Source organism: Xenopus laevis, chromosome 4L (genome assembly GCF_017654675.1).
Source record: "Xenopus laevis strain J_2021 chromosome 4L, Xenopus_laevis_v10.1, whole genome shotgun sequence".
Classification (NCBI taxonomy): domain Eukaryota; kingdom Metazoa; phylum Chordata; class Amphibia; order Anura; family Pipidae; genus Xenopus; species Xenopus laevis.
In genome coordinates this window covers 39,318,372-39,606,729 of record NC_054377.1, presented here as the reverse complement: position 1 = coordinate 39,606,729, position 288,358 = coordinate 39,318,372, and the positions used below count along the sequence as shown (strand labels likewise).

At 39.8% G+C, this 288,358-nt stretch overlaps 3 protein-coding genes across 9 annotated transcripts; 2 read left to right on the top strand and 1 right to left on the bottom strand.

Moving 5' to 3' along the window:
• Positions 1-9,671: 9,671 nt before the first annotated feature.
• On the top strand, positions 9,672-48,919 carry nup93.L (nucleoporin 93kDa L homeolog). The gene is given in 24 exon segments (NM_001087122.1): positions 9,672-9,732; positions 11,127-11,318; positions 13,381-13,382; positions 13,385-13,394; positions 13,396-13,498; positions 15,242-15,304; positions 15,481-15,609; positions 15,814-15,888; positions 16,062-16,154; positions 29,038-29,177; positions 30,629-30,761; positions 30,997-31,154; positions 32,372-32,537; positions 32,881-32,974; positions 33,062-33,253; positions 33,833-33,959; positions 34,839-34,911; positions 34,996-35,040; positions 35,576-35,692; positions 36,547-36,665; positions 36,779-36,896; positions 47,266-47,349; positions 47,514-47,642; positions 48,253-48,919. Coding segments are annotated over 23 exon segments (2,460 nt in total). The 5' UTR covers positions 9,672-9,732; positions 11,127-11,139; the 3' UTR covers positions 48,364-48,919.
• A 36,600-nt stretch (positions 48,920-85,519) lies between these two features.
• On the top strand, positions 85,520-109,706 carry brd7.L (bromodomain containing 7 L homeolog). Its single transcript, NM_001089123.1, is given in 16 exon segments — positions 85,520-85,648; positions 89,171-89,373; positions 89,927-90,050; positions 90,869-90,923; positions 92,010-92,154; positions 93,508-93,618; positions 96,038-96,219; positions 99,582-99,711; positions 100,813-100,888; positions 102,116-102,217; positions 103,233-103,368; positions 104,041-104,152; positions 104,270-104,384; positions 105,259-105,402; positions 107,760-107,903; positions 109,576-109,706. Coding segments are annotated over 16 exon segments (1,917 nt in total). The 5' UTR covers positions 85,520-85,575; the 3' UTR covers positions 109,641-109,706.
• A 6,554-nt stretch (positions 109,707-116,260) lies between these two features.
• Positions 116,261-271,682, bottom strand: adcy7.L (adenylate cyclase 7 L homeolog). Of its 7 annotated transcripts, none has more exons than XM_041590124.1 (27): positions 270,933-271,677; positions 247,939-248,025; positions 217,591-218,083; positions 201,432-201,629; positions 193,988-194,149; positions 183,038-183,187; positions 176,056-176,201; positions 174,922-175,033; positions 163,690-163,817; positions 162,139-162,297; positions 161,121-161,253; positions 160,070-160,258; positions 154,073-154,116; positions 153,624-153,704; positions 153,381-153,453; positions 151,536-151,633; positions 150,073-150,157; positions 147,526-147,663; positions 147,366-147,437; positions 145,014-145,177; positions 142,673-142,760; positions 131,198-131,356; positions 125,155-125,301; positions 124,972-125,076; positions 119,817-119,931; positions 119,019-119,143; positions 116,261-117,911 (listed from the first exon to the last, which is right to left on the bottom strand). In XM_041590124.1, the coding sequence occupies exons 3-27, from the start codon at positions 217,768-217,770 to the stop codon at positions 117,765-117,767; spliced, it is 3,198 nt and encodes a 1,065-aa protein (XP_041446058.1). In that variant the 5' UTR covers positions 217,771-218,083; positions 247,939-248,025; positions 270,933-271,677; the 3' UTR covers positions 116,261-117,764. The 7 variants fall into 7 exon arrangements, with proteins under 7 accessions (XP_041446058.1, XP_041446059.1, XP_018113278.1 ...); XM_041590125.1 differs by lacking the exon at positions 247,939-248,025 and adding an exon at positions 219,700-219,766; XM_018257789.2 differs by lacking the exon at positions 247,939-248,025 and having other exon boundaries at positions 270,933-271,678.
• Positions 271,683-288,358: the final 16,676 nt, after the last annotated feature.

Here is a 288,358-nt window from a genome sequence, read left to right as displayed (position 1 = left end):
CCTGAAACTCCTGTGTAAACTTCGGCTAGCAGAAGCCTCGATTCCTAACCCTCCAGCCACGTCTCCACATCCCTCTCTGCGCCATGTCTCACCAATTTGGTCTAAAGTTCAGAGATCGGCACCAAGCCCTAACAAACCACCACAGACACCGCGACCGGCAGAACCACCTTGACATCATTCCAGATGTGCTGTGCCCTTGCAACTCGGTATGCCAGATGGTCACCCGTCCATACCTAGTATAATCTCAGGATGCTTGATATGCTACTAACAATCGAAGAGAGAAGGAAGGAATGATTTTTCTTCCTTTTTTTTATTACATATTTTTCTTTTTTGGATTCCCAAGGGTTAACCTCCTTGCTTCTGGATATACCTCTATTGAACAATACACTGCATCAACCAGACATTGGAAAGCTAACGTTCAAGTCCGTTTTGGGCTCAAAGTGGACGGCCACGTGCTCCCCATCTTGGCGCACTGCTACAACTCTACCTCCATGGACGCGTTTCAGGTCTCTTATAAGTTCTCTAATGGTTGGGTTCAGTAGCTTTTATTATGTCATGCTATATGTGCGTATTGCTGTTTTATACTGGCTTACTCTATCCACCCCTGGTTGACCACAAAACGGGTTAGACTTTGTTTTATTATGTTTTCACGTATATTGAACACAAGCTAGGATACAGTAGTAGATGGGGTATGCATTTGATAAATGACGGGAAAATAATTGCAAGGGGTTCTCCCCCCCCGTTTTCCTTTTTTTTTTTTCTGGGTCTCTCTCTCTCTGTTGTAATACTGGGCATGCTCGCATTTTCCCATTTCCATTACAAATAATCAGGGGTTCTCCAGTCAGTCAGCCTACAGGAGCTAGGCTGCGTGGGATAGTCTGGCACCCCCTACCTAGTAGTATAAGTCTCCCCTCTTCCAGGATACGTCCTGGGTTGACTTACTACGTGTTCTGCACACAATAGTGCAGTTTAGAATTCCTAAGTGTTTTCGTTGTATGTTCTTAATTTAGAAGTTAGTTATGATTACTCAAGCTGAATGTCTGTTTCTAATGTTTTTGTGTACTATTTTGGTTAGGAGACACCAATATGCAGTTTGGAGAGAATTCACCACATTGTACTGAGGTCCACCAGATCTGAGCCGGTTCGGAGCCAGTATCCCCCCCCAGCTACAGTAAGCTATGTGGTTACGCTAACTATAAATACTAATTATGAGTCTAAAACTTATCTCGCATAATGCCCAAGGGCTGAATTTGCCCGTTAAGCGTAGAAAAGCCTTCTCATACTCAGCACAGGCAGATATTTTGTACCTCCAGGGAACACACTTCTCCGCCACTTCGTATCCCAGATACCTTCATAAAAAATATCCAGTGGTATATATGGCCAATGGTGTTTCCAAGACTAAAGGGGTAGCTATATGTTTTAAAGCTGGCCTTCCTATTCAAATCATAGATAAGCACAGGGAGGTTTCTGGCTCTTAAACTTTGGTTCAACGATAACAAGCTTACATTGATCACTTACTATGCGCCCAACTCAGCTCAATCTAAGTTTTTTGAGAAGTTGGTCGCCTTTGCCTCTAACTGGGCGGAAGGTCATTTAATAATGGGCGGTGACACTAATGCTGTGTTAGATAAATTTTGGGATAGATCAGTGCACCCTTCCTTCGGTTAGCGAGGGCAATAAAATTGGCAAGTTTTGCAGTAGTATGAGTTGGTTAGATATCTGGAGAGAACTCCACGTAGGAGTCAAACAATTTTCTCACTTTTCGGCCCCCCATAAGCTATATACAAGGATTGACCATATTTGGGTCTCTCAGTCACTGGCCACCAAACCTCAGTCTTCCAGAATCCTAACAGTACCATGGTCTGATCATTCCCCGGTTTCCTATAAGGTAACGTTCCAAGTGATTCCAAAAACATATGATAGATGGCGATTGAACGACACCTTACTTAAAAAAACCCGAGGATGTTACACAACTAGAGGGGATCCTCAAAGAGTACTTTATAAATAATGTGGGCTCAGTGACTTCCCAGGCCATGGTATGGGAAGCACACAAATCAGTGGTTAGGGGTCACTTGATTCAACTGGGAGCAAGACGTAAAAAACTCCGTAATGCCGAAATTGAAAAATTGTCTGAACAATTAACTGACTTAATTACGACCCAAACTGCTAACCCCGAGAGGGATCTCTCCAGCCAAATACATAGGGCCCGGATAGAGTTGGACTTGGTCCTCACTACTAAAGCTCAACTTGCAAACCAATGGACTCAACAACATTTTTATCTCTACTCCAATAAACCTAGCAGGCTCTTTGCACGACGGTTGAGAAACAGACTAGATTACACCCCAATATCAAATATTAGAACCTCTTCAGGGCAAACCACAAACGCAATACCTAAAATCCTTCAAGAGTTTCATAGGTTCTATAAAGAGTTATACGACTCCCCGAAGTCCATATCTCCATCCCAACTTGATACCTTTTTTAAGGAACTCCGGCTTCCTAAACTTAATGAAGATCATAAATGCGCATTAGACTCCGAAATCTCGGAAAGCGAAGTTCAACTAGCCATTAAAAATCTTAAACTTTCTAAAGCCCAAGGTCCGGATGGCCTCACAGCTATATACTACAAAAAATTCTCCCATATCCTCACGCCACATATCACTAATATGTTCAATCACCTATTGTTGGGTGACGCTTTACCACAGCAGTACCTCACAGCCAATATCTCTCCTATCCCAAAACCCCATTCAGATCTTACGGACTGTAAAAACTTCTGCCCAATTTCGGTATTAAATATAGATGTGAAAATTCTATCGGGAATATTGGCTGCGAGGTTAAACGAAATCCTCCCTAATTTGATCCATAGGGAACAGGTGGGCTTTGTGAGAGGACGGCAGGCACCGGATGCGATCCGCAGACTCACAATTCTAACGAACCAAGCTCAAGCACTTAAAATTCCGTCAATGCTATTGAAACTGGACATCCAGAAAGCATTTGACTCAGTGGCCTGGCCATACATGTAACCGCTCCCTCCAGGAGTGGGGGTTCGGGAATAAATTTACAGCATGGATTGCAGCATTGTATCATAACCCGCTAGGGTGGATTACTATCGGTCCTCACGCATCCCCCACATTCCCTATTGCCAGAGGAACTAGACAAGGTTGCCCCCTCTCTCAGCTTCTCTTCGACCTAATGATCGAGCCATTGGCGATAACTATTAGATCTAATACCAATATTCATGGGGTAACTCTAGGGTCCACCGAACACATCTTAAGCTTATTCGCAGATGATGTTACGGCTTTAATCACCCGCCCACTTACATCTCTCCCGAATCTTTACGGCATATTGCAAACTTTCGGGTCACTCTCAGGTCTGGTGATAAACCCATCCAAAACAGAAGCCCTAAATATCAACCTCCCCCCGGAGGTAGTTAAACTTTTATCAATTAACTTCAATTTTCATTGGTGTGATAAGCATATATCAATCCTGGGAATTCGTTACACCCCATTGTACCACCAATTATACCAAGCTAATTACCCATTCATTTACAAAAAATTACGTAAGTTGCTAGAAGATTGGGGGAAATATTACATTTCCTGGATGGGCAAAATTACAGCCATAAAAATGACCTTGCTTCCGAAAATTCTCTACCTATTTAGAGTGCTCCCCATAAACATCAAATTAGATGATCTTAAAAAATTCAAACGGTCCATAATGGCTTTTATCTGGAGTGGTAAACCCCCTAGGGTAAATAAGAGTACTCTATACAGACGATAGGTGGATGGGGGTCTTGGTCTGCCCAATCTGTATAAATACTTTTTGGCTTCCCAACTGGCACAGATACCACCTTTACATGTGCAATACCAACCTCCATTGTGGGTTGAACTTGAGAACACCCTTGCACATTCATTTTCCGCTGAGGCATTAGTGTGGACCCCACAGAAAGATAGACCCGTGATTGTTAGCCCCAGCTTGTCGCACACACTCTCTCTATGGGACATGAGCGCTAAAAAATATGCTCTTCTCTTCCCTCACTCCCCGGTGGCTCCAATCATTCGCAATCCAATGTTCATACCGGGCATCTCAGCCCAGTCCTTTTCGTGGTGGACTTCTAAAAAAATTAAGAGACTTGCTCAGGTTCTTACTGTCAGGGGACCATGTACAGTGTCTTACCTAAAAGACTCACTCGACCTTCCGGAGTCAGAAGTGTTTAGGGCTACCCAGCTCCTTCACTGGGTTACGGAGAGGTGGAGGCTGTTTCCTCAGGATACGGCTTCTCAAACATATTTTGAAAGATGGTGCTACAATGAATCTATCCCTCCCAAATCACTTTCGTTATTGTACCGAAATATGCTGTCGCCAAAGGTGGCCTCTAATCTCCAATATGTAAAACTCTGGGAAAAGGAGCTGGGTAGCACCTTGACTGACGAGGACTGGTTCAGGGCATGGTCAAACTTGAAACACAGCTCAGCCAACACAATTTTGACAGAGGCTGGTTATAAGGTACTCACGAGATGGTATCTGACACCAGTGCGACTTGCTAAGATTTATCATTTGCCGAGTGACCAAATGCTTCCAGGGCTGTGCTATGCCAGGCTCAATGGGCCATATATGGTGGTTGTGCCCACGAGCAGTTCGATTCTGGGGGAGAGTTTATCAATTAATTTTCTCGGTCCTCGACATTAACCTACTGAAAAACCCATACGAGGCCTTGATGGGTTTGCCACCAAAGGGAGTTCCGAAACTAAAATGCAAGTTGCTGAATCATATCTTTTTAGCGGCTAGGCAAACTATAGCCAAATGCTGGAAGTCCCGTCTATAAACTACAATATGTTCAAAAATAAGATTGATTGGATTTATGTAAATGAGCGTTTAACAGGCTAACACTCGATAAGACGACAATAATGCAAAAAATATGGGAACCTTGGGTTAGATACAGATTTAGAGATGCACCATCAGTGTAGACCTAACAAAAAGAGCTCCTTCAATCATTTTACTCCATCCGGCTTAGATAACTAGTACAAATGTTGGGACTGTCTCCTCTAGTTTGGTTAAAATTTATGTTTATTTGTAAGACAAATTACGTTATTGAACGACACAGTGATGTTTTTATGTCGATTACAAGTACAATACAGGGTCATTTCAGTAGGCTTGTTATGTCATTTGCTATAATGCAAGACTTTGATAATGTCTAGAAACAACTACTCAAATGTTATATAGCTTGTAACCACAAATTGTTTACAGGTAATTAAACAATGGATGTTATTGTGACACTATTTCCAGCGTATGATGTAGCGAACAGTTTGCTCTCTGGATAATGGGATCACTGTTGTTGGGCTTGTATAATACTATGTATAATATGTAATGTATATGTAGACACATCACTGATGATATGTTTATAAATAAAAATATTTTAAAAAAAAAAAAGCATGAAAATAAAAAGAATGTAAAATGTGTATATGGATGTGTATGTAAATGAGTGTATAAGTGTTACATAAAGACAACCTACCGTTCTGAAGTCCAGGAGGGTCCTGGGCAGCCAAGGGGGGTCCTACAGCAGAGTCCACGCAGCAGGAAGTCCTGATCGCGCTGGAGCAGGCAGGCAGAATACGCAGCACAGAGCAGACACGTGTCTGCATAATGGACAGGGGCGATCCTGGCCCCTCCGCTGCCTGAGGCAGCAGCAACTGCTGCTGCCCCTCCCTCCCCTGGAAATTTGCTCTTAAAGTACCAGGAGCAGCATTTTTGCTGCCCCTGGTACCTAGTGGGGCGCTGCCACCTGAGGCGACAGCCTCAACTCGCCTCATTGGCGAAGCACCCCTTATAATGGAAGGCGGGTCCTGCGACGATCGCTTCGCAGGACCCACGTGACCTCCCCCTCCGGTGTCCCTGCTCGTTGCCTAGGGGGTTGGGAGCCACCGGAAGCCTCTGCTGAAGCGGCAATCGCCGCAGATGCAGAGAGGGGCCCTTTACAGCCAAGAACGTAGGTACTACATGCTTGGCAGTTAGGGCTTTCCTCTGCAAGAACGTAGTACCTACGTTCTTGGCAGGTAAAAGGTTAAAGTGAGATAGTACAAAATGTCTAAAAACTGCTTGGCAGTAGATATTCACATAGTCGAATTTGGGTTCTTAAAGGGCCACAGTATAATAAATCTCGAAAGTCACAATTTTTTAAAAAAAAACTCAAATCAAACTTGAATAAGTCCCTTGTCGAATTTGACAGTTAAAATTCGAATTTTCAATTCAACCCTTGATAAATCTGCCTCTTGCTATAAAATACAGTAGATCCTAGTGCATCAGTTTCAGTGCTACAGTGGTTAAATTTCAGGCACCTCCTTCCAATCCAAGTGGCCTTACTTTATATAGTATGGGGATTAACATTGCTATCTCATCTCATGAGACAGCGATGGGCCACCAAGAAGAGGGCCAAATTGGGATCATTAGCTGGTATACAAATATCACAGCTGGCCACTTGGGAGGTATGCAATTCCAGCATTTGTTTGAGGGGTATGTCCTTGTTTAACAATTTTACTAAAAAAATTTTTTTTGTAGAAACCTTGTTCCCATTGCTACCTCACCCCCTCCCCCAAAACCAGAGTATAAGGATCTGTATCATGTTAATGCACAACCAAAGGCAGCTAAAACTCATGGGCAACTCTCCATTTTTAGGAGTCTTTCTACCAAATTGGGAGAAGAGGCACTAATAGCAGAAAGTACTTGTCTGGAAGCCTCCGATTCCACCATAAAAAAAGGTTAAAAATTCAAGATTATTGTTGGTACCCATTATATTCTCCTAAATTAGCCAATCGTTGTTCCATAACTGTGAAAAATATTCTTTGTCTCCACTACGTTTGCCACCTTTTCTGGAAAAAAATACCGGCCTTCCTATATATTTATCTTTTTTTCCCTATTAATAACATTGGGATCAAATCCAGGTTGGGGCCAACCGTAAATAACTGGGTGCAATTGGTTGAGAAATCTATACCACTATACAAACTCATATACATGAGAAGAGGCTGTCCGAATAAGTTTAATAAGATCTGGGATGTATGGATTGGAGATGATCCTGTTGAACGCTCTCTTAACCGCTTATAGTCACCACATATGTCAGAGTTGGTTATTAGTAGGCATGATCCGGATTGATGGGTGCCCGCTCCACCCCCCAACCCCCCCCCCCTGGTGCTCGGGAGCTGGGAGGTGGCGGGATACTGAATGTTTATATTCATTGCTAATAAAATGTGATGGGGTGAATACGGGAAATGACAGGGAAGACACTGGGTTGGGATTGACTACTTGGTATTATCCTCTACTTCCTCCATTTTGATTGTAACCTCATTAGGTTTTTGCTCATTACGATACAATATGGAAACTCAGAATGTTAAGTACGACACCATTTTGTTATCTTTTTCTTTATCTTTATTTGCAGTTTATTGAATATGCACCAATCTCATGACTATGACATTTTCTACTGTTTGTACGACATACTACATGTCCATTTGAGATGCTCAATAAAGGAATTGTTGAATAACATTGGGATCAACCATCATTTTTACCGGCTAGGCCGGTAAAATACCAGCCAGGTCGGTTCGCCCTCGGGTTCTCAGCCCTTGCTTAGGATTTACACTAACTCTATGGGATCAGAATGCCAAACTTTACAAATTAACTTCTCCACACTATACAGTTGCCCCCATCATAGGTAATCCATCTTTTCTCCCAGGGATGCAAGCCTACTCCTTTGCATGGTGGATATCTAACAAACTGACCAGAATCGGTGATCTGTTTACAATTAGAGGCCCTCTAACGCTTTCATACTTGAAGGAAAATTATGGCCTTCCTGATACTGAACTTTTTAGAGCGGTTCAGCTGCTACACTGGGCAAGGAAATTTTGTAATTTGAAAAATTCCAGATGCAGCTAACCAGACTTATTTTGAACGATGATGTACTAACTATACAATAAACCCGAAAGCTATATCGCTATTATACCGAAACATGGTATCCCCAACTAACAAACTGGACCTTACATACATCAAGGCATTGCATAAGGAGTTGGAAATTACCTTGTCAGAGGAGGACTGGTTGAAAGCCTGGGATAACCTAAGACATAGCTCTCTCAATACAAATGCTTTGAGGCTGGTTATAAAGTTCTATTGAGATAGTACCTGACTCCCATCAGGCTGGCTAAGATCCATCATAGTCCTATGTTTTACACTTGAATTTAACTAAGGCCCCTCAAGAAGCCCTACTGGGTGTGCCTCCTGTTCCGAAACTGAAGCTAAAACTGTTAAATCACATATTCCTGGCGGCTAGGCAATCGATTGCCAAAGCTTGGAAATCACCTACCATCAACTTTACATTGTTTAAAAATAAGGTAGATTGGATCTTGGCTGCGGAACAGATTTAATGGTACCCTCCCTCCTAATCTTTTGGCAGCATAATGTCCCTAATTCCCTTTATTCACATCAAGAAGAGTCTTCCCTCCAAGCCAGATTAAGGGCCCACTACTAGATATCCATGACTGTTTGGCCACATCTTGTCCCCTGTTTTCCTTTATTTCTTATTTATTGTTTACTGTGATTCTTTTTGCTTAGCTCAAGTTTATTTTAGGGTTGCTTTTCCTCTCATGAGGCTATTCACATTAAGCCACGAGTGCCTCATACTCAGATTAACCTACATAGGTAAAATGGTGGTTGACCCCAGGCACTCCTCACAACTAGGGCTGCCACCTGGCCGGTATTTTACCGGCATCGCCGGTAAAAATAAAGGTTGATCCCAATGTTATTAATAGGAAAAAATAATAAATATATAGGAAGGCCGGTATTTTTTTCCGGAAAAGGTGGCAACCCTCCTCACAACTAACAGTACTCTACATTTATGGTTAGGGGATAATTCAGATTATTATGTTAGCAACACTGATTTAAGGGCGATCTTCATGTATGGATCTGGTAATTGAAACAATAGGAATATTCCCAGTTATCACAAACATTCTACTAATGTGTTGCTGTATGAAACTTGAATTTCTATTGTTTCTCTTTTGTAATGTATAAACAGACTCCATGCACTGTTGTACCATACAATTGTTTATTTGTATGAAAAGTCTCATAAATAAAAAATACCAGCCAGGTCTCCACATAAAACATTGAATGCCCTTTGGGGTTATTTCTCCTGCAGAAAACACAGAACCTGCATACATCAGATAGAACAAAGGAAAAGAAACGCAAAAGGAAAAGCTTACTTTTAATCAGTTTCACCAATTGTCTTTAAAATTAGCCCTTGCTCTGTACCAAAACTATAAAAAAAAAAACTTGCCTTCGTTTACAAAAATCCCTAGTACCCTCAAAGTATTAAACAAAGTCTTGGGAGAAAAGGTTCTGATGGCAGCAGGTACTGTTGGAAATCAAGAATTATTTTTTTTAATTCCCTAACAAAAGAAAAATGTAAATAACTTCTCAGGAAATGTTAGGAGAGGAGGCGGCAGTGGGCACGGCAGACAAACAAAATGAAACATAAATCTTTTTTTCTCTCGTGGAGGTACTAGCAGCGCACTGCGTTTTCCAATCGTATGGCTGATACGTTTCTGCTCATCACTCCCACATGGCGCTACGTATATGCGCGTCATCACGTTCAAGCGTAGCCGTGACGCCCCAGTCTCGCGTGAGAGACTTGTGGCGCCGGGAATTTCTGTAAAACTGGAGGCAAGGAGTTCGTAAATTGCAATTAACATCTTTGTGGGACATGTAAGTAGCGATCCGGGATTGCGGGCTGTGCTAGGAAAATCTGGAGAGTCCATCGAAAAACAGTAGCAGTGATGTTTAGTGCCCTAAAAACAGTGATTGATCTCCTGTCTACTGTTAGTCACATGTGTCATCCACTATAAATACACGGAAAATGATCAGACAAAAATGTACATGTATTTTAAAAAAATAAGATTGTTAGGCTGATTTATGAAATATGATTGGAATCATGAAGGTTTCCTAGTAGTGCAATGTTTTTTTATTAACTTTCTTGCTCTGGAAGCCAGATGCTATTCTGTGCTGTGTGCAACCTTCTGAATCTTGACTAACCAATGCATATAGGGCAAAGGTATTTTGGCACTTATTTTTCCTTTTTGGAATGATAAGAAGGGCCTGGCAAAGTTTTATTAAGTCAAAATATCGTTAGTGGTGGATTAAAATTGATATTTAAGATATTTATAAAATTGATTTATAATACATCTAGGGGCCTATTTATCGTGCTGTGTAAAAAGTGGCATTAACCATGATGTTGCCCAGAGCAACCAATCAGAAATTCGATTTTCAACAAAAGCAAAGATCTGATTGGTTGCTATGAACAGCATCACTGGTAATCTTTCACTCCACTTTTTACACAGCAAAATAAATAGACCTCCTACTGTTTAATTACTTTTTTTTTATTACTATTGAATTTAAGGGGTTAGCAGTAGCAAGAATTAGTAATAGGGTTGAAGCATGAGACATTGTACATATTAATGCCCTTACAGAGATAAGTGCTTGATAATAATGTTCTTGCTTGATTCAATGGAGTATACACCCCTAATCAGTCTAAATTTTTTTTTTTTAATACAGAAATTGGGGTTCCCTCTTCAGAACCTTGATGTATTTCCAAGCGGATAATAAATTTGAGCAGCTGTTCGTTCATTGAAATAATCCATATTCAATTTTTTTTTCTAGTTAGCAGGTGTTAAAAGTAGGGATGTAATGCATCCAGGATTCGGTTCAGGATTCATCCAGGATGCGGCCTTTTTCAGCAGGATTTGGCCGTATCCTTCTGACTGGCCAAACAGAATCCTAATTTGCATATGAAAATTTAGGGCTGTACGGGAAATCGCATGACTTTTTAATCACAAAACAAGGAAGTAAAAAATGTTTTCCCCTTCCCACCCCTAATTTGTGTATGCAAATTAGAATTTGGTTCATATTGTGCCGAATCTTTCGCGAAGGAATCGGGGGTTCGGCCGAATCCAAAATGGTGAATTTGGTGCATCCCTAGGTGAATTTGGTGCATCCCTAGTTTAAAAGCATATATTTTAAAGTTACCTTGTTTTTGTATAAGAAGGTTACATTACAGTTGGAAACTCATTTTAATACATATGGTATATGGTCTTTTTTTGCAGATATCCTGTGACAATGGATGGGGAAGGGTTTGGAGAGCTCCTGCAGCAGGCTGAACAGCTTGCTGCAGAAACAGAAGGAGTTACTGAACTACCCCATGTAGAGAGGAACCTACAGGAGATCCAGCAGGCTGGTGAGAGATTGCGCTCTAAAACCATGACTCGCACTTCTCAGGAGTCAGCCAATGTGAAAGCGTAAGTACCATTGAGGACTGTCACATGGTATTTTGATAACTGATTTTGCTGGAGAAGTTTGGATGTCGTCCTGCAAGACTTTTATTTTCAGATTGTGATTTAGGCTAACTTTGGAATATTTGCCACCATGTAAATGGAAAGAGATCTGCTATCAGAGCCTTGAGAAATGCCTGAATAAATGGAATGTTTTTACCCAGGAGCAGCATTTCAGAGGAATACTGGATTGTAGAGGGATAACTTAAGATGAAGCTCAGATGATTCTAAAAATCTAGTTTAAGTTTTTTTTTGAGTATTTACATTTTTTATTAAAATAACTTTAATAGGAAGGAAGATAGAAAGTAGAAAAGAGAAGATGGCTTGTGTGAGCACCGAACCATGTATCCCAGATGGCATTAAACTTAGCTGGACAATCTCTAGTCATATAAATCACTTTTTGTTTAGGTACAATGTTTTGTTGACTAATTTCTCATTGCTCTAAGGAATGGAGCATCAGTGGACTTCCATTGAAACAAAAACATAGAATACATAGAATAACAGTTGTAAGTAACATAAGCTTTGATAAGATGACAGCTGAAGTAGGGATGCACCGAATCTGGGATTCAGCCAGGATTCGGCCTTTTTCAGCAGGAATCGGATTCGGCTGAATCCTTCTGCCTGGCCGAACCGAATCCTAATTTGCATATGCAGATTGGGGTGGAGAGGGAAATCGCGTGACTTTGTCATAAAACAAGGAAGCAATAAAGGTTTTCCTCTTTCCACCCCTACTTTGCATATACAAATTAGGATTCAGTTCGGTATTCGGGCGAATCTTTTGCGAAGGATTCGGGGTTCAGCTGAATCCAAAATAGTGGATTCGGTGCATCCCTAAGCAGAAGTTCCTCCAGCACACAAGAGAGATACTTTGGGAGAGTGAATATTTGGAAAGGACAATGCTTTGATGACATAATTCAATTCAACAGCCCATTATTGTTGAATAGCTGGACATAACAAGAAGAGGTGGAGGCAGGAGCTCACAGTCAGATTCCATTTAGAACACGAGTCTGGAGTTTGGGGGTATAACTTTGCAAGCCTGTGGGGTGTTATATAGGCATGACTAAGAAATGTACTTTAAATAAATCCATCCCTGACTGTCAATGATATTTCTGAAACTTGCTTTAGTGCATCATTAGTTTGTTAGTTTTTTAATGAGAACAGTGTAGTGGCTCTGAGGTTGTGGTGGATAGAAATCTTTGTACTGTTGAGGTAAAGGATGCCTCTCTTGCCTATATTGGTAGTCACGGTCAACCATGGGGAGGAAGATCCTGCAATTGTAGTGCAGACTTTAATCAGTTGATCAACTTGTACTTCCCAGGAATCCCTTGTGTGGGTTTGTGTATAATTCTAAATCATTTGTATACTGTACATGCTTAAAGAAACTGTAACACCAAAAACTGAAAGTGTATAAAATTAGTTAAGGTGGACCTGTCACCCAGACACAAAAATCTGTGTAATAAAATTCCTTTTCAAATTAAACATGAAATCCAATTTCTATTTTTTAATATACCGTTACTCTGCACTGGTAAAACTGGCGTGTTTGCTTCAGAAACACAAATATAGTTTATATAAGCAAGTTGCAGTGTAGCCATGGGGCAGCCATTCAAGCTGGTAAATGAAAGAAAAGGCCCAGGTTACACAGCACATAACAAATAAACACCATTGTATTGGACAGGGGCTTGTCTGTTATCTGCTGAGTAACCTGTGTATTTTATCCTTTTTTTCCAGCTTTCATGGAACAAATGACAGTGGTAGTCTTTCTGTTAACACACAGCTTTTACCAGTGCATGCTAAAAGTATATTTTATGTTAATTACTTTAGAACGCTTGAATTTCTAGTGTTACTGTTCCTTTAAACATAAGGGAATCTTAGGAAGTACAAGTAAACTGGTAGCGGAGGCTGATGGATTTATTTTTTTTAAATGAATCGCCATAGTGAATTTAATTCAATGTGTGTATTGTCATGCCCTTGGTAAGTATAAAAATCATTTATAGATCACGTTTTTTAAAGACCTATTTTTTTTAAATAGGTCTGTACTGCTGGGATCAAGAGGTCTTGACATCTCTCATATTTCCCAGAGGCTTGAGAGTCTTAGTGCAGCCACAACATTCGAGCCTTTGGAACCTGTTAAAGACACAGATATTCAGGTAGGATGAGGCTTATGTACATTATGGTGGGGTGCTCCTTTATTTTTTTGTTGCATATGAAAAATGTTTTGCAATTTTTAAATTGTAGAGAAAATGGTGCGGTATGTCTACTTAGTTTCACAGAGACATATTAAATAAGGAGACATTTTGCACACTTAGTGGGATATTTATTAAAGTCCAAATGCAAGAAACTCGAATCAAGGTTTTTATTTTTTTATTTTTACTATAAAATCCCAAAAAACTAGAATTTTTTCAAGATCTATTAATTCACGAGGATGGAAAAAGTCAGAATCAGAAAATAGTCATCTCAGAACCTACCGACTTTGTAAATAAGTCAGTGGGAGAGGTCCCTATGCTATTTGGACGTGTCTGTGGTCTGTGCTGGAATTAACCCGATAATCCGACTATTAAGAACTTTTTGGGGGGAAAACGCAGAAAAAAATAATGATTCGCATTTTTGCTCGATTTTTTTTTCCTGTTTGTCCCCAATCCAATAAAATTGTGATTTTTTTTTTTTTTTTTTTTATAATAAATAAGGTCCAATGGTGGACTCTAGTTTGGTCTGACTTTTTTGATGAGAATAATCAGATAAATTCAGACTTTCATAAACAAGGCCCCCAATCTGCCACTTGTAGATGAGCAATAAATTTTATTTACCCATACAGTTTTGCTATGATATTTGCTTTTTTAAAGTGGTGTGAATTGTCACAAATCTGTGCTAGGATGTCTAAATGCATTTTGTTTTGCTTGGGAAAAAATATGGCTTCCTGGGCAGAATAAACACTTCATTCTCATGGTGTGGTAGTCAAAGAATACCTCAGTCACTATATGTCCCCTGACAACTACTGGCAAAGTCATAACTATAATACATCTCTCTGTTATGTGTATTTGCACTGTAATGAACACCAAGTCAACCTGCTGTAATTGATTATGTATGTTGCTTAGTGTGTGAAAATCAATGAAAAAACCAAGCTGAAATATTCTGTCTATATTTTCCATAAGTCTTTTATCAAAAGAATATACATCGGTATATACTACCCCTTTAGACTGCAGAGAGTTTGGATGTTACAGCAAAACAATGATCCAATACATACCCCAAAATGAACTGCATAAAGATATAAAATATAATGAAGTGTCATTATAGTGCATAGACTTAATTGGTTTGGATAAAATATGCAGGGCAAGCGAGACAACCTAAAAATGTTGTGGTTCAGTGGACATTGATTCCTAAAGTAAGAAAAGACGGACAATCTTAAGGAATCATTGCTAAAAAAATATATTTTGAAAGATTTAATTTCTGTCTTGGGGTGTAACTAAGTACCGACAACCACAGTGCACATACTTTTGCATTTGCTGTGTTTTTTTCCCCATCATATTAACCAAAATATAGTGATTGTACTTTCATATTTGTAGAAATAAATGTCACCTTTAAGCTTGTTCCCTGTAGATCTTCTTTTGTCTTAAAAAATCTGTGAAATATAAACTTTAACCAGTGTTTAATATGATTGGCAGATTATAGGGAATCTAATTATTGGACTCTACTATTGTAGACCAAGTAAACAGTGGTAAATAGAAGAAGCAACTCTGGTACTGTACATGGTAAACCACAAGGAAAAAATAATTCAGTAAGCTCCTCTATGTTTTAAGAAAATAGTCTACTTCCAATCTGTGCAAAAATACAAGACAGGTTGCCGCTTGCAAAAATGCATATTTTAGTCCTTTAACATTTTGTTCTGATTTTAGGGTTTTCTTAAGAATGAGAAGGACAATGCTCTTCTGTCTGCCATTGAAGAATCCAGAAAGAGAGTAAGTATTTGAGTCCATATTTTTTCTGTTGTATTTTCAGGTCATTCTTTGTGTTTTCAAGGTACATTTGGATAATGCTTCACTTGCATATCTTCTGACACTTTTATGCCAAATATAATTTGCAGAAGGTCTAATTGCCTCTCTATTTTTTTCATTGTAAAATTTTTGATTATCAGACATTTGTGATGGCTGAAGAATACCACCGGGAGTCCATGCTTGTAGAGTGGGAACAAGTGAAACAGAGAGTCTTACACACCCTTCTTGCTTCAGGGGAAGATGCACTAGACTTCACACAGGAAAGTGAGGTATATAGTATAATTGTTTTTATTCATCTTTGTAGGTTATACACAATTGTTCTTTGCTAGATTTATAGCGCCGTTTTTGACAGTGCACTATATTTTAATGCAGTAATATTGATTTAGCATCAAATGTCATGCGTTCATTATCTCTTACCTTTAATAAACTGGTTCTGGGATCTTGGCTAACATTGTGACTATCTTCTTTAACAGACAAGTTATATTAGCGAGTCTGGAGCACCAGGTCGCAGTTCACTAGATAATGTGGAAATGGCATATGCACGACAGGTAAGTTAATCTGTGAAACTTGTTATGCAGTGCTGGCTAGCCCCAGACGTGTTTCAATTACCACTAGATGAAATGCATATTCAACGTGCAGAGTTTACGCCAGTTTAAAACCATGCTGGAAATGTTGTCTATATGGAGTATGAACTACTAAACTAAACTGGCTTTCACTACAGATGTATATGTACAATGAGAAGGTTGTGAGTGGACATCTGCAGCCAAGTCTGGTTGATCTGTGCACGGAGGCTGCTGAAAGACTAGATGACAAGGTACTGTAAAAGTTTGTTGTGCATATATTGGGCAGCCTAAGTAAATCATGTATGTCTTTATTTAAGCTTATTAGAATATAACATCCATGTTAACAATTAAATTAATATATTTTATTCAAAAACCTACATTTTTTACGTTTTATTATAACTAATTTTCTTAATCATTTAAGAGTGCTTCAATCTATGGCAACGGGTCCTTTCTAAAGAGTAGAATCAAAAATGGCTTTACAGAAACATTTGTAGTAGTTTGCAGATATAGATTACCGGTATTTTATCAGGTGGAATATTAACTTAAAGACAAAATAAAAAGCTGGTCCAGGCATCTGCTAGACTTTTGGCTTTATTAAGAACTTTAATGGTGGTGGTGCAACACTATTTTAAATGCAATCAAATGACTTTAGTAACCGTTCTATATTTCTTAAAACTTGCAATGTGGCTTCATAAATGGACTTACTCAGTTCTTTTCTTCAGTGTATACAGAAAAGTAAGTATAATCACTTCCTGAGGGAGAATGAATGACACTCCCAGCCTTCATTTCAGCCTAAACGTTGTGGCTCTAGTATAATTGCTTTTTTTAGTAGGTTTTTAAAAACTTTTTTATACAGTAGTGCTATACATTTTTAAGGAAGGGGAATACTACTAAAATATGAGTGGCACAATATGTCTCCTTTAAAGGTTTACTCAAAGTTAATGTGAACAAGGCATAAGGGCATCATGGAATACATGCTTAGAGGGCTTAGTTCAGTTTTAGCCAGGCCACTTTTCTCATTGATTTTTATCTTTTCGTTCATCAGTTAGGGGCATATTTATTAAGCTGTGTAAAATGAAGTTCAACGAAAAAACAAAAAAAAAAGCTGTGTAAAATAAATAACGAATTTATCAAGGTGTGTTTTTATTTCACGCCATGCAACCCCCATTATTTTACATTACTTCTGTCAGGTTTCACTAAGAAAAAACTCTTAAATGTAAGTTTTTTGGGTTTTTTTTTTTTTTTTTTACACGGCAAAGCATTATTTTAACATGTATTTATATAGCGCCAACATATTGCGTAGCACTGTAAAGTAAATGTGATTATACAACTACATCACATGAATTACATATATAGAATATATGGAGTAACAAACATCACAATCAATACAGGTACAAAGAGGTGAGGAAGGCCCTATGCATAGGCATACAGTCTAAAGGGAAGGGAGTAATACACAAGGTGTGGGAGTGGGCAAAATCGAAGTAAGTGGGTGAGAAATGTGGTACTGTATGTGGTGTTGCGTTTGGTAGTTAAGCAGAGTGAGGGTAGGCTTCTCGAAAGAAGTGCGTTTTCAGAGATTTTTTGAAAGCAGAAAGGTTGGGAGAAAGTCGGACAGACTGTGGGAGAGCGTTCCAGAGGAGGGGTGCAGCCCTTCCAAAGTCTTGAATGCGAGCATGTGAGGAGGTAATGAGAGAAGAGTTGAGTAGCAGGTCAGTAGAGGAGCGTAGTAAGCGAGTGGGTGAGTATATAGAGATGAGTTCAGAGATGTAGGGTGGAGCAGAGTTGTGAAGTGCTTTGAAAGTCAGTGTCATTAATTTGAATTTGATTCTGAAAGGTAACGGAAGCCAGTGCAGGGATTGACAGAATGGTGAGGCAGAGGAGGAGCGGTTGCTGAGGTATATGAGCCTCGCAGCAGTGTTCATTATGGACTGGAGAGGTGACAGTCTCTGGAGGGGGAGGCCAATTAAAAGAGTTGCAGTAGTCTAGTCTAGAAGCATATGTGGTGTATTTTCCAGACGTTTTTTTAAATCACATAATAAATATGCCCCTTAGTGTACCTATGTGTTAGAGGAAAGTAAAAGTAATTCCATATTTAAAAAGGGATTATGATGTCAACCTATCAATTAAAGGCCTATAGATTTGACATTGTGGTGGGCAGGTTATTTCAAAGTTTGTCACATTCAAGGTTATGCTCTGGAGAATGGCATTATCAGTACTAACAGATTTTTTTTGTGCAGTGGAGGGATTTTGCATACTGAGTGCACATATAGAAAAAGGCTGATATAGTGCAAATAGAAAAGGCTGCTAGTTTGGGCAAAGTAATGATAATGGGGGGTTTTAAATACCCAGATATTGACTGGAGCAACAGTACTGCCAGATCAGTTAATGGGAACAAGTTTATAAACTTGTTGCATGACAATTCTATGGCACATGTTGTTGAGGAGACAACCAGAAAAAATGCTATTCTGGATCTAGTGATCTCAAATGACCAGAACTTATAGCAAATGTGCAAGTCATTGGACCTCTGGGTAATAGTGACCATAATGTTATATCATTTAATGTCTGGTGCAAAAAACAAATATACACTGGGGCAACAAAAACCATGAATTTCAGAAAAGCTAATTTTAGTGCCCTGAGGGCTGCCCTTCAGAGAATTGTTATTAAATCATTACTGTTCTCAATTTATTCCCTTAAAGGGGTGGTTCATCTTTAGAACAACTAGTTGTTTTCAGATAGATCACCAGAAATAACGACTTTTTCCAGTGACCTGCTATTTTCTATGTGTCACTGTTTTTCTAATATTGAAGTGTAAAGTGTCATTTTTCACCTTCTGAAGCAGCTCTGGGGGTTGCCGACCCTGTAAACTATTCTAAATGATACATTTAGTTGCTACATTTCTTATCTAGCTGAGCAGAATCCCTGGGTTTCATTACAGGCAGATTTAAACATTCAACTTCAAACTTAGATCTAAAACAACTAAATTAAAAAAAGTGTTTGGAAGATGAGCAACCCCTTTAAGGAGTAAATGTAGAAGTTCTAAGAATCACCCTATGTGGCTTAATATAGAAGTAAAGAAGTTAATAGGAAAGAAGAGAAAGGCATTTAAAAACTGTTGGGACAGAAGCTGCATTTAATGAATATAAAACTATAATAAATGTTGTAAATCAGCAATCCGGAAGGCAAAGAAAGGAAATGAAGAAAGCATTGCGGCAGAGGCTAAGACTAACCCCCTTGAAGTTTTTTAAATATATTAATAGTAAAATGATGCAGGTTAAGAGTATTGCTCCATTAAAAAATAGTACCAGTATGGTTGTAACAGATACAGAAAAGGCAAATGTGCTAAATCAGTTCTTTTCTTCAGTGTATACAATAGAGGAGTCTGAATTCCCAGGCTTACTTCATAGGTGCACTGATGGCTCAGCTCAATCTAGTCAGTGGCTGACTCGGGATATGATCCATAAAGCTTTAATAAAAATTAATGTAAACAAGGCTCCAGGGCCTGATGGTATACACCCCCTGGGTAAGAGAGCTTAGTTCAGTTTTAGACCAGATCCTATTTCTGATTTTCTCAGATTCGCTTTCATCTGGTATGGTACCTATGGATTGGAGAAAAGCTGATGTCATTCCAATATTTAAAAAGGGATTACAATCTCAGCCTGGTCATTATAGGCCAGTAAGTTTGACATGGGTGGTGGGCAAGGCTTGTTAAGGGATCACATTCAAAATGTTGTCCTAGTGAATGGCATTATGAGCAGCATGGCTTTATGAAGGATAGGTCACGTCAGACAAATTTGATTGCTTTTAATGATGAGGTAAGTAAGATGCTGGACAGTGTGAGGGCAGTAGATGTGATCTATTTGGATTTTGCCTAAGCATTTGATACCGTGCCCCACAAACGACTGCTTTCTAAACTAAGGTCTGTTGGGCTTAATGAAGCCGTTTGCACATGGATAGGAAACTGGCTACAGGATCAGGTGCAGAGGATGGTTGTTAATGGTACGTTCTCTGCTTGGAGTAAGGTTCTTAGTGGGCTCCCTCAGGGCTCGGTATTGGGTCCGCTTTTATTTAACTTTAACTATGGGGAGGGTATTGTAAGTAATGCATCAGTGTTTGCAGAGGACACAAAACTATCCAGCCCAATAAATTCCATCCAGGATGTATCATCCTTGCAACAGGATCTTGACAAACTGGCAATCTGGGCAGCTAAGTGGCAAATGAGATTCAATGTTGATAAATGTAAAGTCATGCACCTGGGATGTAAAAATATCCAAGCCACTTATACCCTTAATGGAACTGCACTAGGCAAATCCATTATGAAAAAGGACCTTGGAGTACTTATAGATGATAAACTTGGCTGTAGCATCAAGGGCAAATAAGGTCTTGAGCTGTATTAAAAGGGTATAGATTCACGGGAGGAGGGGGTCATTCTTCCACTTTATAGAGCACTAGTAAGGCCCCATCTAGGATATGCCGTACAGTTTTGTTCCCCATCACTCAAACAGGACATTATTGTATTAGAGATGGTGCAGAGAAGGGCAACTAAGCTGGTAAAAGGTATGGGAAATCTTAGCTATGAGGAAAGACTGGCCAAATTGGGGATGTTCACACTGGAGAAGAGGCACTTAAGGGGTGATATGATAACTATGTATAAATATATAAGGGGATCATATAATAATCTCTCTAATGCTTTATTTACCAGTATGCCTTTCCAATTCTATCCCTGAAGTAGTTGTACTGGCTGATACATTAGATAGCTTTAAAAAGGGGTTGGATGGCTTTCTAGCAAGTGAAGGAATACAGGGTTATGGAAGATAGCTCATAGTACAAGTTGATCCAGGGACTAGTTACTATATTACACACCCACACCGCACACAATTTGACATGTGATAGTGTATTTGGGTGTTTTTTGTTTTAGTGAAACTAGTTGAAGTGGGATTTGATTTCAAATCTCACTGTGTGATCATCTGTTTTATCCCTCGGACTGTTTTTTTTTTTTTTTTTTTTTTGGTGATTTCTGCATTATTCTTGAGTACTTGTTTGTGCCCATAAAAAGTTTAACAGTCATACTTTTTGTACTTTTCGAAAAGATATAGATTTTCTGGAGTTACATTTTTGCAGTTTTTACCAGATGTAAATAGTGGTGTATTTTTGTATTGGCTGAAATATTAACCATGTCATTTAACCCTTTGCCTGCCAAGCACGTACACCGTACGTTCTGGCAGGCAAGGGCTTTAACTGCCAAGCACGTACATTGTACGTGCTTGCAGTTTTACATGCTGTACTCTGCATCAGCGGCTTTAGCCGCCTCTGCAGAGGTTTAGCAGCATTGACAGCCCCCTGGGCAACGAGGCTGGGGGGCTGTCATGTCGGTCCTGCGACTGGATTGTCGCAGGGCCGACCTAAAAGAGGCAGACACAGCAAATCGCGTGTCTGCCTTGCTGCTCTGCTTCCTCCTGCTCACCTCGTGTTCCAGCGACGCCCACACACTTCCTGCTTGCTGTAACTCTGCAGATCTCTCTTCTCCAGCTCTTAGATCAGCCAAAAACGGTAAGTGCCCTTTATTTTACACACTTGCATACACCTACCTACCTTATACACACATACACACATATTTTAGTAGTAAAAAAAAAAAAAAAAAAACGTTTTTTTTAATTTTTCATTTTCCACTTATATGCACTTATATGCATTTATATACACTTATATGGACTTATATACACACTTATACACACTTATACACTGTCACACAATTCTTGGAAGTGTACACACATGTATACACATTTTATTTTTTTTACTTTTTCATTTCACCAATTTGTGTTTTTTTTACCCATAAAAACTGTTTATTTCAGCAGCGTGACTATTGGATAATCGATTTCGGCCCTAATTATGCTGTCGGTGCAGTTATTTTGTTATTTCATTGATTTGCACAATTTTTGTGGTTTTATTGCAATTTTATCCCTGGATTATTGTTCCTTATGTATCTTTAGTATAGTTTTGCTGTTTGGTGCTTTGGTATATTATTTTACTTAGATTGATCCGTCAGAATATATGCTTTCCAAAAATATATGGTTTTCTGGGGTCTTTTTACAGTTTGGGGGTCTTACGGCACATAACGCACAGTTGGGGTTCTCTTTTCAGCAGCTTAGTTGGCCAGTGTGAAAATTCATATGCACATTTTTCATTTGCGGCCGTACACACCATATACTTTGGTAAATCTATACATATTGGGCATCAAACTATTCAGTAGACCTCTGATGTCCATATTTGGGGTGATTTTTCTTTGTACGTAAAACATTGTGTGAGATAAATGTGGCATACTTCAACATTTTTAGGCGATTTTCAGAAATGTAAAAATCTCTATGTTTATAAAAGTTTTGCAGTTTGGTACTTTGCTGTAGAAAGACGTCTTTATCTTGGTTGTTTTCGTCAGAATGTGTACTTTCCAAAAACATATGGTTTTGGGGGGTCTTTGCTGTTAGGAGGGTCTTGAGGCACATAATATGAAGTCAATGGTCTATGTTTACAGAAGGCGAATCGGCAGCAGAGAAAACTCATATTCACTATTTACATTTGGGGTCCGCACATGCCAGCTGCCTTGGTATATCAATGCATATTGGGCATAAAACTGTTCAGTAGACCCTTGGCATCAGTATTTATGGTGTTTTACAATTGTATGTAAGAAGTTGGGTGAGATAAATGCGGCCAATTGCAATATTTTTAGGCGATTTTCAGAAATGTAAAAACCGTTGCTTTTATCGCCAAATTTAGGAAAGGCTTGCGACTTGGTACTTTGGAGTACAAAGACATGCATACCCAATTTGGATTCGCGGGAATGTGTAATTTCCAAAAATATATGGTTTTCTGGGGCGAACATACTTTTTTCTACCTTTGCCCCCCCCCCAAAACTATGTAAATGTGTTGATTTTGCAGTACCTGAAATGACAGACCATATGGGGGTCTTCCTTTTGGGGCCCTATATGCCACGTGCTTGGGTACACCTATACATATTGGGCATCAAACTGTTCAGAGGACCCTAGGCTTTCATATTTGGGGTGATATCTCTTGATACCTAAAAGTATGTGGCTTATACGATGCTGCAGGGTAGAAATTTTGAGGTGATTTTTGGAAATGTCGCCAAAATCATCAAATTTAGGAATGGTTTGCGGCTTGGTACTTTGGAGTACAAAGACATCCATACCCAATTTAGATTCGTCGGAATGTGTACTTTCCGAAAATATATGGTTTTCTGGGTTGAAATTACTTTTTTCTGCCTTTGCCCCCCCCAAAACGATGTAAATGTGTTGATTTTGCAGTATCTGAATTGACAGACCATATGGGGGTCTTCCTTTTGGGGCCCCTATATGCCACGTGCTTGGGTACACCTATACATATTGGGCATCAAACTGTTCAGAGGACCCTAGGCTTTCATATTTGGGGTGATTTATCTTGATACCTAAAAGTATGTGGGAAATATGATGCTGCAGGTTGGAAATTTTGAGGTGATTTTTGGAAATGTCACCAAAATCCCCAAATTTAGGAATGATTTGCGGCATTGTACTTTGGAGTACAAAGACATGCATACCCAATTTAGATTCGTGGGAATGTGTACTTTCCGAAAATATATGGTTTTCTTGGGTGAACTTACTTTTTTCTACTTTTGCCCCCCCCCAAAACAAGGTAAATGTGTTGATTTTGCAGTACCTGAAATGACAGACCATATGGGGGGGGGTCTTCATTTTAGGGCCCCTATATGTCACGTGTTTGGGTACACCTATACATGTTTGGCATCAAACTGTTCAGAGGACCCTAGGCTTTCATATTTGGGGTGATTTGTCTTGATACCTAAAAGTATGTGGGTAATACGATGCTGCAGGGTGGAAATTTTGAGGTGATTTTTGGAAATGTCACCAAAATCACCACATTTAGGAATGGTTTGTGGCTTGGTACTTTGGAGTACAAAGACATGCATACCCAAATTGGATTCAGGGGAATGTGTACTTTACGAAAATATATGGTTTTCTGGGGTGAACTTACTTTTTTCTACCTTTGTCCCCCCCCCCCAAACAATGTAAATGTGTTGATTTTGCAGTATCTGAAATGACAGACCAAATGGGGGTCTTCCTTTTGGGGCCCCTGTCTGCCACGTGCTTGGGTACACCTATACATATTGGGCATCAAACTGTTCAGAGGACCCTAGGCTTTCATATTTGGGGTGATATCTCTTGATACCTAAAAGTATGTGGGTAATACGATGCTGCAGGGTAGAAATTTTGAGGTGATTTTTGGAAGTATCACCAAAATCTCCAAATTTAGGAATGATTTGTGGCTTGGTACTTTGGAGTACAAACACATGCATACCCAATTTAGATTCATGGGAATGTGTACTTTCCGAAAATATATGGTTATCTGGGGTGAACCCACTTTTTCCTACTTTTGACCCCCCCAAAACGATGTAAATGTGTTGATTTTGCAGTACCTGAAATGACAGACCATATGGGGGCCTTCCTTTTGGGGCCCCTGTATGCCACGTGCTTGGGTACACCTATACATATTGGGCATCAAACTGTTCAGAGGACCCTAGGCTTTCATATTTGGGGTGATATCTCTTGATACCTAAAAGTATGTGGGTAATACGATGCTGCAGGGTAGAAATTTTGAGGTGATTTTTGGAAATATCACCAAAATCACCAAATTTAGGAATGGTTTGCAGCTTTGTACTTTGGCGTAGAAAGACATGCATACCCAATTTAGATTCGTGGGAATGTGTACTTTCCAAAAATATATGGTTTTCTGGGGTGAACTTGCTTTTTTCTACTTTTGACCCCCCCAAAACGATGTAAATGTGTTGATTTTGCAGTACCTGAAATGACAGACCATATGGGGGCCTTCCTTTTGGGGCCCCTGTATGCCACGTGCTTGGGTACACCTATACATATTGGGCATCAAACTGTTCAGAGGACCCTAGGCTTTCATATTTGGGGTGATATCTCTTGATACCTAAAAGTATGTGGGTAATACGATGCTGCAGGGTAGAAATTTTGAGGTGATTTTTGGAAGTATCACCAAAATCACCAAATTTAGGAATGATTTGTGGCTTGGTACTTTGGAGTACAAACACATGCATACCCAATTTAGATTCATGGGAATGTGTACTTTCCGAAAATATATGGTTATCTGGGGTGAACCCACTTTTTCCTACTTTTGACCCCCCCAAAACGATGTAAATGTGTTGATTTTGCAGTACCTGAAATGACAGACCATATGGGGGCCTTCCTTTTGGGGCCCCTGTATGCCACGTGCTTGGGTACACCTATACATATTGGGCATCAAACTGTTCAGAGGACCCTAGGCTTTCATATTTGGGGTGATATCTCTTGATACCTAAAAGTATGTGGGTAATACGATGCTGCAGGGTAGAAATTTTGAGGTGATTTTTGGAAATATCACCAAAATCACCAAATTTAGGAATGGTTTGCAGCTTTGTACTTTGGCGTAAAAAGACATGCATACCCAATTTAGATTCATGGGAATGTGTACTTTCCAAAAATATATGGTTTGCTGGGGTGAACTTGCTTTTTTCTACTTTTGACCCCCCCAAAACGATGTAAATGTGTTGCTTTTGCTGTACCTGAAATGACAGACCATATGGGGGTCTTCCTTTTGGGGCCCCTGTATGCCACATGCTTGGGTACACCTATACATATTGGGCATCAAACTGTTCAGAGGACCCTAGGCTTTCATATTTGGGGTGATTTTGCTTGATACCTAAAAGTATGTGGGTAATACGATGCTGCAGGGTAGAAATTTTGAGGTGATTTTTGGAAGTATCACCAAAATCACCAAATTTAGGAATGATTTGCGGCTTGGTACTTTGGAGTACAAACACATGCATACCCAATTTAGATTCATGGGAATGTGTACTTTCCGAAAATATATGGTTTTCTGGGGTGAACCCACTTTTTTCTACTTTTGACCCCCCCAAAACGATGTAAATGTGTTGATTTTGCAGTACCTGAAATGACAGACCATATGGGGGTCTTCCTTTTGGGGCCCCTGTCTGCCACGTGCTTGGGTACACCTATACATATTGGGCATCAAACTGTTCAGAGGACCCTAGGCTTTCATATTTGGGGTGATTTCTCTTGATACCTAAAAGTATGTGGGTAATACGATGCTGCAGGGTAGAAATTTTGAGGTGATTTTTGGAAATGTCGCCAAAATCACCAAATTTAGGAATCGTTTGCGGCTTGGTACTTTGTAGTACAAAGACATGCATACCCAATTTAGATTCGTGGGAATGTGTACTTTCCGAAAATATATGGTTTTCTGGGATGAACTTATTTTTTTACTTTTACCCCACCCCAAAACGATGCAAATGTGCTGATTTTGCAGTATCTGGAATTACAGAACTGATAGCTCAAATGAGGTGTCTACAGTTTAGGGCCCCTATATGTCACGTGCTTGGGTACACCTATACATATTGGGCATCAAACTGTTCAGTGGATCCCAGGCTTTCATATTTGGGGTGTTTTACATTGATACCTAATGATGTGTGGGAGATACGATTCTGTAGATTGGAAGCTTTGAGGTCATTTTTCAAAAAATTCACCAATTTCTATAAAACATTATAACTTTAGGAAACAATTGCAACTTGGGAGTTTGGAGTACAACGATATGTTTACCCATTTTTGATTCACCAGAATCTGTTCTTTCTAATAATGGGTAGTTTTCTAGGGTAAACCTACTGTTAGTGGAATGTTTGGCCTTGAAATCAGAAGTATGCCGTTTGGGGAGCGGTGCTTTGGACATTTGCTAGTGTACTGCTTTTAGATTTTGATCTATACAAGTGAGAAATCTCCATAAAACTATATATATTTGGTATTGCCGCGTTCAGGAGACACAGACCTTTCCAAATCAGCTGTTTTCTCATACATAAAGTAAATAATGTTTCTGATATATGTGATTGTTCTTTGTGAAACATGATTTTTTTCATTTTATTGGACACTTAGAAGCCTATATTTTTTTACAGAAGTAGAATTACACCAAAATTCTTGCATATTTTGAAAGTTCAGGTTGTCCTGAAAAAAACAATATATTGTTTTCCTGGGTAAACTAAAAGACCGCCCCAGGAAGGGGCCTAAAAGTGAAAGAGTGCAAAATATCTAAAAACTGCTTGGCAGTAGATGTTCGCATCTAGGACAAAACGGCTGGCAGGGAAAGGGTTAAAAGCCACACCTTCACTTCCCAACCCGGAAGTGCTGCAGATTGTGGGTTCTGTGATCTTTGGCACATAATAATCTATAATGCCTATGATTTTTTGTAGTTTTGCATTTAACCCTTTAAGTGCCACAGATCATGGCACTTGCCTAAAAAATAAGAATAACAATAAAACTGTCTTGGCTAAATGCCACATAGCATTCTCAGATGCTGTCTCAGACAGAATAGAAGCCCTGTTCATTTATAAAACCATAATAATTCATAATAACTATACAAGTAATGAATTCTAATTGAAGTCTAACTTGTCCCAGACTTATTGGTAAGTTGACATGCAAATTGGTCCTTTCAAGGACAGCCATTATTTAGAACTTTATTTACCGTATATACTCAAGTATAAGCCGAGTTTTTCAGCATCCAAAATGTGCTGAAAAAGTCTACCTCGGCTTATACTCGGGTCAGCGGGCAGTAGCTGAGATTGCAGTCACTTTTAATCATTCCTATACCAACAGTTCACTTGGGGAGAGACTGCAATATCCCACAATGCCCTCTGTTGGTTATATGAAAGAATAATAGTGCGCCCTCTGTTGGTTATATGAAAGAATAACAGTGCGCCCTCTGTTGGTTATATGAAAGAATAACAGTGACTGCAATATCACACAGCACCCTCTGTTGGTTATATGAAAGAATAACAGTGCGCCCTCTGTTGGTTATATGAAAGAATAACAGTGACTGCAATATCACACAGTGCCCTCTGTTGGTTATATGAAAGAATAACAGTGACTGCAATATCACACAGCGCCATCTGTTGGTTATATGAAAGATTAACAGTGATGGCAATATCACACAGCACCCTCTGCACATGGTAGTGGGACAGTGGGACAATGCACACAGTAATCCGTTTGGCAATTCTCTGTCACCATCAACTTTGCAAAGAAGTCCGGTTGATCGCTGGGGGGGTCGCTTTGGCAGAATGTGCGCTGCTGGGAGACAAGGCTGTAGTTGTGTCTAGGCTTATACTAGTTTTCCCAGTTTTCGTAGGTAAAATAAGGTACCTCGGCTTATACTTGGGTGGGCTTATACTCGAGTATATACGGTACCTACTCGTATCCTATTTTACCTAAAGGGGAACTCCGGGTTCACATTAAAATCTCTCAATTTGTATTTAGACAGATATTTTTCCAATAGCAGCGCATTATTTTTTTCTTACCCTTTATAGGCAATTTTAACTCTAAAATCATTCCTAACGGTCAGTCAGCCTTTTTAGTCTTTACTGTTCCAGCAGCTTCGCTGAAAATTATTTGCAACTTAAATCTTTACGTATCAAGCTCATCAATAAGCATAGCCATAACCTTGACAACTCCCCTCCCCCCCCCCTCAAGGAATGCGTTCCAGGGATCACCATTAGATCTAGACCATTAGATTAGCATGTCCGCTTTGAAAATTGATAAAAACTTAATGGGAAAGGATACTACATACATAAATCACACTTCCAACAAATCCTGCAACAAGCCAAACAGTCCGGTGGAATGCAGAATGTTACTAAGGCAGTGTCGGACTGGGAATCCAGGGGCCCACCAGAAAACCTTAGACCATGGGCCCATTTTCCAGACTATTATTCTTCCCCTCCTCACTCAACCTCTTTATTCTCCTAGTCTTTTTTTATCTACTTACTCTATTCTTCCATTATTAAGCATTTTTTCCGATAAAGAAAAAGGGAATGACCATGAAATAGGCCAAATGGTTAGAAGCAAGAGGCCCACTGACACCTGGGCCAACCAGGAGTTTTCCTGGTGGGAATTTTGGTATGCTTAATATTATTTTACATGTTAAGGCCAGTGTATTAAAGAATTTTTTGTGACCCAGAGTTCCCCTTTAATGTATAAGCTGCTGTTTATATCTGATAAAATTTTCACTTTGCAGAATGTGTCTGATTTATGGGTTATGGTGAAGCAGATGACAGATGTTCCGTTGATTCCAGCTTCTGACACTCTGAAAAGCCGTTGTAGTGGTCAGATGCAGATGGCTTTTGTACGTCAGGCATTAAATTATCTAGAGCAAAGGTAAGATATAACAGTCCGAACAGTTAGGGGCTGGTTTATGAAAGATGTATCCAGAAGAATTCCTTGCCGTTTGATCTGGTTTGAGATTTAAGATTTATCAAAACTTTCCTGTGTTTCCAAGTTTTAATTAAATTAAAACATAATGTATCAAAGCTCATACCTGTGCCAGTTCAGAATTTGCACAAATGGGCTTTCAAACATACATTTTCTATAGTAGTACTAGTTCTCAGCTCAGCCGGCCGTTTAAATGATTACTTCCCAATCTCAAGCAGGGACAAAAAAATTCTGTTATTTTTTGCATGTTTTATAAATTGTTCCAGAGCAGAAAATAAATTGTTAAATCCAAATGCTTGGTACAGTGATAAATCAGCCTCTTAAAGGAGAACTAAACCCCCCCCCATTAATCAAAAATCCCCACCCCCTTCCGTCCATTGGCTCCCCTCAATGCTTTTAACTCAGTGGAAAAAGTATCCTGTCATGTACCTTGGCATAATTATGCAGAGTAGCGCATACTCTTTTTTTCCTTCTGCAATCTTCGGAGCTTTCCGCGCATGTGCAGTATTCACGAATAGGGATGGGCGAATTTGACCAGTTTCGTTTCGCCATAAATTTGCCGCCAGCGAAATGTCGCTGACGCCCATTAAAGTCTATGGGCGTCCAAAAAATTGTCGCGCGCCGAAATTTTTTTTGACGCGCGTCTTTTTATTTTCACGCACACCATACAAGTCTATGGGCGTAGTTTTTTTCGGCGAAACAAGGCTAAAATATTCGCCCAACCCTATTCAAGAATGCCAAAATTGTCCCAACTGCGCATGTGCAAAAAAGCTCAGTGCCAGCGCTCTCTTACCACGAGGAACCAGAAGATACAGAAGATGGCGTCGGAGAACTCCACTGCACTACTCTGCATGAATATGCCAAGGTACATGACAGGGACACTTTTTCCACTGAGTTACTAAGGAGGGAGAAAGCAGTGAGAGGGGCCAATGGACAGGAGGGGGTTGGAATTTTTGATTAACGGGGGGTTTAGTTCTCCTTTAATGGAGAACAAAATACATTTACATAACTTAGTTCCCCTGATCAGTCTTCCCTCCTGAAACACATCTCACAGGAGCCCCAATACTGCCCCATTCCCCATTGCCTATTACTAAAATACAAAGTAGCCCATTTTAATAATTGGCAGAGAGAGGGCAGCCATCGCCAACAAGGAGCCTTCATAATTAAGGTCAAGCCTAGAGCAGCTTTAACTGCTCCAGGCCACCTGGAGAGATGGGAAAAAATGCTTATTTATAACACCATAATTCCTAAAAGGTGAACCACACCATTAAACCAAATCAGGAGATTGTGTTATATTTGGGTAATCATGCACTTTTTAAGTAAAATGTTTTGATTGCATCATAACTTATAAAATATTTCTATATCGGTGTTTCAAACTTTGTCTTGCATTCTTTTAGCTATAAAAATTACACTTTGATAAGTGTATTTGCCAACCTGCAGCAGGCTCAGCTTGGAGGTGTTCCTGGAACCTACAATCTTGTGAGAAGTTTCCTGAATATCCGATTGCCAACACCGATCCCAGGTCTTCAGGTTTGTGTGGAATAATTCCAAGTATGTTGGCGTGTGGAGAGTGGCTGAGATTTTCTTAGCCCTGAAATTTCTCAGACTGTGTACTGGTGTTTAGCGGTTCCCATTGCAGTAAGTGGGGATGGTTTTGAGCTCTTCTCCCCATTTGAAAAAAGAAAACTGGATGTGTCATCAGCCAAAATGTGAGTTTACACCCATTTGCAGTCTTTAAAGCTTCATTAATTTTTCCTACTTGCAGGATGGAGAAATTGAAGGCTACCCAGTGTGGGCACTGATTTACTACTGTATGCGCTGTGGGGATCTTATGGCAGCTCAACAAGTGGTGAACAGGGCCCAGCATCAGCTAGGAGATTTCAAGAACTGTTTTCAAGAATATATACACAATAAAGACAGAAGGTAAAAAAAACCACTAAACAAGCATCTGAATGAATAAGCTTTTTAAGCCATAACTTATACATTTGTATTGGCTTCATATTGGCTTTAATTAGTCAAAGACTTAATGTGACTATATAAAGGCCCGTAAAACCTGCCGACAAGCATCCCGACCTATATCTATGGTACATGTTTAAAAAGAATGGATTAAACTAATTCTGGATGTTGATGTACTCTTGCTGCGTACTTCAAATTACTAACTCTTTTCCTTACATTGCTTAACATAAGGTCTGACAGGCTGATTCTTCATATTGTAGTTTTAATTAATCAGTCATAAATACTGGTATGGGATTTTCTGGAAGCCTGTTAACCAGAAAGTTTAAAATCAGTAGAAGGCCATCTCCCATTTCCTGTTTCTCTGTAACAATAAACAGTATTTGATCCCAACTAATCCAAACGAATATATACTGGTGGAAAAACCCTAATGGGTTTAAAATTTTAAATGTTGTTTTAGCAGACTTATGGTATGGTTATCCATGTTACGGAAAGATCCCTTAACTTGAAAACACCAGGTCCCAAGCATCCTGAATAACCTTATACCTGTTTGTGTTTGTATGTATATATACACATACATTATGACACATTAAAATGACACTCTTACATTTTTAAGATCCCCTGTAAACCTGTCTCTACATTAGACCTGAAGTCTCAAATATGAATTAATATACAGATATGGTTAAATGTAGCCTATTACATTAGAAAGCTGATTATATTCACAGAGAATAATGGCAAATATGTTTTTTGTATGGCCATAGCTGTTTTAGGATAATGGTATAAATTGTCTTGTTTGTTTTAACTGTAGCATGGCCTTTTCTCAGTTTCCCATAATAGTCATAGGTAATTTTGGTTATATCTGGTACTAAACAAGAAAGTTAAATCCGTTTCACTTTAGCTCTTCCTGGTCCTGCAGAGCACAGGAGAAGCTTATAAAATGAATCACTACTCCACTGGGAAGCCCTCTTATAATGAGCTGCTCTAGGTTGCTTCCAAATCAGTATCTTCTTAGCCCTTGTATGGGGCCCCATGACGTATCTGCCCAACCAATATTTGGCCAAAAATAGGCCACAGAACAATACTGCAATTTATCATTGTTGTCATCACCCATCTCTTTCTAATGTCATGGGAAAGATCTGCTCATTTGGTGACCAGTGTGTCTCTATGCTTTTTTTTTTTTCCTGCAGATTATCTCCAACAACAGAAAACAAGCTTCGCTTGCATTACAGAAGAGCTGTAAGGGCAAGCACCGACCCTTACAAAAGAGCTGTATACTGCATAATTGGGAGATGTGATGTAAGTGATAATCACAGTGAAGTGGCTGATAAGACTGAGGATTACCTGTGGCTAAAGGTGAGTCATTCTCTGATTAGCCTTGTCTCTAAAGATATTCGGTATGTAAGTGTAAATGTTATTCTTCAAAGGGTAAGGGCACACTCTAAGGTTCGGGGAGATTTAGTCGCCCGGCGATTGCCTCTTCTTCGGGTGACTAATCTCCCTGAAAAGCCTTCCCGGTGATTTAGATTCAATGGTACCCAGAGTGCTTCATTTTCCGAACTCGCCCCAAGTTTCCGCGTGAGGAAAGAAGAAGAGGCGATTTATCACTGGGCGACGAAATCTTCCCGAATCTTAGCGTGCACCGTTACTTTTAAAGGTCAATTGTTCCAATGTTCACCATTCTGTATTTTCCGTCCAGTTGAGTCAGGTTTGTTTTGAAGATGAAGCCAACAGTTCCCCTCAAGACAGACTCACATTGCCACAATTTCAAAAGCAACTATTTGAGGACTATGGTAAGATGTATACATAGATAAAATTCAGAAATTACGACCAGCAAATTCATGATCTAAAAGAATATTACTCACCCTTTGTACTTCTAGGTGAATCCCACTTTGCAGTTAATCAGCAGCCATACCTGTACTTTCAAGTCCTCTTCCTGACAGCGCAGTTTGAGGCAGCCATTGCTTTTTTGTTTCGGTTGGAACGCACACGTTGCCATGCTGTACATGTGGCACTTGCTCTCTTTGAGCTGAAATTGCTTCTGAAATCAACAGGGCAAAGTGCACAGCTATGTAAGTAAACCTGCAGGCATTCACTCAGATTAGTGGGTTTTTGTGGTTCATGTTTCGAATTGTTTGATTTTCTTTGTGTTTGCCAGAAACTGCATGGCCTGGAAATCTGGCAATACATCAGAAAGACTTGCTCATTATTCTCATACATGTGCCCCCAACATAGCCACCCTCTTTAGTTCATCTTCTGTATATGTATTGTATATGTGTATTTTATAGCAGTCATCACATTGTCTTGGTATTTAAAGTCGACCCGTCACCCAGACATAAAAATCTGCATAATAAAAGTCCTTTTTAAATTAAAAATGAAAGCCAATTTCTTTTTTTTATTAAAGCATTTATAGCTGTTGTAAACTCATTTAAAAATATCAGCTGTCAATCAAATATTGCCTACCCCGCCTCTATGCCTAGGCATAGAGGCGGGGCAAACTATTACTTTCACTTTCCATTCAGCACTTCCTAGATGTCACTGCTCTCTCCACATAAGTTAATTTTGCTTGACTAACATTATAAAATCGCATTTGGAATAATTTTGTTTGGGTGATGGGTCCCCTTTAAAGCTAAGTTTTGGTTTCTATGCAGTGAGTCAGGAACCAGGCGAACCTCAAGGTGTCAGGCGCCTAAATTTCATCCGTCTCTTGATGCTTTACACTAGGAAGTTTGAGCCCACTGACCCAAGGGAAGCATTGCAATACTTTTATTTTCTCAGGTAAGCACAATGCAAGTACCTATTATCTATTCAATAAATTACAGAACCCCAAACCCAACATTACGATATTTTAGACTACCAGCAAGTTCCTTCTGTAAATACATTACATTTCAAAGCTTCATACTTCATACATGTTGGTTTGAAGGAAAACTAAACTTGAGTTCATAAACTGATTTGTAGCTAAAGGCTCTCACAGAAATTTAAATATGGTGAAATTCTTTGAGACAGTCTTTTAGAAGTAAATCTAGAGCAACTGGACTTGCTGATTAATCATTGAAGACATTTCTCTACGCATCGGAGCAGCTTCTTCAGTTCAACTGACTAGTACGGGAAATCCTCAGCATATAAACTCTTCCAATAATCCAATCACAATGGTGCAGTGTAACGATCCAAAGAGGTGACAAGTGAAACTCACAGCAATTGTGAATGCCGTGTAGTTACTGTGATAGTATTGCCTCTGTGTCATGCAATGCAAAGATGTTATATGCTGAGTATTTCTCGTACCAGTCAGTTGAATGGAAGAAGTTGTTTGGATGAGTAGTGAAACGTCTTCAATGATTAATCAGCGAGTTCAGTTGCTGTATATTTACTTCTAGATATTTCATGACCTGGATGAATGTAAACTTTCATAAGCTTGCTGTATCTGCTTGAATGTGGTTAATTCCAATTCTGTAACAAGATATATGGCTTTAAATATCTAAAAAAAAAAAAGTCAAGATATATCTTTTATTTAGAGATGTATAGCAGAAATATTTTATTATATTTTAAAAAGTGCAACATTAATTTGTTGTGGAGAAATTATTCATCTATGCATGTTGCATCAACAAATTCACTGGGTTTAAATGTACCTTTAGCAAAAATCTTTGCTGTCATTTGCAGAAATGAGAAGGACAATCAAGGAGAAAGCATGTTCCTGCGATGTGTCAGTGAGCTGGTAATTGAAAGTCGAGAGGTACAAATGTAATCCTGGTCTTTGTACTGTTGTAACATTTGTTTGTTGCAAAATTTGTAAAATTCTATTATGTTTTTGTTATAGTTTGACATGTTACTGGGGAAACTGGAAAAAGACGGAAGCCGAAAGGTAGGGTTCACTTGTATACAATTTGTTAGAGAGAATTCATTAAGAGACGTCTCTATATTTGTTATAGCTTTGGAAATGCCGATTTTGCAGATGTACACTGGCAGCGTGACTTGCTTGCTTGTCTTAAAGTATATGACTGTGTGATTTGAAAGCATAGAAAATATTAACATTGCATGTGGGTTAAATGGATAGTACTTTTTTGGAATGAGATCTAGTTCAACGGCTAAAACCTGAACTAGGGGTGGCATAAATGTCAGTATTTTTTTTTTTATCTTATGATTGATGATCATCTTGAAAACATTGGTTTGCTCATTGTGGTATGCTTTTGTATACTTTAACTGATAACTGCAAATAATATTTTCCAGTTGCTAAGAAAATGAGAACCACTGAATGTTGTTCATAGCAAATGTTTGCTTTTTGAAAAATACATGAAATGAAAAATGTATAAATAACAAATGAAAAAAAAAGACTGCGTTATCAAATTTTCTCTGCTACGATTAAGATTTTCATGAATTTTTATTTGCATTATTGACAGCCAGGGGCAATTGATAAATTCACAAGAGATACAAAGACAATCATTAATAAGGTGGCATCTGTGGCAGAAAACAAGGGACTTTTCGAGGAAGCTGCAAAGTTGTATGACCTTGCAAAGGTAAATTTACAGATTTTTATTAAATAGCATTTTATAAGGGTATTCCATTTTGGTACTGCATAAATTTGATAAAGGAATAGAACAAATACTGCACATTTGTCTTTTCTCTACTTCTTGTTCTAGTGTTTTGTGTCTCTTTCATTGTTTTTTATAATATACATCCCTACATTTCCTACCTAGTACTAGGTAATCACATTATTTTAAGGATTTGGATTCGGGTTCTGCCTGGAACTTAGATTCAGCAGACTCCTGACAAGAATGGCTAGGATTTTGCCAATTCAGACGTCACATACAGTTCAAAAGCTAATAATAAATATTGAAATAATTAATAATATTGATTAAAAATACAAAACAACTAAAAAATAGAAAGTAACTCAAAAAAAAGCCATGGTCCCTTTTTATTTTTAAATACAATCTTCTGTAATGCTGTTATTTATCAAAACTATGAAGCAAATTTTTCGAAATCAAATTAAAGGGGACGTGTGAAAAACAAGATTGTGCCAGTGTATTATTATACTATCTTAAATATCAACGGGATTTTGTTTAAAAATAAGTGTTTCAGGTTGAAAATTAGTTATATTGAAAATGTATGCAAACACCTCTACTAGTCCTGCCCATCTCTCTCTCTCCTTGATATTTTTGCCAATAAAAGGCACCAAGAATACTCAAGAAATATAAATAATTATCAAAATTTTTATTATTTTGATCAAATTAGTTTTTCCATCGTCTTTATAGGTTTAGACTGTCTATGTATTATAATAAATGACAAGAGTATGTTTAATCTAAATTTATATTAAATTACCTTAATTTACACTAGTGAAGAAGAAACATGCATTCTGTTTTTTACATCCTAGAACCCCGACAAGGTTTTGGAGCTGACCAACAAATTATTAAGTCCTGTGGTATCCCAGATTAGTGCCCCGCAGTCTAACCGAGAGCGGCTCAAGAACATGGCTCTAGCTATTGCTGAGAGGTTTGCTAGTTATGCTTCAGTTCAAAATATTCTGTCATTTTACACAGCTTGTGTTGTTTTTTTGTTACCAGTAACAATGTATAAAGTATAATTAGACTCTATTATGTTAACAGATACAAAAGTCAAGGAGTAAGTGCAGAGAAATCCATTAACTCTACATTTTACCTTCTGCTGGATTTAATAACCTTTTTTGATGAGTATCATGCAGGTCACATTGATCTTTCTTTTGATGTAAGTATAAAATATCTTATATTACATCATAAATATTTGCATTTGTTTTGTCCAATAATAATAATAATATTAAATAATTAGTAAATATTGTCAATAGGGAAAAATGATTGCATGTATAATAAAACATAAAAGTATTTTGTAAACTCTAATATAACTGCATAAGCATGTTTGTTTTTGTGTGATAAAGTAAACATTGGTAGAGAGGAATTCTCAGTTCTGTGTCATGAAAAGTAAATAACTTTGATAGATAACAAAAATGTACTCAAACTAGAACTTTATCCTACACACAAAAAAGCTGATATAAAGTAATACCAAGTTTATACCAGATTATAGCTTGGCTGTTCAGCTTGTCAGGCAGATCATTGGCCTGTTTGAAAACACAAATACTTGGACAAATTGACTTAAGTGCCAGATAAGCTGGTTATTGTATACATATGCAATATGATTATAAACTAAATATGCCAATGTTACTGAAAGAAATATGCACATATGGGGGGGGGCGACGTGGCTGACCCAGCCACGTCCTAGGGTGCTCCCAGGGACCTTGCTAAATCTTTTCCCATCCTCCTATTACAACCTGCCCAGCATCTCTCATCTTCGTCCAGGCAGCACAAGAGATGTTCTGCTGCCTTGCCCCACGCCCGGATCCGGTTGTGGCCTAGTAGACCTAAGATGCTGGGGACTTGTGTAACTGTGATCCCCGTAGGAGGCCAGACCGAATCACGGTCCCATTCAGCACTGTGAAATACACTTGCCTAAACTAGGAAGCGGTTTGCAGGGGGACACTGAAGGGGTGGCTGGACTCTGGGACCCCCATAGAGCTCTACAAGGCAGGCCCTACCTCACTGGTTCTGAACCCTCTTCAGTCCAAAGCCTGCTGCGTATGGGAGACAAGCACCCCAGCCCACTACAGAAGCTCGTAATCCATCCTGGTATCTAGTAGATGTCTGCTGGCTCCTCTCCTGCTGCATATTGACCAGTTGTTTTGGGGAAGTGGAGCACTGTGTGGCACCAGCAACTTATAGGTACACCATGCAGGCTCTGTACACTGCATATCAACCTGCAGCTCTTGCTATCCATACAACCCATATCCCCCTGTTGGCTACAGGATTCTAGATTGATAAGCCAAGGTTTAGGGTGAAAGGAAGCCCCCACACCAAACTGAGCAACTGCAACAACCCTGGGACAAAAGTGCTTGGAAATAAGTTAATATTGCAATGAGTTGAGACGTGACCGGGATGGTGAGCTGAATGGTCACACTTCAGTAACCAGTCCAATCCTATATTTGTTAAACAAATATATAACCAGTATGTGCTAAGTTTAGGTGCATTAAATGAGCTTACCGCTGTACACGGTGGGCCTGGGTGCACACACCCCAGACCTTCAGCAAGGGGAGCAGATACCAGGAAACTTAAAAAGAGGCTTTCACAAGCCTGGACCCACAAATAGTAAAGCCGGATTCAGATTGTAATAGGATTAAAAAAATCTTACATTTTATTTTCCGTCATTAAGCACCATGGCCTGACGCTTTTCGTGTCTACCAAGGACACTTAGTCTTCATTAGGCTAAGTGTCCTTGGTAGACACGAAACGCGTCAGGCCGTGGTTCTTAATGATGGAAAATAAATCTGACTCTGGCTTTACTATTTTGTGGGTCCAGGCTCGTGCCAGCCTCTTCAAGTTTCCTGGTATCCAATCCTATATTTGGCAGACCTGAATACTCTACCTTAAATCTACCTCAGTGTTTACCATACATGTACCAGGCAATGGGTGGCAAAATGCAGAAAACGAAGTCCAGCACAGCCTCCAGACTGGAGCAGTTTGCGCAACAGTCCTCTCAAAATGTCTCTGATCCGAAAGGGGCCCGCATCAAACTGAGTAACCAGCCCCCCCACCATCAACACCCCAGGCAAAGGCAGCTGCCCAACTACTGCTGAATGCTATTACTGACTGCCGGACATCGTTATCCACCAAGCTTGAAGTACAGACTCGCTCTATTGCGGGCAGCTTTACAGAACATCCGGGAGCAGGAAACAGAGAACAGAATATCCACTTTGGAGGAGACCTGCAATCCTCTCCCCTCCGCGCTGACCCACCTTGAAACAAAACGGAGGTGACAGATCCAGTGGCCTTTGCTGAGCGATGGCTGAGTCCTTCCCGGCAGCCTCCCTATCATCGTTCTATGCGGTCGAAAGAGCCCACCGAGTGCCAGGCAAGAGCCCCCCTCCAGGTAGTCCTTCCCAGTCTTTTCTAATCCAGTACCTCAATTTTAGAGACCACAATGCAATCCTTCGAGCAGTGCACCAAAGCCCGGATGTCATGGTGGACGGGAAGAAAAGTCTACATGTTCCCAGACTCCAGTGGGGAACTTTCACAGCAGTCAAACAATGCCCCCATGCGGCCAACTTCATACAGTTAGGTTCATAAATCTTTGGAAAGATATAACTTTTCTAATTTTGGTTCTGTACATCAGGGGTCCCCAAACATTTTTTTTGTTTTTGCAAGGACCAGGGGTGGGGTCGGGGATGGGGGCGTTTTGACAGCAAATTTGGACATACCTGCTGCGTCCAATTTTGTCGTGCCTTTTTTTTGTGCACTCGGCTTGGTGGCCCAGTGCGGGAGTGCCGCAGACCGGCGGTTGGGGACCCGGTCTTACAAGACCTGCCAAAACATTATGGGCCTCAGCCTTCTGTGACTGACGCATCAGAGAGTTAAGGAGACTAATGATAGGGCCCTAAAAGATTCTTGGGAACTCAACTCTGGAACCGTCTCTAAGGGTATGGTGTGGGAGGCCAGAAAAGCCACTCTCGGGGGCGCTCTCATCAAGGGGCCAGGCAAAAAAGGAATTAGTGAGCGAAAAAATAGAAAAAGAGTATAGTCTACACAGGCCCAAATACCTTGCACGCCTTTAGGACGGCACAAACTGCATTAGAAGAGATCAGGATTAAATTAACACGGAAAAAGTTACTCTATACTACTCCGAGAACATTTGATCAAGGGTGAAAACATGGGAAAATTCTTACATAACTTTCCAAAGATCAGACCCCTTCCAATACAATTACTAAGATCAATTCTATGAATGGGGACATAGTCACTAAGGCTGCTCATATTTGTGACATTTTCTCTGCCGTCTCAAGGGGGACACAGGGAACGATGGGGTTAAGCTCCATCCTCCGGAGGCAGGACACTTGAATTATTTAAATTGAGTGGGCGTGCCAGAGCAGGCTTAACCCCTCCCACTGAACACAGTATTCAGTTTTTCAAGTGTCCTGCTACCGGGAGGTCGGACATCCAGCGCAAGGAATTCTTCGGTCAGTTTTTGTCCGACACCCGGGGTGATACCGTAAACAGGGCTCCCTGCTTTACATTGGTTAACCCCCTACGAGGACTAATCCCACCGGGGTCACTTCCCTAGCCCTCAGGCTATAACCGACCACCCAGATAATTTCCTGCTCTGTTATTCATTGCAGACGGTCTGGCCGGTGTGAGGGGTAAGTGGCTCATTTACTTATGGGTTCTGGCCTTGGGGGGCACCCTATTGCTGCCACTTGCCCTTACCCCCCCCCGCCATTCCTGTGGCTCTGTCACTGCCCTCCTGTCTACCATTCTGCAGCTGTGTGACCTGGGAGGGGTTCTAGGGCAGTTGCTGCCAATTGCGCCATTGTCAGGGGGGGAGAGCAGCTTTTCTCCGTCGCTCGCATCGGTGCGCTCCGTGTGGAACGCATCCTGCGTTCCAGCGGCCATGTTTAGGCGCGGGCGCCTTTACTGGGCATTCGCGCATGCGCAAAAACGCATGCGTTCCGGCGGCCATTTTAGACTGGCGCCGTTCGCTTCTCAGTCCCTCTGCAGGCGAGATAAGCACACGTCAGAGAGACGACTCAACCCCTCTCACTGACACTGCAATGGCAGAAGGTAGGACAGGGGGGCCATTCACAAGGGCGGGGGGAAGGGTTCCCTCCACAAGACAGGTGAGATACCTGGCCTGCACCAAGTGCCAAATTAAGTTACCTGGGAGCCATAAGGAGCCTCTTTGCTTATCTTGCACTATGGGGCAGGGGGCAGCTGCTGCTTCTGGGGGTCACTCAGAACCAGAGGCTGAAAATTTATCGCCAGACTTGACTCCAGACCCGGCACCTGGACCCTCTGCTGAACCACCACCTCCTCTTTGGGCGGTCCATCTCTCCCAATCCCTTGCATCATTGCAGGGTCTACAAGCTATTGCTGATACCTTAGGGAAGGCTCTGGCACATCTTCACCCTAAGAAGGGTGGTAAGAGAAAACGCTGCGAGGAAGCTAAAGCAGTTAATCCTCAATCCCATTCCGATGATTCAGCCGAAGAGCAATTGTCTTCAGAGGGTGAGCTACCCTCTTCAGAAGAGTATTCTAAATATGAGGAAGATGACAGGGAAGAAGGCAGGGATAAGGATACCCCACACGACATAGATAGTATTATCAAGGGAGTCTTTGAGGTACTAAACCTGTCCCAAAAGCCTAAGAAGCAGGGTGAAACGTCTTCGCTTTTCAAAAGACAACACAAGTCGTCAACCTGTTTCCCTGACCATGAACAGCTAACTAGTATTATCCAAGACGAATGGAATACTCCTGAGCGTAAATTCCAGTCTACCAAGAAATTCACCAAGTCTTATCCTTTTCCTAAGGAATTGGTCGACAAGTGGTCAAATCCCCCGGCTGTGGATGTACCAGTTTCTAGACTTTCCAAATCCACCACACTGCCTGTCACTGACGCAGCAGCATTTAAGGATCCTTCAGATTTTTTCCTCAGCTGGATCTACACTACGGCCTTGTTTGGCGTCAGCCTGGGTGTCCAGAGCCATACTGGCATGGTCGGAGTCCCTTATCAGAGACATTCAGGAAGGTGTTCCTCGGGATGAGCTTTAACCTTCCGCCCAGACCATTGCAGAGGCATCAAGCTATTTTTGCGACGCCACCTTAGATGCCGCGCAACTTACCGCGCGCACCTCGGCACTATCCATAGCAGCTCGCAGAACGCTCTGGCTCAAAAGCTGGTCAGCTGATATAAGTTGTAAAAAAGCTTTAACTTCACTCCCATTCAAAGGGCAATGACTGTTTGGGGAAGAACTCGAGAAAATTATCTCCCAAGCTACTGGAGGTAAAAGTACCTTTCTCCCCCAAGCCAGAGGGCTCACGTCCACAGCTCATAGGCGAGGAAAAATTTTTCGTGGCCAAACCGGACGTTTCTCTCGGCGGCATAGCCCTCCTTCCGTTCCAAAGGTAACGAGAAAGGTCGTCCATCATGGAATAACAACAACAAGGCCTACAACAAGCCCTCAGTTGACAAGCCTGTGTCCTCCTGACGGGGCACTCCCTCCGGAATCGTTAGAAAAAATCGGAGGCAAGCTTCTACGATTCCGGGAGGTATGGATCTCTCATTCATCAGATACTTGGGTGAAAGAAATCGTTTCGGAGGGATACCATCTCGATTTAACATCTGTTCCACCCAGAACCTTTTTTATGTCCAGGGTTCCGTCAAATCCTGCCAAATCAAGATCCTTCTTGCAATGCATAGAGAAGATGGAAAAAACAGGAGTAATTGTACCCGTTCCTCCGCCAGAGAGATTCTCCGGCTTTTACTCAAACCTCTTCAAAGTTCCGAAGAAAGATGGCACCGTCAGACCTGTGCTAGATCTCAAGGGTCTCAACAAATTTATTCGACATGTACGGTTCAAAATGGAGACGCTTCGGTCAGTAATACGGGGAATGGAACAACGTCAACTAATGATGTCTCTGGATATCAAGGACGCCTATCTGCATGTCCCAATATGGCCTCCTCACCACCGCTATCTTCGCTTTGCATTCAAGAACAGACACTACCAATTTGTAGCTCTTCCATTTGGCCTGTCGTCAGCTCCCAGGTTGTTCACCAAGCTTATGTTGGTCACGGCAGCGACCCTGAGACTCCAGGGAATATCGGTGACACCTTACCTGGACGATCTTCTTCTGAAAGCCACATCGATGCAAAAGGCCAAGATGGATCTCGACAAGACAGTCCTGCTGCTCCAGGATTTCGGGTGGACCATCAATTGGAAAAAATCCAACCCCTATCCAAGTCGCCAAATGACCTTCTTGGGGCTAGACTTAAACACAGAGACACAGATTGTCAGCCTACCACAAGACAAACAGACCAAAGTGAAGAGTCAAGTTCAATTCCTTTTATCCAATCGAACCACGACAGTTCGCAAGGCGATGCAGGTTCTAGGAACGATGGTTTCCGTCATTGAGGCAGTTCCATTTGCACAAATTCATCTGCGTCCCCTGCAAGCCAACATTCTTTCCACCTGGAAGGGGGGAGCATTATCACGACCACTCCGGTTGACACAGACCACTCGAGAGGCGCTCCGCTGGTGGCTGGTACCCAAGAATCTTGCCACAGGCCAGTCCTGGGCAACCCCGGATTGGAAGGTGATAGCCACAGATGCCAGCCTTCAGGGCTGGGGGGCGATGTGGGACAATCAGTCAGCACAGGGACTCTGGTCCCCAGAAGAATCCAGCCTCCCAATCAACATTCTCGAATTGAGGGCAGTAAAATTAGCACTTCATCAGTGGACAGGACAACTTCAAGGTCAACCAGTTCGCATACAGAGTGACAATGTCACCACAGTGGCATACATAAATCGCCAAGGCGGAACACGGAGCCAGTTGGCACTGACGGAAGCCAGGCAAGTTCTGCATTGGGCGGAAAGCAATGCAGTAAAGTTGTCGGCAATACACATTCCAGGCGTGGCCAACACGAAGGCGGATTTTCTCAGCCGGAACCAGCTGAATTCCGGGGAATGGGAATTGCATCCGGAGGCCTTCGACCTACTCGTCAGAAGCTGGGGACGTCCAAGTATAGATCTAATGGCGTCCAGACTCAATCGCAAAGTGCCAAGGTTCTTCGCTCGCTACCGAGACCCGCTAGCCGCGGGGGTGGATGCTATGACTCAGCTCTGGGACTTCAATCTAGCATATGTCTTCCCTCCTCTTCCTATGCTGCCACGAGTTCTAAAGAAGATAAAGATTTCCCAGGCAGTAGTAATAGTAGTGGCCCCCTTTTGGCCAAGGAGGACCTGGTTTTCCGACCTCCAAGAATTGTCAATAGCACCCCCCATTCGGCTGGAATTCCGGCCAGACCTCCTTCAACAAGGCCCAATAGTGCATCACAATCCAGGTCTTTTCGCATTGACGGGATGGCTGTTGATGCATCCATCTGGCGAAATAGGGGCGTAGCTGAAGAGGTCATTCCTACCATGCTCAAGGCACGTAAAGCTTCATCTTCCAAGTCATACTATAGGGTATGGAACGCATACTCTACATGGTGCAGAGCTGCTGAACTCCCCTTCACTGACCTCAACATTCCTAGAGTCCTGTCATTCCTCCAACATGGATTCCAGATGGGTCTGAAGACTAGCTCTCTCAAGGTCCAAGTATCTGCCCTGTCGGTATTGTTTCAGCATAGGTTGGCTAACGAGGATGCCATACGTACATTCCTTCAAGGCGTAGCTCACATTGCTCCTTCATTCCAACCACCTGTAGCAGGGTGGGATCTCAATTTAGTCTTGGAGGCTCTGCTTGATCCCCCCTTCGAACCAATGAGCTCGATTTCTGATACGTGGGTCACCTGGAAAGTTCTGTTCCTTATGGCAATTACCTCCACTCGAAGAGTGTCTGAGCTCAGCGCCCTTTCTTGCGAGCCACCTTTTCTGACTTTTCATAAGGATAAAGCCGTGCTTCGAACTGTCCCAACCTTTCTGCCCAAGGTTGTCTCATCTTTCCACGTCAATGAAGAGATAGTAGTACCTTCTCTATGTCCAGCACCTAAGAATAGCAAGGAACGTCGGTTACACAGCCTTGATGTAGTCAGAGCCCTACGTTGGTACATTGAACGGTCCAAGCCATTTAGGAAGTCCCAGTCACTGTTCATTCTTCCTTCTGGCCCACGCAAAGGTCAGGCAGCATCTAAGACGACCATCTCTCGTTGGATTAAAGAGACGATCAAACATGCCTATCGAGTAAAGGGGAAAAGCCCACCAGACGGCATCCGGGCCCACTCTACCAGAGCGGTGGGGGCCTCCTGGGCATGGCGAAACTCTGCCTCTCTGGCGCAGATTTGCAAGGCGGCTACCTGGTCTTCCACCCATACCTTTGCCAAATTTTACAATGTTGACACCTTTTCTTCGGCCGAGGCCTCTCTCGGACGGAAGGTGTTACAATCAGTGATTAAGTAATCCACCATTATTGGTCTCGGCTCGACCCCACCCTGTTGTGTTGGGACTGCTTTGTTAAGTCCCCATCGTTCCCTGTGTCCCCCTTGAGACGGCAGAGAAAACAGGATTTTTTTACTTACCGTTAAATCTGTTTCTCTGTAGTCGATAAGGGGGACACAGGGCTTCCCGCCCGTCAGCGAGCCGTCGACCATGACTTTAGTCAAAACTGAATTCTCCCCTGGTTATCTATTCTGCCAGTTTTTGTTATGTATATGGTTCCCGTTAGCGGCTTTGGAACAAACTGACTACTGTGTTCAGTGGGAGGGGTTAAGCCTGCTCTGGCACGCCCACTCAATTTAAATAATTCAAGTATCCTGCCTCCGGAGTTTGGAGCTTAACCCCATCGTTCCCTGTGTCCCCCTTATCGACTACAGAGAAACAGATTTAACGGTAAGTAAAAAAATCCTGTTTTTGCGCAATACTACCAACAGTTCTATACCACAAAACCCCATTAAAACTCTCAGACTACCTTGAATCTGTCCCCATCTACAATTTGCCCCCCTTCTCATGGCCCAACTAAATAACCCCATTACACTAGAGGAGTGTCAAGAGGCTATAGCATCACTCCAACCTAACAAAACGCCAGGACTGGACATATTGGCTGCCGATAGTTACAAGGCATTCACTGAACTCCTCTCTCCCTGGCTTCATAAAACCCTGTTTGATACAACAGAGAGCAATCTGCTACCTCAATCATAACCCTCTTAGTGATCATGGAAGGCTAGGACCTGCTTGAGTGCAACTCCTATATCTTATTCCTCAACATGGATGTCAAAAACTCTTTTCTAACAGACTGAAACTATTAATTGAGGAATTAATTGGGCCCCACCAGACAGAATTTATGCCAAATAGGTCTACCAATATAAACATGCGTATGTAATTTACCAGTATCTAGCAAACCATATCAACAAGGACTCTCGCATTGCAGTCTTGCTCGACGTGGCCAAAGCCTTCGTTGAATGGCCCTATCTCCTGAAACTCCTTGAGAAGTTTGGCCTTGGCAAGCAATGCATCAAATGGGTGGGGATGTTATATAAAGAACCAACAGCAAGAGTCAATGCAAATGGCCATCTATTCTCAGAATTTTTTTCTTTATCCAGAGGTACCTGACAAGGCTGCCTATTATCACCCTCCTATTCACCCTGGCCATAGAGCCCCTAGCCATCTTAATCAGACACTCCCCAGCCGTCTTAAATTGGAGGCTATAGAGAAATCTATATTAACCTTAACGCAGACAATGTTCAGCTGTATCTGGACTTACTTGGTCCCTCACTACAAACCGTTCTATATATAGTCAAACACTTTGGGCACTTCTCCGGCTTGAGGAGCAATTGGGACAAATCTATCATTCCCCATAAACTCAAATATTGACCCAAATATGTTTCCCTCTACCCCTTTGCAATGGTTTAATACATTTAGATACATGGGCATTAATATCTGGAAGGAGCTAAGTGCTTTTATTCCTGACAACCTAGACCCCAACCTTAAAGCCATGAAGGAGAAATTGTTGGTATGGGCTAAACTCCCCTTATCAATCTGGGCAAATTTCTGTATATCTTCCACCACTCACCAAGTTTGATTCCACAGATATTCTTACCTCTCTAGATAAAGCATAGACAGCCTATTTGTGGGCCAACAAACCAGATTCGCTAGAACCAAGCTTAGAGCATTGATTAAGTGGCCAAGGCCTCCCACGCTGGCAATTTTACTTTCTAGCCACACAGGGTTACTACGTCCAATGGTGGTTCTGCCCCGATCCAATAACACAAACTTTCCCTTACAGGCAACCTTAGCCAGTCCAGTGGAGTCACTTAAATATATACCATTCTGTAAACTATCGCATATACTAACTGAGCACCCAATCATTGTGACACCTTACAAAACCTGGCAGATCATTCTGAATTTGTATAAACTGAAGCCTCCAATCCTATCCCCAGGCTTGCCACTCACCTACCCAACTTTCAACAAATTGCACCATACAGTGTGGCCTCACTGGGGCATATGTATGTTGAGTGATCAAGGAATATTTAGGCATATTTCACACAGTTGTCTTGAGTATTAAACCTGATTTTTATTTTTCTGCAGGTTATTGAAAGACTGAAGTTGGTGCCTTTGAGTCAGGATAGTGTAGAAGAGAGAGTGGCAGCCTTCCGGAACTTCAGTGATGAGGTAAACACTTGATTGGGCATAACTCTATATTGAACCTTGTTAGAGTAGTTCTGAAATACAGTATTCATTGACGTTGAAGTACCAAAATGCAACTGTGTATAGCAGTTTTGCACTTATTTTTGACTGAATTAATACACTCTTGTTTACTAATCTCCCTCTCACAGATTAGACATAACCTGTCTGAAATTCTTCTTGCAACCATGAATATCTTATTCACTCAATACAAGAGGCTGAAGGGTAGTGGGCCAACTACTCTAGGGCGTCCACAGAGAGTGCAGGAAGATAAGGATTCGGTGAGTAAATCATCTTTTTTCCCCTTTGTGTGTAAGCAGTAGTCAGGTCAAAAATGTCAAGTCCAGACCTGACACTACTGCATTAGAACTAACTAACAGTGTGAAGTATTTTAATATGGACTGAACCCACCAATGAGGAGTCCGTGGTGTGTTATTAGTACTACCCTTTCTTTATACAGCAGTTCTGCAGCTCACAGTTCCTTTCTGTTTACTGTATGAGTTCCCATCATGTTCATGCACGCTATGGGCATTTTTGTCAGGGGCCACTTAACATTCCTGTATATTGATTGATGAGACCAGAGTACAGTTAGTAAGCCCACACATGGGGCACCAAGAGAACATACAATCTCTTTGCAAAAAGTGCCCTGACTGGAATTGAAACAGACTCAAGTGCAGCAAGGCACAATTTTAACCACTGCCCCACAGTAAAATGTTTAATAATCAAAAGTTACTGTTGCACTGATTCATAGATAGTGTTAGTAAGTAAATTCAAGGCCTTCCATTAATCATTAGCTGCACAGTTAAGATAATTTGCAGCCCAAATCCTCTGGTTTCAGGTTAATGGCTAGGAGAATCTCTTGCATGCAACTCATTCTGCTTTCTTGTTCAGGTTCTACGCAGTCAAGCTCGTGCTCTTATCACCTTTGCAGGGATGATTCCATACAGGATGTCTGGAGACACAAATGCCCGACTTGTACAGATGGAAGTTCTCATGAACTGATCTAGATATTCCAGCTTCGTCTATTCCACCTTTTCCACTATGCATAGTGTATGTTATACTATCCTTAATAAATATTTTTCATTTTCTGTTGTTATTGGTGTAAAAATATGAATATTTTCATTTTATATTCTATTTGGTTTAATTTCATGCCTACAGCAGTTTTTTAGTCAGCACTCACCCAATTTCCACCTCTTATTATGTAATTGTGCATGTGTTCGGTGGTCTATAAGCCAGCCCAGTCAATTCAAATCCAGTATATGACACAGCTCCATGCAACGGTAATTTAAAAATACTTTGTTTAGCTTATGGCTTTAGATCTGTAACATTACAACGTTTCGGGCCTATATCCTGCCCTTTTTCAAGTTACTGATAAATTTGTTTTGTAACAATTTATACTTCCTCTAATAGTTCCATCTTGTGGCTATGTTGTATCATTTCTCCCAACAATTCCACAAAGAGAAAAATAATTTTTGTATAACTTATCTGAATAACATTAAGGTTCATATTTCTGTCTCATCAGTCATTCATTCTTAATAAATCTGTTTTGTAATGGTAATCCGCACAGATCAATCCAAATCTGTAAAATAATAAAATATAGTTAAATGTATACATTAAAAACAACCTAAATAGAATTCTCACCTGTAACATGGGGAACTATGGGGTGAAGATCATATTCCCGATTAAGGCCATGGGGCTCCAGTGTTTCTAACAATCGGATCCATTTTGCTTCTTTTTTTAATAACTCTTTATTTCTATTGCCCACGACATAGTGTGGGAACATGATCAATTATCTGGAATTTTAATTGGTGCATCCCATGGCCCTTTTCGGGAAAAAAGGTGATGAGACAGCCTGATCTAGTTTTTTTAATTTTATGGCTGATTTATGTTCCCTAATGCGTTCTTTTACCATCCTGGTCGTCTGTCCCACATATAGAAGCCTACAAGGGCATTTAATTGTATAGATTACATACATAGAGGTGCAAGTATAGTACCCTTTATTTTTATGGGGTTGCCTTTTCTTGGGTGGTAGATGGTGTCCCCTTTCAGACAATTTGAACTACAATTACATGACAGACATGGAAACAATCCGTTTTTCCTTGGCCGTAATAATTGTTGTTTTTTGTCATGACCCCCCGCGTCTGATCTAACTAATTGGGCCCCTATAGTTTTATTCTTTTTGTACGACATCACCAGAAATTGTTTAAAGACCTCAATTTCCGGAAGCCCGTCCTTTAGTAGTCCCCAATGCCCTCTTATAATTTTTGCCACCTCTCGGCTGGCTGTAGTATATCTAGAAACAAAAGGTATACGTTTCGCCTTTTCTTTTGATGGGACACCCCTGTCCCTATCCTGTGATTCTACTATGGCCCGCTGTTTCTTTAAGAGAGGCCTTGGGTACCCTCTTTGTATGAATTTTTCCTCCATGCTGTCTAATTGCTCAGTCAATCTTTGATTATCTGAAACAATTCTTTTTACTCTCAAAAATTGAGATTTGGGTAAAGACTTCCGTGTCTGCACCGGATGAAAAGAGTCATAATGAAGTATGGTGTTTTTATCTGTAGCTTTTACAAAGAGGTCAGTCATCAGGTGACTAGAAATGGTACATTGTGTAAATCAACATGCATAGTAAATTTTATATGGGGTAACACCGTATTTATATGTTCATGGAACAATTGTAGGGTCTCCTGTGGTCCCGTCCATATTGCAAACACATCGTCGATGAAACGTAGCCATAACAGGCAATTTTTTTGAAAGCTCTCATTTGTATATACAAAACGAAAAGGCACTAGGACTGCCATAGATATGGGATCCGTAAGCAAGAAAATATTAAAAGATATAAATTTTATTCAAAATGTTGCATTAAAAACATAGTGCACACAAAAATAGGTTGCAGGCAGGGTGAGAGCATGGCTTGACGCGTTTCGTGACTCAAAACTGGTCACTTCCTCAAGAAGCCAATGCGCCTTCTGCCAAATACCCATATATGTAGCTACCCCCCCTATTGTTCAATTAGGGAACTGATGTTAAGTAACATAAGTAACATCAGTTCCCTAATTGAACAATAGGGGGGGTAGCTACATATATGGGTATTTGGCAGAAGGCGCATTGGCTTCTTGAGGAAGTGACCAGTTTTGAGTCACGAAACGCGTCAAGCCATGCTCTCACCCTGCCTGCAACCTATTTTTGTGTGCACTATGTTTTTAATGCAACATTTTGAATAAAATTTATATATTTTAATATTTTCTTGCTTACGGATCCCATATCTATGGCAGTCCTAGTGCCTTTTCGTTTTGTCTTCTGGAATACCACGTGACTGGAGTGGAATGGCTGCCTAATAGATGCAATAGGATCACCGCTCTACTTTCCCGAGATTGTCCCTTTCGGCGCTTTCCATTTGTATATACATATGTGTTCTCAAAATTATTCATGAAAATGTTTGCATATGATGGGGCCACATTAGACCCCATTGTTGTCCCCTTGATCTGCATGTAAAAGTTGTCCGAAATAAGATATAGTTATTACAGAGTACCAGCTCTCTCTCTCATGCGGAATGGAGGTGTAAAGGCTCTCCACGTCAAGCACCACCAATACCGCATTTTGATGCCTACAGCAGACAACGCAAATTAGTTCACTGGTAGTGAAATAGGTTTACCGTATAAGCATTGAATGTCTGCCTCCTTCCTTCTTCTCCCAGCAGCCAACATACAGTTATAACAATTTTTTTTCTAATTTTTGTTCTGTACATTACCACAATGAATTTTAAATAAAAACAACTCAGATGCGTTAAACTGCAGACTTTCAGCTTTAATGCAGTGGGTTGAACAAAAAGATTGTATAAAAATGCGAGGAACTAAAGCCTTTTTTTAACACAATCACCATTTCAGGGGCTCAAAAGTAATTGGACAAATTAAAAAATTGAAAATAAAATGTTCGTTTCTAATACTTGGTTGAAAACCCTTTGCTGGCAATGACGGCCTGAAGTCTTGAACTCATGGATATCACCAGATTCTAGGTTTCCTCCTTGTTAATGCTCTGCCAGGCCTTTACTGCAGCGGCTTTCAGTTGCTGTTTGTGGGCCTTTATGTCTGAAGTTTAGTCTACATCAAGTGAAATGCATGCTCAATTGGATTCAGAACAGGTGACTGACTTGGCCATTCAAGAATATTCCGCTTCTTTGCTTTAATAAACTCGTAGGTTGCTTTGGCTGTATGTTTTGGGTCATTGTCTGTATTATGAAAAGCCTCCCAATCAGTTTGACTGCAATTAGCTGGATTGGAGCAGACTGTATGGGGGAAATTTACTAAAGGGTGAAGTGTCTAACGCTGGTGAAGATTCGCCAAGGAGATTCTGGCGCAACTGACCGTTTCCTCTATCGCTAGACTTGCCTTCGCCACCTCAGACCAGGCGAAGTGCAATAGAGTAGATAGGAGTTCCTCAAAAAAAAAGTTGAACATTTTTCTAAGTCCCAAAAAATGCTGGCATCTTTTCCTTTTTACAGGGTGATAGACTGAAAAAGATTGAAAAAACTTTTTGGGGTACCCTCCTTCCCCCTACATTTGATAAGATATGGCGCCTAAACTGTGGGCACATGTGTAGGGCAATATAACACCTCTATATAATTTTATTAAGGTTCCCTGGCCTTGTGTAGTGTATTTACTGCAGCATATACAGCCATTGTACTTTAACTGCACGCCGTATGCAAATTAGCCAATGCTAGCGTAACTTGGACCTGCTGAGCGTATTTTTGCTAGTGCAACTTCGCCAGCATTCGGTACCCTATGCGCAACTTCGGATCTTCGTGAATTAGCGTTGTCCAGGCGAATTTACGCCTGGTGAAGTGTTTCGATGTCATATGACTTGTGCCTGCACTTCAGGAGAGAAATGCTTTCTGGCAGGCTGCTGTTTTTCCTTCTCAATGTAACTGAATGTGTCTCAGTGAGACATGGGTTTTTACTATTGAGTGTTGTTCTTAGATCTACCAGGCAGCTGTTATCTTGTGTTAGGGAGCTGTTATCTGGTTACCTTCCCATTGTTCTTTTGTTTGGCTGCTGGGGGGGGGGAGAAAGGGAGGGGGGTGATATCACTCCAACTTGCAGTACAGCAGTAAAGAGTGATTGAAGTTTATCAGAGCACAAGTCACATGACTTGGGGCAGCTGGGAAATTGACAAAATGTCTAGCCCCATGTCCGATTTCAAAATTGAATATAAAAAAATCTGTTTGCTCTTTTGAGAAATGGATTTCAGTGCAGAATTCTACTGGAGCAGCACTATTAACTGATTCATTTTGAAAGAAATTTTTTTTTCCCATGACGGTATCCCTTTAACCTAAGGATGGCTTGTTTCACCTGCATGGAGAGCTGATTTGACCGCATGTTGACTGTTCACAGCAAAATCTTCCACATACAAGCACCCCCCTCAAATCAACTCCAGGGCTTTTATCTGCTTCATTGATAATGACATAACAAAGGAATTGTTCACACCTGCCTATGAAATAGCCTTTGAGTCAATTATCCAATTGCTTTAGAGCCCCTGAAATGAAGTGATTGTGTTAAAAAAGGCTTTAGTTGCTCACATTTTTATGCAATCTTTTTGTTCAACCCGCTGAATTAAAGCTGAAAGTCTGCAGTTCAACTGCATCTGAGTTGTTTCATTTAAAATTCATTATGGAATGTACAGAACCAAAATTAGAAAAAAATTGTCTCTGTCCAAATATTTATGGACCTAACTGTAAGTTGAGTTAATGATCGGGAAAGAACATGAGTTTCAAGCCTGTTGTCTATTGGAGTGGTCTCTCATCCCACTTGTCTTCCAACAGAGAATGCACATGTGGCTGATGCTGATGGATCTTATGACTACTAACTTATGTAAAATTACTAGTTTGTAATGCACAAGTAGAGTCTGCCTGAAAGCCACATAAAGAAAATTTAAGTTAGGTCTGACATTTATTGTATATTATAGTATATGTGTATATTCCATTGATATGCCTAAGAATTGCAGTAAGACTTGGCAGTAGAAACTGTGTATTCATCTGGCAGATCAAAAAAGGTTGTCACATATCTAGTTGAAATTCTAATAACATTGTCTAAAAGATGGGACCTTTAGGTAATAAAGGGGAGACAACATTATACTGCAAGTGAAACATGCCTCAAATCTGTGGCCACTAAACATTTAGTGCAAAAGTTAATAGTTGTGTCTCTTTCAGAAATTATAAGTAGGCCGCTTGTTTTTCAGCATTACTTTTTATATATATATATATATATATATATAACAAACAAGGGAAAGTTGTGCTCACCACTATTTTTTAAAAACATTAGGCGGGGGTGCAATGAGGGTGTGACCACAAAATACATATAGTCAACTACAAGAGTCCTCTGCACTCAACCCATTATCAATATATTTATATGTAGTTGACTATATATATATATATATATATATATATATATATATATATATATATATATACACATACATACATACATATACACACACACACACATACATACACACAGTTCAGGCTGTGGTGCACTCCAATCCAGCAGAGTTTTACTGCCTGGGTGCTGTCATATATATAGTGCAGATAGTCGTGTTCCAAGGAATGACGCACTCCAGGACTTTATAATGAGATCAAGCAAAGTGAAGTTCTCACCACTAATTTTTAAAACCATTAGGTGGGGGGTGCAATGAGGCTGTGACCACAAAATACATATAGACAAATACAAGAGTCCTCTGCACTCAACCCATTATCAATATATTTAAGACAGAGGCATTTTGTGCATACTGCTACTGAAAAATGCCTTAACCTTTAAACAAAACAGGGATTGTTTGTCCATATATTGCAATATATTTAAGCTGGCCAACTACGTCAAAGTCATCCCATATCTGGCCAGTCCTATGCTCAATTTTCATCTGATTCATTAAGAATTCTATTGCTTCATTATACATTTTACAAAGGGACTAAGTTTTACCTGCAACTTACTAGCTGCTTTCAAAGTAAAACTCCCAAACGTGGCTGCCCTTTTATTAGACACCAGTGGGATCACCTGACTATAGCTGGGAAGGGTGGGAAATCCGCACTCTCATGACATATAGATGAATAAAATTGGTCTTTATTTACAGAACTTCAGTCTGATGTTTCGGCCCTATTCAAAGCCTTTCTCAAAGTACTGAAACCTAGCAAGTATGCCTTGAATCTGCATTTCTGGTGGGAAACAGCAGTGTCATAATGACAAATAATTATGCTAAACACCATTAAAGTTAAAAAACATTCCTGCTATGTGATAAAATGCTATTTTCTCAAATATGTTCCCCAATATATATATATATATGGGAACATATTTGAGAAAATAGCATTTTATATATATATATATATATATATATATATATATATATATATATATTAAAAGTACATTTCATTTGACAGAATCTGTCCCTCATAAAACCATTATTTCTTATTCCCCCCTAAAACATACTCATATAAGTTACCTTTAAATAACTTCTCCACAATAGGCCATTATTATGTGGCTCACATAAATCCAGTCCAGTATTGAGATACTCCTTTCTAAAATGACATCCTCAGATGGAATACAAAATCACATAGTTGTAATCTGTCAGCCATTGGTCATAGGAAGTGGTTTTAATTGGTGATCAGAGGCAAACATTACATTACTACATGCAATGCCAAATGTCAACAAAAGTGGGTTAAATGTCACTGCCATTGGAGTCTGGAGCAGTAGAAAAGATTCCTGTAGAGCAGTGCTGTCCAAGTTCTGTGGTACCGAGGGCCAAAATTTTACTGGCCTATGTGGAGGAGGGCCGATAATGAAAGACAGTGTTGGTCACTCCCCCTTTTAAACCACACCCACTGTAAACCACACCCATATTACCACAAGAACTTTTAAGATCGTATCCACATTAACAGTGGTAGCACACCAAAAAACCAAATGGTTGGTGCTCACTGCAGGGAAATCCCTCATCACTCATATGTTAAAAATTGAAGTCATGTTAAAAACATACCCTTAAATCCATATGCCTCATCCTCCCCTGTGGATAATACAACACCCCCCCCCCAACACATGATTAAACACCTTAGGGGCCCTTAACAACAATTTCCAAATGCTAACAAACCCTTAACAGGCTTACATCCCACAGGTAGGGTAGGGCAAGCAGCACTGGGCAAGCAGAAAATGTCACACACAGGGAGGCAGGGCCAAGGTATTTTTGCACCCTAGGCAAAGGCTTCAATCAGTGCCCCCCCCACCCAGTCCTGCATTACCATTTCCCACCTTACCAGTCATATTGCCCCCTGTACCTGTGCCAGCACCTTTCATATTGCCTCCATTTGTACCTATACCAATGGCAGTCAATCCCTCTCAGATTGCCCCCAGGCCCCAATCTGTACCTGTGTCAGCATAAGACAAAATATCCATCATATTTTTACCCCCAATCTGTACCTATGCCAGCAGCAACCAAAAGAATCCATCATATTGCCCCAATTTGTATCTGTTCCAGCAGTAGCCAAAAATCCATCATATTGCCCTCAAACATCTGTGTACCTGTGCCAGCAGCCACCATATTGCCCCATGTACCTGAGCCAACAGCAGCCAATACCTTATATTGCCCCAATCTGTACCTGTGCCAGCATCAGCCAAAACATACACACTATTGCCTCCATATATGTACTTGTGCCAGCAGCAGCCAAATATCCATCATATCATCTGTTTACCTGTGCAAGTAGCAGCCAAGATATTGCCCACAAATATGTACCTGTGCCAGCAGCTGCCAAAAGGGAGCTGGGAGTGATTGTCTGGAACATGGGGTTTATAAAGTTGAAAAACTATTAAAGGCCAAGCAAATCAGGGTTTAAAAAAGAAAGAAGGGAAATTACCCTTAAAAGTGTGCCCCGCCAATGATTGCGCCCTAGGTGGACGCCTACTCTGCCTGCCCCTAGTTCCAGCCCTGCAGGGAGGGAAGGCAGAACAGAGCAGGAGACAAGGAAAGCTCTCAATCTAATATGTACTACATACAGTGACACAGTGCTGGTGCCCCATTAGCATTTTGTATAAAGTGTGAACAGGTGAACAATGTGGCAGTTTCAGTCTGGATCTCAGGTGTGAACAGTACAGGGCTGTGGGGGGTGTGAACAATAGAGGTGTCACAAGTGTGATACAGGGGATTAGAGTTTGAATTTGAGGTTTAAACAATGCAGGGTGCAGTTTATCTCTACAGTGATACCTTTTAAATCTTACATATGGTAAACAGACACAGCATCTGGGGGGCCAAAAAAGGGGGGGGGGTCGCGGGCCGCCAGTTGGACAGCCCTGCTCTAGACTAATAAATATAACTGTGCTACCTGGTAGACTAAAATGTCTGGGTTTGGCACATGCCAGAAGGAAACCACCTGTCAGTAAAGTTTGGCTTAGGAGCAATTATTGGGGCTGTTTCTCTGGTCCATTGAAAGCAAACCTTAAGGCTACAGCATACAGCAACATTTTTTAAAAAAATTGACCCATCTTCGTGGCAACATTTTAGAAAAACTATTTCCAAAATCTAGTGCAAAGTCTTTCCAGAGTAGATGCTGATACACCAGTAAAGGGAGGGGCTAACTTAAAAGCATTTGTTTTATTGGATAGGCAGGTACCTTTATACTATTTAAAATTGCTTGTGCTTTTAAGAGTCAGAAAACCCTCAGCAAAAACCTCAGAAAAGGTGCTTGAAAGAGGACACAATTATACATATGTGTGTGTATATAGAGATATATGTAAATATATACAGTATATATATCAAGTCCTTTTATCGTGAGAATACCAGGGATGCACTGGTTGAATTTAAATCTTTCTACCTATGTTTACTGTCTCCAATATTTCACATGGTCTTGTAACATTACTTTCAACACACAAAATGGCGCTTAACAGTTCTTAAAGGACCAGTAACAAAAAAAAGTGTTTAAATATAATGTATTGTATGCAGGCAAAAAATGCTATGGTTGCTTCATACCTAAAGTTTTTAAACTACCGTGTAGCCAAGGGGTCAGCTATAAGTTAACTAGGACAGAAATGCACATTACAGAGCAGAACATCTGGGAATACCTTTGCACTTTGCACTCTACCAGTAAAACATTTGAAGTGTGTGCAATTGCCTTCTGTATTTTCATGCAATTTGAATGTTTACAAAAGGGAATTCCGATTGTCTTCAGTGCAAATATATTTTGGCACATTTTGTAACCCACGCTGGAGCTGTATAATGCAGACGGCAAAATATTCCATATTCCATTACCATATCTCATTTAGGGCATTTATCCCCATAATGTAATCCCTGAATAACATGTAGTAAAATGCTCACTTTAATCATACAGCTCCAGTTTTCTTCACAAGACTCAATAAACTTTAAAGGCAGGTACTCAGTCCCCTGCAGGTTCCTTGTATAGTTAAAGGGATACTGTCGTGGGAAAAAAAAATTTTTTCAAAATTAATCAGTTAATAGTGCTGCTCCAGCAGAATTCTGCACTGAAATCCATTTCTCAAAAGAGCAAACAGATTTTTTTATATTCAATTTTGAAATCTGTCATGGGGCTAGACATATTGTCAATTTCCCAGCTGCCCCAAGTCATGTGACTTGTACTCTGATAAACTTCAATCACTCTTTACTGTTGTACTGCATGTTGGAGTGATATCACCCCCCCTCCCTCCCCCCCCCAGCAGCCAAACAAAAGAACAATGGGAAGGTAACCAGATAACAGCTCCCTAACACAAGATAACAGCTGCCTGGTGGATCTAAGAACAACACTCAATAGTAAAAACCCATGTCTCACTGAGACACATTCAGTCACATTTAGAAGGAAAAACAGCAGCCTGCCAGAAAGCATTTCTCTCCTAAAGCGCATTCACAAGTCACATGACCAGGGGCAGCTGGGAAATTGACAAAATGTCTAACCCCATGTCAGATTTCAAAATTGAATATAAAAAAATCTGTTTGCTGTTTTGAGAAATGGATTTCAGTGCAGAATTCTGCTGGAGTAGCACTATTAACTGTTGCGTTTTGAAAATGAGAGGATCCCTTTAAGTCCATGGTCTCTCAATTGCTACCATAGCAATGGAGTAGAACCATAAGGGGCATGTTCAATCCTCGCACGTGAGATTGTTGTAAATCCTACTGGTGTTCTCATGGGACATAATTGAAGCTAAAACAATATACTGTAGTTATTGGTACCTAGTGGCACAGAAATGCAAGAAATGTCCCTTGCAAATAGGGGCATGGGCTATCATGGGAGTATAAAAATATTAAGCCCAATAATAGGGGCAACAGACCAATTAACAAACTCTTGTGATGGTCCTCAAATGTATATTTTCCAGGGGATGGCAATATGAATTGATGTGCATAGAGGCAAGTTTAATTAAAAACAACATAGTGGGATTCATGTTGGGTAATTCAACAATTTTCAGGAAACCTCAACATTGAGAAATACAATGTGATAGGACCTAAAGCAGAACCTGGAAGATTTATTGTATTACTGCTGTTGATCGAAAAGCAAAGTTAAAACAAAATGTACATTTATAAGGGCTAATCAAATACTATAGAGTTTAGCGCATATATCCCATACTGTTTTACCTCGGATCATCACAGAAACAAATGAAAATACTAATAAGTTAGGAGATATTTATAGGACACCTTTAAGCAGAAACATGTTCAGGCAATAACTAAAAATGGTAGAAGTTCATTCAGGCCACAAAAAGCAAAAGGGGCAGATTTACTAAAGGGCGAAGTGACTAACGCTAGTAAAAATTCGCCAGCGTGAGGTCATTTCGTTACTTCGCCGATTTACTAACTGTCGCTGGCGTAACTTTGCTAGCGAAAGAGAGACTCTAGCGGTACTTCGCTCCCTTATGCCTGGCGAAGATGAGCTCTGGCGAATGGAAGTAAATACGCAAATTCAATAAGATGCGGATTTAACTGAACGTTAACTTTTGCGCCAGACTTGCCTTCGCCACCTCAGACCAGGCAAAGTGCAATAGAGTAGATAGGCGTTCCTCAAAAAATAGTTGAAAAAAATTTCTAAGTCCCAAAAAACAATGGTGACTTTTTATTTTTCAGGGTGATAGGCTGCAAAAGATCTTAATTTTTTGCTGGGGTACACGGCTTCCCCCCTACATTTCCTAACATATGGCACATAAACTATACACTGGGCTCATGTGTAGGGCAATATAACAACTCTATTTTATTTTATTAAGGTTTCCCAGGCTTGTGTAGTGTAATGTATTGGATGCAACATATATGTCCATTGAACTTTAACTTCCCGCCGTATGCAAATAAGGCAACGCTAGCGCAACTTCGTTTCACTTGCCGCAGTAACGCTATGGCTACTTCGCCATCGTTCGGCGCCCTGGACGCAATTTTGGATTTTAGTGTATTAGCGTTGTCCTGGCAAATCTACGCCTGGCAAAGTGTTGCAATGTGAGCAAAGCCGTCACTGGCGAATTTTCAGAGGTTAGTGAATTTGCCCCAAAGTGTCTAGTATAATGGTTACCAAATTGGGGAATTTAAAGCAGTGCCTGGGGGGCTCAAACTGAATGCCAGTTATAATGAGCATTCTGCAAAATTGTAATTTACACCTTTAGATACACCTGAAAGCCCAGTTTGAAGGTCAGTTAGGATGAGCTTTGTGTTATACCTGTATTGAATTTCATATACTTAGGGGGGCACTGACCAAAGATTGGAAATTCAAGTGGAGTTTGAACTGCAAGTGTTTGTCAACCACTAGTCTAGTGTAAAGATCCACTTCAACTTGCATCTTACCAACTGTAGATTTCTAGTGCCACCCTTAGGATAGGATATGTGGTCTAGGGCATATGCTTAAACTATAATAACATGTCTGGCTGTTAAGAAATGCTTGACCATGAGTATAGATAGCAAGAGCTCTGCGTGGATTTCTGTGTTTTAGAATTCCCATATCACCAGACACGCTATAACCGGAATATTCATTTGCACTAACAAGTCCCTACTCGCTGATCTTTTTTGGAGAACAGGCCGTCGAGAACAGACGAGCTGTTCACATAGAGCACAAATGCCATTGAGGCCTGTAGGGCGCGCGCACGATAAAGCCTGCTGCGTGTACCTTGGCAATTTGGAGCAATGGAACTCCCAAAGAGGAGAGATTTTTTTTTGCGATTAGAAATATCTGGAGAAGGGTTCTGGCCCGGCGGGGGCCCACTGGCCGGGCCAGTCCGACACTGATTATACTTATTTTCCTAATCCGCATAAAATGTACATAGATCATACCTTCCTGTCACAAATTTTATTGCCAAATTTAAATTAAAAATTATACCGATTACATGGTCAGACCATGCGATGGTGATGATTGAACTTAACTCTTTGATATGCCAACCCACTTAATATAGATGGAGGTAGAATGATGCCATATTAGCCATACCCCAAATATGTACACGAGTTGAGGGGGCGGTAAAACAATACTTTGATCTTAATCAAGGAACGGTTTCCTCAGCAATATCGTTATGGGAAGCTTTTTATGGGAATTTATTAGTATAATGGCAGCCCAAAAAAGTAAAAAAAAAGAAAAAGTAGAGGAACTCCCAAACAAACTTATACTACTAGAATAACAAAATAAAGCTAGATATTCCCCCAAAATTCAAACAGCCATAATAGATACTAAAAGAGAATCTGGCCTACACACTTGACATGGAAAATATTCAACAGTGGCAAACAAAACAACTTTACTGTAAAGATAACAAACCAGATACTCCCCTAGCTAGAACATTACATTCAGTAATGAATCCGACTACTCCTTTATATAAGATCCGCACTAAAACTGGAATTACAACTGCCAATCCAAAAAAAATGTTGTTGGAATTTAGAGATTTTTATGCTAAAATATACCAGAAGCCTACTAATTTTAATAAAACCCAGGCAGACAATATATTTGCTAAGCTTCAATTGCCTGCATTAATTAATGAATAAAGGCAAATTATGGATAATGATATAGCCATAGAAGAAACGGTATTAGCAATTAAGACACTTTCGAACTCTAAAACACCTGGTCCAGACGGATTCTCTATAGCATGTTATAAAAAATGTGCACCTCACCTTTCCCCTTATCTTAAACTAATGTTCAACTCTTTGAGACAAGGCGCTAAGATGCACCCAGATTTCATACTGGCACAAGTGGCGCTGATACCCCCCAACAAAGATCCATTAGACTGTGGAAATTATAGACCCATTTCTATATTTAATAATGACATCAAGATATTGGGAAAAATCCTTTCCACCCGATTAAATTCATTTTTAGCAACTTTAACACACCCGGACCAAGTAGGGTTTGTTCCAAACAGAGAAGGGGGAGAGAATATCAGACGTTTGACACAGTTAATTCACTCCCTTAATGTTTCACGTACCCCAGCCTTGTTACTATCTTTAGATATTCATAAGGCATTTGATACAGTTACTTGGGATTATTTATATTATGTTCTTAAGAAATGGAATTTTGGGGACAGGTTCAATTCATGTTATTAGTGCCCTATATAATACCCCCCCAGGGTTTTTTAAAATTGGGTTCTTTTGCATCAGATAATATTACATTGTATAGACGGAGGAGGCAGGGTTGCCCCCTTTCCCCACTATTGTTTATTTTGGCGATTGAACCTTTGGCGGCTATGATCAGACAAGACTCAAATATAACGGGATTAAAAATAGGGGATAAAGCTCATAAACAGATGTTATTTGCGGATGATATGTTAATGATCATAATATTATATAAGGAAAAACTACATTCTGCAACTCCTCTAATTCTAGGTTATGTTAAACAATGGGAAAGAGAATTGAATAAATCGTTAGACAAAACAATATGCCAGCAAATTTGGAAAAATACAACTAAAAGCTCAATCAATATTTTGGCACAAGAAACATATAAAGTAGTCTCAGGTTTGTACATGGTTCCACTACAAAAATCGTAACGGTTATTTAATTTATATAGGCATAAAGGGAAATATAGGGTATCGGTTTTTCCCTAGCATTAATCGGGAGCTTTGTAGCCTTGTTACTACACTTTGTAAGGAACCCTAAAAGAAATGTAAATTATTGCCTTAGGAGAAAACAAGGAATATCGATAAAGGAATAGTTAGAGACAGACACTTTGGTTTAATAGTTAAATTTTTATTGTAAAATCTTGTATCTTTGAGTGTTTTGTATAAATATAATATGGAACATTGTACGAATATCTTATTTACATATAGAGCATATTTGGAAATATTGAAAGCACTCTCCTCTGCACAGGTGAGCATCTACTTAAATGAAAAGATAAAGAAAAAGTATAAGCAGTTAAAGGACATGTAAACCCCCCCCCCCATAAAAATGAACGGCCTCTTTGAAATGTTTAGATGACTGACACTCTGGTTGTTAAAAGGTTAACAGTAAGGCTGCAGCATCCCCTTAATCACTTAAAAATCTTTATACTCCTCTAACCTACTCGGCCCCTTCCCTCAGGAATTTGACTTTTGATTTATGAGCATGCTCAGTTCTTCTCAGATCAGATTACTAAACACACCCTCCAGTCTAACAGCCAATGAAGAGATAGCTGTTCTGGTTCCCATAGAACTCTGCTCTAGCTGTCTGATCCTCTATTTTACTCCTAACCACCTCTTCTGAGCTCAGCGCTCAGTCCCAGCAGAACTTTTTATGAAAGTATGTTGAGTCTGTGTAACCTGCATACATGTCTCAATGTTACTAATGATGTATCAGAGGGAAAATGGCCACCAGGTGAAAACCGCTATTTGTTTTAGGAAAATGTGATGGTGCTGGCAGATGGAGGCGGTACAAATAATGTGGCTCCGGTGGGCAAGATATGTGCATTGAGTGAATGGGATTACACGTATGTGTGATATTATACATATGAGTGAGTGGTATAATACTTGTATGAGTCAATGCCATTACATGTATGAGTAGGATTATAAATGCATGAGTAGGATTATAAATGTATGAGTGGGTTAGTATAATCCCACTCTACATGTAATCCCACTCACTCACATGTATAATCCAACACATACATGTAATCCCATTCACTCATACATGTAATCCCAGTCATACTCATAATCCCACTCACCCATATGCATAATCAGTGAGTGGGATTATGAGTATAAGTGGGATTATGCATATGGGTGAGTGGGATTATGAGTATGAGTGGGATAACATGTATGAGTGCCCTCCAGGAGTGGCTGTATATGCAAATATAAATGATGATGTAGCCAATAGAAAATGGCCGCCTGGTTGAAGCAGATCTTGAAAAATACAAAGACAATGATGCATTTTGTGTGGGGAATATGTGCCCAACCTAAAGACATGGTAAGGGTTTATAGGGGTTATATGTCCTTTAATAACAATTACTGTATATATGATCAATAAAAAAAGTTTTGAAAGAAAAGTGATCTGTAACTTGATCCACTTCTTCGGGTAATACCAACAACTGAGTTCCCCCTTACAAATAGTCCACAGTATAACACCTTCTTTTGTACACCATCCATTTTAGAGTTTATGTGAGTTTTTTTTTTTTTACTCTAATAAACTCCAATGTACTTACAGCTTGATTGGTAGCTTATTTATGAAAAACCTCGAACATTTAAATTTGAACAAATGTTACCAACCCGAAAAACTCGAATCAAATTTGAACGCAATTCGAATGCAATTCTAATTGAGTTTTTCTCTAAACTCGAACGTCAGGAAGACTATTAACATCTTCAAATGGGTCAATGGACCACTGCCATTGACTTCTACATGAATTCGACAGATTTTAGGTGGCGACCTATCGAATTCTAATTATTTTCAGGGTAGGGGGATTAGGCAGCATTATCAACTGAAGGAGAAAACCATTAAGCCACATATACTAGCTGGGCAGCTAAATAATAAAGAAATAACTGTGGTAACGCCATTCCTCTTAGGGGCAGTTAAGGTTTTGAGACTTAACTCTGTAGGGGGTGTGTGTAGAGGGGGCATAGGGCTGTTTAATACCATATAGACAGACTTTTGCTAATTAACTTGTAGCCATGAGACCTCCCAAATTGGTCAACTAACCCAAGGAGTGCCGTAAGGGACTGACCTGCATTGGCTAGATACACCAGGGTCAGGTCCGGACTGAGAATTAAAATAGGCCCTGGCATTTCAGGTACACAGAGGCCTTATCAGCCCACATAGAGGCCCAACCAGCCCACTAAATACTGACTTTCTATGGGACCTTATAGCAGCCCCTCTGGCATTTGCCAGAACCCACAGATTGCCAGTCCGTGCCTGACCAGGGTGGAGTCCGCATACAGCGATATCCGATATTCCACCCTCCCAAAGTGCAAGGCCCTTGAGCTGCGTGCTTATTAAAGGAACAGATCTGTGTAAAAATAAAAACTGGGTAAATAGATAGGCTGTGCCAAATAAAAAAAATGTTTCTGATATAGTTAGTTAGCCAAAAATGTAATCTATAAAAGCTGGAGTGACCGGATGTCTAAAGAAACAGAACAGAACCCAACTTCCTGCTTTCAGCTCTCTAACTCTGAGTTAGTCAGCGACTTTAAGGGGGGGCACTTGAGGCACTGTTCAATGAGTTTGCAATTGATCCTTAGCATGCAGGTCAGATTCAAAAGCAAAAGATATGACCCATGTGGCCCCCCTCAAGTCACCGATTGGTTACTGCCTGGTAATCAGTGGAATCCAAGAGAGCTGCAAAGCTACAAAGGAAGTAGTGTTCTGGCTATTGTGTTAAACATCCAGTCACTCCAGCCTTTATAGATTACATGTTTGGTTAACTAACTATATTGAAAAAAATTTTATTTTGCACAGCCTACCTATTTGCCCAATTATTATTTTTATACTGAACAATTGCTAGTAGGTAGATAGGTAGGGGAGATTGGGCATCCCTGTCTCGTGCTCCTGCCCAGGGCAAAAGATTCCCACACCAATTTGTTTATGCGAAGTCTGGCTACAGCTCAGGCATACAGCAGCCGAACCCAGTTTAACCTGGTCTCACTAGACTCCTAAATAGCTAAGTCTACTTAGGAGGACTGATTTTACATTTATGTATCTGACTAGGAATTCTATACTTTGGTAACATATAGATTTTCAGTGTTTCTCTCTTTTTGTTTTGTAAACTTTTTATAGCTGTATATTTTACGTCCTTTTTCTAATATATTTTTGTACATATGCACTCTTCTGATTTTTGTAATATTAAAAAGCCTGAAAGTTTGTGATTGAGTGCCTTAATTCTCTACATGTTAAAACGTTTTGGCTGTCTATTTTTATTTACTATCTTAATTACTGTAATCATTTGACTGCTTGCAAATAGAAAAAATGTTTTTAATTTACAGTCACCCTTTTACTACTGGAGTGCTTGGTGAATTAGTGGAACTAACCGTTTCACTGCTGTTGATGTGTCACAGTTTGTGGTGTCCCTCACTGCCACCAAGTGGCAATGAGCTTTTATGGGTGTTGGTCTGTTGTGGTGTTGTTACACTAATCTACCTTGTGTGTTAGTAGGGTTGCCACCTTTTTTGGAAAAAAATACTGGCCTTCCTATATATTTATATTTTTTCCCTATTAATAACATTGGAGTCAAGCACCATTTTTACTGGTCAGGCCGGTAAAAATTTTACTGGGCAGATGGCAACCCTATGGGGCAGATTTACATAGGGTCAAATATCGAGGGTTAATTAACCCTCGATATTCGACTGTCGAAGTTAAATCCTTAGACTTCAAATATCGAAGTTGAAGGATTTACCGCATTTACCGATCGAGGAGAGGTCTTGGGTAACAGCCTCCGATTAAATCCTTTGAATCGAACAATTCAAATGATTTTAATCCATCGATCAAAGATTTTTCCCCATAGGCTAAAATTGAGGTTCGGTAGGTTTTAGGTGGCGAAGTAGGAGGTTGAAGTTTTTTTAAAAAAAAATATAGTCGAAAAAAAAAATCGAATAGTCGAACGATTTTTAGTTCGAATCGTTCAATTCGAAGTCATAGTCGAAGATCGAAGTAGCCAATTCGATGGTCGAAGTAGCCAAAAAAATACTTCAAAATTCTACGTTTTTTGCATTCGAATCCTTCACTCAAGCTAAGTAAATGTGCCCCTATGTGTAAGATCAGCAAAATACTGGGTGTACTTCTGACAGTCTCTTCCAATTGAATGTGCGCCTGAAGTTGTGGCTACATAAAAAAGGATTGTAATTTCTGTCTACACACAAAGGGCTATTTGACTTCCAGGTGGATTGATATCAGCTGCTCAGGTAAAGGGTGGGTTAACATCACTCCAACTTGCAGTGCAGCAATAAAAAGAGATTGAAGCTGAGGGGACAATGATTGCCTCATGTTAAATTTTCATATTGAATATAAAAATTGTATTTGTTCTTTTGAAAAACAGATTTTAGTACAGGATTTTGATTGAAGAGCATAAAAAGATGAAAAATAAACCTTTTCCCCATGAAATATCCCTTAAAAGAGGGAAAGGAAAATAAAAAATTGTAAAATTAAGAGCCGCTGGCCTTTCCCCTCCTCCCCTCTTTCCTCACATTCTTTTCCTTATTTCATTATCTGACTTTCATTATAAGACCTGTGTGGACTCTTTTGTAGGAAAGTCTTCAGGGAGCCAGGCACTTTCTCAGTTCTTCTGAAGCTCCTGAAGATTAAAAAGCAGCTTTGAAGCTTCAACATCTTCGTGTAACCCCCATTGGTAAAGGGACCTTAGAAAGAGCTGAGCCATCTGGCAAACTGACATGAAGACAAAATAAAGTGATTGAAATACTTGCTTCAAAGCCGTGATGGCTGGCTGGCAGATTTGTTGATTTGGGTTTTGTCTTTCATGTTTTCTCCTCAGAAGTTTCAAGAACACCTATCCAATCTTAGGGGGACTGATTGGAGTTATATCACCGTTCCTCTTTTAGATTTCAGAGTATGAATTCAGCTATAATGAAATCAAATGGCTATTTTACCATGAAGGTTGTTGCTTATTGATCTGTGTAACCCTTTCATTATGAGTATAGTTTGACATGTACTTCTTTCAAGATGATAGATTTTTTTTTTACTTTTAACAAAGTGGAAAAGACCAGGTTACAATTTTGTTCTATGAATAACATTTGCAGACATTCCTGCAAAACCTTCTGTAAACCCAACAGAATGAACAGATGTGCTACTTTTAGGTAGACAGAAGCCAGCAATTTACCTTGTTGCTTCTTGGTCATTAGAGTGCACTCCATTAGGAGCAAGACATACTCTCCTCTTTCTTACATTTGTTTTAAACCACTGGAAGTATGACAGATTGTGTTACAATAACCCACTTTCTTTTATCAGTCTTTATATAGTTATTTCCTCTTGTAATATTTATTTTTCTTACTTTGCCTTTTGTATTTAAAATATTTGCTTTTAAAGTAGCCCCTGAGTGCATAGGCTTTAAAAGGAGTGGGGCCAGTTGGTTTGCATCAGTGGCTCTAACATGGTGCTAAGGGGTGCAATGCTTAGGGCTTACGCCTTTGTCAAAGACAGGTGTTAAAGGGATTATGTAATGGGAAAATGTTTTTTTTCAAAACTCATCAGTTAATAGTGCTGTTCCAGTAGACTTCTATGCTGAAATCTGTTTTTCAAAAGACCGATTTTTTTTATATTTCATTTTGAAATCTAACATGGAGCTAAACATGTCAGTTTCCCAGGTGCTCTCAGTCATGTGACTTATATTCTGATAAACTTTAGTCACTCTATGCTGCTGCACTGCACGTTGGACTGGTATCACCCCCTTCATTTCCCCCTAGCAGCTGATCAACAGAACAATGGGAAGGTAATAAGATATTATATTATATTGTAGAATGGAAAACAAGGAACGTAATCAAAATAACCAGGACAGGCAGCAGACAGGATGAGAACCACAGACAGGCAGGATCACAAACAACAGGAATACACATAAGAATCACACACTTTATGAAAATACTTTGGGCAATGATTTCCCCAAAGACGGCTCTTAGGCATTTTCCAGATAAAGCCGGAAATAGCCGAACCCGGAAGAGACGTGCATTCAGGGGCCCGGCGCTGGACATTATGGATTCAGCGGGAGTCTCCGTCGCACCCCCACTAGACCACCAGAGATGGAATTGACCTTTGAGATGGTCATCATGGACATCAGAGGCTGGTACCCAAGACCTCTCCTCAGGACCATAACCTTTGCCTTGTACAAGATATTGTACCTTACCTCTGGAAAAGCGGGAATCAACCAACCTCTGAACCTCATACTCAGGCTGATCTTCCACAGAAACTGGAGGAGGAGGAGAAGACTGGCAGACATTTCTGGCAGGCTTTAATAGGGAGACATGGAAAGAGTTAGAAATTTTGAATTCAGGTGGTTAACCTAACCATGCTGGGATTGATAAGCTCAGAAACAAAATATGGACCAATGAATTTAGGCCTTAATTTGGCAAAAGAAACTTTCAATGGAATGTTCCTGGAAGACAGACCCTATCGCCCACATGATATTTAGGTGACTCTTTACAGTGTCTGTCAGCTGTTCTCTTCTGGGCAGCTACCGCTGAAAAAGGAGAGCTTTGAACCTTTTGCCAAATTTTAATGAGGTGATCAACAAAAGAGTCAACAGCAGGCAGCTCAGAGCCTTGGCCTGAAAATGAGAAGGCTCTAGGATTGTAACCAAACATAAAAAATGTAGATTGGCATTATTAAAAGCAAATTCAGCCCATGGAAGAAAATCCGCCCAGAGTGATTGATTACTAGAAACAAAACACCTGAGGTATTGTCTAAAGACTGGTTTGTCCTTTCTGTCTTTCCATTGGTTTGAGGATGTTAAGCAGAGAGATAAATCAGTAACAATGAGGGAACAGAAGGCCCGCCAAAATTTAGACACAAACTGAATCCCCCCTCAGACACCATGTTCAGTGGGACTCCATGAAACTTAAACACATTAGATACAATAAGTTCAGCAAGTGTTTTGGAAGATGGGAGGGTGGGAAGGGGAATGAAATAGGACATTCTACTAAAACCGTCCTCTACCACCCAGATAACAGTGTTCCCTCTAGAGGAAGGTAATTCCACAATTAATTCCATGGATATGTGAGTCCATGGCTTTTCGGGAGTTGGAAGTGATTTCAGCAATCCCTGAGGTAGTTATCTGGAAGGTTTGGAACGTTGACAAATCGAGCATGAATCAATATAATTGCCGACATCCTGCCTCTAAGGAGACAAAGCTTCTAGACAGGGCGTCTGCTTTAGTGTTCTTTTTCCCAGGCCTGTATGTTATAACTAAATTAAAGCTGGTAAAGAACAAAGCCCATCTAGCCTGCCTGGAATTTAGATGCTTTGCGGACAAAATATATAACAGATTTTTATGGTCCGTAAAGAAGGCATCCAAAGAGAGACGGGCTGGATTGTTAGGGGATAAACTGAATGCCCAGATTGGGGATCACCTTGCGATAAGGTGATAACAAAATTTACCCTGACTCCTCAGTAGGCCAGAAAGCTGAAGTGGAGCTTACAAGCCTTCTGAAAAGAAAAAACCTGCTTCGTTCTCCGCTGAACCTTTTGGGAAACGGGAGTTTGGGCTCCACCATAGCAGCCGGAAGTCTGCCTGACTGAGCTGACATAGACAAGGGAGCATAGACAGGTTGCTGCTGGACATTGTCCAATCTTGAAGAGAATCTTTGCAGACATTGGACAATCTGGTCCTGTTTAGATACTTGTTCCCCAAGCGCTGAACTAGATTCTCCAGAATCGCTTCCATTGTCGTAGAGGAAGCGGTTGTGCCCTCAGTGTCCATGTTTGGGCCCAATGTACTGTAACCTAGGGTATCCCAAACCCAGAGCAAACCCCAAGGTTCTGGTTGCAGCCCACTCTTCTGCCTATAGCAGCCTTTGACTTCGGGTGGAGCCCTCTGCTGTTCAGATGCCGCCAAGGGAGAACCAAGGAGAGAGTTCTGAGCGAGCAAGGGAACCAAGAGTGGTATTGTAGAATGTGAAACAAGGAAGGTAGTCAAAAGCCAGGCTGAGTCGGTAACAAACAGTCAATATGGTACAGATGCAGGAGACGTAGGAATGGTCGGGGTCACTGGACAGGTGTCATTCAACTAACATGAACACCCTGGAGCAAATCTGGCTGGAAAAACAAGCCAACTGCAGACCAGTGGCTAAAGTTGTTATACTCAGCTCCAGAAGTGTAATAGCACCAGGCAGTGGCATCACTTGAAAATGCAGGGGACTGGTGCACACCATATAATGCCCTCTCCCTGCACCAGGCAACAGGTTCAGACAGTGCTGACAGGACACCGGGTTAAACCTGGTGGGCCCCAGTCGTTGTTGGCTCCACCGACCCAGATCCACTCCCACTATCTGCCTGATTGCCTCTCTGGCACTCTCCCTTATTGTGACAGCAAGGGAACAGGTACGCTCAGGGGAAACTAGGGGGGTGGGTTGGGGTGCCATGAGTAGGACTCCAGGACTGAGGCAGGGCAAGGGTATGCGGGGGCCCCTGATGTTGCAGCCTCAGTCTGCCACTGCCAGCCAACCCCACTGTGTATCTTTGTATTTTATTTTTAAATGAATTGCATTGGACATGCATTTTCCATATTTTTGGCACATATTATTTCACATGCCCCATGTGCTATTAGCCTTTAGTGCTATTGTATAGTGCATGGATTCTGAGCATTTGGTCACCTGAGGGGTATTTACCCGCTGAAAACCTCAGTCACTTGAAAGGTGAAAGGAGGCTAATTTTGGTGTTCTGTCCTCTGCCCATGGCACCACTTATCACTGTATGGGTAAAAAAAACACACACTCTAAATTGCCCAGTGTGTTAATTAGCCTTTACAATAATCCTTGAGGTCATGGCTGTTACGTGCATCGCACAGATATTCCCACACATTTGCTTCTATAAATGTGAGTGTAAGCTGACACATTGCTGTCATCAGCTAAATCAGTTTTCAAGAGAACACCAGCAACTTGAGTGAATGATCACTTCCATTTAGCACACCTCAACAGTTTTTAGCTAACTTTTAAATCTTTCTCCTCTGTCTCTTTCGTTTTGTTCCCCTATTCCCTCCTATAACAGTGTGACTTTGGGCCAATCAGAACCTGAGTTTTCCTTAAATGGATGTTTTACCTTTAAGTAGGGATACTGTCATGGGAAAAAGTTTTTTTTCAAAATGAATCAGTTAATAGTGCTGCTCCAGCAGAATTCTGCACTGAATCCATTTTTCAAAAGAGCAAACAGATTTTTTTATATTCAATTTTGAAATCTGACATGGGGCTAGACATATTGTCAATTTCCCAACTGCCCCAAGTCATCATACTAAAAGTTAAATTAATGGTGAACAACCCCTTTAAGCATCCATGGTGCAAAACATGAAATTAATTCTCCTTCCCCCAATAGAATATTAAATGCAGATAACCCATTCTGTTTCTATGCCCTCCCAGAATTAATTTTTTGCAGAAATAACCTTTTATACAGGAAGAGAAAAAAGGAAATGTCAGACATACAAATCGTAGAAAGCAGTTTCCCACTTCCTGGAGTGCATTTGGCTCAGGGTACAAGCAGTATTCAATTAAGGACAAAAACTCCTTATGTACAGCGAGAATATCCTCAATGTAGGAGAATAGGATCTAATGGAAGAGAGTAAATTACAATTCATGTTATTATACATGGAAATGTCTTTAACCCTCAATTAGCACTTCCCTAGATTATTTCAAGCAATAAAAGTATAAAAGAAGTAGCCACAGAGCCCCTACTGGGAGTTGAACTTGCAGAATTTCCCACTTCCTCCCCAATGGCCCCTGAGAATAGAGACAGACCAGAAAACTTTGCATGAGCATTGGCACATTATTCACTTCTGAGTAGGAATCTAGGAAACACAAAGAAATTAAAGGTACCACAGCACTAAGGAAAGGGGCCCCCTATTCATACAGAGGGAGTAACTCTCATTATGCACTCCTCCAGCTTTTACATTATTCCAGCCCTCTGCCTCAATAGTCACACAGCAGATGGCTAAGAATGCTGGGAAATAGCTAAAATAATTGTAACACTGAACTCTTTACACAAAACCAAGGGCCACTACACCTCAACCTTTCTTGCAGAATTGTGCCCAGTACATAGTAATGTTGGATCTGTTTGTACAGGCAATAAGAACATTTAGGCAGTTGTCCCTGCTTTGAAAGTGAAAGTTCTATTTATGGTACTTTTTACGTATAATGTTACATCCCCTTGACACTGAACTCTTTACACAAAACCAAGGGCCACTACACCTCAACCTTTCTTGCAGAATTGTGCCCAGTACATAGTAATGTTGGATCTGTTTGTACAGGCAATAAGAACATTTAGGCAGTTGTCCCTGCTTTGAAAGTGAAAGTTTCTTGCAGAATTGTGCCCAGTACATAGTAATGTTGGATCTGTTTGTACAGGCAATAAGAACATTTAGGCAGTTGTCCCTGCTTTGAAAGTGAAAGTTCTATTTATGGTACTCTATTTATGGTGCCAATGCTGTGGTACCAAGCCCCCCACACTAGAGTCCTGCAGCGGGTCTGGTACCCGCGGGTACCCACGGGTTACCCGCCAAGACCTTCGGTACTCTGCGGGTTGCAGGTAGAAGTTCCAGGTGCGGGTATAGACACGGGTCGGCGGTTCTGCAGGTTTGAGGGTCTGGCCGTGGGTCTTATCAATAGCGATTTTTACTCCTTTTTTCTGATCACGTCTACTTCCAATACAATCCACTTCCGGTTTACAATGACAGCACTTCCTGTTTTACTCGTTTTTTTCTGACCACGGCTACTTCTGATGATGTCACTTCCGGTTTACAATGACATCACTTCCTGATTGGTAGCAGGTCCAAGTGGGTAAGAATGCGGGTTGCGTATTTCGGTTGGGGTTGGGTAGGGGTTCCAAAAAATGGACCCGCACAGGACTCTACCCCACACAACTTCACTGCACATGCCTCTGAGTCTATACCAAGTTATTTGTTGGAGTTCAATATAATTTAGTTATTGGTGCATTAATTATCATCTATCTATATATCTGCCTGTTCTCAGTGCAAGCAGCAAGTAAGCAAGTTTAGGTCAGGACACATATGGAGGTTGGACAATCAAGTAATAATTTTGGGTGCCAACAGCAGCATAGCAGACGATGAACATAAACTCATACTGCATGTGTACACACCCATGAGAGTGCTGTATTCATAAAGACATGCAGGGGGTGGCATGTTGGCATCCCTACCTGTGTTCTAAATTAAAGTATACTTGAGGTAGTCAAAATTGGCCCAGTAGGACGAGGAGCAAATTAGAGAGTTGATATGGTCCTCATCTAACGGGCCTCTGTGTATGGCAACCTTAAGTTCTCTAGCACTTGCACTGGGGGTTATGCTAAATTACCCTTATATGTTATTTCTAGTATAAAGGAAAACTTGAAGCCCTGCAGATCAAACTACAACTCCCAGAATACCCCTGACAGCCTTAGGGCCCAGGCTGACAATGTCTGCTCTAAACCAGTGATGTTTTATTCTGCAAATAACCTTTTTTTTTTAAAAGCTTCTTTGTTACAACATGTCCTTGAGCATTTACAAAGAGCTAGATGTATGCCTGAGCTCGACATAAGGTGCCGTATATATGCTATTACTATCGGATAAAAGGCTTAATGCTAAGGGAGGCAGAAATGTATTCTCTGCTAACTTGAAGAATATTTGTGCAGTGCATTACATCTGCTACATCTGAACTTGTACATGGATAAATTGTTCTGTAGCATTATACACTGAATAAACTACACTTTACTGTCAAATATAATGAACAATAGTTTTCTGATACTAGTGACATGACTATGTAATTACTATCACATGACATCACTAAACACTGTTAACACAGGGAATCATGTACCACCTGCTTAAAAATACAAAGCTATTTATTTATATGTCACTGCAGAATTCCATGACCATAAAATGGCACAAGGCAGAAGGTCCGGTTTTACACAGCACAACTTTCAGTAGGCCTCATGCCATTATATGAACAGAACTTCTTATATTTTAGTTGTACATAATTCCCTATATATTTTACAGGTATTTCTTGGCTCTTATGTATTATGATATATATATATATATATATATATATATATATATATATATATATATATATATATATATATATGACCTTAAAAGAGTATGTGCTACCATAAACAAATATATTTAAATGTCTGTCTGTAGTTTGATAAAATTAAAAGGAAATCTGGAAGTAGAACACAACATATTTACTGATTTTAAAATAAAGCCGATTTACAATTCAGATTGATGGTGCATTTTTCTCCTGAAAAACTACACTCATTGCAAGAGCATAGATTACTATGTACGCAGAACAGAGTCCTGCGCGGGTCCATTTTTTGGAATAAAAACAATAAAGCTTACAAAATGCAGCCCAATGAAAAAATGTCAGTCTCGTAGATTATTTCTTGCCGACCCCTTCACAGTCTCTCAACTGTACATGAATCCAAAATCGAATATATATAAACCCCCAAAAGAGGGAATATGTATAGGGAGCGATCAGCGCCTGTGGCAACAGAAATAAAAAACAAAAAACAAAAATAGCGCAATACGTTTGCAATGTAGAATATCACCCCGTGCTTGCACTGGATGTTAAGTGGATGTGTTTTCCCCTTTTCCTTCAGGTGGCTATTAGAGAATGAAAGTGGCAATTCAAGTGAACAGAGGGGCGGAAGAGTGCTTTTCCTGTGAAAATTGAATATGTTCCAAGGATGCAGGTGCCTCCACCTTCTATATAAAATGCCTACTTACAAACCACTGGCGTGGTATAATGCGTTTAATATGAAGCTCTCTCAGGTTTCTCCTCCAGTGTTCGACTCCTTCCAGGTTCCCAAAGTAGGAATACAAACCGATGATAGTGTAACACCGTTTATTTAAAACATAATTAAAAGCAATTAAAATTTACACTCACATTTCCCTTGCGGGTTTTTGCGCATTGAGTCCAACAAACAGTTTTTCTGGGGTCCCCAGAGGCAGTCCTGCCAGCTTGCTCCAAAAATCTTTTCTGCTCGCTCCAGGTGCCTTGGTCGCGTTTCGCTGGATGCTACCAGCTTCCTCAGAGGCGTCTCTACCATCTTTGTTTGTATCCTTCCTTTTAAAGCCCATTACCTGGAGCGAGCAGAAAAGATTTTTGGAGCAAGCTGGCAGGACTGCCTCTGGGGACCCCAGAAAAACTGTTTGTTGGACTCAATGCGCAAAAACCCGCAAGGGAAATGTGAGTGTAAATTTTAATTGCTTTTAATTATGTTTTAAATAAACGGTGTTACACTATCATCGGTTTGTATTCCTACTTTGGGAACCTGGAAGGAGTCGAACACTGGAGGAGAAACCTGAGAGAGCTTCATATTAAACGCATTATACCACGCCAGTGGTTTGTAAGTAGGCATTTTATATAGAAGGTGGAGGCACCTGCATCCTTGGAACATATTCCATTTTCACAGGAAAAGCACTCTTCCGCCCCTCTGTTCACTTGAATTGCCACTTTCATTCTCTAATAGCCACCTGAAGGAAAAGGGGAAAACACATCCACTTAACATCCAGTGCAAGCACGGGGTGATATTCTACATTGCAAACGTATTGCGCTATTTTTGTTTTTTGTTTTTTATTTCTGTTGCCACAGGCGCTGATCGCTCCCTATACATATTCCCTCTTTTGGGGGTTTATATATATTCCATTTTTTGGAACCTGTAGCTGACCTGTACCCACAACTAGCAATCCGCAACCCGGACCAGCAACCCGCATTCTTACTATTGAGAAGACCCGTGGCCCGACCCGCAGAACCGCCGACCCGCGTCTATACCTGCACCCGTAACTTCTACCCGCAACCCACAGGGTACCACAGGTTTTTGCAGGTAACCCGCGGGTACCCGACCCGCTTCAGGACTCTAACACAGAATATAATTAGATGCCTGTATACTGATTGCCTCATCTTATAAAGTCTTCCAAAGAAAATCAGCCTTTTAGTGATCAAAAACAGATCATTCTGTTCTAATGAAGCCTTTGAAGAAGGCTGCAGCCAAGGCAAAATATATGGTGAGTTCTCGCTCCATACAAATGCAAATATTAACATAAGAAGCATCCTGCTCATAAAATAAGCCAATCCATAATAATCTGCAATACATACAAGTTATATTTTTACTTTAAAGGATGTTAGTGTTCTGTAAAACAAGCCACTGCCACTGAATGGCACTTAGAAGCTATAAAAGCTTGTTCTCTAATCCTAAATCACTGTCCAATATCTGTAATAGACGTATTGTATCAGAATAAAGTATATGATAGTCTATATCATATACAGGTACAGAATCTATTATGTGGAATTCTTGGGACCTAGAGTTTTCCAGATAAGGGATCTGCAGAGCTATCTGGATAACGGTTTTAAAGATAAGTGATCCTATACTTATAATTAAAAAGGTGTGGCTAATTATGTTTTGAACCCCAAACCCTTAAAGGGATACTGTCATGGGAAAAAAAATTTTTTTCAAATGAATCAGCACTGAATCCATTTCTCAAAAGAGCAAACAGATTTTTTTATATTCAATTTTGAAATCTGACATGGGGCTAGACATTTTGTCAATTTCCCAGCTGCCCCCAGTCATGTGACCTGTGCCTGCACTTCAGGAGAGAAATGCTTTCTGGCAGGCTGCTGTTTTTTCTTCTCAATGTAACTGAATGTGTCTCAGTGAGACATGGGTTTTTACTATTGAGTGCTGTTCTCAGATCTACCAGGCAGCTGTTATCTTGTGTTAGGGAGCTGTTATCTCGTTACCTTCCCATTGTTCTTTTATTTGGCTGCTGGGGGGGAAAATGGAGGGGGGTGATAATCACTCCAACTTGCAGTACAGCAGTAAAGAGTGATTGAAGTTTATCAGAGCACAAGACATTAGTAGTGGGTTTGGCTACTGTAGACCACTGAGGTTGCAAAGGAGTGGGTGATCGAGTGGAAGGCTTTTGTAACTCATCACAGTTTTGCAGACCCAATTTAGCTAATAGCAATGATCCCTCAGATGGTTTAGTGATGGAGCAAGTTTGTCCTTTGTAGTGGGCTGATAAGCGGAATGGGAAACCCCAGCGATACCTTAATCCTGCTTGTCTCAATATAGCAGTAACTTGACGAAGTTCCCTTCTTTTTTGTAGAGTAATTGGAGCAAGATCCTGAAAAATAGAAATCGTAGAGCCTTCTATAGTAATTGTACCATGATCCCTGGCAGAACGAAGCAAGTCTTCTTTAGTCTCGAAATAATGCTAACGGGCCAGAATATCTCTTCGAGGTTCCTCTGCAAGACATATGGGGCGTAATGCCCGATGTGCTCGGTCCATAAGCAGGAGGTCTGTATTATATTCTGGTAATAGCTTGGAAAATAAGAGAGTGAAAACTTCCTGAATATCTGTGCAGGATTCTGGGACATTGCGTATTCGCACATTATTCCGACGGGAACGGTTTTCCAAGTCTTCAATGTGAGACTCCATAGATTCTATGGTATGATGTAAAGCAGACATTTCAGATTTTAAGGAGCTTTGTTCCATTATTAGGGCATCATGATCAGTGCCAATAGAAGTGATTTCCTTCGTCAAGTCCATGACTGTTTTTTGTAATTCAGTCTGAAGAAAGGACTGCATCTTAAGGAAAAGAGTATCAAGCCCCTCTGTTAAATCTGTTTTTGTTAAGCAAAGGGTATGGATCTGTGTAGTTTGTTGCAAGGTTTCTCCAGATTGGGGAGTCTCCATAGCCGGAGCAATAGTATCCCCCTGCTGCTTTGCTTCTTTTTTTACGAATGAGGTGAGGTCTTTTTGAGTGTGTTTGCCACGTCCTCCAGTCATTGTAGTATAGATTCTGTCTCTTTATTTAACAATTTGAAAGGTTGTTGTACCTGTCTGTAGAATGCTGTAGGGCTGAGCCCCTGGGATTACATGCGTCAAAGACTAGATCCCATCACTTAGTACAGTGTTACAGGCTCCCCATAAACTCTGAAGCTGTAGAGAGAGGAGCAATTTGTTTGCTATGTGTTAGCTCAGAGCCTTCGTGGTCTCATAAATGCAACTGCGGCTCAACATGTATAGCAATAAAAATAGCTGTAACGCAGGATAAGGTGAAGCAATATGGACTGTGTAAATATTAGGAAATTATCTGCTTTAGTCCAGGTCTTGTCAACTATCATGCGCTGCAATGGTAACACCCCTCCCTCGTGGCTTGTTATGGCCTACGTGTTGCTCTGGGAGGAAAAGGGCAAAAACGCACCAGACCAAACTTGGTGCCGCCGTTGACTGACCTCAACAGTGGAAGGGATTCCCGTGGGCTCCGGGTGCCCCTTGCTGCTCTGGGGAGCTGCACACGGGGGACACCAGTCAGCGCCGGTCCAGCAGCAGGCCGCAAGCACCACTGCAGTGCACCACAACGCTCCGGTGAGAAATGCTGACACCGCTACACACCGGAACCGGCGACCAGGGCTCCACACAGAAACTCCGGCTTTGGTGCCAAGTTCTGGCTCAATGGGTAAGCCCAAATACAAATTATTGGCCGTGGAACTGCGGAGCGCCGAGAAGTGGGTGTTGAAGGTTCGGCAGTTGGCTCCGCCCCCGGGAATTGTTATTTTAACCTCTGCAGCCTCTCTTTTTCTATTTACCTTTTAGGTTTTCAGGCCTTTGTTAACACACCTCAGCATTCCTTTCTGTGGCTGTTTCTTGGTCCAGTGTCGTCTGTACATGTGTACGCTGTAAACGTTGGGGAATGTGAATTACAGCCTTGTGTGTCTGCACTCTCAAGAACTCTTTGCTATTTTCATATAGTTATTTATACACTGCCATTGTCTCCTTCAGTGGCATCTGACTGTCAGTTCACACAAAGACAAAAGTTGGGTGCAGGCGCAGAGCAACAGCGAAGAAATGGATTCGCATCATCTGGCCCTAACCTTACAGGAACAGCATCCTGTCAGTGCACACACAAGGTGGATTTTGGTGAGAAAATGCAATTTTTGTCTATGTGTGAACTGACAGACAGATGCCTCTGGCAGATGTCAGGCCCTAGCATTAAAGCATACTAAATATGAAGCTGAAGGAAGTAGATAGACATTTTCTCAGCCGACACAGTTTGTGTGACACTAGCTTTATACAGGAAAATCTCTCAAGGGCATTTTTGTGATGTTTTGCATGTACATGCTTGTTGATAGAGTAAATCAAGTAATGAAGCTAAATTCTGATCATTGCTGCCTCTTGTTTTGGTTTTATTAAGATATGGGTGTGCTCTCATACAGATCCCATAGTAATCTGATACTGATACATGTTACATGATCTTTGTCTGCTAATGCAGACGTGTTAATAAAGTTATGTCTTCTTGACGCAAGAGAAGCATGGTGTCTATGCGCAGTTTCTCCTCTGTCTAAAAGAAAGCTGCAAGCTCACGTGAGATTGAGCTACTGGTTATCCCATCTCTTTAGCAAAATGGCAACAGGTTTCAAATATACAGATCCGTTTTCAGAAGAGCAATCAGCCCTGAGAGCTGCCTCCAACATTCTCTCACAGCTTGTAGATAAGGTACCTGAGGGGATTCTGGGAAATGTATTATAGAAACAGCTGGAGAACTACAGGTTGGAAGACACTGATCTAATGAGCAGTGTTGCCTATGTGAGATACTAATATTATTAGTTCATTATTATTATTATCCTTTATAAGCCATGTTACCTACTTTATTTACATACGGGAAAGGGACCTCCACGAGTGATTCACGTTTCACAAATTTTTTGCCCATCACTAACCTCATCCTCTTAAATCTTTGACAAATAGCCGTTAATCTTTATTGTAACTGTACTTTATTGTAACTGTACTTTATTATAACTTGCAGTGCAGCAGTAAAGAGTGACTGAAGTTTATCCGAGCACAAGTCACATGAATGGGAGCAGCTGGGAAACTGACAATATGTCTAGCCCCATATCAGATTTAAAAATTATATATAAACAAATCTGTTTGTTCTTTCGAGAAATGGATTTCAGTGCAGAATTCTGCTGGAGCAGCACTATTAAATGACACAGGGAAACTCATGTTTTCCCATGACAGTATCCCTTTAAAGACCTCATACAGGAGATGTCAGCAGAGCCAGCCTCATGGATGGTTTATGGCATGTCAACAGCATTTTTAATTCAGGGCGATGCCCTTCAGCCTAACTTTGGCACCCCGTGTATTCTCAAAAATTCTGGGGGCCTTAGTAGCCACTATCAAAGCAACAGGTTGCAACATTTTTTCTTACTTCGATGACATCCTCCTTTACGCCGGGTCAGAACAACTAGCCCACAAAAGGACCCAGGACTGCATACAAACTCTCCGCCCATGGCTGGGTGATCAATTACAACAAGACTATCATTCAGCCTTCGCAGAAACTGAGGTTCCTAGGCATGAAACTAAACTCGAGATCACAGACAGTTTCCTCTACCTCAAGACAAATTCTCAAAACTCTCCTTATCCATTTCCAAACTCATATCGGCACGAATTTCATCGGCCGATGACATACTGAGAACTCTAGGCCTCATGGCCTCCATGATAGATGCAGTCCCCTACTCAAAATTTCACATACGTCCGTTATAAAATCACTCAAGCAGTGGAACAAAGATCATCAAGATCTATCACAAAAGATCCAACTAAACGTTCAGGTCATCCACAGTCTATTGTGGTGGTAGCCTACAGTAGCAACCACACAAGGCAACAGCGGGAAAATGGTGGCTCCCTCCAGATCCAATTGTAATCACAACGGACCCCAGTTTATTCGGTTGGGAGGCAGCTTGGCAGCACCGCTCATGCCAAGGCACTTGGTCAGCATCCAAACAAAGCCTACACATCAACATTCTGGAAATTTGGGTGATATTCAACGCATTAAAAACATGGCAGCAATTACTAGTAAATTCTCATGGAGAGATACAGTCTGACAACAGCACAGCAGTGGCCTATATCAACAGGCAAGGCGGAACAAGGAGCAAGAGGGCCATGGGGGAGATCTCGAAAATACTCTCTTGGGCAGAATCCAATCGAGTTCACCTATCCCCAGTGTACATTCCCGGAATTCAGAACCATCAGGTGGACTACCTCAGTCGGAATATGTTACATCCTGGAGAGTGAAGGCTCAACACAGCAGTGTTCCAGATGTTGATCAACAGGTAGGGACAATCATGCATAGAGGTCATGCCTTCCAGAGCCAATACACAGTCTCCAGGATCCCCTAGACGCCTTAACTACTCCCTGGACATGCAGGCTAGCTTATGCTTTTCCAACGATTCCGATGCTACCAAAAATACTGCTGAAAATCCGAAAAGAACAGGTCCCCATTATGCTAATGGCACCTGCCTGGCCCAGACACACAAGGTTTGCTTACATTGTGAACATGGCAGCAGAAGGCCCAATCAATCTGCCTATCCAACCAGACCTACTAACACAGGGACCCATTTAGTTCCCCGACGTTCACAAGCTACACCTAACTGCTTGGCTATTGAAACATAATCATCTCAATCGTCATTAATACTCTACTATTAGCCCGCAGGCCTACCACCATCATAGTCTACCACAGATCCTGGCTGATATTTTTTCAGTGGTGCAAAGAACACAATCTTCAGTGGGAAAACGGTTTATCACCCGATATCCACCAATTCCTACAGGATGGAGCAGACAAGCAGCTCAGCATATCCTCACTCAAGGTACAATTGTCGGCTTTTAGTGCCCTTTTCCATGAACAATGGGCAATTCTTCCAAATTCATCTATACTGCCAAGCTATGGCGAGACTCTGCCCTCCTCCCACACCACCCTGGGATCTTAAACTTCCTTCAAGATTAGTCCTTTGAACCGATAAAACAAATTGGACCTTAATCTGTTTACTATGAAGACAGTTTTATTTGTCATTGCCTCAGCAAAGCGAGTCTCAGACATTGCATTGCTATTGTGTTTATCACCTTGGCTAGTGTTCCATGATAAAAGGGCAGTACTCAGGACGGTACCGTCCTTTCTACCAAAGTTAGGTTCCCCCGTTTCATATAAATCAAGAAATAGTCATACCGACATTCCAGCAAGAGTCAACACCACTGGGAAATGTATATATCACGACACTAGACCCTGTCAGATCACTAAAGCAATATATGAACAAGTCAAAGTGTTAGGAAGTCAGAATCTCTTCTCATTCTACATAATGGTCACAAAAAAGGAGAGAATACATCCAAACGTTTAATTGGCAGGTGAATTGTGACTACAATTCGTATGGCTTACAATAAATCATGGACATGCCCTCCAGCACATCCAAAGGCACATTCCACTAGAAAGATTAGTACAACATGGGCATTCTACCACAATGTATCTCCTGAGAACATTTGCAAAGCAGCCACTTGGACATCTTTGCATACTTTTGCCAGATTTTATAGATTGAACCCTTAACACAGGGACAAGTCAGAATTTAGCAGGAAGGTGCTGCAAGCAGCGGGAGCACCCTAGTTAGTTATCTTTTTGTTCAGCAAAATGTACATAGTTTCAGTTCCCACCCTGGATTTAGACAGCTTTGGGACTTCCCCAGACGTCCTGCACTGACAGGTTGGCAGACCGCATAAGATTTTCTTATCGATAAATCCCTTTTGGTCAACACCGCCGGGAAATGTAGATATCACGACACTAGACTCTGTCAGATCACTAAAGCAATATATGAACAAGTCAAAGTGTTAGGAAGTTGGAACCGCTTTTCATCCTACATAATGGTCACAAAAATAAGAGAATACATCCAAACGTTTAATTGGCAGGTGAATTGTGGCTACAATTCGTATGGCTTACAATAAATCATGGGTATGCCCTCCAGCACATCCAAAGGCACATTCCACTAGAAAGATTAGTACAACATGGGCATTCTACCACAATGTATCTCCTGAGAACATTTGCAAAGCAGCCACTTGGACATTTTTGCATACTTTTGCAAGATTTTATAGATTGAACCCTTAACACAGGGACAAGTCAGAATTTAGCAGGAAGGTGCTGCAAGCAGCGGGAGCACCCTAGTTAGTTATCTTTTTGTTCAGCAAAATGTACATAGTTTCAGTTCCCACCCTGGATTTAGACAGCTTTGGGACTTCCCCAGGCGTCCTGCACTGACAGGTTGGCAGACCGCATAAGGGAGATTTTCTTATCGATAAATCCCTTTTGCGTCTTGTCAGTGCAGCATCCCTCCCTTTTTTGAGGATGCCGCGTGTTGCCACTCCGACTTGGCAGGCCATAGTTAGCAACGTTAGTAAGGTGTCTCCACTCGCAGGCTTTTTAAAGGACCAGTAACATCAATTTTTTTTTTTTACAAAATTCGTTACTATACATCGAAAAAAAAACACCAACACAAATTAAACTTTAAAATAGCAAAGCCTTTATTAACAAATAAATTACCGAAACTCCACTTCCGGTCCTCTTCAGAAAAGGCGACACGGCGACCATCCATCCTGCGGCGCTTGATTTCTTCTCCTGGCTATTGCAGTGACAGCATGTGAAGGAGTCCGATCCTCTGCAGCTCGTCCCAGTGTGTCAATCTGTTGCCCGCAGAAAAGCCAGTTGCAGACAAGGGCCGCTTCCCGGTGTAGCAGCGCAGGTGCACTTTTAGATGCGACTGAAGTGTCCCAGTCCTGCTGCACTATAGTCTGTATCCCAAGGCTGCTGGGACAGCCACAAAGCTCTGAGAATGGCTGGCTATAGGGAGCAGCCGCTGAGCGGATGGGGGGCGCCGGGAATGGTGTGTCCCAGCATGAGGAGCGAGACAGAGAGGCAGCAGACTTTTAGGGCTTGGCCCCACTCTTGCCCCCACCACTCCCCTGCGGAACTGGCCCGTTCAGGGTTCTATTACCTGGGGTCCGGGGACAAAGTTTAGTGTTTCTTCTGTGGGGGGATCCGGAGGAGCCGGGGGACAGTCTGGATACCGCAAGTTCTTTCCCTCCTGCCCTTTCCTCCAACAGCAATGGGGCACCAGACCACAGACTCCGTCAGTTCTAGGGAAGAACCGGACCGCACCAGAGAGCCAGTGTACCCCGAGATGTCTGTGCAACAGGTCCGTCTGGGCTCCTTCCACACCTGGCCCTTGTATGCCCACGGGAGCCCTGAGGAACTGGCACGGACTATAGTGCAGCAGGACTGGGACACTTCAGTCGCATCTAAAAGTGCACCTGCGCTGCTACACCGGGAAGCGGCCCTTGTCTGCAACTGGCTTTTCTGCGGGCAACAGATTCACACACTGGGACGAGCTGCAGAGGATCCTGCAAACCCACACCGGGGAGAAGCGATTTGCCTGCCCGAGTCCGCATGATGTGTAGCAAGGGAGAGGAGGGCAGCGCGTCCATTGAGTCACTGAAAGTTGCCAAATAAAGGACCATTCAAAAGCACCAGTTCGGCAGGCAAAGCTGTAAATCGGACTACTTCACATGCTGTCACTACAATAGCCAGGAGAAGAAATCAAGCACCGCAGGATGGATGGTCGCCATGTCGCCTTTTCTGAAGAGGCCCGGAAGTGGAGTTTCGGTAAGTTATTTCTTAATAAAGGCTTTGCTATTTTAAAGTTTAATTTGTGTTGGTGGTTTTTTTTCGATGTATACTAACGAATTTTGTAAAAAAAAAATTTGATGTTACTGGTCCTTTAACCAAACTGAGAAACGGAGGTGGAGACAGGGAAGAGGAGGAGCTACCACCCCAGACATCCTGCACTGACAGTAACCCCTACACAAAAGGGATTTATTGGTAAAAAAAAATCTCCAGTCACCACCCTACGCCCTTCAAAAAAAAAAAAAAGCACACACCTCAAAACTTAGCAACCATACACCAAAAAAAATCCACATATAAGCAGGCTCCAATAACTCCATAATATTAAGGGCACACGCCTTACAGAGTGCAGCAAGTTCCGTAGATCCGCAGCCTCCAGCATTACTAATGCTACCCAGCCCAGCCAAATAATACTCAGAGGCGCTTGTGGCACTGACTTTAATCAAACATTCTTCTACAGGCATCCCCGGCTAACCACTAAGACCTGATCTCACGCCTATTCTGTTTTTAGAGCAACTTGAAGAAGGCGCCGAACGTCACGTGTTAGAGTCAGAGACGTACTCCGCGGCTAAACGTCACACGTTCGTGACGTCACCCGAGGCCTATTAGCATCTTGGAACTAGTAGCGACCGTTCTTTGAAGACTGGCGCTCGCAATGGGGAAAAAACATAAGAAGCACAAAGGGGAAAAACATGGATATGAGGGGAAAGGGGATGTACGAGGAGCCGGTAAGATTTGTTTAAAAGATTAGCTTGTTCTTAATAGTCACGAACCTTTTTGTTGTGTTTATTTCGTGCATCCGCATTTCTTTATGCTATCGCAGTATGGAGTGATACTGTGAAACAAATCATTTCCTTTGTTGCGGCCTGGCAATATGGAAGGCAGTGGTGCCCAAGTATTTGCCTGCCGCACGATTGAATTGTCAATTTTTTCCAACAAATGAATCCAGGTATAAGGAAAGACTGTTGTTCAAGGCGTCCCGGTCAACCCGAACAGTTTTTGCCATGTTTCATTGAAGTGCACTCAATTGTGGCTTTGAGTTAAAATGGGATTCTTGGGAAGAGACAGTGGCATAACTGGAAGTGCATTGTTTTATTGGCAATTTACATCTGACCCAGCTAACATTTAAGTTAACGTTTAGTATGTTATAGAACGGCCAATTCTAACCACCTTTTCAATTGGTCTACATTCTTTATTTCTTATAGTTTTTCAATTATTTGCCTTTTTCTTCTGACTCTTTCGAATGGGGGGTCACTGACCCAATCTAAAAGCTAATCCTCTGTAAGGCTACAACTGTATTGTTATTGTTACCTTTTTATCACTTATCTTTCTATTCAGACCCTCTCCTATTCATATTCCAGTCTCTTATTCAAATCAATGCATGGTTGCTAGGGTAATTGAAACCCTAGCAACCAGGTTGCTGAAACTACATACTGGAGAGTTGCTGAACAAAACGCTAAATAACTCTAAAACCACAAATAATAAAAAAGGAAAACCAATAGCAAATTGTCTCAGAATATCACTCTACATCATACTCCAAGTTAACTCAAAGGTGAACAACCCCATATTTTTTTTTTGTAAGCTGGTAACTAGTGTTTCTTTCATGCCATAATGGATTTTCTTTGCTGTGCCTTTCCTCCTGACATGTATATTGTATATATCTATGTTGTATTTGCAGCAATTTAATGTTTTTCTTGTGTTTAACCTATGAAACGACTTTCACAGTTATTTTGTTGCAGAGATGCCCTTGTATCGCCAAAGTTTGTACATCTGCAATTTAGATTCTCGATGCCTCCATTAAAGTTATTACAAGCTCCAACAGTGTAGTTTCCTGAAATACTTGAGAAAAAAAGTTGTAATTAGTATTTGACAATGACTACATTTGAAGGGCAGCCAACAGGGCCGTAAATAGGGGTAGGCAGAGTAGGCACGTGCCAATGGCGACAGGCACGTACCTGCTCTGTCGCCTACCCCATGTCCAGTCCCCTCTCTCTCCGTCTTCCTGCACGCCAGCGTCAACTTGCACATGCACACCGGCGTCAACTTGCGCACGTTCAGCCGGCGCCGCGTCGGCCCAGGTTGCCTAGGGCGCCTGTCAAGTGTTGCCCGGCTCTGGAACTGATGAGTTCTTAGTACTTTCACTTCAATCTGTCATGTATGTTTAATTTGTTAATCAGGTTGGCTAATAACTCTTGAGGTTTTACTGAAACTTTTTCAGATGTGCACATTGGAGTTGTTCACATTTAAATTAACTTTTAGTAGGATTTAGATTTTAGAGAGTGAGTAGCCAGTAGTAAAATATATGTGCTGTTTTCCTGGCGCACTAATGCGCACGTATGGACACAATTTTAGCAACAACTGCAAACCGTTCGCACTGTAGCCACGCCCCTCTCACACACGGCTTTGTTTGCTACTTCATTGCCCAAACTTTTGCGCAATGTGCATAACCAAACCCATCACAAAAGCTCTGTTCAATGCGCAGTATCACGCAAATATACTTGCGTTCGCGCTGGTGAAGGCGCTGGCACTCTTTTGCATCCAATTATGCGATGCGATGTGTTAATAAATAAGCCCCACTGAGTTTAAACACAAGGGTCAAAAAATACTAAATAAAGCTGCAGCAACTGGCTTGCGGTTTGAGGAGGTCTGGAGGTGATGTGCAGCGTGCATGTAGGGTCACAACTGAAGTCGCCCTATAGCCTTTTGTTGAGAACAGGAAGAGAACTTTTTTAATGGTATTTTCACATAAAGCATTTGGAATAAGAAATACTGTGCAGGGTAGATGTATTTTTAGATAGGTATAGAATGGATTTTAAAATTAATAATTTTTAGTTCCTGTTCCTTTAATACAGATAATTACCACGTCAGCTCTGAAACGCATTTGAATTTAATAATCGGCCTTGCAGCATCAGCTTATATTACAGGCAAGCCTCATTTTCTGCTTGATAATTTTTCAACAGCCCCTAAGCTTAACTTTTCATAGCTGCTCCGAGCACACTGAACATGTAAGTGTCCAGGATGGTGACCCCCCCCCCCCTGTGACAAGTTTGAAATCCTGGATCATTGCTGCTATTGAGATGCTGAAACCTAAGTCTTGTACAATAAGTTAAGTATGTGACATATGGAATTTTTAACCATATTAATTTTTAGGTGCTCATTCTCCTTTAAATAAAATACTGTAAATATGTATATGTGTAAATAATTTTTTTTTAAAATGTTTATTTATAAATCCAGTACACAGCCATTCAAATTTTACAAAGGTTAGAATGCAGGTTTTTGCTTACAAAGCATTGTGCTGGAAATTTTTCATAAACCCATTGGGAAAACATAATATGGGGAGTAAGAATAAGCTAAAAAAAGATAAGAAAGGAGAGAAAGCATAAGAAAGGTTTAGAAGGTGTAGGAGGGGGAGAAGGGCAGGTAAGTAATGTGTGGCAAAATAAGAATATTGTTCACTTAAGAGGAAACATTTTAAATAAGTTGTAGCACACTATAATTTCTTGGGTATCTATAAGCATATGTTCATGTTTGTAAGTATCACCATCTTTTTTCATTCTCGCCCTCGTTCCTCCTAGGAAATACCTAGTGTATTACTTGAGTTTCCTTGCACGGACCCAATTTATAGGGTGGTCTGCGCTGTGTCCAGGTATTGGTAAATTTAGAGGGGAAGCCTCTGGCTGTGTAGATTTGCTCCACAAATCTGTGTTTTTTCAACCAGGTAAAAATATATATTTAGATAACATGCATTACCAGTCTTCCCAGAAATAAAAAGTAGCTCAGGGGGATGATTGAAATTTAAATTCTTCTTCTTTTCCAAAATTGATTGTGACCTCTGCTGACTTTAATCCAGTGATAGCAAATCTCTGCACGGATTCTGGAAAGCTACTTTACTGGGATGCATAGTTTAACCACGCCTACTAGGACTAATTTGTCCATAACTAAAACCATTATCAGTGGCACTACTCAGTAAGGATAGGGGCTCAACCCTATTACTTGTTTCCCACACAGCACACAATATTTCGCCTCTTTCATCCGGTGAATCATGTTTGACAGATTCTGTTTAATCCATGTTCTCCAGCTATATCAACTTTCACCTTTTTTTCCTGTGCAGTCCATGATTTTCCAAAGACCAACAGTTCTATCTTAAAGGGGATATAAACCCCCAAAAATGATTTGACATAATGTATATTTAGAATTACTGCTTCTTTCATTAGGCAATTTTTTAATAATGTTTATGTCCTCTTTTGTAGAATATGTAGAAAAACCATTAAAGCTTGTACTGAAGGTTGGCACTGGAGAAGTGAAAGAGTTGTCGACAGCACGTGCCACAGCTCTGCTGCAGGGCTTTCATGAGGATAAGTCTGATCATGACAAACACAAGGAGAAAAAGAAGAAGAAAAAGAAGAAGACTGAAAAAGTTTTAGTACCTAATGAGGAAAAGAAGAAGAAAAAGGTTCTATTTCATTAGTTTTAAAGCAGCATGTATTTTTACATAATCTGTTTTCCTTTGCTTTCAGTTATTTCACAGAGTAAAATGCAAAGATTTGGTCACCCCTTTTCCACATTACATAACTAGTTAAATGTAGTAAACTAGTAAGTGAAATGTAGTAAACTGCTGCTGGAATTTAAACATATATTTGCAAATGTTAATGCACAGTTGCATTTTTATTCACAAATTAAAACCTAGACAAAGAAGATAGTAATTGTGGCATGAGCAAATGTTTGGCCACCCTTCAACTTGTATAATGATAACATGGCTATTAAGGCCTATTGAAGTGTTTGTCACCTGCTGACAGCTGAATAAAATCTGACACCTTAAACTTTGGACTAACTAGTCAACAACTATGGTCTCCTTTAAGCAACTGATCTTTAAGCTAATTGATTCAACACTGTTCTCTAAATGTCCTGTGTAAGATTAGATAAATTTGGTTTTTTTAGTGTTAGTATTTTCAGATTTTTGTTCTTTTTTTTTTATGTCTTATTTTTTTTGTATCTGTTTCATTTAGGACGATAAAAAGAAGAAAGATAGAAATGAAAATGCAGCAAATAAAGAACAAAAGACGCATTCATCTTTAGGTGGGGATATTCCTGCTGTTACTGTGCCAGATTCCTCTCTTTCAAAGCCAGAAGGTAAATAATTCTTCTAAGCCAATGCTGTCCAACACAGGCAGAGTATGGCACACAGGGAGCATATGGAAGGCAGAGTATGACACACAGGGAGCGTAGGGAAGGCACAGTATGGGACGCACAGGAGCGTAGGAAAGGCACACGGAGGCAGACTTTCTTGACTTATAGAGGGCCTGTTTGCCTGTGTATGGGCTCTGTCCGACTTCCTCCCAGAAAGATATCTGAACAAAAATCGCTAACTCTGGGGAAAACATTTCCTTTTGTGCCTGTAATTGCCCTTTGACCCATCTTATTAAATTATGCCTTTTCTGTTGCTTTAGTTTGTATTTGCTTTCCATTTATTTGCATATCTTTATGCTAAGTAATCATTATGTTTCCATTTGTCAGTATCCTCACCAGACAGAGCAGTTCCAAGTAGGGATGCACCGAATCCACTATTTTGGATTGGGCCGAATCCTTAGTGAAAGATTTGGCCAAATACCGAACCGAATCCGAACCCTAATTTGCATATGCAAATTAGGGGTGGGAGGGGAAAAATGTTTTAATTCCTTGTTTTGTGACACGCAATTTCCCTCCCCAGCCCTAATTTGCATATGCAGATTCGGTTCAGCTGGTCAGAAGGATTTGGCCAAACCCCAAACCGAATCCTGGATTCGGTGCATCCCTAGTTCCAAACATTGTAATCATAGTTTTGCTTTGGTCTTTATTAAAAAATTGACAAATTATAACGTCTTTTTAATGTGCCTGTGTTAAACAGCAGTGTAAATTAATAATAGTTAATAATCCTTTAATTTATATATGGTTTTCGTATTTTTATGTAGAAGAGCAAACTCCACTGCAAGAAGCGCTAAATCAATTGGTCAGACAACTGCAGAGGTAAATGCTAATGTTATTAAAGAGAAAAAAGGCGAAAACAACTTGTGGTGTTGTTCATCGCAATTTGTACACACTGGATGGCAAAGCATTTGGATGTTTGTATGTATGGACATTATCCTTTGCAAAGATCGATTTTGTGAACTTCCTGAGATAAGTCATAAGAGTAAAGCTGGCCATAGATGTTGAGATTTTTAAAAGATCAGTTCCTGATCGTGAGACCACGATCTTCTCAGAACGATTGTACGATCGTACGAATTTACCATCAACTAAAAAGACCAATTTGCCAGGAAAACAAAGGGGAGCTGCCTGCTTGGCCCTGCAAACATAGATAGATTGCACTGGGACTGACAAAGATTTTTTGACCTGGCCGATCAATTTCCTGACCGATGTCAGGCGAAAAATCGTAAGATGTACGATCGTTCGAACCCCACTAACCGCACGATAATTTCGAAGGATTGGTCGGGCTTCCCTAAAATCGGTCGTTCGGCAAGAAGAAACGTCGCGTCTATATACTTCGAGCTCAATGTCTGAAGTATATATTGCCTTGTGATTGCCTGCTGTTCTCGGTTTCCAGGGATAGCCTGTTTTATTTTTCCTGGTAAACTTTGTCACTTGATTTTTTAAAAATTCTCAACATCAAAGAAATATTACAATAACTTTTATTACTGTAACAGTTATGGCTATTGTTTTCATTCTGTTTTTTACTTAATAAAAGGTGACTAAAATATATGAAATTGTAAAGATTTGCATATTGCTTATGGCTGGCATATTTTCCCCACATACTTCCCCACATGCTTCTGCCAAGTGCATGTTCCTGCCAAAACATGTTTTCTTTTGTGACCTTATATTGTGCATGCAATTAGATAAAAATACTTTTTTTTTTTATTTTCCACTATTTAAGCATAGTACCCCTTTCTAATGATGTATAGTTCTTTAGTGGACAAAAAAGTGTTATACCCAGCCCATTAATATTTTTTTAAATGCAAAATACTGTTTCATTATTCTGTATGTCAGTGTGTATGTCTATGAATATGTATGATGTGCAGGCTGTGAATGTTTAAATCAGCTGTTATTATTTTCATGCAGAAAAGATCCTGGAGCTTTCTTCTCCTTTCCGGTCACAGATTTCATTGCCCCTGGTTACTCCTTGATAATTAAAAATCCAATGGATTTCAGCACAATGAAGGAAAAGATTCGAAACTGCGAGTATCGGTCAATAGAGGAGTTTAAGGTACGGACCACATAAACATAAAAACATTGGCTATGATAAACTGCAAATTGCAAATGTTGTGCCATTCTGCTGGAACTCTTTCTCTGTGTAGTACTGCCTTAGGTTACACTGCTGCTCTTGTTGATAATCAGACTGAAAATGAGTGTAAACAGTGTTCAGGCTTGATGTCAGTGCTCTTGTATACATGTAGTATTGGATCATCTAAGGCATCGAGGAGGGACAGGCAATATATGATTGACAGCTGAAATCTTTAAATGCATTTATTACAAAGATGGATATTTTAATGAAAAAAAATTATTTGGGTTTTGTGTCTTATTTGGAAAGGACTTTTATTATACAGATTTTTATGTCTGGGTGACGGGTCCCCTTTAACTGGCAGGAGTATCTCTACAGATCTTGAGCTCCTTTTTCTACCTTCGGGATAATAATTTAGCTTGCACTAAATGTGTCACTTAGAGAACACTTAGGTGACTATTCAGCTCCTGTCTCTAACACACAGCTTAAGGGAAACTATCGCGAAAATGAACATTTTATGTAAGCTTCGACATACTGAAGTAAGAAACTTTCTAAATACAATCAATTAAAAAATTCTGCATTGTTTCTGAAATAATCAAATTTATCTTCACTTCCTCTCAGCATCTGTTTCTCTTCATTCTGTCTTCAATCAGCAGTTGGGTCTCTGAAGAATGATCTAATATATCTGATGGGGGGGGGTCTCCCTTTCGTAGCAGATGTATTAGAGCTCACTCAAATAACTGATTCCAATAAAAACAAAATCTGCATGTAGAGAGACAGGAGATTTAATAGAGTGAGCTCTAACTGCTGTTTTTACTTCCGAAACATTTGCCTTCTAACTCTTTCCAGCTTTCAAATGGGGCTAAAACAAGTGCTCTGTGAGGCTACAAATTTATTATTGCTGCTACTTCATGACTCTTCTAGCTATTCAGCCCTTTCATATTCCAGTATCTTATTCTAATCAAGGCATGGTTGCTGGGGTAATTTGAACCCTACTCAGAGACATCAGCAGGAGAGCAGGGGGCTAGGCTTAGGGAACTGTCAGAAACCATTAAAAATCATATATCGTATGTTACATATTTTTTAAATGATGTATATTGCAAAGTTGCTTGAAATTGTTTACTTTTCAAAAAGCTTAAATTATGTTTTTGTGGAGTTCACCTTCAAAAACGAAGAATAAATCTAGACATATATAATAAATTGTTTTTGATTATTTGGTATATATAGTACAGAATACTCTGAGATAACCTTTACTTTAATCTCTTAAGGAATAAATTCCTGTCTTCTTAATGCCAGTTAATTGTGATGCTTTCTGTTTTACAATGAATATCCTTTCAGGAAAACTTCAAGCAGATCTGTCACAACGCCATGATTTACAACAAACCTGGAACCATTTATTACAGAGCTGCAAAGAAGCTGTTAAATTCTGGAATAAAAATTTTAAGCCAGGTAATTATTTGACTAAGTAGAACTGACAACATGTAAAAGTAACCCATTGTGTTGACAAGATAATAGGGTACATAGAATGCATTAATAGTTTTTTTTTTTTTTTTATAGTAATTGTACATTATACAGTGCATGTGCCATTTTTATTTTACTGTGTAGTGGTATTTTCGGGGCGAGGGAGTTTCCTCTGTGAATGTGTGATTTAACACTTCTAAACTGTGATTCTTTCCTAATTTTATGTAAAGCCACAAAAACAGTTCACTCCAGTAAAACATATATATTTTGGGAAGTAAACATTATTGCTGAATCCAAAATTAGTAATATGTTTTTTCTATTTGAAACTACCAAACCGTAAAGCTTTCCCAAAGTTACCAGTTTCAATAACATTTCTGAAAATCACCTCAAAGCTTCCACTTTGCAGCGTGTAATCCTCCACGTGTCATTAGATACTGAGGTGAAACATCCTAATATAAATGCCAGGGGTCTACTGAGCAATATGATGCCAGTTTGATGCATATGTTTATTTTTTTTTATATGGCATGTAGAGACCCTAAAAAAAACCTTGCACATACAAATTTCAAGGCTTACATTTCCACTAATTAAAAACACATTGCTTTTTTCATATGAATAACTGCAAAAAAAAAAAAAGTATGCTGTCTCCTAAAAACCATATCTTTACACATTCTGAGAACTACTAAACTGCAAAGCTTTGAACAAGTTAGTAGTTTTAATGACTGTTCATTCAGCAAGAAAAAATGATTGACAGTGTCAAAGATACAGATAGATCAAGAGAGTTTAAGCAGTAAGTAGTTAAAGGGATACTGTCGTAGAAAAACATGTTTTTTTACAAAATGTATCAGTTAATAGTGCTACTACAGCAAAATCCTGCATTAAAATCGGTTTTTCAAAACAAGAAATGGATTTTTTATATCTAATTTTAAAATTTGCTATGGGGCTAGACATTTTGACATTTCCCAGCTGCCCTCAGGTCATGTGACTTGTGCTCTGATAAACTTCAGTCACACTTTACTGCTGCACTGCAAGTTGGAGTGATGTCATTACCCCTCCCTCCTACAAGCTGCTGTAATGTAAATAGAGCCTTGTCTGCTGAGCCTGTCAATTGAACAATAGGCAGGTATCAAGATAAGCTCCCACTGACACCACTTCAGAAGGACTGGAATAAGATAGTCCTGTGATCACTGCCCCCACTTACGTTTCAAAAATATATATATATATATATATATATATATATATATATATATATATATATATATACATACATACATACATACATACATACATACATACATACATACATACATACATACATACATACATACATACATACATACACACATACATACATACACACATACATACACATATATATATATATATATATATATATATATATATATATATATATATATATATATATATATATATATATACATACACAATTCATTTTGGGCACTGGAAAAAATATTTTATTTAGATAGTTTATTATATTTGTTTACACAAAAATGAATGGCAGAAACACAGGAGTACACTCCCAGGACTGATGACAGGGAATAGAAAAAAAGGATAAAATAAGGAGGACATACTTGAAAACCAGAGGAAGTCTAGGAAGGGTTAAAATAGCTCATGAAAAGGAGGCAGTAAGTAGTTAATGAAAAAAGAAGTATTGCAGGCAGGAAAGGAGCAAGGTCTGTGTGAGGTGGATAGCAGAGGGAACTCACAGCTCCTTTACCTCATCTAGTAACCAGTAAAACTAACTAGGAAGGCAGCAAGGAGAGAAAGTTCCCCCCTCCAAAGGAATGCAGAGAACAAACTTACAGAACGGCAGGAGCTTTGATAGTGTCTGTGGGAGGAGGGGCTGCTAGTGCAGCTGTAGAGCAGGACATAGGAAAGTGAAAGTAATTGCTTCCCTTCAAACCATGTGACCTCTCTCCTCCAAACATCACACGCATGGGCAGAGAGGGGAGGGGGAGTGTACAGCTAGATTCTCATGTCGTAGTGCGACCTGGCTTTTCATTACAGAGTGGCTGCCTCCAAGCACACAGGTAATGCTGTGCCTGCTGTTAGAGCAGCACAGGATGAATGTGTAATGAGCAGAAATGGAAGCCCGCATGACAAAATACAAACTAAAATAACTTATGCATGGATTTGTGGATTAACATTTTATTTGCCAGACAGTGTTTATGGATGTGTGTTTTTTATAAAAATGCAAAAAAAAAAAATATTTAAATGACGACAGATTCCCTTTAACTACTTTAAAAAGTGCTGTTTCTGTGGAATTGGGGGGAGCGGAAGCCAGATTGTAGTGGTACTAGAAGGGAGTTAAATGTTCGTGAGAATTCATTGTGTACATGTTGTTCAAGTAGTTTGTAGTTTGTTTTTTTTGTTTTTTTTTTACTTTCAGGAGAGAATTCAGAGCCTAAAGCAGAGTATAGAGTTCATGTCTGATCTACAAAACAGCGGTAAGGAGAAAGACAAATGGGATCCGCAGGTTAGTGGGGATGGAACACAGGAACCACAGAAAGATGAATCAATGGATACAGATGAAGTGGCCACTTTCAGAAGCCCTGTGAAAGATCAGAAAAGGTATGGCCTCTTATGAACAAACTTAAAAGGCACCTATCACTGAGAACATTTTTCCCCACCAGAGTTTGGGCAAATGTGACATAGAACTGGGGGGTGCTACACCAATCCCACGTCACACTCATGCATATAATGAATGAACTGTAGCACTTGTTCTTTATGGAGCCTATTTGTGATTACTTGAGCTTTTCAGCTTGAACAATCATAAAAAGAACCCCATGTAAATTTATGTACTCACACTGGGTTTCGGGCCAAAAAAGCTTGGGTATTTTCCCCGAACAGACTATTTTTAGGTGGTATGTGCCCTTTAAACAAACCCCCACATAAAACAGAGTCAAAGTGCAAAATATGTAGTTATTTACTGTAAACTTGTATAGAGAACAAAACTGAGTCTGTAGCCTCCAGGCTGCCATATAGTTAAGCTCTGTCACTACTATCCATTGATTTGTTGGTCATCTCTTTCCGCTTCACAAAGTAGGAGACCTAAACAAATGTATTTATTTGAAAGTTAAAATGCCCTGAAATCAAAAGGAATGAATAAAAAAAAAATCCCAATATCCCCTTCACCCTCAACATCCAATAGTGCTTCCTCGGGAGCAGTTGTTAAAACCACCCACTGCTCCCTAGTAGGAAATGCTGTAGAACAGGGCTGTCCAACTGGCGGGCCGCATGTGGCCCGTGACCCCCATTTATGTGGCCCTCCACATCAAAGTCTGCCTGCTGTCTCTGCTTACCATTTGTAAACTTTAAAAGGTATCACTACACAGATCAACTGTATTGTTTAAAACTCAAATTCACACTGTAATCACCTGTATTGTTCACACTTGTGACACCTCTATTGTTCACACCCCTAAAGACCTGTACTGTTCACACTTGAGACCCAGACTGCAACTGCCCACATTGTTCACCTGTTCACATCTTATTCAAAATGCTAATGGGGCACCAGCACTGTGTCACTGTATGTAGTACATTTTAGAGTGGTCCTGATAGGTTTCCCTGTCTCCTGCTCTGTTCTGCCTCCCTATTCTCCCTGTGTGTGCCATACTTTGCCTGTTAGGGGCCCCTAAGGTGTTTAATCATATGCTGGGGTACTGTATTATACACAGGGGAGGAGGAGGCATATGGATTTAAGGGTATGTCTTAATAGGACTTAACTTTTTTCACATGTAGGTGGCATCCCTGCCGGGCCAACATAGTTTGGCAACCTAGGCTTCAATTAGCGCCCCCCTGTCCTGCATTACCATTTCCCCAGTGAGCACCAACTATCTGTTTTTGTTAGTGTGCTATCAATGTGGACATGGTCTTGCGGTAACATGGGTGTGGTTTAAAGTGGGTGTGGTCTAAAAACAGGGAGTGGCTAACACTTGGCTTCCATTATCCGCCCTCCACCATGGCCCTCTGTACCATATAAATTGGACAGCACTGCTGTAGAATATATGTTTTGTGTCCCTTAAATGTAGAACCCTTTATCCACAGAATGCATATTCTACAGTCCTTGCCATTTTAAGGGTTACATCTGGGTGTGTAGCTTCTAAAATGTAGTGGAAACTTTGTGCTTTTCTAACTAATAAATCTCTAAAAATTCTCCATTTCCCCCCCTAAAACTTGATTTTGTGAGAAAACACAACTCAACCTTTAACCGCCAGCAGAATTTCACATTTTGGTTACGCGAAATGCCAGCCATTTTTTAAACATTTGTGCTCTCTCACTTTAGGGGCATTTTCTGAGGGGAAACCTATAGTTTACCTAGGAAAACTATACATTGTTTTTTTTTCAGGAGAAACTGAGCTTTCTAAATCTGCCTGAGTTTTCATGTATTTCCACCTCTGCAAAAAGATTTATAATGCTAAATAAAAAAAAAAAAAAATGAAAAATTTCTATTTTTCACAATATATGAATTTATACCAGAAAAATATTTCATTTTACGAATGAAAATCCAACTGATTTGGAAAGCCTCATATCTCTCGAACGTGCCAATACCAGATAAGTATAGTTTTAGGCAGATTTAGGACTTCTGTACAGCAAAAACTCCCGGCAGTATATTACCGAATTTTGAAAGCAGAAGACAGAAAATGGCATACTTTAGATTCCAAGGCCACAAAATCCTGAAACATTAGGTTTACCCCAGAAACCCATATATTTTTGAAAAGTACACATTCTCCTGATTCCAAAATGGGTAACTATGTCTCTCTACTCCTAATTACCAAACATCAAAGCTTGTCTGAACGTAGTGGTTTTTATAAAAATGTATCAAAATTCTGAAAAATCACTTCAAAGGTTTTATTTTGCTACTCTGCATATCCCACACTGTAATAGGTACCAAGAAAAAGCACCCTGAATATGATTGTCAGGGGTCCTCTGAACAGTTTGATGACCATTGTGCATAAGTTTACCAATTTATCTGGCATTTACAGACCCCAATATGAAGTTAGCACATCCAAATTGTCCAGGACTTTACTTCAGCTACTGAAAAATCAACACGTTGACTGCATTTTTTGTGGGGTAAAAACACAGAAATATATGTTTACCCCCCCCCAAAACCATATATTTTTGGAAAGTACACATTCTACCCAATCTAAAATGGGTACCCATGCCTTTCTGTTCCAAACTACCAAGTCGCAAGGCTTTTCCAAAATTATCGGTTTTGGTGAAATATCTGAAAATTGCCTCAAAGCATCAACTTTCCAACACCATATTGCCCACGAATCATTACGTACCAAGAAAACGCACCCTAAATATGATTGCCAGGGGTCCACTGAACAGTTTGGTGCCCAATATGCATAGGTTTAGCAAAGTATCTAGCATTTAGAGGCCCCAAAATGAAGTTAGCGCATAAAAATAGTCCTGTGGGTAACTTCAGCTAATGAAAAAATCAACACATTGACTGCATTTTTTGTGGGGTAAAAACACAGAAGAATAGGTTTACCCCCCCAAAACCATATATTTTTGGAAAGTACACATTCTACCGAATCTAAAATGGGTACCCATGCCTTTCTACTCCAAACGAGTCGCAAGGCTTTCCCAAAATTGTCGGTTTTGGTGAAATATCTGAAAATTGCCTCAAAGCTTCAAATTTCCAGCATCATATCGCCCATGAATCATTATGTACCAAGAAAAAGCACCCTAAATATGATTGCATGGGGTCCACTGAACAGTTTGGTGCCCATGGTGCATAGGTTTACCAAAGTATCTGGCATTTAGAGGCCCCAAAATGAAGTCAGCGCATATTCAGCTACTGAAAAATCAACAAATTGACTGCATTTTTTGTGGGGTCAAAACACAGAAATATGCAATAAGAAGCCATACAATAAGATGCCTCTATCGTGCATTATTTCTTTATATTCTGATATGAAATTTCTTTTCAGAAAAGAAAAAGATTTGCAGGAAGACAAACAGAAGCAAAGTGAAGCAGCAACTGAGAAGGAGCAAGAGCAAATTGACCAGATAATCAAGGAGTCATTTGGCAAGCTCTCAAAGAGAGTGGTAAATAGCCAGGTGAGCACGGTCTAATTTTACATTTGCACACCTGTTGTTGTGAATACATGAGTACATAATCTTCAGTTTGCCCTAGTATATCTATGAATTGTGTGAAACTAGGATCCATTATCTGGAAACCCGTTATCCAGATAGCTCTGAATAATGGAAAAACTGTCTCCCATAGAGTCCATTTTATCCAAATAATCCCAATTTTTTAAAATTTTTCCTTTTTCTCTGTTCTAATAAAAACAGTACATTGTACTTGATCCAAACTAAGATATAATGAATCCTTGCTGGAAGCAAAACAAGTTTACATGATTTTCTAATAGACTTAAAGGCGAAGGAAATCCAGTCGGCGCAAAAACCCTCCCCCCCTCCCGTGTGTTGTCCATCCTCCCCCCTGGCCTACCTGTCCCGCTGGGCAAATGCCCCTAACTTGTTACTTACCCTTCTGCTCCGGTCCAGTCCACGGAGTTCACCGGCACCATCTTCTTCCACGCAATCTTCTTCCTGCTTTGACCGGCGTTTTGGCGCATGCGCAGTAGGAGCATTTCGCTGGTACGGATCTACTGCGCATGCGCCAAAAGTCACAAAGTTTTCCGATTTCACTTTGTGACTTTTGGCGCATGTGCAGTAGATCGTACCGGCGAAATGCTCCTACTGCGCATGCGCTGGTCAAAGCAGGAAGAAGATCGCTTGGACGAAGATGGCGTCGGTGAACTCCATAGACTGAACCTGCGCAGAAGGGTAAGTAACAAGTTAGGGGCATTTGCCCAGCGGGACAGGTAGGCCAGGGGGGAGGATGGGCAACACACGGGAGGGGGGGAGGGTTTTTGCGTCGACTGGATTTCCTTCTCCTTTAAGTCTACGTGCATGGCAGTTGGTGGTTTTTCCTGCAAGAACGTAGTACCTATGTTCTTGGCAGTTAAAGGGTTAATATCTGAAAGGATAACTACAATCTCAAGAGAATAAGAAAGTTGTGTAATCCTAAAAGTGAAACAAGGAATTGAAAATCTGGTTTTGTCAACTTCAAATTTATTTTGTAGCAGATCAATTTATTTTAGTGTAATTTGTCAATAGTTACTTTGGCTTTTCTGTATTGTACTAATTCTGTTGCAGTTCGAATTTGAGAGAAGAAAGTCGGATGGGACTACTACACTTGCACTTCTAAGTCCTGGAGACCTGTATCCTGCTGGTATGTAACTGCTGCATATACGGCTCCATAAAAGCATCAAAAAATGTTTAAATGGCATGCTTTGAAAATGTTGTGCAGAAGGCTGAAATGTTAGGTCATGTTGAGGTGTCCCCTCCAGAGGCACGAAGGGCGTCCCATCCAGCCTACTAGCCCACCAGGGTGAGTAGTTACACCTGTCGTTGGGAGTTTTCTAGATGACCGGTTTCCAGAAAAGTGTTCACATACCTCTATTAAAATCTTTCCTGATTCTAATGCATTTTTATAATGTAAGCAACTGTGATCAGAGAATGAAAACATTTTTGTAGCCTATTTTATTATATTTTCTGGGCATCTATGAAGGCCCCTTGAGAGAGGACCCTACCTAACAGGATTTTCAAATTTGTCCTATAGATATCGGGATGATGTTTTCCAGATATTAGGTCCATACATGGGTTAACTAGCTGCTGACTCCATCTGAAGGGACTGAATCTGCAGCTTTAATCTGCCTATGTTCCCCCTCAATCCCCATAATGTAACTTTTGTGTACTGGAAACCAAAACTGTACTGCAAATTTAAGAGTAGAGTTCACCTGTCCTGTGAGTTTAGAGAGATTTATGGTGCATTAATCCTGTGCAATGGGTAGATAGTACTACTAATGGCGAACTACAGCCTAAGTCATATGAAAAACTTTTTTTTTTTTTTTTATATTGTAAACTTGCTGTACAATCTCAGTTGTTCCATTATCTCGATAACTGTAATGATACAAACAGTAGTCCACAGCAGCTCTTCATCTTGGATCTTGTCTTGATTATCCGTGGCACTGCAAATTTTCAGTAAAGTTACTGCTAACAAGCTAAGCTTAAGGTTTGTCTTGAATAATAAGGGAGCTTACATCAGCCATAGAAACCACAATGTGCGCCATAATGTATTGATAATCGTACCTGCAAGTGTTTCTATACTGTCAAGTAATGTCAATCAACCATGTACCGTGCAATAATTTTATGAATTACATATCTACAGTATATTGTGAGTCTGCCCTAATCTCCGGTAACTGACATTAGCACAGAGCATGTGCTGGGAATTGGGAAAAAAACTAAGGAACTAGTGGGGTATCTTCAGAGGCAAAGATCTCTATTGCTAGAGGGTTGTGGTTGTCTTGGGCAGGTAAAAAACTAAAACATTATGTGAGGCATTTCTAGCCTATTTTTGGTGAATTTTAGTTCTTTAAAAATGTATTTATTTTTACAGAAGCAGGGCATGGCATCCTTGGATCCACAGCAGGCAGGCTGCAAGCAGGAGTTAATTCACTCCAGGGGTTCAAAGAAGATAAACGCAACAAGGTCACTCCAGGTTAGTCAAAGGAAAAAAACTGTAAATGCTGTCATTGAACCTTCAAAAATGTTATGCAAGAAGTCACCTTCTCTGCCACAAATATTCTTTTTTTAAACAAGATACTAACACATTTAGCCCACCTGAACCCGCTTGTGAAACTTGGGATTCATGGAAAATATACACCCTTCCCCCTACTGTGAACCCAATCAAATTTTTTTTCCTGTACAATGCTGGTACTGGGTGGAGGGGTGGGCAGGGTTTTATATCTTCACTTGCACAAGGCAGAACCACCATGACACCATTTAACTTATTTTTCCCAGGCATCCCTAGAACTGACACATGCACAGTAAAGTAAAATCAGGAAAGGTCTGCATTTTTTTCCTGAAAAGGAGCTTGCAGCTCCAATCAGGGAAATATACTTACATTTAATTAACTGTCTGTCTTAACACTTAGCAGCCTTCAGCTTTTTTATGTTTTTAAGCTGTATCTTTTTATATTGCATGCATATATTGGCAAACTTTGATGAGCTCCTCTAGAGCATAAGCATTGACCATGGGTTTTAATCTGTCCTAGAATTCTTATTAAATTGTACTAATACTAAAATTGCTACTCTGCTTAACATCAAAAATGTTACTGTAGCTTAAAAAAAAAAGTTACTGTAGCTGTGATGTAGATTTGAGTGAGCACAAGGAACAGTAACATAAAAACAGGAGCTAATTACGCCAGTTTATGTTCCTATTCGTCATAAAAATAGTAGCAACCAAGGTTCTAAAGGATTTGTGACTGAATCATTCGTATTCCCCTAAATATGCCAAAATGATCCATGTGAGCAGCTGCATCGTGTTTGTGGCCAAGTTCCCACTACCTTGAGCAATCAGTATAACATTCCTTTGAAGATTATTAAATACATTGTGGAAACTGTTCTGGTATTTCAAGTTTCAAAATTAAACTGCACAGCTTGATTTTTTGTCCTTCAGTTTTACAAGGCATTTTGCATTATTTTGTTAAATATGTTTTCATAATTAATCCATAGTGTTGTACTTAAATTATGGGCCATTCACATCCTATGCCCCATGCTATGACTCAACATTTGCAAATGTCGGCAAAGATGACTCTGATTTAATCTACTCAACCTATGGAGAAGAGCCTAGCCTTCAAGGAACATTCAGGTAATTCTTCAACTTTGTTCTTTAGCTGTCTTAAAATCTATGTACATTTCTACATCAGAAAGTGATCATATTATCACATTTTTTTTACTTATATAGTTTTTTTGGCATACCAAGTCATTTAAAATGCATGCAAACTTAAATAGGCTGTAGTTTTAAAAAAATAAATAAAAAAAATCTCCTGTTAATCAGATTAATCCGATTATTGGCCACCCGCAAAGCAATAGCAACAAAGTCTGTAATTCCCTACCATGACCGAAATAATGTTGAAGTGAATGCCGTATATAGTGTTTGAGTCAGGAATTGCTACTAACCAGAACATGACAAAGCAACACTTACAAATCTGGTCACATGGGCACTTAATTGACCCACCATGGCAATGCAGCATATCGCTGAGAGTCAATGTAGCATTATAAATGTGTACAGTCACCCATGTATTCTTAGCCTAGATCCCTTAAATCAGGGGTCCCCAACCAACGACCCGCAAACAGTCCTGAACTGGGCCGCCAAACAATGAATGTGGCGCGCCCAAATTGGACGCCGACCCCCTCTGAGTAATTTATTTTAACAATAGTTTTTCTGGTAACATTCTGTTCGCATACTATCATTCTACCTTGTTTGTATACTAATGAATTCTGTTCTGATTTTAAAATAATGCTATTTGTATACTGATAGAATCCAGGAGTTTTTAGAGAACACGCTTGAAAAACCTTACGGGATGGCAGACTGTATACTTGATGCTTTCACAGATGGAGAGTACTCAAGAACAGAAAGGGACAAGAGTACAGTAAGTTTATCTAATTTGCTTGTAATTTATTTTGTCTTTATTCCAAAAGGCATAAAGTGCTTAACAGCAATGTTCTTTGTTCAATGGTTTTTTTTTGTTTTTTTTTTTTTATTAAAGGAAACTGTTGGCAAATGTTCAGGAAGGCAGGGGCTCACCAATGCACAAGACCAGTTTGCTTGTCTGAAGAACGTGTTTGGTTTGGGTATATTTGATGAAGTCTTGGACTCAGAAGGTATGTATCCTGTTTAACTGCACACAGATAAGTTGAATGTATGAACGTTTTCATGTATGTATATTTATCTCTCTAGCCTGAATGGGACTACTCTTTACACTTAAATGCCTGGGTGCCTGTATTATGATGCCATAATATAAAGACATTTAGCCACACTCTTAGGTCCTGTGAAAAAAAAGATAAATATTTATTCTAAAATCCAACGTTTTGGTAACTTAATGTTTGCTTGTCCCTGAGAAAGGTCACAAGAATGGTTTTAATAAAGACAAATATATTGTGTTAACTTTTCTTAGTCATTGAAGTTAATTAAAGAAAAACTGAAATTTCAGAATAAAACATCTTTGATTAATTCCCATTTTAAGGGGTGGTTCACCTTTAAATCAGCTTTTAATATGATGTAGAGATTGATATTTGGAGACAATTTGCAATTGTTTTCTGCAGGCTGAGGTCAGTCCTCACTGAGCCTAACTCCGCAGTTTTAAATCCTGGTTTGTGATCAGACCAACCTATGATCGGTGGGTGATAGTCTAGAGACCTCGGTATTCCACATACTTTCCATTCCACAAAGCAGTTTAGAATTAGATAACTTTAACTGCATAAGGCTTATGGAAATGAAACCCTGTTTCTAAAATATATTTAGAATATTGGAAATCACACTAAAGACACAAGGCTGTATACAAGTTGTAATTTGTCATTGGATAGATGCAACATGTAAAATATATGTTTTCAAGTTTTTGATGACTTGTGTATTATAATTCTAAACGTGTACTTTGCTGTGACATTTTCAGGGCAATAGTGATGTGATGTACAGCCCAGCAGCAAAGTGTTTGGTAGCACTGAGGTTTTGAAAATAAAATCTCCAATTTCATTGCAGAAGCAGAAAAGATTCAACAAAAGCTTGATGAGACTACAAGGCTCCTTCAAGAATTACAGGAGGTTCAGTATGATCGTTTAAGTACAAAGCCTCCTCCAAATATGGTCTGTCTGCTGGCACCATCTGCAAAGGAACTCCAGATTGGTATGTATGTCTACAGTTGCACTGTGAAGTCAGAATTCTGTTAACTTTAGTGCATAGATGTCAAACTACAGGCTATATGCTGTTGCTGAGCTACTGTTACCAGTATCAAGGACATAACAGCGCTCTGCGCCCCCCCCCCCCCGCCAAAAAAATATTGGGAGGGCCCAGCATGCATACGGACCCCTGTGCGCACCCTGATACACCCAACCCCCCCTCTCGATTGCAACACAACAGAGGAAACAGACCCTGCCGCTCAGAGCCACCCCCTGCGCGCGACCACAGGGTCTGCTACCTCTATTGTTACGTAGGAGGAGTTACGTAGGAGTTGAAGTTAATTGCCATCTAAACGGCCAAAGGTCATAGATTTATACTTTTGTGTGTTATACACAAGACTTTAATATGCTACTAACAAGGGTCCTTTTATGTACAGGTAGGTAACACTAAAGGAAATACTAACCTTTTGATACATATGGCTTGCCTTGTTTGTAAAACTGAGACAATGGAGATCCTTGTGGAGGAGTCTGCACCCCCCCCCCCCATACTGAAAAGGTCTTTGTCCATGCTATGTTATTCATAATATAAGGTTGTTGCAAGCAATGGCAGTAAAGATCAGCAAGGAATCATGCAGTATTAATAAGGATATGGAATCAATGGAGGGGAGGGGGATTCTTCCTCTTTACAAAACACTGTTAAGGTTTCATCTTACATATGTAGTAAAGTTTCAGTCTTCAGTGCTCAAAATGAACATTACTGACAAAACTACTAAGCTGATAAAGGGAGCCAGTGTTAAGGGGCGATACAGTCACTATAACTGTATTTAATAAACTCTGATGCGGGTTTGAGAGTTGTGAAGCTGTAGATTTCTTTTCCAGAATGAGATGTACTGGAAACAGATGATTTTAGGAAAGGATTAAATGCCTTTTTAGCAAGAGAAATTAGCTCTTTGTATTAAAATATCCAAATGAGGTGAATTGGAAATGGCTTCCAGTGAGGTATCTTCACATACTTCTGCAACAGCCATCAGACAAACTAAAGCCTAACTAAAGAAGTAGGCTAGAAATGTTGTACCTTATGTTTTGGACTTCTATACCAGCCCAAGGTAACCACATCCCTTTAGCAGCAAAGATCTGTGTCTCCAAAGATGCCCTAGTAGCCCCCCCCATCTTCTTTTCTGCTGATTCACTGCACACGCTCTGTGCTGCTGTCGCTTACTGAGTTGAAGGACCGACTTCTATGTGTATACAGTACACATGGAATATAAATGTGAGGCTGATTAGTAATTAATTAATAGAGATAATTACTACATGTCGGCTCAGAAACCAGAACGGTTAGCATCAGAATTAAATAAGCAGCCCTGTAGCATCCGCTTATATTACAGGCCAATCTCTTATTCAGCATGATAATTCGCAACAACCCCTAACCTTCGCTTCTCAACAGCTGCTCAGAGCCCACTGAGCATGCGAGTGTCACAGACCCTTTCCAAGATGGTGGCCCCCTGTGACGAGCTTAAACTTTAGGCTGGTGCAATAAGTTAAGTATATAAAATATGGTATTTTTATACATATTAAGTTAGGTTAAAAAAAGACACACGTACATCGAGTTGAACCTTTTGACTCTATTTAACCTGCCTAACTGCTGGTTGATCTAGAGGAAGACAAAAAAACCCATCTAAAGCTTTTCAAATTGCCTCAGAGTGAGAAAAAAAAACCTTCCTGACTCCAAAATGGCAATTGGACTAGTCCCTAGAGTAGACCAACTTGTACTATGAGCTATCTTGGACAGTTTTGTGTCATCTGCAAACACTGATACATTACTTACAATACCCTCCCCTCATTAATGAACAAGTTAAATAAAAGTGGACCCAATACTGAGTCCTGTGGACCCCACTCAGAACCTTGCTCCAAGCTGAGAATGACCATTAACAACCACCCTCTGTACCTGATCCTGTAGCCAGTTTCCAATCCATGTGCAAACTACTTTAAGCCCAACAGACCTTCGTTTAGAAAGCAGTATTTTGTGGGGCACAGTATCAAATGCTTAGGCAAAATCCAAATAGATCACATCTACTGCTCCCCCACTGTCGAGCATCTTACTTACCTCATCGTATTAATTTTTAGGGTTTAGTTCTTCTTTAAATAAAAAGACATGTCCATCAAATTCCAACTATAATTGTTTGGATATTTATTGTTAACACATAATCACATCTTTGCTTTTCCTAAATGACATCTGCTACTTAAGGTAATGTAAGTAGTGTAAAAGAGAAGGACTGATATGCTGTATTTCTTAATACAACAATGTCTAGAATTATCAGATAAATATTTATCAATATTCAAAAATTTCCCATTTTGTATTTCCAGCGGAGCGAGTGAATGACAATCTTAAGTTGCTAGCTCAGCAGGTACAGCCAGGGGATATTGTCAGCATTGCCGGACTCCGAAAGGCAATGGGCATCACTCTTCCTTTCCTCAATGCAGAAGAATCAGAAGTTGACCTAACAGATGGTATGCTTGCTAATTAAATGGGATAGATAAACCTATTATTCTAGATTCAAGGACCCATTTTGCTGATCATAGTTTGTTTAGCCTTGTATGCCACAAGTGGATTCCATTTTTTTTTTAGCTCTCAGTAAGTTTTCACAGCTACCTGCTTTAAAATAAGATACTGTAGTTCTATCTCTTAGTAGAATCCTCAACTTAAATATACCACTAGCTTCCTTTGGTAGCTGTAAACGATGTTGTTGACATCTACAGTAAATGAGAAATGATACTATCCAAAGATGTGAAATCTAATTAGATTTCAGAATACAAAATAGTGCTAGTAAAACATACAAAATGATTTCATTAGAACTTCATTCGTTCATTTATATATCTGAATGTTTATTTAAAACTTCAATAAAAACAAATTGAAAAAGAAAAAGAACTTCATTCATAACCACTGACAGATATCAGGTGGTTCACTACCACCCCAACCTTGCTTTGTGTGTTCAACCTGGCCTCAGAACAATGGGCATGTAACAGTATAACTGTCCATGACACCTTTTCTAAAGGATTCAGCTTATTCAACTGAGGAGCTCAGTGTTTCATTACTGCTACACTGCTCTCTTAAAGGCAATGGGCTGAAGGGGACTAAGCACATATAGGGGGTTATTTTTATTTATAGATAGATACAGCTGTGTTTTCTCAAAAAAAATAAATGTTTTTTTGCCTTCCATCATTTTCATGTGTTTTACAGTGATTTTTGTTCAAAACTCAATAAATTCGAGGTATCAAGAGTTTTTTCCCCTGAGTTGTGAGTTTAATTGAGGTAGAAAAAAAATCTCAAGCTTGATAAATAACCTCCCTAATTTATGAACATGTGAGACAATACTTCTGCATTGGTTTCAGTGTGAATTGCTGGTGTAATTAATTTGAAATTGTTTTCACCTACATTTTCTGGCACTTACAAAATGCAAATGTTTTATCACCAGTGATTATCAGTGCCAGGTATTTGCATTTAAATAAGGAACAGTCTTTCACCAGAATGTGCTTATGAATTGAGAAATGGTCAAAACTGCCTATGCTGCCATTCACTTTAAGGACTACAACACAGTTGACTGTAGTAGTGGTGTTGGTAAAGTGCCCCTGTTACTGCTGACTAGGTATTTATCAATCAGTGACAACTAAAATGTCATTGCTCCTGATAAATACCAAAAGAGAAGCGCAATGGGCGTTTTATATGTAGAGGTGATACTGTATGGGTTACTTTGCCTCTTTGGCGTCTCCTCTTCTGTGGACCAAATTACCAAAAATAACATTGCAACACAACAAATATAAATCACTGTGAGTAAAACAATATTATTAAAAGCAATTATACCCAGAACTGTATGTGGCAAAGCAACAGACTGACAACAACATAAAACGTACATTTGAGGTTTTGGGTTACACTGCAGGGAAAAACATGTTGCTTGGTATATTTGATTACTATAACACTGCTAAATTGCCATGCCACAAACTTTTATGTTGATGATAGTATCCCTTCAAATCTTTGTGTGAATCTGTAGGAAAGGTCACACATGAGGCACTGGTAACTTCATCATATCCTCCCTTTAGGTAACACGAATTCTGAAATATTGCATGGAGCTCAGATTGTGTGTATGTATAATGTAGCATTCATTCTTTTACTTTTCCTTTGCAGCAGATACAGAAGAAAATACCAGTATCCTCAGACCTACAAGTGATTGCCCCCTCGTGGGTACATAAAGAAACTACAAAGACCTGTACATACCACTGTCATCCAACTGTAATAAATTTCAGAATTTTATTAAACATTTTCATTGTTCATTCATTTGTGAGAAACTCTTGTGCAATGATATATAACCAGTAAAACAAAAGCTACAACACAATCAAAAAATTACATTACAGTCTAGCAGCAGGCAAACACAAAACCTCAGGGAGAATTTCTATTTACCAAGAAGAAAGTGGAAAGGGCTAATTAGCTTAGCCATTCCATTTTAATTTTAAGGTGATTGTTGTGTTTCTTTTTTTGTTAAAGCCTTTCATAAATGTACTGCTAGAAAAAGATACAGCTAGAAAAAGATACAAAATTGTGGGTGGGTGGGTGTGGGTGTGTGTGGGGGTGTGTGTGTGTGTGGTCACTTCCATGCATGTGCATTATGCCGTGGCAACTCCCCACCTCTCAAATTTCTCCCCATTTTGTGCACCAGAAAATCGTGGTCCCTGCCCTAGTGTGACAGGTCTAACTGTTTTTTCTCTGGTACCCCTCAGTTCAACTCTGTGACGACCTGTGGCCTTGAAAAAGCTCTTTCTTTGGGGCCCAAGTAAATCAAACAAAACAAATTATTGTATTTAAGGGCCCCATAATGATGGTCTTGGTATGAGCACCTTAAATAGGTACTTCCATAATGGTCCATAAGGACTGCTCTGAGGAGAGCAGTGGCTTCCATTGGTAAGAGTTAAATGAAAACTGGAAGAAGGGGACACAGTGACGTGACGCAATGGGGCCAAGTCCGGCCCCTCAACAGTCTAATGAACCATGAAGTGGCCCCCTGTGTAAAAAGTTTGCGGACCCCTGTCCTAAATGTTACAAAATAGGACACACGATAATTTATGCTGCATTAAGAACTGGCAATTTTCTCTCTAACATTATAAACCACAAAGCATCACTTTCCCTTGGATGGGATCAGTAGGCATGAACACTTTAACGTAAACACCTTGGTTTGTGTGGAGAAACGCCACAGCCAAAGTTTATTAAACAGCATCTGTAAATTACTCCATTAACATTCGCTGCTTAAATTAACAGTAATAACCAAGCCCAGCTCTGTACAATTCCAGAGCTTGCTATTCAATGTATATATGTCCCGCCATGGCAGAGGCAGCTGGAGCAAATTATCATTTTAAACATCCGCCATTAATGAATACATTTATTATGAACCATATAATTGGTTGTGACTTTTTTTTTTTTTTCGTGATAATTCGTGGGTTGGGAACTTCTCCTGAAGCTATCCCCAGGCTTCGCTGACACCGGTGCTATGAGGGGGGGTTCTATACATAACCTATTTTCGCGGGTTTTCTACCTGATGGCACCTGAGGTGCTTTTAAAACTATAGAATACCATGGAGGTATACTTTATATAACTAAACCTATATAACTCCATGTATATATCTGGGTTCTGAGCCCATTTACCTCCTGTCATGCCACTATCCCATGCCCACAAGGTGCTAATTTGGCCCCCAATGGGACATTATCTGCACATTTGTCATTATACATGGTTCAGAACACCAGTGAACCAGGGCTCTCCGCAGCCTATTCGCTACAGTGGTAATTAGGCTTTATATAAAATTCATATCTATACAATGCTTTTATTGAAATATTTGGGTGAATTAAAACAGGTCAGATTCACTCATTGCTAGCTGAAGCATTTTGTTTCACCTTTAAGTTAACTTTTAGTATGTTATAGAATGGTCAATTCTAAGCATCTAATTAATTTGCTGCCTGATTCTTTCCAGCTTACACTGACCCTTAAAAAACATTCTCTGTAAGGCAACACATTTTTGTTGCTACTTTTTATTACCAATCTTTCTATTTAGTGCCTCTCCTATTTAAATCTGTGCATGGTTGCTAGGGTAATTTGGACCCTAGCAACCAGATTGAGTTATTTCGCTGCTCTCTATTTTGAACAAACACATTAAAAAAGGCAGAATCAATTGCAAATTGGCTCAGGAGATCACTCTATATATATATCATATTAAAAGTTAACTCAAAGCTGAACAACCCCTTTAAAGGCAGCTGTTGTAATTGATAGTTATTTGCTGAGAAATGAATTAACAATATAGCAAATTGTAATAGTTCAGAATATGCACCTGGATCACTGAGCTGCCAGACAAACACCAAATATAGGAACATTAAACTTAAAACTTCAATTTTGGAAAAAATAATAAAATGGAAAGCAATTGAAAAACGTCCTGGTGAACAATCTAAAAACGACAGAGCTAAAGAAAAGGTATCTAAAAGGGATTTTGATAATTGCAACCAATTTGTTTCTGTCACAGTACACTTTTTTTTTTTCTTCAACAAAAATCCTATTTATTGGGGGTTCAAAATTGGGAACCCTGTGTGATTATAGTGGAAATATGCTGAAAAACCCTTTGTGTACAATTAAATCAGTCATTGAATGTAAATCTGCCAAGAACAGGCTGTCACTCAATAGTGAGTGACCATGCAAGGAGGAGACTTGTGAGGGAGACAATAGGACAACTTTGAAGGTGTAAAGCTTCAGGGATATGCATACAACAAATGATGCCCTGGGTACTTCACCAGTTACATTATTATGGGAGAGTGGTAAAATGAAAGCCAGTGTCCAACAATTCTATCAAATTAGCACACTGCCATGCTTTGTGGATGTTTCTTTGCAGTAGGCAAGCTTGTGAGGGTGGAGGAAGTGTAAAAAAAAATAGTAAAATCCTGGAGAAAAACCTAATGTGCAGATTTGTCACATTTCTTGCAAACCACAAGAATGCCTTAAAACAGCAACGTTAATGTCAGAGCCCAGACAAAAATCCAAAAGAGAATTTTTTACCAGCCTTTTTCAATGACTATTCCCTCACAGTCCCCATTCTACATTGTTATGTTGGATTGAGTACGAGCTGTTTTCCAATGAGAAAAATTCAAGGAACCAGTTTTACAAAGATAACAGAAACCTATCCATACAGACTCAAGGAGAAGTAAAGTCATTTTTACTTGGGGGGGTGCCAAAAGTTAGGCACCCCCAAGTGATCACTGGTGCAGTTTTCTCATGATTGGTGCACCAGCCCGGGGTGTCAGGTAAGTAAATGCGATCGCATCATGAGAAAACTGCACAAGCCCGGGTTTATTACAGCAAGCACCACAAAGCAATCGCTCTGTAGTCTTCCTGCTTCTTTTTTCACATTTCCTGGGCAGACACATGTGCAGTAGAATAAAAAATAGCCGTCTTTTTTCATTAAATTTCGGCTCTTCACTCTACTTTGGAGGCGCCAAAAGAAAGAATCGCTTTGTGGTGCACGCTGGAATAACCCGGGCCGGTGAAGTTTTTCCTGGTAGGTGCACCGGCCCAGATGTCAGTTAAGTAAATACGATCACTTGGGGGTGCCTAAATTTTGGCACCACCAAGTGTAAGAGGACTTTCCTTCTTTAATTGCTGCCAAAGGGGCATCTACAAAAAACTGCATTGATGGGGTGCATACTCTGTAATCCGTTATTGTGTTTTTATTGTAATTAATTTAAATCAGTTTTCAGAGATCTCTTTTCACTCTGACATAGAATATATCTATTTCTGTTGATCAGAAAAAAATCCACTGTGATTCCATTTGCTATAAAATGTGAACTTCTAAGGGGATAAATACATTTAGGCATTGTGTTGTTTGTTTTAATAATATAGGTGTGTGTATGTTTATTTCTTTATAACAGTTAGGCCAAAAGAATGACATTAGAAATAGAACAGAATGTATAAAGTATCAGTTATCTGAGCATTAAACAAATTCTTATAGCTTTCTGAAAAAATACAGATGACCTTTCTATAGACTAGTTAAGAATTGTCTTTTTGGCCTTCAATAAATACGCTATGGGTGTATCTAGACTTTTGAAATGTGTTCGTTTACAGAAAGCTGGTTAAATTTATAACTAAAATGGTTCAGATTATTGACTAGTTAAAATGGGGTAAGCATCTACAAAGATTCAGTTGTTACCAAAATCACATACACAAATGTGCCAAATCCTTCACTTTGTTATTATGTGCAATTAATTGCAGTTTCTTTTAAATATCTTTTAAGAAGAAAATAAATGACTGCAAGTCCAAACACTTTACTGAACATTATCTAAATAAATGTAAACATGTTTCCTTGTATATTTACAGTCACAAGCCAACCTGTTTAATTTCACATATTGTACAAAAATCCCATTAAAAAAATCCTACTGTGTGCTGGAGTGGTCGGCTGGAGTGGTGTAAATGTCACTGTCCTTGGGCTCGAGTGATAAATGGCAATTCGCCATCTGGCAGATGCCATGATACTACTATCTCAATGTGTAATAGGAACTGGAAAATAAATAATGTGGGGGCTGTTTTCAACTGTTTGGGCTATAACCTATTGTTTCACTGAACCCTGGTGCTTCTATGCACTGTTTCCCAATGGTGTGCATAAGCAGTAGAGTATAATTTGTGACTTTAAAGTTTAAGTACCAACCTTTACTCTACTATGCATCTGCATGTCCAGGACAGTTGAGGCAGAAGTTACACAAAGCAGAGGAGTGTGATAGGAAGTGCACCCATGCAGGTCATAATATATTCACTAGGGGTGCCTAACACATTGGCATCAGTGATTGTCCCTTTCCTTGTCCTTTAAAATGCCTTGTTCACCTTTAAAACTTTTAGCATGATGTAGACTGACAATTAGCAATTTTTTAAAATGGATTTTGAATTGTTTTTGTTAGTTACCCTCATTTGAAAGAGGCAGAAGAAGGCAGCATAGCATTCAAAAACTTGCAAAAAATAAATACCAATTAAAAAGTTGGTTATGATAGGCCAGGACAACCTTGGTTAAAAATAAGATGTTGGTTTGTCATTCACTCTTTAACTCTAAATAAGCTTTCTGTGAAATGACATTGTATTTCTCTCCCCTTTCTTTTGGGAAGATTATTTGCTCCCTTTCTGGGGTCCAGCTACCTTTGTATGACTTCACGCTCCAGTACCAAACCCTGTCATTCTGCAAAAGCAAGCAGCACAGGTGCCGCATCAGCTGAAATACTCCCTCCTCCAGCACAGAGTACCCAGGTCCCACCCCTATTATTTCAACAGCTGGAAGAGGGAGTGCTCCAGATTCAACTGACCAGATTTGCACACATCACTGATATATTTAAGCTGTCAATCAAAAAAAAAAAAAAAGGTTGACCAATGCTGATCCTGTATTTAAAGAAAGCAAGACAAATTGCGGAGAAAAGGATTGCAAAGACCGACTTGTTTATTTGAAAAATAAAATGGCACAGAACTTTAAACTGTGTATATTAAGAGTTTCTTTTTTTCCGATGGGATGAAGCTTATATTAAATATTTGTTTTCATGATAATTCCTCTGTAATCCTGAGGAGAAGGTGGATGCAGTAGAGAAGATGAAGAGTATTTAGAAATTCTAATACAAGCACAGCTGAAAACAAATTCATGAAGACATTATTATAATAAAATATTAAAAACAAATAACATTATTTCAAAATGATTTTAGCTTTAAAGAACACAGGTGATAAAGATGTAGGTGTTCCCTCTGGAGTCATGAACCAGCATGACCAGTATGAGCTTTAGATATAATATTGTGATCAACCTGCAGGACTTTCCATCCCTGTTTATTATAATTAGGAGAGAGGGAGTTTTAGTTAATCACCGGCATTTTATGTAATAAACTGTTCTTAACACACCACTTTGTATGGAGTATTTATTTCTGTGTGCTGTTTGTTGTCCTGCAATAATCTTTCTATGATTTTATCATCATAGGCTGTATGTATATGTATATCTGCTGAATGGTGTTACACTCTGGCATTTTTAGAGTGTCAAAAAACTAGGGATGCACTGAATCCAGTATTCGGTTTGGGATTCGGCCTTTTTCAGCAGGATTCGGCCGAACCCTACGCCTAATTTGCATATGCAAATTAGGGATGGGGAGGGAAATCACGCGTCTTTTTGTCACAAAACAAGGAAGCAAATATGCAAATTAGGATTCGGATCGGTATTCGGCCGAATCTTTCGCAAAGGATTCGTGGGGTTCGGCCGAATCCAAAATAGTGGATTCGGTGCATCCCTATAAAAAACGCATGTTGAGTACAGCAAAATACATATAAACACAATAATTGTATTAAGAGCTTGTGTCAAATGCAAAACCATGCAACATGTTGCTTTTAAAAAATGCATTGTAAAAAAACTGCTGCAGATCTGCTGCTCAGATCTGAACACATATGAGTACACACAGAAAGATGCCTGTAGGTGTCAATGCAAAAAAATGCATTTATGCATAGAGGCGAAAGGCATTAAAAAGATCAAATAAAATAAAAAAAAACATTGACTTTCTCTTTTTAAAAAAAATGTATTTAAGGCACAAGTTATGTTTTTTTGTTGCAGCTCTGCTTTGTATGTTTAACAATGTCTGTTCTAGATTTTCTGGTAGGTCTTTTGTATGATCAAAGGCCCCCACTGTATTCAAGAATTTGTACATTACGAACATTAGATGGCTTATTTATCAAAATTTCAATCTGTGTAATTTTAGAGGTTTTTGTCTAATTTGAATACCTCAATATTTTACTGTAGTTATAATTTTTCAATGCATCGATAAATTTGAAAACATCACTAGTTTTTTTTTTTTTTAAAAACTATTTTTTTCCCGAGATCTATTATAAACCTACCCTGGAAACTTGTCGGGGTCATGTAGGAGTCAATGGCAGAGGTCCCTTGAACTATTTGAGGATGTTAATAGCCTGCACGATGTTCGAGATTCTTTTTGGACGGTTTTGCCTGAAAACTGGATCAATTTGAGCAATTCGAGTTTTTTTCACAGAAAACTAAAATTTTTTAAGCTTTCGTGTTTTGCAACTCGAACTCGCAGAATCAAGTTTTTTTCTTAAATAAGAAACCATTCCAGTTGTGAGTTCATTCGAGGTATAAAAAACTCAACATTCAACCTTTCATAAATAACCCTTAAAAGGTTTGCGGAAACAACCTTAGGCCTTTTATACGCCATTAGACCTAAAGCTGTATACAAAGTTAGATGTCATTTCTTTATAACAATTTTAATTGGGATGGAAGTTAGGAAACACTTCTAAAACACATTTTACCTATTATATTTTGTAAAAGCCACTTTAAATAATTAAAATAGATGATTAGAAAAGAAAAACAACAACTTTCTAGTTAAAAAAGCACACCTGATGGTATGGATCAATACCGCAAATATTGAAAAAAAGAACAAACAAAAAACCCTTTCTGAATAATGAGAATATGACTAAAAAATATATTTTTTTATATTTATCAATGCATATGCTATACAGGCCAACATTTTCCGGTCACTGTTTTGTATAATCGTAGCAGTAAAGTGTTTTAATTCTGTTTCAAGTGTTTACTTGATTTAATCTACACCATAGTTAAAGGCACACACTTGATATATAAGGCATAATGTAATATAATAGAATATAAGTTTGCCCAGGTGCAGCAAATCATGACAACCAATAAGAGTCTTGCATTTAAACAGGTGTAGTCAGCTATTGGTTACTGTCCCTGGTCAAACTTAGTGGGGGGTCATTTAGCAATTTTGCCCATGGACAATAACCCATGGCAACCAATTAGATTGTTGCATTCATTGTTCTACTTGCAGCTGTCTTTAAAAAGCTAATTACTGCTTGGTTGCTATGGATAACTGCCCATGGGCAGATTTGCCCAGTGTTGATAAATGAGCCCCAGTGCCTTTTATTACATAACCTCAATAATCTACAATGAGGGTTAATCTTACACCTCCGTGCCTGTGTCTCACTGTGGCCACACAATCATTTTTATTTGTAATTCTCCAGATATTGCTGGATTTGCATTTTTAAAAAAATTCTAAAAATTTTCCTTGTTAAAACTCCACTCTGTACAACAGAGTGTCATTAGTTTAACAAAATACTGTCTGCTTGGTAAAAGAAAAAAATTACTCAAAGTAAATCAATGCCACAATCTCAGTCCAAGTCTGTGGAACAGCACAAGCTCACTATCTAAGAATACTCTTCTTAAGAATTAAGAAGGAATTAGAAGGTTTTCCAAGATGCATAGCAATGTCTACTCCATGTAGAGCTAGGCAGCAAATAAAAAAAGGAGACCGGTGTTAGTTCATTCCGATGCTTTGAGATTTGGCCATGTCTGTACAAACAAAATATGTCCTTAATTCTCCTTTTCCTTTGACATTAATAAATCCTCTGCACTCACAGGAATATCCCAATCCTTCCAATATCTGGCAGGTTTCTTCTGTTACCTGAAGAAAAATTGTAAATGTGATAGAAAGTAAAAACTAGTGAAAATTTAAATCTGAAATATGCTTAAAAATCTTTTTTATTACTCATGCAGCCTGGAGTTTCAATAAACAGTTGCATTTACACACAGCACATTTAATGCTACATTTTACCACTGTATGTTATGTAAATTTTCCTCTTAAATGGGCGGTTCACCTTATGTTAACTTTTAGTATGTTATAGAATTGCCAATTCTAATCAACTTTTCAATTGGTCTTCATTATTTATTTTTTATAGGTTTTTAAATTAAATTATTTTCTTCTGCCTCGGACCCCATCTAAAACAAATGCTCCGTAAGGCTACAAATGTAATGTTATTGCAAATTTTTATTACTCATCTTTCTATTCATGTCCTCTCCTATTCATATTTCAGTGTCAATGCATGGTTGCTAGGATAATTCGGACCCTAGCAACCAGATTGCTGAAATTGAAAACTGGAGAGCTGCAGAATAAAAAGCTAAATAAATCATGCATAACAAATAATAAAAAATGAAAACCAAAATTGTCAAAGGTGAACAATACATGTTTTAAGCAGAAGTAAGAGAGCATCTCTCCAAGTTTATATTAGACCTAACTGTCAAAATCTGACTCCAACTCCTGTTAAGTTTCCTTTTAAGTTTCGCAATAATTCCACCTTAAACTTGTATTTAGTCATCTCAGTTTAGTGTACTATAAATGTTCTCGGTAATTTTATATTTTTTTACAAGATTTAAAAAAAACTACAATATTACACAGAGAAGGTTTATTTACCTTAATACACTGAAAAATTCCACATTAAAGAACAATTAAAGCATGACAAAGTAGTAAACTAGAAACACTGTACATTATGTTTTGGGGTTCTGTGACACACCAAGGCAACCACACACCTCTGCGCCTCTGAAGATGCCCACAGAAGCTTCCCATCTTTTTTTCTGCTGATTCACAGCACATGACCTGTGCTTCTGTCAGTTTCCTGGGCTTAGGGATGGACTTACAATATACAGTATTTATAGAATATAAAAGTCATGATACAAGGCTGTTTGGTAATTAATTCAAATTCTCATTACATGGCAACTCAGAGCTGTAGTTTACCTGAATCTTTCCAAGTTCCCCTGTACTCTCCATTCGACTGGCCACATTCACAGTATTACCCCAGATATCATACTGGGGCTTCTTTGCTCCAATTACTCCAGCAATTACAGGTCCATGGTTTATCCCTGAGTAAATAGAAACCAAATCATATATTTAGAACCACCCAATGACTATGTATATATGGAAAAACCATTAAATTCTAAATGTTCATAGTTATTAGCAAGGTATCATGAAATATAGGGCTCATTAATGTTTCTAAAAATTATTATTATTCTTTATACAGGGTAGATATATAGCACTTGCTTTACAGAAATTAGACATGATTCACATCGGTCCCTGCCTAAGTGGATCTCATAATCTAGGGTCCCAGTCACAATCACTATAGTATTATACAATCCAAATATAATTGACTACACTTAGTATAAACCTATGGACGCATGGGCAGAACACACAAACTCCTTGCAGATTGTGTCCTGGCTAGAATGGAATCTAGGATCCAAGAGCTGCATGGCAGAAGAGTTAACCATTGCTTTATACTAGAAATGTAGAGAGACATATATTGCTGACTGGAAATCCGGTTCGATTTTTTTTATGGATTAACAATCTTTTAACCTACAGATATTTTGATATGGAAAAAATGTTTAATTTCTATGTATGCACCAAATTCAGGATTTGGTAAGGGATTCAGCCAATTCCAAGGGCTTGGTTGAATGAAGGTTTCAGATGAATACCAAAATAATGGCTATTATTTTCTAGAGGTTTTTTTTTTTTTTCAAAAACAAGCTTTTTGCAACTTACCCACACGTAAGCTGAAATTATTGAATGAATGTCTGTTGATCCCATCCAGTTTTGACATGAGTGCCATTGCATATTCTACAGTGATTCCTATCAAGGCATGCTGTTTTTCCTGGTCCTGGCAAAAACAAAAAACAATAGATAAACACTGTTGCAACACTATGGATCAATATTTTACAATTTAACAATCTGGTTTGGCAGTTTAGGTAAGTGTGACTTAATAATTCCACAGTTGTCAGGGCTGCCAACCGCAAACATTTTGCTAAGACAGGTGTTGTTCCCTTCATGTTGATCTAAAAAAAACTATAAAAAAAGGCACCACACACCTCAGATATCACTAGCACTACCTCATGATCTGCCGATAAGGCATATATCAGAGGCACACTCATACAAGCTAAAGCAAGATTAAAAAAAGCAAGAGCAGAAAACATAAACAGCTTAACTAAACAATTACAGACTAAGGAGGACCAATTTAAAATACACCCAAAAGACAAATAGACCAATTAAGAACCCAAATAAATTTAGTATCAAGGGAAAGAGAATTAAAAGATTACAATGCGTAAAACAAAAATATTTCCAGACAGCAAACAAGGCAGACACTATGTTGGCCTGCCTCCTATCAAACAAATTTCTAAAATCCCCTTTCACTCAAATTAGAAATCAAAAAGGCCACCTTACGGCAAACGCAACTAAAATAATTCAAGAATTTGCTAACTACTACCAATCTCTATACAAAAAGCATAGTACAACAGAAATACAGAAAATAAGAGATTTTTTAAAAGAACATAAGATTCCGCAACTAACCGAAACCCAAATAGAGAGCTTATCCACTCCAATAGACCCAATAGAAATACAACAAGCCATCAAAACCCTAAAAGTTAAAAAGACCCCAGGTCTATCTGGAAAATACTATAAAACATTTACACCAATTTTATTACCATGGCTTCAACAACTATTCAACGATATTGTAACAAAATCTTACCCTGGTGGTCTAGTGGGGGGACGGCAGGGACGCCTGCCGCCCCCTCGGCGGGGAGGCCAGCCCCGCCGAGCTGCTCCTCTTTAGGCGCCGGTCTAGTTAGGGCGCGCACGCACACCTCTTCCTGGTTTTCAGCGCAGTGGCGCGAAATTCAAACTGTATTTAAAGGGACTTCAGTGTGGATTCAGTGCCCGTGATAGGATTTGTTCCTGGTGCTTTTAGATTTTGCTATTTTGCTTGATATCTGATCCTGATTACCTGTTTTGACCCCTGCCTGGCTTTTGACGATTCTACACTCTGTATCCCGACTCCTTGCCTGTTTATCCGACTTGATTGACTACCTGATTTGACCCTTGCCTGCTTGACTACGTTTATTCTCTGCCTGCCCCGACTGGCCTGATCTGACTACTCTATTGCTGAACATCTTGTACTACGACCTTCTACTCTCGCTAACAGTCGTGCCCCTCTGCTTATCCAGAACATCTAGCCTTGTACCTCTCGTTTAAGTCCTGGTGGCATCCAAGTAGCTGAGGGCTCCTCCCGAGGCCAAAGGCGGTCACACTACAGGCGAAGCACGAGCCGAAACCAGGGTGCTTGGCATTTGTTCTGGTGTTGGGTGCCAACTGTGACAGATATCCTACAGGATTTTCACTCCGAAACCTCCCAAATAGCAGTTATTCCTAAACCAGAAAAAGACCACACCAATTGCAAGAATTTCCGCCCAATATCAGTATTGAACCTAGTTATAAAACTATTAGCAAAAATTATGGCTACCAGACTGAACCTTTTTTTTGGGGACTTTAATACATAGAGACCAATCAGGCTTCATACCAGGACAACAGGCACCAGATAATATTCGCAGAATAACTAACCTAATAAATCTAGCAAAAGAGAAAAATGTCCCCTCAATGTTATTGTACATTAGACCTAGAAAAGGCATTTGACACAGTATCATGGACATATCTACAAGAAACCCTAATAAGTTGTGGTTTCCCAGCTCATATCCTTAATGTTATCAAAGCCCTATATGATCACACCACTGCTTCTGTTCACCACATGGCATTTAGCTCCACCAAATTTTTGATCAAGCGGGGCACTCGACAGGGGTGCCCTTTGTCCCCCCTGTTGTTTGCCCTGGCCATCGAACCTCTGGCAATTGCAATCAGGGCACAACCCAAAATAACCGGCATCAAGGTGGGAAATGTGGACTATAAATGTGTTTTATATGCTGATGATATTATGCTCACAATCTCAAAACATATGTCATCCTTTCCATTCTAATACAAAGAACTACAAAACTTTGGGGACATATCAGGAATTAAAGTAAATGCAACAAAAACAGAAACCCCCAACATCAACATACCCAAACACACTGTTAAGCTACTGGAAATAAACTTTCAACTGCAATGGCAAGTAAACAGTATAAAATACTTGGGAGTAAATATTCATCAAGACTACAATGCCTTGCCACCTATAAACTACAACAGAACATCTCAAAGGATTTTAAAAATGATTACCTCCTGGAGCAATCTTAAACTGTCCTGTCTGGGGCGAATTTCTGCATCAAAATGTCAGCCTTACCCCACTTGCTGTACCTATTTCGGACACTTCCAGACTCCCCGCCTGCAGGAACATTAGCCTCCCTCCAAAAGGCGATCAATAAATTTGTCTGGGACAAAAAGACAACTGTATAAATTTCCCTACAGCTACCAGGCAGAGAAGTAAAGGAGGTCTTGGAATCCCTAACCTAACAAATTACTTCACAGCAGCTCAATTAAGCTCATTAATAAACTGGCACCGGACAAATGATACCCTGTTATGGGTAAAAATAGAACAGGACACACTTAAAAAAGGAGCAATTAGAAACCTCACGTGGTCCAAAACCTCGAACGGAGAAATTGGCACTAGCCCAATTATTTCACACTTACTAAAAACTTGGAACACGATATCCTCAACCCATGGTCTATGCTCTCCTCATAAACCAGTAGCAAACTTTAAAGAAAACAGTGACTTTCCCCCAGGTTAAAAAAAAAAAAAGGCTCATTCCAATGGTGGACCGATAATAATTTGCACTCTATATGCTCAATGACTAAAAGTGAACAACTCCTATCATGGGAACAACTCAAGGAAAAATACGATATTCCAGAACGAGAAATCCTGAGATATCATCAAATAAGCCATTACATAGGCACCCAATGGAAGGAAAAAAAGTTTCCAAACCCAACAACTTATGAAAGAATGTGCCTACAAGATTTCCCATAATGAAGGACTATCTCAATAATATATGACCAGTTAAATCACTTAACCCCATTGAAAAAGCTGAGATTTGTATCATTATGGGAAAAGGACCTGCGGATGTGTATGGAAGAAGACCAATGGTCTGACATTATTAAAGATACAATATATTGCTCCGTAAACATAGCAATACAAGAAACATCTAAAAAAATATTGCATCAATGGTACCTAGTCCCTACTCGGCTAGCAAAATGGCATCCAACAACCTCCCCACTATGCTTCAGAAATTGCGGCCAGCAAGGCAGCTTCATGCATATATGGTGGGAATGCCCTAAAGCCATTCGATTCTGGATCCCAGTATACACTTTAATAACAAATGTCACAGGGTTAGTACTCCTGAAAAATCCAGTGGAGGCTTTAATACACAAGAGAATCTCAGGAGGCAACAAGCATCTTAGGAAATTGATACACGTCTTCTCAGCCTCAGAACAGGTCATAGCATCCTCTTGGAAATCCCCGGTATTGGATTTTCAAATGGTAAAATCCAAGATTGATAATGTACTAGTTCTAGAAAAGATGACCAGCTTGAAAACAGACTCAAAAAAAAAAATTCTGTAAAGTCTGGACTCCATGGATGACCTACAGAAATGTATTACCTGGATGAAAAGTCAATGTTAACTCTCTTCTCCCTCAAAGCAGAAGGAATGACATAGGTAAGATGAAACCACATCATAGGTACCCTAAGCAACCACCTCTTACCCTCCTTGATGCCAACCCCAATCTTGATAAGAGTGTATACATAAAAATGACAGTATATATATATATAACCTGAATTATAAAAGTTTATTGTTATTTGTTAATTGGTCCAGCAAAACTAAAGTACAATTTCTGTGTATTTACATTTCTGTGAGCTGAGAAATGTCCAGAGCTTGCAGTCCCAGGACCATGACTGTTTGTATCTTTTATTTTTACAAATAAAAAAAAACAAATCATGGTTCTAATATTTTTTTTCCATAGCTAACCTTGCAGTTGCAATATTATTTCTGGGGTGCAGGTGGGAAAGATCCCTTAGTGATGTGCAATGTATGCAGAAAACATTCTGTTAGCTCGGACAAATCCTACAACATCCCTCCCATTTTATACAAAATTTTACACAACCTTCTCAGGACTGGAGTTTAGCCCCTCCAAGTCTGAGGAGGAGTGGAGAGTGGTTGTAATAGCTTACCTGATAACCTGGGCTGGCGCACCTGTTAGTGCACCAGCCGAGGTATTTCTGTGCTAGCACCATGGAGTGTTCCTCTTCTGCCTGTTGCCAGAGGGCTGACTCATGTCTGGTAAATTGAAATAACTGCCTTTTTTTCTTAAAGTTTTCACTCTACACTCTATTGCTGGCCCAGAGCAAAAAAAAGAAGATGCATAAAAAGATTTTTTTGTAGCGCTCCTTCTACTCTGGGCTGCTGCAGTTTTCTGCTAACAGGAACACTGGCCAGGGTATCAAGTATGTGGCTATAATCGTCAGAGGGTGCCTAAGACTACCTTCAGTGGTCCATATAAAGCTCTAGAAAGTGCTCAAATCTAGTTTGAGATACCTCAAAACCTCAGATGTCTTCCTTGGTACACTTGTCCTCAAAACAATTTAGACGTTTCAAATGTGATTAACCTTAACTTATCCCCAAACCCCTGGCTAATGAATGTAATCTTCTTTGTTACTGTATAGCAATGCTCCAGATAATTTTATAATTGGTTTCATAAACCACCAATCCCACACCCCCATTCCCTGCAAAACTCAAGACTGTGGGCTTCACATGGCTTCATTTAAAAGCACCCAATTGCTATGAGCCACCAAGGATTTGCAAACCCAAACCTTCCATGTTTCAAATTGTAGCTTCTGCTAAATAAAACTAAAAAATCTGTTAGCATATAAAAAACATGTCAATCAATTACCTGATTTTCTTGTCCAGGAGTAGCTGTTAGACCAGTAGCTGCCATATAAGTGCTTCCTATTGTCTTAATTTTCTCAACCCCACTGAATTTGGGTTTCATCAGTAGCTGTTGAAACAAGATACGTTAAATGTACAAAGAATCAAGAACAGATTCAATGCTCTTCACCCTGTCAGTGATACATACCTCATCAAAATCTGCAATAATCTCATTCAACAGCCTTAGACATTCAAGACCTTCTTTGTTGACATCACATTCTGTGTAAAAGACCTTAAACTCTGGGACTGAAGCAAACATGACACAGACGCAGTCATAGGACTGATGATACAAGTCCTATCCAGGAACAAAAATAAAACAATAAAATTGTAGGTAGCAACTCCTCTTACTCACAGTAAGTCATGCAGCATAATGATGACTTTCCAAACATACATTTTAACTGGCTCCTGATAAAACTGGCCCCTGATAAATCTGGCTCTAGAGTTTGAGTGATAGTGGCAGGGATTGATGTGAATACTGTATAATCTCATTAAAATGCTGTGAACTATGTGGGTGCTATATAATTCAAGGATAATAATATTAACAGTAATAATAACCAGTACACTGCTTAGCAAATAGACAAAGTAAGATGGCGCTCTTTTTTTTTTTTCTTCTGAAGGGGAAATAATAATTCCTTTCTGACTCCAAGATGGCCATCAGACCAGTCCCTGGATCAACATCATTATTTAACCCCAGGGTCGGACTGGGTCGAGAGGATATGAAGAAAACCTGTTGGTCCCCTATAACCAGGCCCGGACTGGCAATTTGCCTGTTCGGTCAATTGCCCGAAGGGCCGCTCAATTTACAGGTCAAATGGGCCGCAAGCATTTTAGCACAGCATCAGCAGAATATGCACGCACACTCCTGCGTGTGCTAACCAGTGCTGGCCGTAGGCTGACTGTAGCAGCAGATTAAGATGGGGTTGAGCGAGTGAGCGGCGGAGAGGTGGGATGGGAAAAGGATCGTTCGTCACCGGGTGCTTCTTTACTCCCCTGCTCCAATCCGTTCCGGCTGGAAATGCTGTGAGAGAAGCCTGGGTTAGTCCGTTTAGACATAGAGACTGTGCAGCAGCAGCCAGATCGAGTTACAAAAAGTGCCGGCCAGGCCCACGCTGCAGGAAATGACGAGGTATGTTGTTAGACCGGGACTGGCACTTGTTGCATTGCCGGGCTGGTACCCACAGTTTCTGTCTGCTGGCAGCCTGACAAAGTGATTTTGCAGCACGTCTGGAAATCCCCTGCATAGTATAATAGTAATAGTGGGTTCATGAGAGGAGAAATCATGGTGCTGCAGATTCATCCTCTCCCCCCCCCCCAGACTATTAGTGCAGAAAGAATGCTGGCCAATTAAGGCTACAAATCATGTTTATTACACGGCCTTGTGAATTTTAACCCTTTCCTTGCTAGCAAAAATTGCAGTTGTGCCATTTTTCTGTTATGATTTTTGTTTGTATTTATACATGGAATTGCCACTCATCTGACAGATGTCACCCCTGATGGGGTATTTATACATACATTTAAATTTATACACAAACTATGACAGCATAGGTATTCCCTGTACTAAGCACAATTCAGCAGGAACAGTCCCCTAGGTTTGCTCATAGTCTGTACAGAGAGATCCCATAAAACTATGGTACATAGGTATTCCCCTGTACTAAGCACAATTCAGCAGGAACAGTCCCTAAGTTTGCTCATAGTCTGTACAGAGAGATCCCATAGAACTATGGCAGCATAGGTATTCCCTGTACTAAGCACAATTCAGCAGGAACAGTCCCTAAGTTTGCTCATAGTCTGTACAGAGAGATCCCATAGAACTATGGCAGCATAGGTATTCCCTGTACTAAGCACAATTCAGCAGGAACAGTCCCTAAGTTTGCTCATAGTCTGTACAGAGAGATCCCATAAACCTATGGCAGCATAGGTATTCCCCTGTACTAAGCACAATTAAGCAGGAACAGTCCCTAAGTTTGCTCATAGTCTGTACAGAGCAGGGGTCCCCAACCTTTTTTTACCCGTGAGCCACATTCAAATTTAAAAAGAGATGGAGAGCAACACAAGCATAAAATAGTCCCATGGGGTGCCAAATAAGGGCTGTAATTGGCCATTTGGTTGCCCCTATGTGGACTGGAAGCCTACAAGAGGCTCTACTTGGTACTATACTTAGTTTATATGCAATTAAAACTTGCTTCCAAGCCTGGAATTCAAAAATAAGCATCTGCTCTGAGGACACAGAGAGCAACATTCAAGGGGTTGGAGAGCAACATGTTGCTCGCGAGCTACTGGTTGGGGATCACTGGTACAGAGAGATACCAGAAAACCATGTCAGCATAGGTATTCTCTTGCACTATTTACCATACAACAGGAAGGTTTGAGGGTAGTTCTTTAAAAAAAACTTCAAATATACTGGAAATGATTTACTAACAGATGCTAAATTGCACCAGAGTGGTTCCCCATAACAGCAATTTGGACCTTTGCTTTCATTTTCAAGCCATTGATTGATTTATATAGGCAACTGCACTGATGAATTATAGCATCTATGCCAGTATATCACAATTATGTTGAGGATAATTTTTTTGCATACATGGAGGGTAAACAGACTCTCGAAGTGGACACCAATATATATGTTTTAAACCCAATATATAAGTGTGTCTGAGTACAAGAGCATTGTGTGTTTACATGTGGGCTGCTTTGATTTTTTTTTGCCCGGGCTGCTTTTTACTCCCAGTCCGGCCCTGCCTATAACCTAGTCCTCCTCCCAGTGGAACTGCAGGCACTTCCATTGCCCCTCTCAACCGGTCACACTCAAAGCAGCAGATTAAGGAGGTAAAACATATATGGTGGCAGGAGGGGTACCCTTGAAGTTACAAGGGGTCCCTTAAGGTTGCAGCCACAGTGGGCCCAGGACATCCCAGTCAGATGCTGTGTGAACTGTATTTCCTCCTTTGCTAAAAGGGCATCCAAAATTTTTCTTTTTAAGCATTTTTGGCATTTCTGCACTTCAGGCAGAAAATGCCACACCTCTCACTCTAAAAACCCTTTTTGAAAGTAAAAATGGAATCTCTTTTCTTATAATCTCAATGTCTGCTGGATTCGTATCCTGTTAAATAAAGCATCATAGAGTGTATTACATGGTTTCCCTTAAGTGCCTCTTCTCCAGTGTAAACATTCCCAACTTAGTCAGTGTTTCTCATAACTGAGAATTTCCATACACTTTAACAACTTTGTTGCTCTTCTTTGGACTATCTCTATTTTTCATGATATAGAGATATCATGAAAAGCACTTTAAGCACTGGAGATCAAAACTGTAATGTCTTACTAGTGCTTTGTAAGGGGATGAATTTCCCCTCTCCAGTTCAGGAGTCAGACTTGGATATTTAGTTAGTTAAGTGTAATAACTCATTGGAAAGGGTCAAAATTTGATTCTGCCTTCTGTAGTGGTACATTTATAGAGGAGGTAGAGCTGACAGACATAGGAAGGAACTGTGAGGGAAGGAGTTGCAGGTGACCTGTAAAACAAGGGTAAAATCAGGGATGATCTGCTATATTGGTTGTGAGGGGCCCACAAAGTTACACCACTGCTCCTGTACGAAGAAAGAAGAAAGAATAAAGAAAAAGGGTAATACAAAAGACGAACTTAACTATTTTAGAAACTATACATCATTTTAAATTTATTTAGAAACTTTCTTATTTCTGTGTGATGAAGCTCGTATTAAATTTTCATGACAGTGCATTCATTCATCAAATTGCAATGTCAAAAATATGTGTGATCTCTAAATTAAAGAAACCAGTCCATAGCCCGTGTATCATATATAACATCTTAAATATCTCACATGTTCCTCATCAGGAAACCGGTTTTCCGGAAAGCTCTGAATGGCCATCTCCATCTCCATTTTATCCAAATACAGTCATATGAAAAAGTTTGGGAACCCCTCTTAATTTTTAAACATCTGAGATAGCTTTTTGTAGCCTTCCCCTTAGGCCACACGAGGAGATTCAGGGAGATTTTGTCTCCTGGCGACTAATCGCCACGTCTTTTGCACGACTATCTCCCCGAACTGCCTCTGCGTTCTTCCCCATAGGCTACAACGCAAAGTCGCCTGCGCTAATGCACAAGCGGCGATGTGTTTTCTCAGTGAGGCAAACCATAATACTGAACAATCCTTGTTTTCAGACTTTTGAGAGTTGCTTTGAGGATCCCATGCTGTCACTCTTCAGAGGAGAATCAAACACAAGGACAACTTGCAATTGGCCACCTTAAATTCCTTTTCGTGTGATTGGATACACCTGCCTATGAAGTTCAAGGCATAACAAGCTAATCCAATCAATTTGTTTTTGCCAGTAATCAGTATTGAGCAGTTACATGAATTCAAATTAGCAAAATTACAAGAGTACCCACATTTTTGCACAGCCAATTTTTCACATTTGATTTAATTTCATACACTTGAATACTGCTTCACTAAAAAATCTTTGTTGAGAAAACACCCCAGTACTCAAGATGCTCCTGTGAAATGAAAGACATACCACCATCATCTTTTTTGTTGAAAGTGGAGTAAATTATTATGCAGTTTTAGAGGGGTTCCCAAAATGCTTCATATGACTGTAATCCAAATTCTTAAAAAAACTATTTCCATTTTATCTGTAATAATAAAACAGTACCTTGGAAGCAAAGCCAGCCTATTGGGTTTATTTAATGCTGAAATGATTTTCTAGTAGACTCCAAATTACAGAAATATCTGTTATCTGGAAAACAGGTCCCATACCAGTACCATTTATTTAAAACTGGGATTAATAATATCTATGTTTGAATGTGGTAGTATAAATATAGTTTACATTTCATGTATGATAAGTTAAGAACACTTGTTAAATTAACTGCATTATCTACTTACTGTATAATATGTAGGATAATCATTGCTGTTGGTTTGGGCACACTTAGCCTACACACACCTTTATTAAAATTCACCAGTGGTTTGTTCATGTAATGCTGCCATAAATTGGATAAAAACAAACTAAAATACCATAGTTCAGGGCTGTCCTTTTCTAATCTATAAAGGCTGGAGTGAGCAGATATCTAACAAAATAGAACATAAGGCTAGGGCCACACGGCGCGATTTTGCCGCGATTCTGCGCAGGGCGAGTTGCGAGTCGCTGCGGTTTTTAAGCCGAAATAGCTTTGTTAACTTTGGCGCTGGCGTCAATGCAAATCGCGGCGAAATCGCTGCGCTAATTCACACGCGGCGATTCGTTTTCTATTGTCGCCCGAAGTTGCCTCGCTGGGCGTTTCCGGGCGACAGTAGAAAAAGAATCGCCGCGTGTGAATTAGCGCAGCGATTTCGCCGCGATTTGCATTGACGCCAGCGCCAAAGTTAACAAAGCTATTTCGGTTTAAAAACCGCAGCGACTCGCAACTCGCAACTCGCCCAGCGCAGAATCGCGGCGAAATCGCGCCGTGTGGCCCTAGCCTAACACTACTTCCTGCTTTTCAGCTTTCTAACTCTGAGCTAAAATTGCTCCCTAGCCCCACTTGGTGGTAGACATGAGAATAGCACCAAAGCAGGAAAACCCCTGCTTTTTTCCTGCTTGTCGTGGTATAATACAATGGGAAGTGGAGAAACAATAGCTGTCTCAAAACAGTTCCATCCAGAAGTACTGGCTCCTTCTCAAAGCTCAGGATCAGGCACAATGCACTGAGATGGCTGCTTCTACACCAATATTACAACTTAAAAAATACATTTGTTGGTTCAAGAATAACATTTTAAATAGTATAGTGAATAATTTGCAATGTAAACAGTGTAATTTAGAAATATAAAGGAAACCATAAAAATTGTGCCAGAATCCCTATAAAACATTGTTACGCTGTCCCAGAATATACCTGTATTACAACATGTAATTCCTGAATACTGTCAATAGATCACATTGTAATTGACCTGACCGGTAAAAATTATGCTTGAACCCAATGTAATTAACAGGGAATAAATCTTAATATACAGGAAGGCCAGTATATTTTTTATAAAAAGGTGGCAACCCTAGGTGGTTCACACATGCAACACAGAGGCAGAAGCATGAAAGTTGTAGCCAACAAAAAGTATGAAGCAAAAGCGAAGCATTTACTTACAGGGATTGATGTCTCAATCAACATAAAGGAGGAAGTGGAAGTCCATACTGTAGGAATTACATTTTTTTTCAGGGATACTAACCTCATTTGATTTGTTGTCACCAATAAAATAGGCAGCTACATGTGCAGGGAGAACATTTTCAAGGAGGAGCTGGTTCAGATTTTCCATTGTTTCAATCTCCTCATCTTCTTTCCTGAATTTTCTTTTCCACAAGCAGTCAAGCCTAGAATAATATTCTACCTATATAGAATAGGAATAAGATGACCTTTTAGTCCTAACAGCATAGGAATTAGCAACAGATCAACAAATTAAACGGGCAGTATACTCTTAGGGTAAGGTCACACTGGGAAATTTGGGGAGATTTAGTCGCCTGTCGACTATTCGCCTCTTCTTTGGGGCGACTAATCTCCCCGAACTGCTTCCGCCCAAAGTTTCCTCGTGAGGCAACTTCGGGCGAATTTGGAAAATGAAGCGACGCGAGTGCTACACAAGTTCGATGTAATGAACATATGTTTTACCTACTGATTTAATCACAAAATATGTTTTTTATTTTGTGGGCTAGACAGGGAAACCAGGGAAACTGCAGCTACACTATGTTTTGTGAGTAAGCAACCCCTCCATTCCACTTTATTGTGACTGGCTTATCAGAAATTCATTATGCAAGGTGATTATCTTTGCACTGGTAATCAAATTATCTAACATACAAGGACTAAACATGGAATAGATTAAATTTCTATTTTACCTGTTTAGCTCAAGAATTAACAATATTTTTTTTGTGTTTCTGTAAATTCATATTGAATAAGGATATATATACTCCCTCTTTAATGGTGCTGCTATTCTCAAGAGGAGGATTATGGTGTATGACTTTATCATAACTCAATAAAATTAGTAAAAAACTCCATTGTTATGACAAGAATTTTATCCTCTATATTTGTACACTTACATAGCAGTTGTGGTTGAAAAGGACAAATGTCCAAGTAAATCCTTAAATAAATAAACTTATAGCTGATCCGAAGGAAGGAAAGGACGAAAAACCCTTAACTGCTCTAATTTGCCTCAGAATAGAGGAACAATTTATTTTGTGACTACAAAAGGACCAACTGGACCTTTAAATTATACATAGTTCATACCTGTAGCCTTTTAATTTCTGACATGCAAAAAGGCAACCAATAATTTCTACTGCAACTACAAATGCTTCAGGGATATAATTCTACTATTTTTTTTGTATAATACATTTTTATTAAATAAATTTTTTGGGGGGGGGTACAGAAAGAAAAGAAGGGAGGGTGGAGAGGGAAGCAGAAGTGGGATAGGAAATTTTTGGCTGCATTGAGCATGTGTCTCTTTAGGGTTTGGTCAGGGGTGCCTTTCAGGTCTCCTTCATCACAGAAAGAAGGACCCGGGTTGGAAAAACTGGTATCACACATACCAAGATCTGTTTGTGTATCTGCAGAACCATAGCCCAGTAAGGCTGGATTGGGGTACAGTCCCACAGGATATGAAGCATGGTGCCTGTGGCTGATTGACACATTCAGCAGATATTACTTGCTTGTGGAAAAAAATGTTTAATTTATGGGGAGTGCAGCAGCATAGTGAGCTAGAAAATAGTATCTCTTTCCCAAGATCTGATTAAGTGTCTACTTTCAACCAGGGGGGCCAACAGCTTGTACAAAGTGGAAATTGTGTTTTTAGGTGGGGCGTTGGTAAAGCAGAGGACCTCAAAATGTAAAAGGTCCCTGCCATGTTGGCCATTCCCCCCCCCAAATATATGTAATAATGCCTAATCTGTGTGTATTGGTCTAGTTTCCCATAGTGTCTCCAGCTCCTCCATTTGACCAGACGTCACCAAGTGGCTGAGTTGCAGGTGGTCATCTATTAGCCAGTCTTTAAAGTCGTTGGAGCTTAGTGCTGAGGGGAATAGATTATTAGTGATAGGTGTGAGAGGGGGTATGCATGTACCAAAGCCAAACTTGCTCAGGCAGGCGAACATATAAGGCCAGCTTACTCTATCAAATGCCTTTTCGGCATCTGTTAACAACAGCATGAGGGGAATGTTTCTAAATCTTGTGTGATGAAGGATATTAATTAGCTTGTTAGTGTTGTCTCTAACTTCCCTGCCAGGGATAAACCCAACCTGGTCTAAATCAATCAGTTGTCCTAGATGTCCTTGTATCCTGGTTGCAATGACCTTAGCTAAAATCTTAAAGGTACAATAAATCCAAAAAATGGAAGTGTTTTAAAGTAATGAAAATATCATGTACTGTTGCCCTGCACTGGTAAAACTGGTCTGTTTGCTTCAGAAACATTACTTTAGTTCATATAAACAAGCTGCTGTGTAGCAAAGGCAGAAACTGAAAAAAGGCTATATGGCACAGGTTAATTAGCAGATAACAGATAACACCATTATGTTCTTTGAATGGCTGCCCCCATTGCTACACAGCGGTTAGGGTTTAAACCTAATCATCCTTCTGCAAGTCATGCAGAACTCACTATATTTCCTCCAAGATCTTCCCCTGTCCCTCAGATATCACTCACCGTAAACAATACCACCTTTCATTCCACCAGACAGGCACGCTGCCTAGGAGTTATCTTAGACTCACATCTGTCTTTTTCACCACACATTCAAACACTTGCAAAATCTTGCCGTATTCAACTGCGCAGCATTGCTCGAATACGACCCTATCTCAGTTCAGAATCAACTAAAACACTGATTCAGTCTCTCATCATCTCCCGCTTTGATTATTGCAACTTACTCCTCACAGGTATTCCAACAAGTCACCTTTCACAACTCCAATCTGTTCTAAATGCGGGCGCTAGACTCATTCATATCTAGCTCGCCGCTCAACATCAGCTGCTCCCGTATGCATGTCCCTTCACTGGCTCCCAATCCCTATATTTCATCTCTAATCTCCAAATACACTCCTTCACGAAACCTTCACTCTGATCTGATCTTCGCCTCACTTCTCCTCTGATCACTTCTGCCCATTCTCGTCTACAAGACTTCTCTCGGGCTTCTGCTTTTCTCTGGAACTCTCTGCCACAAGCTGCCAGACTTTCTCCTTCTTTCCAAACTTTCAAGCGCTCCTTAAAGACCCATCTGTTTAAAGAGGCTTATTCGATGTACCTTAATAAATCATTGCTGTATCAAAAATGACAAAGAGTTTATATAATCCTAATGTCTCAATTGTACCCTAACCTTTAGTTTGTAAACTCTAATCTCTAGGTCCTTCTAACCCTATTGTACTCTGTAATCCTTGTTTGTTATCCACCATTTATTCCCTGTTTGCTATAACTGCAGTAAAGCACTGCGTATCTTGACAGCGCTATATAAATAAATGATGATGATGCAAGGGAAGTCCGGAGGCAATCGTCACTGCCACTAGAACTATGTTCATCAAAGACTATACTATATGTGCGCTCATAATTGCTGCAGTGAAATTCTGGACTATAATGTATCCCCTCCCGATAACATACAACCAAATCCTCCCATATAGCCATTATTCTTGCAGAAGACCCCAGGAAATATAATCTGCAAAGCAGAAAAGGGGGGGGGGAGACATAATTTAGTATTAGCAGTGATTAGATATCTGCACCTTCATGTAGTGTCTAAGATAAAATTACTTGATTCCATTGGTGTAGTGAAAGATTAAAGCATCTACATACTGTAATAATAGTAATTATAATAGAAATATATAGAAATAATGTATGTGGGATTGGGAGATGCCAGTGTGGATTGAATCTGATCCATCAATCTGACTCATATGTAATGATTTCAACAACGAGAAATTTGAGATAAAGTATGAAATCCAATGAGTATGAATTCCATAGTTAATTAATAGAAGGAAGATAAAGTGACAGTTTCCACTCAATTCACATTATTAATATGTATTTAATATGATTACAAGATTGTAACAAAACATCTAGATGTAGATAATGATACTATGTATGAATTACAGGTGTGTTTAAATGAATACATTCACGGGGATACTTTTGTTGAGACCTTAAAGGCTTAAAGCATTCATTGTGAAAATCCATTCACTCTCCCTGGATAGAAGAGCTGTTTCCAGGTCTCCCCCTCTTATCCCTAAGGAGACTTTTGAGAGACCCATGGCTCTTAAGTCCTTACTTGAGTGGTTGTGGTATTCAAAAAACGTTGACTTACTGGTGGCAATTTTGTTATTTGCCTTACCTTAATCAGGTGCATTGTTAATGCTTGAGATATGTTCCAGTAGGCTTTTTTGAAGGCGCGATTGGTTTTAACAATATAGATCTTATCGCAAGGGCAGATGAGCATATAGATAATATTGTTAGTAGTGCATGTAAAGTTGTGCATAATTTTACGTTTCTTCCCAAACCTGTCCATTACAAAGTTCACATTATGCATGTACTTTCAAGCTTTATCAGTACTGATATCTTATTGGGTTTAGTGAAATGGCTTTTTACCAGCCTGTCTCTTAAATTCGGTACTCGTCTGCAGCAGGTAAGAGGATGTGGACCTATCATAGTGGCTAGGACTGGATCAGATAGTAAAAAATGCCAATGTCAATAAAAGGCCATTAGTTGTAAAAAGTACCTATAAATCGAACAGGTTTTTCTGTGTTCTGTATAGATTTCTTAAGTGTTTCTAGTAAGGAGTTCCTAGGGGTTCTAATTGCTCTAGAGTAGACTCTCCGAATCACAGTTAGTGAGTAACCCCGTTCCACACATCGAGATGTTAACTCATCAGCCCTTTGTTTAAAGGTTCGAAGATCTGAGCAATTCCTAAGAAGCCATAGGAATTCTCCAACAGGAATTCCCCTTTTGGTGGCCATAGGATGGTGGCTTTGGAAATGTAAAATAGAATTAGTTGCCGTTGGTTTACAAAATAGGTCAGTACATATAATGCCATCTTCCTGCATGGTTATTGTAATATCCAGAAAGTCAATACTCACACTACTGACAGTGTGTGTGAGTTTAATGTTCAAATTATTGCTGTTCAGTTGTTTTAGGAACTCAGATAGTTCCTCCATGCTACCTGTCCAGAAAAATACCAGGTCATCAATATAGCAGAACCAATGTGAAATATATCTGGTATACCGGGTCATCTGATCTCCAATTGGCCTCCCACCAACCCATGAGCAAATTGACATATGTTGGGGCAAATGCTCCACCCATTGCTACACCTCGTACTTGTAAGTAGAATTTGTCATGAAATACAAAAAAGTTGTGATGTAGGCAGAAATCAGTTAATCTGATACAAAACCGATATATTGGCTATCCCAGTCGCTTTCAGTTTCCATGAAATAGCAAATGGCTTGGAGTCCTTGCTTGTGTGTGATGGAGGAATATAGGGACTCAACATCACATGCCACCACAAATGTGTCCTTTTCTACCTTAAAGAAGAAGGAAATTCCCTGGGGGCAAAAACCCTCCCCCCTCCACTGTGTTGACCCTAACCCTCCCTCCTCCCCCCTGGCCTACCTGTCCCGCCGGGCAAATGCCCCTAACTTGTTACTCACCCCTCTGCGCAGGTCCTGTCCACGGGGTTCACAGGCACCATCTTCTCCCAAGCGGTCTTCTTCCTGCTTTGACCAGCGTTTTTGGCGCATGCGCAGCAGGAGCATTTACGGATCTACTGCGCATGCGCCGAAAGTCACAAAGTTTTCTTCGTGACATTCGGCGCATGCGCAGTAGATCCGTACCGGTAAATGCTCCTACTGCGCATGCGCCAGAAGATGCCGATTAATCCAGGAAGAAGACCGCTTGGGAGAAGATGGCACCTGTGAGCTCCGTGGACAGGACCTGCGCAGAGAGGTGAGTAACAAGTTAGGGGCATTTGCTCGGGGGGGCACGTAGGCCAGGGTGGAGGAGGGAGGGGGGCAACACAGGGGAGGGGGGAGAGATTTTTGCGCCCAGGGGGTTTCCCTCTCCTTTAACATCCATCAGTTTTTGTAAGAGGTCACCAGTGTCCCTGATATATGAAGGGAGAGGGATTACAAATCTTCTCAATTTCATATCAATATACTAGTATGCCTTTTTGCAAAGATTGCCATTGCCTGAAACAATTGGGGGCGACCTGGAGGTTTGGATACATTTTTGTGTACTTTGGGTAGCATGTAAAAGGTTGGGGTGACTGAAGTGTCATTATGTAATGCCTTGGATTCACTTCTAGTGATCAAACCTGTTTGAAAACCATCTGTGATGAGATTATTATATATTGATCTAAAACGTCCAGATGGATCACCTGATAATTTCTGATAGCATGAGACATAATGAAATAGTTTAAGAGCCTCTGTAAGGTACATTATTCGTGTCCAAATAACAATTTTACCTCCTTTGTCAGAGGGTTTTAGGATTAGATCCTCCCATGATGTTATCTGTTGTATGGCTATTCTCTCATCCTTACTGAGATTATCATTTCCAACATTAGATATGTTTATAAACATAATTAATTGACCTAAGGTAATTACCGCGGAACTGGTGTTCCTGGGGGACATGAAATGGCTTTTTGGTCTTAAGGATTTGACTGAATCAGTCTGGTCTGCCAATAACTCATTCAAATCCAACAACGCTTTCTCAAATGATGTCTGTTCAGTTGTCAAACTGGCTGATGAATCTGTTAAATCATGTGGATTTTGTGGGTCTGGTGTGGCCAAGAGGGGATTGACCAGAGATTGTTGATCCTGATTGCGATCATGGTGTTTTTAGAGTAAGAGTTTTCATCAACAAAAGAAAAGATCTTTATACAGAGTAAAATGATTAATGTCATAACTTGGAGAAAAGGATAACCCTTTGAATAGACTGTAGTATTGGGTTTATTAGGGAGGATATCTCCCTTATTACTTTGATATCTGCACCTTCATGTAGTGTCTAAGATAAAATTACTTGATTCCATTGGTTTAGTGAAAGATTAAAGCATCTACATACTGTAATGATACTTAGAAATAATGTATATGGGATTGGGAGATATCAGTAAGGATTGAAGCTGATCCATCAATCTGACTCATATGTAATGTTTCCAACAAGGAGATACTTGAGACAAAGTATCAAATATGATGAGTATAAATCCCATAGTTAATCAATAGAAGGAAGATAACTAAGTGTCAATATCCACTCAATTCACATTATTAATATGTATTTAATGCGGTCTGTTTGGCAATCAATGTGCAGACACTGAAGTTCTGTCTGGAGTAACAGTGATCTTAACAATATCACCCATGGGAGGGAGCTCTATGTTGGTGAAGGGGTTGGCAATGGAGGGTGTATGTATGGGTGCCTATTTCAGTCTCCCTTAAACATCACAGGTTTACATACACTTGACTCTTATGCTATCCCCACATTAGACCAAACCTCTGCCCTTGGATTTTATGTCCAGTCGCTTAAAAACTTAATTTTAAATTAATTATGCTGGACTTATTTGCCAATTTATTAAAATTTACATTTTATTAATACACACGAGTTTTTGGATGAAACAGATGGGTAGGTGCAATTAAATGATCAGTTCTTTCTCCCCTTTTGCTTATTACTTGATTAATCTACTTGACCTTGCACACCACCTTCCTATGACTATATTTTGATGTATGGTGCTCCCCTTCCCTCTACTTCTGTGTTTCTGAAGCAAACACAGCAATTTTATCAGTGCAGAACAACACTGCATTATATTTTTATTACTTTAAAGCAATTCAATTTTTTGATGTTACTGTTCCTTTAATATCTAGTTGATGAGAGAGATTGGTCTGTAACTGCCTGGATCTTCTGGGTTTTTATTTGCCTTCAGTAATAGAGTGATGTGCGCTTCTAGAGAATGGTATGTGAAATCAGAATCAGATTTGTAGGGCATTAAAGGCCTTAAGGTGGCCCCCAGACCATTTCGGCAGCTTATCTGCACGTGTAGGAGGCATTCCGACGGGTCTCCCCGATCGATAACAGGCCAAAAATCTGCCAGATTTTGTATCGGGCAGGTTTGATTTTTTTTTGGCGATCCAGGACTGCATTCGCTAGTTGTGCTGTCCATGTCCCTTGTTGCCCTAGGGCCGAACGATCGGATTAACTCGATATTGCCCTGCCTTTGGTGGGCATATCGGTTAAGATCCGCTCATTTGGAGACCTTGACAAACGAACAAGATCTTATTGTGTAAGGCCACCTTTAGCTATGTGCGGATCACCCTTACTGGAGTCCTAGAGCTACCAGTGGAGCAATCTAGGTTAGGTTCTATGGGGACATTAAAGTCCCCTCCTAGTATGTGGAGCAATCTAGGTTAGGTTCTATGGGGACATTAAAGTCCCCTCCTAGTATCAGCAAGCCCTTTGAGAATGCCATTAAGCTGCCAGCAATGCAGGTAAATGCTATGTCTTGGTTCTCATTGGGTAGGTATATATTGCTGCAAAAGTAATCATTGGAGTATCCAATGAACTTTACTAAACACAAATCTGCCTACTGAGTCAGACTTAGTGGATATTACCTTTAGTTTTGCTTTGTTGAGGATGACAACAAAATATCTCTGGGTAGTATTTATTAGACATTTTGGGGTGCTGTGGGACTCCTGTAGGAAGTCACATTCGGATTATGGCCTCTCATTTCGGAAGAGAGAATAATCATTTTTTTGTGGGGAGCTGGGGCCATTGACATTGAGGTTCAGTATATTTAAAAGAGTGCTGCCTTTGGCACTTTGGGGACATGTTGGAGTAGGCATGTTTTGAGGCTGGGGGGAAGAGAGAAGAAAAGAAGCGTGGGAAGGGTAGAAGGACTTACAGATGGTACCAGAAGAGGGGGGCCCTCTGTGTTACACTTCCACCAGCAGAGGGTAGATGGGACAGTCTCCTCTGGGTGGTATTGAGCTGTGAAAGCGTGTTGAGGTGGAGGTAGTGTGTGTCTAATGTAAAGGGTTTTGGGGTCACTCGGGTGCACCTGTAGGTGAAGCAGCCAGAAAAATATAGTGGGGACGATGCAGTAGATGATTGGATTTCCATTTTACTAATAGAATTAGTCCGGTTTAGGTAGTCTCCATGGCATACAGTGAGCATACCAACTAGCGATAATGTAGTTGGTCCAATCTGTATGGTCAGGTGGTCAAATCTTGCGGAGTTTCAGTTGGTCCATGATCCCTTTTAGAAAGCAATGGTGGAGTAACCCAGGTCCTGGTAGAGTTCAACTCAGTTGTCTTCTATCTTGGGTTCATGGCCATCCAAGCCATTTTAAGGATCTCCATCTTTTGGGTGTAGTAATGAAAGCAGCAGAGCAGGTCTCAAGGTTTTCCCGGTCTAGGGGTGGGACCTCTGTGGAACTGGTCAATGCAGATAGGTGTATCTTGTTCCAGAACGAGGAGTTGCCTAAAAAGATCCTCCATTAATTGGCGGGCTTCCGTTAGCTCTACATCCTTCGGGATGCCACATATCCTAATGCTGCAGTGCCTGTTTCTATTTACAGTGTCCTCAACCGCTTTTTTAAATTTCCATTTGCAGTGCAGCAGTGTTGTTTCCAGTTTATGGGTGAGACTGTAGTGACACAACCTCCTGTTTTAGGGATGTTTTTATCTCAGCCAGGAGTGGAGCCAAGTCCGTTATGTTGGGCAGGTCAGTGAGCAGGGATTGGAAAGTAGAGTCCCCATTTGGTGTGACAGGGGAATGCCAAGACTGGGTGTCCTTGTCGGCCATTTTGGCTGGCTCCGATTCCTCTGTGTCATCAGGAGGCTTACCAAAGAATTTCTCAATGTCCTTGGACCTTTTCACCCCAAAAGGTTTTGGGGTCGATCCGGGAGACAGGACTTTGTGTATTTTCCCCATTGTGATGAAGGCAAAGAGACAATAAATATTCTTTACAAGGTTTGTCCACAAAAGTGCGTTTGGTTCAGTTCACCATCAGACCACACGTGTGGTTAAATGTAGCTTTATCAGTAAGTTTCTGACAGATCAAGGTGAGGATTATGGTGGACGGGTCAAAACCAAGAATGCACACCTGTTGTTCCCACAGACTCCGTATTCACTCTAAAGTTGCCAGGCCAATTTCCTGGGCCATATCTTGGTTCCTGACCCAAATATAGCAGTCCAGTATTCATTGGCTCGCTAACAGCTTATAAAAAGGAGATGGCAGGATCTCTAAAATACCTAATATATAATGTAGAAAAGCTCAACATTAGGAAGAATTTACATAAAATGAAAGGTGAGAAGAAAACTAAGGCAGCTGGACCATGGCTTCTTTACATCAAGCATTACATTAAGCATCCAAATCATGGAATTAGACATGGGGTGTGAAAGCTTGTAAAAATTATGGCATAGAGATCCAATAGCAGAGATAGAATGTAGAAAATAAATCTAAAACTCAGGTGAAACTAACTAAAGGAAGAACTTAAAGGAAACACATAATTTATATTATACAAATTAAATGTTGGAGAAACATATTAAAAGAAAACAAGGAAAATCAGAATTATCATGCCTGCCAAGTTTATACACTGAAGTGCTTCTGAAAAGCAGTCTAAACATGCCATTGAAAACTACCGGAACCAACCAGAAAAATTGTAAGTATTCGACAGAGGGCCAAAGAGAGCTCATGGAAATGGAATATAAACCCTCTAAACAGTACATTAAAATTATATGTATAATAAATTGAGCAATTTATTTACGGATTCCTTTTAAAGGAGAAGGAAAGGCTTTGTGCACTTGGGGGTGCCAAATGTTAGGCACCCCCAAGTGATTGTATCAACTTACCTGAAACCCCGGGCCGGTGCTCCTATCAGCAGAAAACTGCACCGGCCCGGGGTTATACCAGTGAGCACCACGGAGTGATCCTCTTTCGTCTTCCTCTTTCTACGTGCTGCTGTGCATGTGCAGTTGAACGAAAATCCGAACTTTAACTAAAAAGTCAGCTAATTTGCTCAACTGCGCATGCGTTTGCCCCGGAAAATTTAAAGAAAGAAGAAGCTGGAAGAGGATCGATCCGTGGTGCTCACTGTTATAACCCTGGGCTGGTGCAGTTTTCTGCTGATCGAAGCACCGGCCCAGGGTTTCAGGTGAGTTAATACAATCACTTGGGGTGCCTTTCCTTCTACATTAAAGAACCAGTAACAAAATGAAACTAAAGGGTTTTGTTTGCATTCAAAAATAATGTACTGTTACTATACACTAGTAACAATTATGCGTTTGTTTCAAATAATAGCACTCTAAATAATAGCAGTCTTCACACTAGTGATGTGTCCCCTTGATTCAATTCACTGCTAAAGTTGTAAGCGTCGAGCAGGTGAGGGGGTGGCTATACCACCAGATATGGCCCTGTCTATAGTTATGCCACTGCACTAATATCTGACAGTTGCTACTTGTGTGTGTTCAAGTGTTACAATGATGCTTTTACCCTTGATATAAGGGAGAAATAAGTACGCAGGCAAAGAAGAACATATTTTAAGTATAAGAATAAATAATGTGACCTACAAGAAAGGGGGGAATTAAAGTGTCTTGGCTCGCTAAATTGCCTCAAAAGGGGAAAAAATATATTTCTCAATCAGCATTGCAGTCAATCAGACCGGTTCCTCAATTAGCATTGTAGTTGCCAAAGTGCATGAAAATCTACAGATTTGTTTTACTCACCTGCCTTGCCAGTAAAACCAGAGTTAAATAATACAGAGAAAGATAAAAGCAGGACATTTTTTGAAAATCTTCCAGGACTCCAATGGGACTGAAATGAGAAGAGTGGTGATTAGACATCTAGATTCTAGACTGATTTCATTAAACTGTTTTCCAATTATATAAATAATTACCCTGAAGTTTGTCACTAAACTAAATATGACACCTTCGCATTCCACATTCTTAATATACACATTCCATCCATGATATTACAAAGAAGAAAACTTAGAACTAATAAAATAGTATAGAAACTTTGGATAACTGTCAAAAACAAGGTTTTGATAAAACAGAAGACAGGCAAAAAAAGCTTCAATTAATATTACAAGCACATTTTTATTTCAACCCATCTGTAATAATAATACTTATTTTTGGAGTTAATGCTGTAAAAAATAGATTTGCAATCAATCGTGAGAATACATAGTTCATCTCGGGGTATTTATAAAAGTGTGTATTTTTTGCACTAAAAACTTGCTGTAAAATAAATGGCACATTTACAAAACATTCTAAATTAATGCCATTCATGGGAATATCAAAAAGAAATAACTGCAGTGTTTATATGTGCCATATTATTACATCAGATTAGCATATACAGTTGCAATACACTGCTTTAGACCTGACATAATTTACTGGGACCAATTCGAGTTGAAAAGAAATTGTGGTGTGAAAAATGGTTAAAAGCAGCAGAATCCAACACTTGTTTTGTAAGCATTTTTATTTAGGAGAAAATTTATTTATATGGGAGGGTTTTAGTCTTATAAATAAATCTGACATTATACAGCATACCAGAGATTGCCATTTTCGGTATTTCATTGTGTTTTACACAACTAAATATGTCCCTAAATCAATTACATTTTTTTTTTCATTTATCCTAGTTTACCTTACAACCTAGTCAGGATTATTAGAAATAATACATTTCAACTCTATTAGCAAAGGTAGTGATAAAAATGAAGTAATATTTATATTAAATTAGACATATTGATTTTCTCTGAATAAGTTAGTGTTGGTCTTCAAATAGGGGTTTGCCAGAACAAACTACACAATACTAAGGATTGTGAACAAAGCAGGGTTGCTCACCTAAGTACATTTTTTGCATAATGAAAGAAAATGTAATGCTAAGTAACTTTCCATCATGCATGTATTTAAAATGTTTTAAAAAGTTATTTGTAAAGCTATCTTTCAGCTACGACTCCAGATCCACAATGCACTGCATGATTTTGTTATTTTCCGTGTTCTTAGATCCGTTAATCACAGTACATCATTATTAGCACACCTTATTTCACAGTACTGTACAATAGAAGGGTGTATACATCAAACATATAAATTACATAATATACCAATCACCCAGGAGATACAGCATACATGCTGTATTATTTTATTTTGTTTGGGCTGCTCCCCTAAAGGGATTCCCTTATTCACAATTTTTTGGGTAATTTGCTCCTCTTATAATTCTAATCCAGGCATGTCCAAAGTGCGGACCGGGGGCCAATTGTGGTCCATTTTCAAATTTACACCGGCCCTAAGCCTCCATCGTGAAATTAATAATAATGAGGCCCCCCAGCACAGTGCGATCAGGAATCCCATAGCAGTAATATTAAGGTACATTAGTGAAATGATCTGCCACTTGGTCTATTCTACTGACTGTGTGCTGAAGGTGTTAGAAATAGACACATACTGGCACTTAGAGACACACTGTTTTCGCATACTTCTTTAGGGCTGAAGGTGTCAATAGACGTACTGACGTGCCAGTACAGTAAACTTAAGTAATATGGCGTCAATACGTTCCAGTATGTGTCTATTTCTAACAACTTCAGCACACAGGCAGCAGTATAGACCAAGTGGCAGATCATTTCATTAATGTGCCCAAATATTACTGCTACGATTACTCGATTCCTGTAATTTGATGTTAATGGTTCAAAGAATTTCAGGCTGAATGGTCGGCCCCCACACATTTTCACCTAACCAAATCTGGCCCTCGTTGCAAAACATTTGGGCACCCCTGTTCTAATCAATAGAGAACATACAAGGCATTGCAAAAAGTCTTGATGGAGGAGGAAGTACCTAAGACTAAGAAACTGCTTTCAATAGCAATTATAAATTCAAATGACGCTGCAATCATTTAACGTTTTTAATTAGTGTATTTTGAACAATGCCTTATAATTTCTTTCATTATGCAAAACATTTAATTTCTTGGCTGGACAATTCTTTTAAAATGTTTCTGAATGAAATAATTATATAACACATTGTTTCAACAGCACTTTAATTAGGAGAGTTACATTTCTACTAAATATGATAGCAAAACCCATACCTGGTTACTGGGAGGTTACTCCTAAATATGCTGGAATGAGTGTGGAAAATAATAACATTATATGCAGTAAATGCAGCTGTCAAAAGAAGTATTTTCAACTCGAAGCACAGTCGCAGGAACATGGAGCAGGCAATGAGTCCCAAAATACAGCAGTATATGTAATACTGTAAAATTAAAAATATGTGTTTCAGAACTCACATTTTATTTTCACTGATAAAAAATCAACAAAATGACATTAAAGGAACAGTTCAGTGTAAAAATAAAAACTGGGTGAATAGATAGGCTGTGCAAAATGAAACATTTTTCTAATATAGTTAGTTAGCCAAAAATGTAATGTATAAAGGCTGGAGTGACTGGATGTCTAACATAACAGATCAGAACACTATTTCCTGCTTTTCAGCTCTCTAACTATTAATTGATGTGATTTGGAAAATTCCCCTGACAGAATCCCTTCAAGAGTAATACATTCTCCAATTATGATTGTGGCATGAAAATAATTGAGCAGAATGTAGGGTTTCCTTGAAAGGAGAGATTCTTGTATAATAGGTTCCTCACACAGAGTTAGCTACCACCAGACCCTTCACACTTAATAAATCAGCAATAGTATCACTCTGGAGAACTGTATCAAACAACCAGTGATCTTTTTACTAGAAAATGCACAACATGTTTTGGATCAAAGATCCTTCCTCATAAGCACCTGAGGAGGGATATTTGTACACTAGATAGCATATAACGCATTGCTTTATTTTGCTTAGGTGCTGGGTCCTAGGTGTTCCAATGTTTGGCTCTGTGTGGTGCTGTGCCTGCCCTCTATCTCCCCTTTTAATAGTCTAGTGTTCTATCTCGACCTTGTAGTTTTGATCCAGTCTATGTAGTGTCTAGCTTTCAAAGATCCTCCCATTTAAATAATTTTGCAACATTAGTTGGTCCAATGATATAAAGTTTTGATAACCCTGCATATGTTTGAATCAAACAGCAAATACTGATCAGTATGGGGTACATTTATATTCAGGTTTCTCCCTGTTTGATTTATACTACACGGTCCAAAAGGAGAGTGTTTCCAAATTGTACTTCTTCCCTTGTTTTGCAGTCTGCTGACTAGTTTTAATGAAGACTTTTGCCACATTTTCTGATTTTGGTCAAGGCACATCTTCATAGCTGCACCAATAGCTAAGTGCTATTATTCCTTTCAATTAGTTCAAGGTTTTTTCCACTTCCTCCAAAGGTCAGCTATGATGAGAGGCACTTGGTGAATCAATGTCAGAGCTGTATCTTATCCATGAATAAAATGTGCTATTTAAACATACAAAAAAATAACATACTTTTTGTGTGGACTGTGCTCTAGGCTGTAATTCAGCAGCTGTTTTCTCACTGTCATTAGTCTCTTTATGAGGTATGCATGTGAATACAATTTGACATCATAGGACTCTATTGTCTCTTCAGTCTCCAGCTTCAACCACAACTTTGTTTAAAAAAATCCTTCTAGTTCCAATGTGTGCTTCTTTTTAACAGTTATTGTACATTGTGCAATTTTTTTCTTGCAAATCTGAATATACAAACACACTATACCTATGCAAATAAAAGTTCCTGCTGAGCATATTTTTTCCACACTGCCCAGTCCAAACTAGTGTGCTTATAAATGTGACTCATGCACGGTGTGATGATCATACGCTTCTGCTGGAAATGACTGAAATGTATATAACTGACCTACTTTGCACTTTGTGATATTTGTCAACTAAGAATAGTGTTTAGGTTCACAGAATACAATTCTGTGCTACAAAACAAAGTAGATGAATAACTGTGCAACATATTTTTCTAAGTATAGTAACAAAGTCCTTGTTGATAGAGGAAAGCTATGTTTCTGTTCCTTGTAACTCTATAGCTCTCTTAAAGGAGAAGGAAAGCTCCAAGAAAATTTATTGCCAACAGATTAGCCACAATAGTGCAAGATAGAACGCTATATTTAGTCTGCAGAATGTTTTACCATACCTGAGTAAACAGCTCTAGACACTGCCTTTGTTTGTTTACGATAGAAGCTGCCATATAAGCTTGGTGTGACATCACTTCCTGCCTGAGTCTCTCCCTGCTCACTTACAGCAGGGATGGGAGGAGGGAGGGGGAGAGGAGCAAACTGAACATGCTCAAGCCCTGCCCTGGAGGTTTAAGCTGAAAACAGGAAGTCTGATACAGAAGCCCATGTGTACACAATAGAAGGAAAGAAATGCTGTGTTTCTTTTGACAGAGGACTCAGAGCAGCATTACTTTGAGGGTTAACTGGTATATCTATATAGACCTTTCTGATAAAGCTTACTTAATTTTAGCCTTTCCTTCTCCTTTAAATGTATAACTTACCGGAATACTCTGGCATTTGCTTTCAGTTGCAAGGCTTGATGCATTGCAGGTCTGGAGAGTCTGATCAAGAGGCTTTAGAAAAAAAGAATCAGAGTCAAATTTACATAGGCAGTATTTCAAGAAGTTAAAGGCTGAAGCATAAATAATATGAAGTGCTCACCAGATTTACTATGGAGATAATCAGCAGGGATCCTAATGTAAGCGCAACAAGTGGAACACGCAGACTAGGGCGAGTTTCTATCATCTCCACCAAGGAGCACAAGAAACGAGAGAAGGGAGCACTCTCATTAAAAAATCGCTGATGAACAGAGAAATCAACAATTAACTTACAGAGCAATGCTTCCACATGCAACAGAACCATGAACTTATTAGAACGTTCATTACTAAATACATAGCTTCCCTAAACCAACAAACAATTAATTTCCTATAGACACAAAACAGAGATACATAGGACAGATATATTATACACAAAACAGTCACTTTTTTATCCTGCCATGTATTCTGGGAGGTTTATAATTTAGATTGTAAAATTCACTGGTGCAAAGACTGGTGTGAATGATGTATAATCTCTGTAAAGTGCTGTGTAAATGTGTTGCTGCTATATAAATAAATGTATTTTTAACTACTATGTTTTCTGGGGTATTATATAAAGGAACTGACCATGTATTCTAGAATGCATTATAAATAATACAGGTCAGGGGCGTGGCCTGAATCTTCATGTGAGCAGATGCATGTGAGCCTCGAGAGCTCCCCTCCCTGGACCGATATTATCAGGATGTTATACGGATTCCTGGTCATATCTAAAGTGTAAAAACAGCCTCAAAAACCTTACTTGGCAGCCACTATCTCAAAGGATACTGATGGGGCTGACTAAAGTTCAAAAAGGGCCCCAGTGGCTACTACCAGGCTCGAGAATTTCACCTGCGAAGACAAGCAAGATGGTACCCATGCCTCCACTTGCACTCCAACTTCACCCTCCTCCACCCGAGCCAATTCTGCAAGATATTCTGCATGATATAAGGGAGTCTCAGGATACCTGCAATAACATCATTAGCTCCAAACCGACAAAATAAGGCTTGACCTCTCAATCATTAAGCATGATCTGCAGAATCTGAGGGATAGCAGCGGTTAAAGAGTAATCGGTCTGGAGGATTGATCGCTACTGGGCTCCTGCAAGAGCTACAATGGCTTGCATCCAGTGGCATCACCAAAATGGAAGACTTGGAGAATCGTCTCTGCCGTAATATTCTCCTCTTCGCAAGCTTCTCCGAGAAGCTGGAAGGAGACAACCCTGAAAACTTAAACGAAGCATGGCTGGCGGAGTTGTTTGATTGCACTAACCATTCTCCCACCTTTGTGGTCTACCAACTAGACCTGGCCGGCCAAGACCATTCATCGCTAGACTTCTCCGGCATGCGACAGAGACACCATTCTTTTGCTGGCACGAAACCGTGATACCCTTAATTCCAAGTTAGCTCTATCTCCATTGACTACACAGCTGAAGTTAAACGTCAGCGAGTGAAGTTCCTGGATGTAAAGAACAGTCTGCTAAGGTGGCCTACCCCATGATATATCTAGCTCGTCTACAAATAATACTGAATGGGGCATCTAACTCACCACAGGAATTGAACACTTGGTTGGATACCCAGAACTTTCCAGTACCACAATAGCAATCTGAGGTATGGCACCTCACCACACTACGGTAATATTGAATTGATCTTAGCAAGCCTACACCTCCCTGCCTTAGCCAGTGACCATGCCCCTGGACATGTAGGATAGCCATTTGTGTCTCTGCCACTCTCTACCCTCCTACAGCAGCAAGAACATTATCAAACCTAACCAGGGTTTCTAGGCCACTTTCCTCACTATTGCCGGTGGCCTTGCTAACTGCTCACCAAGGGCCCAGGAGGGAGGAAAACAAGATACCACCTTTCTTTAGTCACCTGCCCACGGTCCACAGACTGGACCAGGTTTAAGTGCCACAACCTTGCATTCAAAGTTGCTTTTCGGGATGAATTCTACCCCTAGTTGGGGTTTATGGTGGAAGGGGAGCTTGTTCTGGAGAAACTGTTATAAGTTACTTTAAAAGAACAGTTCAGTGTGAAAATAAAAACTGGGTAAATAGATAGGCTGTGCAAAATAAAAATGTTTCTAATATAGTTAGTTAGCCAAAAATGTAATATATAAAGGCTGGAGTGAACAGATGTCTAATAAAACAGCCAGAATCCAACTTTCTGCTTTTCAGCTCTATAACTCTGAGCTAGTCAGCGACTTGAATGGGGGCCACATGGTACATTTCTGTTCAGTTAGTTTGCAATTGATCCTCAGCATTCAGCTCAGATTCAAAAGCAACAGATATGACAGAGGTCCAAACAGCCCCCACCAGCCCACTAAACAGTGACTTTCTATGGGACCTTATAGCAGCCCTTCTGGCATTTGCCAGAACCCACAGATTGCCAGTCTGGGCCTGCCAGGGACCTATAAAGAGGCATAATTATGTTTTCATCCCTTGAGTGAGTTAATGCCCTTTTTTATGCAAGACAGAAATGTATTTGCCACAGAATGACACTGCCCAGAATTAGACAACTTGTTATCTACAAAAACACCAAGATCCTTCTATTGTCCTTTAAATACAGCTGGCTATGTGGCAACATTTCTAAGATGACTTATCTCATACTACATCAATAAGTTTCATGCTTACACTTACCACACATTTATCTGCATAGCACAAAAGCAAGACCCAGATGATAAGTATTGACACCACTCCAAAGGAAATTCCCAAGTTTGCATTCCTGAAATCACATTCATAAAACTGATTTTTATTTATATACCATATCAAATCATCCTGTAAGGCTCAGTTACAGAAGTACAATCTAACAAATGCCTCATGAATAAAACAAATAAAAGTGTGTCATGTCATAACATTATAATATTAACACCACCCACCTCCCACCCACTCCACAGTACAATTAAAAGACCACATAGACATCAGTGCTAAAAAAGGTAACCCACACACAAGTTATAAAAATGGGCATTGATGGGCAGGCCCACTTATAAGTTAAAAAAAAACTGTGGTGCCAGGGACCTCCATAAATTTTTTTTAAAAAAAATTGGTGGTCAGGTTAAAAAAAAAGTTAAAAAAAAAATAATTGGTGATCAGGGCCCCCCTATAAGTTAAAAAAAAACAAAAAAAACAATGGCGCCCCCCCATAAAAGTTTTTTTCTTTTAAAAACATTGGTGGCAGGGCCCCCCTACAAGTAAAAAAAAATTGACCAGATCCCCCCAAATTTTTTAAAAAATTGCTTGCTGCAGGGGGGGCCCGACTAATCAAGTAAGTGAAGCATGGCCTGGCCCCCCCTTAGACACAAAACCCTGCGGGCCCGGGACAACTGTTCCCCCTGTGACCCCTGATGGCGGCCCTGATTACCACAACCATATGAGTTGTAAAGTCAGCGACTATCTGATAAAATAAAAGATAATTGCTAAAGCAAAAAAAAAACACATGCGCTACTCTTCTAACTGTCCCCTTGCTGTCTATTTTCTCAGGTTATTTTGCTATGGTTTAAGAAATAAAGGAACAAAAACTGGCACAGTAGGGCAAGGGTAGAACCCTTTCATATTCATGTCTGTGCAAAGGCTCTATCCTGGGTTAACTTGCCCTATTATGCCAGTTTTTGTTCCTTACTCATATTACTAAGGAGGGGATTGATTGGCACAGTAGGGCAAGGGTAGAACCCTTTCATGTTCATGTCTGTGCAAAGGTTCTATCCTGGGTTAACTTGCCCTATTATGCCAGTTTTTGTTCCTTACTCATATTACTAAGGAGGGCATTGACCCAGTTTACACAAAACACCCAGCATAGCTAGGTCAGGGTGTACTGTTGGTTCGTCTTTATGTTACTGTACAGGTGTGAATGGGCACTATAATGTCACAAAATACAATACAATACAATAAATGAATGAATCTCATAGATGTAAACAGCAAGATGAAAAGTCCTCTTCAGTGCAATTATATACACCTACTTTAGCCCTGAGTTGTAACAGCAAACATATGGGCACTTCTCAAGTGATGGGAAAAGCTCTTTTTTCTGCCCTACAGATTCATTAGATCATTTGCAGCTGTAATGAACTGTAGCACTACCATGATTATGTTAAAGCTCACTGACTGACCTGGGCATGACCAAAATCTGGATCAAGAATATGCCCAAGAATATCAAGCTGGCACACAGGAAGTAGTTTCGGATACAAGGTATTCTGAAGGTGCGGTACTAGAAGCGGAAAAAAAAATACAGATTATAAATTTATTCTATGCCGACTAATAATTTCATCTTTATCAATTTGAAGCCACACTGATTCTCACTAATACAATTGTGGCCAATATGTATGGTTTATTTTCAATGATTTATAATTCCCGTACATCGTTGAATTTATTTTAATCATCCTTTTACCAGCACATTCCTATCTGCAAATTTCACTGATACCATTCTTGCAATTATTTCATGTATCATATGTTTTAGTCAAGTGCCATCATAATTAAAATTTGTATTTTGTTTCTTTATACATTTAATATCAGCTGCAATGGCTGCACCTAAGCAGTAGGTAAACAAGCAGAATCTGCCTCATTGTCATGAGACAATAGATAAGTTTAAACTTTTAGGGTCTGGCCACATGGGGAGATTAGTCGCCAGGCAACAAATCTCCCCTTCTTCGTGGCGACAAATCTCCCCGATCTGCCTTCCGCGGCTAAAATGAAAATTGCCTGGGGGCAGGCACTTGGAGCGCTTTGTTTGCCCGTAATTGCCTCACGAGGAAACTTCGGCGACTTTGGAAAACTAAGTCCCCCGAGTGCCTGCCCCCAGGTGATTTTCATTTTAGCCGGCGGAAGGGAGTGAAAGGCAGATCGGGGAGATCAGTCAGCCTCAAGAAGAGGAGATTTGTCGCCTGGTGACCAATCTCCCCGAATCTGCCCGTGTGGCCAGACCCTTAAAGCAGCCAGTTGGCCAGTCTTTTAACAACATACATTTTGTAAAAAACATGAGGCTACACTATATGTCCTCTGTTTTTGTCTTTCATATAAACATAATTTGGTGTATCAGTTGCTAGAAATGTTCATTGGTGTGCTGAACTTAAAGGAACAGTTCAGTGTAACAATAAAAACTGGGTAAATAGGCTGTGCGAAATAAAAAATGTTTCTAATATAGTTAGCCAAAAATGTAATGTATAAAGGCTGGAGTGAGTGGATGTCTAACATAATAACCAGAACCCAACTTCCTGCTTTACATTTCTCTAACTCTGAGTTAGTCAGCGACTTTAAGGGGGGCCATTTGGGACATAACTGTTCAGTGAGTCTTCAATTCATCCTTAGCATGCTGGTCAGATTCAGATGCAAACAGTTATGACACGTGTCCCCCCTCTGATTTCACTGATTGGTTATTGCCTGGTAACCAATCAGCGGAAACAAGAGAGCTGGAAAGCAGGGAGTTGTGTTGTGACTATTACGTTAGACACCCAGCCACTCCAGCCTTTATAGATAACATTTTTGGCTAATTAAGTATATTAAAAACATTTTTTATTTTGCACAGCCTATCTAACTATGTAGTTTTTATTTTTATACTGAAAAATTCCTTTAAAGATAATGGTCTTGTAAGTACCCACCTGAAGAGTAAAGGGCACCATCTGTTTGGATGTACCTTATAAACAAGAGTGTTGCGAGTTATGAGTGTTAAGATGGCCTTGCCAAAATGTAACATGGCATTCACGGTATAATAGATTTCCCTTGCCACCAGGAAGCAACCTTATTATGCAAATGATATAGGCATACACCATTAGTGACTGGGGGAAGCAGTGGTCACTTAAAATATACGATCCCACGAGAAGTTCCCTTTTTCATGCATTTTAATGCTTCCCTCTTGAATTTAGCATCTCTAGTAAATTATATGCTAGCAGCAGAGAGCCATTTCAAACTGTCTTAATAGTCCTGAAATAGTGCAAACAAGAGAAAACAAGATTATCTACCTCTTTTTCTAATCCATCTGCTGTGAAAAAGAGTAAAAATCCGTAGAAGTCATCAGTCTTTCCAAACCATGGCCTGAAATTACAATTATGTGTATAATGTTGAAATCACTAAAATAGATATAAAAAAAGATAGAATAAATTGTGTAAATATCCTGATTTACAAAATAATTTGAACCTTCTTCATATTATTGAAGTGCTTTCTGATTCCTTGATCTACAAATATTGCATTTTATTTATGCTTACTTAGCAGAACTAAGCCCATCGATAGTATTCATCATTCTGTCATGAAGTTCTTCCTCCTGATTTCGCTTTTGAGACACATTCCTGCAGGGATAGATTGAAAAAGAGAAAGTAAAACAAAAACTATTTGATTTCGATTAATGAGCTATTTCATATCGAATTCTGCTTGAGAATATACTAGTACCCAGTTAAAATAGGAAGAGCATATTGTGAATAACCGAGAATATTAAAAAAAATCATTTAAAATTGACATACAATATCCTTCTTCTGAATAGAATAATGACAAGTAAGAAAACTATAATCAACTACAGATTTCTCAAAATGTTCAATGCTTTAAATAATACGACCTCATAGCAGCTATGCCTCGTTCTTGCTTCCATTTTTAAAAGTTTATGAAGATGGAGTAGATGACCTACCAGAAGAAATTATATCGTTTTTTTTAGAACACATACCTTTCTGTTTTAACTGTTCTTCCCATCCCCTTCAGTGGGATATCCTAAAGAATAAGTTAGCAAAGTAAAAAAAATAGTTAAATAAACATAACTCTTAAAAAGGTATACATTTTTCTAAATGCAATTAGTGTCTACTGGAGGCCAACCTTTGCTAACATGTTTGGAGAGTTGTTTTGATAACAAATTGCACAATCATCTGAATACCATGCCTTCAGAATGAATATTCAACCAACAGATTGTTATCATAATTAGTGACTAAATTGTCATGTAAATATTTGTTTCAACCTAATAGAAGGGGAGTCAACAGAAACCTCATAAGAACAGAAAAACTGTTACCCTCTTGCTCAGCTGTGCCCTCACTGGAATTGTCTGGAGGAAAAGTGTTGTCTTTGAACTGTATCTTAAGGAGCTGTGACAGTAGACAAAATGAGCACCAGTAGGTCTTATTGGTGAAACAACAGTTTATAAAATGGGAACTCCACACAAACGTAACTTAAAGGGATCCTGTCATCGGAAAACATGTTTTTTTCAAAACGCAGCAGTTAATAGTGCTACTCCAGAATTCTGCACTGAAATCCATTTCTCAAAAAAGCAAACAGATTTTTTTATATTCAATTTTGAATTCTGACATGGGGCTAGACATTTTGTCAATTTCCCAGCTGCCCCTGGTCATGTGACTTGTGCCTGCACTTTAGAGAAATGCTTTTTGGCGGGCTGCTGTTTTGTCTTCTCAATGTAACTGAATGTGTCTCAGTGTGACATGGGTTTTTACTATTTAGTGTTGTTCTTAGATCTACCCGGCAGCTGTTATCTTGTGTTAGGGAGCTGTTATCTGGTTTCTTTCCCATTTTCCTTTTGTTTGGCTGCTGGGGGGGGGGGGGGTGATATCACTGCAACTTGCAGTACAGCAATAAAGAGTGATTGAAGTTTATCAGATCACAAGTCACATGACTTGGGGCAGCTGGGAAATTGACAATATGTCTAGCCCCATGTCAGATTTCAAAATTGAATATAGAAAAAATCTGTTTGCTCTTTTGAGAAATGGATTTCAGCGCAAAATTCTGCTGGAGCAGCACTATTAACCGATTCATTTTGAAAAAAAATGTTTTTTCCCATGACAGTATCCCTTTAAGCTTTTTGAAAAGTAAACAAAATTTCAAGCATCTTTGCAATATACATCAATTAAAAAATATGCAGACTTTTCATAATTTTTAATGGTTTGCAACAGTTCTCTAAGCCTAGCCCCCTGCTCTCCTGCTGATCTGTCAAACTACTTTGCTGAGCTGGCTGACTACTGTTACTTTCAGCAGCCAGCTGTCCTGAGCCTGCATCCTCCAAACCCCACAATTCCCTGCACACATGATTTCAATAAGGAACAGAACATCCTAGTGCAATGCATTGTGGGTTATGTAGTTCCTGCATGCTGTCTGTAAGCTGTGGAGAAGTTGTTACAATTTGTAACATCAGTTTTTAGTCCCTCCTTCCCTGCCAGGATTTCAAATGATGCAGAAAGAGAAGAACTGTTAAAGAGCTGGATTTCAGCATAGAAAATTACATTTATTCATACTTTTTGAAGAAACAATTAACTGTGATGGGTATATTAGAGGTTTCTATGATATGTGGGCCTCTTTATCAAATTTTGGTTTGGTAGCCGGAGTTCCCCTTTAAATATAAAGATATTTCCTTTGTATACCTATCAGCTGAGACAATAGATCTGGCAGAATGTACTCACATACTGTACCCTGCTGGGTTGGGAATGATCGAATGGAAATCTCAACAACAGGATGCTTGTTGAATAAAATTAGCACTTGTAAGTATTGGGCACAGATGGGTAACAATTTTTTTAATTGCCAAGTTAAAAATACAACACTAGTACTGCAATGAAACATTAAAATGTGACAAGAGTGCAGAATTTAGAACACCCTACAGTGTAGCCTATGTAGAATATTCGTATCCTTTTAGGGGTTAATCTTTGCCTATGATGCAATCAGTTGCTCATTTTCTATCTTTGCCTTCCTGATAGCTGATTTACAACAACATGCAGTATTTATATATATTTATATATAGCAGCTTCAGATTATTTGTTGCTATCATCATTTACCATTGCATCCAGCAGCCTCACTGACTACCTATAATTGACATTAAAGTTCTTTTTCTCCGATTTACAAAATTTTCTGGGAAAATCCCCCTGCCTGCTCTATTCTCCTGCTTATGTGTGGTTATAAATTTAACCTCAGTCATTTCCTTGACCCCATCACAGACTCAAACTAATTCCTTCCTATCTTTCTTACTGCTGAAAATAAATTAAACACAAGCAGAACCTGGAAAAGGTAGAAAAGAGTTCATGCTCTGTGCTCCAGAAAGGGCCCACCAGTCCCAGTGTCCTGGCAGGGCACACAAACACGGGCTACGATGATGCAATGGGAGAGTACATCCCTTCCGCATGGCATGGGTTACTGACTGGTTACTTCTTGAACACAAGGGGAAAGTTAACCAAATAAATATTTACCCTGAGCCACTATTTTATTGATGTTCTGTGTCACTTACTAATCACATTACAGGAAAAAATGCACAAAAGGAGACAGGAGTAAAAGACACAAAACTCTTTATTCATCTCCTAGCATGGCCTTTGTTTGCATGCGAGCATCATTAAGAACCAGAGGGTGGACATTAGGGGGGTTCTGAATGCAAAAATCACAAAAACGTTGTGATTTTTTTTATAAAATCTGACTTTTAAAAAATTTTTCAAGATTTTTTATTTAATGCTTTTATTTTGAATTTTCAAAACATAAACATTTATATCTATGCACAATACGCCATTTAATCAAGATATGACAGAAGCAGGGTGTCATATTAGAGAGGGAAGAAAAATCCCCTTATAGTTCTCACCAGAATACTTAAAAACTGAATAGTAAGCAGAATAACTATAGTACCTTGGGGCTATTAGTGTCCAAGTTTAAAATCCAGAGTAGCCAAATGTCTATAAATTTGTCTAGACATCCTGAGCTATGTAGGCTTCTTTGTAGAATGGTAAAGCTGCGTTGACCAATGTTTTCCATGACTCTATGGAAGGTGCCAACGGTCTGTTCCATTTAAGAACAATCATTTTTTTTTTTTGCATAGTATAAAAGATTCTGGAGGAACACTCTACTTTCCTTGGAAAAGACAATTCCCGTGGTTAGCCCCAGTAGTGCAGTAGCTGGGGTAGGTTCAATCTGGAGCACCATAACTTTAGAAGTAAAGGTGAAATCCTGAATCTCAACACAGGACCACGTCATGTGGTACCAGTTTCCAGGGTCTCTTCCGCATCTGGGACAGGCTTTTGACCTATCTGGATATAAAGAGTTGAGCCTCTCAGATGTCATATAGATAGGGTGGGTAAATTTCACTTGTATCAATTTGTCCTTGGCTGACAGTAATGGCGGTAGCAAGTGTTGCAGCACAGTCGCACATTCACCTTCTATTAATGTGGGTATGTCCGAGCTCCATTTGGCTTGACGAGGGAGTTGCCTTTGATTATTAGGGAGCACGAGAACCTGATAAATAGTCGGGAGAGGCTTAGACATGATTTTCAGCGGAAGCTTAGTCGCTAGCATAGTGGCTTCCAGGTTAGGACCCCTTGCCGTAAATTGGCTTATCGCTGCGTGACAAAGTTGGAAATATCTGAATTTTGGGTTAGTGGCTCTGTAAGTTGCAACTGATCAAGTTTTAAAAGATGATCCTCTGGATATAAATCTTGCATATGCTTAATTCCCAATCCAGCCCACCAGTGGCCATCAGGCAGACCCATCAAATGTTGCAGTCCCGGGTTTCGCCAGAGAGGAGCATGCGGGGAGTGAGTCTGTTCAACTTTTGTCCGGAGTAATTTCTGAGCTACAGTTAGAGTTGACACCTGGCTGTTATTTTACCAGCCTGGCCGGTAAAAATTATGGCTGATCCCAATGTTATTAATAGGGAAAAAAGATAAATATATAGGAAGGCCGGTATTGTTTTCCAGAAAAGGTGGCAACCCTAACTACAGCCCAAGCTTTTACTGTGGTCCTCAATCATTGAAATGGTAAGACCTATATGGCAGGACACGTAAAGCCTCCAGTGAACCTACTACCATTGCTTCCAGCACAGTAGCTGGGTTTGACTACAGTGATTCAAACCACCATCATATTTTAACCAGATTATGCCAAATAATACATTTGAAAATCCGGTAAGGCTAGACGCCCTGTAGTAATATCCCTCTGTAATGAGTGTATACTAATTCTAGGGACCTTTTTGCTCCATATAAATGAAATAATTAGTGAATTCAGGTGTTTGAAGAAGGGTATAGTTAAAAGCACTGGGTATTTCTAAACACATATAAGAATTTAGTCAAATATTTAATTTTAATAAGGTTGACACGGCCCAGCAGAGATAAGAGAAGCCTTTCCCAGTGTGCTAATTTGGTTTCAAGTCCGCCATAATGGGATCTACATTATGCAATTTGTAATGTTTGATCTCATGAATAACCACTATTCCCAAGTATAAGAGATTGTCTACCCAAGTCAGGGGAGTATCTAAATTTGAAAATCTCCTTGCTTCCTGATCTATAGCAAACAGACTGGACTTGTGCCAATTTATCCTGACCCCTGAATATTGGCCATATATCATCTGCTATAAAGGCTAGAGCGCTTTGTAGGTCTGGTCCTGGTTGCGGATGGCTTCAGCAAGTGGCTCTATAGCGAGACAAAATAAAAATGGGGAAAGTGGGCATCCCTGTCTCGTTCTGGGAAGGATGGGGAAAGCATATTGTCAGCTCGTATCTGGGCTGTTGGGGAGGTGCATAGCGCTTGTATCCATTTAATAAAACGGGGGCCCAATCCATATCTCCCAAGAACTTGCCAGAGAAAGGTCCACTCTTCTGAGTCGACCGATTTCTCTTCGTCTAACGCAGAATTCACTCTGTTCTCTCTATTTTCAGCTATTTTGTTAAATTGTAATGTCAGATGAGGAACTGATTTTCCTTCATGTTTTTTGTAGAATTTAGAGGGAAGCCCGTCTGGGCCTGGAGCTTTACTTTATGGATGGCCTAGGATGGCTGTTTTTACCTCATCATTCGTGATTGGGGCATTGAAGGCCATTTTGGATTCCAAGCTCAGATATGCCAATGGGACGACTTCTAAGTAGTGCTGTATTTCCTGGGCTGTTTTGTCTATTTTGGAGGAGTATAAAGTTCTGTAATATTCCCTAAACAGCTCGACAAATTGACGAGAAGTAGACACCTCCTCTCCTACTTGGTCTCTTATACTGGATATACCGGATTACGGTGCGCAATGGGCTCCGGTGGGATCGGTCGGGTCAAAATCAAACCTGTCCGATTGACCAAACGACCGATCTCCGCCGGACGAAATATATGTCAGCATTCTCAACACACGATCCAAAAATCGTACGAATCCTCGATTTGTACGATAGGATCTGTGCGTCTATGGCCTGCTTTATCACCCATGGCAAATACTTGATGAGCCTGCGTTACCAATTATTTTTGTGCTAACTCAGTATTTGCTAAAGATAAGAGTCTGTCTGATTGGAGCCAGTCACTCGTTTGTTTCTTTGGGGTCATTAAGGTACTTTTGTTTTTTATCTTTTACTTCTGTTTCAAGTTCGTCAATTTTAGTTTGTATTGTATTTTTTAGCGTGCTTAATTCCAGAGATATACGCCCCCCTAGCTACTGCGTTAAAGGCATCCCACAGTATGTGCTCTGGTGCACTATCCAAGTTGGATTGCCAGTATTGAGCTACCTCTCTTTGCACTACCTGAGTAACTTTATCATTGATTGCCCACAAGCCTAAGGGTGAGGCAGAAGATTTTTTTTCTTGATTCCAAAAGGGCAATAGGACTAACCTGCTAAAAGGCATCCAGCCCTTTCTTTAAACTATATAAAAAGACAGTACAACTGTTAATAGATGAAGCAGTTATTAATCAAAAGCAAATATGCTGATCATAAAACCTTAAGCTAATTTTCTTACCAGTTTAGGTTTTCCATTAACAACAGGAACTTCAGCAGAGGAAGCATCACTTTGGTCAAAGTGGGAGAAAGGTCTCGCTGCACCCCAAGATTCAAGATACCGAGTCATCCTTACAGAAGGTCGAACTTTTAACCCATCATTGACACGATGCTTGGGGAGGTGAATGTTCTGAACACGACGGTTCTTTGCCTTATTTCAATATTTTTTAAAAATATTAGTCATTTAATATTTGTACACACACAAATAATGCATTTTACAATCAATTGAAACCCCCAGAACATACCACAGACATTTGTGAATTACACATTACAGAAGATCTGAATTTACACACATCCAAATTACTTGTGTATTGAGTTCATTCAGTGGGTCTTATGTAAAAAGGTGCCTAAACATTAAATTAATGTCAGAAAAAATATAAATGTAATTTATTTTATCACAGACATGCCAGATTCCACAGACTGAAAAGACACCAAGAAAGTATGTCTGTGTGTTTGCTTATTACCCACCCCTGCTCTAGACTATGTATTGCAACCCCGACCCTCACATTGTTTTTTTTTTTTTTAAGTGGTGTATTTTGGGACTTGAATCCCCTTTGCTTTTCAGCAAAATCTAAATAGCACCTATGACTTCAAGTCCCACAATGGATCATTTTATAATTATAATATAAAGTGAGAGAGGGGTTGCAGGGCCAGAACTAGGGGTAGGCAGAGTAGGCATGTGCCTAGGGCACAAAGCTTGGGGGTGGCAGGCACGTACCTTTCACTGCTGCCTACCCCAGTCCAGTCTGCAGAGTCCTACACTTGTTTGTGTGCATGCGTGCGTAAATACGTATGTGAAGGGGGGTGACGTGGCCAGTCAGCGATCATGTGTGCTCATGTACACATGTGTGGTGGAGGGGGAGACGCGACTGGTCAGCGAGCATGCACACTCATGTACGCTCGCATACGGCCTGGCCGGGCACTGGGGGGTTGCATTACAATGTCAGTATAAGCTTGTTGGAGAAGTGTGGTTTCCTTCAAGTATTTGACCCATTTACACAAAAATTACTCACCCTTGGATCAATGACCAGGTATGTTTTAATATTCATTTCTTTAAGATAGGGGTCTCTTAGCTCGCCATGCCCCTCCTCCACATCGTAGGCTCCATTCATATGTTTCAGTGTTGCTTCAGTAATGTGAACACGGCTGCAAATTGAAAGACAGGTGTTAAAAGGGACAAATTGTTTGGAGAAACCCCTATCACACCCAATATTTTCTGCTATAATACCTATTAAACCTAAACCTGAAAATAGTAACACTCAAATAAATGCTTTTCTAAAAACAAATACTAATTGACATAAGGGCTTATTTACAAATGCAAAGCACTAAAATGGGTGCAGAATTCAATTCAAACGCCATTCACAAAGGACATTGTCCTTATACATGCTTCTTAGTATCTTGCAGCAAATACAAACGTGTTATCTCAGACCGCTTTGATGAATTTTCTGCAAGAAAAGGGCCAGACACAAACTAACCCTGAAATTAATGCCATGTTTGAGCAGCTGGAAATGAATGGGTTTCCACTGTGGGTTACATCTACACACACAACTGTATGGGTCCAGTGAACAGACAAAAATGCTGTTATCAATCAAAACTGCATCCTAACAGTCTACTAGCAAGTTTGTCTTTCTGGCTCATACTGTGAAACTCTGGTGACAAACAAACCAGAGCCACATATCTGCTAAGGCCAAAAGTATCCAGACACCTGCCTATAAAATACTTCATTCCCGCATACACACACTTTGAGCATACCGAAACCCATACAGCAAGAATCACATCATTATACTTGCCCAACAGGATTTTTAAAGCAGCTTAATGCCCTCCCAGCAATTACTTATTGCATTCTGCATGGAAAGTTATTTCTACTTCCCTTCAAAAATTCTAACTTATATTACATTATTGCTTTCCTGCCTTAAATAGCATCCTTTAGTATCCTTTGATAAAATGTTTTAAGGGTGTGAGCTATGAGAAAGGTCAGTACTATACAAACAAAAAATATGTTGATTACATTTTAGAAAAGAAAATTCTTACCCAGGTAGACCAGCAGATTCCATACGATTAGCTAAGGAGACATCATGAGACCAGACGTCAAACTGCCATTTTCTCAACCCAATGACACCACAAAGAACATTTCCAGAATGTACTCCAACCCTCATGTTTATATCTGCTCCTGTTGCTTCTCTTACTTGCCTGTTAAACATTAAATGTACAATCATAATACAAGGAAGTGATTCTTATTATAGTGGTTGATGAAAACAGATTTTAAACCATTTTTATGTCCACAGAGCTGAGAAACCTTTTAATGAAAGCTTTATTTTAAAGAGAACATATATAAACGACTGGCCGATTAAAAGACTAAAAAAAACTAAAGTATGTGAAAAACAAAGGTCCTGGGTCTGAATGTAGTTACCCCAAGGTATTAAACAGTTTAACTCTGTGGTTGCCTAACCATTTACAGGATCTTCCAGGTTTAATGTGAGGTCTGGCATGGAGTGGGGATATTGGCAAATAGTTAATATGACCCCGTTATTCAAAAAGAGCATCCCTTTCTCAGGCTGTAAAGCATCCCTTTCTCAACTGTAAGCCTGTTAATTGTAAGCCTGTTAATTTGACATTGGTGTGAGGAAACAATTTAACGTGGTATTCAGCCACAAGATAGTGAAATACATTTCAAATGTTAATACTATGAGTTTGTACCAGCAGGTACTTTATATATCATATATATGAAATACATGTGTGATTAATACACAGAAATATTGTGCCTATTATATGCTTATAAATGGTGCTTAGTGATGTCATGAGTTATAATTGCTGTTTAGTAATTTAATCAGTTTATTAAAAACATTCATACTCATGTCTGTATGCATATGAAGCACTCTAAATAGGGGAAGTATGTTTAGGTACAAGCTTTCACTAATCAAAGATGTATATACAGCTTCTTTGAATGGCTTCATCATTATTATGGGGCATCTCAAAATTTATTCTAAAATGATTCATACAATAAGGCTAGCGTCACATGGGGTAATCTGAAGGCAGCAAATTGGGTTTCCTATGCTGGTACGTATATATATATATATATATATATATATATATATATATATATATATATATATATATATATATATATATATATATATATATACATACATACACACCAGCAGAGACCAACCCATGTGCCACTAGCTTAAAGGGAAATAAAGAAAATTTTTTATTTTAATGGAATATACAGGATAAATGTGTTTAATCCTTGCAAGACAGATAATTATATTACCAGAGCACAAAAAAAACCCTTGTATAATGGACGCCTACTAAAAAAACAGTAACAATAGAGGGTAAAGGGAGGGGGGTTATTTATCGTCTACATCACAACCAAACATGGAATAGTTTCAGTTAACCTATTTGCTCTGATTAGACAATAAAACAAAATCTTTCATAATTAAAACAATATACTATTCAGCACAAGATATAATCATAGAACTCTTATTGAACAAGGGGATATAATTGTGCAAATTGCATAAATGCATAATATTTTGTTTCAGGGTTTTTCTACCCGATTGGTCTACATCTAATGTTTTTACATACTTTATTGATTCACAGATATCCAGACCCATCTTTACACAGTTCTTGGCATTGTTAGGTAAAGACACAGGAAGGCCAGAGACACAGTAGTAACAGTCACCCAAAATTTTAATCCTCATGCACTCATTTTCCTGTAGAGAAAAGAAACAGAATGTTAAAACCAAAGTCCATAAACAAAGACTTGAAATCTTACACTGACAATTATACATAAATTATGCTTGCAGACAAAGCTGCTAGTTACTGGGGAATACCACAGATTCATTGTATTTAGTTTGAAAAAGGAACTAAAATGTTCTGAAAGCTTGTTATGATTATATTAGTTAGCCAATAAGGGTATCACCTTTATATCTCTTTGTTATTTTTTATTTCAAAAGGGTTGCCCTGTAACATTACTGGGGAATAAAATACTGCCAATTCACATTTGCATACCATATACATTTTTCAACAGAGATGGCCTTTGCAATAAAATTGTCCAAAAAAACCATTATGTTTATGATTTGTTGACCAGCTACCAGGATGTCCCTCAAATGCACTTTTAATCTTCCTTTTTTCTTTATTACTTTAGGCAGGGACAGTGCTATTCATGCAGAGCAACAATACCTCATATTTTTCTTTACTTGACAGCATAAATTTGCACTTAACCAATATAACAGAATTATATAATAAAAAATGTAATCTTGTATTATACCTCACCACCTATGATTAAAAATATGCATTTTTAATGTTCACTGGGACAAACCCCTGTGGGCCCTGGTCCCACTGCCATCACCTTTACTGTCACTGGAGGCAGAGTGGGGCAAGGGGGAACTGTTGAGAAAGAAGAAGAGTTGGTGGAATGTTGCTTGTGGAAGAGTGGGTGAGTTTATGCTTTCAATCTATTCATTTTCAGCAATGATCTAACTGGCTTTTCTGGGTTTATTATGCTCATTACTGACATATCAAAGATGAAATTGTTAAATGTCATGTCATGTCATGGGTTAATAAGTTAATGCTTGTTGTCCATTTCTGCAGTGATTTTACTCGCATGTCAGAGTAATTAAACGAGCTTCAACATGCTTTTTCTTCAACAGCGGAGTTCTGCGATGTGAGTGTGCAGAGACAGCATGCATCTCGATTGAGTGCATTACTTATTGTTTTATTTGAAACATCTGTACCTGCTAATTCAAGGCCTTTCTGAATCTTTCTCTTGGACAACTCTTTTGATTATTCTTTTGACTCCTCTGTCAGAAAGGATTTTAGATTAAATAGTGGATTATCTAGGATTTCAGCACTTTAATAAATTCACCTGTTGTATAAAGATCCAATGAGTTCAGTATTTTAGATATTTTGTTTTACCTCTCCAAACAAGGAGTGGTCCTACTGTACAAAAATATATACAACCACCATTTCCAAAAAAAAATTGGGACTGTGTAAAATGTAAATTAAAAGTGAAGTGGGTGATTTGCAAATACTTTAAACTGTATATATATATATATATATAATACACAAAAGCCATGAATATCCTGTAAATTATATCCTTATAAACGGTGAGTTCTGATGTCATCAGTTATAAACGGTGAGTTCTGATGTCATTTCTGTCACATGACTCACTGAAATGTGTGTATTATAATAAATAAAGTACCCCCAGTTGCAAAATATGAGGATATTAGAAGTTACCTCGGAGTTCCATGACCTGTATAAAAACACTCGGCCTTCGGCCTCGTGTTTTTATATGGTCATGAAGCTCCTCGGTAACTTATAATATCCTTATATTTTACAAGAGGGGGTACTTTATTCACTATATATATATATATATATATATATATATATATATATATATATATATATATATATATATATATATATATATATATATATATATACATATATACTGTATATATTTTTTAGAGGATTTAAACTGTATAATTAATTGCAAACAGTACAAATACAACATATAAAATGTTGAAGAAGACATTTTGTTTTCTGAAAAATATATGCTAATTTTGAATTTAATGGCAGAATCAGGTTTCAAAAAAGTTGGGACAAGGCAATAAAGAAAAGTGCATAGTGTCACTTAAAAGATTCATAAGATCTGGAGAAATCTCTATACAAGGACAATGCCAAAAGCCTATACATGTATGGGCTCTGTTATCCAGAATGCTAGGGACCTGAGGTTTTCCAGATAATGTATCTTTCCGTAATTTGGATCTTCCTACTAAAAAATCATGTAAACATTAAAGAAACCTAATAGTATTGTCTTGCCCCCAATAAAGCTTAATTATATTTTAGTTTGAATCATGTATAAGATACTGTATTAGTCTTACAGAGAAAAAAGAAATCATTTTTAAAAACTTGGATTATTTTGATAAAATGGAGCTTTCTGGATAATGGGTTTCCGTATAACGAGTCCCATACCTGTACTGGATGGCCATGAACTTTGACAGGATTAAAACACAGACACGATTCTGTAGCAGAAATCACTGTATGAGCTCAGGAATATTTTCAGAATCCATTGTCTGTGAGCACAGTACTTTGCTTCATCCACAAATTCAAGTTAAAACTCTACTATGCAAAGAAGAAACCATTTCTAAATGTAGGGACCCATGGGGTTAATGTGCCCCTATGGCTTTAAATTCCTACAGTTCCTGGTCTCCCTAGTTGCTGGGCCATGTAGCGAGTTGTAATTTGCATAGTTGTGCTATCGGCCAGGAGGCGCTGTGACCACATCCTGTCACACTTTGGTGTAGTGAGTGAGAAGGGGTGGATCTTCCTCTTTGGCTTCTGGTTGCTTCTATATGGATGTTTCCCTTGAGCCTGGATACACCAAAGCCCAGTAAAGCCAGTTTGCCCTAGAGGGACCTGAACCTCAAGTGTGGAAGTCGGGGAGCAGGGACCCCGTGAATGAGGCTAGTGAGTGGCAGGAATATAATTGTTGTATACTCTATAGGAAAGTAAGACAGCGAGGGAAGATATAAAGAGCAGCTTTGTGCTCCAACAAGGAGGTGTTGCAGGTAGAAGCTTCCCAAGCTATAAGATTGCCTACAGTGAAGGGACCACAGTGGATAGGGTGTCAGGGTTTAGGTTCTCCTCCCTGACTACTCCACTGGGTGAGATACACACCACGTGTGAGGAATTTCTGCCTAGAGGAAATTGGATTGCCTTGACTACAGCCTCAGGGAATGCACCTGCATCTACTTCTGATATGCTGTGTGATTACAGCCTCAGGGAATGCACCTGCATCTACTTCTGATATACTGTGTGAGCTGTGTGATATATTCTGCAAATGCCTCTTTACTGATGTAAGTAACCTGTGGATCATTTGTCTCTGACAAATAAAATTATTTTGTTCTGTTTGATTTGCAAGAAACTTCTGCCACCCATTTCTTTGTTGGTTAAAGCACTGTAGCCTGTGAGAGTTGTAGTTGCACTACACCACACCTTCAATACTCCCCTTTTGCGAAGGCCCTGCTTTAAGTGATAGAGTCCAGTGTAACCTATACTCTAGTATACTAGCTGGATGTTAACCCCGTTGGCCTGGATAGTCCAAAAACGTGTTATATAAACATGATCCAGAAAAACAACACCTGCTCTGGGCCCAAACACATTTTAGATGGACTGAGGCACTCAAGAAGTGGAAAACTGTCCTGTGGTCTGACAAATCAGTCATTATTGCAAATGGCGTGGGTAGCTTACACATTTGAGAAGATATTAATGCATAAACAACATATACAGGTTAGAGTAACACAATAATAATCTTTTTCAAGTAAGGCTTATTTCAGCAAGACAATGCAAAACTGCATCTCAACAGCATGGTTCTATAGTAAGATAGTGTGGGTGATAAAACTGGTCTACCTGCAGTCAAGACCTGTAACCTGTTGAACATTTAGCATTATGAAATTAAAAATATGACAAAGGAGACCCTGAAATGTTGAGTAGCCGAAATCCTAAATCAGGCAAGAATGGGACAACATTTCTAAGCAACTGTAGCAATTGCTCTCCTCAGTACCTGAACGTTTACAATGTGATGCAAAAAGAAGAGGTGATGAAACACAGTGAGAAACATTACCCTAAACAGAAAACCACACATACTTTGTAGCCAAACCCAGCGCCAGATTTAGTGGACGAGCGCCTGCATACCCCCCCTCCAGTGCAAGCGCACATGCGTGCCTGCGACGGAGCAATGGGGAGTGCTCCCCGGCAAGCAGCTGGGCGGCATGCCGCCCCTATTATTCTGCTGCCCTAACATGCATGTTCGCAAATAAACATCCCTTTTTACATAATGTTTTATGACGTTTACAGGCGTCCCTCTGCAAATTCTCAAGTTTAACACAGGTTTCCTGGTGAGGCGATTTCGGAAAATTAAGCGATCCGAGTGCCATCCAGCTGGCAATTCAAATTCTTGCAGGCGGGAAGGTATTTCGGAGAAATTAGCCGCCGAAGAGATTTGTTGCTGGGCGAACCTTACCGTGTGCGACCACCCTAAATAAAAGGAGTTGTTCACCTTCAAAACACTTTTTAAGTTCCGTTGTTTTCGGATTGTTCACCAAAAATTCAATTGCTTTCTATTGTTTATTTCTTACTGTTTATCCAGAATCTAAGTTTAAAGATTAATGTCCCAGTCTTTGGCTTTTCAGTCCGGAAGCTCAGTTATCAGCTCAGTAATCCAAGTGCAGAATTTAAACTGTTACAATTTTGCAACATTTAAGGGGGTTATTTATTAAAGTAAAAATACAAAAAACTCAAAAAAAAAATCTATTTTTTTTTAACTAGAAAATCTGAATTTTTATTGAGAAAAAAAACCCTCACATTTTTCATGATTTATTATACCCACAGGATGGAAAAAGTCCACATCTGGAAATCCAGCATCTCAGACCTCCCAAGGTTTTATATAAGTCAATGGGAGAAGTCCCGAAGATATCTTGATCTGCGCTGGGTTTCATGCAAAAATCCAAAGATTTCGTGGTTTTTGGGCAAATATCCATAAAATTTGTATGATTCAAAATTAAAAATTATTGATAAATAAGGGGAAATAGCTTGTGCGTATTTGGACAGAGCATATTTCAGAAAATAATGAGAAATTCAGATTTTGATAAATAACCCTCTTAGTTGATACATTTTTCAGCAGCATTTCTGGAGTATTATCAACTATTGTACCAATTCTAACAGATGCTTTTAACGAAATGCAGGGATTCTGCTCAGCAGGGCCAAAGTTAAAGGAGAACTGTCATGAACTATAAACCATACCATTTTTCTCACTGATATATAACATTAATTAGTACAATAAAATCTAAAACCAACTACATCAAATTTGTGTTATAAACACACTTATTATCACTCATTTCTAACTGTCCTCCAGACCAAGCATTTTCAGAATGTGAAAGTAGGAGTGTATATTGCAAGGCAGCAACAGTCACATAGGCCCGTCTCTAGTTACATCATACCTGTGCGCAGCATGTTCAGCTGTGCTGCTCCTAGTCACAGATAGAGGGAGACGGAGGTTGAGCAGTGTTCTCTGGATTTTTTTTCAGGCTCTCCTGTTTGGCTGCATAAGTGAGGGAGTGGACAAAGTGTACTGCTTACTTTGCCTCTGAAAAACATCACAAAAGTGATCACAGATCCTAACTAAAAAAGATCACATATCCTAACTGGCCCCTATTAGAAGCAGCATCCTTGCCTTACTTTATGGTTAAGATTCTATCTATCTTTATAACACAGCACTCTGCCACAGTGGCACAGATCTTGTTATAAAGATAGGTAGCATCTTAGCCATAAAGTAGGACTTGGATGCAGCTTTTAATGTGTATCAGAGAAGACCGGTGCCACAGTGACAGAATGCTATGTTATAAACATAGCTATAATTTCAGTGACAGTGGCAGGACTGCTTCTTCCAATGGGGATCAGATAGGATCTGTGCAGCCACTGGGTTTAAAATGCTCTGTTTTACAGATAGCTAGAATCTCAGCCATAAAGCAGAGCAGAACTGCTGTGTAAAATGGGGATCAGATAGATCTATGCCACTGGGACAAAATGCTCTGTTATACAGATAGCTAGTATATCAGACATAAAACAGTGCAGCATCTGTGCAGCCACTGGGACAAATGCTCTGTTATACAGATAGCTAGAATCTCAGCTACCATAAAGGTATGATCTGTGCAGGGCCGCCATTAGGGGGCACAAGTGTACCGGGCCTGGGCCTGAAGGGTGGCCCGGCAGTGCTTTTCGAAAGAGTTGGGCCCCCTTTGACTGCGCCAAACGCTATGCTGCCTCCTTCTGAAGTAACGAACAGCCGAAATGTGGAAGTGCCGAAGCGGCGAAAAGACCCAAAGTCATGAAAAGAGGCGAAGTTGAAGTCCTGAAGCCATGAATTAAATTCCTCTGAACACCAATGTGTGTTTTTTAATTTTTTTTTCAATCTATTGTTTTTTAAAAAAATATTCTTTGGGGCCCCAATTTGTTTTAACTTGTAAGGGGGCCCTAGCGCCAATGTTTTTTTTTTTTTTTTTAAATATTCTTTGGGGCCCAAATTTTTTTTTAACTTGAAAGGGGGGCCCTGGCGCCAATGCTTTTTTAAAAAAATATTCTTTGGGGCCCCATTTTTTTTTTTAACTTGTAAGGGGGGGCCTGGTACCAATGCTTTTTTTTAAAATATTCTTTGGGGCCCCAATTTTTTTTTTTTTTAATTTGTAAGGAGGGCTCTGGCGCCACTGTTTTTTAAAAAATATTCTTTGGGGCCTCATTTTTTTTTTTACTTATAAGGGGGGCCCTGGCACCAATGCTTTTTTTTTTTAAAAAAAAACTTTTGGGGGCCCTGGCACCAATGGGTTTTTTTTTTAACTTATAGGGGGCCCTGGCCCCCAATAGATTTTTATAACTTGTGTGGGGGGGTTACCTTTTTAACACTGATGTCTGTGCGCTTTTTTAACTGTGATGTGGAGTGGACGGGATCTGGGGTGGGGCCCAGAAATTTTTTTTGTACGGGCCCCGTGATTTCTAACGGCGGCCCTGGATCTGTGCAGCCACTGGGAGAGAATGATCTGTTATACAGATAGTTAGAATCTCAGGTGCCATAAAGCAGGGCAGGACTGCTGCTTACAATGCGGACCAGATAGGATCTGTGCAGCCACTGGACAGAATGCTCTGTTATATAGATAGCTAGAATCTCAGCAATAAAGCAGCTCAGAGGGGTTCAGAGACTGAGATTCAGTCTGAGATCAGTACTGAGTATAACCGGCCCCTGCATTGTTAACAAACCTGACTCAGACTGTAAAACCCTGTACTGTTACCAGAAATCACCCCAGTATTATTCATGCCTATAATCCCCCAGTATCGTTCACACCTGTAAAACACTGTACTGTTCACAATGTATTGTTATATTGGTCTCATTTTGGCAATATAAACCTTTTTACATAAGGGCAGGGTTAAATATATAATTGAAAAATCAAACATGCTAACATCTTAATGGAATGAATGAGTTTTGCATTTGAACTACACTCCCCATAATCCATTGCTACTGGCATGCTTCTGAGAGAAATCGCATTGTTACAACGTCATCGTCGGCACGGGGGAAGGGAAATCAGCACGACTGGCTTCTTCAGTTCGAGGCAGTACTGCAGGCTGGCTTTGTCTGGAGGGAGGCGCATACTGTGAGCTGATGCTGATGCCGCTTTGTCGCCGACGATCCTGCTTTTGATCTTGGCTGCAGGGGATTAACAACGGTATGGTTGAAGATGCAGGGGTGAGAAAAGGCAATTGTTTCACAAACTAATAGGCTTAACTCTGAAAAAAAACTATTCTTTTTTATTGTAAACTCAACTGTTTACAACTCAAAGGATATGGAACAATTTAACTCATGACAGTTCTCCTTTAAGAAATGTATCAACTAAATGTAAATTTAGAACAGTTTAGAGAGTCGGCAACCCCCCCCCCCCCCAACTGCTTTAGAACGACAAAAGAAGGTGAAAAACTAAACTTTACACTTCAATTTAGAAAAACAGTCACACATAGAAAATAAAAAGTAATTGGAGAAAGTCTTTATTTCTGGTGAATTATCTGAAAACAACTGAACTGAAAAATTGTTGGAGGTGAACAACCCCTTTAACTTATTTTCTGCTTTTAGCCAGTGTGGCCTGCCTTCTGCATGCCTCAGTTAAACCAGTTCTAATGTATAGGGACTTAATTTTGAATAGTATCTGAAAACTGAATATAGACCGGAAGTAAGCATATCCTTCCATACTGCATAGTTTGGCCGTCTTTCAGACACAAGCTAGGGGAACTCCAGTTAGTGCAAGGTTCAGGAAACCACTGCACTTTGCAAAACAGCAGTGGTAAATTAGTACTACAGATTTACAAGGCTAAAAAAAACCCCGCAAATTTGAGAAGAGTATAGTGAGCCTAATCCTAATTACTTGGATGCTACATAGCTGCAAAAGAAGAACATTTTGCCTTACAGACCAAGAAGACCCTTCCGTGGCCCAAATCAATTACATTGTATAAAACAACTACACAATGCCAATTGTATATTTATGTCTATCAAAGCACTGGCATCAAAGCACTGCATAAGTATACTTTTACTATTAAGTATCCCTATTTAACCATTTGTCTGCAAAGCACATAGATCCTACATGCTGGCAGGCAATGGCTCTGAATGCCTTGAACATACTAGCTACTGCTGGTATATAGATTAGCAGTGATGTCAACATACCCCTCAGGGCCAAGTCTTAAAGGAAAACTATACCCCCAAAATGAATACTTAAGCAACAGATAGTTTATATCAAATTGAATGACATATTAAAGAATCTTACCAAAATGGAATATATATTTACATAAATATTGCCCTTTTACATCTCTTGCCTTGAACCACCATTTCGTGACTCTATCTGTGCTGCCTCAGAGATCACCTGACCAGAAATACTACAACACTAACTGTAACAGGAAGAAGTGAGGAAGCAAAAGGCACAACTCTGTCTGTTAATTGGCTCATGTGACCTTACATGTGGTTTGTATGTGTGCACAGTGAATCGTACGATCTCAGGGGGCGGCCCTTATTTTTTAAAATGGCAATTTTCTATTTATGATTACCCAATGGCACATACTACTAAAAAAGTATATTATTATGATAATGGTTCATTTACATGAAGCAGGGTTTTACACATGAGCTGTTTTACTCAGTATCTTTTAATAGAGACCTACATTGTTTGGGGGGTATAGTTTTCCTTTAAACGGTATTTGCCCTGGGGCCTTGCTACTTCCCCTCCCCAGCACTGTACGCACAGGAAGCCCTGAGCTACATTACATTTTTACCCTCAGTTCCAGTCCTGCAATCCCCAAGGCCTTTTATGTCCTGCTTACTTGTATTAATACAAATCACAGGGCCCTACTGTAAGGGCCCCAGATAAACTAGGAATAGGACATTTATTTTCTGGAAGCAGCTTATTTGTCAGTTCTCTACCTGGTCATGTTCCCTATACCTCCTGGAATACACAGCAATTGCAGTGCCAGCTTCCTCTGGTTACGGTTTCTCTATATATATATATATAGAGAAACATATACATATACAGAATAGCTCTAAGTCCAAGGGGCACAGGCAGCAATCAGGGGAGAGATGAGGGAAAGTGAAATTTGTGCACTATGGATAAGTTGTTCAGCAGGAGGGCTAGGTGTTGACCTCTAATGGATTGTAATAGAAAAAAATGCTACTTCTTGAGATGGATGCTAAAGTTATTACCCCATGACAACCATTTTGGACTGAGCCACACACCAAGTTCTTTTTTGTGCGGCTGAGTACCCCCATAGAAGGCAATTGGGCACACTGGTACTCAAACTAGACTCATTAAATCCTTGGATACTGCATACTGGACATGGTCTGTCAAATGAACTTTGCTTTCTCCTTGCTCCCCACTTCTACTTCAGTAAGGGCATTGGCAGTATAATCAGGCCATGGACCCTACTGAGGAAGTTCCTTCAGATCTTAAAAAGACTGTGTATGGGATGGCTACACCCAATGAGGCCTACAAAGCCCAGCAGTATCATACCTCACCTACACCTGGAAATCCTGCTGCTTCAACTGTTGCAGCTACTTCGGACAAGCCCACATTCCAACTGCTCCATGTTGAAGTAGGGACTCTCAGGCTTGCAGGGGCTTTGTAAACCAATGCCTGATTCAATCAGACCTTTTTAAATACAGCCCATTTAGTGAGCAAGCCAAAGTGGGCTTCAAAGGCCATGTTGGAAGGCAATGCCTTGTAATGGGTGACCCTCACTCCTCTGGGAAAATAATTCCCTCTTGGTTAATGTTGCCAGAGCCTTTCTGCAGACCCTCCATTCTCCGGGATGTGTGGCAGCAGCCTCATCATGTTTAATGCAAATCTGCCAAGGGAAACACAGTCCTAGCCAGTATATTAAAAGATAACTTTGCGTCCAACAAGCTGGAAGTTGTCATTGCTCTTTAACTTCAACATTCACCTTAAAAAACAACAGGATGATTAAGAATGTAGGAAATTACAACTCATCTTGGGGCCTTGTTTTCAAAGATCTTTTCATCCAGACTCTTGTTCCACAGTCACCTTCCAACCCCCAAGAAGAACATATGCAGATTGGGAAGAAGCATCTCACTGAACAAGAAAAACTTTGCAGACATTCTGCAGGTCTGTGCCTCTGCTGTGGTGGAACACTTTGTCAAAAACTGTTCACTAAAGCAAAGAAACTTCAGCATTTAGATGAGGGGGAGTATTAAACCATCTCCCTGTAAAGATCCAACCATGCCTCCCAGTGGCTATCCTGTCACCATTTGAAACCTAAGCTATAAAAGAGTACATTCAGTACTATCTTCTGCATGGCCTTATTCAGCTTCAACTTCTCCTGCCGGGCTGGATTCTTCTTCTGTAGAAAAAATTATGGAGGTCTCCAGATCTTTATCGATTATAGGGGTCTTGGCAAAGTCACTGTTACTCTTAGCCTCATATCAACATTAAAAAAAAAGACGGCTTTCACCATATGGGCAATATGGCTATATAGTTTCTGAATGCTTTCTTCTTCATTCTTACTTCTGAGTTAAGCAACATAGGGTGATCCTTAACATCCATACATTTTCTTCATTAGGGAATAACGTGAGAACAGTAATGCCTTACTTAATACGTTAAAAGAAAAACCTTTCTTTAGCGAAAACCCCAAAGTCCCAATCAATGTCCTTAAGTACTGATCTAAATTTGCTTTCCTGAAAAAGTAGAAATAATAGTATTATATAGTGAGGATTTTTACCTTTGCAATTTGGTCAAATTTTCCGAAGAGTTCATTCAACATAACAACAAGTTCCTTGGGCGAGCAGTCACTGGCAAGTCTTGTGAAGCCCACAATGTCTGCATACAGGATACTACAAAAAGGCAGAGGACAATTCACACATTTAGATAAACAGAAACGTTTTTCACAACCAGTTACACCTAAAAAAAAAAAGATTTAAATCAATAAAACAAAATTGTATTATTTCTGGTATTAATATGACTATACTACTAGCAGTTATGATAACTGAATTCCTGCATTTACTTTTCAATTAATGCTTCTGGAGAAAAAACTCTTGGGAGTTACTAACATTATTATTTCACAAGCTCCCAGGCGTATCTTAAATAATTATTTAATAAATTATTAAATAAATCTAATGTTATATAGCTATAAAGAAATGCTTTGACTATCATATATTTAACCCCTAATTTCCTTCCTGAAGCATTTAACAGGCCAAATCTGTAGATCATTAAAAGTATTATTTAATGCCTCAGCGTACCCCATGATAATTATGGTAATTTCTTCATTACAAAGCAGACTGTAATATTTATATTTGTGTGAAATCATCCCTTAAAGCAAATACGCATTAAAAGATTTGGTTTAGAATTAGGCAAAAAAATCCTTGGATTTTTCTTTCTTTACAAAAATGCAAATTTATGCATTGTGGGGAAAAAGTATCCATATTTATTATATATTTGATATTATTAGATGACCCCATTATGAAGAATGTATCTAGGGTTATTGTAAATAACAGATTCATTGGATTAATTTCTAAGGAACAAAAAAAGTAAAAACAGGGACACAACAAACATTTAGCTATAAATTTGTTCAGTCAACATGCTTTTATAAGGACTCCAATGCGAATTAATTTATGAAACGCTGCAGGATGTTTTGGGTTATAGCATTACATTAAACACCCAAAATACATTTTAGTCCTTGCCTCTGGGTTAAGATAATCAATGCATGCAAAACACCAAATGTTCCATAGGCCTTTTACATATAGGTCAGCAATATCTAATATATTGTTTCAAATTTATATTTAAAACCCGGTGGCTTTTTACTTATTACACATTTTGTCTAAAGACAATCATTTCTGTGTTTTTAGCTCAGACCCACCTGACATTTTGGTGCCGCTTGACATACAAGCTGTGGAAGTTGTTGTCTGGTTGGCGGTTATCATTGGTCTCAGTAAGTCTATCCTGAATAGCAAGTTTCATCTCCATGGAGATGTAGACAGGAAGCACAGACAACAGGAGGCTCTCCTGAAAAGGGCACAATTAAGAACTGATTTTATAAAACAAAGCCATTTTAGCATTTAACATCCAAAACGACATCAACGTTCAAACATCAAATTTGTTCTGCCACTTGGTCTATACTGCTGCCTGTGTGCTGAATGTGTTGGCAATAGACAAGTACTGGCACATAGTGGAGCGATGCTTTCGCATAAGTCTTCCGTTTACTGTACTGGCACATCAGTATGTCTATTGCACCTTCAGCACTAAAGAAGTATGTGAGAGCGGCCCGTCACTATGTGCCAGTACGTGTCTATTACTAACACCTTCAGCACACAGGCAGCAGTATAGACCAAGTGGCAGATCATTTCACTAATGTGCCCAAATATTACTGCTACGTGATTCCTTGTTTAAATGATGTTAATGGTTCAAAGAATGTCAGGCTGAATGGTCGGCCCCCACACATTTTCACCTCACCAAATCTGGCCCTCGTTGCAAAAAGTTTGGACACCCCTGGTATAGACCGAAAGTCATTCTTTATATAAGTTGCTATAGGCTAATGAGATAACCAGCAATTCCAATGAGAGGCTTATTTTCCAAGCACATAAGTACACTAATTCTTTCTTATTACCAGTGATTCTATTGGATTTCAGTTTAGATCGATCAATGCTACCTACTGCCAAGCCCTGCTTAGCATTCCACTAACAAAAAAACAAAAAAAAAACAGCCCATGTCTATCAGTTACCAATTGTAATGAACATCATTATAGTGATTTGGAACAACAAAATCACCTAAAATACATTTAAACAGCTATATGAATATAGTTTTGGGTCTATGACGACCTTGCTATGCTTTTACAATATTCTTTTTATCCCATACCAAGCAACAGCTTTGTAGATTTGTTTTGTAACTCCTCTCCTGGAAAGCAGCACAATAAAACCACACAATTATTGTAGAAAGCTTTGAATTAAATCCTCTGAGAACTGTAAATTTAGCATGTCTAAGCAAGTCTCATCTGCAAAAACAAATGGCCACAATTTCAAGCAACAGTGGCACAGCTGGGCCATACCCATGGTGATTCTCAGTTTCCCCAGCAGAGATTCTTTGATGGCGACAAACCTCAATAAAATCACCTGGTGTGACATTACTGTTAAAGACATAAGCCTGAGAGGTGGGAATAAAAGGCCCAGTGTTTCAAAATATGCTCTAAGAACAGAGCAGGTATGTTCTACTCACTGTTTGGAACAAGGTGATTTTTTTGTCAATTTAAGCTATTTTTTTTTTAATTCCAAAATATTTCAGGATACATGTACTGTTAACATGAATTAATTTTATTTCAACAGCGCAACATTTTCAGACCAGTCTGACCACCAAGTAGTCAAGGAAGTTGTCAGGAGACAAAAAAAGCGCTGCTCTGATGTCCTTCTGGATAGGAAAAAAATTGTAAACATCTCTCAAATCTTTCCTAACCAGAAGAACATCAGAGCAGCCCTCTTTATTTCTCCTGACAACTTCCTTGACTACTTGGTGGTCAGACTGGTTGGAAACTGACCAGCAGGTGGCACTGTTTTAACAAAATAAAATAATTTTAAACAGTACATGTATCCTTTTACATCTTAGAATTAAAAAAAATAATGATTGTACATTGACCAGTCTTTTCCTCATAGCTGAAATTTGCCATACTTTTTATCACCTTAGTTGCCCTCTCTGATTCAATAGTGTCGTGTTTAAGCGATAGAGACCAAAACTGCACGGCCTTACCAGTGCTCTGTACAGTTGACAAATTGAGCTCTGGCGAATCTATGCCCCTTTTAATACAGCTCAAGACCTTGTTTGACCTTGAAGCTGCTGACTACTGCCATTGCTTGCTACAGCCAAGTTATTATGTGCAAGGACACCAAGGTCCTTTTCCATTATGAATTTCCTAGTGCAGTCACATTTAGGGTACACATGGCTTGCATATTTTTACATCCTAGGTGCATGACTTTATATTTATCAACATTAAATCTTATCTGTGACTTAGCCGCCCAGATTGCCAGTTTGTCAAGATCCTGCTGCAAGGATGGAATTAATTGGGTTGCATAGTTTTGTACCATTTGCAAACACTGATACATTACTTACAATACCTACCCCTAAGTCATTAATGAACAAGTTAAATAAAAGTGGACCCAATACAGAGCCATGAGGGACCACACTAAGAACCTTTCTCCAAGGAGAGAATGTATAATTAACAAGCACCCTCTGTACCCAATCCAGTAGCCAGTTTCCTATCAATGTGCAAGCAACTTCATTAAGCTCAACAGCCCTTAGTTTAGTTTATGGGCCATTGTATCAAACGCTTTGGCAAAATCCAAATCACATCTACTGCTCCCCACTGTCCAGCATCTTACATACCTCATTAAAAACATTAATTTGTCTTACATTACCTATCCTTCATGAAGCAATGCTTATTGCTGCTCATAATGCCATTCACTAGGACAACATTTTGAATGTAATCCCTTAGCAAGCCTTCAAATAATTTGCCTACCACCCACAGATGTAAAATTTACTAGCCCATAATTGCCAGGCTGAGATTGTAATCCTTTTTTAAATATAGGAATTACATCAGCTTTCCTACAATACATAGGTACCATACCAGATGAACGAGTCTGAATCTGAAAAATAAGAAATAGAGGCTGCTCTAAAACTGAACTAAGTGGTCTTAGAACCTGAGGGTGTATCAGGGCCAGGTCAAGCAGAAAGAGTGCCCTTGGCACCCGGTCGGCTACCGCCACCCCCCATGTGTGAGCACTTGCGAGGGCCACTGCTGATGCGCCATAAGAAGAGAAGGGAGGGAGGGGAGAGCAATGAAGGAGAAGGGAAGGGCAGGGAGGGAGTGACAGAGGGAGGCGAGAGCTTTTGTTGCACTACTAAAACGGTTGTGTTTGCTAAAGAAAAACAACTATAGTTTATATAAACAAGCTGCTGTTTAGCCATTAGGAGCAGCCATTCAAAGCTGAAAAAGGACATAAAGCACAGCATACACAGCAGATTATAGGTAAACCCTGTAGTTTACATTGGGATTCTTTAGATCTTATCTGTTATTGACTGGGTATCCTATGCTGCAATGGCTGCCCCCATTGCTACACAGCAGCTTGTTTAAATAAACTATAGTTGTTTTTCCGAAGTAAACAACAGTACAGGGCAGCAGTACATTATATTGTCATTCCTTTAAAGGGATACTGTCATGGGAAAAAAATTTTTTTCAAAATGAATCAGTTAATAGTGCTGCTCCAGCAGAATTTTGCACTGAAATCCATTTCTCAAAAGAGCAAACAGATTTTTTTATATTCAATTTTGAAATCTGACATGGGGCTAGACATTTTGTCAATTTCCCAGCTGCCCCAAGTCATGTGACTTGTGCTCTGATAACTTCAATCACTCTTTACTGCTGTACTGCAAGTTGGAGTGATATCCCCCCCTCCCTTTCCCCCCTCCAGCAGCCAAACAAAAGAACAATGGGAAGTTAACCAGATAACAGCTCCCTAACACAAGATAACAGCTGCCTGGTAGATCTAAGAACAACACTCAATAGTAAAAACCCATGTCCCACTGAGACACATTCAGTTACATTGAGAAGGAAAAACGGCAGCCTGCCAGAAAGCATTTCTCTCCTAAAGTGCAGGCACAAGTCACATGACAAGGGGCAGCTGGGAAATTGACAAAATGTCTAGCCCCATGTCAGATTTCAAAATTGAATATAAAAAAATCTGTTTGCTCTTTTGAGAAATGGATTTCAGTGCAGAATTCTGCTGGAGCAGCACTATTAACTGATTTACTTGGAAAAAAATGTTTTCTCCCATGACAGTATCCCTTTAATATACTTAACATTTTTGAGGTTACTGTTCCTTTAAATGCCTCTCTCTTCAATCCGATTAACGACTTTACGTCTATATTAAGCCACATAAGGTGGTTCTTGGTTCTTCTACATTTCCTTCTTAGGGCAATAAATTGAGAACAGTAACGATTTAATATAATTTTAAATGACAACGATTGCTGCTCTGTGTTATTAGTAGAAAACATAATGCCCCACTCTATGCTCTGAAGGGCAGCCTTTAAGGCTCTAAGGCTTTTCTGAAATTCAGTTTTTTTTCCCCAAGTGTATATATGTTTTTTGCAACAGACATTAAGGGGGTTATTTATCAAAGGTGGAGTTGTTTTGTCCACAAGTTGCTTTGCCCTTAAGTTTTCGAGGGTAATTCTTAAGTAAAAAATCAAATTTTCGGGTTAAAAAATAACTCGAAAAATTTGAGTTTTTAAAAATAAAAAAAAATATCAAGATTTATTACACCTCTAGCTCGAAATATCTTGAATCTAAAAACACACCATTAAAAACCTGTCAAGGTCATGTAGAAGTCAATGGCAGAGGTCCCTTGAAACATTTGAACATGTCAATAGCCTTCATGATGTTCAAGCTTTTTTTTAGAATCAAGCAATTCGAGTTTTTTCACGGAAAACATGATCAATTTGAGTATTCTATTTTTACACCCCAACTACACTAATTTAAGTTTTTTACATTCGAGTATTTTCTTAAATTAGAAACCATACGAGTTGTGAGTTCATTCAAGGTCTAAAATAGCCCATAAAGCTGTAAAATTCGACCTTTGATAAATAACTCACTGAATGAGATCACATTATGGTCACTATTATATTAATATTAGATCATTCTCCTTCCCTGTATATTGATCGTCGGTTATAACTAACAGGCTGGTATCTAGATAAAGCATCTAAGGCAAACAAAATAAAAAAGCATAAGTATTTTTATTACCATATATCATAGGTGGAGGGTGATATTTTTGTTTAGGGAGACTAAAGATGCCATATGTAAAATTGATGGGGCTGAATGATTAATGCTTTACCTGCCAAACACGTATCATATATGAGCCAATGTCACATCTGTCATGTCAGTCCTGCAATCATTGAAGGACCGACCTCCAAGCAGCTGAAACGATCAGATTGCGTTTCTGCTGCTTGAACTCCTCCTTCCTTCCCCTAGCGCCACCCACTCACTTCTTATGGAACACATGGTTTCACACTTTTGCGCACTTACACAAACACTTTTTAAAAAATGTCTTTACAGTTTAACCCCCATTTTACATTTTTCTTGAGACCAGAAAAAAAATGCTGTAAAATCAAGGACATGTATTATGCATAATATATAGGCAGGACCACAACAAAATGAAGAAAAACTTAAAATTGCAGGATGCAAAATTGAGGTTTCACTGTATTCATGTTACCATTTTGTCTTTTTTGACTATTGGATCAGGTATTTTGACCACTAATCACACTGTCAGATCAGTTCATTTTTTATTTTATTAAAATGCATTTTTAACCCTGTATTATTGTTCATAAATTGTTTTTTAGCATAGCTTTGCAGTTTGGTAATTTGGCATGGAAAGACATCTTGGATTGTTGTATTCGGTGGAATGTGTACTTTTTCCAAAAATATATGGTCTTTGTGAGGGTCTAACATACCACATACTTTGGTGTATCTATGCATATTGGGTGTCAACCCGTTCAGAACTCTGGCATTCATATATCCGGTGATTTGCCATTGTATTTAATAAATTGTGAGAGATAAATGTGGCAAATGCAACATTTTAGGCAATTTACAGAAATGTAATAAAAACAACCAACTTAAAGTTTGGCAGCCTGAAGTAGAAAGACATTTCCACATTTTGGATTCACCACAATGAGTACTTTCCAAAATAGATATAGTTTTCAGGGATCAGAGTATTTTTTCACAGCTTTGTAGTGTGTTTCTAAATTAGCTGAAATGTAAGCATCAAAATTGTTATGATATTGCATATCTTTTCTTTCTTAGATAAAATCAAATAACCAAATGCCAACCCCTTTAAATTTTAAGAAATTAACTTTCATGTGAAGCAGCATGGGTGGATGATTTTGTGATGGAAGATTCAATTAATGCCTTTAAGAGTGGCTTGGATGATCCAAGGCTACGTGATTTTAAGATAGTTTAGTATTAGCATCACTATATACACATTTTATTTATGTGAGATAGGTTTGTTTATGCAGGCGTTGAATGTACCCTTGGATTCATTTATCTGTTTTCTGCTGTGTATCCTGTAACTTTTCTCTTTTTCAGCTTAAATAGCTGCCCCCATGGCAAAGTTTTGCAAGATATTCAGTGCATGTATGGGGGGAGGCGAGACGACTGATATTGGCAAAAAACATGGATATTTGTCGTCTCGTCAAATGGCCACGGCGGACTGGACATAGGTTAATGCTGAATTGTCAGATACAGGTAGAATTCCTTTATTTCTACCTGTATATCAATTCAGCGCTTAATGTTAGTAGAGAAAACTAACTCTTTCCTGAGAACCATGGTCGAAGAAAAGATTGTTAAGACATGTATGGCCACCTTAAGAATAGAAAGAGACAGACTAACACCGCTTTCAATAGCATTACATATACAAATAACTTAAAAACCAAAAAGAAATTGTAATGAATGTGCTTAGAATTATTTTTAAATTAATTTTTGGGGTTGACATTCCCTTTAACAAGGACAGTTTTGGTTGGGTCTCCACTGTCAGAAAACCTGCCAGGTATTATATCAGCATATGGGTAATGTTTTATATCACTAAAAAAAATGTCACTTATAAAAGGTTTTTGGTCAGCTCTGATTGCATTTAATTATAGTGCAATCCGTTTGCAGTTAGTGAATCATTTCTAAATAGATCTGCAAAAAAATTTCAAATTGTTAATATGATTTTGGTTATTTTCTTTTTCTTTTGAAATGCATTGATGTATCATATGAGAGGAGCAATCAGTATTCTTGAAAAAGAGAATAACTGAATAGTTCTTACCTGTTGCCTCTTTTTAAGTTCAAGTTTCATCTTTATACGAATACATTTCACAGTGTAACTGTACAAATCTCTGGAAGCATCCTGCATGTGATACTTATGATATGCCCCCATAAGATTTCCACACAAGAAGATAACGGCATTGGCAATAAGCTGAAAAAATAGGAGGTATCAAAATATTAGTGTGAACGTTTCCCTCCTTTACTTACAGTTAGTAATCCATAATGCCATTCATAATTCCCTTATTGTTCAGTGGCGGAACTACCAGGGGAGCAGGGGGTGCGAAAGCCGATGTGTACGGAGGGGGGCGGGGTCCGGCTGTGCATCATGCACCAGGGCCCGCCCCCTCTAGTTACGGCACTGTTATTGTTATTGTTCAAATACAATCATACTTGGCTGGATGAAGAGATATCATTTTTAAGATTTGTCCTTTTTTATCAATAATCTGTTTATTGGTTTTGAAAGGGTGTACAACAGAAATATGGCAACATATCAAATAAATACAAAGTCATCAACTGTATCATACAAGTGAAAAGTACTGTATGCATATACTATTAAGTATAACATTGCAATTTTAACGCTAAGAAGTTAAAATTTTAATTCTGATGAATTAAATAATCAATTGTACAGGCTGATACAGTGGATAACTTTAAAAAGGGGCTGGATGACTCTTTAGCAAGTGAGGGAATACAGGGTTATGGAAGATAGCTCAGTACAAGTTGATCCAGGGACTAGTCCGATTGCCATTTTGGAGATAGGGCAAATTGGAGAGGCTTCAGATGGGGAAGGCAGGTTAAAAAAAATTAAAAAATTAAACTTGATGGACGTATGTCTTTTTTCAATCTAACTTACTATGTTACTAATTAAAAATCATAAATATATCTTTCTACTGCAAAATAACAAATGGCACAGCTATGCTAAAGTTATTGGTTAAAGTTATTTTATAAGACTTCTAAAAATTAACTTGAATCTTGCATTTTACAGCATCTTATCTCTCATATTAGGTACCACAGAAAAACAGAACACCCGCTTGTTAATAGTATGATGCTCAATATGCATAGCATCTGGATGCCACAGGAACTGCCACATGATCTGGAATGTAGCAAAATAAAAATATTGCATTACAGATTTGTAGCCAGGACAATAGGCCAAAATGTCTGATTTTGCAGAAAACTTGTGGAATTCCTGTACTAAGAAATGGGCACTGACATCAGTGTACTTGACCTAAGAACATTACTCAAAACAAAGGCCTGCCAATGAATGGAAAATCTGCAGTTTTGCACTTTTTTGAGTAACATACACCATATCAGAAGCCTGAGTTTACAAAATATAACAGCCAGAAATGTTAGGCCTAATTAGGGATACATTAAAGACATTAGAGATGCACATCTCTAAAGTTTTTATGTATTACAGGATTACAATCTACAATATGGTAATTTTCCAATGATCTCTGAATTTGACTTTAATTTAAATTAACAGGCAGATTTGACATCACATTTTTTAAAAGCTAGTTTCAATCATTAGTCTTTCAGAAGATTTCAGTAGATTTCTGCTTCCCAGAGATCAATGAGCAAATTTTCCCACATATAAGCACTCGTTGAATACAGGAAGCGGATTTTGTTTGTGGTGTGTGGCATGATTATTCAATGACATTCTCTCATGTTTACTCAGTGACATGGCTTGTGATAATGACATGTTTGTGCTGTTTTTCCTGATATATTTGAACTATGGCAAAATATGCATTTGGTTAGAATTTTAAATCTCTTGATTTAAATAAAAATAACCTTCATAGAGGACAAAGAGCCATTTTTTGCAACACCAGCACAAAATTCTGGTGTAAAATCAGGGGAAAGCACTCATTGAAATGCATTATAAATTGATGGGGCCACAAGATGGTGTAAAATGCTAGAAAACTTAAAATCAGACTATGTAAAATATGGGGTGCCGTTTGTCCCAAATACATTCTGTATACAAAACTATCCCTAATACACAGCATGAATGTCTCTCATGTTATATAATATTTGTGACCATACACAGAGAAAAAATATATACAAAAGACTTATTTCTATTTAAGAATGAAAACAAAATCTGGTTAGTGCACAAAAGGATGTCATTATATTACAAACTCCATTCTGTACAGTTTAACAAGCAATCTGTCTCACAAATGTATAACCTCCATGTAACGGACACACTTATGTGCAGAGTTACTTACAGAATGAATTATGTAAAAACAAAGTTGGACATAATATATAATAGTGTAACTAACTAGTGCTTGTCAAGCTAGATTTGACTGACAAAATAGATATCTGTGACAGAAAGCAAGATTTTATAGTACAGGATTCATTCTTTCCACAAAATGACAGTTTTGTTTCACAAAACAGATAAAATAACCATTCTGTGAAGCAACACTGTCAGTCACATTCCTGAACCAATAAGAACAAAGCTTATTGCCATATACAAACAAGATGAGAAGTGGCCAGCTCTGCTCCACATGGCTAAGGCAAAGTATCTGACCTGCTATAGAGGGCGACCTCTAATGTCCCCTGTGCTGCATAGTAATAAACATGAACAAACCTTTCCTAAAATAGCTGCTGTTAAACACTACAGGTTCATAAATGGAAGTTCTTACAAATGGCTGATATAACATCCCACAAATATTTGCACCAAATATTGTAAGGCATGCAGTGCAGAGAACAGGAGGAACAGAAGGCCTGATGGGCACAGCTTGGGAGTGCGAATGAACTGGAAAGTTCAAGGGTGAGCAAGTTACAAGTTGGGTTGAAAAAAAGACCGTTCAAGTTCAAACATCCAAATGAAGCTCAGTGCACATTCGGGATGCACCGAATCCAGGATTCAGTTCGGGATTCAGCATATTTCAGTAGGATTTGGATTCGACCGAATCCTTCTGCCTGGCCAAACCTAATCCGAATCCTAATTTGCAAATGCAAATAAGGGGCGGGGGGAAATCCCGTGACTTTGTCACAAAAAAGAAGTGGAAAAATGTTTTCCCCTTTCTGCCCCTAATTTGCATATGCAAATTCAGTTCGGTATTCGGCTGAATCTTTTGCAAAGGATTCAGGGGTTCGGCGAATCCAAAATAGTGGATTCGATGCATCCCCAGTGCACGCACATACACAAACCAACCCCAGGGGCAATTCTTACTACCTTGGCATCCTGAGGTCGGCATTTGGGTTTCCGTTTCCGTGCTCACCTTTTCAAGGGGTCTGGGGAGTGGGTCCGTCTCCCTAGTGCAAAGTGCATCGAAAATACGGTTCTTAAAGTTACCAGGAGCTATTTTTGTCACTCCTGGTAACTTGTGGGGCACTGCTGCCTAGTGTAAGTTTTCAACTCATTGGCGCAGCAACCCTGACCGACCCCTCCATACACTCGCACAAACTATTTATACCAAAATCTATACTAATTGTAGATTTAAGTATCACAATAGCCTATGATATTGTGCTTGTCCAAGAATCCATCCATACCCATCTTAAATGAATTAACAGAATCAGCCATATCATCATCATCTGACAGGGCATTCTACAACCTAGCTGTCCTCACTGTGGAGAACCACCTACACTGTTTCAAAAAAGTTCTGTTCCTCTAGTCTAAAGGGGTGGCCTCTGGGTCATCAATCCTTATAATGGTAAAAAAAAGATCCCCTGCAATATGTCTATGAGGTCCTCTAATGTACTTGTAAAGAGTAACCATGTCTACTTGCAAGCGTCTTTTTTCCAGCAAAAATACAACCCCAACCTTGACAGTCTGCCCTCATAATTTAAATCTTCCATCTATTTAACCAGTTTAGTTTGAGATTTCTGAACTCTCTCCAGCTCATTCATATCCTTGTTGAGGACTGTAGTCCAAAACTGCACTGCATACTCAAGGTGAGGCCTTACTAGGGACCTATAAAGAGGCAAAATTATGTTTTCATCCCTTGAGTTAATGCCTTTTTTAATGCAAGAAAGTACTTTATTTGCTTTAGTAGCCACCAAACGCCATGGCTACAATTAGACAACATGCTATCTACAAAAATCTCCAGAGCCTACTCAATTAAGGAAACCCCCCAACACACTGCCATTTAGTATAAAACCTTGCATTTCTCAATTCTGAACCTCATTTTCAAGTTTACAGCCCAGTTTTCCAAATTAGTCAAATCACTCTGCAAAATGGCAGTATCCTTCATGGAACTTATAGTTCTGCGGTATCATCAGAAAAAACAGAACCCAATGCCCACCCTCCAGATCATTAATAAACAAGTTAAAAAGCAAAAGACCAAAGTCAGACCCCTTGCGGTACTCCATCAACAACACTGGTCCAAATAGAAAATGTTGCATTTACCACCACTTTTTGTAACCTATTCATCAGCTGGTTCTCTGTCCAAGTTCAAATACAATTGTACAATTACAAATACAATTCCAGGACAATGTTCCATAACTGAAACCATTAAGCCTCTGTGTCATAATGTATCAAATGCTTTAGCAAAATCAAAGTAGATTACATCCTATGCCATTCCAGAGTCCAGGTCTGGCAAGATCTATTAAGTATAAAACCATGCAGTCACAAACTCATAGTATGATTTGCACTTATAAGTCAAGATCTTATACCTTAATAGCCCTTCAAAATGCTTTCCTCCCACTGACGTCAGGCTTATAGTTTTGAGTCTGAGAATGGGATCCCTTTTTGAATAGTGGCACCACATTAGCATCCCAGTCACATTTCATCCAACCAGATTTCAGTGATATCGTAATTTTTAGCACCAGCTCTTAACTCCAGCTCTCCCATTTTATCTGACAATCTCAATGCATTTGCCAGCATACAGCCGGAGGTTACTTATTTTACCTATGAATTTTACATTACTTAATGGAGAATTAGATCTAAAGTTACCACTATCCTGTTGTCCTTGTAACAGAGGGATCTCCTTAGCTAGTAAACTTTATGCCCCCTCACACCTCCCCCCTGACCCCTAAATAAACCACTGCTTAATTTTCTCCATAATACTCTAGCTAAACGGTCCCCAACCTTTTTTGCACCATGGACCAGTTTCAAGCAAGAGCGGGGTCGGGGTGAGGTGGATGTAGATGCTTGGGTGCATGTCAGGCTTACAAAACACTGTCCAAACAGTATTTTGGTACTTATGGTGATCGGTAGAAAGTTTCCTGGGCATTGCACAGCTATTGTTAACCAAAAAAGGGCCTGCACACCAAATAAACAGCAAGACCACGTGGTATTTGAATAGTCATATATTTTTATATATAAAAAAGAGAATATACATACATATAACAGGGCAAAAATATGTCCAAAAGATATCACAAGAAGTCAATTATACATACCACGTAAATATGGTCAAACAGCAATAAGGAACAAAGAGAAAAGCGGATACACCTGCCCTGAGAAGAGAATCACCCTGACGTTTTGGCTTTTAGCCTTGAGAAAACGCCTTGACCATATTTACGTGGTATGTATAATTGACTTCTTGTGATATCTTTTGGACATATTTTTGCCCTGTTATATGTATGTATATTCTCTTTTTTATATATAAAAATATATGACTATTCAAATACCACGTGGTCTTGCTGTTTATTTGGTGTGCAGGCCCTTTTTTGGTTAACATTGTTCTATATTTGGCCTTGTATGGAGGCCTTGTAAGGGCTTTTGTTTGCACCCATATGCTAACTATACTATATATATCTTATATTAGAGTGCCCTCCATTTGAAAACATTGCACAGCTATTGTCATGGAAATGGCGTGTCAGGGAGCTGTGATTGCGGGTAATTAGGGCTTTTTTCACTGTTTTTGCAGCTGGTACCAGAGGCAGCCCAGTTCGACACAGCTCACCACTGGTCTGTGCCCCAGTGGTTGGGGACCCCTGCTCTAGCTAACCCACCCCGTCCAGCCTCTAGCACAGTGAATCTCCTTCCATTGCAAAAATGAGCCCAGTGCTCTAGGCACCCAAACCCATCATTCCTACACCATAACTTTAGCCAGACATTTAGCGCCCTAAGCTCCCGCTGTTTTCCTAAACTTGCACTGGGGCCAGTTCTCCAGCTCAGCCAAATTTCTAGCTAGAGTGGTAAAAGTTCTGCACAATTTATTATCATCAGCAAAATAAGGATAGTACTTACAATCCCAAACACAAACCCCTAATAAACAAATTAAAAAGCATAGGGCCAGTGTGTCAGTTGCATATATTGGTATCTGTGTTGTGGTTTTTGTTCTTCCGGGACTATAAGTTCATTGAGGGGTTTTAATCCTCTATCATCTATTATTTCTATTGCTCTTGTACATCTCCCGTCTGTTTGTATGAGGAATCCTCCTATAACATTGCCTGGTGGAAATCTGGGATTCCCAGTTATTGGTATCGATAAGCCGTCGTAATATATTAGGTCCTTGTACTGTCTTGTCATTTGGTCCCATTGTTTTAGAAGGTTTCGGGCTATTATTGGATGTTTATCTATATTTTGTCGACTTGCTTTTGGTATCCATGGGAGGCCTGCCATAGTCGTTTTAGTAATTAATTGTTCAATTTCAACCCAATCCTTGGTGTCTTTTTGGTGCTGCCAGTCTAGAATCCTAGACATTGTTATTGCTTGTGAGTAAATTCTTAAGTCTGGCAGTCCCAGCCCTCCTTTTTCTTTAGGCATATTTAGTGTTTTCACTGAGAGCCTATTGATCTTAGTCCCTCCCAAAAATTTAGCGAACATACTCTGAGTTTCCTTAAAAAATGAGCCCGGGATCCTGCATGGTAGAGTTTGCATCAGGTACAGAAATCTAGGGAGAACGTTCATCTTAACTATTCCTATCTTTCCGAACCAAGAGAACTTGATTTTGCTCCAGTCTTCTATTTCTTTTTTTATCTGATGTAGTAGGGTGTTATAATTCAAGACATACGCCTCTTCCAGCTTTTTTGGAACTTTGACTCCCAAATATTTGATATATGATTGTACCCACTTGAATGGAAAATTGGTTTTTAACTCCCTTAGAGTGGGTGCTTGTACTATTAGCGGCATTGCTTCTGATTTAGAAGTATTTATTTTGAAGTTACTGTATTCTCCAAATCGTTGTATTTCTCCCATTACTTCTGGTAATGAGGATTTTGGTTGGGTTATATACAGTAATAAATCATCTGCATAACATGCCGTCTTGAATTGCCTTTTAGCCAAAGAGAATCCTTTTATATTGGGGTTTTCCCTTATTGCTCTAGAAAGATGTTCCATTGTTAGTACGTATAGTAATGGTGAGAGGGGACACCCTTGTCTAGTCCCATTGCTTATTTGGAATGGGTCAGTTAGTGTTCCATTTATCTTTATTCTGGCTGTTGGATTTGTATACAAAAACATTATCCTTGCTAAGGCCGTCTCTCCTAGGCCTATTTGCCTCAAGGTAGATTCTAGGAAGGCCCATGAAACTCTATCGAAAGCCTTTTCGGCATCTGTAGATATTATCAAAGCCTCTTCTTTTCTAGATAGCATCTGTTCTATTAATGTAAACGTCTTTAATACATTGTCTCTCCCCTCTCTTCCATGTATAAACCCCACTTGGTCCTTGTGAATTAACCTCGGAAGTATAACTTGAAGTCTCTGGGCTAGCATTTTAGCATATATTTTTATATCTTCATTAAGTAACGATATGGGTCTATAGCTTGCGCATTGTGCCGGATCTTTGCCGGGTTTAGGGATAACTGCTATATGCGCTTCAAGTAGTGCTTTTGAAGGTCTAGATCTCTTCTCAATTTCGTTGAAAGCTTGAAGCATGTTTGATCTCAGATCCAATAAGCTCTTGTAGAACACCATTGTGAAGCCGTCCGGGCCTGGACTCTTACCCGTCTGTGATTGTTTAATTGTCTGATTTAATTCTTCTTTTGTGAATGGTTGTTCTAATTTTGTTATCTCTTCTCTCATCAGTTGTGGTAGACCCGTCTCCTTCACGTATTCATTCAGTTTTGCTGTCTCGTGTTCCTTTTCTTTCACTTTCAAATTATATATCGAAGTGTAGTAATTGTGGAACGTCTTTCCTATTTCTGTTGTAGTGTGGCTTAATTCCCCTGTCCTATTTTTTATCATGGGAATATATGCTAATGCTTGTTTGCCCTTTAATGCTCTGGCTAATAATTTCCCACTTTTGTTACCATGTTCATAGAATTGTTTCTTACATATTAATGTTTGATATTGGTATTTTTTTTCCAATTCATCTTTTAGCTGTTGCCTCAGTCTTGTTAGTCTTCCATATTCTTCTTTATCTCTTGAAATTTTATGTTGTTGCTCCGCATCATTTATGTCATTTAATATCTTCTCTATTTTGTTAATTTTTTCCTTTTTAATTCTTGCCCCATGTTTGATCAGAGTCCCTCGCAGTACACACTTTAACGTTTCCCATTTAGTTAATTCTGATGTCGGATCATTTTCGTGAGTACATTGAAAATCTTGAATCGTCTTTTCTAAATCTTTTAAGCAAAGTGGGTCCTTAAGTAGTGATTCATTTAATCTCCATGAACCCTGTTGTTTCTTTGTCTTGTCTTCTTCCAAAGTTATATAAATTGGAGCATGATCTGAAATAGTTATATTCCCGATCTCTGATCTTGTTGTTTGTTCTAGCATATGATGTGATATCAGTAAATAATCAATTCTGCTATATGTATTGTGGATGTGTGAGAAAAACGTGAAATCTTTATCTCTAGGATGTTGTATCCTCCATACATCCACTAATTTTTCCAAGTGTAATTTCTTTTTTAATGTCTTATGTGCTTGTAGAGATATTGAAGTTTTGCCTGTTGTTGTATCTATTTTGGGGTCCAGTGTTATATTCAGGTCTCCTCCTACAATGACTGGGCCTTCTGCCCATCCTGTTAGCTTATTCAGAACAGCTGTTATGAATGGAATCTGTTTTATATTCGGGCTGTAGAGATTTACTACTGTATATTGTTTACCTTGAATGTTTAACTTTATTATTATATATCTGCCTTGGGGGTCAATCCTTTTATCCGTAATTTTATGTACGAGTTTCCTGTGTATAGTTATTGCTACTCCTTTCGATTTCCCTAATGGGTTGTCGCTTAATACCCATGTCGTATAATATTTACTTTTTATTATTGGTCTATGCGAAGTTTTAAAATGAGTTTCTTGAATCAAGACAATATCTATGTGTTTTGCTTGCATCTCCTGTAAAATTTGGGACCGCTTTTGTGGATTGTTTAGGCCTTTGACGTTATACGAACATATTTTTATTGTCATTTTTTTTTTCTTTCCCAGAACTTCTTTTCGTAGGGCCAAGGAAAGACCGCTGTTACACTCCACCAACAAAACTGGCCCAATTAGAAAATGTGCTAATATACTATAAATGTACTGAGCCAATTCTCAGTACAATTATGTTTTAGGCCAATTTTCCTTTACTGAATCAGTAACTTTATGTGTAGTACTGTATCAAATGCTTTAGCAATATATAAGTAGTTCAAATCCACCCAAGAACCTAGTTACCTCCTTACAGATAGCAGTTCAATTTGACTGGAAAGATAGTCATATGAAAAAGTTTGGGAAACCCTCTTAATTCTTTGGCGTTTTGTTTATTATTGGCTGATCCTTCAAAGTAGCAACTTCCTTTTAATATACAACATGCCTTATAGAAAGTAGTATTTCAGCAGTGACAAAGTTTATTGGATTAACAGAAAATATGCAATATGCATCATAACAAAATTAGACAGATGCATAAATGTATGAGATATTACATCAATTCTTAGTTGAGTCTCCTTTTGTAAATGTAACAGCCTAAGTTTTACCAGACCTGGGTTTTACAGCAACTGTGCCTGTGGCCTTCCATTTCCTGATTACATTCCTTACATTTTAAACCGATAGTTTAACCCTCTGAGATAGCTTTTTGATTCCTTCCCCCTAAACTAGGATACTGAACGATCTTTGTGTTCAGATCTTTTGAGAGTTGCTTTGAGGATCCCATGCTGTCACTCTTCAGAGGAGAGTCAAACAGAAGCACAACTTGCAATTGTCCAACTTATATACCATTTCTCATGATTGGACACACCTGCCTATAAAGTTCAATGCTTAACAAGCTAATCCAACCAATTTTAAAACCATGGCAACACAAAATTGTACTAGTTTTTAATGTTTTAACGTGCTCATGCCTAATTACCCCTCAAAAAGCTTTTCTACCACTGCCTAACCCAATCTAACAGGTTCATAGTTTTCAGGCTGAAAACTTGTTTTTGAATAACAGCACCACATTAGCAATTTGACAATCTTTCACATCATTCCAGATGCCAAAAAATCATGAAAAAATAAGTAAAGAGGCTTGGTAAGCATTTTTTACCCTGAGATCCATACCATTTAGTCCAAGGCCCTTGTTAACTTTCACATGCTGTAGTTACAGTTGAATTTCATCCAGAGTCTACGATCAATGCTTATATTATTAATACTGGGTCTATTAAATAGGAAACTTTAAAATACTGTTAAGTATGTTAACATTCACAAGGTGGGGAAAGGTATACTTAGGGTATATATAGGGAATACTTAATAAAACCATAATGCAAAGAGAACTATACCAGGTACAAATTGTTACATCTTTCCAGTGATCATTTTAAAGAAGAAGTACAGTAAAGGGTTCAGAGTAGCCATATGTTTGTCTACAGAGTCAGACTTTTTGTTTTTAATGTCTACTTAACACTTACATACATGCATCACATGGAATATACAGTGATAAGACCCATCCACTACATTAAAAAAAATTGCAAGGGTTTTCATCTGGGGCAACTGGTTGTCCCTGGAGATTTGACAACGTATCCTTAGGAAAGTAAATCTGTAAATTTATTGTAGATTTTGGGGATGAAAAGAGGTAAAGGTACCCTTTTTTCCATCATTCTTCCCACCCTTTGTAAACTGCCAAATTCCCACATGAAATCAACTCTTACAACTCTTCTAAAGGGGTGATTTGCATTCCTGCTAAATTACCTGAAAAGCGATTGCATCATTGGAACCAGAACACAGTACCACTGTGATACTTATGACAATGATGTGGGATATTCCTGATATTATGCTGATAATCACACAGGTTTGCATCCCCAGAGGCAGCATTGTGTACACAGAAAAGGTTATGAACAGGAAAAAGGGCACCTAATAAAAAAATAAAATAAAAATTGTAACATCATACATAACAACATGGAAACAAAGCTAACCATAAGTAAAGTCAAATGTAACTTTCTGTCTACAAGCAAGGACAAAATAAATAAACAGCATATGGAGAGTTTCGCTTTATAAACACAAAGCAAAGAAGCAAACAGCAGCTCATTATTCAGAGGTTTCTCTGTGGATTGCGGATTTGGTTTGATTGTCCTCACTGGGACCAGGAAGTAGAGTTTGAATGTAAAGGAAATACAGTCACCTTAATCCAAAAAAAATTAATTGAATACGTATCGTAAATTCCTTTTCCCTCAGTCCCGAAGGCAGCACTTACTACAGAGAGAGCTCCTCCTTAGGGTAGGAAAACACCACCTAGCATAATAAAAAACTCTTCCATTCCTCCCTATAAAGACCCCTTACACAGGACACCCTTTAGTGATTAATAAGCAATATACACCATGAATTCCAATATTTTTTAAAAAGGGAGGGATAATTGTGCTGCCTTCGGGACTGAGGGAAAAGGAATTTACGGTAAGTATTAAATTCATTTTTTCCCTCGCGTCCCTTGGCAGCACTTACTACAGAGGGTTAATAAGCAGTAGTAACAGGAGGGTTATTCATACACAGTACTTAAGACTGCTTTTGCGAAAGCCACTTCCCTGGGTGTACCCACGTTGAGCCTGTAATGGTCCAAGAAGGTTTTGAAGCTTGACCAGGACACTGTCCTACAAATTTGGTCCACAGAAACTCCTGCATTTTCTGCCCATGAAGCTGACACTGATCAGGTCGAATATGCACATAATCCCATAGAAACTGGCTTTTGCTGCGATATATATGCAATCGTAATAGTCTGTTTTATCCGTATGGATATTGATATCTTTGATGCTGTCTTGCCTTTTTTTTTTATATCTATATATGCTATAAACAGGTGATTTGAGATTCTAAATTGTTCTACCTTTTTTAGATATATTAAAATGCATCTCTTCACATCCAGTAAATTAAGTCTTATTTTTAGGATCAGGATAGAAATCAGGCAGGATAATTTCAAAATTGACATGAAAACTTGATACTTTAGGTTTAAACGATGAATCTGCTCTGAGAATAATTCGGTTTTGAAGAATGTGTAAGTAAGGTTTCCTGCAAGATAAGGCCTGTATTTCGCAGAGCAAATTGCTACCAAAAACACAGTTTTAATTGTAAGATGAAATAGTGATGCTTCCTCTAACGTAGTGCTGTCCAATTTATATGGTACAGAGGGCCGGAATTTTTCTAATCTACATGGTGGAGGGCCCAGTGTTTCAGTAATCATGGTCACTCAGTTGGGTGGATTCCCCCTTCTACACCTTCTCCCTCTTGCCAGCAAGTTATAGCTCCTTCTGTGTGGTGTGGCAGTGCGACGTGCATATACGCGTCAATGACGTCACTGATGTGGTTTGGTGGCAGAGAGAGGCAGAAAGATGGCGGCCTGCTTGGGGTGGCTCGCACTTGCTGCTCTCAGCCTTGCACAGTTGCACTGAACTGAAGACATTCTTTCTGTTACTGTGAAAGTGTGAAGCTTCCTGCTGGCACAGCCAGGTACAGACTTGGGCCGGGGGCCATATGGTTACTGTTACTGCTGGGCTGGGCACTGGCACAGGTACATAAATACTTGGGGCAATATGATGTGATCAGATGTATTTTTGGCTGCTGCTGGCACAGGTAAAGATTGGGGGCAATATGATTGCGGCTGGAGGGTTGTATGATGGATGGCTGCTGAGCTTGCTGGTATAGGTATGGGAGGGCAGTAAAATGGATGGCTACTGGCACAGGTATGGAGGTGCAGTATAATGGATGGCTGCTGGGCTTGCTGGTACAGGTATGGGGGGGCAGTATGATGGATGGCGGATGGGCTTGCTGGTACAGGTACAAGGGGCAGTAATATAAATTAAAAAAAGTGTTGTACACTTTCTTGCTTTCTTTATTTAAAAATCATCATGGTAAGGAGGTAAATGGTAATGCAGGAAAGGGGGGCGCTGATTGAAGCTCTTGCCTAGGGCGCAAAACTACGTTGGCACGGAACCAGCAGGGATGTGAAAAAAATTGTCATATTAAAAAAATACCCTTAAATCCATATACCTCCTTATCCCTTGTGGATAACACAGCACTCCCCCCCCCCTCCCCCAGCACATGATTAAACACCATAGGGGCCCCTACCAATAATTTTAAATGCTAACAAACCCCCAGAACAAATACCAGGCTTATGTTCCATTGGGATCATAGGTCAGGCAGAGTACGGCAAACACAGGGTGCAAAGAGCAGACAAAGTATGACACACACAGGGAGCATAGGGAAGACAGAACAGAGCAGGAGACAGGAAAATCAGGACCACTCTAATATGTACTACATAAAGTGACACAGTGCTGGTGTTCCATTAGCATTTTGTATAAAGTGTGAACAGGTGAACAATGTGGGCAGTTTCAGTCTGGGTCTCAGTTGTGAACAGTACAGGGTTTTAGGGGTGTGAACAATAGAGGTGTCACAAGTGTGAACAATTCAAGGGGATCACAGGTGTGAACAATACAGGGGATTAGTTTTAATTTGAGGTTTAAACAATGCAGGGGCCAGTTAATCTCTGTAGTGATACAATTTAAAGCTTTCACATGGTAAACAAACACAGCAGGTAGGTGGGGGGATCACAGAAGGGGGGTTGAGGGCCGCCAGTTGGACAGCCCTGCTCTAACGGTTCAAAGTGTAGCGTTCTGTAGCGTTTTAAGGACCATATCCAAATCCCACACAGGATTTAAGGGTTTGCTTTTCGACCTCATATTGCTTTTACCAACCTTTTCACCAATGGTTGTTCCACCAATGCTGAATTTCTGAAAGCTCCTAGTGCAGCTATCTGTACTTGTTTGGGGCTAGGTTTTTCATGAACCCATCATTTAAAAAGTCTAGAATCATCGAAATGGGAGCTTTCACGGGAGATAATTGTTTTCCCATGCACCAATTCCAGCATAAAGTCCAGACTCTTTATAAATATTGTTAGTCACTACTTTCCTGCTACGTAGCAGTGTACTGATTACCGCTGTGGAATGCCTTGTAATGTTAGCGCAAACCTTTCCAGTCTGCATATCATATTATATCTGCACTCCATGGCTTTAACCATATCGTCCTTCTGGATGATGTTGTAAATGCCATAGACTTTGACAAAATATCTATTGAGGATAGAGCAGCCTCTGTGAGGAAATCAGACAACATAGGAAGGTCTGACAAAAGCCTGTCTCTTGGCACCCCTTTCTTCAACGCCTTTTACAGTTGCGTGATCAATACTTTTAATGATCTGGCTACTTAAGTTGCTGCCATGGCTGGTTTGAATCCTGCTGCTGTTGCTAGGAAATGCACTTTCGGCATTCCTGTCCATTGGATCTCTAAGACCTGCGCTGTCCTCAAGAGGAAGTGTCATTCTCTTTTAATCGTTTGTACCACTGGAGGATCCAATTTCGGTGCATTATCCCAAGCTTTGGAATTAGCCAAAAAGGAAATAGTTTAAATTCTTTTGAAGAACAAATTTCTAAATTAGACCATTGACTTTAATTGCTTCATCTACAGGAAAACACAATTTTTGTTTATTAATACAAAAGTTTGCTTGACTTTTTCGGTGGTTCAGAAGTATCTTCTAACACCATTATTTCTCTTAGGGTAAGAGCACACCTGGCGATTCGGGGAGATTTAGTGGCCTAGCTACTAATCGCCTCTTCTTTGGGGAGACTAATCTCACCCGGCTATAATGAAAAGTCGTCTGCGGCATGGCACACGTGGCACTTTGTATTCCGAAGTCGCCTAACAAGGAAACTTCGGGCAACTTCAAAATACGAAGCGCCGCATGTGCCATGCCGCAGTCGACTTTTCATTATAGCCAGCACAACACAGGGGGAAGCTGTTCTGGGAGATTAGTCGCCAGGTGACTAAATCTCCCCGAATCGCCAGGTGTGCCCTTATATAGAATCTATATTCTCCATGGGAAAAAAAATCCTTCAAATCAGAGTATTCTGACTCAGAATCAGATATTTCCTTAGAGATGTCCTTCTTATCTTTAAGTGATTCAATTGGGGAATCTCTATTTTTGGCCTTCTCCTTTGCATTGCTTTTAATTTCCCCATTCTCCGGTGCAGTATCAGCCATACTGAAAGACACAAGCAGAACCAGACCTTAGAACTATTCACGTTCCCTTAATAAAACATTGAATCTCACACATATGTCAACTGGCTTACTAGTGTTGCGAGTGTGCAGCGTTTTGGGACCTGGACAGGGGCGCATACACCCAGGAGTGGTAGCCTGCCTCCATGATGAATGCAGTAAAATAGATGCCACAAAACCCGGTAGTTCCTTGCGTCACCGTCACTTCCGCTACGCTTACACACACCTCGCCTCTGGCGCCCCATGATCGTTATGCACACAGGCAAGGGACCAGTCATCTGAGGCCATCTGAAGGCCAGCTTTCCTTTCCCGGGGGCATAATCATCTGAAGAGCGTCCGGTTTATTTCATCCTCTTTTCACGGGGGCACAGTCATCACAGGCGTCTGATTTCTCCACATTATGACGGAGGCCAATCATCTGAAAGGCGTCCGTAAAATCCTTTTTAGTATCCATTTCTTCCCCCTTCTGCTGAATGATGTATCCCATCTGGTAGGAAAAAACACTAAAGGGTGTCCTGTGTACGGGGCCTTTATAGAGAGGAATGGGAGGAGTTTTTTTATTATCCTGGGCAGTATTTTCCTACCCTAAGGAGGAGCTCTCTCTGTAGTAAGTGTTGCCAAGGGACGTGAGGGAAACAGAAGTTACACCTCAGAGTTAAAGCTAGCAACTCCCTCTTTATGTTCAATTGAACTAGTGTGACTGCATTTTGGTAATGATCAGTTCAAGTGATTTTGAGTGCTTTGAGTTAACGGTTTATAAACAAATACATAACTTTAAAATTAATAAATAAAAATAGCATACTCCACTTCATACTTAAAGTGAATTAAAAGGTGAACCATCCCTTTAGTTTAAAACAGCCAACACCTTTAGCTTTTTTTCTACTACTTTCTGAAGTTTGGCATGAAATGCAAAATCTCACATATCAGTGCCAAAATCCACTTTTTCTGTCTGCACCCAATGCACTTGATCACTTGATCACGGGAGGACTTTTAGGCTGATGCCTTGTCTGGCCATAGCCTAATAGTCACAGCTTCAGTTGAGGTAAATGAAATGCAACAATAAATCATAGGCAAAACATCTGGCATGTTTCAAAATACACCTCTGGGACTAATCCCTTTTTTCACTGTGGTCCCCTCTCACAAGGGAGAGCTACTTCCAACTATCAATCCTCCAGTGAAGAACAAGTCTGATCTCTCTAGTTACTTCTGTCTAACTCACACCCAGAGCAATGTCAGAGCTACTCCTGTTGTTGTCCCTCAGGGAGTCCCTGTTCCTTGACAGGATTGTCCAAGCCCAGACTTGCAATCTGTGGGTTCTGTCAAATGCCAGAGGGGCTGCTGCCAGTTGCCATATCCATTCACTATTTAATGGGCTGGTGGGGGGGGGGCACTCTATGTGGGCTGTTTGGGCCTCTGTGTACCTGAAATACCAGGGCCAATTTTGATTCTTAGTCCAGACTGGGGGTTGTCCTATTAGAGAACACTCCTTACTGCAACCTGTTTGTCCTAGGTCTCCAGCTGCTGAACAGTGTGAATTTGCTAGGAAAAACCCCCATCTGAAGGCTTTTTTTATTTGCCTCAGACAAGAGAAAAAATTTTCTTCCCAACTATAACATAGCAACTTTGTGCAGGTACCTAAAATGTTTTTCATACAAATCCTAAAACTAGATAAGCAGCTAATTAAATTAAACACAGTCAAAACATTATAGTTAATTCACTTTTTAATGAGGAAATTGATCCAAAGTTACTTCTTTGTGCGTGGTAACTGTTTGTGAACCTCAAAGATTCTCATTTGAAAGTGACAAATAAACTATAATCAGGTGTGAGTGTAGGAGGCCCTGCAATATTTAGGGCTCATGCAGATGGGCATTTCTCCCTGCGTTCCCCTGTAGCCAGTTTTCCTGCATTCCACAGTAGGGAAGCACAGACTGTTCTTCCTTAAAGTGCTGCACTGACACAGGTACACCCAAGCACCGAACGCAGGTGAAGCGCATAATGTTCCAATTCAACACCACCGATAGCCTCCCTGGGAGTAGATGACCAACAAAGGTTACACCAAGAGCAAGGTGTGGAATATGCTGGGAGATCAAAGAATCTGAGGTTAACGTCTAAGAACTAAAGGCTTCTCTTGCACTGGCGAATGTCGGTGTTTATGAGTCTACCATCAAAAGAACAATAAATAACATTGGCTGCACAGGTTGAAGAGTTGTGAGGAGAAAGCAACCTCTAACAAATGAACCATTCCTGCCTGTCTACAGTTTGCTAAAGACAATGTGGATAATTCAGAAGGCTACTGAAGTATGTTCTGTAGACGGATGAGACCAACAAGGATTTTTTTAATTCATTCAGCATAATAACCTTATCCCATCCTTATCCCACCTGCGAAAATAGTAAAAGAGTTTGGGCCTGCTGAAGGCCTCCGTACCAGTACAGCTTGCCATCATGTATGAAACTATGAATTCTGAATTATTCAAGTAAATTCTGCAGGAAAATGCTGTGGTTCTGTCTGTGAACTGAAACTCAAGAGATAGCGAGCCATGTGGGAAAGTTGACAAACAACCCTGAGTTCCTAAAGAGGAATGGGCTAAATTTATCCAAGCCCACATGCAGGACTGATACAGTTACTAGAAGTATTTGCAGTTATTGCTGCCTGAAGGTGGGCAACACCAATTACTAAACAACAAAGATTCACAAACTTTTGGCAAATGTGAATTTGTAACTTAGGATCCTTCTCCTCATTAAATAAATAAACAAGCATTATGTTTTTGACTGATTTTTTTAATTGGGTTCTAGTAATCTAGTTTTAGGACTTGCGTAAAATAAAGATCAAACTTTAGGTCATATTTATGCACAAATATTGAATATTCAAAAGAGTTCATAAACTCAGTACCACTGTAAATGGGATACTTTAAGCACAGAAGAATTAGAAAATAAAATATGGCCATCAACTAAAAGTTGCAGTAATAAATTCATAGAGCCAGACAAAATAATTCTGCACATTGTTTAATGTTATAAGAGTCCCTTAGTTTCAAGAGCAGAAAGTAAAAATGGATTATCATATAATTGACAATGCGCTTAATGGAGAATTATGAAACCCATTTACCTGATCCCAAGTGTGGACAACAGAAGAGTCAAATGTTAACACATATCCAATGGTCAGGAGACATATGTAGATCACAAGGGAAAACACACGCAGCCATTTTTGAACAAATGATTCTGTATACACCAAGATATATAGAGCACAGAATACTACCAGGGCAACAAATACTGTGATTATAAATGCTAGGTTCGTAGAAGGTTCCTGGAAAAGAAACACAAATTGACCATAAACATCACAACAAATCTATGGAAAAGGAGTTATACAAACAGAGGATGCTGATAATGACAAAAAAGTATAAAAGGTTATTGCTGAATTTTGTACACAGTTGTATTTTATAATAAATTTAATATTCTAATAACCTAACAAATTTACTTTTAGAGCCAAGGTAAAATCTTGAACCTGCACTGCCACACAAACAGGAAGTTACAACAATTGTACAGTACTAAAAATTGTCATGCAAAAGCTTAAAGGGGCTGTTCACCTTTAAGTTAACTCTTAGCATACTGTAGAGAGTGATATACTGAGACAATTTATAACTGGTTTTCATTTTTTATTTGCAATTTCTGGCTGCTGGGTTCCAAATTACCCTAGCAACCATGCACTGATTTTAAAAATACAAAAAAAATTTTTTTAAAAATACTAAAAAGAAGCAATAACAATAAATGTGTAACCTTACAGAGCATTCGTTTTATGTAGGGCTAGTGACCCCCATTTGAAAGTTTAAAAGAGTCAGATAACAAATAATTGAAAAACAATAAAAAAAATAAACAATTAAGACCAATTGAAAAGTTGCTTAGAAATGATCATTCTATAAGATATAAAAGTTACCTTAAAGATGAACCACCCTTTTAATGGGTAGGGCCAATATTTCAAGAGAATACCTTAGGTAAATGTCACAGGTGGCATGAAAAAAAAACACTAATCTGTTTCAATCTGCCCAGTGTTCAGTTAGCATCAACAAGCACTACATCTGCATAGATCAAATCTAAACAGCATTGCTGAACTTTAGCCAGCCCAAGGCTGTACGAACAGGAGGAGCCACAGGTTCACTATTAACAAGAATAAATCAACAGACATGCAAAACTACATTTCATGGGGGGGGGAAATGCATATACATATATAAACCTGTGTAAATTGCATAAGCCTTCAATACTTAATTATTAAAGGACATTAATTGGTGTTTTAATGTTCCATTAAAAAAAAATAAAAAAAAAATTTCTAATACCTATAGTTCCAAAAGTGAAGTGGTTAAACCATTAAACACAGTCTGTACATGGGTCAATGACGGAGTAAACCATCTCACTCAACACCCCCAGCTCAAGGGTAGTGTTGTCTGACTGATTCCAAGCACAGGCTAGCAGAATGTTTACTTGATAAGATAACTTAGCTTAATTCTACAGAGATTTAAACAAAATTCCACCTATTTATAAGTACGGTTTACATTCATTTTTCTACCAATGTCTGTTAAAAAATAATAAAGGCAGACTGACACTGCATACTTTGTAATTTATACAATGGAAGCTATGTGACTAGTCCTCTCCCATCTGCCTGCTGTAAATGGAACACAAAGTTTCTCAGGACTTTTATTGCCACTACTAAGATGTTTACAACTTAACCAGTTGATGTAGGTTATTATAATTAATCATAATACATGCAAATAGCCCTTTGCCAACTTAGTGAGAATTTTTGAGAATGTCTTTTGGCATTAAAATCAGGACCAAAGTTATGCATATGCTGTGGGAATGCACCAGCTTGAATAACTATTGGCGTAAAGTGTTTGACAAAATTTCGGAGGCAGTAACAGAAATTGTAAATCCGACCCCAGAGATGGCTTTGTGAAATGTAGGAGAGAACTCCCATTACACCAAATTTCAACTCATTGCCATCCGGCAGAGTCTGTTTCAGGCACGTAGGTGTATAACTATGAGATGGAAGAACCAAGAGCCCCCTACACACCAGATTTGGCTAGAGCAAATGTCATTATACATTAAGAAGATGCAGTTTTTGTATATCAAAAGGGCGGTACCAGATAGATTTGAGGCAATATGGGGCTATTGGCCCTCCCGCTAAAGTAAAATAGCCCAGGTGGTTATAGTCTGGAATAAATGGTTGCATTGCCACTTGAGAAGTGAAGTTGAATAATATTCATATGATGCTTGTTTTTTTTTTTATTTGCTTGGTTTTCATTTTGGAATTTTTCTTTTCCTTTCATTTATTGTTTGTTCGACCTTGCATGGTATATTTGATTGTGATAATGTGATATGCCAAATGGAATTGTAAATGGAACTAATTATTGTTCCATACATAGACAATTGTATGTTATGTTCAATATACAATAAAGGTCATGATGTTAAAAAAAAAAAAATCAGGACCAAAGCGAAAACTGGTCTGTAGTGATGGGCGAATCTGACCAGTTTTGCTTCTCTGAAAATTTTTGAAATGGCAAAAAGTTGTTGAAATGCACTCAAGTCAACTAGCAACAAAATGTTTTGACACACAACAATTTTTTTCACCCATTGGAGTCTATGGGCATCAATTTTAACATTTGGCAAAACATTTTGCTCATTACTACTGGTCTGGCATAGGCCAAAATCTAATATGTCATATTAGGGTTAAACAATGTTATAGTCAGAATTGAGACAGTGGTAGGATCTGGAAGAAAAATAGTCAAGGTCAGGCAGGTTTGTGCCAATCTGTCTATTTGATTATAATAAGTTGCTCACCTAGAAACTCTGCAAGAAAAGAACTAGGTAACTGAACTGGAGTTTTTCTGAGGTAAGATCAAATCTTAGTTTAAACACTATAAAAAATGAAGAGCAGTTAAAAAGTTGTTAAAAATAGAACATACTAAGGGGCATATTAATTAAGGTTCGAATGGTAAACATCAAATGTGAGAATTATCACATTTGGCCACGAAAACAGTTGTAATTCGAATATTCGCCACCAAAAACATGACAAGTCAATGGTAGAGGTCCGTTGAAACATTTGAATATGTTAATTGCCTTCCTTGACATTCAAGTTGTTTTCAGAGAAAAAATTGATTAGATTTGATTAGAATTTACAGGTCGGGACTATTCGATCGAACACATTTGAGTTTTTTCATAAATAGCCTCCCAGTCAAGTTGTGAGTACATTCAAATTTATTAGAATAAAAACAATTACATACATTTTGATAATTAACCCCCTAAAAGTTAACTTAAAGGTGAACCACTTAAACATGCATCGTTAAATTGTTACCGGTATTGTTACAGGTTACAATTAAACTAGCAAGAGCTTGGTATTAGGCATTTCCCCGGTAAGCACCTAGTTGTATAGGGCTAAACATATCCTGGCCAAAACATCTCTCCAGTTTTTCACATCATGACCTCTGAGTGTTAACTATTAGAAGAAACACTTGAAATACATTTAAAAAAATACATTTAAAAAAAAAAATTCAACTTCTTTAATCAAGCCCTTCAAAATAACAAATCTTGCAAGTACAGGCCTCTCCCTACATTCAAAAGAAATTTCCTTAAACGCAGAAGCTGAGGTCACCATTTTCTTGTCATCTTGTGAGATCATTCTTTCCACTTCCATGGTTTAAACCTTATGGTTTTTTTTTCCTGACATTACCTGAAATGCTTAACAGTATTTAAAAATAATGCAATATGAATATTACCAGTCTGCAGACACTAAATAAATACATGAAAATAGTGATATAAATGCTTTTATGACTTATGTGTCTTACATGCTGTTCATATGTATACATTTCATAAGCATTTTTTAGTGCACAACTAAACAATTCAGAGTAACACAATAACAGACTGGGAGGCTTCTATATAATACATACAGAATAAATCTGTCTGGGTGGAATAATAGACACCAGCTGCACTAACAAAAGTGGTCAAATATTTACTCAGAACTACTCTAAGAGCTAGTTCTCAGAACTATACCTTTTACTTCTGCTGCTTCTTATGCTTACATCCACTCAGTGTTACTACACACACTTATCTCTGTATGCTATGACACTGCAATGACACTGCAATATGATAGAATTCATATGCTTCTTACCACACAGCGAATATCCTTATATTTTGTTTTAAACTTCCAGTGGTTCCCAGCGGAACCCCTAATATACCAATCACAGTTACCTGTTTCTTCAATAAGTATGAATAAATGCCATTTTCTATGCAGGAATCCAGCTGTTTAACAGTTCTTTTCTTTCTGCATCATTTGAAATCCTGGTAGGGAAGGAGGGACTAAAAACTGATGTTACAAATTGTAACAACTTTTCCACAGCTTACAGACAGCACTACATAACCCACAATGCATTGCACTGTGATGCTGTGTTCCTTATTGAAATCACATGTGCAGGGAATTGTGGGGTTTGGAGGATGCAGACTGAGGACAGATGGCTCCTGATACAAAGTAACAGTAATCAGTCAGCTCAGCAAAGTAGTCGGACAGATCAGCAGGGGCGAGGCTTAGGGAACTGTTCTAAACCATTAAAAATGATGAAAAGTCTGCATATTTTTTTAATTAATGTATATTGCAAAGATGCTTGAAATGATGTTTACTTTTCAAAAAGCTTAAGTTATGTTTGTTTGAAGTTCCCCTTTAACATTATTTGTAAATGTAATTGCTACTGAAAATAGTATTTGCTCCCATTCTGTGGTCTGGTTCTTTCTTTTAAAATAATGCAAGTCAGTTTTCTTTCAGATCTATTAATCAGCTGGTTTGCTACATTGTTTCAGGATTTAAAACCAGCAGTACAGAGATTATACACATCCAGACATATACATTTAAATACTGCAGAATTAACAGCAAAAAGACAAGACCATAGTCACATTCTACTTCCCAATTCATGCAAGCACATTCAAAACAAATCCTCAGTCCACTGAAAAACCCTCTGTTTCCACAGATGCTGCTAACAAAATGAAAACTTGATTTATTTTTGTACATTATGAACAGCATCCTATATGAAGGGCAACTGCCTTGACCGTTATATAGAAATATTTGATATAATGTTTAAAACGTGGCTTACCTAAAACTTTATTTTTACAATCCTCCCTACTTGCTGGAGTGCTATTGGTATCACAATAGCAGTCTTCTATGTTGTAAACTAGCAACATAGTTTATCGTTTGTTTCTCTAGCGGTAATTCGCATGTTCACCACTGGAGAGGAAACATTGGACATTTTTTTACCCCACTGTAGCAGAGAATAATCGCATGCTGTCATTGCCTAGAAGGGGGCAAGGGGTCCCTCATGGTTCATTCAGGCCTGTGGTTTCCTGACAAGCTAGTACTCAATGTGAGCCAATATTTTGATAAAATATACAGGTATGGGATTAATTATTTGGAAACCTGTTATCCAGAAAGCATACAATTGCATAATAAAACAACAGTACCTATACTTGAACCAAACTAAGATATAATTAATCTTAATTGGAAGCAAAACTAGCCTATTGGGTTTATTAAATATTTACAGGATTTTCTAATAGATTTAAAAATCCAGATTAGGAAAGATCCCTTATCTGGAAAATCCAAAGTCGAACATTCTGGATAACAGGTCCGATACCTGTACAATCAGATTCAGAAAAGAGAGGTAAAAACAGATTGCCATGGAATAATTAAGCGAATATTCAAATTTTCATTCATCATAAATACTTATTTATCATACCTATTTTATTGTTAAAGAGGAACTCCACAAAAAAAAATAACTTAAGCTTTTTTAAAAGCAAACACAATTTGAGGCAACTTTTGCAGTATACATCAATTTAAAAATATGCAGGTTTTTCATGATTTTTCATGTTTTCTAACAGTTCACTAAGCCTAGCCCCCTACTCTTCTGCTGATCTTTCGGACTACTTTGCTGAGCTGGCTGACTTCTGTTACTTTGTATCAACAGCCAGCTGTCCTTAGCCTGCATCCTCCAAACCCCACAATTCCCTGCAAAAGTGATTTCAATAAGGAATGAGACATCACTATTCAATGCATTGTGGGTTATATAGTTCCTGAATGCTGACTGTAAGCTGTGGATAAGTTGTTACAATTTGTAACATTAGTGTAAATTTTAGTCCCTCCTTCCCTGCCAGGATTGCAAATGATGCAGAAAGAGAAGAACTATTAAACAGCAGGATTTCAGCATAGAAAATTGTATTTATTTATTCTTTTTGAATGAATCTGTGATTGATATATTAGTGGTTTTTGTGTTATATGGGCCTCTTTATCAAATTTTGGTTTGGAAGCCTGAGTTCCCATTTAAATAAGTCTTGAAATGTTGTCAATTTTAGAGATAATTTAATTTATTTTTAAACAGCACCTATAATTCTTACACAAGCCATTCCACGTCACCCACAATGGGTTTTTGAGCTGGCATACAGCTGACTCACACTACCATTCAGAACTGAAATGATAAGCGCTGATTCACTTCCTGAAGTGTGAAGCAACGGTCTTCATTTCTGCATAAGATTGTAGCAAATATTATGTACTGTTGCTAACATTTTGACCACAACATTCCATTTGACTTTCATGCCATATGGTTTTCATGTTCTAGCAAATATGTCCCTTAATACTCATGTCAAAACACTGAGTTACTTGGACTGCACCCTTCATTTGCCACCTAATGTGCCTACTTTTTCCCAGGGTTCAGGAAAAAATATATCTGTGCAATATTTGCAGAACTATAAAGTAACCAAGTATAAGAGGCAGCCATTAACTGTTTTTTGCAGTCGGTTGATGGCACTGGCAACAACAATTAGGGCGGTTAATCATGGGCGTTTGAAGCTGTGCTCCCCTGAGTTCCGGTTTTATGCGTTCAGCCGCAGGGGATCGCAGAAGTAGACACGCTGAATTCTTTTCAATGTGGCTGTACTCACACAGACGCATGTAAGCGCCGAAGGCAGGTTGGAATACAGCATGTTGCATTTTACCTGTGTTCGGCGCTTACATGCGTCTGTGTGAGTACAGCCACATTGAAAAGAATTCAGAGCGTCTACTCCTGCATTCCCCTGCAGCTGAACGCATAAAACCGGAACGCAGCTTCAAACGCCCGTGAGTAAGGGGGCCCTTACTGTATTTATTTTTTTAATATTTTGTTTGTACATTTATTTAAAATGATATACAAAGCAGTACATTTTACATCTATAAAAGTACTTGCAATCGCAGACTGCCTTTTTATACATTTGGTGTAAGACGCTAGGGAGAAAATCCCAGTAACTAAGCATAGAAAAAGTAAATATCATTATAACATTTTGTCTGTTAACCTATTGCATGTTTAGACTTGATTAATTTATCATTTTGTAGTACATTTGTATGCAGAATTATGAAGGTCTTATGGTCTTTTGTTTTTACTCGGCATATGTCTAGTACTTCAGAGATTAGGTAAAACTGCAACATTTGATATGGGTACAGCATACCAAAGTTGTATTTTTTTTTTATTATTGCATCAATGCATGGCCTGCACCAGTTTAACATTTACAACTATTTATATGCAAAATGTTTTGCTTGTTACACATTTGCATGGGAATATTACAGCTTTCTAAATGGTTTTACATGAGGTAGAGGTATGGGACCTGGGGATATCCAGATAAGGGGTCTTTCTCTTTTTCTTTTTTATATGTATATCTCCATAACTATGTTTAACTCTCCATATCTACTAAAAAAAAATATTTAAACATCAAATAAATCCCATATTGATTGCTTTGCCACAAATATGGATTCATGCAGCATAGTTACCATGAAGTACAAGGTACTGTTTTATTATTACTGGGAAAAGCAAAATAATTTTTAATTTTTTAATTATTTGATTAAAATGCACTCTATGGTAATTCTGAGCTCTTTGGAAAACGAGTATTTTGATGTAATCTGCATTCTGCATCTAACCTGCGTTTGGTAGTTCAAAGTATTGCTGTAGAACACATAAAAAAGCCACTGCAGTGAAACGAGTGAATGTTTATGTGTGAGAGCACTTATAGAGAGAGTTTTATCATTCACCTTGGTTAGAGCACAATCCTAGTTAACAATCAAATTCACACTACACACTTAGTTAACTTCATCATGAGCCACTTGCCTGCACAAATCCACGAAAATACAATGAAACATACAAACTCCTTGCAGGTAGTGCAGAGTTTAGAATCAAACTCAGGATTCTAGCAGTGCAGTGCAACAACATTAACCACTGAGCCACCTTGACACCCACTTGAACCAGGTACATTTAGGGTAGGGCTCTTACAGATGAGCGTTTGAAGCTGCACTCTCCTGCGTTCCGTTTTTATTGCGTTCAGCCGCAGGGGAGCGCAGGAGTAGACGCATTCAGTTTTTTTCAATGGGGCTCTACTCACACAGGCGCATGTAGGTGCCGAACGCAGGAAAAATGCAGCATGTTGCGTCTCAACCTGCGTTCGGCACCTACATGCGCCTGTGTGAGTACAGCTTCAAATGCTTGTCTGGAAGAGCCCTTAAACAAGTAGCAGATACAGAACACCTGTTCTGCATATAAGAAATTGGTTGATCAAGGTTTTCATTCAAGCAGCTGAAACAGGAGCTTTACTTAGGAGGGATTAGCGTTAAAAGCAACTTTTGATTTCCAGTTCATTATGAGCACAAAATAAAGCCTGCAGAAACAAGTACATAGAGAGAATCAGTAATAAATATACAAAAACTAGACCATGTCAAATATCACAACATATGTGTTAATTTTTACATATAATAACTTAGTTTAAAAAAAAAAAACACCTGTTGATTGAGTTCAAACTTTTATGTCTAGTGAAACCAGTCTAACTGCTAGATGATCTAATGGAGCAAGCGAGAGAATCGTCAGACAGGCTGGGTTGAGGCAGGCAGATAACAAGAATCGGCAGGCAGGCAAGGGTCAAACCGGGTAATCAAACAGAAGGGATCAGGCAGAAAGAGTAGTCGAAATGCAGGCAAGGGTCAGAGTTCGGATATCAGAATAGTCAGGAACAGGCAGGGATCAAAAACCAGGAATCACAGATAAAGTTTACAAGAACAAACAGCACAAGGCTTCAGGAACCACCAGAATAACAATTCTATCACGGGCAATGCAAAAAGTAAAACTGTAGCTTTAAATACATTTAGAATTTCGTGCCATTGCACGCTGACGTAATCACGCCAGCGCGCATGCGCCTATAAAATGCGGAAGTGCGCGCCGCGCGCACACTAGGAAGCCGGCACACAGAGAGAAGAGGAGCGGCGAAGCGGGCGTCCCCGCCGCACCACTAGACTACCAGGGACAGGTAATTTTATTACAAAATTAAACACTTAATAGCCCTATTAAATGCTAGCGTTCTCATCTGTGACTTCTGTTTCTGAAGCTCCATGCTGATCTTCCCTCTCTTGTCTTGAGTGTGTGACCATGGTAAGGACCATGATGAATCATCTTGCTGCGGCTCGGTCTTGCCTGTCACTCCTGAGACATCTATACAGCCTTCGCACCTGCTGGCCGCTTCCTGAGTGTGTGTCCACGGTAAGCTAAAGCTTACCACGGTCGCACACTCAAGAAGCCGCCAGCAAGTGCGAGGGCTGTATAGACGACGTGACAGGCAAAGCCACAAGACCGAGCCGCAGCAAACAGGATGAAGAGCCGCATGAGGCCTAACCCTGATCTAGAGGAAGGCATAAAAAAAAATCAGCAATTTGCCTTAGAGGGGGAAAAATTGATCCTTGATACCATTTATTAACGTTGTACAAATAGCTATTTCAGTAGTCCTGTTTTTTGCTCACTTGATAAAAAATATATAATTACTACTAAGCTATCTAATGTAACTGCCAGTGCAATGGATTCAATGATTGGTGTGGCTGAAACATAGCTGAGTAGGTCACATGACTGGGCAGTTAATATCAACAGCTATACTTTGTTTTGGAGGGACAGAGGCAACAGAAAAGGAGAAGGGGTATGTCTGTTTGTTAGGCAGGGTTTAAAAGTTTATATAACGGAGAATGTGATGTTAGAGAATGAGGGGCCTTAAGTCTTATGGGTGGAACTCTTCACTAATTGTGAAGAGTCCAGCAAATTAATTGTAGGAGTATGCTATAGACCCCCTAATGTAAGAGAGGAGGAAGAGGAGGCTAAACTCCTGATGCAAATAGAAAAGCCTGCAAGTTTGGGGAAATTAATGATAATGGCTGATTTTAATTACCCAGATACTGATTGGAGCAACAGTACTGCCAGGACAGTTAATGGGAACAAGTTACTTGTTACATGAAAATTTTATGACACACGTTGTTGAAGGAGCCAACCAGACCAAATACTATACAGGATCTAGTGATCGCTAATGGCCCAGAACGTATAGCAAAAAGAATAAATGGCAAATGTGCATAATCTGTTATTTTCTTCAGTGTATATAATAAATGAGTCAGACCCAACTCATAGTTGCACTGTTGGCTAAACTCAATCTAGTCAGTGGCTTACTCAGGATATGGTTCATAAAGATTTAATAAAAAAATGTATGTGAACAAGGCGCCAGAGCCAGATAGCTTACACCCACAGTTTTTAGAGAACTTAGTTTAGTTTAAGAACGACCTCTATTTCTGATTTTCTCAGATTCACTTTCATCTGGTATGGTACCTATGGATTGAAGGAAAGCTGATGTAAATTTAAAAAGGGATTATGATCTCAGCCTGGCAATTATAGGCCAGTAGGTTTGACATCTGTGGTGGGCAAATTATTTGAAGGCTTGTTAAGGGATCACATTCAAAATTTTGTCCTAGTGAATGGCATTATAAGCAGCAATCAGAATGGCTTTATGAAGTATAGGTCATGTCAGAAAAATTTGATTGCTTTTTATGATGAGGTAAGTAAGATGCTGGACAGCGGGGGAGCAGTATGTGTGATCTATTTGGATTTTGCCAAATCGTTTGATACAGTACCTCACAAATGACTACTTTCTAAACTAAGGGCTGTTGGGCTTAATGAAGTTTGTACATGGATAGGAAACTGGCTACAGTATAAGGTAGAGAGGGTTGTTGTTAATGGTACATTCTCTACTTGGAGTAAAGTTCTTAGTGGGGTCCCTCAGGGCTCAGTATTGGGTCCACTTTTATTTAATTTGTTCATTAATGACTTAGGGGAGGGTATTGTAACTAATGTCTCAGTGTTTGCAGATGACACAAACCAATGTAGCCCAAACAATTCCATCCAGGATACCACATCCTTGCAACAGGATCTCGACAAACTAGCAATCTGGGCAGCTAAGTGGCAGATGAGATTCAATGTTGATAAATAAAAAACCTGGGATTTAAAAATATGCAAGCCACTTATACCCTTAATGGGGCTACACTAGGCAAATACATCATGCAAAAGGACCTTGGAGTCCTTGTAGATGATATACTTGGCTGTAACAAGTAATGCCAGTCAGCAATATCAAGGGCAAATAATGTCTTGAGCTGTATTAAAAGGGTGATTCTTCCATTGTTCAGAGCACTGGTAGGGCCCCATCTAGAATACGGTTTTGGTCTCCAGTGCTCAAACAGGACATTATTGAGAGAAGGGCAACTAAGCGGGTAAAAAGTATGGGACATCTTAGCTACGAGGAAAGACTGGCCAAGGTGGGGTTGTTCACCTTTATACTAACTTTTAGTATACTATAGAGATTGATATGCTGAGTCAATTTGCATTTGGTTTTCATTTTTTATTATTTGTGGTTTTTGAGTTATTGGAGTTTTTGGTTTCTGGTTGCTAGGGTCTAAAGTACCATAGCAATCATGCATTCATTTGAATAATGAATAGGAGCTTGTCTGAATAGAAGGATGAATAATAAAAAGTATAATAATTTTGTAGCCTGACAGAGCATTTGTTTTTAAGATTTGAAAAGTTGCTTAGAATTAGCCATTCTATAGCATACTAAAAGTTAACTTAAAGGTGAACAACCTTCATATGATATAATATAATAATCTCTATAATGCTTTATTTACCAGTATGTATTTCCAGCTGACACAAGGTCACCTGATTAGAAGAAAGTAGGTTCCTTCTAAATATTCGGAAGGGGTTTTTTACAGTGAGGTTTGTGAATGTGGAATTCTCTCCCTAAATCGGTTGTGCTGGCCGATATATAAGATAGCTTTAAGAAAGGGTTGGATGGAATTTTAAAACGAGGGAATACAGGGTTACAGTTCAGTTGTGCAAGAATATTTTTTCAGGGGGTTAAATATTGAGAGTGCTGGGACTACCTTGTTTAGTATGTAAATATATATATATATATATATATATATATATATATATATATATATATATATATATATATATATATATATATACACACATACATTCCAAGGCCACTGCACACACTTGCCAACAAGTTATATACCCTGGTGCTCCCAGGATTTCAAATATATAGGTAAGTAGATGCCGGTGCACACAGGGAATTTTTTCAAATCAATAATCCTTTATTGTATCGACGTTTCAAGATGAGAAAGGTCCCGGCAGAGGACCGAAACGTCGATACAATAAAGGATTATTGATTTGAAAAAATTTCCTGTGTGCACCAGCATCTACTTACATATATATATATATAATAAGTACTGGCACTCACAGGATTTGCACAAAAAAGAAGGCAAAAGGTTATCTGATGAATAAAGATGATGGTTTATTAAATAAATATATTAATAATATAGCATCATTTATTTATTGTTTTGCCCCCCTTATATATTTATCTATTATAATCAAATCCCCACCTCTCCTCCAGCCTAAAAATCCCAATTTGGCCAGTCTTTCTTTAAAATAGAAAAACCCTCTACCAACTTAGTTGCCTTTCTTTGGACACTCTCTAATTTAAAATTTAGTATACCATTTGACCTATGGCGGGCCTTACCAGTATTTTGTTAAAGTGAAAGAATGACCCTTTCCTCCCACAAATCTATATCCCTTTTAAAAGAGACTTGTCACCTTAAAGGGGTTGTTCACCTTTTATTTCAAATTGTTCTCCAGAAATAAAGACTTTTTTTTTTTCAATTGCTTTCCATTTTTTATTTTTTACCGTTTTTCCAAAATCGAAGACTATAGTTTAATGTTCGTGTCTCTTGTGTTTCTTACCTGGCAGCTCAGTAATTCAGGTTCGGAACCGTACAATTTTGCAACATTTAATTGATACATTTCTCATCGGTATCTATGGAACATTAGCAACTATTGTATCAATTCTAACAGCTGACTTTAATGAAACCCTGAGATTCTGCTTAGCAGGTACAAAGATAAGAAATGTAGCAACTAAATGTATCAATTTATATTTTAATATTAATAGTTTAGTGATCCACCCTCCCACAGCTGATTTAGAAGGTGAAAAATGAGACTTTACACTTCAATATTAGAAAAACAGTCACAAATAGAAAATAGAAAGTAACTGGAAAAAGTCTTTATTTCGGGAAAACTGTCTGAAACCAACTGAACAGGAAAAAATATTGGACGGTGAACAACCCCTTTAAGAAATTTTTCCAAATCCTATTTTATGATGCTGGTTCAACAAAATACACACTTTTTGCATTATAAAAATTGTTTAAATCTTGTGTTTTTGTCTTGGAATTCACAATCACAGCAATCAGGCAGGCACCATTTTGTTGACATTGTCATTGAGGAAGCTTTGCATCATGCCAAAATCTTGTTAATGTGCCAGAATGGGGGAGCCTGATGCCCATGCCCAAGAAACACAAATAGTTGGTTAGGAAGGAGGGGGAAATGTGGGAAGTGCAGCGACATCTAGGAAGTGCAGACGGGAAAGTGAAAGCTATTGCCTGCCCTGTAGGCATAGAGGAGGGGCAGCAATAAAGGATTGACAACTGAGACTTATAAACAGATATGGATGTTTTAATTAAAAACCATTTTATTTTGTTTATTGTTTAATTTAAAAATGACTTTTCTAATACAGCTTTTATATCTGGGTGACAGATCCCCTTTAATACAGCTCAAAATCATGTTTGCTCTTGCAGCTGCTGACTGGCATGCTTGCTACAGCCAAGATTATTATCTACATGTGCCCCAAAGGCCTTCTTCATTATGAGAGCATTCCCCAGAGCGTTCCCACTTCCAGGCACTTTTCAATTAAAATCCCCTTACAAGCTTTCATGTCACCTTTTATGTTATAAAAAAAATGAAGCAGCAGTATAACCTCCAGTTGTATTGCTTTGCTGTCACTGAAGTAACTGCAAATTTTGCATTGATGACTTTTAAAGACTTGATACCTTTGAGAGATTAACTGCTGGAAAAACTAAAACTTCCAACTCCAAATATGCTTTAAAATCAACATGGAGCACAGACATGAAAGAAAATGTAGGAGGTCATTAGAGGGGGTTTTCACCTTCAAAACTTTTTTCGGTTCAGTTGTTTTGATAGTTCACTAGAAATAAAACCTTTTTCCAATTACTTTCTATTTTCTATTTGTGACCGTTTTTCTAATATTGAAGTGTAAAAGTTTTGTTTTCACCTTCTTATGTCTTTCTAAAGCAGCTCTGGGGGGGGAATCTGTAACTGTTTTAAATTGATACATTTAACTGATATATTTCTTATCTTTGTCCCTGTTGAGCAGAATCCCTGAGTTTCATTAAAGGGCACCTGTTGGGCAAAAATATTATCCCCAAAGAAAGGTGCAGGCTAATAGAGCCCACACTCTTGTTGGGGTAATAGTATTTTTTTTTTTTTCAAACTGCCAACCGTCAGTGCTAGGACACTGACAACAGCAGGGAGCTCCCAGTGCGAGCGGCCATGTTGAACATAATGCGTGCGCATGCACATAATGAGCAAGTTGCGATGGGTCCCAGTGTGGGTGGCCTAGTGCTGGTGGGGGGGGGCAGTTTAAAAAAAAAAAAAACTACCGCACCTTTGTTTGGAGATATTTTTGCCCGACAGGTGCCCTTTAAAGGAAGCTGTTAGAATTGATACATTTCGGTTTTGGTGTGCAGGTTTGCCTAAGATATTAGCTATTTTTATGGGGCTATATTGGGTTTGGGAAACCCTACATGACACAACCCCTTTAAGGTTTTAGCTATTTTTATGGGGCAATATTGTATGCCAGAAAGGCTGCAGTGTCGGAAGTTTCCTTTGGGGACCATTATGTGGCTGTTCTGCTGTTGTGTTGCATCAGAAATACACCAAAGAAATGTTAATAACATATGTTCTCAGCATGTCTGAATAGGATTCCTCTGGGTACTTTGTTTTCTTCCCACACATCAATATCATACGGGAAGAGTAAAATGTACCTTTGTATATAAATGTGCTAGGGACCTTAAGCTTATGTGAATAATGTAAGAAAAACGTTTTGGATAATAATTATGTAAACAGACACTTCTGAATCAACATTGGACAAATGCTTTCAAACTGACAGATATAAACCAACTGATCAAGTTTGGCTAAATGCAAAGGCAAAAACCAAATACACACAAAAAAATGTTACATCAATCCTACATAAAATATATCCATTCAAAACAGCTAACTCCAAATAACAGGGGTAGCCAATTCAAGTAACTGCAGCTACTGAAGACTTGTAACTGGTATTTCCCACTTCTTTCCACACCAAACTGTCTGCCCGTAATCACAATCCACCAATTGGTCAAGCTCCCCTTTATCAACAAGATAAGAAGTACATCCCATATAATTATTGTAGTCATTCTGTGAGTGATTTAATATTAAGAAGACTGTAAAAAAAATTTAGCAGTCAAATAAAAATGTATTATACCTAAATCAACTTCTAAAATGTCAAATACAACTGTTGAAGACCTTTAAGAGCAATGACACAGATAGCAGCTAAAATACTTGCATCTTGTACTTACGCAAAAATGTCTTCTTGTGTATTATCTTGTGACTACAGTTCAAGTGTTTTAGCTGTGGTGATATTCACTTCCTGCAATGGTACGACATTTTTTGGTGTTTTGTCAATATGAAAAAACATCATGTCATGACCCATAGCTTTTGCAGAGAGAGACAAAAAGTGTTGCTAAACTATTTAATGGCTTGACTAAGCAGGATTAAGATACTTTCCTACAGAGTTTATTTAGGAAATACTCAATACTGAATTCACAAAGAGTTCAATGTATTACATAGTGTTTCGTTTATATGGTTAACCACTTCTTTGTCATAAATGAAGTCTAAAAATCAAGCATCTACTTGTTACCAAAACAAGCTACAATGCAGAATTATTTCTTAAATATGTAAGGAAACAAACTAAAAAGGTTTACTCACTTGATTGTATATGAAGAACAGGGCAATCAGAGTTATACAATATGTTCCCATAACAAAGAGTAAGATGAGCAACAGGGGATAATGTTGGCTAATGCACTGGTACTTTTCATAAAGTGAATGGCTAATCATCCAGTCTTCATTGTCGTTAATAAAATACTTTCCTTTGGATGGCATTTTCATTTAGCCTGGCTTCTCTTTTCCTGCTTTCTCAATATTTACAGCACACAAGGCAGATCTTAGATTGTTGTTGCACCTGGATTTTGTGGCTTTTCTGTTCGAATCACATTGTAAGGCTCCATCCGCCGTGAGAAGTCTGCAGCTGGGGTAAGGTAAGATCAGGTCCCTCCCCTGAAAACATGTGCAGCTTATCGAGTACTGCAAGCCGGCAAAGCTGTGCCTGAGTGATATCCTGTTAGTGTGAAGAGGGGGGCAGCTTTCTATCACACAGCATCTCACCGTGTAATATTACTGACTGCTTATTGTTCCTTGAAGCCTGTAAAAAGAAATAAAAAGGAGCTTTAAGATCAGATTCTTACAATCTTAGTTTTTTAAAATATCCAAAACACAGTGAACCACATAATGTACATAGGGAATATAAAAAATAACTGTCTCCCTTTCAGTTATAGCATTACAAATAGAATGCAAAACGTCACCATAAAAATTATATTCTTAAAATAAAACAAAAATTGTTAATGAACTTAGAAAGAAAAAATATGTAGTTCAACACGGGATCCATCTGATAAAACAACAAAATCATACTGCATTCATATTGTTTGTTGTATTCAGAGATGCAGAAAAGGCATCTTTATTGTGAGGCATGTGAGGAGCCTAGTCACTGAATGTGGGTCATATTACAGCTGCACTACTACTCTACCTAGGTATTGTACTTCTAGATAATTAGAATATATTAAATTATCAGGTGCAGGTATCCTCTCTGCAATTTATCTACCATCTGGTTGCCATCAATCCCAATTATGGGAAAAGGACACTTTTTCACAGTATGTTCAAGTTAACTTAAAAGAGGGGTTCTACTGTACATATAGGATCCAACTATACCTTGTGTCCATAATCCTAGAGACTGTACTTTTGTTTGGCAGTCTGGCCAAATATAACACACACTGGGGCAACCAATCAGCCATTTGCATCTTGTTTTGAGATGAGTAGCTGTATGTGAGATCATTACAATTATTTTATTTGAATTCTTTTTATATTAACAAAAATATTTCCATAAGAATATGAATGCTGCATTTTAACACTACATTTTTTTGTCTATTGGTAAGTGCACATGAAAGTTTGTATAGCGATATAAGAATATTTTAATAATACAATTAGCTGTATCTGATCACTAACATTTAGAAAACATCTAAGGAGGCTGGCACAAGCCTGGGGCGTGTGCACCTTAGCCCAACGGTTCCAGCGGTAAGCTCATATAAAACGTTTTCAAATGCAGTAGATACTGGTTAAACAATTTGTTCACTGATATTTAGACTTGACTCACATCATCAAACTTAAGGCTAAAGCCTCAGTGGGGATTGTTTCTCCGCCTACATATAAACGCAGGCAGAGAAACAGCCTATTCATTCTGCTCAGCCCACTCCAGTGTATTGGCATGTGTACAGATACACAGGTTTTGCAACAGAAACTTTTTGTGCTGAAATCTGCTGTGTGTGTCTGCACACAAGCCAGATGCAGCTCCTGTTAGTGCAGATACTGTTGCAAGCTAAAGAGAGAAGATGGCATGTTTCCTGGCCTGTGCATAAAAAGCAGCCCATCACAGCTTGTAGCCTCAGATGCTTGCCACTTACTTCTTTATACAAACATACACGTGCTTTGAACACATGACATATGACAGGGTTTCTCAACCTTTTGAGAACAAAACCGAGAATAATTCTCGCAATCTCATTTGCAACCAAGGATTTAAGTTTTGAAATTTAAAAAAAAAAAAGAATATTTAACCTTTACATTTTTAATTGCAATCTTCTGTTTCTAAGTCTAAACATGTTTGGGGCTGCTCTATAGGTTAAGAATCCTTTGAATGCAAGTACTACACAGAGACCTTCCTGAAACACAATAAATGAAAATACGTAGTTACGGAACTTTGAATTTTACCTGTACATGCACAAGTACCAAAAACTACCCTGTAGTCAAACATAATGTTGTGTACAGGAAGCAGATTCTGTAGCAAAAAGAAATGACAAATCAGGAAATGTATTGTGCAACTTAAGCAACATATGATTTCAACTGAATTTCTTTCAATAAAATTGAGTTTTCAATTTCCAAAAAATAGAAAGGAAATAATGTAAAATCAAAAAGAGGCAGCTTTAGATTAAATTACTGATTAACCCTCTGGTGTCTCTTAAAGAAGTGGCTTTTAAAGGGGTGACTTTATAACCTAAACATCACCTAAATATATATTATATAAATCTTTATTATTATTTTTTTGGTACTGTCAAGCAAATTGTCATTTATTTATCATAAAGAAAACTATTCAGCGTTTCAGTCACAAACAGAGACCTTCCTCAGGAAAAACAAAGAGTACAGTGCACAAACAAACCTTAAGTACCCTCCCCTACCAAAATGGCGCCAACAAGTTCACAAGTTGTCATAGCAACACCTGCAAGCAACTAAGCAGTACAACATGTTTGTAGCAAAAGTAAAATTTAGGTTAACCACTAATTATGTATATATTCCACAGTACATGGCTAGCTCACATTTCATATAACTGACTGAATCTGTTTCTTTTTGCAGTGTGTCCATAACAGAAGTGGGTGCTGCCATCCTGGCTTTGGTCGGGTGCCGACACTCTATAAGTACAGAATTTTTACACTTGGGAAGAAAGACCCAGTTGGAGAAATGGTAAAGGCTAAAGTTCCCCATACACGGGCCGATATAAGCATCTTATTTGGTAGTGTATGGCACCCTCCGACGGGCTTCCTTCTATTGATATCTGGCTGAAAATCGGGCAAATGTTGATTGGCCAGGTTTTAAAATCCCATTGTATTGAGGTCTGCATCGGTTTGATGATGTGTTCCTCGGTCCAACCGCCTGTATTCTCCATGTTGTGATCTGATTGTTGGGCTCTTGGGCCCATGATGGGAACAGTCCGATTTCACCAACCTCGGCAAACAGGGGATATCTGCATGTATGGCCACCTACACACTATGACTATTTTACAAATAAATTGGACGAAAGCCTATTTACTCTCTTGTAAACCCAGCTTGAATATTATTTAGGGTGAGATTTAGGGTCAACACTTGTTTGTTATCTACAAACTTGTTTCATGGACTAACAGCAGCTTCAGCAGCGTGGGTCTGAAAATAAAATAAAAATCTCTGCACTAGTTACAGACACAAAGTCAAGCCTCTACATACAGCATAGTTGAGACTCAAGTCTATCCCCAGTTGACGGCAAGCGCCAGTCAGAAAGCACCCAGAAGGAAAGGAACACAAGACTGTATCCCCTATAGTTATGCACATGGGATGGCCCGACAATAATTTCTTATTGATATTAAAATTTTTGTACAGCATACAAAAAATAAGCGAAACTTCAGGCAAATGGTATCCATTATGTAACTCTAGCAGAATAATGAAGCACATGATTAGCATCATTCTTTTAAACCTAAGGAGGGGGGGGATATAAGCTAAGGACAAGCACCAGCGTTAACTATTCAATAGCGAGTATCTGCTTTTAAATTAAGGCTTTGCTGTTGTTATTCCCAACCCATTATTGGTTATGGCACTCCTGCCATCCATAAGGTGGCAAACTCAATTTACCATTACAACCTGTAGACTTACTGGGGCTCCATTATCAACACTTGTCCATGGGTATTTACCCATAGCAACCAATCACAGATTAGCTTTTAAAGTCAGCTGTGCAAGTAGAGCAATAAATGTAGCAATTTGATTGGTTGTCACAGGTTACTGTCCGTGGGCAAATTGGCCAGTGTTGATAAATGACCCCTACAACATTCTGTCCCTACCCTATTTCCAAGTTTAAGACAAAAGACCTGGAAATAATGTATTTTTTTAGCTATATGTTGAGTCTCAGGAATGGGTTTTACAAATGCTTTGAAAGTCTGCCAGAGTGTCAGAGGATAAAGGAGAGGGGGCAAAAACAATTGCTTTTAGTGAAACATCTGTCTTTGGTAGGAAGGAGCCTTAAGGTGGCCATATACGTGCAGATCTAACTTCCTAACAGATGAACGATCGTTCTGCCATCTCTCGACCTGCCACTAACCATTCAGATCAAATAAAATAGTAAAAGAACAGATCAGACGATGTTCTGCCCCTAACAGAAAAGTTAGATCCGACAAAAGCTGTTAACAGTCTCCCACTGGTATCGTCAGATCGGCAATACATGCAGAGATATTATCGGTAGCCGACAGAAATTTTCTAGCCTGTCCGATAGTCTGAACGAACGATCGCCATGGCACGAAAAATTTTGAGATACTCCACACAAGGTCCAAAAAATCGTATGAAAAGGAGATTTGTATGATCAAATCTTTGCGCATATGGCCAGGTTTAGTCACTTTGAAAGCAATAAAAGACCTGTGAAAAAGGTTGACATCTTCTAATTCTCCCTCCCCAAACACAAAACTATCTTAGAGGATTCTCTGATATAGATATCCACCTCCACAATCCCCTGGGGGAAGGGCATGAACAATAATGCCCAGAATAAAGTGTTGTACTTTATGAGCGGGTCTACATTTTAGCTCACCCTTCATTTGTCTTTTAAAAAACAACAACAGAACTTCCCTAATTTACTACCTTCTAAGTATCACAAAGGTGGAAAAAAAACAAGATAGAAATGTACAAATCCTATTTTCTAACATTGTTATACTATGTGAGAAGATAGAAAACATGACTTGTAACAGGGACTTTCTATTAAAAAGCAGTCCCTGCTCCCCAAAATAATTATGTTTGTGATTTAGAGATCTTAGTCAAAGGGAAGAGAAAAAAAACTCAGCTAAAACTGAAGATTTAGACTGGAGAGCAATAAGTGAAATGTAAAAAGCAGCAGCACATTTGAACAATGGAGAAAGCCTGACCACCCCTCTCTTCTAAGCTGCTTTCCCTCCCTCCATGGTAACAGAGTATGTTCAGTTAACAAAGAACTGGTGAGACCTAGCAGTTAACTCTTTCTGTGTCAGCAGTGAAATCTAACCCATAAAGCCAAAAAAATAGGTTGGCAGATCCTCAATATATGCCTCCCTGCTCCTCAAAACATACAATAGCAATCTTCTTAAATATATTTTATCTTTAGTGTCATATTTCTACAATCATGTGGAATTATTTCCTCCAGAAATTAACAAACTTGTCTCATCCAAGACAGCATTGGTAAGACATCTGCTGATACATTACTGTCAATTGGATTAGACTTCAAGCATCAATACAGTAAACAAGGGATCCCTGTAATAAAAGATAGCCTAATAATTTGTGTGCATTGTTGCTTTAGATGTTCACATTTTAAAATGTTTGCTTTGAAAAAGAGGCAAACATTCTAAGTGAAAATTAACACTGTGTACACCAGCATACTGTCCAGTTTTGTTTCAGTGTACCCATAAAGGGAAGTGTCTTCATTGCAAAATGTGATGGGGCATGCCAGGGTGTAACTAGGTGTGACAGAAGTGGAGTGGTGTCTGGTCTAGTTTGCTTCTCATTAATAATTCAAATGTTTAGAGGTATGCGCTGGATATGGAAACAGGATACTCAGAATTGGCTACCATTTCCATTCATGCACTTAAGTGATCTACATGGGATCATGAAGTCACAAAGTGAGAAAATTCTCACTTTCAGAGTGTGTAAATATACAGAAATATTTGTTATTAAAAAATGAGGTGTAAATATTACACAATGTCCAAAACATGAAAGCCCACATTCCATTGCGCGTGTGTGTGTGTGTGTGTGTGTGTGTACACAAATGCACACACTCATAACGACCTGTCTTTACTCTTAAAGGGCAAGTCAACCACAAAATAAAAAGTTGCCCAGTAAAAGAAAACAGAATTCTAAGTAACTTTCCAATATACATTTATTAAAATTTGTCAGCAGCAGAACGTTAGTTGAGAAAACAAATGTTATTGACAGCAGCAATACGCCTGGTTGTTACTTTTTAAACAATGTTGCAAAAGTCGGAGCCATAAGGGCAGAGAATAAAAAGGAACAAACACTTCAATAGCAATACATATACAAATAACTTAAAATCCATGGAAAATTTGTAATGAATGTATATTGCAAAGTTGTTTAGAATTAGGTTTTCTTTTTTGGGGGGGGGGGGGTGGCATTCCCTTTAATAGAATCTATAATAGAATAGAATTCCCATTAATAGAATCTGTCATCACAGCATTACCTGGTAGAGTATTTCCTCCACTGCCTTCACCATCAAGAACCAACCACGCTGCTTTAAATTAAAGGGATCCTGTCAACATATAACATGTTTTTTTTCAAAACGCATCAGTTAATAGTGCTTCTCCAGCAGAATTCTGCAATGAAATCCATTTCTCAAAAGAGCAAAAAAAGATTTCTTTTATATTCAATTTTGAAATCTGACATGGGGCTAGACATTTTGTCAATTTCCCAGCTTCCCCTGGTCATGTGACTTGTGCCTGCTCTTTAGGAGAGAAATGCTTTCTGGCAGGCTGCTGTTTTTCCTTCTCAATGTAACTGAATGTGCCTCAGTGAGACATGGGTTTTTACTACTGAGTGTTGTTCTTAGATCTACCAGGCAGCTGTTATCTTGTGTTAGGGAGCTGTTATCTGGTTACCTTCCCATTGTTCTTTTGTTTGGCTGCTGGTGGGGAAAAGGGAGGGTGGTGATATCACTCCAACATGCAGTACAGAAGTTTATCAGAGCACTAGTCACATGACTTGGGGCAGCTGGGAAATTGACAATATGTCCAGCCTCATGTCAGATTTCAAAATTGAATATAAAAATATCAGTTTGCTCTTTTGAGAAATGGATTTCATTGCAGAATTCTGCTGGAGCAGCACTATTAACTGATTCATTTTGAAGAAAAAATTTTTTCCATAACAGTATCCCTATAAAGCTCTGGTGCATTGATAGTTTTTATGGAAAAAAAGATCACCCGCTATCTTTCTATAATGCCCACTAATGTAATCATGTCCCCTCGTATTTTTTTTCCAGCGAAAACAACCTTGACAGTCTAACCCAGAGGTCCCCAACCTTTTTTACTCGTGAGCCACATTTAAATGTAAAAAAGAGTTGGAGAGCAACACAAACATGAAAAAGTCCATGGGGATGCCAAATAAGGGCTGTGATTGGCTATTTGGTCGCCCCTAGGTGTACTGGCAGCCTAAAGGAGGGTCCATTTGGCAGTACACCTGGTTTTTATGCAACCAAAACTTGCCTCCAAGCCAGAAATTCCAAAATAAGCGCCTGCTTTGAGGCCACTGGGAGCAACATCCAAGGGGTTGGAGAGCAACATGTTGCTCGCGAGCTACTGGTTGGGGACCACTGGTCTAACCTATCTTAAATCCCTGTAATCAGTTTAGTTGCACGTCTCTGTACTCTTTCCAGCTCGTCAATATCCTGGAGTAAAGTCCTGCAGCGGATCCTATACCCGCGGGTTGCAGGTAGAAGTTTCGAGAGTGGGTATAGACGCGGGTCAGCGGTTCTCTGGGTTTGCGGCTTGCGAGTTGGGTCGCGGGTCTTCTCAATAGCAAGTTTTACTCCTTTTTTTCTGATCACGCCTACTTCCAATGATGTCACTTCCAGTTTATGACAGCACTTTGTTTCTTGATGGTCAGCAGGTTGTGGATAAGGTACTTGCGGTTCAGGTCGAGTAGCGGGTAAGTATGCGGGTTGCGGGTCGGGTTCAACAAATTGGTTCTGCGCAGGACTCTATCCTGGAACCCAACATTGCACTGCATGTTCCAGGTGAGGCTTTACCAGGAACCTATAAATAGGAAAATTGTGTTTTCACACCTCAATTCAATGCCTTTGTATGAAAAACTATTTTATTTCTTTAATAGCCACAGAATGATACTAACTGGAGTTAAACATCTACAAAAATCCCCAGATCCTTCTCAATTAAAGATATCCTTGTCAGGAATACTGATCCTGGAACCAAAAAACTAATTAAATCTGCTGCTTTTTTTTTGTGGTTAATCTTCTTTGTCATTGCTTATTTTTCTATTTAGGCGCTCTTCCTATTCCATCCTATCATCTTTTCTATTCCAATCTGAATACCAAACTGCTGCATAATTGCAAGGGTAATTATGTTTATGGCAACAGATAATTCCAGTGATCTGGAAACTGGAGTCTCAAGGCAACTAAAACCCTCCCCACAAAGCCCCCACCCACACCACCTGCTGCTGTCATAAGTATCATCTTTTGATCCTGCTCTAAAAGTAATAAGGCACAGAGCAGGGATGGCACATCTCTGCACTGGGTCGACTACCACCTTATGTCTTCCTGTGACAACAGTGAGATCAAAGCCATCTGTCTGTCACTGTCCACATAGGGCAGATTTTGGCCCGAGAATGCACACAAACTAAAATCCACAAACTATAGACAGATGCTGGCAATACAGATTCCAATAACACCAAGGGGCCCTTTTATTAAAAAAAAATTTTAGAGGTTTTTAGGGGAAAGATAAAAACATTTTTTTTTTCGAGATTTATTATACCCCAAAAGCTGCTAAAAATCAAACCTGTCGAGGTCATGTAAAAGTCAATGGTAGACGTCCCATTTACAATTTGAAGATATTGTGATCTGCGCTGGGTTTTGTCAAATAATCCAAACAATTTGGGGTTTTCAGGCAACAACTATAAAAATTGGAGTGATTTGGAAAAATATAATTTGCTGTTTTGCCTAAGATGCCACTGTGTATCAGGATGGTCCTCTAAGGGCTTTTACAGACGAGCGTTTGAAGCTGCGATCCCCTGCGTTCCGTTTTTATAAGTTCAGCTGCAGGGGAGCGCATTCAGTTTTTTTCAATGGGGCTGTACTCACACAGGCGCATGTAGGCACTGAACGCAGGCTGAGACGCAACATGCTGCATTTTTCCTGCGTTCGGCGCCTACATGCGCCTGTGTGAGTACAGCCTCACTAAAAAAACAATGCATCTACTCCTGCGCTCCCCTGTGGCTGAGCGCATAAAAACGGAACGCAGGGGAGCGCAGCTTCAAACGCTCATCTGTAAGAGCCCTAACTGTGTTATAATTCTTTAACAAGAAGGTGTGGTCTAGCAGCTGATAGGATGTGGTATAAAGTAATCACCCTATTCAGGCATTAAAGTTTTTTGCGTGAAGCACCAATGTGCTCCTCTAGTCTGTTCAAATGAACAGCAATGCACCAACAGACGCACAGAACCCAGGGTTTCCACAGTGGCCCATATCAATATATGCAGCGTACTCGCAGTTAAACATTGTTTGCAGCCGTCATTTTGATGTCAATAAGTGCATGTGAAATTGTACAAGAGAGCACAACATGTCCTATGACTTCATCATAGTGTTTTTATCATAAGGATATCAAACACTACATGTTTCAGCCTCTCTTATGTGCATATGCTGTTAGGCCAAAACATGTTGTGCATAATATCCATACAAAAAAAACACTATGATGTTATAATGCGTGTCTTGCTCTCTGGGTAGCATTTTCTTCATATTTGTAAATTGTGTTTGCATTTGTAAATTAACCATTAAGTGTCTTAATTCTGCTTAATTGCATGATCCCTCTCTATTTATTAATGAAATAGGAATGCCTGGAAAGGAGGCTGGTACAGAAATTTACAGTTATTAGGGGTTATTTTGTGAATTCAAGCGTATCTTTCTGAGGAGTGTCACTTGGCTGCATTGGATGTAGTATGTGTCTGATAACTTTGAAAAAATCTGCGGAAAATACCATTGCTTTCTGTAAATTTATCACCTGTTCTTTTTTTTAACTAGATAATAATGTTTTGTCTTTTTTTTTATAGTTTGTCTTATAATGATTAACAGCTTCAGGAAGGGCAGGCTGAGCTTGAAGGTATTACCAACCTGCTTTGTCTACAGGATCTGAACAGCTAGAAAATAACATTTACATTATCAATTTAATAACTAATAAACCGGAAAAACAATATAAATAAACCAATGCACATGCTAAATCGCTACTGTCATTTGCTAATCCCTTTAGCAATGATTTTAGAAGGAAGAGACTAAAACCTGATGAATTTACCACAAACAATAATACATCTGTAGCACTGAGGTTTTTTTTTTTGTTCAACTGTAAGGGCTGAACTGTACAACAAACATTGTTTGGACATACAGTCATATGAAAAAGATTGGGAACCCATTTCATCCTGCATAATAATTTACTCCACTTTCAACAAAAAAGATAACAGTGGTATGTCTTTCATTTCCCAGGAACATCTGAGTACTGGGGTGTTTTCTGAACAAAGATTTTTAGTGAACCAGTATTCAGTTGTATGTTATTAAATCAAATGTGAAAAACTAACTGTGCAAAAATGTGGGTACCCTTGTAATTTTGCTAATTTGAATGCATGTAACTGCTCAATACGGATTACTGACAACACCAAATTGGTTGTATTAGCTCATTAAACCTTGACCTTCATAGGCAGGTGTGTCCAATCATGAGAAAAGGTGTTTAAGGTGGTCAATTGCAAGTTGTGCTTCTGTTTGACAGCATGACAGCAAGTGACATGGGCTCCTCAAAGCAACTTTCAAAAGATCTGAAAACAAAGATTGTTCAGTATCATGGTTAGGGGAAGGCTACAAAAAGCTATTTCCGAGGTTTCAACTGTCAGTTTCAACTGTAAGGAATGTAATTAGGAAATGGAAGGCCACAGGAACAGTTGCTGTAAAACCCAGGTCTGGGAGACCAAAAAAAACAGGAGAGGCATATGCGGAGGATTGTGAGAATGGTTACAGACAACCCAAAGATCACCTCCAAAGACCTGCAAGATCATCTTGCTGCAGATGGTGTATCTGTACATGGTTCTACAATTCCGAGCAATTTGCACAGAACATCTGTATCGCAGGGTGATGAGAAAGAAGCCCTTTCTGCACACACGCAAACACAAACAGAGTTGTATGCAAAAGCTCATTTAGACAAGCCACAGTCATTTTAGAACAAAGTGCTTTGGACTGATGAGACAAAAATTTAGTTATTTGGTCATAACAAAAAGCGCTTTGCATGGTGAAGAAGAACACCGCATTCCACAAAGAAACACCTGCTACCTACTGTCAAATTTGGTGGAGGTTCCATCATGTTGTGGGACTGTGTGGCTAATTCAGGGACTGGGGCCTTGTTAAAAATCGAGGGTCGGATGAATTCAAACCAATATCAACAAATTCTTCAGGATAATGTTCAAGCATCAGTCTCAAAGCTGAAGTTACGCAGGGGTTGGATATTGCAACAAGACAATGACCATAAAAACACTTCAAAATCTACAAAGGCATTTATGCAGAGGGAGAAATACAATATTCTGGAATGGCCGACACAGTCCCCCGACTTGAATATCATTGAAAATCTAAGGGATGATTTGAAGCAGACTGTTCATGCTGGGCAGAGATGAGATTGAACTGAACTGGAGGACGAATGGTCAAAAATACAGAATCCAGACACTCATCAAAGGCTATAAGAGGCATCTAGAGGCTGTTACATTTGCAAAAGGAGGTTCAACTAAGTATTTATGTAATATATCTGTCTAATTTTATTATTCATATTGTATATTATTGCATGTTGTATATTAAAAAGTTGCTACTTTAAAAGGTCAGCCAATGATAAACAAAACTCCAAAGAATTAAGAGGGGTGCCCAAACGTTTTCTTATGACTGTATTTGTCAATGCCACAATATTCTGTAATACAATGTCAACGAACAACAAAATATTTGTTGTGCATTTCCAAATATGAACGAAGAAATACGATGTGGCTAATGGCGGAGCTCTACCCTTGCACGCCAGCTCCTGCTGAACTGCTGCTCTCGCGATAAATCGGCTCCTTCCAGCCGGCTTCTACTCGCACACTTCTATCATCGCTGTGTAGCGCTGTTCAAAGCATTATCGGAGTCTGGCAGGTTAGTATCAAATAAATGGCTTTATTAAGCGCTTTAAAATAGCTGAGGAGGGGGATTCACATCTAACGCGTTTCGTGTCAGTAAACCTGACACTTCATCAGAGTCCAAATATGACCCTATTTGACTAATTGCAATAAAATATCTGATTTTAGATTCATAAAGCAATCTGATAAGACCTGAAGTCACCCCTGTAATTTAGGTCGAACGTATAAAAGAAATGCATGCAATTGTATTCCCTAAGACCCTATTTTAATAGTTAGGAGAAGCTGTGCAGAAATTAGAAAGGGACAGACATATAATGTTTTCAAAAGCATTTACAAATAAATGAAAACCGATAACTTGTTGTAAAATAAAATTTTCTTTAATTTTCATTTCATTCATAAGCAAAACTAAATGCTAAACTTTATGCTCATGTCATACATAGTACATTGTCTGACAGCATTTTTGAGCCATTGGAGTAGAGCCGGACCTTAAAGGGCATCTGTTACAAAAATGTAAATTTAATATAAGCTTTATATTAGTATAGTCAATTAAAAAATCTCTACAGTTTATTAAATAATCAAGTTATTCTTCATTCTCCCCTATAGGCAACTTCTCTCTCTCTTCATTTAATCTTCATGCAGTAGCTGGAGTCAGTTTTTGATTGACAGTTAGGTCTAATACATCCTTTGGAGCTCCCCTTTAAACATGCAATCTGTTGTGACCAGGGTTGCCACCTATTTTACTGAAAAATATCGCCCTTCATGCCAGGGAGTGGGTCATGACATTCAGATGGGTGATGATGTCACTGGGCAGAGCAATGGGCAGAACAGCCAGGAGAATGGGGAATGGATGGACTGAGTGGGGAAATAGGCAGGGCATAGGTGGCCTATTCTTAAAAGGGTTTATCTGTCAGTCGAGAGGGCCAGGTAAGGGAAGGATTTATAGGGTATTACATATTTACATTATTGGTAAATTTTAATTCCAGCCTGGCCCTAGTGGATGATTTACCATTATCTATTGTTTCATGGTCAGCACCTATTTTATACAATGTCCTATAAAATACTCTATGGACCTCTCAGACACACGAGCCATACAAATCCTTTGGTATACTGAACCCCACTCCCCTCCTCTGGTAGGATAGTTCTGAAATAATTCATGTCTCTCTCAAGGGTGACATGCAGAGCTATGACTGGATGCCATTAATGCAATGATGAATTTTTACTGTTTGTTATTCAGTAGAAAACATTTAGCAAACCTAGAATTAGCTTAATATAGGATGACCTATGTCTGTAGTTTCCCCTTTATTACGACTCGAAAAGTCCCCGTTTCTCCTCAGGTAAAAGATTCAAATATTGAATATATGAGTCAGCGCTAAAAGAAGCTCATGGAATAAGAATGTAGCACAGAAGAGAAATCTAAGTGTAGTGGGTTTTCAGTTGTTACAGTTCCACATTTGCCCACTATTACCGTACAGTGTTAATATTACTCTTTACAGATCACCATAACTGTGCTTCAAGGTGGTGGGTACTCACAGACGTTTAGCTTAAAAACACACTTATCAGCAAGGCCAGGATGCTACTGTCAGATGTTGCTTTGTGCTAGTAGAGATGTAAAGTGCAGGAACTTGTAAAACCTTTATTACATATATAAAATATTACACGATTACACTCACATTTGTGTAGCTTAAAATAGGCACATCAAATCCCCTCTGTTGTCCATGTTATCTCCAATTTTGACTGGTAATTTGTGGCTTGGCTCCGACCAACGTTGCCTCCACTCACCATGTAACACTTCCGGGATGCTTGGGGATGACGTTTACTGCTTCCACCTTACGCGCTTCGTCGCATTCATGACTTCATCAGAGGTTTCATTGGGCAGTACTTATGTCCCTTGCCTCTTAACGGCCTCGTTGTCATGGAGACACATTGTTCTGTTGCCTTCAAACATCCCTATCTGTTTTAGGCCTACGCGTCTCCATGGCAACCCTGCGCAATGCGCTACTCTGCTCTCCATGACTCCAGTTCCCCGAAGTTCTCTTCACCAATTAGAGGTCAATTCATTACTCATACAGTTTTTGAATTGGACAATATTTCTCTCACTTAATAGAATGATTTTAGTGATGAATTGATCAATAAAATCCTATGTACAATAAAAGTGTTTAATAGTTGTTTAATTGATTATATAAAAATTTGATTATATAAAAAAAATGTTTTGTTTTTTATTTACTTTACATTTTTCATTATCAATAAATTATTATAAATGAATTATAAATTAAAATCACTTTCAGATTGCCCAATTGTTGCATGAAAGCAAGTGAGTCAGTGAACTAACTGACCTATATTAATTAAATTGATATCAAATGTTTTTTATAATTAATTATTCATTATTAATTATTTGGGAATGATGGATTGTAACCTTGACAAATCATTAGTTTGAACTTTATTCTGAAAGGTAGCGGAAGCCAGTGTAGGGATTGGCAGAGTGGCATGACAGAGGAGAAGCGGTTGCTGAGGTCTATGAGCCTCACGGCAGTGTTCATTATGGACCGGAGAGGTGACAGTTTATGGAGGGGAAGACCAATTAAAAGAGAGTTACAGTAGTCTAGACATGATATGACGAGAGAGTGAATTAGAATTTTGGCAGCATCTTAGTTGATAAATGATCGTATTTTGCATATGTTCCTTAGGTGGAAGTGACATGATTTATTAAGTGACTGGATAGGAGGAGTGAAGGACATGGCAGAATCTAGGATAACCCCAAGGCACCGGGCTTGGGGAGATGGGGTGATTTGGAATTGTTAGCTATGATAAATACTTCCAGGAAGTTAATGGTGTTAGTTTGAGGGAAGAAAAATTAAACCTCTCTTAAACGGAAACGGTTAAGGTAGCATTGCAACATCCAAGTAGAGATAGCGTACAGGCAGTAGGTGACCCAAGTTAGGAGTTCTGTGTTGAGATCAGGAAAGGAGAGATAGATCTTAGTGTCATCAGCATAGAGGTGGTAGTGGAAACCATATGAGTTGATTAGTTTGCCGAGGGAGGAAGTATAGAGGGAGAATAATAAGGGGCCCAGGACAGAGCCTTGAGGAACCCCAACAGAAAGAGGAAGGGAAGAAGATGCTACTCCATTGTAGCAGACACTGAAGGAACGATTAGTGACGTAAGAAGAGAACCAGGACAGGGCCGTGTCACGAAGGCCAAGTGAACAGAGGGACTGGAGAAGAAGAGGATGGTCCACAGTGTCAAATGCAGAGGAGAGATCAAGCAGTATTAGAGTAGTGAGAAGTGATTGTTGGCTTTAGCTGTTGAAAGGTCATTAGTTAGTCGGGTTAACGGGAGGAGGGGTCATTCTTCCACTTTATAAAGCCCCATCTAGAATATGCCAACAGTTTTGGTCTACAGTGCTCAAACAGGACATTATTGAATTAGAGAGGGTCCAGAGAAGGGCAATTAAGCTGGTAAAAGGTATGGAAAATCTTACCTAGGAAAGACTAGCCAAAGTGGGGATGTTCGCGCTGAAGAAGAGGTGCTTAAGGGGTGATATGATAACTATGTATAAATATATAAGGGGATCATATAATAATCTCTCTAATGCTTTATTTACCAGTAGGTCTTTCCAGCTGACACAAGGTCACCCATTCTGATTAGAAGAAAAGAGGTTCCATTAAAATATTCGGAAGGGTTTTTTTTTTTACAGTGACAGCTGTGAAGATGTGGAATTCTCTCCCTGAATCAGTCATACAGGCTAATACATTAGATAGCTTTAAGAGGGGGCGTGGCCAAGCTAGCAAACGAGCAGCACGTACTTTTGGGGCTCTCCCAGGGCTCTAACTCCAACCACCTCCTTCCTACCCCTCTAAAGCTGCCACATAACCTCTACTGCAAGCCTCAGAGGTCCGGGGATCCCTCACCACCTTCCCCCTCGAAAAAAAGCAAGCTGTCGGCACCTACAGAACCGGAGCTCCGCTTGAGGCCTAGGAGCCGCGCAAAGCCGCGGCCTCGGGTAACTGCGGCTTCCCGCCGAGACGCATATGTGAGCGCGGTCCTCGGGAAAACATCTCGCGGACCCAGCGGGAGCCTTCCAAAGCATAACGGAGGGTTAGTTACAGCGGGGTGAGTACACCTGGAGCCCTGGGGCCCATTACAAGGCAGATACTAAGACACTCAGGGCAGCAGGGGCGGCAACTTCAACCCCTGTAGCTCAATAAGCCTATCATAATAAGCCTGCACGAACACAGGGGCATTATTTCTACCAGCGCCCTATTGGGACAATAAAGGATAACTGATCTCCCTAGCTGCCTAAACTCAAGCCATACAGTCAGGTCTGGATCTCTATGTTCCTGGAGCAAACAGTGTGTGTTACACTCAGATTCATCTATAATACCATACGGCACAGGGTGCAATACCACAACCCTTCCGTCTAAGGACACTCACTTACTAACGGTAGAGATCCGGGACTGTGGCTCAGCAGCCGAACTAGAGGGGTCTGGGAGTGATTGCTCCGTAACCCTGGGGAAAAGTAGAGAAAAGTAGAGCGGCTCCAATGCTGACATAGACAGAAATACAGTGCGATAGCTCCGTCACCCTGAAAATTGCGTTACTGCTACCGATCTGAGAATTATAGCATTCCAGTTTGCGGCGAGGCATCCAGCGGGTAGATTCGCAGGGTGAAAAATGCGAAAAGCAGCCCAGAAACGCATTGATGGCTATACTAAACCAACTACCCCGCCACGAGGACCTAATCAAAATGGAGGCGCCTCACAAAGTCTAGAGCCGACAACACGCGCTTCTGATTTAGCTACGACACCAGATATGGGTTCTGAGCTGACATCCCAATCCACTCAACTGCTGCTACAAGCAATTGCTGAATCGAAAAACACACTTACTGCTACTCTGGCCCAAACCAGTGCGAATCTCACCTCCAAAATAGAAGAGGTGCGCATTGATCTCTCCCTCCTGAGACAGGACCTGCAAGCGGTTCGCGAGCGAACCACAGAGGCGGAGAGAAGGGTGGGTGACCTCGAAGATGAAGTGCGACCCCTCACACAGCAAGTCCGACAACTACATCGGGACTCAGTGGATATGGCTGCCAGGCTTGATGACCTGGAAAACCGGAATCGCAGATCAAACCTCAGGTTGGTGGGCCTCCCAGAGGGATGTGAGGGACCAAAGGTGGAAGACTTTGTGGAGGGATGGCTTAAGGAAACTCTGGGTCTCAATACATTCTCCCAACACTTTGTGGTCGAGAGAGCTCACCGCATGCCCGCCAGAAAGCCCCCACCAGGCGCTCCGCCGAGAACCCTCATTCTGAAGCTGCTTAACTACAGGGATCGCGATGCTGCACTTAGAGCAGCCAGAGAAAAAGGAGATATCCTTTACCAAAACACAAGAATATCCATATACCCAGACTATTCCCTAGCGGTTCAAAAGAGGAGAGGCACCTTCACGGAAGCACGCCGCAAACTGCGAGAAAAAGGAGTGAAATATGCCATGCTTTATCCTGCCAAGATGAGGATCCTTGATGGGGAAAAGGCACTATTTTTCGACAATCCGAAAGACGTCATCCAGTGGCTAGAACGCCGGCCGGCTTCTCCCACAAGGCCTAATGATTAATCTTCAAGCTTGGTCATCAAACAGGTCGTATATCTTATCTTATGTACTTTATTGAATATCCAAATAGCACACAGACTCTAGTTGGGAACTTTGCTTACTTTACCACATAATCAAAGAGGGATTCCATTTTTCGGCGGACTGTCATTACGGGTGCACTCATCCTTCCCTCTGATCCTCAGGTAGAGCTATGAACATTCACTCTGGACTAGATCTGAGTAGCAGCAGAAATATATTGGCAATAACACGGAGCTTATTGCACTGTACGGATACAGAGACTCACTCACTTGTTAATTGGCCACTGGCCTAGTATTTCCATGGGAATGTTAAAGGTTTTGGGATTCATGTACCCCCGAGTTACAAGGGGTTACCGGGAGGGTGGAAATTTCCGATTAGGAAATGGGATAATTGTTATTGCAATGTCTCTATTAGCAAATTGTTTTCCTATTACACCAGACGCTGTAGATATTTCAGATGGTCGTGGGAAGGTAGGGCCTCACAAAGGTTTTCCCCCAAGCTACAATATAGAGTTACGATTTAAATATAGTCATGGCATACAAACAGCGTAAAATACAAGTGGTCTCGTGGAATACACGGGGTTTAAATGATCGCATTAAAAGATCTGTAGTTATGGATTATCTCAAGAAATCAGGTGCTGATATATGCCTGCTTCAAGAAACGCATCTGACAGGGCAGAGAGTTCTGGCTCTGAGAAGAGCATGGGTGGGTAGCCTATATCACGCTGAATATTCCACTCATTCCAGAGGGGTAGCAATATTTACAAAGAAAGGTTTGGGCCTCGGAGTGGCGGACCTTCACACAGATCCAAAGGGGCGATATCTAGCCCTCAAATGTCAGTTATTCAATTACTGTTTTATAATCGTGAATGTATATGTTCCTCCCCCTTTCACTGTAGTCCTGCTGGAAGAAATCTTGATTCGTATAGCTGAAATGGGGCCTCATCCAACTTTCTGGTTAGGAGATTTTAACGCAGTGCCAGACCCGTCTCTAGACAGACTTAGACCTCTGCCTCATGACACCTCAACATTTCTTAATTGGCTCACAGGAGTCGGGCTTATAGAGGTATGGAGATCTAAACACCCCACTGCTCGGCAATATTCTTGTTACACGATTGCTAGTTCGGCCCTCTCTCGTATAGATTTGGCTTTGGCAAACAAGGAGGCTCTTCGACTCATTCAATCAGCTGAATACCTTCCACGGGTCTGCTCAGATCACGCACCCCTCCAATTAACACTTTCATTCCCGGCGCCAGAGCAACCCCGCCCTTGGCGCCTGTCCCCTAAATGGGTTCATAATCAGAATATCCAAGAGAGTTTTCAGCCCCTACTTACTGAATTCTTTGACATGAACCTCGAAACAGCAAAAGACACCATAGTATGGGATGCGTGTAAAGCATGGACTCGGGGTACGTATATTTCTCTCATTAAGAGAGAACGCCAGAAAATTGATGCATCTCTAGATAATGCGAAAGCCCATCTCCAAACAGCAGAGAGCAATTTAGCTCAAGATGATAGTCCCCTTAACAGACAAGATATGATGCTAGCACAAAGAAATCTTGACCTTTTACTCATAGATAAATTCTCCCAATTTGAAATTAATAGACGAGCAGCATGGTATGATAGGGGTGATAAGAGTGGCAAACTATTGGCACTATTAGTGAGGGAGCCTCACGAGGTGACAGCTGTATCCAGACTGGTTAAGCCCTCAGGGGAGGAACTCCATGACCCACTAGAGATAGCAAATGCCTTTGGGAAATTTTATGAAGAGTTATATCGCTCTCGAAAAGATAGTGGGTTGAACCTCACGGAATACCTGGCCTCTATCCTACTCCCCAAATTAACTGCAGATCAAGCCTCACTCCTCGATGCCCCTTTAAAGGAGGCAGAAGTAGCCACCGCTATAGCAAGCTTCCCTAACAACAAATCCCCAGGTCCGGATGGAATTCCGATTGAGTGGTACAAAGCCAACACTAAAACACTTACCCCAATACTCACTTCACTTTGGAACACTGTTATAGATACAGGTGAAATCCCACATTCTTCTACGCAGGCGAGGATATCGGTTATATTAAAACAGGGTAGACCTAGTCATTTATGTGATTCCTATCGCCCTATCTCACTGCTAAATGTTGATATAAAGATTTTCACCAAACTACTTGCCTCCCGACTTAAGCTAGTAATAGAAGATCTCATACATCCGGATCAAACGGGGTTTATGCCGAAGAGAGCTACTGATATAAACATCAGGCGCCTTTACACTAACTTGCAAACACACCATGACAATAAAGGATCCAGAGTGGTAGTCTCCCTCGATACAGCGAAGGCATTCGACACAGTCGAGTGGTATTACCTCTGGGAAGTGTTGGCCCGATTTGGGTTTGGTGACAGATTTATTAAAGGACTTAAGGCAGTCTACAAAGCGCCAGAGAGTCAGATAAAGGTTAACTCTTACACTTCACAGCTCTTTAGACTGCAAAGGGGCACAAGACAGGGGTGCCCTCTCTCACCCTTCCTGTTTGCACTAGCCATAGAACCCCTGGCTATTCAAATCCGAAACAACAGTGATATTATCGGCATGAAAAAGGGGCAAATAGAGGAAAAAACCTCTCTGTACGCGGACGATATGTTAGTGTACCTTGCAGACCCGAACAGCTCTCTAAATACCCTCCTCCAACTAGTAAACAGATACGGAACATATTCGGGCCTAAAAGTCAACTGGGAGAAATCAACCATTTTCCCTGTTGATCCGATTCCCGCCCCTGATCCAAATATATCCCAATTGAAATGGACCACCTCCTTCAAATATCTAGGGGTGATTATATCTAGAGACCCCGCTAATTACGTTCAAGACAATTTAGATCCAGTCCTCCAAGAATATCGCAGGAAAACCACCCTATGGGCCAACCTGCCTCTATCACTGGTTGGGAGAGCTAATATAGTGAAGATGATTTTCCTTCCGAAATTTCTTTACAAGCTACATAATGCCCCGGTATATCTTCCTCAAAAATGGTTCAAACAAATAGACAAAATAACCAACTCCTTTATTTGGGCCAATAAGACACCTCGCATCAGTCTAGCTGCCTTACAATCCCCGACCTCCAAAGGCGGCTTAGCTCTGCCAAATTTCTTACTCTACTATCATGCCTCTCAATTGGTATATGCGCGATGGTGGCTAGTGCCAGACCTAAATAACCAAGCCTTCTTAATTGAGGCGGCTAACGCCACATCTATGGAAGCTCTAGCTAACCACCTATATAGAGGCCCCCATTGTGCCTTTCCGCACATAGCCTCCATGACCCCAGTTATGAAGATCTATGACATGTATATGAAAAAATTATACCTAGGTCTGGCCAATTGGTCTCCAGGCACTCCTCTTTGGGATAACCCGAATCTCCCTCACTTTAAGCAGTTACATGATGCAAGCACATGGGCTTCTCTAGGTATTAAATACCTTGAGCAAATAGTGGAACAAGGACAGCTAAAGCCATACCCGATCCTTCAACATGAGCACCAACTCCCAACTAGAATGATTTTTCGATATATACAACTCTGTCATGCCTTTCAGACACAGTTCCAGGTCAGACCCATAAATATAAAACAGACTACACTTGAACGATACCTCAGACAACATGAACTTCAGAAAGTGGTTTCTTCGATATATGCCATACTACAAAAACCTTTGGATACCCGCTTAGAAAAGGTGCGTACAAAGTGGCAAGCAGATATTCCGGATCTAACTGAAGAAGCATGGCTCGCGGCTCTCGAGCAGATCCCATCACTGAATATATCCAATAGAGACAGACTTATCCAAATCAAATTTTTCCATAGGGCCTATTTGACCCCCTATAGACTTGCACGAATATACCCAGGTACACCGGACACATGCTATAAATGTGGAATAGACATAGGAACCATGTATCATGTATTTTGGGAATGTCCTTATATGCAAAGGTACTGGGGGGAAATTTTGAGCTTTATTCGGGATAACTTTGCTCTCCCCTACATATTCTCCCCGGAGCTGTGTCTGATGGGTCTTATAGAACCTCTTACGCTTCCCTCGTATCAAAGGCAGTTCTATTTGCAACTTCTCTTTTTTGCCAAAAAGACTATTCTTCTTACCTGGAAAGACACCAGACCCCCCACGCTAGCCAGATGGAAAGCTCTCATAGATAATGTCTTGCCGCTCCATAAGGCGGTATACTTGGCCAGGGGTTGCCCCGAAAAATTTCAGGCGATATGGGGGAGCTGGATTGAAGTACTAGAATAGTAATGCTTGAAGCTGTTCCCCCTCTCTTCCAACGGTCAATGACTGATGACTTTAAGATGCATGTATTTCGATGTTCTTGTATAAGGAAACACAACTGTTCTGGAATATATTCATTGTTTTGAGACATTGCAATTGTTTGTCTTTTGAATTGCAAAATGTTAAATAAAAACTTTAAAAAAAAAAAAAAAAAAGATAGCTTTAAGAAGGGGTTGGATGGCTTCTTAGCAAGTGAGGGAATACAGGGTTATGGAATATAGCTCATAGTACAAGTTTATCCAGGGACTAGTCCGTTGTTGATAAATGTAAAGGCATGCGCCTGGGATGTAAAAATATCCAAGCCACTTATACCCTTAATGGAACTGCACTAGGCAAATCCATTATGGAAAAAGACCTTGGAGTCCATGTAGATGATAAACTTGGCATTGATTCATGGCAGGAAGTGGTCATTCTTCCACTTTATAGAGCACTGGTAAGGCCCCATCTAGAATATGCTGTACAGTTTTGGTCTCCATCACTCAAACAGGACATTTGTCAAGACTGCCAGAAGTACCCGACGGCGCTGTTTACATTTCCGGCGGTCACAGTGAAGATCCAAGATGGCGGCGCCCATGCTGAACACATAGCTGCAGCGTCACTGCATGATGATGTCATCACTGATGCCGGGATCTCGTCATAAAAGGGCGCCCAAAACACTGTGACGGTGCCCAAGAATAGGATTTGCTGCCATTGATCCTGGGTTCCTGTTTGTGTTTCCTGATTTCTGCTCCCAACCTGATTCCAACCTGTTTCCAGCTCCCAGTCTGTTTCCAGCTCCCAGGCTGTTTCTAGCTCCCAGCCTGTTTCCTGCTCCTGCCTTGGTTCTGACCCCCTGCCTGAACTCTTGTTATTTGATTCTGATCTGCCTGCCCTCGTTAACTCCTGCCTGTGACCACTACTACTGATTCTGCTTAACCCTTCGGATACCGTGACCTTGCTCCCTCAAGAGGGCTTCCGCCTTGATCCAGACTACCTCCCTGGAGGGAGCTCCCTGACATTATTCTTGGGCCATGGATCCCACTGAGGAAGCTTAGCCAGATTTCAGCAGGGCCTTTTGAGGTCTGCATACTCGCATGGAGGCGTATGAAGCTCGGCAAAATTTTGCCGGACATACGCTGGAGGCGATTTTCGAAAAGTTATCCATGCTGACGCCGACTACTCAAACGCCGACAAAGCCCGCGCCAGTTCCTGCCGACATGGCTACACAGTCCTCCACTTCTGGTCCACGTATTCCTGCATGGCCTCTCTACAGTGGCGACCCTCAAGCCTGTCGTGGTTTTGTGAATCAGTACCAGATCCGGTACGCCCTGCAACCTGCAGAATTTGTCTCTGAGCGAGCTAAGGTTGGTTTCGTGATCACTCATCTGGCATGGAAAGCGCTTGAATGGGCATCTCTGCATTGGGAGAAAGAGTCTCGTTTATTAGATGATTCCAAAGCCTTCCTTCAAGAACAGTGTTCGATGCTCCCGGTCGGGTGGCGACCGCTGCTTCTCGTCTGTTCCAGATCCGCTAAGGGAATCGCAGTGTAGCGGAATATGCCATTGATTTCCGCACTCTCGCTGCAGAGACTTCTTGGAACAATGATGCCTATCATGCTGCCTTCTACAATGGACTCTCTATCCACCTCAAAGATGACCTGGTCTCCCGTGAATTACCCACAAAGGTTGAAGACCTCTTTGCCTTGTCTGTCAAGGTGGACACCCGTCAGAGAGAACATCAGGCTGATAGGGATCGAGTCAAGAAATTTCAACCCATGTTGGCTCCTCACTTCCAAAGATCACTGTTACCTTCTACCCCCCAGCAGCCTTCTGTTATTCCTCCGGAGGAACCTATGCAAGAATTTGTCTCTCTGAACAGGAGAAACTCCGGAGACGTTCGCCTGGACTTTTCTCTATTGTGGTGGTCAGTCCCACTTTGCCAACTCTTGTCCTGTGCAGCCTCAAAGTTCCCCTCTTCAATGTAACCCTGGAAAGACTTGTGAGGGGTGTTATTCCTGTAAAGCCTCAGAGTTCCCCTCTTCAAGGTGACCCTGGAAAGTCTCATGTGAGGGATGTTGCTCCCAAATCTCAAGAGAACTCAAAGGTTTCTTCTGCCTTTACAGATCCGTCTGGCCACTAAGACCATTGTTGGCTCAGCATTCATTGACTCTGGTGCTGCCAGAAATTTCATGGACGCTCTCTTTGCCAAGTATATGAATGTTCCCCTGTTTCCATTGACTCCTCCTCTTCGAGTAACCGCCATTGATGACAGACCCCTTGAATCCGAGTTTATCTCTATGACGACTAGGGAATTGCCTGTGAAGGTTGGGACTTTACACAAAGAAAAGTTATCGTTCCTGATTATTTCCTGTCCTTCTGTTCCAGTCATCTTGGGGCTTCCCTGGTTACACCTGCATAACCCTATCATTGATTGGTCCTCGGGGCAGGTTTCCCGTTGGAGTCCATACTGCCAACAGCACTGCCTTCCTGCTGAACCCATCTACATCAGATTTGAAGACGCTTCCCTCCTTCTACAAGGAATTCTCTGATGTCTTCTGTAAAAAGTCTGCAGAATTTCTCTCTCCTCATCTTCACTACGATTGTCCAGTTGATCTCCTGCCGGGAACCATGCCTCCTAGAGGTCGCACTTATCCTCTCTCCCCAGCAGAGACCTCAGCCATGAAGGAATATACAGTGGTGTGAAAAACTATTTGTCCCCTTCCTGATTTCTTATTCTTTTGCATGTTTGTCACACAAAATGTTTCTGATCATCAAATACATTTAACTATTAGTCAAAGATAACACAAGTAAACACAAAATGCAGTTTTTAAATGAGGGTTTTTATTATTTAGGGAGAAAATAAATCCAAACCTGTGTGAAAAAGTAATTGCCCCCTGAACCTAATAACTGGTTGGGCCACCCTTAGCAGCAATAACTGCAATCAAGAGTTTGCAATAACCTGAAACGAGTCTTTTACAGCGCTCTGGAGGAATTTTGGCCCACTCATCTTTGCAGAATTGTTGTAATTCAGCTTTATTTGAGGGTTTTCTAGCATGAACCGCCTTTTTAAGGTCATGCCACAACATCTCAATAGGATTCAGGTCAGGACTTTGACTAGGCCACTCCAAAGTCTTCATTTTGTTTTTCTTCAGCCATTCAGAGGTGGATTTGCTGGTGTGTTTTGGGTCATTGTCCTGCTGCAGCACCCAAGATCGCTTCAGCTTGAGTTGACGAACAGATGGCCGGACATTCTCCTTCAGGATTTTTTGGTAGACAGTAGAATTCATGGTTCCATCTATCACAGCAAGTCTTCCAGGTCCTGAAGCAGCAAAACAACCCCAGACCATCACACTACCACCACCATATTTTACTGTTGGTATGATGTTCTTTTTCTGAAATGCTGTGTTACTTTTACGCCAGATGTAACGGGACGCGCACCTTCCAAAAAGTTCAACTTTTGTCTCATCGGTCCACAAGGTATTTTCCCAAAAGTCTTGGCAATCATTGAGATGTTTTTTTTAGCAAAATTGAGACGAGCCTTAATGTTCTTTTTGCTTAAAAGTGGTTTGCGCCTTGGAAATCTGCCATGCAGGCCGTTTTTGCCCAGTCTCTTTCTTATGGTGGAGTCGTGAACACTGACCTTAATTGAGGCAAGTGAGGCCTGCAGTTCTTTAGATGTTGTCCTGGGGTCTTTTGTGGCCTCTCGGATGAGTTGTCTCTGCGCTCTTGGTGTAATTTTGGTCGGCCGGCCACTCCTGGGAAGGTTCACCACTGTTCCATGTTTTTGCCATTTGTGGGTAATGGCTCTCACTGTGGTTCGCTGGAGTCCCAAAGCTTTAGAAATGGCTTTATAACCTTTGAAATTTAACTCAGGTGTGATAAACCACAGTTAAGTTATTTTTTAACAAGGGGGGCAATCACTTTTTCACACAGGCCCATGTAGATTTGGAGTTTTTTTTCTCCCTTAATAACGTAAACCTTCATTTAAAAACTGCATTTTGTGTTCAATTATGTTATCTTTGACTAATAGTTAACGGTTTTTGATGAGCAGAAACATTTAAGTGTGACAAACATGCAAAAGAATAAGAAATCAGGAAGGGGGCAAATAGTTTTTCACACCACTGTATCCAAGAAAATCTCCAGCGGGGTTTATTCGCCCTTCTACTTCTCCTGCAGGGGCTGGATTCTTCTTTGTGGAGAAGAAGGATGGAGGCCTACGTCCTTGTATTGACTACCGGGGTCTTAATAAAATCACCGTTATGAACCGGTATCCCTTGCCTCTGATTGCAGAACTTTTTGAACAACTGAAGGGGGGCTAAAATCTTCACTAACTTGGATCTCCATGGGGCTTATAACCTCATCCGCAAAGGTGACGAATGGAAGACGGCTTTCAACACTCGTGATGGGCACTATGAATACCTCGTGATGCCCCTTGGTCTCTGCAATGCCCCCTCTGTCTTCCAAGAATTTGTGAACAACATTTTCCGGGATCTCTTGGGAAAGTTTGTGGTCGTGTACCTTGATGACATCCTGATTTTCTCAAAGGACCTAGCAAGCCATCGCTCCCAGGTGAAGGAAGTACTTTCTCGTTTGAGGAAGAACTCTCTCTTTGCCAAGCTGGAGAAATGTGTATTTGAAGTGTCCAAGATTCTTTTTCTGGGATATATCATGTCCCCAGAGGGTTTCGAGATGGATCCCGTTAAAGTGTCTGCAATCCAAGAGTGGCCCCTTCCACTGAGCACCAAGGCAATCCAGAGATTCATTGGTTTTGCCAATTACTACCGGCAATTCATTAAGGGGTTCTCTTCTCGCATTTCTCCTATCCTGGCCCTCATCTGAAAAGGGGGTAAACCCAGCTCGTGGCCCCCGTCTGCTATTGAAGCCTTTCAATCCCTGAAGGATGCTTTCACTTCCGCTTCGGTTCTCCGCCATCCTGATCCGGAGTTACCTTTCTTCATCGAGGTGGATGCTTCTGAAGTTGGACCTGGAGCTATCCTGTCCCAAAGACATCCCTCTGATGGAAAGTTGCACCCATGTGCATATTTCTCTAAGAAGTTCTCTCCTGCCGAACAAAATTATGATGTAGGAAATCGAGAACTCCTGGCTGTCAAGCTTGCCTTAGAAGAGTGGCGTCACCTCCTTGAAGGTTCCTTGATCCCAGTCACGATCTACACAGATCATAAGAATCTTGAGTTCATTCAATCTCTCAAGAGGCTGAATCCCAGACAAGCAAGGTGGGCTCTCTTCTTCTCTCGATTTAACTTTGTCTTGACTTATCGCCCTGGCTCCAAGAATCGGAAAGCTCATGCTCTGTCTCTAAGTTTCACTCCAGTGGATCGTTCTCCTGAAAGACAAGAGCCAATTATTCCTCCTGTCAAGATCATCGCTTCTTTGTACCCTCAATTTGCTGATCAAATTCTGGCTGGTCAATCTTCTGCCCCTCCTGATACCCCCATCGGAATGGCATTTGTACCTCCTGAACTTTGTCTGCCCATCCTGCAACAGACTCATAGCTCCAAGCAAGATGGACATCCTGGTCCTGCTAAGACTCTAGAACTTTTACGACGTCTAGTCTGGTGGCCGACTATTCGTAAAGATGTCAAAGACTTTGTTGCAGCTTGTACCGTTTGTGCCACTTCCAAGCCTAGCCATTCTCGTCCTAGTGGGTTATTACAGCCATTGCCTATCCCCTCTCGTCCATGGACTCACTTAGCAATGGACTTTATTGTCGAACTTCCTCCCTCTAGTGGGAACACCGTGATCTGGGTTGTCATTGACCGCTTCAGCAAGATGGCCCACTTCATCCCTTTACGGAAGCTTCCATCTGCGGTGGAATTGTCTCAATTGTTCATTCAATTCATTTTCCGTTTGCATGGCTTTCCGTCGGAAATAGTCTCTGACAGAGGTTCCCAGTTCACAGCAAAGTTTTGGCGTTCCTTATGCAAGAATTTGAGTATTGCTCTTCAGTTCTCTTCTGCCTATCACCCCCAAACTAATGGGGCAGCGGAACGAGTGAATCAAGCCTTAGAACAATTCCTGAGGAATCATGTCTCCCTCTGTCAAGATGATTGGTCTGACCTTCTCCCGTGGGTGGAATTTGCCCATAACAACGCCTGTCATACGTCCACTGGAAGATCTCCATTCATGTCTGTGTATGGTCTGCATCCTCAAGCCTTTCCGCAGGACTTTGTCTTATCTGATGTTCCCGCTGCAGATGTCCATGTAGCCCACGTGTCCGCTATTTGGGCTGCAACCAAGTCTAATCTGGAGAAGAGCACACTGGTGCACAAGACTTTCGCTGATCGAAGACGTAGGTCCTCACCTCTTTACAAGGTTGGTGACAAAGTCTGGCTATCTTCTAGGAACATTCGATTGAAGGTGCCATCTTCTAAGTTGGGTCCGAAGTTTGTAGGTCCATTCCCCATCTTGGAGATTATCAACCCTGTGGCTGTCAGACTTCAGCTTCCCCCAGAGATGCGAATCTCCAATGTGTTCCATGTCTCCCTGGTGAAACAAGTTGTTTCCAACCGCTTCTCGTCTGAGGAATCTCCTCCCTCTGCCATTTCTGTGGAAGGTCAACAAGAGTTTGAGGTGGAGAAGATTCTTGATTCCAGACTCTCTAGAGGTTCTCTCCAGTACCTCATCAAGTGGAAGGGCTTTGGTCCTGAAGAATGCTCCTGGGAGAGACACTCTGATGTTCATGCTCCTTGTCTTGTGAGGGATTTCCACTCTAAGTTTCCCCAAAAGCCTTGTCCTGGTGGTTCAGAGGCCCCCCGTGGGGGAGGGGGTACTGTCAGGACTGCCAGAAGTACCCGACGGCGCTGTTTACATTCCTGGCGGTCACAGTGAAGATCCAAGATGGCGGCACCCATGCTGAACACATGGCTGCAGTGTCGCTGCATGATGATGTCATCACTGGTGCCGGGATCTCGTCATAAAAGGGCACCCAAAACACTGTGACGGCGCCCAAGAATACGATTTGCTGCCATTGATCCTGGGTTCCTGTTTGTGTTTCCTGATTTCTGCTCCCAGCCTGATTCCAGCCTGTTTCCTGCTCCTGCCTTGGTTCTGACCCCTTGCCTGAACTCTTGTTATTTGATTCTGATCTGCCTGCCCTCGTTAACTCCTGCCTGTGAGCACTACTACTGATTCTTCTTAACCCTTCGGATACCGCGACCTTGCTCCCTCCCTGGAGGGAGCTCCCGGCTCCCTTACAACATTATTGGATTAGAGAGGGTACAGAGAAGGGCAACTAAGCTGGTAAAAGGTATGGAAAATCTTAGCTATGATGAAAGACTGGCCAAATTGTGAAGATGTGGAATTCTCTCCCTGAATCAGTTGTACTGGCTGATACATTAGATAGCTTTAAGGAGTTGGATGGCTTTTTAGCAAGTGAGGGAATACAGGGTTATGGAAGATAGCTCATAGTACAAGTTGATTCAGGGACTACTCCGATTGCCATTTTGAAGTCAGGAAGGATTTTTTTTCCCCCCCTCTGAGGCAAATTGGAGAGGCTTCAGATGGGTTTTTTGCCTTGCTCTTCTTTCTTGTCACTGTAAGCTAATTGTTCATGCATGCCTTATCTCATGTAAGTAATCAGCATGTTTGGGTAAGGGCACACGCTGAAATTCGGGGAGATTTAGTCGCCCGGCAATAAATCGCCTCTTCTTAGGGCGACTAATATCCCCAAAAAGCCTTCCCGCTGGCTAGAATCTAAATCGCGGTGGGATGGCACTCGGATGTCACTCAGGAAGGCTTTTTGGGGAGATTAGTCGCCCGAAAAAGAGGCGATTTGTTGCCGGGCGACTAAATCCCCCCAAATCTTAGCAGGTGCCCTTACCCTTACTTGTATGTATACGTTTGTATACTTTAAAAAAAAAAGCAAATGAGTTAAAGTTCACTGCGCATCACTCTAAATCACTGTGTTAATTTTTGCATCTCATTTGCATTCAGTGCCGGACATTCTTTTACAACATTCTGTGCTCTTATTTCCTAGGGAAAACTTTTAGGGTGAAGCACCCTGAATTCTGCAAACAAGTACCTTGGCTTTGTATTATGTGTTGTAAGATCCCCTAACAATACAAATAACCCTGAAAACTATATAGTTTTGGAAAGTAATCCAGCAAGTGTAAAGATGTCTTTTTAAACCAAACTTGCAAACTGCAACTAGCAAACATGTAATGAACAATATTGGCGGAATAATTTTTTTTTTTTTTCCAATCAATTAAATAAGGGATCTGGCAGCATAATACTTGATCCAATAGTCATGCTGTCAAATAAAAAATAAATAACAACATGGTAAATAAATCCAAGTGTATGGGTGTGTGTATATTTAAGTGTGCAGTTGTGAACAAAAAAGGCCCTGCCCCCCCCAAAAGCAAACATAACTATATAAGGGTGCAAATAAGGCATACTTACAGTTATTTTGAAGCAGGAAGGCCACTGGCAGCAAAGGGGTGGGTCCATGTGTTGCAGAGTCCCAGCAACAGAAATGTGTGGGCAGGGCTGGAAGAAGGAATGAGCAGGTCAAACAGCAATCTTGTCTGCTGTTTTGAGGTTGGTGCTGTGACAATCGTGCCGCAGGACCAACATGCCCCCTCGGTTGGTGCTGTGACAATTGTGTCGCAGGACCAACATGTCCCCTCATCCTAGAACACTCTTGCAAGTCTAGTCTCTGTTCCCTAAGGGGTTCCACTGATCCAGAGAGTCATCAGTGATTTACATTCCCTCTTACAAGGTCATCTTACTCATGTTCAAACCCCCCATCCTTCAGAGAGAGAGATTCCCAAGCAGACTTCATTAATTATATATTTCTCCTGATGTCTGCCCTGTCAAGGGGCAGGTAAGATTACTCACAACATGGTCCATTGAACCTATTCCTTTCTATTTAAAATTGTGCTGCTAAGCTTACTTCAGCTCTTTACCCTATATTCAACACTTTTCAAAGTTCTTAAATGTCCCCTTTTGCATTAAAAAAGGCATTTAAAGCCTATGGGACAGACATTCAAAGGAGAAAGGGCTCAGGTTACACTGCATATATGTGCCATATTGCCTTTTTTAATTTCCGCCACTGCTATCAAAGCATCTTGTTTACATGAACTATAGTAGTGTTTCTGAAAAAAACAGATCAGTTTTACCAGTGCAGGGCACTTTTTTAGTGTTACTGTCCCTTTAAGGCTCATTTAAGTTATCTGCATTTGCAAACAAATGGGCACAACTTGTTGCAGGCATTAATACCATTTTAAGCTGGCAAAAAAGGTTTTTCTCTGCGGGATATGCACAGAAAAGTTGTGCCCAGTGAATCACATACAATCATAATAATGCCAAGTGCCAGAAACAACACACTCCCCATTCTGACACTGTGTGATTGAAAATCCATTCAATCATCAAAGATTTTTTGCACATCAAAGATTGTGCAAAAAACACCCTATTGTGGATAAAACTGTGCCCACTCCACTTACTGTATATAAATGAGCTTTATTATAGGGAGCTCAACTGGGGAAAGGACTGAATTAAAGAAAGTACAACCAACCTGGAAAGCATTGCTGAATGTCAATGCACAATAAATGGTAAAAATAGTAAAATATGCATCCAAAAGAAAAAATCTAGATGCCCTTTAATAAAATAAAGTGTTTCTTGCTTAACAGCTCCCTTTCTAAACATGCTTTTCCTTGAATACTGCCTGAGTAGACAGTAACAACAGTAGAATTGTAACCTCACAGAACAATAGTGCTCCCTAGGCCACTGACACTCATAAGAAAGCTGGAAAGAGGCAGAATATAAAACGTATGCTATATCAGAATGCAGTCTCCATCAACTAAAAAAACAGAATTTTTTCATTTTCAAACAATTACAACATTAGTGTGTACGTGGCCAAAAATAAAAAAAGAAACAAAAACCCAAACATTCTGAACTTATACAGCTGTTTAGCTCAAGTAGTTACCGGGCCTGGTTCTGCACCACAAGAAACACGCTTGATAAATATTGGAGTGCCACTCGAAACGTTGCACAATGTTGCTGTACTGCCATGCAAATATTTGCAAACATTAAAGGCGGTTTTATAGAAAAACTCTGGAGTGCTGTTATTGGAGATATACCACTAAAAACTATCCAACTTTAGGTGCAGAGCACCGCTACCCTGGGAGCAAGTGCAAATGCAACAGCCCACTGTTTATACAGTTATATTTATTTTTGGAAGTTCAGATAGATTTATGCACCTTTCCTACATATGCCTAAAAATAGAAAAAAAAGCTGTGCTCAAAGAAGAGCTGAGTAAGGTTGGGTCAAACTTACAGGTAATAAACACATTTTGCTCCAACAGTTTTTTCAAATTCATTGGGCTAGTGTCAAATTGCCCCCCAATAATTTATTTTGTAATTGCCTGCACCCAGTTATGCACTCCTGGCAAAGCAATTATCATTTGAAACGGTTAGCCAATGCATTTTCAAGTGCTAATGGCCTGCTCAGTGAATGCACCTGCAGATGTAGGAGATTATCATAGGAATTGGGTGTTTCTGAATGATTTGCTACCCATCCACCTAACAGGGAATAGACTGGGTGACAAAACATGCTGAAATTGTATCCAATTTGTTCTTACCTCAACTTGGCAGATCTAGCACAAGCCTAAGCAAATTCAAATCAGAGTAAAAAAAAAAAAAACACAGGATGTAGCTAGCAGCCAGAGAGTATTTTACAGGAGACAAAATATAAAGGTTAAAAATTACGAAACATTATGAAAAAAAAACCTAATAATAATAATACAGAAATAGTTCAACACTGCAATCATTACCATTCTACCATACAATTTTTTTTCAGGAAATTCATTTTAAACCCCTGTTCTCAGTGAATGGCTTTCAGCAACATACTTACATTTACTCTAGTTGAACATTCCCATTAAATATATATTTATTGTTTTTTAATAATAATTATATATTTGGAGTTGAATTCAGTTACAAATGGAGGGCCACAGGTTTCACGTCTCTAACAAATGCATCTTCTTTTCAGTGACAGGCCAACAATGACTTCCTTTGGAGACACACCCCAGCCTGAATATCATGTGTTGTTCCCTGTTCAACTTCTGCTATCTTTTCACCACCAGAGCAGGATAACCCTTTGATTACTGGCTGGTTTTAAAGTAATTTTGTTTAATGTACAGCAAACTGGGCAGCAGGAATTAAACTAAAAAAGGAATAAAATTGTCTATTCAATGACAAGTATGTGGAGTGTTTACAGTGCTATCTTGATGAATGCCAATACATAATTTTTATTTATTTAGGGTGGAAAAATACAATTTTATAAACAAGCTATACAAGTGATAAGAGAAAAACTATAAGATAAATGCTGATGAGATTTCACTTAAAGGGGTTGTTCACCTTTAAATTATTTACAGAGTGATATTCTGAAAAAATTTGCAATTGGTTTTCTTTTTTTTTGTAGTTTCTGGGTTATTTCGCTTTTTATTCAACAGCTCTCCAGTTTGCAATTTCAGCAATCCGGTTTCTATGGTCAAATTTACCCTTGCAACCATGCATTGATATGAATAAAAGACTGGAATATGAATAGGAGATGCCTTGAGTAGAAATATAATTAATAAAAATTAGCAATAACTAGTTCAGAAACTACAAATAAAAGAAAAAATGAAGGCCAATTGAAAAGTTGCTTAGAGTTAGCCATTTTTTACATATTAAAAGTTAACTTAAAAGAGGCTGATGAAAAGGGGCTGTCACAATAACAATTTATTATGTTTTACAATACAGGCATTTTACTTTTCAAAACATAACAGATAGCTAAGAGCTAGGGTCATGTGCTGTGTATATATTATTTTTTCCTTTTTTTAAGCCACTGCCCCAGACACCTAACTTTGAACAAGTTAACACTTAGTAATAATGACATTATTTGCAAATTATGTATAGAACATCATTAGATTCAGTCCACCAGAATGAAGAACAACATCATGAATACATACTGATAACGAATAAAAACATTAAATTAAATACATTCCTTTATACTTGTAACAGGCTGAGGATACTGGAAACTGCAGTTTATAAAGTAAGGACTGCCTCAAAACCAGTTCAATTGTCAAAAAAATAGTAAGCCCGAACACCAAAAATATAGGATAAAAAAATTCTTACAGATACTTTAAGGAATTAATTTGCATGCATGCATTTAGACATGTATTTATATTAAGTAGAAATAGACTAAATTTAAATAAACAGGAAGAGACATTATGTGAGCTTACATGGGAGAATATACTAGATAAATATGCATAAAGAAATCTGTTACCTGGAGACATGTTCTACTCCTTTAACATTTGTGCTCTGAGTACAGCTCCCTCCTGAAGACAAACCTACTGTGCCGACTTTAGTGGTCTTGCTAAGATCCGGCTCAACACAGTTGATCAGTTTCATCTTCTGCACAACTTCCTCTGTACACCCAGATTTTACGCAACAAAGGCAAAAATCAAGCATTATGGGTGTACAAGGCCAAAGCTGCAGCCTAAAATCACCAGAGCACTAACCAGAGGTGTAAGTAGATGTTACTGGGCCCCACAGCAATTTCATTTTAGGGCCCCCAGCATATCCAGAGGTTGCCTTTTTTACCAATACATGTTGAAATTGCTTATTAATGAGGGCTTTATGGGACCCCCTGCAGCTGCAGGGTCTGCTTTCTCTGTAATTATCCCCCTGCCACTCTCTGTTATATCTCTGTTGGGGTGCCCAAATGCATGCACTAATTTTGTTATGATGCATATTGCATATTTTCTGTTAATCCAATAAATTTTACGTCGCAGCTGAAATACTACTTTTTCCAAAAAGGTATGTTATATATTAAAAGGAAGTTGCTACTTTTAGAGCTCAGCCAATGATAAACAAAACTCCAAAGAATTAAAAGGGGTTCCCAAACTTTTTCATATGACTGTATATTGTGGTGAGGTCACTACCAGGATACCTGGGAAAGTCCAGGACGGAGCTTATTTATGCCCCAGGTTCCTAACAGAGTGGTTCCGGGACTGCTAGTCCAGCCCGGGTGTTTTGAGTTGTCCTGAGGTATCTCAGGTGGTTAATTAAAAAGGCAGCTCAAGCCAGAGTGGAGAGTTCCTGGCTGGGAAAAAAGACACAGGAAAGCTGCCTGTGTGAGAGGGATTGAAATCACCAAAAGGTTTGGGATTTTATATATTCCTGTATGTACTTTGTTTTGGGGAGACAGGCGGTAGGCCTTCTCCTGGTAGTTAGGAAAACTGACCTGTATTAGTTAGAAGCCCATTAAGTGGCAAGGATTTTATTTTGAATTGTTTATGTTGTTTTGCTGCAAGTGAAAATAAACTGCCAGAAAGAAACAACCCCCTTATGAATTCTGATTGTGCCGTGGGCTGCTTTACCCCCAGAAAGCTGATCCCAGCTACTTAAACCCTTACAATATGTATCCAATGATATGTACTGTCTGATATTATGATATGTACCGTCTCTTAATAAGCAAAACTACAATATACCCTGGCATGTGAACCCTGCTGATTGTACTTAAACAAGCAATATACACATTTATTCATCATAGGGCACATAGTGATTTAGTGGCTAATGCTTTAAAATAATAAATGCACCTTTTTTAATAACAGGAATGCACCTTCTCTTTCTTATGATCGGTACCACTTTTCTTTTTCACATGAATGCAGTTCTCAGGCTTTTAAACAATTAGTTACATTTTAAGAATTATTGTTTAGGGTAAAATGCTGGGAATTCAATTCGTTTTACAAATATAGGCATTAAAATAGAAATTTTAGCAAAGTGTAAAAAGTTTATTATGCCCTCAGTTGTTCTATTACCTCCTCACGATTTTGAATACTTAATATTTCCCACTTTGCTTTTTAATTCTGATAAACAAAAGATTATATTTTTGGAAATGTAAAACTATTCGGGAGAGATAAGGCGCAGCAAAGCCCAGTAACCAAATACTATGATGAATGCCATAAATTCAATAACAATGAGGAATTCGTTGCTTCCCTCAACTTACCTCATAATATGTTTTAAAGCACTAAGTTCTGTAGCTCTAGGTAACAAGTCTGTGTATAAATTAAGAACCAAAACATCCCACTCTCACCTTAGCATTCCTCTCTTTCCTATTACTAATAGATGGTGACTTCTCCTCCGACCCTGGCCCTTACCTGTCTTGTGCAAATTCTCTTTTCTCCTGGATATCTTTATATCACTGTCATATACTGACCTCCTGCATAGTGATGGGCAAATTTGCACTGTTTTGCTTCGCCGAGAAATAAAAAAAAACAGATGACGGCGTCAAAAACGAGACCCCCGTTTTGCAATTTTTTTGCGAATTTCGCTGCAAATTCGCAAAAAAATTGCGAAACGGGGGTCTTGTTTTTGACGCCGTCATCTGTTTTTTTTTTTTTTTGAATCGCGCAAATTCGCCCATCACTGCTCCTGGACCAACCACACAGTTTTCAGACTTCTTTGCTGCTTGGCTTTCTTATTTCCTTTCCTCTGACGCCCCACCAATCATTCTAGGTGATTTATCCAGGGCCGGATTTACATAGCGGGCGCCCCAAGGCCAAGTTTGTCATCCCAACCCCTCCCTTTTATTCACACAAATTTTCGGAGCAATGGGAGTTGGAGCACAGGAAGTTTAAAAAACTCATGCGCATCCCCAGTGTTTCTGAACCTAGGCCTGGGCCTTGGTGGCCTTTCCACAAATCTGAGCCTGGATTCATCTATAAAAGCTAAACTGCACAGAAGATGTAGATGGTCTCTAATCGACAGATTGCATCCTACAAGTTAGACGTAGTCAGATATAATTGGACTAATACAAAAATCTGATGTGTAAACTATTATTATTATTATTAACATGTATTTATATAGCGCCAACATATTGCGTAGCACTGTAAAGTAAATGTGATTATACAACTACATCACATGAATTGCATATATAGAATATATGGAGTAACAAACATCACAATCAATACAGGCACAAAGAGGTGAGGAAGGCCCTATGCATAGGCATACAGTCTAAAGGGAAGGGAGTAATACACAAGGTGTGGGAGTGGGCAAAATCGAAGAAAGTGGGTGAGAAATGTGGTGTTGTATGTGGTGTTGCGTTTGGTAGTTAAGCAGAGTGAGGGTAGGCTTCTCAAAGAAGTGCGTTTTCAGAGATTTTTTGAAAGCAGAAAGGTTGGGAGAAAGTCGGACAGACCGTGGGAGAGCGTTCCAGAGGAGGGGTGCAGCCCTTCCAAAGTCTTGAATGGAAACTACATGGAAGATTTCATCTGATGCAACATGCCTTGTCGGAAGAGAACTCTGCATGCTCCGTCTTCATCCGTTCATAAAATTTGATGGTGTGACAGATTGTCTTTTCATTAAAATACAGATATGGGATCCTTTCTATTGAATTCTTTTATCCAGAAAGATAATTATGATAAAGGTTGTCTGCCATAGACCCCATTTTAGTCAAATAATCCAAATTTTTAAAAGTGATTTAATTTTTCTCTATAACAATAAAACGGTACCTTGTACTTGATCCAGATTAAAATATAATTAATCCTCATTGGAAGCAAAACCAGCAAATTGGGTTTTAATGTTTACATGATTTTCCAGTACAGTGCTGTCCAACTTCTTTGGTACCGAGGGTCAGAATTTTTCTGGCCTACATGATGGAGGGCGGATAATGGAAGCCAGTGTAAACAACTCAGTGTTGTAGGTGTGTTACCACAATAAATTTTAAGACCATGTTTACATTAATGGTGGTAGCACACCAAAATAAAAATTGTTCGTGCTCACTGCAGCAATATCATTCATCACTCATATGTGAAAAATTGAAGTCATATTAAACACACACTTAAATCCATATACCTCTCCTCCCCTGTGGATAACACAGCACACCCTAGCACAGTGATCCCCAACCAGTAGCTCGTGAGCAACATGTTGCTCCCCAACCCCTTGGATGTTGCTCCCAGTGGCCTCAAAGCAGGTGCTTATTTTTAAATTCCAGGCTTGGAGGCAAGTTTTGGTTGCATAAAAACAGGTGTACTGCCAAACAAAACCTCCAGTAGGCTGACAGTCCACATAGGGGCTACCAATAGCCAATCACAGCACTTATTATGAACCATCCAGGAACATTGTTCATGCTTGTGTTGCTCCCCAACTCTTTTTACATCTGAATATTGCTCACGGGTGAAAAAAGTTTGGGGACCCCTGCCCTAGCACATGATTAAACACCTTAGGGACCCCTAACAACAATTTCAAAATGCTAACAAACCCCTACCAGGTTCACTTCCCACAGGCAGAGTAGAGCACACTCAGGGAACACAAGGCTGGCAGAGTATGGCACAAACACGGTGCATAGGGCAGGCAGAGTATAGCAAACACAGGGAGCATAGGGCATACAGAATAGAGCAGGAGACAGGTAAACGTATCAGGATCACTCTAAGATGAACAGTTCATACTGTGCTACATACAGTGACAATGCTGGTGCCCCTCCAGCAGTTTGTGTCTGAACAGGTCAACAATGTGGGCAGGTACAGATCTTTATGGGTGTGAATAATAGAGGTGTTACAGGTGTGAACAATGCAGGAGTTTATAGTCTGAATTTGAGGTTTAAACAATGCAGAGGACAGTTAATCTCAGTACGGATACCTTTTTAAGGTTACACAAGGCAAGCAGTCACAGCACGCAGGCTTTCATATTGGAGTCACAAGGGGACCAGTTGGACAGCCCTGTTCTAGTAGACTTAAGGTATGAATATACATATTAAGGAAAGATCCGTTATCCGGAAAACCCCAGGTCCTGAACATTATGAATAACAGGAACCATGCCTGTACACTGATGTGCCCATTTATTAAACCTCAATTTCTTCTGGTCAAGGTTTTTAGGGGTTGAACCTTAATTTTTAGAGATTATACCCCAAATCTCCTAAAAACACACCATCACAAACCTGTCGAGGTAATGTAGAAGTCAATGCCAGATGTCCCTGAAGTTGTTTCTTGTTATCGCGATTTGCGTAGCATAATCTGAAAAAGTTGGGGTTTTCATGCAATGATCAAACACCGTGGCAAAATCCAAAATTTCTCTGGCATGACCAATCCTAGGACAGGGGTCCCAAACCTTTTTCATCCATGAACCACATTCAAATGTAAAAAGAGTTGGGGAGCATCATAAGCATACAAAAGTCCCTGGGGTGCCAAATAAGGGCTGTGATTGGCTTGTGTCAGCCACTGACTAGACTGAATGGAATCATACTTGCAGCAATTGTATGGGTCTTTGAACTCTGGTTCCTCTGTATACACTGAAGAAAAGAACTGATTTAGCACATTTGCCTTTTCTATATGTTATATTGGTACTATTATTTAAATAAGGCACACAATATTTTTACTATTAATGTACTTAAAAAACTTTTTGGCGTTAGTCTTAGCCTCTGTTGCAATGATCTCCTCATTTTCTATCTTTGACTTCTGAATTTCTATTTTACAACATTTGTTATAGTGTTCATATTCACTAAATGCAGCTTCTGTCCCCTCTGAACAGTTTTAGATGCCTTTCTCTTCTTTCCTATTAACTTCTTTACCCCATCTATTAAGATAGATGGGGTGGTTCCAAGTGCTTCTACATTTAATTCTTAAGGGAATAAATTGAGTAATGATTTAATATAATTTTAAATGACAACCATTTCTGCTCTGTGTTTTTAGCAGAAAGCATAATGCCCCAATCTGTCATCTGAAGGACAGCATTTAAAAGCAGTGGTTCACCTTTAAGTTGACTTTTAGTATGTCATAGAATGGCCAATTATAAGCAACCTTTCAATTGGACTTTATGGTTTATTTTTTATATTTTGAGTATTTGCCTTTTTCTGCTAACTCTTTCCAGCTATGAAATGGGGGTCACTGACCTCATCTTAAAACAAATGATTTGTTAAGCTACTAATTTATTGTTATTGCTACTTTAAAGGGGTTGTTCACCTTTGCAATAACTTTTAAAGATGACAGAGAGTGATATTAATTATTTGAAGTTTTTGAGTTAGTTAGCTTTTTATTTGGCAGCTCTCCAGTTTGCAGTTTAAGCAAATTGCCCTAGCAACCATGCATTGATATGAATGAGAGACTTGGAATATGAATAGGAAAGGTCGGTAATAAAAAGTAGCAATAACAATACATGTGTATCTTTACAGAGCATTTGTTTTTAATATGGAGCCAGTGACAGATATTTGAAAGCTAGATAAGTTAAATAAGGCATAGGCAAATAATTTAAAACTAAAAAAATAAATAATTAAGACCAATTGAAACGTTGCTTAGAACTGGCCATTTTATGAAATACTAACTGAAGGATAAACCACCATTTAAGAATGGCATTGTAGTTTGCTTACACTAAAAGCAAATGCTCTAGCATTACCATAAAAAACACAAGTAACACAATTCTTACACCTGTCCCCCAATTTCACTTACAAAATCTGGTCACTTTATCTTAGTCAGACACATCGCATTTTAATCCACACCTTCTTCCAGAAACGTCAGTAACTAGAGAGCTGGGGTCAATCGTTCCAAAGAAAAATCAGGGTTTAAAGGGTTGCTAGGTAAACCACCTGGCGTTCCGAGCAGCACCCTTTTGATACGTTTCCTATGCTTGGGTCAATAATTTTTCTTTTTATTTGCTCATAGAACTCAGACTGTCATGCTGTCACCTACAATTACCAGTTTTCACTGTGATAATGAAATTACTTTTATCTCAGGCCTGTTGCAACCTCTTTAAAGTGGAATGTGCTTCTTCAAAAAATCTGTTGGAGGGTACAATTATCTTCTCCAGTACAAGCCTTATAGAATAACATGGATCCTTTAATTGTGTTTGCCTATATTCCAAGTCCTTTTTATTTAACGCCTCCCAAACTAACACAGTCAGTCCTATATTCCTGGTGCAACAGCAGGTCTCGGTCATCCAAAAAGGTACACAAAAACCTTCAGAGATACAAATAAGGAAGAACGCAGTGTGCAAATTGCAAATAAATAGCAGTTTTAGCAGAGTTTTAAACTACCCTTTATGATTGTAAACCTTTGTTTGCGTATCAAGTAAGACACCCAGGTCTCCCCTACTTATGACGTAAATAACAGGCTCCTTCTCCCTTTCTGTGGCAGACTGGCAGTCATTTTTTTTTTTTACATTTTCAGTGATGCACAGGGAGTTTGTTGAGTGGTCTGACATCCCACTTTCCTGGCAAGGAATGTTCATTCCATTGCCACAATTTGATATTTTACTCTACAACATTATTTATTTCCATTTCTACTCTATTACACAAAAATTTAAAAACAAAATGAAAAGTCTAAACTTATAACTGAGCACTAATAACAGCTCAGTAATGATTTTCTAACAAATTACTAATTATTCTAATAATTACTGTACCAAGCAGTCAATATCCTGAGGGTGGAAGTTATTGTTATTTCCCAACAAAAATAAATTATTGGGTTAAATTTGAGAATTTTCTCCCAGTGCTTTAGTAAATGCTTTATATCAATAGATGATAATTGTATTTAGCACATTTTCTGTAAACAAATACATGTTTGTTTGTTTCCTTTCCTCCCATCAACTTCACATTGTATCCCCTTATTCTATCTGTTCCCCTATAAAAAGCAATAAAATAAATATATTTAATATTATAAAATATTATATATATCCCTTCACTCATATACTTGTATTTGTATACATATACTTGTAGCCTTTCCTATCATATGTCTCCTATTTTATTTCTCTAAAATCTGTCCAAGACAATTCATAGTTACTTACTATAAATATAATAATACATAGTTAAATAAGATCAAGGTTAGTAGCGCATGCAGGCCAAACAAAAAAACAAAACATATTACTATTGTCTAGGATGACACTTTGCTAACGTCCTTAAGCTGTTTCATAGTGATGCAAGCAAGGAAGTGCAACACAATATAGAGTGATGCCAGAAGGCTGGGTGTTTGCTTCTTTACACAAAAGAAGTTGGTCAACCTTGATTTATAATGGCATATATTTTTAGCAACAGTCTATTTAACAGGTTGTTGAACAGGTTGTGAGATACCAATAGCCTGATTCTTACTTTCAGCTGTCCCTTGGTTCCTGATTTTGGAGTGAGGAGCTTCAAGCATTGTTTGTAGCTTCACATTACACCACACCAAAATGATATTGAAAAAGGGAACCAGGAATACACTTTACATCTAATTTTAAAAGCCTGAGTATATGGGAAAGATTCAACAACACTCTATGGCATAACGTCCACAAAAGTTTTTTTCATTATTTTATTTTCCACTCAGAGAGGAGATGGCATTCTATAAAGGGTAGTATTTTATAGTAAAAATATTCATAGACAACTCAAATAGCAAAGACTATAGGTGCAGGGTACCAAGATAATTCAAAACCACATATGAAAAACAAAAGGCTTGAAGGGAAAAATTAAAAAAAAAAGCAAGAAAAGGTCAGTCATTGCATTGCATATTGTGATTAAGGGCAGTTACGTAGAAATTTAAGTTGAACATATTTTGACAAAAGACATTTTCCAAATGCAAAGTAAAATATTTTTGTCATATTTTACCCATTTGTTAAAAACACACATAAGCCAAAGAGATGTCCTCCCAACATTGCCTTGTTCCTAGCTTCTGATAAACAACTGAATAAGATGGAATGATGGAACAGTACGTTTCAGCATAGAAAGGGTTAGACTTTCCAATTTTTCCCAATTCAATAAGCCTTCTAGAATCCACATTCTGAGGAATACCCACTAAATGACATAAGGACAGACTGTCTGGCTAGGGGCCTGAAAACACAATTATCATACCTATGCTATAGCGGAGTGGTCTGTCTCAGGGCAGAACTAAAGTTTAAAGGGATTCTGTCCTGATTTTTATGATGTATTTTTTATTTCTAAATTACACGGTTTACACTGCAAATAATTCACTCTACAATATAAAATGTAATTCCTGAATTAGCAAGTTGTATATTAAGTTGTAAGATTGGTGTGTAGCCAGCCATCTCAGGTCATTTTGCCCGGTCATGTGCTTTCTGGCAGGTTGTTGTTTCTCCTACTCAATGTAACGGAATGTGACGCAGTGGGACCTAGCTTTTACCATGGAATGTTGTTCTTAGATCTACCAGGAAGCTGTTATCTTGTGTTAGGGAGCTTCTATCTTGTTACATTCCCATTGTTCTGTTGTTAGACTGGTGGGGGGGGAGGGGGGTGATTTCACTCCAACTTGCAGTACAGCAGTAAAGAGTGACTGAAGTTTATCAGAGCACTAGTCACATGACTTGGGGCAGCCGGGAAACTGACAATATGTCTAGCCCAGGGGTCAGCAACCTTTACTATCAAAAGAGCCATTTTGCCCCCTCTTCCACTAAAGAAAAATTGTCTGGATCCGCAAAACATAACACAGCTTATAAACTTTTAAAAGTTTTAACCTTTTTTTTTAATTTTAACTGTTGCAATAAAAGAATACAACAGAAGTGCAGTGTGCATGTGTAGGCGTACTCAAAATCAATTAAACACAGAATAGCCCTATTAAATGCTAGTGTTCTCATCTGTGACTTCTGTTTCTGAAGCTCCATGCTGATCTTCCCTCTCTTGTCTTGAGTGTGTGACGGCGGTAAGCACCATGATGAATCATCTTGCTGAGTGTGCGACCACAGTAAGCTAACCATTACCTTACCTCGGTCGCACACTCAAGAAGCCCCCAGCAAGTGCGAGGGAGGGCTGTATAGACGACGTGACAGGCAAAGCCACAAGACCGAGCCGCAGCAAGCAGGATGAAGAGCCGCATGAGGCTCCAGAGCCGTGGGTTGCCTACCCCTGATCTAGCCTATAACGCTTTGCAAATGTGGAAACTCTTTGCCATGACACAGATCTCAGATTTGGTCCACAGTGACCCCTGCCTGCTCTGCCCACAATGTTGCCTTTGCTCTAGTAGAATATGCTTTTAGTGCTTCGGGTAACTGCAATAATTTAAGACATAGATATAACCATTTTAATCCAAAAGGCTATGGTAGCTTTTGAGACAGATTTCCCTTTATCTGACCAGAGAAGGAGACAAAAAGTTTATCTGAGACATGGAAGGGCTATCCAGGTAAACTAGAAGGTGTCAGGCTTGGCCACAGGTGAGTACTGGTAGTTAAGGAGCCTTGGTGCTGTATAACACGAGTACAGCGGGTATTTGAGGTTTTGATAGGCTGGAAACATGTTATGCAGAAGAATATTTTAAGAAAAGTATGGCAATATAACAGATGAACAAAAGATAAATAATATAAGTTCTTACACCAGGTTGGTGGTCAAGAGCAGGCAACAATAAAGGCAAGTCCGAGAAACAGGCTGAGGTCGGGGGCAGGCTGATGGCAATAACAAGTCTGTATGGCAGACCGAGGTCGGAGGCAGGCTGATGGCAGAGGGTAGTCCAGTAAACAAGACGAGGTCAATTACCAGGAGATCCAACAGAGTGCAGGTAATGGGAAACTGGAGCAGAGAACACAGGAACAGGGAACAAAGCAGGAATCTCAGGAACAAAAGCAGGAATCAGGCACAGGAGTCACAGGAACAAGGAGTCACAGGAACAAGGAGTATGCAGGATCTAGCTTGGGAGCTTCAATGATCAAGCACCAGAGTATCTTTAGCAACAGGCTTATAAAGGCCCTTAATTAACAAATTACCAACACCTGGTAGAGCAAGAAGGAGGAGGAGGAGGAAGTGAGCAAACGTATAAGGTAGAAAGTCTTTAATCATACCAGTAGAATCTGATTCACCTCTGGAGAAAAAGACAGGTTGGTTCTTATAGTAATTTCATTAGGAAGCACTTGAAAACATGGTTTCTTACATGAGAGGGCTTGTGACTCGCCTATTCTTCTGGATGAAGTGATGGCTGTTAGAAAGGCAGTCTTCTCAGATAGGTGAGAAAGGAGGCTGAAGACAAAAGACCTGGAGAACCATTCTTGTTGAAAATCTTGAATGACTAATGCCAATTTTTTGATATATATGGTTTGTGATTCTTTTCCTGCTATGCAGAAGAATGTCAGTTGCACCACAGTATACCCTCAAGGTAGACATTACCTCAGCAGACATTTGCCAAGGAACAGTCCTGGACATGGTCTGAAAACAATGACCTGCATGTTCATGCTGGAGCAGTTAGAATAAGGGTTGTATTGTTTCATTATTACTCTTGGTATTATAGGTAGAGGAGGAAACACATAAGCTAGTGTGAAGGGTCATGTGTGTGCCAGGAGATCCCTCTCCATCGCCCCAATTTATGGCAAAAAATTTGGGACCTTGCAGTTTTGTCTTTGAAACAATCAAAATCTACTTAAAGCATTTCCCAGCAAGCACAAATTTGTTGAAATACCTCTTTATTGAGTGCCAATATCTTTCTGACTTAGTTAGTCTGCCCTGGAGTTTACTACAACGCTTACATGCATTGCCTTTATAATCCTAGACAATCCATGGAAAGACTTTAGTATAAGGTCTTTGCACATGGTTCCGCCCTGTTGGTTTTTATAGTAGGCTGTTGTAATATTGTCAGTTTGGATCTGAACAAGAGGTCCTTTTATCTGTGAACTTTCTCCCAGTTTATTACCCAACACAGTCTTTTTATTGTAGAAAATGTGAGATGATGATCCACAGAGCTTGCCTTTAAAAGACAGTCATCTAGGTATGGAAGAATCGACACCCCTCTTGTTATAGCTCCAATCTTGCCTTAGAGCACTGATCCACAACCAGTGGCTTGTGAGCAACATGTTGCTCACCAACACATTCCACGTAGGGGTTACAAAATAGCCAATCAGATCACTTATTTGGCCTCAGGAACTTTTTAAAGCTTGTGTTGCTCCCCAACTCTTTACATTTGAATGTAGCTCATGGGTAAAAATGGGTAAAAAAGGCTGGAGACCTCTGTGTAAACAAACAAAAAAAGATCTTTTAGAACTGCACCTATTCTGAGGGAATGATTTAACCTTATCTTCAGATTTCATTCCACTAGTGAATAATTTCTCTCCTTTTTAAGAGCACGGTCAGTCGCCCATGGTTTGGGCCAGAATTCTCTTTGAGCTAGGATAGAAAAAGCTGTAGTTTTAGCACACATATCAATAGAGGCAAGCAAGGGCTGCTTCAGTCCAAAGATTACATGCCATAGAAAGAAAGGAAAAGACATTTAAGAGTGTTTCCCTAGAATGCAGTTTTGAATTTTGAAAAAAAACATGTTAACCCATGACAGTATCCCTTTAATGATGAAGAAATTATGATATAATTTATAATCCCCAATGCTAACAGCAGACCAGGTTTATTAAGGGCAGAGACACCACTGGCAGATTTGGGGAAAACTAATTTTCCCGGAATTGCCTTACCCTGCCTTCTGCTGGCTAGAAGGGAAGGCACTCATAGCACTTCATTTTCCAAAGTTGCCAGTGTGTCTCTGCTCTAAAGAGTAGTAAATGAGAGCTAAAAACCACAGTACAGCAGTCTTATTGACCTACAGATTGTCACAAAATAGTAAATTAACCTTAAGGACTTGCATAAAAATCCCTTCACGCTAGCTTAATCAGGCCCGGATTTGTGGAAAGGCCTCAAAGGCTAGGGCCTTGGGCAGCAGAATTTTAGAGTGACGGCATGCCATCCGAACACACCCACATTGGTTTGGAAGCACTGGATTTGCATGAGATTTAATCGTTTTTAAAATTTCCTGTGCACCAATGCCCAGTACTCCGGACCAATGCTGAAAATTTGTGCATGTGCGCAAAAGAAGGGAAGGGGCGAGGGCAATGAACAGCATCGTGCGTAGTGGTGCTTGCTATGTAAATCCGGCCCTGAGCTTAATGTCTTTTATAACAGAATTGTACACTGATTTGGCTGCAAAGTCTGACTCAAAGATCAACCTTCTATTTCTTCACACAGACATATGCAGACTCAAAATAAACGTTCAGCTTCTTGTTACAAATCAAATTTAACAGGGTATTTGTAATTTTTGTGAGTCCATCACATTACTGAAGAACTGAAACCGCGGAGAAAAATAAGTATTACAAGAAATGTTTGTATACTGGCAGTGTAGTCATATCTAAATAAAAGAATGCATGTCAAAACTCAAAAGACAATATAGAAAATAAAATGTATCCGTGTTCTAGCCAACAGCCAATTGTGTTAGCATTATTTAAACTGTTTTTCATAGTTATTGGAGGGAGAATCCCTAGAATCAGTTAACATGGAATCATGTAAATGTATATGATTTTATGATATGATGAAATCTCTTAAAGGAGAACTAAACCCTAAAAATGTCATATATTATCTACTGAACTTATTGCACCAAGCTAAAGTTTCAGCTTCTCAATAGTAGGAGCGGTGATCTCAGCGCACGGGTTATACATCCACTGTCTCTGATCGGGGAGGGAAATCGTGACTGCCGACTGGAGGTATGTTGTAGCTCGCGGGATTTGTGGCCTGTTTATAATGGCTGTGAGCTTGTGTCAGATCTGGGGAAAGAACAGTCCTGTAGTTTAGCATTGGCGGTCTCATCGCTTTTAGGGGGGTTGATCTTCGTCTTGGGTTTTCCAGCATCGGACGGGGGCACTACAACTCCCGGAGCAGGTGGCATGCGCACCCCACTGATCCAGCTCTTCCAGTACCTGCTGCTGCTGGGAATAGGTGAAGCGCTGCAGACTGTCACTAGAATAGCCAGGAGGAGAAATCGAGCTCTGCAGGATGGATGGTCGCCCATTCGCCTTTTTTGCAGAGGACAGGAAGTGGAGTTTTGGTAAGTTATTTCTTAATAAAGGCTTTGCTGTTTAAAAGTTTAATTTGCCTTGATGTTTATTTTTCGTTGTTTACTAACCAATTTTCAAAAAAAATTTTTTGATGTTACTGGTCCTTTAAAAGGGAAGATATAAAAGTTTAATTGCTTTCAGTACTGCTGTAGAAGAAACCATTTATCAGTTCAGCAAAGGGAAAGTAATAATAAAGGTATTGAACCTGTTATTCAGAAAGCCCAGGACCTGGGGCTTTCCGGATAAAAGTTTTTTTTTGTAATTTGGATCTCCATATTTTAAATCTACTAAAACAAATTTAAATAAAACCAATAGGATTGTTTTTCCTCCAAAAAGGAATGATTATATCTTAGTTGGGGTCAAGTACAAGGTACTGTTTTATTATTACAGATAATAAGGAAATATTTTTTATAATTAATTTTTGATTAAAATGGAGTTTATTGGAGATGTCCTTCCTGTAATTCAAAGTTTTCTGTATAATGGGTTTCAAGATAACGGATACTGTACAAATATAAGAAAGAAATTAAGACTATCCAACCAAACAAACGAACCAATCGATCAAAATGTGAAAATTTTCCTCCACATATAAAAAATACTGAAAAATGTATGTATGTGTATGTATGTGTATGGGTACACATCCCCCCCTTGACCATTTCAAAACCATCCATTTTTTCAGCCATTCTTTGGATTCACTGGAATGTTTAGTTTGCACACTAGCAATGTCCACTTTTAGTTGAGCTTCAATCCTCAACAACAAAGAGCAAATCCAAACAATGGTGGTTATTTATAAACACTGGGCAAATCTGCACCTGGGGAGTAACCTATGGCAACCAATCAGATGATTGTTTTCAGTGTTCAACCTGCAGCTGGCTAAAAACGCTAATCACTAATTGGTTGCTAAGGGTTACTGCCCAGGGACAAATTTGCCCAGTGTTTATAAATGAGCCACAATGTCTTAAGTTTTAATGCTGCCAGACAATTTGGTCACTTGTGTTACTTTTATTGCAAGACATTTTATTCTCTTTAACTTTAAGGGCCTTTTTTTGGGGGAGGGGGCTTTTAGTTTACCTAGGAAAACTAAATATTTTTTCCAGACAACCTAAACTTTGAAAACATTCTATGTTACATTCTTCTGTAACAATATACAGTGTTCTAAAAGTCTAAACAATTTTTAAAATATATATATTTTCCTTAATTAAAAAACATACATCAGAAACTATTTGAAATCTTATCTCCCACAGAGATACCAAAATAAAACATCCTAAATATGAAAGCCAGGACTCTATGAACAGTTTGGTGGCGTTTTGTCTAGGTTTAACCAAGTGGCTTGTAGGAACCCCAAAGTTAAAATACTCCATATGATCATTTCTATCATTTCAGCTGCTGCAATTTCAACAGATTTACTCAATTTTAAGTGGAGTAAAGTGACAAAAAAATATGTCCAAGCAAAAAGACATATTTTTGGAAAGTACACTTTCTCCCAAATCTGAAATGGGTATGTCTTTCTACTCCAAACTGCCAAACCACAAAGCTTTCCTAAACGTAGGAATTTTTAAAAATCATCACAAAATTGCCACTTCACAGCATCTTATTTTCCAAATGGCCAACATGTAGGTAATAAGATAATCACATCCTAAAGATGATGCCCATTTTGCATAGATTTACTGAAATATGTGGCATCTAGAGACCCTGAAATATATCTTGTTCATATTAATTTTCATTATTTCAATGAATTAAAAAATCCACTGCCTGTATCATGTAAAAGCTGCAAAATAGTACACTGACCCTTAAAAACCATATTCTTTGGAAAGCACAAATTCTGAGAATGGGTAAATATGACTTTCTTCTCCAAACTATCTGCAAAGCTTACCTAAAGTTAGAGACTTCAATGAAACTTTTAAAATTGCCTGAAAGCTTCCATTTTATAGCATCTTCAAAGTCTTATGTACCAAGATCAAACAACCTAAATATGTCATGGGTCTGCTGAGCAGTTTTATGTCCAAAGTACATAGGCTGATCCAAATATAGGGCCCCAAAATTAAAATAATGCAAACAAATTTTCGTGGGTAACACTCTCAATGCATTTTATATGCCATTCAAGCTCACATAAGTAGTGTGGACCCCTGAAAAAATATATATTTGAAAAGCACACATTTTGACAATTCCAAAATTAGTAAATACCTATTTCTACTACCAAAATGCAAAATATTTAAGGCAATTTTTAGAAATTTGACACATTTGTCTTGCACAGTTTGCTACATACAAAAATCACCAGCAGTCTACTGAACAGTTTGACTAGTATGCATAGTTTTTTGAAAGTATATGGCACATATGAACCCCCAAATAAAAATAATGCATATGAATTTTCTTGGATGCCTACTCAGCTTCTGCAAACAAAACCCCTGCCTGCGTATACTGTGGTGTATTTATTAACATTGGAGGCAAACATCACTGGTGATGTTGCCCATAGCAACTGAAAAGCAATTAGATTTGAACAGTCGCCTACAAAAGCCTATAAAAACAAAAGCAAATATCTGATTCATTGCTATGGGCAACACTGTCAGTGATGTTTGTCACCAATGTTAATAAAGATGACCCTAAGTGTCATAGGAATCCCTAACTGTAGAAAGACCCCCAAAAGTCACCTATATTCAATGGATGGGATAATCTCACCCCTTACAGATATCCCAGAATTTAGGGAAAATGCTTATTCAATGATGTTTAATGGTCCTCTGATGTACCACTTACTATCTAGCCAAATTCTCTACACTCCTTTTTTTTCCCTCCGCTCTCCTTTAAAGGGGACCCGTCAACAAAAAAATTATTCAAAATCCTATTTTATCACATTGGAAAAAATTGGTGTGATAAAACACCACAGGCTAATTCTAGCCTTTAACCAGTCAATAAGTAAACAAAGTGGATACTGCATGGTGTACATTTCTTTATCAATATATAATAATTAAAAAAAAGACATATCGGATAAATGAAACCCCAAAGACTGGCTTCCCTATAAGGTCAGCCTAGTTTGCTGATTGGTTCCTATCATACAGTGCAGTGCACCGCTGGCTCCCCTGTACAGCCTGTGAAAGAAGGCAGCAGGAAATGGAAGAAATGAACAAAGTATGTTTTTGCAGAAAATTTCAATAAAGTAACCAGAAACACAACATTTTAAAGCACATTCCTTCTATGAGAGAATTGAATGCACTGGTACATTCTAGTTTTTTTTTTTACATATGTCTCCTTTAAACAGATGGAATTATACTGGCAATAAGAAACAATGCTATTAGAATTGGCACAAAGCCAAGTAAATTTACCTATTATCAAACTTTCTTAGGTCTAGTCACCTTTGGAGGTGTGTGTATCGGTGTATCAATTGGTGTATCAGTAATATTTTCACAAATACCGTATATACTCGCGTATAAGCCGAGTTTTTCAGCACCCAAAATGTGCTGAAAAACTCAACCTCGGCTTATACACGGGTCATACCGTAGATATGCCCAGCAGTGCGACCCCCTGTGACCCGGCCCCAGCAGGACTGTCTGTGACGCCGCCCGGAGCAGGTCCAGGAGCTCCGGGCGGCGCGTCCTTCCCTACCCACGTGGCGGCCATGGGCGCCGCCATTTTGGGAGCGAACGCCGGCAGGGAAGGACGCGCCGCCCGGAGCTCCTGGACCTGCTCCGGGCGGCGTCACAGACAGTCCTGCTGGGGCCGGGTCACAGGGGGTCGCACTGCTGGGCATATCTACGGTATCTAAGCCGGCAGGGAAGGACGCGCCGCCCGGAGAGTGGACACAGTGAACCGTCCTGCAGCTCTTTCACAGGGCCCCTGGCGGCCATTGTTAAAAGGTCCTAAAGCTTGATTCCAAGTTTGCCAGCAGCAGAGTGCTATCTGTGGAGCTGTACATGTACATATAAATTGCCTTGTCACTCCCCTTTCATTCTGTCATCATTACGCCAGGTACATAGGGCGGAGAACAATGCTGCCTGGCAAGTTCTTGCTGTTGTCAGATAGAAACATGCCAAGCTTGTGACTTATGGTGGGAGTCACAGGGAACTCCAACATTCAAATGTACTGGGTGCCAGTATGTGAGGTTCAATGGCTATTTATAACCTGGCCCACACTGATCCTTCTCAGGGTAAGCATATTTTTGCAGTGTCATGTTCCTGCTGATGGAATTATGGGGAGGCTCTTTTAAATAGTTTTAGATAGATTTCTATGCCATAAAACATGATTACACATTTACACATTCACATTTTGAAATCTGACATGGGGCCCCTAGGCTTATACACGAGTCAATACATTTTTCCAGTTTTCTTAGGTAAATTAGGTACCTCGGCTTATACACGGGTCGGCTTATACACGAGTATATACGGTATTTAGAAAAGAAAATACACATTCTCCCGGATATCATTCTAAACTGTGATTTCAATTGTATGTAGAGAAAAATGTAATTCTCCAGTAACTGGCCTTTAGCCTGAGCCCCCATCTAGAGTCCTGCGCGGGTCCATTTTTTGTGACCCGTACCAGCAACCTGCAATCCGTATTCTTACCCAAATGGAACCGCTACCCGACCCGCAAATACCTTATCCGCAACCTGGACGCGCGACCCGCTGACCATCAAGAATCAGGAAGTGCTATCATTGTAAACCAGAAGTGACATCATCCCAAGTAGGCGTGGTCAGGGAAAAATTTGTAAAACAGGAAGTGCTGTCATTAACTGGAAGTGACGTCATCGGAAGTAGACGACCAAAAAAACAAAAAGGAGTAAATATCGCTATTTGAAGACCCGTGTCTTTACCCGCCCACAGAACTTTTCCCCACAACCCACAGGGTACCGCAGGGCCACCATCAGGGGGGGACAAGGGGGACTGTTGTCCTGGGCTCAGATGTTTTGGGGAGTTAAGGGGGGCTCGGCCGTGCTACACTTACTTGCACTTACTTGCACAGCCGGGCCCCTGCATCCGAGCTCCGATGACTTCTTCTTGTGTTCTGATTCGCCAGTGAAATGTAAGTCCCGGTAAAGCCACATGCGGATTGGTTGGGAGAAGTTTGAACCACCCCTCTACTTTATCCAATCACCATGCAGCTTTACCGGGACTTAAATTTCACTGGCGAATCAGAGCACAAGAAACTGAAGATACCAGCATCTGAACTCCCTGGCTAAGGTATTTTTTTTTTCTTTTAACTTGTGGGGGCCCTGACCAATTGTTTTTTTAAATGTGTGGGGGCCCTGGCTAATTGTTTTTTTTTGTAATGTGTGGTGGCCATGGCTAATTGTTTTTTGTTTTTTTTAAATGTGTGGGGGCCCTGGCTCATTGTTTCTTTTTTTAAAATGTGTGGGGGCCATGTTTTTTTTCTTTAACCACCACCTGACCACCAAAACTTGTAGGAGGGGTCTGGGCACCAAAGTTATTTTTTTAACTTGTAGGGGGGCACTTCATGTTTTAATGCCTGTGTCTTGTGTGGCCTTCATACTGAGGGAGGGGTGGCGAGGGGGGCCCAGAAAATTTTGTTGTGCGGGGCCCATGATTTCTGATGGCAGCCCTGCCTGCGGGTACCCGACCAGCTGCAGGACTCTACCCCCATCCACAGCTCCAAGACCCCTGGTCACCACTGCACATAACGTTTCCCAAATGCTGTTTTAAGAAAACTCACCCTTAGCTGACGCAGAAGCGAAGAAACTATTTAGATAAAGCAGAGTGGCAGGCTTTAGTCAAGGGTGATGTTGTACCAAGGATCAACACCTTCCTTCTGGTTTCGAACTCATATCTTGTGTACCACTGCAGGAGTCCTATTAGTCTTGGTAGTTGTGCCGTAGTCTGTCTCTAACGTTGGAGATGCAATTTTTGCGTTACTATAATTAATTCATAGAGCGTCAGGGGTCACAATGTTCGGGTCCCAGCTCGGGTTACTAATGGACTACCCTTCCCTGATGACTCTGTCGTGAGGTTTTGAACCTCAATTACTCTTACAATCTTCGGTATCTGATGTAATTGTCCTTTGACCGCGATTCCTTAGGGCTGGGTTCTAAGACAGTATTCAACTCCTCCAGCACCAGCGCTGCGACAGGTATCCATGGGGAAGAATCCAGTCCAAGGGAAGAAACCACTCCAGTCCCTGCAACAAGTCTGCGTCTTTGGGTGGTCTATCTGACTCCGGTTACTCCGTATATCTTCGTTTCAGGCTGGAGGACTTTCTCAGCAGCCGGTGTGTGGGTGGGTGGGAGATCGAACCGCGAACCCGCCCCCGCCAGGAAATCGCAGCACGTGTGAGCTGGGAGGTGTGCGTTTGTACATAATTGCTGTTGGAGCCCTAGGAGTACGATCGCACTTGGCTTTAAAATACCTTGTGCGTGACATTTTGTTATATCAATCCTGTACTTTGGAAATGTATACTGTCTAGGATAAAGCTGCCATTTTACTCTGATGAAAAAGTATCCATCGGGGTAAAAAGTAAAAAGTTTTAGTAAATTAGCTGCCAGTCATCGTCGATATCTCCCCCTAGCGGCAGGTGCCGGAAGGGTCTAAATGTTGGATGTCAAAGTTGGTTAATATTGTCTGTTTATAATTTGTTTGGTGTTAATACTATTTAATGCTGTCCAACCAAAAATTTACTCAACAAAATTACGGCAAAGATAAGAGAAATACATGCTAAATGAATTGGCAGAAATACATTTTCCACTCATATTCTGCCAAATGTAACACATTCCACTGTTTGGCCAAATACATGGGGTGCCACACATAAATGGGTATATTAGTCTGTCTTATTTTAGGTTGATATTAACATTTTAATAGCATTAGAAACCAGAGCTAAGCTAAAACTTTATTGCACAATCTGAAAGGGGCAGTATATCAATTATTTTAACATAAGTTCAGTTAATTAAACATGTACTGACTGAATATACTCCAATTGGTTTAGAAAAAAACTGATATGGAAAGTTATAACAACTTCTGGATTTCAAGGGCCAGTTTAAACAAATTATGTCTACGGATATTCCAGATCCAGAGAAGCTGCCTCTCAGCTCAAACCCTAACTAAAGCTGGTCATACAGTAGAATAAGTCACCTAAGAGTGGATCTTTCACCAATATGCCCAAGTCAAGTCACATGATTTTGAGGGTTTGGATTTGGTTAAACACTGCACTTGGCTTTGGCTGAATTAGATTCCTGCTGCTGTGTTTACATAGCAGGTGCCCCTAGGCCCAGTGACATTTGTAGCCCCTGTCCCATCCCTTTTATTGACTCAAATTTTCATCATCGGGACTGGCACAATGGGCATTGGTGCATGGGAAATTTTAAAAATGATCACATACCTACCAACATTTTGGAAGTAAAAAGAGGGACAACATTTTTTTTCCCGCATGTAGCGCAATTTTTTGACCACACCCCTTTTCGTGTCCACACCCCCTAATTACCATGTTTGTTTTACAAAATTTGGTAGTTTATGGAAGTTTGAAAATATTTCTCCTTATCTAAACTGTGTTTTTGTGTCTCAAAATTGTTACAAAGTATCTTATTTGCACCTGTTAGCTGTTCTGGGCTCTCTGCTAAAAGCCAATTAAGTGAGAAACTTTGTTTCTTTTTCTGGCTGTTCAGTGCAGAGAAAAGAGGGATTTTCCAGTACAAATGAGGGACTGCGGGTTGAGCTGTCAAAAGAGGGACTGTTCCTCCGAAAAAGGGACAGTTGGGAGGTATGGATCATATCTCCTGCACATCCCCATTGCTTCTAAACCAATGTGGGTGTGGTTGGGCAGCATGCCACCCCCTAAAATCCTGCTACCGGCCCTTGGTGGCGTATCCACAAATCCTGGCCTGTATATTTCAAATTCAATAGCATAAAGCTAAATTAAAGGTGATTCTAAAAAAGTCTATAGATAGCAACTAACTGTACTACTTGGAAATAAACCGCAGTGTTTTGAATTTTTTGCAAATAGAAAGTATTGTCTTTTTTCTGTTTTAAACAATAAACAAACATTTACTATGCTTTTCTGCTATTCAGGACTCAAAGTACTCTTTCCAAGTAGTGCAGTCAGTAGCTGTTTGTAGATCTGTATAAAATGTAATCAGAGGAAGTGGGGAGTGGAAAGACAGTCTAAACATTTCATTTTTTATATAAACAGTGAATTTTTTTTAAGCAAATATATTGGAGACAAGTTTAAGTGGGCAACATTCAATTTGCTTTTGATTTTTAAACTTTATATCAAATTTAATTAGTTACCATAGCAGGGAATGGGGAACAATTTCAAGTGTATTTTTATGACCCTAAGTTACTTATAGTTGCAGATACCCAGACATGGAATGGATTTTTTCACAGAAATGCATAGTTTTTTGTTTCCGTGCTAAAATCTGCTCTGTGTGTCTGCGTACAGGCCAATGCTGTGCCGGTCAGTGCAGATACAGTGAGGAGCAGATGAGAGTTTGGCTTTTTTCTGCCTTTTTTTTTCTGTGCCATTAACACTAATTAATGAAAACAGTGAGCACATATGTTTTTGAGAGGAGTTTTGCATCATCCCAATTAATCAATTCAATAAAGCAGTTTTACACTGGGAGTGTTTTCCCAGTTCTGTTTATAGGCCCGGATAGGCCTAGGCCTAGGCCTAAGGCGGCAGAAGCTCAGGGGCGGCATGCCGCCCAGCCACACTTAAATTTATGCAGAGCCGGAGCACTAGGGACTCTGCATCCTGTCCCAGTGCTCTGGCTTTGGACGAAATAGATGCGCATGCGTACAAAGGGAGGGGGCGATGGAGGAAGCCGACCTCCGGGCGCGTGGACCACAATTCTGTCTGTTTACCAATGGGCTGCATAACTGGGTTCAGGTAACCTATTTTGTCTCTGGTTACATTACATTAAATTACTATTAAATGTCCTTAAATTCTGGTTCTTGCAAGGCAAATAATTAGATTACCATTATTAGATTTCTCCTTTGTTGTGACAGTCCATTATGCAGGGGGATTATCTGTGCACTGGTAATCTAATTATCAGATTTGCAAGGACCAAACATGGAGTAGCTTCAATTTCCCAGCATCTTTTCCTGACAAAACTATAGGCCAAAAAAAAAAAAAAAAATCGTTTGGCACAGGTTATGTTGAACAAGGGGGTATACTGCCCCTTTAAAACAAGAAGAATCTGAAGAAGCCCTGTTTTGTTCAATTATATAATATATCGCCTTTTGCAGAAAATGCACGCGTCCTCTAATATTGATATTAGTAATCATTCAACTCTTCATGATAATACAGGGATCTTTGGCCCATGACAATGTACAGCAAAACTATTTACAGCAGATTTACTTCAAGTCATACAGAGGCTGAGTGCAAAGTGCACTCCGAGAAATTCTTACTGTGATATAAGAAAAGATACCCTGTCGGTGTTCACTTTCATCAATCAGGTGACGGTCCCAACAGGGTTCAGCTCAGTGGTATAACTTGGTGAGCTGAGGGTATGGGGGCATACATAAAAAGGGCCGGGGAGGGGAACCACGATACAGCAGACCAGGCAGTCTCCACGACTGTGGGTTTACTCCATGGGGCCCCTTCCCGCACGTTAAAAAACACTGGTGGCGAGGGACCCACAGGTTTAAAAAAATACATTGTTGGCCAGGGCTCCCCCATGCATTAAAAATATCATATCCATTGGTGGCCAGGTTTCCCTCCCATATATTAAAAAAACACTAGTGGCCAGGCCCCCCCGCCCCACATTTTAAAAGAAATCCATTGGCGGCCAGGGCTCTCTCACGTGTTAAAAAAACATTGGTGGCCATGGACTCCTCAACAAGTTTTTAAAAAATCATTGGTGGCCAGGCAGTAACCAGTCCGTGACTTCAGGGGGGGGGGTCACATGGGTCAAAACTGTTTGCTTTTGAATCTGATTTGCATGCTAAGGATCAATTGTAAACTTATTGAACTAGTCACTGACTAGTTAAGAGTTACAGAGCTGTGAAGCAGGAAGCTGGGTTCTGGCTATTTTGTAAAGCTGGCCAATCAATCTACGATCGGACTTTCCCATCTCCCGACTAGGGATGTAGCGAACTGTTCGCCCGCAAACTAGTTCGCGCGAACTTCGACCGTTCGCGTCCGCCGAATGTTCGCGAACGTTTGGGAACGTTCGCAGTTTGAGTTTGCGTTCGATCGTTCGACCATTCGACCATTCGAATTCCTTCGAACGATTTCCATTCGTTCGAACGATTGTAAGCATTCGATCCAATGAAAAGCATTCGATCGAATGGCTTCGATCGTTCGATTCGAATGAAAATCCTTCGATCGAACGATTAAAATCCTTCGATCGTTCGATCGAACGATTTTAGCGGGTGTTCGAAGTTCGCGAACTGTTCGCGAACGTTCGCATTTTTTGCCGGTGTTCGCAAACGGCGTTCGCGAACACCAAATCGGCAGTTCGCTACATCCCTACTCCCGACCTGCCACTATCCATTCAGATCAAAGTCTTACCATTCTGACCAAATAAAGTAGTTCAAGAACAGATCAGCCGATGTTCTGCCCGACAGCAATTGTACGATAGACAAAGCTAGGGACAGACATTTTCTAACATCGATCAAACGACCGATCTCTGCCAGACGAAAAATGTCTGGACTCTCCACACACATTCCGAAAATCGTACGCAGTGTCGGACTGGCCCACCGGGATACCAGGAAAACTCCCGGTGGGCCCAGGTGTCAGTGGGCCCTCCTGCTTCTAAAAATTTGGCCTATTTCATGGTCATTGCCTATTTCTATAAGAATAAAGAGGCTAAATAGATGGAATAATAAGTTATAGTATGTAAAGAAAAGAGAATAGGAAAATAGAGGTTGAGTGAGGAGAGGAAGAAAATAATACTCAGAGTGGGCCCCTGGTCTAAAGGTTTTTGGGTGGGCCCCTGGTCTAAGGGTTTATGGTGGGCCCCTGGTGTTCGAGTCCGACACTGATCGTACGAATCCTTGATTCGTACAATGAGATCTTTGCGTCTATGGCCAGCTTTAGATCCACTCGCTCCATCCTTTACAGATTACATTTTTAGCTAACTAACTATAATAGAAACATTTTTTATTTTGTACAACCTATGTATTTAGCCAGTTTTTATATTTACACTGAACTGAACCTACGCAATCACATTACTTAATCCAATGTATCCGCTACCATTGCATATCAAGAACTAAAGAGCTGCTTGGCAGTGTTGGACAACACCTTCAGCCACTGTTATCTTAAGCTTCTGCAAATGTTTCTAGTTTATATCCATGCTGGGAATGAAAGTAAAGTTATGTGGCCAAAAATGGTGCTGTGGCAGTTCTGGAAGTACTATGGGCCACAGATCAGTAAGGGCAAGTGTAACCAGATGTGATTGTAAAGGCGGTATAAAGGATTTGTGCACTGGCTTAAAACAAAATTTGTTGGGAGGTTTTACTACCCCTTTAACAAGAATAATACCTAATGGGTATAATATGTTTATGCACTTAAAACTTAATTGTTTTATTTACTTTATTGCTTTCTGCATTGCTTTTGGTTACTTGTTTTTGCCCATTAAAATTTTGTGTACTATTTTTTCATTTCATTGCCCATACACTCCACATAGATTATTTAATATATGCATTTTGAACATCAAATTGTTCTTGGGATTCATATATAGTATGTTTAATATTGGTATGTTAGGTGACGCAGGTCAAATAATGCTGGAAAGTACAAATCTATTTCTTTGTGGCTTTATCCCACATAAAATGTAATAAATGTGTTGATTTTGCAGTAGTTGAAGTGACCATCATGTAAAAGTATATACACTGTTGTGATTTTGGGGACTTATCAGACACTATTGTAATCCAAAGCACAGTGGGCATCAAACTGGTAAGTGAACCCCTGGCATTTAGTATATTTTATCTTGGTACCTATGACATGTGGCAAATAAAATGCTAAAAACATTTACCCATTTTGGATTTGGCAAAAAGTATACTTTTCAAAAACATATAGCTTTTTGGGGGCTTTACCCCATAAGATTTAGAAATAATGTTGAAAATATGTTGTAATAGCTAAAATGACAGCCATGATACAACCCTACTTCCAAAAAAGGTTGGGACGCTGTAGAATAAAAATGAAACAGAATGCAACGATTTGCAAGTCATTTGAATCCTATATTTAACTGAAACAGTACAAAGATAACATATCAAATGTTGAAACTGAGAATGGATATTGTAAATAACATTGTACATTAAGGGGCATATTAATCAAAGGTCGAAGTTAAAAAAACTTCGAACTTAGAATTCAAAAAGACCAATCCAATGGAGGTCGAAGTTTTTGTTGGGGGTTGAAGTGGGCCGAATTCGGCCTACTTCGAATGGTAGGATCGTACTTCGAATCATACGATCGTACTTCGAATCGTACGATCGTACTTTGAAACATACGATCATACTTCGAATCGTACTTCTGTTCGAAGTTTTTTTTCGATCTCCCAAACTCCCCCAGTTGCCTCCATACAGGTTCTAGGAGGTCCCCCATAGGCTAAAACAGCACTTCCGCAGCGAAGTTTTAAAGAGACAGAACTTCAAAAAAATTCGACCATCGAATTTTTAAGTTTTTTCAAATTCGAATCAAAGTATGACTATTCCCTAATTGAAGTACACAAAAAATAGCTTGAAATCAAAGTTTTTCACTTTGAAACTTCACCTCTACCTTTGATAAATCTGCCCCATACCCTTTCACTGCCAGCTGATTTGTCCTACAAACGGTCAGTTTTTTTTTTTGTACTTATTACATTTGCTTAAGTTTTTTGACAAGAAAAACTACATAAAATAAGGTATATTGTATGTTGTGTTTTCTGGAACAAATTTGACTTGAACATTGTACCAGAATTTGTATTTTTTTGGATGAAATATGTAAAAAAAAAAAAAAATAACAAGAATTATTTTGTTCATTTCTTTCAAGAAAAGTTACATTTACAGACAATAATTTTACTGATTCTGCTATGTTCAATGATATCAAATATTTATTAGTATACCACTTTTCTTGTCCAAAAGACTCCTCCAATAATAAAACAGCATTTTGTATAGTTTTTATATTGAAATGGATAACGGCATCTCTATGTCAACATGGCAAATCTAACCATAGAAAATAATCAGTTGGGGCATGCTACACAATGCAACACCCATGCTTTGCAGGCCCAGGTGCCACAGGTACTTAAGTGAAATCATCAATTTTCACATTAAACGGAGTGCTGCTGTGTACATTGAATCATAATAATAGAAAAAAAAATATCCCCCAAGTTAGGTGGTTTTAGAAGCTGCATACCTCTAGGTTTTTAGTTGTAAAAATGCATGTGATAACTCACCCTGGTGGTGTAGTGGGAGGAGGTCTGCAGGGATGCCTGCAGCCTCCTCAGCGGGGACGCCCCGCCACGCTACCGCTCCTCTGGGCCGAAAAAGGGGAATAGTTAAGGTGCGCGCGGCGCGCCGCCTCCTGTTTTATTTGCGCATGCGCACTGGCATGTGACATCAACGAAATTAAAAAGTATTTAAAGCCACAAAGCACTTATTCACATTGCCTGTTATAGGATCTTGTTCCTGGTGCTTCTGTGCTATAGAGTTTCCGTTTAATCTGTGTTTTGATTCCTGTTGTGACCCCTGCCTGGCTATTTGACTATCCTGACTTCTGAATCCTGACCCTTGACTGATTACCGACTTCAATTCTGCTTAACCCTTCTGATTCACTTCCTGGTTTGACCCTTGCCTGCCTGACTATGTTTATTCTCTGCCTGCCCCGACCCATCCTGATCTGACTACTCTATTGCCTAATGCCTTGTACCATGAGCTTCTGCCCAAGGACTTTGCCTACAATTGTGCCCCTCTGCCTGTCTAGAACCCCTCACCTTGCACCTCTTGTTTTAAGACCTGGTGGCATCTGAGTAGCTGAGGGCTCCTCCCGAGGGCCAAAGGCGGCTGCTACAGGCAGAAGCACGAGCCGAGACCAGGGTGCTTGGCATTGGTTTTAGATTTAGGGTGCCAACCGTTACATTATAACGGGCCAGTATGGACGAAGAAGGTCACGCTGCTGCTGCTGCTTCTTCCACTACCGACGTGCTTCTTACAACTCTGCTACAGCACTTGGAGGATCACGAGCGGAAGCAGGATTACTTGATGCAAGGCTTCCATAATCTGACTCGTTGACTGGACACTTCATTTTAGTCCCTGAGTCCAGTAGTCGCTCCTCCTGTGGCCGTTCCTGTGGGTTCTCCGACTGTGATGGGTAATGTAAACAAACCCCATGAACCCACAATCTCTTTCCCTGAGAAATTTAGTGGGGATAGAACCAAATTGTTTTGTATTCCAGGAGGCATGCAAACTATACCTCAGCTTTTTCCCTCAATCTTTCGCTACTGGTGAGGAAAAAGTGAGGTTTGTAATGAACCTGTTACAGGGTGACCCGCAAATTTGGGCCCTAAGATTACCCTCCACTGATCCTGCCCGTTTTTCCCTTGAAACCTTCTTTCACACCATGGTGACACTCTACGATAACCCGGATCGTGCATCATCTGCCAACTCCGCGATTCATAAATTAAGCCAGGGAAAACGGGATGCGGAGGTGTATTGCACTGAGTTCTACCGGTGGGCTGTAGAAACTTTTTGGAATAACATGGCTCTTCGTAGCCAGTTCCGGCTCTCAGATTCTGTCAAAGACAGCCTAGTAAATTATCCTCTATCTACCAACTTGGATGATCTTATGTCTCTTGCTATCCAGGTAGATAGAAGACAGAGGGAGAGAAGGGGTGAGAAGGGTGCTTCCATTCATACTGGGTTTACCAATGCCAAGTCTTCCTTTCCTAATGTGGTTGCCAATGTTAAACCTCCCTCTACCTCAGGAGGAACCCATGCAATTGGGCATATCCCATCTATCTCCTGAGGAAAAGGCTCGCAGGCGGTCCCAGGGTTTATGCATTTACTGTGGGGAAAATGTAATTTTCTAAATCAATGTCCTAAGAGGCCCGGAAACTTCCAAGCCTAAATGGAGAAGGGGGAGCTCCATTTGGGTCGAGTTTCCTCTCCCCATTTTTCCTCTAGGATTATGTTACCAGTTAAATTAACCTGGCCTTCGGGCTTTGTAAAGGTTTCCACTTTTGTGCCTTCGCAGTAAGGTTTAATATTCATTTAACCTCTTTAAATCCTCCTAAGAAAATCTTAGCGGTTGACAAAAAACCCTTTGGGTCAGGTCTGGTAACCAAGAAGACTGCGGTCTTGTCCATGTGCTCGTTGCATTGTGAGGACTTATTCTTTTATATTATTGAGGGAGCATCTTATCCTCTAATATTGGGGTTACCTTGGCTCCAAACTCATAACCCACATATTGACTGCGTAACTGGGGAGATTCTTCAATGGGGTTTAAAATGTGGTGGTTCTTGTATTCCTCAGGTGGTGGCAGTTACCTCATTAGAGGGGTTACCTGCGGCATATTCAGATTATGCAGACGTGCTTTCCAAAAAGGCCGCAGAAACCTTACCCCCAAATAGGCAGTAGAACCTACCCTCTCTCCTTGCCTGAAGCCCAGGCAATGAGAGAATACAGAAAGGAAAACCTTGAAAGATGTTTCATCAGACACTCTAGTTCCCCAGCTGGTGCGGGTTTCTTTTTTGTTGGTAAAAAGGATGGTGGTCTTCGTCCTTGCATAGACTATAGAGGTCTTAATAAGATCACCATAAAAAAACGTTACCCCCTTCCTCTGTTTTCCGAATTATTTGATCAGGTTAAAAATGCCAATATTTATTCCAAGCTTGATCTTAGAGGTGCATATAACCTCATCGTATCAGGGAAGGGGACAAGTGGAAAATGGCCTTTAACACCAGGGACGGCCACTACGATATCTGGTAATGCCATTTGGTCTTTGTAACGCCCCCGAAGTGTTCCAGGAATTTGTCAATGACATCTTCCGGGACCTGCTGGGGTCATTCGTAGTGGTCTATCTTGACGATATTTTAATTTTTTCATCTAACTTGAGTGACCATCAAAAACATGTCAGGGAAGTGTTGCTCAAGTTAAGAAAGAAAAACCTTTTCGCTAAGCTTGAGAAAAGCACCTTTGAGGTTTCTTCTGTTCAATTTTTGGGGTTCAATATCTCCAGTAAGGGTCTAGAAATGGACCCTGGGAAGGTTAAGGCTGTACTGGAGTGAGCCCAGCCTCTTTCTTTGCGTGCAACCCAAAGGTTCTTAGGTTTTGCCAATTACTATTGTCAATTTATAAAAAACTTCTCCCTGATAGTGGCTAATCTAACAAGAAAAGGTGCAGATCCAAGCATGTGGCCCCAGATGCTATTCAAGCCTTTGAATTCCTCAAAAAAGAATTTGTGTCTGCCCCCATTCTTTGTCACCCTGACACCACTCTACCTTTCATTGTTGAGGTAGATGCCTCAGAGGTTGGGGCAGGGGCAGTCCTTTCTCAAAGGCATCAAATATCCAACAAGGTGTACCCTTGTGCATTCTTCTCTAAAAAATTCTCGCCTGCTGAGGCTAATTATGACATCGGAAATAGAGAGTTGTTGGCTATTACCAGGCCTTTGAGGAATGGCAACATCTGTTGGAGGGGGCTAAGCATATGATAACGGCCTTTACTGATCATAAAAACCTGCTGTATATTGAGTCTGCTAGGCGGTTGAATACTAGGCAGGCCAGATGGGCTTTGTTTTTTACCCGATTTCATTTTTCTCTTACATTTAGGCCTGGTTCCAAAAACACAAAAGCAGATGCACTCTCTAGGAGTTTTGAATCCAACTCATCTGAATCTAGTTGTAATGGTTGGCACCCTAAATCTAGAACCGATGCCAAGCACCCTGGTCTCGGCTCATGCTTCTGCCTGTAGCAGGCACCTTTGGCCTCGGGAGGAGCCCTCAGCTACTCAGATGCCGCCAGGTCTTACAACGAGAGGTGCAAGGACATCTAGGTATCTCTAAGACTGTGTCCCGTTTGTCTCGCAATGTATGGTGGCCTTCCTTTAAGCAAGATGTTATATATTTTGTTAATTCCTGCCCTGTATGTCAGAGGTCAAAATCCTCTAGCAATTTGTCGCAGGGATTATTAAGGCCACTACCTATTCCTGATAAACCCTGGTCCCATCTTTCGATGGATTTTATTGTTGATCTTCCCCCATTCTCTGGGGAAAACTGTCATTTGGGTGATGGTGGATAGGTTCACCAAAATGAACCACTTAATTTCCCTCCCACACCTCCCTTCTGCCAAAACCTTGGCTGAGTTATTCATTTCTAATATTTTTAAGTTATATGGTTTTCCGGTCAATATTGTTTCTGATAGAGGGGTGCAGTTTGTTTCAAAATTTTGGCGAGCATTCTGCTCTTTAGTTGGAATCAAATTGTCATTTTCTACCGCATATCACCCTTAAACAAATGAAAGGGTTAATTAATCCCTCAAACAATTTCTAAGGTGTTATTTGTCCGTCAACCAGTCCTCTGTGCTATAGAGCTTCTGTTTAATCTATGTTTTGATTCCTGTTGTGACCCCTGCCTGGCTATTTGACTATCCTGACTTCTGAATCCTGACTCTTGCCCGATTACCGACTTCGATTCTGCTTAACCCTTCTGATTGACTTCCTGGTTTGACCCTTGCCTGCCTGACGTTTCTTCTCTGCCTGCCCCGACCCGGCCTGATCTGACTACTCTATTACCTAATGCCTTGTACCAAGACCTTCTGCCCAAGGACTTTGCCTACAGTTGTGCCCCTCTGCCTGTCTAGAAACCCTCTCCTTGCACCTCTCGTTTTAAGACCTGCCAGCATCCGAGTAACTGAGGGCTCCTCCCGAGGCCAAAGGCGGCTGCTACAGGCAGAAGCACGAGCCGAGACCAGGGTGCTTGGCATTGGTTCAACCGTTACACTGCATCAGTCAAAAAGTGGATTTGAGGGAAAAAACTGTAATAAATATCTTCAAATGAAAACAAAGTCTACCAAGTAAAACAATACCACATGTTTGGGTGCACCTAAAGATGCGGCTTCTGAACAACCCAAAACAGGGACAATACATTCAATGGCAATTTCAGATGGAAAGTTTGGGACTTGTTTGTCAGTCTTATCAACCCCATAACTGTGTAATACCCCATCAATTGTTCAGGACTTTACTTCAGCTACTAAAAAATAAATTTTTGTGGGGGTAAAAACACAGAAATATATGTTTACCCCCCAAATCCATATATTTTTGGAACGTACACATTCTACCAAATCTAAAATGGGTTCCCATGCCTTCCTGCTCCAAACTATCGATTCACAAGGCTTACCTAAATTTGTCAGTTTTGGTTAAATACCTGAAAATTGCCTCAAACCTTCAACTTTCCAGCATCATATAGGCCATGTAGTATCAACACATACCAAGAAAAAGCACCCTAAATATGATTGCCAGGGGTCCTCCAAACAGTTTGATGCCCATTGTGCATAGTTTTACCAAAGTATCTGTCATTTAGAGGCCCCAAAATGAAGTTAGCGTATACAAATAGTCCTGTGGGTCACTTCAGCTAATGAAAAATTAAAGCATTGACTGCATTTTTTGGTCCTCCAAACAGTTTGATGCCCATTGTGCATAGGTTTACCAAAGTATCTGGCATTTAGAGGCCCCAAAATGCCTCAGCTAATGAAAAATCAATGCATTGACTGCATTTTTTGTGGGATAAAAATACCCAAAAATATGTTCCCCCCCCCAAACCATATATTTCTGGAAATAACACATTCTATCGAATCTAAAATGGGTACCCATGGCTTTCTACTCCAAACTACTGAGTTGCAAGGCTTACCCAAATTTGTCAGTTTTGGTGAAACACCTAAAAATTGCCTATAAGCTTCAACTTTCCAGCATCATATCGCCCAGGTATCATTACATACCAAGATAAAGCTAGGGCTCCTACAAACAGTTTGATGCCCATTGTGCATAGGTTTACCAAAGATCTAGCATTTAGAGGCCCCACAATTAAGTTAGCACGTACAAATAGTCCTGTGGGTCACTTCAGCTAATGAAAAATCAATGCATTGACTGCATTTTTTGTGTGGTAAAAACAACAAAAAATATGTTTACCCCCCCAACCTCTCTTTCAAAGTACACATTCTACAGAATCTAAAATGGGTACCCATGCCTTTCTGCTCCAAACTACTGAGTTGCAAGGCTTTCCCAAAATTGGTGATTTTGGTGAAATACCTGAAAATTGCCTCAAAGCTTCAACTTTCTAGCATCATATCATCCATGTATAATTACCAGAATAAAGCATCCTAATATCCACTGGTGGTCTACTGAATAGCTTGATGCTTGATATGCAAAGATTTACCAAACATGGGGCAAATTTACGAAGTGATGAACGCTGGTAATAATTCGCCAGCATGACGTCATTTCAGGATATTGCCGATTTACTAACAGTCGATGCCGTAACTTCACTAGCGAAGGAGATAAACATTAGCGGTACTTTGCTCCCTAATGCCAGACGAATTTGCGCTCTGGCAAATGGACGTAACTATGCAAATTCACTAAAATGCTAATTTTACTGAACGTAACCGTTACCTCTTGCGCCAGACTTTCATTCGCCACCTCAGACCAGGCAAAGTGCAATAGAGTAGATAGGAGTTCCTAAATAAATATTTGTAAATTTTAAGTCCCAAAAAACTCTAGCATCTTTTCCTTTTTTCAGGGTGATAGGCTGCAAAAGAGCATACATTTTTTTGGGGGTAACCGGCTTCCACCCTACATTTCCTAACATATGGCACATAAACTATACACTGGGCTCATGTGTAGGGCAATATAACAACTGTATTTTCTTTTATTAAGGTTTCCCGTGCTTGTGTAGTGTAATGTATTTGCTGCAACATATACGTCCGCCATATGCAAATTAGGCAATGCTAGTGCAACTTTGCTTCGTTTGGAGCAGTAACACTACCACAACTTCGCCAGTGCTCGGCACTCTGGACGCAACTTCGGATTTTAGTGTTGTCCTGGCAAATCTATGCCTGGCAAAGTGTTGCACTGTGAGCAAATAGTGCATATGAATTTTCATATATGACACTCTGGCTACTACAATATAAGCACCCGGTATGTGTATTATATGCCATGAGACCACCTAACATATGGAGACCCTAGAAAACCATATCTTTTCCAAAAGTAAACATTCGGACGACTCTAAAACAGCTAATAACATCTTTCTACTGCAAACTATCAAACCGCACAGCTATGCTAAACATAACTCTTTTTATGAAAATTTTTGAAAAGTCACAAAGCTTGCATTTTACCCCATTTTATACCCCATATTTTGTAACGTACCAGCAAAAGGCATCCTAATTATGAATGCCAAGGGTCTACTGAACAGTTTGATAGCATACAGAGATCCCCAAATGAAAATAGTACATACACTATGAATTTTCACATGACACTGACTGCTACAATACAAGCAAATGATATGTGTATTATGCTCCATAAGACCCCATAATAGTATGGAGACTCTAGAAAACCATATATTTTCCGAAAGTACACCTTCTGACGAATCTAAAGCAGTTAATCACATCTTTCTACTGCAAACCCCAAATAGTACATATGAATTTTCACCTATGACACTCTGACTGCTACAATATAAATCATAATATTATGACTAGTTAGGATATTTTAGCATGGCCAAATAGGTTTTACGAACAGAAAAAAGCGAACAACACCTAATCAAAGCTGATAATGCAATAAAATGGCTAAAGATGCAATAAAAATAAAATGCACCAAAATCACTGAAATTGCAATGTAATAACCGAAATAAAGTAAAAAAAGGTATTGCGCAGTGCGATTAGCAAATACACTATTTGCAACGGCAATAAAACATTTTTTTCAGGCAAAACAACACATGGTGCAGTAAGAAAAATAAGAAAAGCTATAAAATTGTGTGTGTGTACACTAGGCAAATTGTGTGTTCTGTGCCTGCGTGTGTGTGCCTGTGTGTGCAATGAATGTTGTGAATGTGTAAAACCCCCTGATCCCCCAAAAATGTATGCGAGTGTGTGTAAATGTAAGTGTGTAATATTGTGTGTGCGTTACACTACATGGAGAAGCCTGGCTGCAGCCCGTGGAAGAAGCAGGAGGGTCCCACGAAGATCAGGCCATCCACGTGCTGTATCCGGTGAGTAGTGAGTCTGGGGGGGTCCAAGAAGTCTCAGCAGGCACGTGTTCCACGTGCTGCTGCTGCCTATGGGACCTCTGGGCGATCAAGCCCAAGGGCCCACTCATTTCCATGGAGCGGAGGCACGGCTTTTCAAGCTGATCCTTCACTCCTTTAGTGTGAAATACTGCAGAACGTAGAATCTACATTCTGTGGCATTTCAAGTACCTTTGCCACAGAACGTAGATTCTACGTTCTGTGGCATTTAAAAGGTTAAATATAATTCTGCAATATCTCCCAAGTAAACAAATACACTATGTGTATGGGTGCACCTAAAGATGTGGCCTCCAAACACCCCAAAACAGGGTCAATCTGTGGCTGTGCTCTAAGGGTTATTTATCAAAGGTCGAAGGGCGAACAGTCTGCTGCTTGCCTGGTGCTAGGGTTTGGCATATGGTAGAAGGAGTGGACAGATTATTCGGAGGGGCTGGTGAAGACCCGGAGGTCTTGGTACACATAGGTACCAACGAAAAAGTTAGAGGAGGTGGTGAAGTCCTCAAAAATGATTTTAAAAAACAAGGTGTAACAAGGACTTCCAAGGTAATTTTCTCAGAGATATTACCAGTGCCACGAGCAACGTTAAGAAGACAGCGGGAGTTAAGGGAGATTATTGCATGGCTGAGAGATTGGTGTAGGGAGGATTGGTTTTGGGTTTTTGGAGAACTGGGCTGATTTTTCAATCGGCTACAGGCTCTTTGGTAGGGATGGGCTGCACCTCAATAATGATGGTGCAGCTGTTTTGGGTGAGAAGATGTCTAGACGGTTGGAGGAGATTTTAAACTAGGCATGGGGGGGGGAGGGTTCAGTATAGGATTCTGTTGAAGACAGGTTAGATGAGGTAGTGGGCATAGGAAGTGAAAATGGAGGAGATTTGGGTAGTGGTACTGTTAAGGACAGAGAGGACTACATGTCATATGTTCAATATGGTACCAATATTAAATGTATGTTTGCAAATGCAAGGAGTCTGACTGGTAAAATGCGAGCGCTGGAGGTTCTGGTGCTGGAGGGAAAATATGATGTGATTGGTGTGGCCGAAACATGGCTGAATGAGCAGTTAAAGGACCAGTAACATCAAAAAAAAATTTTTCAAAATTTGTTAGTATACATCAAAAAATAAACACCAACACAAATTGAACTTTTAAATAGCAAAGCCTTTATTAAAAAATAACTTACTGAAACTCCACTTCTGCTTTTGTTCAGAAAAGCGACACGGCGACCATCCATCCTGCAGCAGTTCATTTCTTCTCCCTGGCTCTCTCACCTGGCCGCCCTATGTCGCCTTTTCTGAACAGAAGCGGAGGTGGAGTTTCGGTAAGTTATTTTTTAATAAAGGCTTTGCTATTTAAAAGTTTAATTTGTGTTGATGCTTATTTTTAGATGTATACTAACAAATTTTTTTTTTGATGTTACTGGTCCTTTAATATCAGCGGCTATACTTTATTTCGGAGGGACAGAGGCAATAGAAAAGGAGGGGTGGTATGTATGTTTGTTAGGCAGGATTTAAAAGCTAATATGAAGGAGGTGATGTTAGAAAATGAGGGGGTGGAAGTCTTATGGGTGCCACCCTTAACAGATTGTAAAGAGTGCAGCAAATTAATTGTAGGAGTATGCTATAGACCCCATAATGTAAGCAAGGAGGAAAATGCTAAGCTAATGATGCAAATAGAAAATACTGCTATTTTGGGGAAAGTAATGATTATGTAAGATTTACCCAGATATTGACTGGAGCAACAGTACTGCCAGGATAGTTAATGGGAACAAGTTTATGAACTTGTTGCATGACAATTTTATGGCACATGTTGTTGAGGAGCCAACCAGAAAAAATGCTATACTGGATCTAGTGATCTCTAGTGACCATAATGTTATATGGTACGAAAAACAAATATACACTGGGAAAACAAAAACCATGAATTTCAGAAAAGCTGCCCTTCAGAGCATAGATTGGGGCA

Coding starts and splice junctions, on each gene's coding strand:
- adcy7.L (XM_018257789.2), bottom strand. CDS start 217,770: ATGAAAATGCCATCCAAAGGAAAGTATTTTATTAACGACAATGAAGAC. Junction 163,818..174,921: donor AATTTGACCAAATTGCAAAG/GTAAAAATCCTC, acceptor TTTTCTCTACAG/GAAAATGAGTGCATGAGGAT. Junction 150,158..151,535: donor CAGATTTTGGTCATGCCCAG/GTCAGTCAGTGA, acceptor ATGTGATTTCAG/GAATGCAAACTTGGGAATTT.